Source organism: Caretta caretta, chromosome 10, assembly GCF_965140235.1.
Source record: "Caretta caretta isolate rCarCar2 chromosome 10, rCarCar1.hap1, whole genome shotgun sequence".
Classification (NCBI taxonomy): domain Eukaryota; kingdom Metazoa; phylum Chordata; order Testudines; family Cheloniidae; genus Caretta; species Caretta caretta.
In genome coordinates this window covers 23,489,563-23,730,532 of record NC_134215.1, presented here as the reverse complement: position 1 = coordinate 23,730,532, position 240,970 = coordinate 23,489,563, and the positions used below count along the sequence as shown (strand labels likewise).

General features: G+C 41.0%; 2 protein-coding genes across 10 annotated transcripts; one reads left to right on the top strand and one right to left on the bottom strand.

Annotated features, from left to right (window-relative positions):
• Positions 1–2,297: 2,297 nt before the first annotated feature.
• DEXI (Dexi homolog) lies at positions 2,298–18,055 on the bottom strand. 2 transcript variants are annotated; one of them, XM_048865587.2, is made up of 2 exons: positions 16,693–18,055; positions 2,298–2,982 (listed from the first exon to the last, which is right to left on the bottom strand). In XM_048865587.2, exon 1 carries the CDS (start codon positions 17,473–17,475, stop codon positions 17,194–17,196), a length of 282 nt encoding a protein of 93 aa, XP_048721544.1. In that variant the 5' UTR covers positions 17,476–18,055; the 3' UTR covers positions 2,298–2,982; positions 16,693–17,193. The 2 variants fall into 2 exon arrangements, with proteins under 2 accessions (XP_048721544.1, XP_074988877.1); XM_075132776.1 differs by having other exon boundaries at positions 16,850–18,055.
• A 5,945-nt stretch (positions 18,056–24,000) lies between these two features.
• CLEC16A (C-type lectin domain containing 16A) lies at positions 24,001–215,175 on the top strand. 8 transcript variants are annotated; one of them, XM_075132775.1, is made up of 24 exons: positions 24,001–24,308; positions 39,436–39,564; positions 40,618–40,751; positions 42,282–42,430; positions 44,562–44,667; positions 46,764–46,887; positions 47,843–48,017; positions 49,648–49,701; positions 53,912–54,025; positions 63,851–64,079; positions 70,480–70,603; positions 75,819–75,919; positions 83,776–83,898; positions 86,309–86,418; positions 92,073–92,117; positions 96,750–96,800; positions 100,372–100,500; positions 113,407–113,527; positions 158,348–158,499; positions 160,471–160,675; positions 162,801–162,968; positions 196,256–196,405; positions 203,522–203,641; positions 208,233–215,175. In XM_075132775.1, the coding sequence occupies exons 1-24, from the start codon at positions 24,229–24,231 to the stop codon at positions 208,592–208,594; spliced, it is 3,255 nt and encodes a 1,084-aa protein (XP_074988876.1). In that variant the 5' UTR covers positions 24,001–24,228; the 3' UTR covers positions 208,595–215,175. The 8 variants fall into 8 exon arrangements, with proteins under 8 accessions (XP_074988876.1, XP_074988875.1, XP_048721543.1 ...); XM_075132774.1 differs by having other exon boundaries at positions 24,007–24,308; positions 70,474–70,603; positions 208,236–215,175; XM_048865586.2 differs by having other exon boundaries at positions 24,008–24,308; positions 70,474–70,603.
• The last annotated feature ends 25,795 nt before the right edge of the window (positions 215,176–240,970 follow it).

Sequence of the window (240,970 nt, the reverse complement as noted above, 5' to 3'; positions counted from 1 at the left end):
CTGTTGAACATTTTGGCCGAAGTGATTTGCCTGAGATCTGACAAGTCAGGGACTGTCTAGCAAAGAACACAGCTCTCAGCACTCAGTCACCCTGTCCCCAGCAAGGACCCACGCCTGTGAAGTGCTGAGCAGCTTGGCTGACTTACTCTGCCTCTTGCAGGTTCAGTCACTAGCCTTGAAAGCTTTGTTTACGGCACAGAAGATTGGGAACTGGGAGTGACCTATTGCTTCACTTTGCTGGAGAGTTGAAATATGTGATGGAAGTGCAAGCGCGCCCAGGGCAGGGGAAAACCGGCCTTCAACAAGCATGCTGATTGGTTCATGGGGAACCGTAGTATCAGCCTACATGGTCCTGACTGGCTTTGAAAAACTGAGATGGGTGCAAAGAAAATGCACACTTGGCTGCCTGCTGAGGAAAGAAATATTATCACTTCTAATAGCAATAGCACATAGGAAGTCTGAAAAAAAGAGGTCAATTCTGTTATAGTAGCAATGCTCTTGCAGTACATCAACCTGGTTTAGGGGCTGATTTTGCTATTACTCATAGAATCATAGAATATAAGGGTTGGAAGGGACCCCAGAAGGTCATCTAGTCCAACCCCCTGCTCGAAGCAGGACCAAATCCCAGTTAAATCATCCCAGCCAGGGCTTTGTCAAGCCTGACCTTAAAAACCTCTAAGGAAGGAGATTCTACCACCTCCCTAGGTAACGCATTCCAGTGTTTCACCACCCTCTTAGTGAAAAAGTTTTTCCTAATATCCAATCTAAACCTCCCCCACTGCAACTTGAGACCATTACTCCTCGTTCTGTCATCTGCTACCATTGAGAACAGTCTAGAGCCATCCTCTTTGGAACCCCCTTTCAGGTAGTTGAAAGCAGCTATCAAATCCCCCCTCATTCTTCTCTTCTGCAGGCTAAACAATCCCAGCTCCCTTAGCCTCTCCTCATAAGTCATGTGTTCCAGACCCCTAATCATTTTTGTTGCCCTTCGCTGGACTCGCTCCAATTTATCCACATCCTTCTTGAAGTGTGGGGCCCAAAACTTGACACAGTACTCCAGATGAGGCCTCACCAATGTCGAATAGAGGGGAACGATCACGTCCCTCGATCTGCTCGCTATGCCCCTACTTATACATCCCAAAATGCCATTGGCCTTCTTGGCAACAAGGGCACACTGCTGACTCATATCCAGCTTCTCGTCCACTGTCACCCCTAGGTCCTTTTCCGCAGAACTGCTGCCTAGCCATTCGGTCCCTAGTCTGTAGCTGTGCATTGGGTTCTTCCGTCCTAAGTGCAGGACCCTGCACTTATCCTTATTGAACCTCATCAGATTTCTTTTGGCCCAATCCTCCAATTTGTCTAGGTCCTTCTGTATCCTATCCCTCCCCTCCAGCGTATCTACCACTCCTCCCAGTTTAGTATCATCCGCAAATTTGCTGAGAGTGCAATGCACACCATCCTCCAGATCATTTATGAAGATATTGAACAAAACCGGCCCCAGGACCGACCCTTGGGGCACTCCACTTGATACCGGCTGCCAACTAGACATGGAACCATTGATAACTACCCGTTGAGCCCGACAATCTAGCCAGCTTTATTTTGGGGAAATGAAACTGTTCAGCTTTCAGCCCTCATTAGAATAAAAGGGCTTGTTTGCATGGCCCGGCAGTTCGGACTACAGGGGTGTGAACTGCAGCATGCGCTAGCTAGCTCACATTAAGGTGGTCCTGTTGGAAAGGGGATTACGTTAACGTGAACTAGGTACCTTGTAGTTTGCACTAGCAGGATTTGCATGGGGCAGTTACGATGCAACAGTCTGGTGTGCGCTGCAACTCATGCCCCTGTAGTCCACACTGCAGGGTCATGTAGACAAGCCCTAAATTAACCCAAACTGTGTCCCTTTTAGTTTGCACAAGCGGTGTCCAAATGGGGGCGCTACAGCACAGCATGCTAGGGTACACTACAGTTCACATCCCTGTAGTCCGAACTGCAGGGCCATGTAGGAATAACACATGCCTTTGCTAAAGAGTCTTCCTCTCACAGCTTTGCTAATGCATTTCAGTCAGGACCTGCATCATTCCTGCGATTTCAGTTCAGGAAGGATGTTTTTTAAAGTAGTTGTTAATGCAAAAGCTCTAAATGCTATTTGTATTTCAGGTATCTTTCTCTTCCATAAAATCTAGGTTTTAGTAGCTAAAGACTATATAGAACATGGAAGTGGCTTAGGAAAGTTTGATTTCGAGAAAGTACACTAAATTCCTTTGTGTAAATGAAACCAGAATGACCCCCCGACAAACTGATTTGCATACTTTTTAATTGAACAAGGTCAGTCTTCAATGTATTGCTTTTACATGTGTACATAAGAACTTGAATTTAAACAATGTGCAAAGTATCCTGTTAGCTAATTAATCCTCCAGATTTATACTGGATTCTCTCTTGCTGCCCTAATACAAGACTCACAAAATTAAAAACAAAACAAACAAAAAATACCCACACCTTACAAAACAATCCCTTTCTGTAATACTGTTCTGAACCAAATTTAATTTGTAGTGGTTTTAGGCTCTATTCCAACAGCAGAACTGACCTTCTGAACTAACAGCCAGGAAAGTTTTCAACATGTGACCTGATTTGAACTTCATAAACAGTAATACAGATTGCCCATTTGGGTAACATATTTATTCAAAAGTTTATCAAATCTGAGTAAAAGCTTTGTTTAAAGTATGGAGAGACCACTTTTTAAAATGTCCATGAAGGCCATGTCCTAAGGAGGCCCGGTGATGCATATGAATCACTGCAGTTAGTGTAACAACCCTGATCCAACAATCCTGGGGAAAAGTCACAGCTGAAACATTCTGATGCTGCCACTTCACATTGTCTCGCCCGTTTTGTCTCCTGTACATTCCTTTTAGTTTTGAACATTCAAGGCCACAGTTTCGTGTTCCATGATTCCTGTCCTGGAACATTTTCAAGTGTGCAACAAACCTATTTGAAAGAAAACCAGATTATTACAATAACACTAGCTCATTAGTCCTTGACTCCCCAGTGGTTTTTGTTTAACCAAAGAGGCACTAAGTGGTGAAGAATAGCATGCAAAAATTTCAAACTAGACAGTTTTGAGGACAATGCTACTTATATGTGTTTAAGGTTGAGACTGTTCGTAGTGACGCCTAGGCCAGTTAAATTCCAAAACAAGTAAAGGTCTGAAATCACTCTTTCACTGAAGTCAATGCAACAGTGGGCTGGATTAGCCCTGCAGATAAATCTAACACTTATGCATGTCCAAAATTCATCGGAAAAGAAGCACAGTGCTATTCTCATTTTAAACTGACTTGGAAATCTCTCCTGAGACGCAATGTAAATTCACAAACAAAAGTTTTCTTTAGACAAAAATAGTTTGCTGCTGCCAATGTGGTCACCACAGTATAATACACAAAGTTCAGACAGTCCTTGCCCCAAAGTGCTTGAGCAAAAGTGGGCCAAATCTGTGTGCTGTTCATAGTTTTCACTGCTGTTTGAAGCAGCTAGAGTTTTCTTTGACAACTTTCATAAGTGTTTGTTACATGCATGTAATCAAACTTCCTTTATGCACTAAAATTCATTGTTGCTGGGGTTTGATCATAGCTAACAGTTGCCCTGCATCTTCAATAGCCATCATTCTTTAGCAGTAATACCTGGACACAGGAAGACTACAAAGGAGTAGGGGTTAGGGAGTAGAGTGGGGTGGGAATTTTTGGATTAAATGGTTTTTCACTGGAAAATGCTGATGCATCAAAACCGAAACATTTCACGGGAAAGGGTGAGATTTGTCCTACCTTTTGTTGGGAAGGTTTCTCAGATCCAGGATGGAATTTCTGATCAAAACAAGGGGGGAGGGGAAGGGAGACACACATACACTACCCAGAATAGCCAATAACCTGGTGATAGAGTGCTGATATGGTTTGGATCCCTGTTCTGCCTAATTTGGAATTGCCAGAATGGATTAGATCCTAGATCCATCTAGTCTAGTATCCTGTCTCACAATAGCCTGTGCCAGATGCTTCAGAGGAAAGTGAAAGAACCCCAAATTTGGCAGATGTGGGGTAACTACTCCCCACATAGGTCTCATCCTGGGTGTCTAACAGATTGTTTTTAGATTAGCACATCATAATGGATGGCTAAGTACTGCAGACCTCAATAGCAGATTTCCTTTTTAAAAAGAAATCCCTACATTTGGCAGGCTATCGGGATCTCTTTCCAGAGAATTGCTGTGTAATCCTGCGGCGACACACTGTCCTGACCCTAACAACTATGACTACAGCACTTCTGTGGCAGCTTTTCTCCTAATATGCTAAATGAGGCATTCTGTATATTAGAAATGCAGATGTATAAACTACTGTCTTTAGCTATGATTTTTAAGTGATCTCAAAACATATCTGCCTCCTTAAAATACAGTAATAATAACAGGAAAATGCCCTTTTCATTGTAAACAGAGGAGAACAAAATTGAGGTGCTGTATAACTTTACATACCAATGCTAATTCAAGGCCTAAGCCTACAACACCAAAATAATGCCATGGACGTCAAGGAGCTACTCACATGCAATAAGGGATTTCAGGATCAGGCCCTCATAAACACTATCAACTTGAATATGGCCCCCAAATTAAATTTAAATTAAATGAAAACAAGCGTCTATAAAACTTAAGACTAATAGAACCGCTACAATAAATTGTTTTCAGAGCTCCAAAGGTGCAGTGGGAAGAACCTGAAAGTGAAAAGATTCAATTGCTTAGTATTTTTCTCATTTTGGAGAAAGAGCACCGGGACAATGAAACTGGACGCTTACCATTCTTTTCTAGACATTTGGGATTTTTTTTTTCTGATGTGGGTAAAGAAATGAATTTACCTTTGTCATCTTCAAAATCTCATGTTTTAAACTTCAGGGTCCATGAGTGTAAGAAAATGAGAGCGTACATTCACAAACCCTTTTTCTAATACAACATATTGTACATCGTAATGTGTGTAGGAATTAGCCATTCAAAATGCATGAATAGCTGTCCTGAACTCTTCAGACTGTGATTGGAAAGGTAATTTTTCAAAGCTTGAGAGAAGGATTTATAGCTTACTTATCAGTGACTTTGATATTGCTCCACAATTTGCAAACATAAGCTCAGTTAGCAGAATGTATTGATTTTGTGATGTCAATAGAGATAGAGAAAGCAGATTATCAAATTGAGATAATCCAGCATTTATCTGACACAATATATCCACTTCTCATACTGGTAGTTTCACTAGTATATAAGTAACTGTTACCTAAACAAATATTGTCCTTATGTTCACCTCTCAAGACTGGTAGCATTGTTGTAACAGGCTGGCAATGTTTATCTAAAACAACCCTATTCTGTTAGCAGGTGTTGATCCTGATGGGAAAGTGTTATATGAGTTCTGCTGACTCACCGAAGCAGGTGACTTCCATCATCTGGATATAAGTGAGGTGGTAAGTAGCTTGCTAGGAAGGGAGGGCCTCTAGTGTGGAAAAAAACCATACTGAGAGAGGATCACCAAGCAGATGGAGGGGCTTTGATCTAATATTTATTATCTTATTGCTATTTCTTTGTTAATAAAACCAAACCTGCTGGGGGAATAATTCTGGACTTCATATAACATATGGACTTTATTTGTACAGTGCGTTAGGAAAAGTCCCTGCTCACAACTGCATGCAAAAACCTATTCATGTGTGTACCTTTCTTTTATGGGCCATTAAGTCTACCTTGCAAGAGTAGGCTGGTTTTGTCAGAGAGCAGCTCTTTTCAAGCATGACTCTTTGAAAATCCCATCTTTTCATTTTTCTCTCTGACTGCTACGCATTTGCTTAATTTTGATCAAGACTGAGGGAGTAAGAGTCCCCAGAGATAATAGCTTTGCTCTGGTAAGTGGGGCTGTAACCAAACCTGGTACTTCTGGTGTTTGGCTTTCCCTGTGCCCACAAGTGGCCTCTACATACAACTTTCCAGAACAGCTTGGGAAAGGAATCAAAATATCTCTGCCTGCAACTGGGTGCTCACAGTTACCTCAGCTCCTGATTCTGTCTTCTAGACAGTCAGAGTACAGGTCCCATCTCTCCAAGATGCCCAAAAGTGGTAAACCCAACATAACAGTTACCATACCCCAACCTAGAGCCTGTTTGTTCCCTTCCATCTGCCTTCCTCCCCACAATAAAATGCCTGGGAAGGGACTTGGGACAAAGGACGTTTAAAAAGTGATTTGGAATGGAGTGTGGATCATCATTACAAAGGGGTGACCCTAAGGGCCTGGTGATCCAGCCATGAGGTACACAAGGCAGTTCATCTCATATTAGGCATGATCTCATTACCTTCCTTTTCTTTATTTAGGAACTTATGTTGATCTCCTGTCTAGGGTAAATGTTATTAAACAGACACAATTAATCTGATCATTATCATTGACTGTATTATAATGATTTAATTACAATTTACCTATATTTCACATAACCTCTAACTTCAGTTTGTCCTTCTCTTTTTTTAGAATCGCTGGACCTGCCAAGAAACTGTTATGGGGATCAGTAATATTGCAGGACAAACTGCCTGGTTTTGGTGACAAAAATAAATACATCAGTAAGTCATGCACCAATCTTGCTTCACCTTCTCCTAATTTATTCCACCTGACCTAACCTGCCTTTGTTAGGCAAATGTGCAAGAAAACTATCAAAGGGGATTCAGTACCATAGCTAGAGGTTAATCCTGCCCTCACCTGGTATGATTCCGTTGGAGGCAAGGAGTTGGTCAGATACTGAGATGATATAGTAATGGATGAAGGATTTTTTAAAAAACCAACTGTATGGGATGGTATAGCATGGAGCCCAGCTCTATAGGGGATTGGAGTCTTTGTATGGCTGTGTGCGAAGGTGTATGGATGCATAGAATGTCAGGCTAAAGGATCCACTGCTAGGCAGATCCTCTGCCAGCAGAGAGGGGGATTTTAGGACTCTGGAAACTACGTCAGCCATTAGGCTGGAATAGACTCTGTAGAGCAACCTGCTAGGGGACAAGTCTTCTCCTTTCATGGAGATCGCCAGATGAGTTTGGGAGAGAGGATTTCCTTGTGAAGGAATCTTAACCCACCTGATCATCAATTAGAAGGAATTATATTTCACACTCACAGGAGATGGAAAAGCAGTACTAGGAAGCATGTCTTTTGTCTAATGCGGTATTTCTCTACCGAGTTTGTCTGCCATAGGAATGAGTTAAAGAGAAACACTACTGAAGAGTAAGGCTAAGATTTTGTCACTGATATTTTTAGTAAAAGTCATGGACAGGTCACAGGTAATAAAGAAAAATTCACAGAAGCCCATGCCTAAAAATGTCCGTGACAAAATGGGGAGGGAGAAGGCCCCAGCACCTACCACTGCTGGGGCTCTGAAGTCCCCCACTGCCTGCAGCAGTGGGGCAGCTGAGGGGTCCCCAGGCTGCCCGCTGCCTGCAGAGCACACTACCCTCGGCGGCCAGGAGCTGCAATCAGAGTGTGTCCCCCCCACTGCCCACAGTGGCCGGGAGCTGCAGGGTCCCCCCACTGCCTGCAGTGCTTCAGGGCTGAAGTCATGGAGGTCTCTGGAAGTCACGGATTCCGTGATTTCCACGACCTACATGACAAAATCGTAGCCTTACTGAAGAGATCTATAAAGTCCTATTACAGTCATCAAACACTCTTTATAACCTTGCTATTTAAACCAAGGACAAAGAATAGATGGAATAAGTTTTAATAAAGAGTTTAATTCGTCAATGTTTATCTGTTTAGTGATATTTTCCAGGCTGAACTGAACATTTTTGCTGCACTATAGAGAATATAGGTTTCAGAGTAGCAGCCATGTTAGTCTGTATTCGCAAAAAAGGAAAGGAGGACTTGTGGCACCTTAGAGACTAACCAATTTATTTGAGCATAAGCTTTCTTGAGCTACAGCTCACTTCCACTGAATGCATCCGATGAAGTGAGCTGTAGCTCACAAAAGCTTATGCTCAAATAAATGGGTTGGTCTCTAAGGTGCCACAAGTACTCCTTTTCTTTTTATAGAGAATATAGGGATTTTTTTTTTAGCATGCTATATATGGAGCAAACTCTTCTTTTTTACTTTTGTGCAACTCCAGTGAGTTGGCCTAGACATAACAGAGCAAAATTTGTTTGAGCCTGTGCAGTTATACTACCAAAGCACACAAGACGGCTGCCTCACGAATGTTTCAAATATAGCTATAGGCCGCTAGACCAAGTTAGTAATTTATAGTAGCAGATATTAAATGGTGTGTGAATGATAGAATTGACCAGCATATTCGAGTCTTGCCTCTCTATTCAATTGTTTAAAAAATAATCTATCCTTCAAATGTAATTTGAACCTAAACTTTAGTGATGGAAAACAAAAGGGGGCAAATCTTGTTGAGATCTTATAAATGCAGTCATCCTACTTGCTATAAAAACACCAGCAAGCATATAATAGTTCAGCTGCGAAAGCATAACACCAATATATTAAAAATAAATAAGTCATGCTCTTTTTGCTAATTCTGTCTTTGAAGTTGCTGTTCCTTCCAGGTCATAACAATGCAGAGGAAATGATGTGTCTTTATTTTGTATCCAGCACTGTATTCCTTCTAATTCCTGATATAATCCTGAAAGAAAGGGAGAGCTTAGAATTGGGCATACCACCATGCAGCCTCTTCCTGTCTGTTCAGACCACCATGCAGCCTCTTCCTGTCAGTTTGGCAGTTTCATTTTGGTAAGGTCAGATTTTTAAACCTCTCAACATCCACCAGATGGTAGAATTTTTATTTGTTAAGATCTATTTGGGATCTTTGACAGAATGGTTAATCTCTTAACAAAACCTTAGGAGAAAAATGCACTTAACTGGCCACGTGAAAAGAGCATGGTTTGTAAATTTGAAAGGCTAAATTCTGACCAGTTTTTAGCTGATACTGACAGAGAAAAAAGAAATTGACCTTCCCAGATTAGGCTCTCCACAGATTTCCAAAACTTGAATTGTGTTTCTCTACAGACTTAACACAACTGCTAGTTTGTTTAAACTGCTTGTTTAGTGTTTAACACAGTACTCTATGTAACAGTAAGAATGAAAAGGAGAAATAGACTGTCCATTGCACACAGCTGGATAGCCTCAAAGGAGACCATGGAAAACTCTCACCTACCTTCTTTAAAGGAGGTGGCAGACAACATACCTAAACTTCTATGCCTGTGAGGAGAAAGGGAGCTTATAATTAGCATAGATTAACAGAAAAATGTAGCCATCTCTGGGCAGTGCTTGCTTGATTGGGACTCTGGGTTTCCCAAATAAACCCTCCATTGCTATGAAGTTTCAACACCCTTGTGTGGCGATAGAGGCAAGAGATCTAAGCTGCCCAAATCAACAGGCTAAGCGTCTGTAAACACATGACTCGTTTCTTCAAGTTTAGAACTACTGATTGCCATCTGAAAGGGAATATTAATATAGTCCTTTCTCCTAAAGAAATGATGCCTTTTTCTGTGAAGGATTAGATTGGATTCATTCCTTTATTCCTTTGACAATATGGCTATTATACCATGCTAAATGGCACTTGTCCCCTCTCATTAAAGTGAGCTGGTGACTTAGAGTGTATTTGCTTAGCAAAGGACTCTAACACAATAAATATGAAAATTCCTTAAATAAGTTTGCTTTTAAAATCACTTGTGCTCTGGTGCTTTTTAATAGATGAAAACGCTCCGGGCTCAAGCATTTTTGATCCTAAACTCAATCTTCATTTATTTCCTCTGCCTCATTTACCTTTGACTCACATTAACAGTAACTTTTGGAAAGCTCATAAAACATTTGCCTCCATTCCTGCAATATGCAACTGAATGTGCTCGTTCTAGAAAATGTCTTGGGACCAGGTGTCAAACCAGTGCATGGAGATGTTTGACGGGCTGTAGCTACTGTCCTTGAGGGGTCAATCCAGTTCAGTTAGCCAAGACTTTGTCTTCAGGTTCTACCTAGGGCAGAATTCCTAGTAGCTTGAGCTGAAATTGAATAGTATCTCTATATGGGCTATATTTTGGCTAAGATTTTCAAAGCTAAGGGATCTGAACACTAATTCCCTTTCATTATAATAAATTATAATGGGAATTGGGCCTCCAAATCACTTACACGGCTCTAAAATTCTCAACTATTGCTCTTAAAGCCTGCTGTTACCACTGATGGTAGGAAATGCCAATTAGACTAGAGTGTGACAGATATGGCAATTTCTGTAATATCCTGCACAAACCTTGTTGAATTAAGTTTAAGTATCTTTGGTGTCCATTTTGTATTAAAAATGCAAAGTTTATGTATAAGTGTGGGGTTGTATGTAATCTCTGGGGGCAAAGGTAAACCTTGGGAAGTGTTATGACCTTCACAGGACTCTTTTAAACAATGTGTCAGACAAACAAAGTTAAGTGGAATGCCTAGGAAATATCTGTGGGGAGGGGAATGCAAATTACCACCTCCGGTCATGCAAAGACCCAACCTTTTGAAGCTTCGCCCTGAGAGGAGACCATTGTCTGGCTGGTTACCTACTCACCGTGTCTGCAGATGCATGCACGTTGGAGAACTAGTATGGAAGAATGAGAATGGTGAAGATCACATAAAAAGAAGACTCAGATTAGGTGCTGCAGCATTCAGAAAACTGCAAGCTCTGGAAGGCTAAAGACATTTTGCTTAAAATGAAAATCAGCATATTTGAGAGAACTGCCATGCTGATAAAGCTATACAGGTTGTAATGCTGGCATATGAGGAAAGCCAAGGAACTAAAGATATTGACTGCACAAGTGAATTAGCTAATAGGAATATTGAGAGATTCAAGACAGCAGAAAATAAAAAATGAAGTGACAAAAAAATGGCTAGGGCAAGAAATAATGCTGTTACGGGAGCTTCAGGAAAGACGACTGTGATGGATCAGACCTGTGTCAAGAATGGACCTGGAAAGGATATCACACGCAGCTATACATACCAGAGTGAGCGAGGAACTAGAAAGAGAGGAAGATCAAGAATCCACTGGACAGACGTCGTGTAGAATGACATAAAGCTAAAACATGTAAAGATGAAGGAATCTCTGAAGCTGATACAAGCCAGAAAGCAGAGGAAGGGCTTCCTTCGGCCCCACTGGCGCTGCTGAGCTGATCGACGGGAACCAAAGAGAGAAGAGTTTTGATGCTGTCAGTGGGAATGGTTACACCCTCCTGCCCCACCTTCTCACCTAGTGTGCCTGTTTTACACTTAGGGGAAACTCAGGCCCAAGTAAGTGAAGTGACCATGTTCACACAGTACGTCAGGGGCAGAGTGAGGGCCTAGCTCTTCTAATTCCCTATCCAATGCCTTGTCCACTGAACCACATTGCCTCATATAAACAGGGCACTTATTTTTAGTAGGCACTTTGTGTGTGTATAGCACTGCTATTTAAAGGATCTTAAAATAATTGCATAGGCAGTCCCATTTACAGACGGGGCAGAGTCCATGGGAGAATGTGGAACAGAACCCAGAGGTCTTATCCTTAACATTAAACTAATGACGTTATAACAAGCTTTCAATTTACACAGCTGTGTACAAATAATAAAAAATCTCTTGGCTTTCATAAATGTAACATTTAGTGCTAATGATTAACATTTGTAATCCCAAATTGAAGTAGGAGCGAACTAAGCTATTCCTTTGACCCTGATTTGGGATTTAAAAACTGGTATGCAACTAAAATGTTGCATTTCAGATTTCTGAACGCAGGACTTTGCTCATAAAAAGGAATTAATAATAATCCAGTGATACTAAAATTTTCTTATTATGCTGTTATTGTATATAAAGTATTAAATACATTATTTTTCTATTAAATATTTTTGCTGACTTTGATAACCTCATGATGAGTCACATTTAATTTTCAGGGATGTACAAAGAGAAGAGCAGTTACACAATCACATTCCAGTAGACCTCAAGTACATCACAGAGCTCAGAACACTCAACCTAAAATAACAGATGACACCGAGCAATTGCAGTTGCAATTCAGTTTACGTAGACAGGATTCTTAAAATATGCATTCTATTTAAATAGGACAGGAAGCTTTTTCAAGGTGTTTAGTGCTGTAACTCCCAAGCCCTGCCACCTACATGAGAGGATATAGAAAAGTCAGAGTTCTCCAAATAAATCAAGTGTAGTAGACTCCTCTAAGGCCCCACTTCTGCAGTCCATAAAAGTCTGTAACTCCTGTGATAGGGTGTATTTGCCACATCAGCCCCTGAGAGGGTAAATTAGGCCAGGGAAGCCTACCTGACCAATTAAGTGTCCAGTAGGGGAGAGCTATAGGCTACAAGGAGGCCACTAATTAGAGGCAGTCGCAGCTGAGCTGGAACAAGAGGAGCCTGTAAAAAGCCCAGGAGCTGCAAGTAGCAAGGAGACCATAGTTGCCCCTCTGAGGGGAAGGAGAATGGGCTGGCAAACCCAAAGAGAGAGGGGAGCCAGTGATGTAGGAAGAAGACTAGGGAAACAGCAGCAAGGCCTAGCACAGTACAGGCCTTGGCTGCATGTGATGGGGTCCCTTGGCCAGAACCCAGGGCAGAGGGTGGGCTTGGGTTCCCCTGACACAGAGAGTTGGAGATGTCAGCTGGACAGCTGATCCACAAGGACTATGACTTTACCCAAAGGGGAGGAACTTAGTGACCTGGCTGGAGGGCCAAGCCACAAACAGGAAGCTGCCACTCCAAGAGGGAGAGACAGGCTCCAGAGAAGAAGGTGGGTAGAGACTGCTGAGGAGGGTGAAGCACTTGGCAGAGCTGACCCCCAGAATGGCCAGGGAGAGGCACCGTGAGCGGTGACGGAATCCCATCACACTCCCTCTGAAGCTAATGGGAGTTTTTCATGAATATTGGCTGCAGCATTAGGCCTTTAACTGGGAAGCCCTAAGACTACTGTCCCAAGGGAGAACAAAATCTGGAAACACTTAAAATTAAATAAAATATTACAGATTTTAAAAGAATGCTAAATTACTTAATTTTATATCTCTGGTTTATACTTCTGTATTAAATGACCCGGATTTAGAATGCCACACCATGTTAAACACCATTTAACCACTTGGCACAGGCTAAATTCATCTCCATTAAGTAGGATTTATACTAACAATGTTCTGATTAAGCAGCACTTTATCATCCTCTGGAATTCAGCTTAAAACATCCCTAGAAAGCAGGTGTCCTGACCAAGTGCTGTATAAGAGATTTTTCTCCTGTCTAGACAAGGACACACAATCGGAAAACTAGACTTTCTGTAAGACCTCATTTTAAATGAGTACTGGCCACTAACTGGTTCCTTTTTATCTGTACAAGAACAGAATGATGATGGAAACAAAGGAAGGCTGCCAAGCTTTATATGTACACTGCACTTTGTTACCACTAGTCCGTCTAATACAGCTCTTAAACTTTTTCCTCTCTACAAACATAATAATATGGAAAATGCAGGGAAAAAAGCAAGATGACAAGCTGTTTAAAAAAAAAGCCCATTAATTAAGAGAAAAATCTCTGGACTGGAACATTTGCGACAGAGGCAATGAGTTTAAACTGTGAGGAAGAGCAGTGTTCTTCATGTGCCTCCATGCTGAACTCAAAGAACAATTAAGCAATGATTGTGATAGGCTTTAGCAGCAATCTGACAAAGTCTTCCTTGCATAGGAAGATGGTGCTGCTGACCTGAGGGCTTGAGCAGTGGAACTGGATTGAAAAGAAAATAGGGGAAATCCTTAAAGGTGGTTTTGCAAGATGCAGAAGGATGAAAACGTAAAACCAGAATATAATATGTTAATCACAATGGGCCCTGTTCCTGGCCCCACAGAAAACCTTGATTAAACTCCCATGCACATCAATGAGATCAGGATTGGGACCATGTTATAATTTTATGTTTAATGGAAAAGGTAATGCCTATGTACTAGTCAATTCTGATAGCAACTCTGTGCCTCATCTTGCTGAGTTTTCTGTGAATTGTTCTGTGCCACACGCTTCTGGGGCAAGGCAGGAGGACTGGCTCCCTATACCTATGGATCTCCCAAGGTAACTCAAGATCCAGGTAGAGCTCAGAATTCCCTGTGTCATCCCTCCTAGGAAATCACCCTTCAGCCTCATGCATGCGTGTTTTTGTTTCACAGCATGGTAAGAGATAATGCTGATAAGGTGAGCAGCACTATCTTGTACAGAATTCCCATAGGTGATGCTCTGAGTACATGCAGAGGGGTTTCTGCAGGAGCAACAGTGAGCTTGTTGCCTTTTCTTCCTTTTATGCCCCATAGTGCATTCAGCGAGGTTTTGCAAACCCGTTTATGGAACCAGAGGGGTATATGATTATATAACACCATTTTTCATTTTACATAGTATCCATCCTCCTCGAAGATCCCAATGCACCTCCTAGACTGTTGGCTTTGGTGGGAGTTATGTACAAATACCTGGGGACATAATTTTACCCTGTATATAAAAGGGTTACTCATCCATCACTTAAATGCTGCCAATGATGGGGACTGAAAGTCAGCTCCTGTAACACTGCACAGCTTCTTGGAAAGGAAATGAAGAACAATTTCTGCACCTTAAACTTCAGGGGGAATATAGAATGGCAAAATATAATTACACAAGCTGGGCCTGGGTCAGTATACAACTAGCAAAAATAAAATGTGTGGGATCTTTTTAGGATTGCCTCCTATTGACATTTGTGGAAGCTGGAGAGAGAGCTGAGCACTTACCAGGACTGAGCCCTTAATTATTATGGATGGCCACTAGTGCGATTTGTTCTGTGCTGACTCAGCAAAAAACATGCTATCCACTGAACCACTAACAATACTTCCTGCACTTTTCCATGTAAGTCTCCTGACCAGGCCCAATTCTGCTTCCATAATGTAATCAGATTACTGCTGAAGATGATACAGAACTCATTGCTCAGTCTTGTACCAGGCAAAATTAATTTCTTCTTTGGTAAGAGACAAAGACATAATGAAAGATAGTTTTTAATATTTGTAAATTGTTTAGAGACACCTAGTTTTATAGAAAGAAAAGGAGTACTAGTGGCACCTTAGAGACTAACCAATTTATTTGAGCATAAGCTTTCGTGAGCTGCATCCGATGAAGTGAGCTGTAGCTCACGAAAGCTCATGCTCAAATAAATTGGTTAGTCTCTAAGGTGTCACAAGTCCTCCTTTTTTTTTTTTTTTGCGAATACAGACTAACGCGGCTGCTACTCTGAAACTAGTTTTATAGGGAATTTTGTATAGTATTCCTTCATGGCTGCTATTATGAATGTAACTTTTCCCCCTCAAAAATTCTGTCGCAGTTTCCCCTTTTTATCTTTGTAAATGCTAAAGAAACTCAACTGATATTTCTGCAAAGATGCTCATTTTTATATATATATTTACATATGCTATTGTTTAGATCAAAATCCTGCTAGTACGTTTGGTAATAAGTTTCCATTTTAAAGTTTGTTTTCTTTAACATAAGAAGTTTGGCTAATTTGACTACACACATGGACTCCTGATTAAAAAGACTGAGTTTCTTAATGAATCACTTTTCAATATTTTTTAAAATACTGCACCTTTCATAATTGTCTTTACTCCTTACAATTTTCAATTGTTTAGAATAAATCACAAGTACTAGAATAAATTAAGTTGACTAAATGATTTCCCTCCCCTAAAATGCTTCATGGCTGACTAATATGAAATCATGTATTAGTTGCAAATAACAGTTAATTGTGTAGGTTTCACATTTATCCAGGATGAATACAAATAGGCTTTTTAAAAGAAGGGTACTGATTCAAAATATTTGTCCTGCCCCAACTAGAATTTCTGAGTCTTTAACTGACTGCTGTGGCCTTTCTAGGCCAGAGTTATAAGTTGTGGTCAGAGCCCAGGAAGTTTTAGGGGCCTGATCATCACAGTTGTTGAGTCTAATTGAGTCAATAGGCCCTTCAGGGGTTCAGCACCTAAAAATAAGTCCTTTAAGGACAATACTATATATACCAGTCAGTGGGGGACAGCAGTATTGAGACTAGAACCAGTTTTTGCAATTCTGTATTCCCTTGCCAGTGAACTAAAGGAGCTGCTCTGTTAAACTGGAAGAGGCTGGAGCCAGGAACCAAACAATTAAATGCTGCATTCTGAAATCTGATTAGAGGAGTGTATATGTATTTGAATTATGTCAATTACAAGACATGCTGCCAAACGAACGCCAGACGGCTCAGTGTGAACCACTACCCCGAGTTTAGCGTCAAACGATCTGTTTTGAAGCAACACAGAGATCACCCATCTAGACAGAGCCAAATTCTGTCCTCAGTTCAAGTCACTAGGGTTGGTTGCACACGCTTGCAGATGAGGGCAGTATCTCATCCCCACGAGTGGTGCACAGTTACAGACTCTACCATATCGATGTAGTGTGGAAAGGCCACCAGCTCACACATGGGATGCAGGATTTAATTTTAAAACGCTCTCCCTGTTTTCTAATCTACGTCCAGCTCCCAGTCGCATCGGAGTGTAAACTCCTCGCAGAGCCAACTCGTCCTTCCTTTCGGACTCCCTGCAGGCTGACTTTGCACCAGGAACAAATGGAGACCTGTGCTTGAGTAGTAGATATACACTGCGCTCCCGAAATCGCGCCCTCCTCCCAGCCCAATGCGTATTTACATGAACGTGAGCAAAAAATTAGCCAATACCTATCCACACGTGCCAGGCCAGCGATTATGGGGAGGGGGCTGTTTCCGGAACTCGGTTAAGCCTCCTACGAAACAGAATGGTACGCTGGGTGACGGGGGCTGGGGACAGATCCCCTAAACTTCCGGTTCTGCAAGTTCTGATGATGAGGATACTGACCAAGCTGGAAGAAATGACTTACAGCGCTTTGGAGCCCAGCAGGGCCCGCTGTGTCTGCCTCCAGCTCCCCACCGGGGCCTCCGCCGCAGCCTCCAGTTCCCATCCCATGAGCAGCGGCAGGTCCTAGGCACCTCAGCGAGAGGCAGCAGCCCCCCACTGACACTTGCATTGGTGGGGCCATTTTGGGCACACGATGCCGCGCTGAGTGAAATCAGATGTAAGGACAGCAGAGGGGTCTGGTGATCCCTTAGCCATGGCTACCAAGAACAACAGAAGCCCTCCAATTCTTGCCGTGTGTGTGTGTGTGGGGATTCCATAGTCACTTTCTGCACTCTTTTTGCTTGTTATTCCAAATACCCATCAAACACATCCAGCTCACTGTCCGTGTCATAGAGCACCGAGCCAGGGTCTGAGAGCACCCCCAAATCCACCAGAGCCTGGTCCATGTCTTCAGGCAGGAACACGATCCCTACATTGAGGACGATATACTCCATCAGGAAGGCATAGTAGAGAATCAGCACATTGACAAAGAACAAGCCCACGTAAAACATATAGGGCAGCACCAGCAGCGCATGGAAGGCCCAAGACTCCAGCGAATCCAGATGTGCAGAAACTGCGGCGGGCATACAGCTGTGCTGAGTAGAACTGCCTCGGCTCTCCAGAGGCCGGGGCTGGCTGCTGGTGTGCAGAGGTGCAGAAACAGCTGGCGCGGGCGCCCAGCTGTGCAGAACCAGCAAGCAGAGGGTGGTCGCTCAGATTAGCGGAAAACACTGCGTCGCGGCGGGCGCCCAGCTGTGCAGGGGGCCAATACACAACGCAGCTTCAAACAGAGGGTAAAATAAGAAACACGGAATGAGTGCTAATAACCCCAGACCGAGAGAGGAGAGGGGGGGGTCCTTCCACGGCCCGCAAAGGGGAGCAGGAACGGCAAATCCCCGAAGAGATCCGCTTGATCCACTCCCCCCTAATTCCCGTGCAAGAATGTGGCCAGATTTGGCTTCAGAAGCACTGCCGCAGCCCAGCCTTTGGAGGAAGCTTCTTCAGAGGCATTTCCCCGCGGCTGCTGCAGTCCTGCCGCTTGCTCTCTCGTCCTCCCGGCTGCAAACTTTGGGGGAATAAAGGTGCAGGCTCGCTCTTGTTGTTGTTAGGACTTGCCTGTAGTCAGCGATCCCACCCGCCGCCAGCCTCCGCAGCAGGAACCCCCCTCCCCCGTCCCTTACCCCTCCTCCTCCTCCTTCCCCCCCACCTCCTGTCTCCGCTGCATGCTGCTGCGTCTCAGCTGTTTGTGCACTGTGGGTCCCCCAGCTTCACTTTCAGCACTGCTGCCTCCAGCGCAGACCGCCCACCCAAGTCAGCCTCCCCGTCTTGCTGATTGGCTTGAATGAGGCACTGACTGACAGCAGGGGCTTGGTTTGTTGACAGTCAAATCCCGTTTCACCTGGGGGGTGAGTACTGATTGCGGGCTCGCTGGCTTTCTGACCCGGTGGCGGCTTCAGCAGTAAAGGCTCAGCAAGTTGCAACAATATTTATTTGTTTAGATGTTGCTTCCCTGTTTGGAATAACCACACGATTTCCTTTCTAGCAACTTTACTATAACGTTGTCCTTAAGAACATATATATACACATTTGGTTCTTGAGGCCATTCTGTGCTCCTAGTTATCACAAGCACTTCTTCTCTAGTACTAGCCAACAGGATGAGATGGGGCTTGGGGAGAAAGAGAGCGATTAGAAATTGTTAGGAGCTTTTATATTATATTGCTGATTTACAGTGAGTTATTCCAATTCCTTTTACTTTATCTGATCACCTCTTGGCATCGGAATCTGAGAGTTTTTTAAATGCTATGTGATTATCAGAACTGTTGGTTCCCCTGATGTCAAATGCCTTAATAATAAAATACTGTGGTGCACTTTTATAGCACATTTCACTGTGAGGTAGGTAAAGAATATTTAGGAATTAAATACCCATGACTAAAGCAGCCACTCTGGGAAGGAATTTGGCTTCTGTTTAACAGTGCACAACAATGCACAACAGCTAAGGGCTGAAACAATTGGGTAAGTAAAATGTAATTACTTGAGTTGGAATTTGGCCAGTAAACCAGGGCCCATACTCTTGCGAAAAGTGCTATGGTATCTTATTACCAGTAATGGTCAATAATTCTATTTTAACATTATGTCTGACAATGGCACCTATAGCAGTAGAGGTCCCTTAACATTATGCTGGGCATTTATATAATACTGACCGAGTCCTTGTCTATATTCAAAACATAATTAAGGATGTGATTTTAAACTGATTTAGTGAAACCGATGCCAACCCCTATGGGGAAACTCTTAGCTTAATTTAAACCTGGTTATTTTGATTTATCTCAGTTCAGTTCCTTATTGAGTTAAGCTACATCAATATGAAACAGGTTTAAACTGAATTAAGAGTGTCCACTCTGTTTTTTGATAGTATTCTCAGAAAAGAGCAAGCTGGTTTTTGGAAGGGCGTGGATACACAGACCAGATCTTCACTCTACGAAACATAATAGAACAGTGCTTAGAATGGCAACGGTAACTCTACATACATTTCATAGACTTTGAGAAGGCTTTTGATAGCATTCACAGGACCAGCCTATGGCGCATTCTGCGGGTATATGGAATTTCTTTCCGTTTAATCAATGTCATCAAAAGCTTCTATTTCAACTTTACATGCAGTGTTGATTACAGTGAGCTCAGTTTTGAAGTCAAAACAGGAGTATGTCAGGGGTATGTCATGTCTGCAATCCTCTTCAACATTGTCATTGACTGGGTAGTGAGGCATACAACAGAAGACATGCCAAGAGGCATTAAATGAATATTATTCTCATCCTTTGAAGACCTGGACTTTGCAGATGATGTCGCTCTCCTATCACATACCCAACACCATATACAAGAAAAAACAACTCAACCCAATGCATTCAGCCAGCAAATTGGACTGAAAATCAACCGCAATAAGACAGATATCATGACCCTTAATATTGTCTCACCATCACCAGTATGGATAGAGGACTATGTTCTCACCAATGCAGAAACATTCACAAACTTGGGCAGCACCATCAGCCAGGATGGTGGAACAAGCTAGGACATCTGGAACAAAATCAATAAAGTCAGGAACACCTTCAGGCACTTCAATACAGTCTGGAAATCGTCAAAATACAACACCAAAACAAAACTGAAGATTTATCAGATCTGCGTTCTTGCAGCACTACTTTATAGTGCAGAATGCTGGGGAATGAGAAAGTATGACATGACCAAACTGTCTTCATTCCATACAACCTGCCTCAGAAAAATCCTCTGTATCTTTTGGCCCAGAACAATCTCAAACCAAGATCTATAAGCACCATCATTGCCAGGAGGCGTTGGAGATGGATCGGTCTTGTAATTCGGATGGAAACTGATTTCATCACCAGAGTATCAATAAGATGGACACCTGAAGACAAGCGAAAATGAGGCCGACACTGCTTCATTTGAAAGGCTAACACACTGAGGTGTAATGGCAACAGGCCAAACTGTCAGATCAGATCTTGGTACATAAGGAAGTTGCACGAATTAAAGATTACAATGTTGTTCCTTAGGAAGAACTTTCTGTTAAAAATTTTTTGTTTTCTAATAAATCAAAATAAATGGCAAGGGCAAATATGCCTGACCAACCTGACTGCCTTCTATGATGAGATAACTGGCTCTGTGGATATGGGGAAAGCAGTGGATGTGATATATCTTGACTTTAGCAAAGCTTTTGATACAGTCTCCCACAGTATTCTTGCCAACAAGTTAAAAAAGTATGGATTGGATTAATGGACTATAAGGTGGACAGAAAACTGCTACAGGCTGGGGACCAACTGGCTAAACAGCAGTTCCGCAGAAAAGAACCTGGGGATTACAGTGGATGAGAAGCCGGATATGAGACAGCAGTGTGCCCTTGTTGCCAAGAAGGCTAACGGCATATTGGGCTGCATTAGTAGGAGCATTGTCAGCAGATGGAGGGAGGTGATTATTCCCCTCTATTCAACACTGGTGAGGCCACATCTGGAGTATTGCATCCAGTTTTGGGCCCCCCACTACAGAAAGAATATGGAGAAATTGGAGGGAGTCCAGCAGAGGGCAACGAAAATGCTAGGGCACATGACTTAAGAGGAGAGGCTGCGGGAATTGGGTTTATTTAGTCTGCAGAAGAGTGAGGGGGGATTTGATAGCAGCCTTCACCTATCTGAAGGGGGGTTCAAAGGAGGATGGAGCTAGGCTGTTCTCAGTGATGGCAGTTGACAGAACAAGGAGCAATGGTCTCAAGTTGCAGTGGGGGAGGTTTAGGTTGGATATTAGGAAAAACTATTTCACTAGGAGGGTGATGAAGCACTGGAATGGGTTACCTAGAGAAGTGGTGGAATCTCCATCCTTAGAGATTTTTAAGGTCTGGCTTGACAAAGTCCTGGCTGGGATGATTTAGTTGGGGTTGGTCCTGCTTTGAGCAGGGGGTTGGACTAGATGACCTCCTGGGGTCTCTTCCAACCTAATCTTCTATGATTCTATGAAATCTTTTTTACAGATTTTTCCCATTGAATGGAATGTCTGTGGATGGTTTAGCTAGATATAAGCCCAGGCAACAAACAGCTACTAAAATGAGGGAGGGGAAATGAGAATGAAAGAGACATTCAAAACATCATTTGCTCTCCAGGATCTTGCTAGGCGTTGGATGTATTCCAAATCTTCAGTTTATTTTGACCCTAAAACTAGAGGGCATTAAAGTGAACAATAGCAAGTCAGACATGGGTTCTGATCATTTAGGCTCCTATTCTGCAAGCACTTAAGTATGTGTTTAACTTTATGCACATTTAATCCCATTGAAACACGTGTGTGTATAGTAAAGCTTGTGTGCATTTGCAGGACCAGAGCCTTTGTTTTCCTTTACAAGAAGAGAATGCCAAAATAGAACACTTAGAAGAAGCTAGGCTTATATGGAGAATTATACCTTTTCTTTGAAAACTGGAAACGTAGACAGGAAAGAACAGGGGAAATACTTGATTTCATAAAGGGATATTTCTGATGAATTCTGGAGAGAATTGTTTTCATTTTATAGAATTACTACTTGTGTCACATCCACCACAAAGTAAACATAAGAAACTAAGACATCATACGTACTCAGTTAGCTGGTCCCTTTCTCATTTTTCCATTTGGAATATGATGGGAGGACACAGTTCAAAGGTATGGAGAGGCAGTGTGGCCTACTGAATAGTGCATTAGACTGGGATTCAAGAGTCCTGGATTATATTCCTGGCTCTGCTACTAGCCTGCTAAGGGTCCTTGGACAGTCACTTCACCTCGCTGTGCCTTATTCTCCCCATCTGTAAAATAAGAATAATGATAGTAACCTCCTTTGTAAAGTGCTTTGAGATCACTGATGTTAAGTCATATTTAACTGACAGGTTTTGTTTCTCATACAGAAACAGGGGTTAGATTGTTTATATTGAGGGTTGTGGATTTAGACTCTGCTGAGGCCTTTTGGATTTTCTTTTATCATGGTGTGCACTCTCTGGCAAAGCAGTGGATGAAGCAGTATTGCTTTCTCCCCATAGCTTGGGACAAAGCCAGCCCTCTTTCCCAAACCTGTGGCCCCCTACAGACGGTGTCTCCCAAAACGTGAGCCCTCCCACCATTTCTGCTAACCCATGCTCGAGGGGCCTCACCTCACCAAACCCACTCTACACCTCATCTCTCTCCCTGCACCCTTCACTCCCTCCAGTGGTGCAAGCAGAAATCATTCCTTGCCAGTACTGCACTCATGGAAGGGACAAAAGGGGTCGGGAGGGGGGGGGCATGTGATCTTCTCATGTGACCCTCCATGTGACTCTTCCCCACCCCAGCCGCTCCTACAACTCTCTTTGTATATACAAACATCAACATGCTTGACTACTCACTTTCCCCCCAAATATGTAGTATTCAGTCTATTTATATGGGATATGGAAGTTGGGTGAGGAGCCATTTCAACATATGTATAACTTATTAAAAGACAAATTTTAAGAACTGTATCCTAAACTGCTTTATGGTATTGTACCCAAACATTTATGGTTAATAAAATGGTTAGTCTCTAAGGTGCCACAAGTACTCCTTTTCTTTTTACCCAAACATTGCATTTCAATGGGAGATTCAACTTCCTTTATAGGAACAGATTCTTGAAACTCTTACCAGCCCACAAAAGTGGTCCAGTCATGCAAATAGTCCCATTGTCTTCAATGGGATTGATCAAATGTTTACAGGATTAGATTTCAAGTTTGTAAATTGTTCTGGATGAAACTGACAATGCCTGAGCTGTCAGATCAGAAGGATCTTCATTCGAATAAAGGTGGGCAGGTGTGTGATAAGTTTTAGCTCCATTGCTAATATGAGGGACATATTTTCAGCCAAGTTCTTGGCAGATTCCTGAGGCAGCTGGTTTAAGGCTGTCCATGTCCGGCATTATAATCTTACAGTTTATAAACTTACAGTTCTCTCACCCACAAAGGTGGGAAATGAGGCATTTGTTTTCTTTGTTTTGCTGCTCCAGTTCCAGTTAACAAAATGCATGTTAGACTAATTTGGCTGCAAAATAAATAAATAAATAAATAAATTCTATGTACACTGGGGACAACACCTGGTTCCTATAAGGCAGCAGAACTGAGCTAACATCAGAATCCAAACATCCTCTGGTCAGTGCAAGCAGAGGCATTCCTCCAATGATTTGGACTTGATGTGATGCAGTATGGATGTCATGGATAATTCAGACCAATGGCGAGAAACAGAATCAAAAACACCTTCCCCTCTTGAGGACTCCTGACCAATGTAACTACACAATATATATGCTAACAAACCTTTGTCTAAGTTTGTTAGCACCTGTATTGTGCTGTTAAAGCCATTTAAAGAATGAATGCCCTCCCTAACCGCGTTCTGCTCCTTTAAGGAGTAGAGCGCAGCCCCAAGTCTTTCCGGTACCCCGCAACGGCTAAAAATCTCTTGCCGGTTCTGTGTACTGGAGGGTACCACCCTGCTTGCGCCCAGACTCCCTCCCAAACCTGACCCTCTCACACCCCTGCTGAGCTCCCACCCACCTGGGTCACAACTAGCGGCAGAAGGCGTGCACGGTGCAGGCTGGGAGTTGTAGTCCACCGTCTCCTGGCCGTCGCAGGGAAGGGGGCAGGGAGACTGCATTTCCCAGCGCGCCACGCGCGCGCATGCGCCTTTGCTCTTCCTGTCGCTGACTGGTGGGGCGGGCGGCCGGCCGGCCAGCCGGGGTTGTAAGTGTCAGGGATCGCTGGGCTGCCCCACAGCCGTGCGCTGCGGGCGATGGACGGCTAGAGCCCGCGGCCCTCAGCCTCCTCTTCGCCGCCAACATGTTCGGCCGCTCCCGCAGCTGGGTGGGTGGCGGGCACGGTAAGGCCGCCCGCAGCATCCACTCCTTGGACCATCTGAAGTAAGTGCGTGTGTCGGGGGCGGAGTGAGTGAGTGAGTGTGTGTGTGTGTAGGGCCCCCCCGGGGGGGGGGGGCTGAGGCGGAGCGTGTGTGCAGGGGGCTAAGGTGGGGGCGGAGGGGCCAAGGAGATAACTCAGGGAGGGGGGCGGGTCGGAGACCCTGTGGGACCAACGTGGGGCTCAGGTCCATGGCGTTTGGGGTGCTTGTGGTGTGGTTGGGGGAGCTCGGGTTGAAGGGTTGGGGGAGCTCGTGTTGCTCTGTCTCAGCGAGAGTGAGCTCACAGCTTCACTGAGGCAGAAGGGACCCCTGTGGCTCTATGGCAAGCGGGTCTCTGGAGCTGGGACCTCTCTGGTGGGATTGGGGTGTGTGGACTGGGAGATTGAAGAGGCTTGGAGGAGTCTGCAATGGAGGGCTCCAGACTCAGGGGCTGACAAGGCCTTCAGGGGTTTGAGTGAGTCTTGTGGCTGTGGAAGAGTAATGACTTCTGAAGGAGTTTCACTCGGGGCTGCCATTGTAAACATGTACGAATGATATTTCCTCATCGTCTTACATCTCTCTGTGAATATTCATGTAACTATATTGCTTACAGTCCTCTTGAGTTCTCACAACTACTGATTAGGTCATATACACTTCTCCTCCCCCCAGCAACCTCCCTCTCCCCCGCCAGTCCTGATTTTGCCTTACAGGTGATTGGATGTTCCTAAGTATCTACAGGGTGGTGATGTAGTGGCACAGCATGAAAAGAGAAAGCTATGATTTTATAATGCAATAAACTTGTTCTGTAGAACAAAGTCTAAAAGGTGGTAACCTTAGATGAGTACCAGCATGGTAGAGATGGGGAGATATAGTTAACTGGGGCATCGAAGTGGTGAGAGAGTGGTCCGTCTTTCAGCACGGCCCAGGGGCCAGTGCCTTGGTTAGAGGCCTTAATCCCCATTACCAGGTGCTGATAGAGAGAAGGTACTGGGAATCTTGAATGGGAGCTCTTTTTTTTAGGTAGGGAGTGTCTAATGAATATGAAGTCCCTGCACTGTAACTGGCTGCTGGAAAGGGGAAATAGTTTTCTTCTTGCACGATGACTCTAGATCCTGCGGGAAGTAAAAATGTGTGTGAAGGATGTTCTTTACTCCTTCTCCAGACTCCTGGCTGCTGTAAGAAAACCAATGAGGTAAAGGTTCTTCTCTCTCTTGAATAATTCAGGTTCTGGACTCTACCATAGCTCAAAATTTTCCCCAGCCAGGAGGGAATGAAATTGACCCATTCCTGTTGCTCCCACCAGGTTCTGAAAAAAAGCTTTGAAATTGAATAGCCTTGCTAATTTCACAGTCTGGTTGTTTGGGAAAGCTACAGAAGCAGTAACTGAGTTGTTCTTGGTAGGCTGAGACAAAACACTGTTTCAGTTTACTTCTGAAAAGTTTTTATTGCAACAGAACAGCCTAGAAATTTTTTTTAAATGAAAGCTTACATGTTGCTGTAATAGTTGCTCGTAGTGTTTGTTGTAGCTGTATTGGTCCCAGAATATTTGAAGGACAAGGGGATGAGGTAATATCTTTTATTGGAGTAACTTATATTGGTGAAAGAGACAAGCTTTCTAGCTACACAGAGCTTTTCCTCAAAGACACTGGATGTATGGTTTATTACAACAGTGTGTAACCTACAAAACACCCCTGCCCCCTTGCCCTACCACTGCAGGGGTGTTAATGTGCCACTTCACTTTGAATGGCTAGTCTACACTTGAAATGCTACTGCAACATAGCTGCATCACTGTAGCACTTGAATGTAGACACTACTTACGCTGCGGGGAGGGGTTCTCCCTTTGGCATTAGGTAGTCCACCTCCGCGACAGGCAGTAGCTAGGACAATGGCAGAATTCTTCTGTCAATCTAGTGCTGTCTAAATCGGGTTTAGGTAGGTTTAACTATGCTGATCAGGGGTGTGGATTTTTCACACCTTGACCAACATAGTTAAACCAACCTCATTTTCTAGTGTTGACCAAGCCTTAGAATATGTTTACTTATGCTGAACAATCTGTTCCACCTTGTATTTTAGATGTGGTGCTCTGAGTACGTTTCCCAGACCTGAGGAAGAGCTCCGTGTAAGCTCGAAAGCTTGTCTCTTTTACCAACAGAAGTTGATCCATAAACCTTACCTACCTTGTTGCTGTAATTGATGGCTTTTATCTCCTTATTTGCCAGGAGAAGCTTTCTACGTGTCAGTGATGAATATTACTTAGTCTTGAAAAATTACATTCACCTATTCATTACATATTCTAATAAGAAAAATGACAAATTCCCCTGGCCTACCTCTTTCCATCTCAGTATTTTCTCTGAGTGTAGGTATCATTTTAGCAAGCATTATCATGAAAATTAAAGTTGTTACTTCATTATTCTGATGCCTTCCTCTCTTTATACATGATATTTTAGATGGATAAACCTTGCAGGGATCAGAAATTAAGGTTTCCAGCAGCTCATCCATGGCATTGAAACGACCATGCACTGGATACTGGAATTACCTGTTGTTCTGAAAGTACTATGGTATCTTTTTACATTAGCTTCCCCCAATAACATCTCTGAAGATGATGAAAGTATACTTATGACACACTCCCACCTGTTTACAAGACAAATAGGGAGGCCATCATCTTTGTGACAGAATGTTTGCTTTGTGATTTTGATTATACTCGGATACCACAATGATGGTTGTATTAAACAGTACAGTACCATGATAGTTCATCTAAAACATACATTTCAATTTATCTGAATAGAAGACTCCTGAAATACTTCAGGAAATTATAATTTGATCGGTCATATCAGGAACAAAAAGTGAGTGTCATGTATGAACTATCCATTCATTCTTGTAAAATGTCCTAAATTATAATTGATGAGCTGCTAGTTAACCACAACATCTTGAGCTAGTGGTATTTGACAAACTGATCACATTTACTGTTTTTGGCAATCATACCATACACTGAGAACAAGGACTCAGTTCTTGGTGTACTGTATTAGAGCCTGATTCTGATAATCTTTACTCATGTGAATAGTCTTTGCCCCATAGTAAGTCTCATTGAAGTCAAAGGTATTTCTCTTATGAATAAGGATTTGCAAATCCTTAATTGGTAATCATAGTTAGTGTCATTGGTGGTGGTATATATTCTGTGCATCTTCCTATTTTTAAACTGGAATAAACAGGCACTAAGTAAGTAATTGCTGCATGTATGTTATCAACACCACTAATCCATAGCACAGTTTGACATCAGCCTCTCTGTAGGCATGAAACGGATGTTGCATGTCAGGACTGAAGAGCACTGGTGTTATACCAATAAAATAAAAACCAGCAGGATCTTATTAAAGGGGAAAAGGCAAAATGCCACATTTATTGTGAATACAGAAAGAATTGTAGTAAGCAGTTAATTATAGCTATAACATTCCATTCAATCTCCTATTTATTCACACATTCATTCATACATACACACACACACACACACAGGTTCTGCAAGGTTGTTATCATAGTTACCAGCCTTAGAGTTGCTCATGCCAAGCCACTGGCCAGGTGGCCTGGACATGAGGAGGGAGCAGGGCCTTATCAGATGCTCATCTGATGCTCCTGGAAGTTGGTTTGCAGAATCAGACCCCAAAGTTCTCACTTTCTAGAGTCCATTTTTATAGGAATTTCTTCCTATGCCATCTATGGGAATTGCTTCATCATGCTGTTGCTGAATCAGTCAGCAGATGGCACATTCCTGACGGCTCTGTGCTGCCAGATGTTATCTTGTTCTTTGTTTCTCCCATTCTTGAGGCTGGTGGGTGGATTCCAGTCTGCCCTCCGGGGGTCCTCTGGTTATTTCCACTTGACGCCTTCTTCAGCCGATGGACACTGGATTCTTAAGCTGGCACCTCCCTGATCATTCAGTTATTAGCCACACCAAGCGTCCATCCACATACATCCTCTATCTCTATTTTAATCACAATTGTTAATACAACAAAAGGGTGGGGAGTCTCTGGGTGCTGTTTCTGTTACAGAGTATTGCTTTGAGTCTCTCTCTGTGTGAATTGCTTTGAGAACAGACTCTGTCTTAGACTGTACTAACGCAATTAGCAGTTTGCAAGTTTCACACATAGAGGGAGAGAAACAGTACCAAAAACCAAGAGACCTCTTAATTAGTAATACCCTGGAATTTAAACTATGGGGAATCAAACTCATTTGTGATTTTTATACAGAACTTCTTTAATATGATCCAACATTGGTAGAGTTGTGTGGCAAAATGTTACCTTACATCTCGTTGTGCTGTAGTATACTTGGCTCTGGGCAGTACTCATAAGGTTGCACTGTATTTTCATGAGCATGACTCATGCATAGTTTTAAAAAGTCCCTAATTTCTTGACTGCCAAGGTGGTTTGCAACCTTGGTAGGTTCAAAGCCACAAACAGGCTTTATTTCACCTTTTTCATGTTGATATATTGGGAGATGCATCATATGCAAACAATTGTACATAACTATTTGTGACCACTACATTTTAGAACGTAAAAGAAATCTTTTAAAAAAGTTACTTACTGACTGCAGTTCTTGTGTGGCCTAAAGCAGGGGAGTGGGAGCTGGGACTTGCAGGCTGTGCAACTGATTGAGAGGTAGGTGACTCATCTGTGTGTCAGTTTACTACGCTGTAAAATAGGTTCCCTGATCAACAACAATGTTCAGAAGCTTAATTATTGTAAATTGCTTTGAGATCATGTAATGAAAGGTGTCTCTAAATGTAGATTATTTTGCTTGTCCCATTTGAGTTGGAGGAGAACGCAGACATGATTAACAGTCTGTTCATAGTTATGCTAAGTCATTCTGTAGTAAGCTTCATGTTTGGATTAGGTTGTAACTTAAACTTGAAAGCAACATCAGGCAGTGAAATCTAGAACTTTGAAAATAAACTTTTTCCCCCCTTGGGGAAAGGGTAGGATGGGCTATTGGGTTTTGTTTAATTTACAGGTTGATTGTGAACATGTGAATATGTTATAATGCTAGCATGTTTTTGTTCAGTCATTTATGCACATTGGTCCCATGTACTGATCTATGATCATCTAAGATTTGATCTAACTTTCTATTTTCTGTTGCGTTTATAGCAGTTCTGTTTCCTGTATCGTGTTGTAGGGCAGGGTTTCTCAACCTGTGGCTTGGGACCCAAAATTGGGTGGCCAGAATGTTTCAAAGGGTCATGTGGCAGTTCCTGTGGCTCCTGTCCCAAAGTGCTGACTGGGCTTGACTCCCTGCTCCCGACACTGCAACTTTGGGGTCCCAGTGCCACTCAGGTTTGGCCCAGCCATCATGATGACAGGAATCTGGGTAAGCCAAATTTGAGTTAGTGTCACTGCACCCCATGAGCCAAGTCACAACTCCACTCTCTCAAATTTGGTCCAGTTAGGGGGGCAGGGCCAAACTTGAGTGGTGCTGCCACCCTGGAGGTACCAGTGCCCAGATCAGAGAGCCAAGCCTAGCCAGCCCTATAGTGCAGGAGCCACCAATTTGGGCTAAGTGGAGGGCAGGATCCGATTTAAAAAACACCCAGGGCCTCCACCCCCAGACTATTTACTGGGTTGCGACAGGCCATACACATTTACAAATGGGTCTTGAGCCCCAAAAGGTTGAGAACTGCTGTTGTGTAGAGTGTCCTTCAGAGTAAAGCCTACTGTCTTCCCTTAAATCCTTTTCTGAAAATGAGTCTCCAATAAGGCAGCACAGCATATGGCTGTGGAACATCCCTGCCACCTTACCTTTCCATGTTTGTTTTCACCGGTGTACAGTGCTTTCCCATTTCTTTTCCTAAAATGATAAATTCTGTCAGAAGAAAACCTATATCCTCTAGTTTTTTTTCTAGAGAACCTTTCCAATGAGTTATACTTCATATAATCAAGAATGTGCATTTATTATTTATTTCTGGCGGTGCCACAGCGTGTTAGGCACTGTACAATAGTAAAGTAAGCCCCATTTCTTACCCTGAACAGCATGTAGTGAAACAGCTTATTTTTATGCATACTTACCAACATATGACCTGGTTCTGCTCCCATGACTTCTGTGGATAAGTGGATTAGACCTGTAACTGAGACCTTGAGTCTTTTCTTAATTTAAAAAAAAAAAAAAAATGTTTAGGGCCCATAAAGGCGCTAGAGTGGCAGATATGAAGTATTTTCCAGACAACAAGTATGGTGTAGACAGCAATAATGTACTCTTTCTCAGACAGGTCTGTGACTCCTCTTTGATCTGGAAATGCCACTTCTAGGAGTCAAAGGGCTAATTTGGTGGCCCAGTCTTTTCTTGGCTACTTTGCTGAGACTTGAGGAATGTGAGGTCTGTATTATGCTAGCTTTTGTTTTGTATTGTGGACTACTTTGGAGGTTTTTTTAATGGTCGTGCCTGGAAACTCCAGTCAAGGTCAAGAACCCATTATACTGAGCGCTTTGTAAACACATAGTAAGACAGTCCCTGCCCTGAAGAGCATGAGTCTAGTTTAAGACCAGATATAAATAGATATGATATACAAATAGAGGGACTGGAGGAAGGAGAATGAGGGTTATGGTGAGGCCAACACCAGGTTTAATAAATTCGTCATGTGCACAGCTAAATGGCTTCAGTTATTTTTAGTTTTAAAATATTGAAGAAAAACTAACCCCCACTGGCCTCTTGCTTCATTATTATTAGTTAACTTAGACAAGGTAGAAGTTGGGTCTTGAAGGATTTGAAGCAGGCGTGAATAGTTGCTTTTTGGACTAATTAAGGGAAAGCATTCCATGTGGTATTACTGAAACTTGGTGGGATGATTCCCATGACTGGAATGATAAAATCAATGGTTGTAACCTATTTAGGAAGGAGGGAGAGTGGTTGTGTTGAAAATGGCATTATCTGTTTCTGAGTCACCAACAACTTGGAGAAAATGATTTTGAATGCTTATAGATCAGTAGCCTAACAGATAAGGCATATGATGGGGTATTACGTGTTGTCTGCTACAGACCACACTAGGGAAGAGGATGACTGTGTTGTGCACCTATATAATGTATAGGAAAAAAGCTGTGTGATCATGGGATACTTCAATTTGAGTGATATATGCTGGAGATCTCATGCTGCCAGTACTAAAACATTCTTGGAATTTCTAAATACTATAGATGACAATTTCCTACCTTAAAGTGTTGCATCCAGCATGGGGGAATTCTATATTAAACTTCGTCTTGACAGATAAAGATGACCTGATCACAGAACTAAAAATTAATGGTAACTTAGGTATAGGTGATCATGACTGACTTAGAATCATAGAATATCAGGGTTGGAAGGGACCTCAGGAGGTCATCTAGTCCAACCCCCTGCTCAAAGCAGGACCAATCCCCAATTAAATCATCCCAGCCAGGGCTTTGTCAAGCCTGACCTTAAAAACTTCTAAGGAAGGAGATTCTACCACCTCCCTAGGTAACGCATTCCAGTGTTTCACCACCCTCCTAGTGAAAAAACTTTTCCTAATATCCAACCTAACCCTCCCCCACTGCAACTTGAGACCATTACTCCTTGTCCTGTCCTCTTCTACCACTGAGAATAGTCTAGAACCATCCTCTCTGGAACCACCTCTCAGGTAGTTGAAAGCAGCTATCAAATCCCCCCTCATTCTTCTCTTCTGCAGACTAAACAATCCCAGCTCCCTCAGCCTCTCCTCATAACTCATGTGTTCCAGACCCCTAATCATTTTTTTTGCCCTTTGCTGGACTCTCTCCAATTTATCCACATCCTTGTAGTGTGGGGCCCAAAACTGGACACAGTACTCCAGATGAGGCCTCACCAATGTTGAATAGAGGGGGACGATCACGTCCCTCAATCTGCTCGCTATGCCTCTACTTATACATCCCAAAATGCCATTGGCCTTCTTGGCAACAAGGGCACACTGCTGACTCATATCCAGCTTCTCGTCCACTGTCACCCCTAGGTCCTTTTCCGCAGAACTGCTGCCTAGCCATTCGGTCCCTAGTCTGTAGCTGTGCATTGGGTTCTTCCGTCCTAAGTGCAGGACCCTGCACTTATCCTTATTGAACCTCATCAGATTTCTTTTGGCCCAGTCCTCCAATTTGTCTAGGTCCCTGTATACCCTATCCCTGCCCTCCAGCATATCTACCACTCCTCCCAGTTTAGTATCATCCGCAAATTTGCTGAGAGTGCAATCCACACCATCCTCCAGATCATTTATGAAGATATTGAACAAAACCGGCCCCAGGACCGACCCCTGGGGCACTCCACTTGACACCGGCTGCCAACTAGACATGGAGCCATTGATCACTACCCGTTGAGCCCGACAATCTAGCCAACTTTCTACCCACCTTATAGTGCATTCATCCAGCCCATACTTCTTTAACTTGCTGACAAGAATACTGTGGGAGACCGTGTCAAAAGCTTTGCTAAAGTCAAGAAACAATACATCCACTGCTTTCCCTTCATCCACAGAACCAGTAATCTCATCATAGAAGGCGATTAGATTAGTCAGGCATGACCTTCCCTTGGTGAATCCATGCTGACTGTTCCTGATCACTTTCCTCTCATGTAAGTGCTTCAGGATTGATTCTTTGAGGACTTGCTCCATGATTTTTCCAGGGACTGAGGTGAGGCTGACTGGCCTGTAGTTCCCAGGATCCTCCTTCTTCCCTCTTTTAAAGATTGGCACTACATTAGCCTTTTTCCAGTCATCCGGGAGTTCCCCCGTTCGCCACGAGTTTTCAAAGATAATGGCCAATGGCTCTGCAATCACAGCCGCCAGTTCCTTTAGCACTCTCGGATGCAACTCGTCCGGCCCCATGGACTTGTGCACGTCCAGCTTTTCTAAATAGTCCCTAACCTCAGAGGGCTGGCCATCTATTCACCATGTTGTGATGCCCAGCGCAGCAGTCTGGGAGCTGACCTTGTTCGTAAAGACAGAGGCAAAAAAAGCATTGAGTACATTAGCTTTTTCCACATCCTCTGTCACTAGGTTGCCTCCCTCATTCATTAAGGAGCCCACACTTTCCTTGGCTTTCTTCTTGTTGCCAACATACTTGAAGAAACCCTTCTTGTTACTCTTGACATCTCTCGCTAGCTGCAGCTCCAGGTGCGATTTGGCCCTCCTGATTTCATTCCTACATGCCCGAACAATATTTTTATACTCTTCCCTGGTCATATGTCGAACCTTCCACTTCTTGTAAGCTTCTTTTTTATGTTTAAGATCCGCTAGGATTTCACCGTTAAGCCAAGCTGTTCGCCTGCCATATTTACTATTCTTTCGACACATCGGGATGGTTTGTCCCTGTAACCTCAACAGGGATTCCTTGAAATACAGCCAGCTGTCCTGGACTCCTTTCCCCTTCATGTTAGTCCCCCAGGGGATGCTACCCATCCGTTCCCTGAGGGAGTCGAAGTCTGCTTTCCTGAAGTCCAGGGTCCGTATCCTGCTGCTTACCTTTCTTCCCTGTGTCAGGATCCTGAACTCAACCAACTCATGGTCACTGCCTCCCAGATTCCCATCCACTTTTGCTTCCCCCACCAATTCTTCCCGGTTTGTGAGCAGCAGGTCAAGAAAAGCTCCCCCCCTAGTTGGCTCCTCTAGCACTTGCACCAGGAAATTGTCCCCTACGCTTTCCAAAAACTTCCTGGATTGTCTATGCAGGGATTGTCTATGCAGAGACTTAATCACATTTATAATGTGCAAACAGAATAAAGACTAGAACAGTGATATATATCCTTTTATATATATATATACTTGATGCTTTAAAATGGCCAATTTCACAAATCTGAAAAGAATTGAGCCAAATCAGCTGGGAGGAAGAATTGAATCAGAATGATTGAGAATTGTTTAAGAACACTTTACTAGATGACCAAAAAGCCACAGTCCAGCAATCAAGAAAGAATGCCATATTGGTTTAAAAAAACCTGCCCCGGTTTAGAGGGAAGTGAAGGCAGCTAAAGAATTAAAATAAAAATTAATATAAATCAGAAACTGGGAATTGTAGAAAATTGATAAGGGGAGCAAAGATAAATTTGTGTTCAGTAAAGTTAAGGACAACGAGGAAGAGTTTTTAAAATAGGTTAGGAACAAAAAGAATCCTGACAATGGTATTAGCCTACTACCGGATGGAAATGGTAGAATTATCCATAATGCAGAAAAGGCAGAAGTGTTCAATAAATATTTCCGTTTTTGGGGGACAGGGGATAGATTTGAGGGTGACATGGTGAGATACAAGAATAGTAGTTTATGTAGGGACCAAGAAATTTGGACAAGAGGCCTGAAACTGAAGCAGTGCTAGAAGGTGGGGATGACCTGATCAGAACAGGTCAGGAACAGTATGTTAATAGGAACATTATGAATAGACTAGAGATGACAGGCAGGCCACAGACAAGAAGTCAAGACAAGAATTAAGAGTTGGGAAAAGTTTTAGTGATGCAGACAGAAAAGGCTGGATCTTTGCAATGTTATGGAGGAAGAAGTGGCAAGATTTGGGAATGGGTCGAGAGAGGTCCTAGTTGGAGATGACATCTAGGCCTGAGTAACTGGGAGCGTAATGGTGTTACAAACAGTCCCTGAGAAAGGGAGAGGCCTTGAGAGTAGTAACTGCCTACACTGTGATCTGTGAGGCTAATGAAGACACCGTGACTCTAATCAATTTCAGACATACATTTACTGGTGGTGCCAACAGTCTAGTAGATAAGAGCAAGCTGCTTTGCCACTCCTAGGTGTGGGAAGAGGTAAGAGATTCTAGAGTGGCGCAGACAGACAGAAGTGTTACCAATGATTGACTATTTTCAGTTTTCCCATCTTCTTGTGAAATCCAAAACGATGACATTGTGAAGGGACAGAGCTTCAGATTTTGCTTCATTTTTTGCTACTGAATTGTATATTTCAGTTCCAAGCTCAGTGTCCAGCAACAGAGAGAGGCACCCATCTGTAAAACAAATTCTGGGTACTGTCCTGACATGAAAGATGAATCACCTTGTTCACAGGCATGAGGAAAAAGAGCAGTGCTGTTGGGTTTCTTCCAGAGTGTAGAAAGAAGAAAATCAGTCTGACTAGTTAATTTTCTTCTGGGTTTCTTGACTTCTTGTTTTTCAAAACTTGTTTTTGAAAACAAGCCCATGCTCCTTTGAATGAAGTACATAGAATTAATAGTTAAAAATATACTCCAACTTCCCCGATAAAAATAGACTGTTTCTTTCTGAAAGAGAATTAATTTTATTCTTTTGATCTGTTAAAACTTGGAATATGCTTGGGTGACTTGGTTGCCCATGGAGCCTTAATTTGCCCCTCTTGTCTATCAGCAATATGATAGTCTTTAATTCAGTGGTCCTCAAACTTTTTACCTCGTGCCTCCCCCTCCTTCACCCTGTCAGCTTCCCTCTCCCTCCAAGCCAGAGTCGGGGGAGGAGGGTTGTGGCTCCAGGCATGGGGAATGCAGATAGGCTAAAGGGGCTGGCCAGGCGGGGCAATGTGGACAGGGTAAGGGAGCCGTCATCAGGGCCACAGCGGGGCACTCCCTCCCTGCACTCCCATGGGGATTGGCCTGGGTCCCAGCTGCACCCCCCCAAACGCTCCTCCACACCCCCTGGGGGGCACATCCCACAGTTTGAGGACCTCTGCTTTAATTACACAATCACAGACTATTTTTCCACTTTTCCTCAGCCTGTTCTTTCCAGACGGCTCACTGACAACTGTTCCCTCTCTTGCAAGACCTTTTAACTGTTTAGTGTCCTTTTATCTTAGCCTCCAGCCTTAGCAAAACAGTTGTGTAATTTTTGCTGGAATGTGGAATTAGTATTGTTTCTTAACTTCCTGACTGTGTGCTCGGTGGTGGTTTATCTGGACCCATTGTATTACCTTCCTGCTTGCTTCGTAACATCCCTGCTAGTAAACTAAACCACCCGTACATACAGTACGCAAACAAATTTGTTAGTCTCCGAGGTGCCACAAGTACTCCTTTTCTTTATTCTGATGTATAGACATACATAAACATTTCACATGACCTGGTCACAAATAGTATTCATAAACTAATATGAATCAGCTTTTTGTCCTTCATACCTAATTCGTTACCTGAGCACGACTCCTCCGATGCACTGAATGAGGTTGGGGTCCTGCCTGTGGTAAAAACAATATGTGATCATGTAATTAAAGACCATATCATAATGCATACACACACTGTGTCTGAACTGAGGCTGTATGGGCAACTTTAATTCAGCATTTCCTAACTTTTCAGTGGTTGACGTTGCAACCATAATGTTCTTTTTAAAGTAGCTTTCTTGTATGTAATATTATATGGTATAAAATTAATCTGCACAACATCCCTGCAGTGTTTTTCACCTTTAAGTTAATGAAACATAACACTGTGCTTTAGCATAGCTTTTGTCAGGGAATATTTAATTAGTGCTTGATCCTATTCTTGGGCATATCTAATCATAAGTGTAAATTTTGGCCTTGAGACCTAGAAACACAGTTTTCTTTCCACAAAGTCACCTGCCCCTTCACAGACCAGGAGAGTTAATTACAACAACAGCGACACTGAAACCTAAGTAAATGCATGCAGACTTATGTTATGTCTACACTTGAACCACTACAGCAGCGCAGGAGGGGTTCTACTGTTGGTGTGGGTAATCCACCTCCCTGAGGTGGTAGCGAGGTCAGCAAAAGGTTAGAGAGGTTAGATCAATATAGTTATGTCTCTCAGGAGTGTGGATTTTTCACACCCCTTAAAGAAGTAGCTATACAAATGTAGGTTCCTAGTGTAGACCAGCCCTCACCTTATCACTTAGGTTACCAAAACAACAAGTATAAAATTAAGCAACAATGAGTTTTCCAGTAAAATTCACCAAACAACTGATAAACCTGTAATCAGTTTCCAGGAATATAAAGCCCTATTCACAAAGGCATCATGTTAAAATGTGTTCAGATTTAGTTTTTGCAATTTGTCGCATTGTGTACTAAACTTTGTTTTTGGTAACCCTTTGGGAAACAGCTCAGAAATGCTTTGCAATGTACAGTGTCTTGGGGGCAAAGTTGAGTAATATCTTACGACTGTTTCTACTGTTTACTTTGACCAGCATTGCATTATTGGACTTATTCTCTCTCCCACCACCCTCTCCAGTCTTCTGAAATGTAATTTAGTTCATTTCTAATAAATGCAGCCACTTACATGGATTCATTTCTCTATACATGTGATAGTTCAGGTTCACAGTTAATTCAGATAAACCGGGCTGAATATATGCAAAATATTGCACAGTTGATAGTTACCTCTGAACTAACCCTCTCCCCCCACCCCCCAAGGGGAGCTAACATTTGCTACCATCACACTGTTCTCTCTGCTTGTGACACCCCTTCTCCCACTCTGCCTGGATCTTGTCTATTTAGACTGTAAGCTTTTAGGGGCAGGGACTGTTTAGGGGCATTACTGTGCCTAGCGTAATGGGATCCATTCTTGGATGATCCTTAGGCATACTGTAATAAACATGGTTAACTGAGTAAGTATGTACATTTTAACATTGGATCATACTAAATTTCAGTTTTCCTCATTTGGATTCTCTGCAAATACTTACCTGGGAGGACAGACTGAGTCGTGTAAAGCTCTGTCTTAATAACATACAGTGTAATTGATTTTAAATGATATACAAAAGAACTGAGGTTGAAAGTACATTACAGTGGAAGCAATTATCTGCAAAATGTATTAACTACTTTCAAACTTTCCTTTTCTTATCATGACTTGACAGTTGTAGTTTGGCAGGGCTTTTGGAGCTGGGCATATTTTGAAACTTTTGGACTCTGTGCTGAACAGTTTGTTCTGGTCTAAACTAGTAGTTAGACAATGTTCTGCATCATTTAAAATTCACACCCATTTTCAGCAGTAGTTAAATTTCCTAATGTAGACACAGCTCACAGTGTGAGGGTGACTCAGCATAAAACATGCTGTTTTCCTGCAAGATAGTTGGAAGTAGATGGGTCAGGATAGGATCATCTGGGAGATGGAGTATTACATGTGGGTCTCCTTGTCTAAATGAACATTTTAGTTCATGGCAAGCTTGGGGTATGATTCTACTTTGCACTAGTGTTCTAAGGGCTTACTGTCTGTGTGGACCCTGCTGATACACATTAACAGTTTATAAATGCAGTTTGCTCTAGTCCTCTTTGAGACCGGGCTAGGGCCTGGTCTACACTTAAAAGTTCAGTCAACAGAACTATGGACTCTTAAGGGTGTGAAAATACATACATTTTTGTTAGACTTGTAAGTAAATGTGGCTTAACTCTTATTAAATATAATTTCCCTAACATAACATGTTGTGCTTTTCTTCTATTTCCACGTATTTACCCAAGTAAAATGAAATTAGTACTACAGCTGTGTACAGGCACTCGTGCTGTTTCCTATCTGTCCTGGTTAAGACATTTTGGAGTTTTCAGCCAAAATTTAGCCCTTCGGTTCAGACTGAGCCTTGGACCCACCTCCTCTCGAAGTAGTGTCTAAATACAGATGGTCGAAGGCTGAATAACTCAGCTCCACCCAAGGTGGAGCCAAGGCATCCCTGACTGTCATCAACAATTAAGAATTCAAACAAAGATGCATTCCATGCAACAATTCTATCGCTGTAATGATGCAGTATGTATTTCAGTTAACTTTACATGCAACCTGCTAGAATTAACCTCTCAGGGGTATTTAAATCTCTCCTTACACCCTGTAACTATATTTACCCACTTCACTTTCTCTTCTCTCCCTTTTCCCATGCTGTTCTTACCCAACCGTAAACTACTCACTTAAGAAACTCAGCAAATTACAAAAACAAATATAGAGGGTAAATAGTCAACATAATCACATTGTTTTAATAACCCTTTTTATTATTTACATGGTGCTTGTCATTCTAGGAGGTTAGTTTGCCTCTTACTGTTACGTATTCATTGCTCTACCCCACCTCCAATGTCATTTTTAAAGTAAACAGAAGCAATTACATCAGGGGGAAAAAAATGAAGTTTCTTTCCTGGGATATAGTAATAACTGTGGAAGAATAGGTTAGTAGAGAACATTTGACAATGATTGTGAAAATCACCGCCCAACATTGTTAAACACAGCAATAGTAACCAATTACATTTTTCTCCTCTTTTCTCCTCTTCTCAGGTATATGTATCATGTTTTGACCAAAAATACCACAGTAACAGATCACAACCGCAATCTGTTAGTGGAGACTATTCGTTCTATAACTGAGATCCTTATATGGGGAGATCAGAATGACAGCTCCGTGTTTGAGTAAGTGCTTTACAGCTTCACTGTTTATTAAAAAAACAGCAACAACAACAAAATGTAAACAATTAAATCAAAATTGTTGATCAGCTGATATGGGCGGGGTTGGCATTTGTAGATTGAGATGAATGGTGAAGCTTGCACTATGGTTCCGACCAAATGTGTGCTAGCTATAATTCAGCTGTCCATAGAGGTTAGCTTTCCTACTGTGCAAATCATCAGCTACTTTAAGGAAGTTTCTTAATTGAAACTTGAGCAAACTATTTTTGGTAGAGTTCCTAACACACTTCAATGTAGAGGGGGAAGAGGAATTGCATACAGAGATGGTGGCACTTAGACAACTTAGATGCTCTTAAAACAACTTTACAAAGGGGTGTGTGCATATAACTGGTATTACTAGAAAGGTAACATAACCTCTCATCCTACTGAGGATTGGTATGTTAGAGGAAACAATCATTTATTTTAAAAAATTCTGACCAATTCAAAGCTGCTTCATTGTACCATTTTGATGTTCATATGCCATGGTAAGCTTTGGAAGAAAATATGATGTAGTAACCTTTTTAAGGTCTACAGAGTAGTAGGTTTATAGGGTCATTCTAAATGTAATAACACACCTTTCTTTCTGATTTCCCTCCCCCCTCCCACATGACGACAAAATACTGTCGAAGACAAGCTGACACTTTTAGTGGATTTTTTTTTTAAGTTCTAGGAAATTCCAGTAAAATATTTCCACTCAAAGACCCTTTCCTACAAAACTGCTTTCATGAGTTCGTAGGGTAAGGAAGCCTACTTTTCTGTTCAGTTGGACATTACATGTCTGACTAGCCCTTAGATTTTTATCCCTTTTGTTTATTAATTTGAATGCTCTTCAAACATCCTGGTTCGTTTAACTTTTGACAGAGAGGCACTTCTTGTCAGTAAATGGATGCAATATTACAAAGCTATACAATATGAAAGTTGTCAAACTTATAAAAAATAAGCCTCCAAGTCAAACCAACAGTTCATCCTTTTTAAAAAAAATAATGAATGAATCAGTAATGCTTTTACATTATCTTCTAGCTTTTTCTTAGAGAAGAACATGTTTGTTTTCTTTTTGAATATCCTGCGTCAGAAATCTGGTCGTTATGTATGTGTACAGCTGCTGCAGACCTTGAACATCCTCTTTGAGAATATTAGTCACGAGACATCACTCTGTAAGGACACATTTCTTATTAAACGTTTGTTCTCATTATTAAACAAATCAAAGCTTCAGCACACAATGTAATTGCTCTTTTCATTTTATTAACTCTAAAAGCTAATGTACAAGAATGTTTTTAGGACTCAAGTCATCTAACTACCTCTGTGAGATCATTAATTTGTTTTAATTAAACAGCATTGGATTTCCAATGCAACTCCACTCTAAAGTGGTTGTTCATAAGTTTCCAGTAGTGTAAAAAACCCTTTGGGTTGTACTGTTGAAAGCAAATAGTAAAAAATTTGAAAAGATTTAATATGTGGTCTTTTTAAAGGGCTATTTAAAATGTGAACATTGTATTGAGTATGTTCTAGATTATAAGTCTTCTACTCAAATGAGGAATTTAAAAACCAACAACCATAGAAAATCACTGGTTAATTAGGGTCTCAAATGTATGTACTGAACTGTTGCAGAACTAGCAGTGGAAGCATACACCCGCTAGCAAAGCCTTTTGCTGTAGCTGTTCTGTGATCAGAGGCGTTGGCATCCAAACAAAACACCATGTTAATTTTAAGGTCCTTTAGAAACATATGAAGGGAGAAAAAATAAATTGTTGCTAAATAAGAGAAACAAAATTGGCCAGGACAGCATCCATGCGTAAGCTTTTGAGGGTAAATAATATGGAGGGGAAAATGCTATTTAAAATAAATACTTGATTTGTAATGCCTAAGATTTGATCACCAGCTACAGCATGCTTACAGAAGAAATATAATATAGACAAGTGTATTCAGTTCTCATTATAATCCTATCTTTGGGAGCCAAGCCTTTTGCAAGAAGTTAATGAGCATTACTTCTATATATTACTGCTAATTGAAGTAGTCATTTGCATTGTTCAACCTAAAAATAGGGTTATTTAGTTGTCAAATGGAGACTTAATTACTGCTAGGTTGTGCTTATGAAGCACTTTTCATTGTCAGGCACTTTATATATATATATAAAGAAAAAATTAAATTAGGCTTCGAAGGATTAAATTTGTATTGCTAAGTGTCAGTAAACCTTGATTTTACTGTACACCCCTGCGTGCCCTTTCCTCCCCGCCCCCCCAACAGCCCCAAAACAAAACCCATTTCCATTGATGGTGATCAAAATTTATGGAGGCTAAATAAGGAAAAATGCTGCTTGAAAACTTAGTTTGATTTAAGGATATCTACTTCATGTGTTTTGAAACATAATGTTGACAATTTGTGTTTTAGCGGTTATGAAACCTTAACTTTTTAAGCTGTCTACTATCATTAAATTGTCTGATTCCTCCCCACCCCATCCTCCATAATTTCCTGCAAGTGTGAAAATTTAAATCGATGAAAACAAAAAAAATTTCATAACCTGTTTTCACAACTATGAAAATTGAAAATGATAAACGTTTTTCAAAAATAAACCTTGATGTTATCCATTAAAATTTTAAAGAAATATTAAATTCTATGAAGCCTGTATATAACCTATTCCATAATTTTTCCTTTGTGGTGATTTGTGATATGGTTTTATATTTCAGATTATTTGCTCTCTAATAACTATGTAAATTCTATCATTGTCCACAAATTTGACTTTTCTGATGAGGAGATCATGGCATATTATATCTCATTTCTGAAAACACTTTCCCTGAAACTCAACAATCACACTGTACACTTTTTTTACAATGAGGTAAGTGGCTGGAAAAATTTACAGTAAAAAGCCTTACTAACTAGTGTGTGAAATGAGTTTAAGGCCAAAACTTTGGTGCATCCCAGAAAGACTTGTCTCACCCCTGAGCCTTAGCACTTCTCTATCTCAGCTCAAGCTTCTTTCGAGGACTGCTCCTTCTCCATTGTCTTGCAGTTTAATATTACTTATATTGTAGTAGCAATGTGCCCGAGTAAAAATCTCAATCAGGTTTTGTGTGTTGTAGCAAGTGTGTGGGGAAATCTTTTTGTGCTATGAAATGTCTGTCTTGTGTATTTCCCACTCTTCGTACTGGTCTTAATTAAATTATTAACATGTTAAAAGCTTTATACTGTTTGCACAGGCAATAATTAGAGTGCAATGTCTGTCTTCTGTAATAAAAAGTCTAAATTCCCACTGTTAACTCCATTAGCATATAATATCTTGGCACGCTATTAGTGTGTATCATTTTAAAAAAAAAATAGTGAAGGTGAGATTTTAAATATTTAATGTGTAGTTTTTCAGCAAAGTCCACAAAGCATTTTCTTTGGTAGTCCAAAACTGATTAACAGTAGAGGATAACCTCATCTAATCCCAGCCCACAACCAGCTTTCTTGATTAAATACTACAACCGCTGAAATGAAGGTCTGCTCTACACTTTAAACATAGGTACAGTGCTCGGGGGGTGGGGGGGCGGGAAATCCACACCCCTGAATGCTGTAGCTCTACCAGCCTAACCTTTGGTGTAGGCACGATTAGACTGACTGACCCCAATGTTTCAGTCAACGTAGCTGCCATCGCTTGGGAAGGTGGAGTCCCATCACTGTAGCCTGAGTCTACGCTACAGCAGCATTCGCTTTGGAGCTGTTGCTGTGCCGCTGTGGTGCCCCTAGTGTAGACATTGCCCAAGTATAAATACACTGCAACATGGATGGCAGAAGCTAATGTTCTTACTGATTCGGTCAGTGTTCTGCCTTTTTGTTGTAATAACATCAAACTGAAATAGTTAACTTTGTAAATCACTGCTTTAAAAAATTAAAAAGCTTTTAAAATATTGCATAGCGAGATCTCCATTAAAAAGAATTTAATATCATCTAAGTGCAAAAGAGTATCCAAATTTACAGAAATTTGTCATTGGCATTTTGCATGTGTATATTAAAACAAACTACTTCATGGATCTTAGTAAATATTGATGTTTTGGTCTGTCAGCTGCTATATTTGAATTATAAATGCCCACAGAACTTGGGATTGCAACATAAAGTGCAACATAACTTCAAACTTAAGTTAGTTCAGAATTCTGATGTTTCAAATGTAGTGATTACTCATAGAACCTAAAAAGAAAAGGAGGACTTGTGTCACCTTAGAGGCTAACACATTTAGTTGAGCATAAGCTTTCGTGAGCTACAGCTCACTTCAACTTCATCGGATGCATCCAGTGAAGTGAGCTGTAGCTCACGAAAGCTTATGCTCGACTAAATTTGTTAGCCTCTAAGGTGCCACAAGTCCTCCTTTTCTTTTTGCGGATACAGACTCACACGGCTGCTACTCTGAAACCTGTCACAGAACCTAGAGTTTTGTCTATTTACTACAGTACTTTATTCAACTGTAAACCTGTTATCTTAAAGCCCTAATTCAGCATTTGAATCTACGCAGACACATCCCATATGAAGTCAGTGGGGATCAGCATGAGCAAACACACACACCTATTTTGGTTCAGTTGCAGGTCTAGGAGGTGGTTGGTTTTTTTTTTGTTTTGTTTTTTTATGCAACCTTAGTCTTATTTTTCTCTCTCTCTCCACATAATAGTTATTGCCAGAAGAGGGCATCAAAGCTGTTTTAAAAAGTACAGAGATGATGTTGTGTGAAATATATGAAACTTTTGTTAATATATGCTTCCTGTAATAAACTCATGTACCTGCAAACCTAATAGGTGTTTGAAACTCTCAGATTTTGTTTTAAAAAGGATTAAGATTGACTACATCTGCATGCCTTTATAGAACTATGCAATAGGTTAGATTTCTCCCTCCCCCCCGCCTTGTTACCTTTGTCGGGTAACTTTTTCCATGCAAAATCCTAACAAAGTATTGAATGTTTGACAGGATAGTACATAATGCCTGCTGTATTTTTATTTCAGCACACAAATGATTTTGCCTTGTATACGGAGGCTATTAAATTTTTTAACCACCCAGAGAGCATGGTCAGAATTGCTGTCAGGACTATAACTTTAAATGTCTACAAAGGTAAGTTTTTAGTGTATCAGACTAGTACACCTAATACTTTGTGTAGCTAAAGTAAAATGTTAAGAATTACAAACAATCCATATTAACCAGGCATAGCTTCTGATCTATGCAAGGTTGAATTAATTGTAAGCATGTTACTTAACATGCATGTGTTAACAAACATACATGTGTTAAATATAGACTTTTTCTTAATCTTTAAAGAAGACCACTCTAAAGCCAAAGTGTGTTTGTAAACATCCGTGTATTGTCCTTGATAAAGAAAAGGGTGCCAACACAATATAAAATACACAAGGAAGTTCACCTCAACTGCCACTAGAGGTCCTAATCTGGCCATTTAAAATATTAGTTTCTTGTTCAGGATATCAGTTTCCACATATTGAATGTTTATAATAAGAGAAACAGTAATTTGTGGCAGAAATCAACATATATAGTTCCTTAATTTTTTTTGTTATAACTGCAATTCTGGAATTTGGTAGTCCACTCATCAGTGGAGAAAAGCTATTGATAAGTTGTTCTTTGTGCAAGCAAGTATATATAACTTGCACTTTATTGAAACAATTTGTTTTGTGTAGTTCTGTATAAATTCTTTGGCATAGCCTGGAGGCAGGAATGTAATCCTAGACTCTGGAGTACTCTGCATGGTGATGTGCATTCATATAGCGGTTTTTAGCCTGCAGTTGCCTTTAACTAAATATGTATTTCAATATTTACACTGCTTTTTACATTACAAATTTAAAAGAGGAATTTAATATTAATTGGGAAATAGACTGTCAAGACCAATATAAAACTGCCTTACAAAATTTGCTATAAATCAGTGGATGTTGTAATGATGCATGGACTGAAAAATGACTAGTCACTAGAAAATAATTTTTGAACTTTTATGTACAAAGTAACACAACAATGCTTTTTAACTCAGTGACACTTTTTTCTTACAGACTTCTCTTTGAACAACTTACTGTTTAAGCTGTAAAGTATATAGCTATAATAATAAAATGATTGGATTAGTTTTAGCTCTCACCAGTATATAAGAAAGGTATAGAGTTTAATTGATCATTAGAATGTGCTTGTTACTGGATGTAGACAAGCTAATGGAGGAAGTAAAATGGCAAATGTGACATTAAAGTAACTGTAATTATTGATTACAAAACATAAAAGCTGGAGAAAATTCTACTCCATGTTTTAAAAGCTGCTTGTTTGATCTGTATTGAATAAGAAAACTGTGAAGCAATGTGGATGCTAAGTGTCAACATTTATATGATAACCTTGAAGGCTTTTTTGCTTTAGATGCTTTACAGCTGTGTTGGTATCTGGACAAGGAGTACAAAATGTGGCACTTTCTGGTGTTTAGCAAGCAAGATCCAGGCCAGGTTTTCTCTACTTCTAACACCCAACCTCTGAGTGTGAGACTGTTGTTACAGAAACAGCAAAGTATGATGCACTTCATACTGTGTACATTTACTAAATAAAAAGGAAAGTTTTATGATGCTCTTGCCTAGAGTTTAAGTTGAATGTTGAAGAGCTCCGGCAGTTGAATTTGAAAAACACAACTATCAAACATTCTGCCTATCCATTTGTAAATGTTCTGATCTAACACGTTCTAACCTGTATCTTTTAGTTTAGATGCTTCCTGCTTTAGCTCTTTTAATCCTTTTGGAGGATGTCTCACTATCCCAGTTCCTAATCCTGTTGTCTGTTTTTTTTTTTTTTTTTTTGGTTTTTTTTTTTGCCTTTCCTTCACTGATGATTCCTGTGTTCCTTAATGCAGTGTCATGTAAGTCTAGTAACAAGTTTGGCTTTCAATATTATTGCTTTATTCTTACTTTGTCTTTTCAGACTGTAGATTTATTTACTATCCTGAGACCAATGTAAAAATAACCTTAGTATTTTAAGAGGCTCATTTAGCCTTTCAAGAGTTGTCTATTAAAGTTTCATATGACATCTGTTTCATGGATAAGATAAACCCATACAGGTGTGTGTGTGAGTTTAAAAAAAATAGCTTGTAATCAAAATTCAGAATGGTAAGTTGATTGTATCTTTTTTTTTTTTTTTTACATTGATCTTTTGGAAACTTACTTTCTTATTTAATTTCTCTTCAGTGGACAACCAGCCTATGTTGCACTATATTCGAGATAAAACTGCTGTCCCTTACTTCTCCAACCTTGTTTGGTTTATTGGGAGCCATGTGATAGAACTGGATAACTGTGTGCAGACTGATGAAGAGTAAGCTTCTTACAACTATTTCTTTTTGCGAGATGCATTGAAAACCTTTTAAGTTCATTTCTCAAGAAATGATCCTACCAGCAAGCAGCCTAAAGTCTGTAATTCTTACAAGATCATGTTAGAAATCATTGCAGGAGGATATTTTCAAGTCATTTATCAATTTTAACATTCCTGTAAATAAATGATTTGTTGGAGACACGTTACTCCTCATCCCAGTTGGTTTGAAGTATGTAGACTTTATTAATGAACTAAATTGTTATGCAGAAGATACATAGTGTTTGCATAAGAAGACTAAAAGCATCTTTAGATATCTGTACACATTCAGAAAGCTGTACATTAGGATAGTTTTCTGAAAAGTATGATTAGAAAAATAGTCTTTCCAAGTTAATTAACTAAACACCATTGCCATCAATATAACTGGCAGATGGTAGCTTGTATAGAACCTCTTATTTTGTCAACTACAAAATTCCTGCTGTTGCTCATGATCACCACATTGGATTTTCTCTTTGAGTATGTATGGAGCAGTTTTTTAAAGCGTTACTTGGGTTAGAACAGTACAGAAGAAATATAAGTAATTTTACTGGCTTTAAGATAAAAATGTTTAAATAGTCTTTTGTAATAGAAAACACAATTGTAATATTTCCTTTCATGACTGGCTTCTGAAAAGGCACATACAAAGTGGTAGCTGAGATTTTTATGCTACTCCCAGAAAACCGAAATCTTGTACTCATCACTGGGGCTGTTGCATTATGAAATTAATATGACAACACTCTCCTTCAATTGCTTCATTTTGATTGTAAAATCTCAAAGGTTACATGAGGTAAATTGGATGTCTGCATTAGTCACTCTGTCTGTCTGCATGGAATCAGACAGAAAAAAGATGCAGATACATTATCTCACTGAGTTCTGAATGTTTTTTCTACCTTAGCTATGTCTAAATCTTTGTCTCTTTCAGGCACAGAAATAGAGGCAAACTGAGTGATTTGGTAGCAGAACATTTGGATCATTTGCATTATCTTAATGATATCCTTATCATTAACTGTGAATTCTTAAATGATGTGCTCACAGACCACCTACTTAATAGGCTATTTCTGCCTCTCTATGTGTATTCATTAGTAAATCAAGATAAGGTAAGGAATAGCTTGCATGATTTGGTGATTAGTTAAGTCTTAATAATTAATGATTTCCACTCAGTATTTACAGTAATTTGTGCAATAAGTGTATCCCATAAGTAGAATTATCCTCTACATTTAAGTACTTTACAAGAAACACAGTTTAAAAATTCAGGTCTTTGTTTTTCTTAAATTAAAAGATGACTGCCCGGGAGATGCTGTTTTAGGTGTATGTGTGTGATATATAAACCCAGCTAAAGACTCACGTACATTGGCCCATGTAGTTAAACATTTAGAGTCCATTGTAGTTGTTAACCATTTGCGTAGCATTTAATGTTAGCAGTAGTGAAGGGGACAGGAGCAGTAAGTTTAGGTCTTGGCCTGAATTTCTCAGAAATATGTTTTAAAAGGCCAGTATAACTGTATCCAAAAGATACTTTTTTAAAAAGCAACCTTTAAGATTGAAAACAGGATCTCTGTTACTTAAATATAAAATTCTCAAATCCATGCATCTGGCCTCTAGTCTGCTTTTTCGAATTTCAGTGTTTTTTTTTTTTAAACATGTGACTAATTTAAGTATCATCTGTGGCTCCATAAAAGGAGCAGAATCAGACTTGCTATCTACTGTATGGAACAGATGAAAATTTTGCTTAAATTCCATCTAGTCCAGGTTCTTACACAGTGCCCGTCTCTGTGGTAATTGCATGTGTCTTGTGATCCTCTTGTATTTTTTATCCTTGTTATAATTGTGTGACATCAGTTGCTCTGAAGGTTTATCGTACTTTGCATTTGTATGGAGCCTGCCATCAAAGATCTTAGTGTTTTTCATATGTTAATTAATTTAACCTGTCATATCCCCTTCTGGGTTAAGTAATTATCTTCATTTTATACAGTGAATTAGTGGTAGAGGTAGGTATAGATCAGATTTTATGATTTCCAGTCTTGTGCTTCAGCCATGTTTCCTTCCATGTCTTTACAAATGCAAAAATATGCAAATATCTCTAGTGGCTTAAAACATGTTTCAGACAAGATGGTAAATATTGTAAATAGTTCTCTTTTCTGTGGTGGTAGTGGTTCTTTCACAAACCATATTATTCTAATTTTAATGGAGATTTTAAAGTATTGTCATTCTATAAGCATTTATTGTGCTCTGATTATGGAGAGAAAATGCCCGTGAAGCCAGAATGACCTACTTGAATCCAACAACGAATGTCAATAACTTTAGTAAAACTTATATCGGTCTTAATTTGATTTTGTGGAATAACAAATTGTAAGAGTCTCCTTTTATGAATTTGTCATTTCAGAAGTACCATCTGGTAAGGATATGTTGGAGGGATAAATACATACTTCTCACTTAAGCATCTGGTAAAAATAAATATTACAGGAAACTTTGGCAGCCATATTTTCAAGTGTGCAGCAAATGAAAAATGCATTCTTCTGAAATCCCTTTTCCAAAGAAATGGAAAGTCACTGGAAAACGTCAGCATATTCGTTGGAACTTAGTGGCATTGTGGGAAGTGGGGGAGGTAGTGCACATGAATAAATCAAGTGTTTATACTTCTTTTTCTTCTGTGTTTAAAAATGTTCGCCTTTGTTCTATTTAATGGTGTAATTAATTAACTGAGCATTCTTTTCTTTTCTTCCACAGGGTGGGGAGCGTCCGAAAATAAGTCTCCAAGTTTCTCTCTATCTTCTCTCACAAGTATGTCATGTTTCAATGTGGTGTTTGTAATGGTCTCAGTAACTTCATTATAAAATGTGTGTTTCAGGGGGCTATTTTTCAGCTACACATCTGGAGAGAATTGTGCTCAGTTTTGAGGTGCAGTGTGTACCTTTTTAAGGGACACTTGTATATTTTTTTTAAATCGCTCACTGGTCATCACGTAGGCCAACTGCCATCTTTACTTACTAGTACCTTTCCTTGGAGGTTCTTGGAATACTTTACAAACATTATCTAATTAAAACTTTGGAACCCAGTAAAAGGTGGATATTTTGAAATGTTTGTAACAATCCCTTAACTCACCAGTCTAATGCAGCTACCTCTTGAATGGGATGCAGCAGCTATTAAACATTGCATAACAGCATTGTACAACTAGTCAGGACTGAAGTGAAGAATACAGTATTCAACTGCAGCTCCAGGCAGAATACAGCATTGCAAATTTCAATTTGACTAGGACATATAGAAATCAGGGTTTTGAATCTTACTCTTGTGCAAAATGTTGTGGGATCTTTAATTTCAGGTAGTCAGTGCCTTTGTTTTATGTCTCGTGAAGTGTGATCAGCATCCTTGTATTTACAAAAATAAAAATTGAGTGTCTGAATACTAAGCAGATGCTATAACTTCTGACAATTGAAAATGCCATTATGGATTGTACACCTCTTAGGTAATTTTACAATAGATCAGAGTGCCACCATAAACTTCTTTTAAATTGGGAATTTTTTAAGTGAGTGGTGAAATACATAGTTAAATAAAAGCTCTTGAAAATGCCAGATGCTTATCTTTTGTTCTTCAGATTATTGCTGTTTGCCCTAGCGGTTGAAAAAGCTTATTCTGTCAGCTAAATATTAGCTTACCTACATGCTCAATACATTTACATTCTTAAATTAATATATACATTTAGGTGAAAATATATTGTATTGACTTGAGATTTCTGCTAGAAGTGACAATATTTTAAAATGACTTATTTTTAGATCAGCCTTTTTATAAGTGGGAGTATACTCCCAGGTTGATTTCTTGATGACAATTTGTAGACATTGTAAAAACCAGTTTCCAACTGTTTTGTTGCCTCAGAGAAAGAAACACTGCAATGCTGCTAAGTTTCTGTTTCCCACATCATTTTCAGTTTGAATTAGGTTTAGTGACTTCAGAAATGAAACCTTACAGTAGCAATCCCTTGAAACTAAGGGAATCAGTCTTTTAAAGTCACTTAATGCCTCTTATGAGATGATTTGAGCCCTCTAATTTACCTTATGTAAATGGGAGTATTGAAGTACTCCGCATTAGAGAGAGTCAATAATTTTTCAGTTCACTAACTATTCTGAAAAGTGTTTTAAAAACACAAAAACAACAAAAAACAGCCAAGTGAAGTTTGACAAATTTTGTTTTGGGGTGAACTAAATGTCTTGAATAGTAATTGGCCAGAGATAGGGTGTATGAACTGAGAATGACTCTAGCTCAGTGATTAGGGCACTCGCGTGGAAGATGGGAGACCCAAATTCATGCCCCTGCTCTGTCTCAGGTGAGGGGGAGGGATTTAACTTGGGTGTCTCACATTCCAGGTAACCACTTTAACTACTTGGCTGAAGGTAATAAAGGAGGCAATGGGTCCCCTAGCCATTTTGTGAATGGCATCTAAGTCCTCTTGTGAATCTAGCCAAAACAATTTTTGTGTCAAATTCGCAATAGTTTGGGGTTGACTGAAACTGTATTTCTCCGGGAATGAATTTTTTATCCAAAAAATGTCACCCTGTTTTGCTCAGCAGCTCATTAGGCCTATTTCATCATACCCAGGGCTTGTATACACTTAACATGCTACATTGGCATAGCTATTCCACTGCAGCGCTTTAGTCTAGACGCTACCTTTGCCGACGGGCGGGATTTCTTCTAAATCACCTGAGAATCAAATGTGTGTATCTAGGGGCAGAACATTATTCATAACATTGAGCAGTAGATTTCCATGTTGGTATCAAGATGCTGAGTAGCTAATGCAGCAAAACTCTTCCTTTATGGTTCTACTATATTGCATATCATTAGTATGGTCTGTCTTGTGCTACAACTTGGTCCATAAAGTTGAGTATAAATTGTAAAATGCAATCCCTGTTTGTTTTATGCTGTCATTGTGATAGCATCTACCAATACAAAAACAGGATTATAGTAACTACTCGCATATGAGAAAACTGCTTCCCAACCTATACCTCCTCAGTCAACATTAAGTTGTTAATTAATATCTTGATGGTCTGTAGTGAAGCAAAGGCTTGATGAAAGATTCCTGAAATAGATCTCTATAGGTCAATAAATATCAACTCTGACAAGGTGGAAGTTGGACAGCCAGGTTCCTCACTGAAATAATCTTGTTTTGAAGAGTGCACATTAAGTAACTGTTAAGAAAACCACTTTAGTGATTTCTGCCATCAGTGTTGCATACACAGAGATGGACACTAGCATACCAGATACTCCATATAATGAACGGCTTTCTAAATTAGAACCAACAACTTGAATTGCATCCAGCAGCAGATGGGAAGCCACTGCTGTTCCCGAAGTGCAGGTGTAATGTACTTTATGCCAGGGCATTCCTGTGAGCAGGCAGGCCACTACCTTATGTTCCTGAGTTACTTCTAAAGCGTAGCTCAAAGTTAATCTTTGAGAACATATTGTTGTTGAAATTCTGAAGGGGATTTATATGGGTTCTAGTGCATCGCTGCCAAATAGGAAGTCAAAGGTTCCCCCTTGCCATTGGAAGTCTGGATAATAGCATGTTCTGTAAGCAGATGTGGTCAAACAGTGAACCCAGGGTGCTGGTTTAGTGACTCTGAAACTGTTTTTGTCTCTTTCACCTAGAACAACTAGGAATTTATTTTAGGGTTTTTCTGTAGCACCTATCATAATACTTTCTAAGTGCTTAAATGTTGTAAACATTGGAGCCTTATTCCTACGTTACATTGAGCTTATTCCTACGTTCTATAGAATCATAAAACTAGACCATTCCTGACAGGTGTTTGTCTAACCTGCTCTTAAAAATCTCCAATGATGAGACTCTACCACCTTCCTAGGCAATTTATAAGTTTTGCCTAATGTCCAACCTAAACCTCCCTTGCTGCAATATAAGCCCATTCCTTCTTGTCCTGTCCTATCCTATCCTCAGAGGTTAAGAGAAACATTTTCTCCCTCCTCCTTGTAACAACCTTTTATGTACTTGAAAAGTGTTATGTCCCCTCTGTCTTCTCTCTTCCAGACTAAACAAACCCAATTTTTTTCAATCTTCCCTCATAGGTCATGTTTTCTAGAAATAATTTTTGTTGTCTTCTCTAGACTCTCTCCAGTTTGTCCACATCCTTCCTGAAATGTGGCACCCAGAACTGGACACAATACTCCAGTTGAGGCCTAATCAGCACAGAGTAGAGCAGAAGAATTACTTCTCGTGTCTTGCTTACAATGCTCCTGCTAATATATCCCAGAATGGTGTTCGCGGTGTCTTTTTTTTTTTTTTTTTTTTGCAACAGCGTTACTCTGTTGACTCTTGACATTGAGACTTGTCAGATACCTCTCACTGAAAAACAACTATTAAGAAAAATGTTCTTACACTGTTGAAAAGTCTTAGATCTTCGGGCCAGAAGGGACTGTTTTGCAGGATGTCAAATTAGATCATAAACACAGGCCATAGAGCTTCAGCCACTACTTTCTCCATCAAGCACATTTTGTAAAATCTTATGCATGGAGTATTGCTAGGTGTTCCCGTACCACAAGGCCTGTGAATATAATGTACCAGAATCACTTAGCTGTCCTGGCTTTCCCCAATAACAAGATTTCTATGAAATTGGTTGACTGTAGATGAATGCTATAGAATCTTCATGTTTCTTGAAACAAATGGGGAGGAATAAATAGTGCTTAGCTGGAAGAGGAATAAATAGTGCTTAGCTGGAAGAGGATAAAAGGAACTAGTGAACACTGGCCAAGTAGACTATCAATCAGGCTTGGAATTCAGGGAAAGGCACATTAATTTGACGTAGAAATGGATTGTGGTCTCTGTTCCTCCTGAATACTAATTACAGCTCAAGTATATCCCAGTCTGGGTTTTTTATTAGACATTATGTAACGTAAAGAAATTTAACGATTTCATTAGGTGGGGGAAATGCCTTCAGTTTCTAAAATATATATATGTCTAACATTCTTTTCTTCCTCCCCCTCTTAATAGGTTTTCCTGATTATACATTATGCACCTCTGGTGAACTCACTGGCTGAGGTTATTCTTAATGGGGACCTTTCAGTATTCTCCTCAAAAGTTGAACAAGATATCCAGAGAAGTTCAGTAAGTGGTCAACTAACTTTTGTATGTCTTCATTTTTTATATATATATAATATATTTTTTAAAAGGGAGAGAATAGGATGGAGAAATCTGGTTAGAAAATACTTGTCTGCTTCTGGAGAACTGATGAGCTTCCACCGCATTCAGTGGAAGGCTATTTTGCAGCCTGATTCTTCTTTCTGTTAAGATGCACTTCATCTGCTCATTTTTTTTCCCCATTACCCTAAATGTTTCCTTCTTTTCATTAATAGTATCTTTCAGTTTTTATGTAGACTTATCACTTTTTGGGGATGAAGCCAAGCTATAGCTTTCCTATTGCATAATTGTAAGTGAAAATGCAATATGGACTCAAGCTATTTGGTACAAATGACAGTGTTTTAAAAATTAACCCTGTGATTTCATTCTCTGAATGTTTAAATCAACTGTTTTATAATTAGGTGTGTAATGTACTCCAAAGTTCTTCCACAATAGTTTTTTACTTCTAAAAATATATCAGCCTGTTCAATCAAGGAAAGTAATCCTCTTCAGTTTTTTGATTCCCAGGTCCCTTTCAGTCATTGAATTGAGTTCAGCAAATTCTGAGAACTGAAACCTCTAGCAGCCATAACTTTCAAGTAGATATACATAATTATCAAAATATAATACTTTATGTGAGATCTATAGTAGAAATGACCAGGCAATGTTTTAAAATAACTGGATATATTAATCCTTTTTAATGGATATTTAAATGTAATCTTTTAATCTTTCTTCCTATGTAATATATAGTCACCTATGTTACTTATCTCTGAATTCCCTGCAGCATGTGCTTGCATTTGCATACTTAAGAGTAGCTTAGTTTTTCTAAAGGCAGTCAAATCATGACTGTACATGACTAAACAGACTGTAATTCCTATGTCAAAAGTGAAGTATGTCCTCTAAGCTTATGTCTACATTTATTGAGGCATGTAGGGTACAGACACTGAATGCCCAGTTAGCATAGGTATAAACAGCAGTGTGTAGGTGGTGAAGCACTGCTCAATGAGTAGAGTATAGACATGCCAGACCATAGGGTATATATCCTCTTTGGCTCTTTACATGCCCAACCAGTGCCTCCAATATCTATGCTGCAGTGAAAGACTCTGGAAGGAGGAACTGCTGGAGCCTTTCCTCACTGCTTCCCCCCATGAGAGCCTTTCGCTGTGGCATGAAGCTATGTGTACTCTACATGCTGCCACAAGTGTAGACAAGGCCTAAGTATCTGAACCTTCTACCCTTCCCCTTGCTTTAATGTACTTACAGTATATTAAACATTTTCTTTAAAAAAAACTGTTTCAGGGTTCTAGAAATAGCTGAGTCACTAAGGCTTGCTTTAACAGAAATGAACTTTCCTAATGCCTCGTTGTGTCAGGGGAGCTTTGTTGTTATGGGCTGATCTTTATTGTCCGTGGCTATTCGGCACAGATACGGGGGTAGTCCGACTTTGCTCTTAATATTGGATTTCTTTTTAAACAGACACTCCAGGGTGGAATGATAGTATTGTGAGTGAACACTTCCAGATAAAGTAATCTCTTGTTCATGTTAGCAAAGATCTGTGGCCTTCTGTTTGTCGCATACTGGATGTCTTAGTGTGCATTACTTGTATGCCGTAAATGGGTTTCATACAGAAGCAGTTTATTACTAGGAAACCTGTGGCCAGAGGGTGGGGTCTGTCTGTCTGCAGAAATTACACTTATTCTAGTTCACAGCTATTATGCAAAGGCACCTATATCTGATGTTTGAGTGTTTTGGAATGTTTGTTTCAACGTTGACGGGTTTGTGGATTTCCTACAAGCTTGGGTTCGCTTTTATTGTTACTTTGTGCAGGTTTTGTCAGTGCTTTTTTTTGGCTGCCACTTCCTACTGCTCAAGATAAGTGAACTGGCTGCATATAAACTGGAAGTCATGTCATAGCTAATCACATGAGCTAAGTAGGGCAGTTGTTAAGTCTTTCTGTGCTTGCTGATAGAAGTTTGCTTGTAGGAGAGTGAACTGAGCTTTTGGGGCTAAGGGGTTTCAGTGGAAAAGAGGAAAACTTCAAGTTAGGGAAACTAAATTTGTGGAGAGTTCATCTATAGACTCTAGGAAGTATTTATAGGGAAGTAACGGTTTCATTAAGCTCATGGGGGAAACCTGTGGTGTGGAGTTTTCAATGGAAAACCTGTCAGCAGGAAGGAATATAGTCGGTTGGGGAAGCTGGACAAGAGGCCTCCAGTGAAGGGAATGTATCAGGTATCCAGCATGGTTCCAATAAAACAGACAGACAACAGGGTGTAGGTGTAGCTATGTTCATGTAGGGTGGTGACAGGCTAAAGCCAGTGAGAGGTATTGAAAGATTCCTGATGTATTGGGGATAGGGTTGGGCAGGACAGTTTAGTGTTCTCTTCTCTGTTAACCTGTGATGATACTCACTGGGATGACTCAGGTTGGGTCCCAAAGTTAGTTGCCTACCGGTTTAGGGGTTATTCTCCAGGGCTATTTCTAGGTAGCTGAGTACCAGTATCACCACTGAGTGCAATTTGTCGGTAAGAATTAGCGATGATATATTTCTTCCTATTTATCAATTAAAACATTGCTCAGGAACTGGGTTTTTCTTTTCTCAAGTAATTACTGTATGCCGTAAATGGGTTTGATGCAGAAGCAGCTTATTATTAGGAAATCTGTGGCCAGAAGGCGGCGTCTGTGTATCTGCAGGGGACATTGTAGAAGAGTTGGGAGTGAAGAACAGGCTTTACTTACTATTTTCTTCCTCTTAGAGTGTTAAATTTTACTTTGAATTCTCAATTCTAGTAAGTCCCAACAGATTTCTCTTCCTCATTTCTTACTGTATGCTGCAGCGTTCCACAGTACATGTTGGAGTGCTAATATTGGCTCCATAGATTTGCATTGTGTTTAGATTTACCATAAAAATATTTTTAGGTCCTACAAACACACAAAGGATATATCTTAACATACTATAATGAGAAGCAGTTATAAGCTAAAGAGAAGAGGAAAGTTTCATCTTGAGACTTAGAGACAGGATCTCAGTTCAAAGTTTTGTGTCTCTTGGTATTTGAAATGTCTTCAAAGACTTGCATTTCCCAGGTACTAATGTGTGGCAAAATGATGATCAGTTGAAATGCTGGTGGAATAATTGCATCACAAGTACTCTCTGGGTCCAGTGTGCTATTTTAAATATATATTTCAAAACTGAAATTCAAAAATTCCCTAGAATTGTTTTTAATAGAAGTCTTGGATCAACTGAATAGCATTTCACATGGATATAAAGATCAGACTCGGTAGAATCTGAAAATTGTTCTCAATTACCCTGGCTACAAATATGAGCCAGTGGTATGGAGTAAGGGTGCCTACGTGAGGGTAAAGCAATACAGTGTTGAATACTGAAGTCTTTAAGAGGTTTGCACCTACTTTATCAAAAAAGCAGTCAGACTTGTGTCCCATCAATATCTTCAAACTATAGGTGTGGTGTGTACTCTATTCCAGTACCGTCCCTTTGGATCCATGTTCTTTTTGGCTAGTGAAGGCCAGTGAGGAAAGTACTGGATCCATTGCTGGTGGAGATTAATACCTTTTATTAGGGAGGGTAGGGTGCCAGCTTCTTTTTAAGAAGCTCTGGTGCATCCTCTGCTCAGGAAACCAACATCTGATGCTGAGGGTCTTCCTTTTTTGGTTGAGATTACAGAGAAGTTTATAGTAAGACAACTGTTGCCTCAACCACCTTGATCCTTACCAGTCTGATTACAGAGCTGGGTATGGAACTGAAAGAGTCTACCAATGCAAGAAGTACAATCACCTAATGATGGATGAAGATCAGGTAGGGTCCATGCAGATACAGTTCGAGCTGTCAGCAGCTTTTGATGCCACTAATGAGGTGATTTTGACTTACCTATGCACTGCACAGGTGAGTTGATTTAAAAACAAATAGTTTGCGGAGGACAGCTTGGGAACGAACAATTACCCTTATAACATAAAAGCTAACAGACCTGTCTTGGAAGTTATGTCAAAATGTATTTGACAGCTTTGCTACAGTACTAATTTCTGGAAATCAGGGTTTGTAATGGAAATAGCAGCACATGTTGGTGACTATAAAAAGATAAGATCATTAATTAGGGTTGGCAACTTTCTAATTTCTGAAAAAACTGGACCCCTCTGCTCTGCCTCTTCCCTTGAGCGGTATCTTCCCCCTGCTTCTGTCTCCCCACACCAATAGCTCACTGGGCTCCCTCTGCTCTGGGGCTGGGACAGGAACTGCAGGCTGGGACAGAGCCTGTTTGCTTGCAGGTAGTAGTTACCCCCTGCTGAACAGGGGCTGGTGCGAGTTGATGACCCAGCACCTCCCCTGTGCCCACAGTAACTGGACAATTGGTGTCCAGTCAGTACATCTGACCGGATGCTGCCAGGTCCTCTTTTCACCGGGTCTTTCTGGTCGAAAACCGGACACCTTGCAACCCTATAATTGATGCACAACAACACCAATAGTGATTACTGCTCAAAACAGATCAACAGTAAGAGATGTTTTTACTTTAAGTATCCAAATCCTGTGTATACAGATACAGTTCAGCAAAACTTATGCCAAGAAGTCGTGTGTGTGTGTGTTTATGTTTATAAGTGAACAAACACCCCATATCAATGTGTAGCAAGTTCTGAAAATAGATGTGAGTAGCAGAAATTACATGTCGAGGTAACTATTTTCTATATACTTCCTGTTATTGGACAGTGTTAAAATGAAGCTCTTGCTATGTTCTTCTTCTTGTGACTGTAGTTAAATATGTGAAGTCAGGGAGAATATAGTATAAACAATTTGACAATAGTCACATTAAGGTTTACCTTCCTTCCTGTTGGTGAGACCTGTTTCCTGTGTAATTCGGATGTTGCTCAATCCTACCTGTTTTAGGTTTCTTGGTTTTTGTTTAACCTACTTTCTCCTTCTCGTAATATGAAGATAAGTTACTGGTATTGCCTTGCTTTACCATCACGCTTTACACAAGATCAAACTGCAAATATGTAAATAATTACTTGAGAAGGTGTAAATTAACATTAACCTAAAATTGGTATCAACCTTGATAAATTATGTGCCTTCTAAATTAATTTCTGCTCTGATCTTATGGTTTAAAGTATTAGGAGTGTGTAGCTCTTGTATCTGACAGCACACATTACATATTAGCTCTTTGTAACCATTCTTTTTCTCCAGACTAAACAGGCCATGAAAACTGGCCTTTTATATAGTATGTCCTTGAGTGTTCATCTCCTTGTTTTCAACATGTTTCATTCACATTGATAGGCCACAATACACTGCATTAAAAATGTACCTACAGTATATTAAACATTTTCTTTAAGGAAAACTGTTTCAGGCTTCTAGAAATAGCTGAGTCACTAAATAATGGAAAGGGAAAAATAAACTAAATGATTCTTGCAACTTGCATCTTATAAGATGTTCCCATAAAGAAAAGACTTCATTTGTTCCTCCATTTTTCATGCCTCTTGTAACGAGAACTCATTATTATAAATAGGGCTCTAAATCTAGTTATTTCTAAAACCTTCATGTGTTGCAGTTCTATCTCTGGGTAAAAATAGATTTGAGAGGTTAAGGGGAGATAATTTTGTGCTTAAAATATAAAAGCTTCATAGTGGTGTGTTTTTTTTTTGTTTTGTTTTTTGTCTTGTCGTTGTGAAGGATTCTTGTACCAAAGTATTTCTTATTATGGTAACTAGCAATGGGTGACCTGGGCAAGGTTTGAATAAGCTTTCTCTACAAATTGCAAATCCTTACTTGAACCTTTTAGGGCTACAAATTGTGCTAGAGATCTTGCCAGGCATCCCTTTCATGATGTTTCATCAGTTTTTATTGCTGTTCTGAAACAAACTGTGCAGAAATTGGAAAAAACTGTCCCTTCGCTTCTTTAAACTTTTGAGCCAGAAGGCTTGATTATGTACATAATTTATCCAATTGGTTTGCCCCTCAGTATTCATCTCAAAATACAAATACTCACTGAATTACCTCCATCAGAAGATATAGAATAAAGTACTGAAAATCCAGTGATTTTTAGTTTTCTGTAACTCTATAAGAATATACATTTTGTTCAAATGAGATCAGCTGTTTGGAAATAACCACCTCCACTAGCAAGCATACGTGAACAGCCTCCCTAGATCAGGGTTCTCAACCTTTTTCTTTTTGAGCTCTCTTCCCCCCCCCCCCCCCCCCGCGCCACATGGTATTAAAAACTCCATGGCCCAGCTATGTCACAACAACTTTTTCTGCATATAAAAGCTACAGCCTAGGTTAAGAGGTAAGCAGGGCAGTTGCTCGGGGCCCCATACCACAGCAGGCCCTGCAAAGCTAAGTGGCTCAGGCTTTGACTTCCGCCCTGGATGCCGGAGTTGTAACCCCAGGCTTCAGCCCCATACAGAGAGGCTTTGACTTTTTGCCCTGGGCCCCAGCAAGTCTAATTGCAGCCCTGCTTGGCAGACCCCTTGAAATCTGCTCGCGGCCCCCCAGGGGGCCCCGGACCCATGGTTGAAAACCACTGCCTTTATATGAGATTGTCTTTGTCTCACAAACAATGAACCAGAGTATTGATCATGGCTGTGCTGCTTCACAGTTAAGAAAGTCTCTCTCAATATCCTGCATAGCATGTACCTTGATTTGTTCAAAAGAAGGCTCTGTCTCTTACTTAATTTGTGGGATAAAGCCCTGTTTTAAATGAAGTATGTTTCAGAAACTTGCTGCACACAGCAAGAATGGGTAGAGGAGCTGCTGGAGGAAGACGCTAGATGAAATGTTCTTGAAGTTCAGCTCTTGCAGAACTTAAATGTACACACAAGCAAAACTTAAGAAAACCAGCCATTCTCAGCAGTCCTTTGCTCCTGGAATTCCCCCTTACAAGCTGATTCTGAGAGATCTGCCAGCTGGCAGTTATCAGAGCAACTGACCAGCAAGCTTTAAAGTCTGTGCTCATAGTCCTTTGACCTTGTTTGTATGGCTGGCTCCTACAACTAACAGACCACCCAATGATTTAAAGATTTCCCTGTCCCTCTAGGCCATTGATTGAGGTTGCTGTCTATATGGAATATTGTTCAGGTTAAATAAAGAAGCCTAGGTGTGATGAAATATTGGAATTGTTTTGCTGAGTGTGAATTTCTTCAGATACTTCATAGCTTTGCACTCATAGACATTAAGGCTTCTTGCCCACATCTCAAATGAAAATTGCTTTTAATAAAAATAAACAATACAATGATTTTGTGGCAACTTTGCAAATAAGACCACTGGATGACTGGAGAAGGTGTTTTCCTTGTTCATGAGCCTAGTAAGTGGAATGCTGCACATCTGTTGCTAAGGGGAATGGTTCATACAGATGTTTGCCTTTAGCTGCCTTCATTTGTAATTATCCAGAACTTATTTATTTCCTATCTAAGGCACAGCAGTATGGGTGTTATACATGCTTCTCATTCTGGAGTGCACTGAGTTGAATAATATTACGTTGAACATCCTAAAGTTGGAATAATCGGTAATTTGTGTGATATGGGTTTATGCAGTAATATTGTGAAAATATACTTAATCATATCATATAAAATACTGGTACTATGTTTTTGTAATAAATGAGACCACCAAAGGTCCTGGTAAGAAACATGTCTTTTATTTTCTGTCTTCAGTCACTTGACGAGATAAGGTTACAAAAATCTTATACTCTTGCTGCACAACAGGAGTCAATATCCACTATCTCCAGTGGCTGCTGTTACGTGGTGTGTTTTTTTTTTTCCATATTGCTACTATTTTTACCCTAAAATGTGATAGCAATTTTAACTGATGAAGTATTGCCCATGGAAGCTGTAAATATACAGTGACTGAATTTTTTCACTAACAAATTGCTCTTTGTTTTGCATTTGTTTTAATAAGACTTATTAACAAGTCTGCATCATTTGTTAGTGGAGAAGCAAAGGAGGTTAAAAAGCCCCCCAAAAGCCAAGCATCCTATGTTGACTGGCGATGAGTAAACCCATCTACAGCATTTGTCATGTTTTTGGGGTGGGGGTGGGGAATGTAGTCTTAAACTGCTTTGATATACTGTAGCTTTGCATCAGAAAAGAAACAGGCTTGTGTTAAGCCATATCTTTCAGTTCTTTATAATGGATGCCACCCACATACATACTACAAAATAAGTTTAGAAAACTAGATCTGCGGAGATGTTTTCGGAGTATAGAGAAGGACAAAATGAAATCAATTAGGGTTTGTCTACCTGGTGCTGTAGTCTGCATCAGAGGGGTTTAAATTTTAGTATGCACTAGTGTGTCATGCGCTAATTGGCCCATGTAGACCCTGCTGGCATGCATGAAAAGTTCCTTAATGCTGTTAATGGAGTTCTGTTTGAAACAGAACTATGTTTATGCGCACTAGAGAAATTTCAGTGTACACCAGCAGGGTCCACACAGGCCAGTTAGTGTGTGGCATGCTAAAGTGCACTAGAATTTACACCCCTGAGGTGCAGACTAGTTCACCATTGTAAACCAGTCCTATGAAATTTATTATAGGTTTTTGCGGGGTGGGGAGAGGAGGGAATGATGGTGACTGAGGCAGATGCACCAAGGACTAAGGGATTTTGCTAATAGTGAAGGATGAGGCCAAGAAAAGAACACTGTACGTAATAGTCTAGCTATACTTAATTGAATAGATTTATCTATCACATCAGCAACAGGAAAGTAATACCACGTCTGATATTGTGACAACTTTTGGGTTAAAACATACACATTTTAATGAATCCAAATGTGTTCAGTTCTATATAATCGGGGCCTTCATTTCAAGTGCAAAGTGTTTTTCTTGGAGCCATATTGTATGCAGAATATGAGCAGACAGGAAGTGTATCTTAAATGTCATCTTTTAACGTAATTAGCAGATGAACAGTTACTGGTTTTCAGCATTTACCATTGCAGCTTGAGCCTGCTGTGTACATAAACATTTAGGAAATTTCAGTTTTTTGACTGAATATGGGTGCATGTTTTCTTTTTCTATATATTTTTAATTTTTGAGAAGGCAAATTCCTGAGACACACACTCAATGTAGTTGTATTTTAACTCTAAACATTCTTACACATTAAACTAGCCTTTTTAATTGAAGTTGATATGAAAACAACTACCAGTGAAGTACACTTTGACCTCTATTTAAAACTTTAAAAAGAGGTTAGAGGTATGGTAGTTTTTCATTGAACACATTGAGATAAAAAGCATACCTATAGTTTACTTAAAAGCTGTATTTTATATTAATGGGTTTTCTTCAGCCCCATTTTTGTTTTTTGTTTTTTACTATTTCACTCCTTCCTGTTTTTTGCAATAGGCTTTTGTCTGAGTCCTCTCTGAGCTGTCTCCCCTGCATGGTCTAATTCAAAGAGCAGCTGGTGCAGTTTGTAACATCAGTGGGACTTGATTTAGTTTAGTATTGTATGCTCTTGCATGGCAAAAAACAAGGTTTACTTTTTGACAATTTTTTTCTTGATGGTACATGCTTTTAAAATGGTCATGTTTAATAGATGGATCTAGAACTTTCTTGTCCTGAAGTGTTCATGTTTCCTAATGCTACCAAGTCCTTTAAGATTAGAATAACTTTATTTTGTAGGTGGCCTGGAACTAGTGATAATTAGATATTGCTAAATTGAGATTCTCCTTCTGGCCTTTTTAAGTTAAATTTGATGTGTGTAGGTGAAATGCTTTATAGATTTGTAAATAACAATTTGTCTTGTACAAACTGAAGTTACTTCTACCCATTTTATGCTAAATTGCAGAAGAAATATACAGCTAAAAATGTATCTCATTTAAATTTAATAGGCAAAATCAAGCATCAGATGCTTCATAAAACCTACAGAGACACTGGAGAGATCTCTTGAAATTAACAAGCATAAGGGAAAGAAGAGGTTGCAAAAGAGACCCAACTATAAAAACGTTGGTGAAGAGGAGGAAGAGGAGAGAGGACTTGAAGATACTCAAGAAGACCAAGATAAGGCTAAAGGTACAGAGGGTAGTTCAAAAGGCATCAAGGCAAGTGGAGAAAATGAAGGTGAGTGCACCAATGAATGAAAACCATGCAAACTTTATATATGCTAATAATTTAATTATATCACATGTTTGTGGTCTAGTTCATGTTTTTTGTTCATTTATAATACTGGTTGCATAACTAAATAAACAAAATCATTAGATTTTTCCACTATCAGTGATTCTTGCTTATTTTTCAACCTCTCCATGTAGAATTCAGCTCTTTAAAAAAGACTGTTTAATTTGGTGGAAAATGTGAAGTGTCTGCAGTTTCTCCTGTGGCATCCAGCCTTTAATCACAAGTACACCTTCTAGCTATCTGCACGTGATTAATTAGTGTTGTAAGACTTGTTAACAAGTCTGTATCATTTTTTAGTTAAAAAGCCCCCCAACGGCAATCCCTCAAATTTTTTTATTTAATTACCTGACTGATGTGCATTCTAGTTGCTTCACAGAACTATCATGCCTGAATCGTTAGATGTAAAGTATTGGGTGTGCACCAGAAAGGTATGCGGTTCAGTTCCTTTCGTTGTTTTAAGTTACTAGTGAAGAGGAAAATGCATATCAAAAAGTAGAGGTTTTTATGCATAAAATGAGACATCGATGACAGCACTGCATCTAAGGAAGCATATAACACAATACAATTTTTTTCCCCTATGTTATGACTTCTTTGGGAGCCCTTTTTCATGTCCTGCTTGCATTTTGATACATGTAACTAATCTATCCTAAAAACTTCCAAGTTCTTTATTCTGACTTCATGTAAATGATGCTAAATACAATGCATGTAATGACTGTGTATTGTCATTTTTTTGGTTCAAATTACATAATTGAACTCCCTGTGCTTACGAAATGCATTTTTTAAAATTCTTCCTCTTTCCAGTTTCTCAAGAGGCCTAACAAACTAATTTTGGGATGGGCAAGGGACCATGTTAGAGAAGTGAGGGCAAAAATCTTTGTGTGCCTAATATCTTAAACGGGGAGGAGTGTGTAAAACTTTTTTCTAATCCACTTAAAGTGGGTTAAAGGTCATTAACATGGCTTGCATCCATACTACAACTTAAAATCTTTTTATACAAGTGTCAGTGTTGTACCAATAAAATAAAAACCAGCAGGATCTTATTAAAGGGAAAAAGGCAAAATACCACATTTACTGTGAATACAGAAAGAATCATAGTAAGCAGTTAGTTATAGTTATAACATTCCATTCAATCTCAAATTTATTCTCTCATTCATTCTCTCTCTCTCTCTCACTCACACACACACACACACACACACACACACACACACACACACACACACACACACACACACACACACACACACACACACACACACACAGGTTCTGCAAGGTTGTTATCATAGTTAACAGCCTTAGAGTTGCTCATGCCAAGCCACTGGCCAGGTGGCCTGGACATGAGGAGGGAGCAGGGCCTCGTCAGATGCACATCTGATGCTCCTGGAAGTTGGTTTGCAGAATCAGACCCCAAAGTTCTCACTTTTTAGAGTCTATTTTTATAGGAATTTCTTCCTATGCCAGTCTATGGGAATTGCTTCATCATGCTGTTGCTGAATCAATCAGCAGATAGCACATTCCTGACGGCTCCAAGATGTTATCTTGTTCTTTGGTTCTCCCATTCTTGAGGCTGGTGGGTGGATTCCAGTCTGCCCTCTGGGGGTCCTCTGGTTATTTCCACTTGACGCCTTCTTCAGCCGATGGACACTGGATTCTTAAGCTGGCACCTCCCTGATCATTCAGGTATTATTCACACCAAGCATCCATCCACATACATCCTCTATCTCTATTTTAATTACAATTGTTAATACAACAAAAGGGCAGGGAGTCTCTGGGTGCTGTTTCTGTTGTTAGAGTATTGCTTTGAGTCTCTCTCTCTCTGTGAATTGCTTTGAGAACAGACTCTGTCTTAGAATGTACTAACACAATTAGCAGCTTGCAAGTTTCACACACAGAGGGAGAGAAACAGTACTAAAAACCAAGAGACCTTTTAATTAGTAATACCCTGGAATTTAAACTCTGGGGAATCAAACTCATTTGTGATTTTAATACAGAACTTCTTTAATATGATCCAACATCAGAACACTACCAAAAAGTGTTTCAGAACAGCTCTCACTTTAACCTGGTTTCTTTATAGTGGGGACAGGGCTTTAGTGGGTAGTTTGCATAATTTTTATGATCCTCCTGGGTAATCCCCTAGTACACAGCATAGCATTAACTCCTAATTCCAAACAAGTAGCATCATGCTAATCAACATGGTATGTACTGGGCTTTGTTCCATGATTCCAAGTATTGCATATTGGGCTTTGTTCCATGACTCCACATATTGTAAAGCATGTGTGTATTGCTTCCTGGCAAACTGGGGCTGTTATCATAAGTTTGACAATGATATAGCTTTTATAATTTAATCTTCAGCATTTACCTTGAAAAGCTTTAAATCCAAATTAGGCAAACCTACAACATTTGGAAAAAAAAAATTAGGTGTAAAGGAAAGGGAGAGTGAGGGTTGGAACAAACATTGTGGGCCATGCATAGTGACTGAAGAGAGGCTTAAGCTGAACAGCAGTGGAAGTGGTGGTCATTAAGCTCAAAATGTGGGTCTTGAGGCAGGATTTCAAGGAAACTGAGGATGTTTAGTAGAAAGAATAAAGATGCCTTTCCAGTCACAGGGAACAGCATCAGAAGATACAAGAGCAAAAATAGGGAACTATTAACCCCAACTGTGTTACTGACTTGCTGTGCAAGGTTGGGGCAGTCTCTTATTTCACCCTGTCAGTTTCCACTTCTGTAAAATGGGGATACTACTTATCCAGAAAAGTTGTTGTAAAACTTAGTAATGTTAATATACTGTTGTCTTAGGATGGAAATGCATGTTAAGGCTTTTGTAGCTAAGTGAAACTAAATATCTTGCTCAACTACTCTGCTTTCACTCAAACTTTTTTTTCCACAATGTGGACGACAACTTACTGTGGTGTGCATCACCTTCCCTTCCATTTGCAATCCTATGACATCCCTCTGGCAATTACAGCAATTTATGTGAAAAAGTAATATTAGGAAAACATTTGGGGAGTACTGTAGTGATCACTTAGTGTGACTTAGTAGCTTTAAATAAGAGCCACAGGCCTGTTTAGATCTGTTTTTACAGATGAATTAAAACAGTTTTTATCAACTGGATAGATATCACATTGGAGTAACTTATCTTTATATGCTAATATTTTTAATAAACACTTTGTTCTAGTTTTGTTTTTGTTAGTCATAAGGATAAGTTCATATGTACCTAGGTTAGCCTAGGAAATTAGAAGTCCTGACCAATCCACTGACTCAGTAAGACTTTGATCCTTAGCACCTGAACTATAAAATTACATGAGTTCACTGGCAACCAGACACTGCACCTAAGTTGATTTGCACTGAGGAAATCCGAGAGATGAGTAGGTGGAATCTCTTGGCTAGGAATCTATCTATTTTGGCTATAGCTGATGGAAAAAGATTGGACTCTCTTTGAGTTCATGAATTAATTTGCCCTCTGTAATTCTTGGGAATAGCACTTCCTTAATTGGTTTGAGCTGATTTGGCTGGCTGTCTTTTCATGAGTATAACCACCTGATCCACATTGATTCATATCTTCCCATGGAGCTACATGCATGCACCAGGATGACACTGTATCTTGAAGTCTGACCTTCACTTGTTTTTTTTTTTTTTAAATGGCAGTGATGGGGACTCTGACAAAGTAGAAATGTTAGTTGTAGTCTCAGCAGAGTTAGATTGGTGTGCACAGTGCATAGGTCAGAAGTAAAAATGACATTCAATTTAGCCCCTCTAATAAATTTGTTTCCATGGCTATAAAAAGGAGTTCATATTTTTACCATGCCCACATACATGATTCCAAGGAGCAGCCATAACAAAAAAAAAAAAAAAAACCACACACACCACTGATTGTTTCTCATAAATGTGGTTTTGATAAAAATGGATTACATTTATTTTTCTATAATTTCTGGGCAAGTAACTATCTTTAACTCTTCCCTTACAAACCACATATGCTCAAGGAAATTTTGTATTCCATTATTTTGCTAGATTCTAGACTATTAAATGGCACAAGTGTCAAAACATTATACTGTCTGCATGCCAGTTGTCAAGGACTTTCCTGAGGAAACAGGAAAAATACGAAGAATCGGAGTGAATCATGTCTTTGGGGTGGGTGACTCTTGTCCTCAGGGTGGAGGCAAAGTCCCAGATTACTCTGAGTGGACTGTGGGGCTGAGAGTAGTTGGCTTGAGGAATCAGTTGTCACTGCCAGGGAATAATTGGCTGTGGGTTTGAACTGCTAAGCCTACTGACAGTAGAGTTTCCGATTTTTGAGACTGCTAAGGGAGGGGCATAGGAGAGAACTTGGTTAGTAGCATGGCTATTTACAATTCAGCATAATTTGTTTGATATTCCTATACTAATAGCTAAAAGCCTGTGCTGTTGCATGGGTATAATCCGTTGTCATATGTTTAAAAGAAAAAAGGCCATAAATGGCTGAGAATTTCAAAATGGGGCAGTAATGGACCATGAAGCTCAGTGATGATTCAACCTGATGATATTCTGAACAAAAAGATCTGTCACGATCGTAACTGTTTCCATCACTTCACACGGACTCCGCAGACATTCTAGGATTCAGAGTGACACAGTGACAATCCTAGAATCTTGTTACATAGATATACTAAAGTATCCTTTTAGTAACATCTTGTTTTTTCATGGTTGGTTTGGTTTTTCTTATTTGTTTATGTAGCCTCTTATTAGTTTTTCTCTAAAATTTAAATATTTTAATATTTCCACTTACTTGGTAGAGTGTTTTTATTTGAGAAAATGGTAGACGTTTACAAATGTGTATGAGGGGAATACTCTTAACGTGACTGCCTTGGAAAAACACAGCTCAGTATCATAGAGGGGAGGGATCCAGGGACATGGTCCAGAGGTTTGTAAATTGTCAGGAGTAAATTTCTCCATGGCTTGTCAGTCAAAATCCTGCTACATTATAATGCTACAGTGCAAGCTGTGGCCAGAAAGTTATCTTTTCTCTTGATTTCAGGGTATCGGGTGTAGATGTATGGTAGTTTGTATGCTATGAGGGTGATCGATAGCAATTTGTTAAACCTGAGTGACATGCAGATCTTGCCATCAAGTGGCTCTGTGTGCAGAGAGGGATACATAGGACCCTATCCACTGTCCACTTCACCTGTGGCTGAGCATCTCAGCCTCTGCATACCTATAAGATCTCTGTCACTTGACCCTGGTGCCAATGAGCGCACAGTCTATGGGGGTGTAAACAAGTGAGCCAGCACTTACAAAGTTTAAGTTTTCAGGGTCTGAAATGGTCTTTTCTTTATGGCATGCTGCCTTCTAGCACTGGACCATGCACTAGACAGGAAAGGATCAGCGAGTACGAGTGATTACAGGGCATTAAAGTCAATGAGTTGGCAGCTCTTAGTGGATCTGTCGGCTGTCTGGCAGTGAGGGGTTTCTTGTGTGACTAAATATGCAGTCCGTCTAATGGTAGCCTAGGGCTTCCATTGCTCTCTGTGAGGGAATGAAGTTTTGACATCACCAGTGAAGAACCACAAGTAACTCCTTGTGTCAGGAGAAGAGTGGCTTTACAAACTGCCTGTATGCACAAATTTAATGTTTACTGGAAAAAAGTCTCAATACCTCAATGTTTTCTTTAGCCTACACCTAAAGAAATTTAGGGAGACCTTTACCAAAACTGAATTTCCTCAGTGTTGTGGAGGAAGTGTCTGTCTATAGACCACTTGTTGAAAGACTTTGAAACGTAATAGTTTCATACTCAGAACCTGAAATATTAGCCATAAACAGAGTTTGTTTGCATTAGTTACTACAGTAACAACTGTACTGCTCCTTTAAATTCCACATACTGTTTCCCTCCACCTCTTTTTTTTTTTTGTGCCAATGTATTTTTTATAAAATCTGAAGCAGTTATATATAAACTAGTTTTGTTATGTTTGGGCGTAGAGTGAACAGTTTTTCACTTAAAGCCCCTGAGATAATTGAAAGTGTAAATAGTTTTTTGGCAAATGCTGACCATTTAAAAAATGCTGTTTAAAATGCTTGTCCGTTAACAGTTTTGTAAAGGCTTTCGTATTCAGAACTGTTGGTGTAATTATTTATGAAACCCCGAGTTTATTTCCTTCAGATTGTGTTTTTTAAATCTTATAAGAAATGCTTTTTAATATTTTGTGGTGATGGTAGGAAAATCAGAAAGGCCTCTGTGTATATTCTGACACATAAGCAGTGTCTTCCCTCATTTTTAGGTGCATAACACTTTTTTTAAAAATCACTTTTTCACATAAAGAATACTTCAGATAGGTCACATCTTCCTCTAAACTCAATTTTAGCTCTTTCTTTTAAGAAATAGAGATGGTAATCATGGAGCGGTGTAAGATGTCAGAATTGTCTATCTCAACTGTGACAGAGCAGAATACAACTGATGAAGAAAAGAGTGCTGCAGCCTCTGGGAATGAAATGATAAACTGGAGCAGGTATGAAAGAATTGTAATTCACCTGTCCAGGTTCCTTCCTTCTGCTTCTTTTTTCTAATTTTGTCGTCTCTCTTCTCTCCCCTCGTCCCCCCCCCCCCCCCCGCCCTCCCAATTTATGGCTCATCCAAACATTTTGCCTTTGACTGGTGTAGCTGTCTTGTATATGGTCATGTAGAAGGTGTGTCAGTAAGGAAGCAGTGTCTATCCTCTTCATTCCCTGGAGGCTGCTGTATCGAGTTTCCCTGCCTGAAAGGGGTGCCTTGTCTTAGAGCAGTTCTGTATGTTGTATGCCAGAATAGGAAGCATTACATGTAACACACAAACTGTGTTCTGAGGATGTGTTTTGTATGTCGTTTGGTTTGCCACTTTTCTTACAGTAGTACCCAGAAGCCTCAGTCGAGATCAGGGTTCCATTATGCTAGGTGGGAGTCTCGCAGCAATGACGTTAATCTTTTTGGTGCCGAAGAGCCTTTTAAGTGTGAAAATTAATTCTTAGCAGTTAAAATCTGAAATACTACTAACAATTAGGAAACTAAAGGATGTTCCAAATGTTCACTTTCTTCCCATTTGATTGTCTTAAATTGCTAAAGAATTAGTAACATATAAATGATTTAAATTTTTTAAAAAAGTAAAATATTAATTCTGTTTTTGAGATAATTTTCTCTATTGTGTCCTAGAGTATCCTGTTCTGCTTTTTCCCCCTGTGTTGGGTAAATGACTTTTTAGATGTCAACATACCCTGCAGTAATTTAGTTTGGATGCTGGGGTGATCAATAGCAATTTTGGTAAACAGAACATGTTGACAATAACATACTTTTTTTATCCAAGTGATTTGCAGTGTTGTGTATATAATGTAGGTGAGGTACTTTTTTTTTTTTTTTTTAACTGGAACAACTTCTGCTGGTGAAAGGCAAGCTTACATGGAGCTCTTCTTTAGGGAAGTGCGCTGTGTAAGCTTGACAGCTTGTCTCTTTCACCAACAGAAGTTGGTCCAGTAAAAGAGATTACCTCTACCACACTTGTCTAATTGTTAAGTGGGACGGCTTCATGAAGCGTAAAGATGGGTGACAGTAATGGGAACATAATGTTACAGATACTAGCAAGTGTGGGCAGCATAGGGGTTTTTTAAGTGAAGTGTGAGTGAGCAAGAGATTCTGGTTTACCACTTTTTATAAAATGAACTTGGCCATGATAGGACTAAGGACAGTGCCTGACGGTATTAGAACATTAGCTTTTAAGTCTTCAAAATGCAAAGTATTCATCTGATCATCCTAATACCTTGTCAGATATTTGCATTTCAGGACAGATGAGAATATAGATAGCGATCTAACAGCATCTTGCATCTTCGTTCAAATGCCATCTGTGCAGAAGTGAAGCACGTCTAAAAGCAAGAGTAGATCTTATCACACATGTAAGGGAAGTATTCCTAGACTTAGCAAAGTAAAATACTACACAAGACTTTTTGTTAAAGTGAATTTTTCAGTTTCTTGGTTAAGAAACAGTTAAAAACTTGAATTTTTTTAATACCTCAGCATTCTAAACTCTATTTGAATCCTCCCCCGTATAATGAAATAAACTGGATGAAATATTTTTTTGCATTAAAGATTAGATCTGTTTATAAGGAATATCTTTCCTATTTTGGTTATCCAATCTAATGGATCACTACAAATGTCATAACGAAGTTTGCACTTTCCGAAAGTTATGAAACACTGGTGGAAAGTGAGATAACTGAGGGCATGGCTATACTTGCAGATGTAGAGCACTTTGAGTTAAATCAGCCTTCGTAGAATGCAGTATGGAAAATGCTGCAGTCTGTCCACACTGACAGCTTCAAGCACACTGGCTTGGCCACATCTTGCAGCGACATTGGGAGCGGTGCATTATGGGCAGCTATCCCAGCATGCAAGTGGCTGCAATGTGCTTTTCAAATGGGCGTGTGTGGAGTGTGACAGGGAGCGTGTATGTGGGGGGAGAGTGGTTTTTTGGGGGGCTGAGAGCATGTCAGCATGCTGTCTTGTAAGTTCAGACAGCAGCAGACGCCCCCTACCCCACCACCCCTCTCTCTCTCACAGCATTCCACAGTAATGGTTGTTTTGTCTCAGAGGAGATAAGCAGCCGGCTGTCAGAAACCGAGCTTTCAATGGGATTTCCTACAGCCGATTCCAAACAATGACAAGAGTGGCCACTTGACTTAAGGGGATTATGGGATGTTTCCCGAGGGTGATCAGAGCGCAGTAAAGCAACACCTTGTTCACACTGGCGCTGCAGCGCTTCAGCGGGGGTGCAGCAAACGTTATTCCACTCGCTGAGGTGGAGTAGCAGCTGTGCTGTAGCCGTGGAGTCAGAGTGCTCTACGTACCTTACAAGTGTGGATGGGTAGTGAGCTAGTGCACTCAGGGCTCCTTTATTGCTCTGTAACTCGCAAGTGTAGCCAAGCCCTGAGTGTGGTCTGTATTGGCACATGTTGACTTTTTAAATGATGATGTCTAATGTAGATCCAGCTCTATAAGGCACGAAATTTAACAATATTGTGTGTAAACAAACCTTAATTTTGCAAGTTTTAATGTGCTCGACATTTGAATGCTAAGGTGGATCAATTTGAGGATAAATAGAATCCCTGTAGGTATTAACATTTGTTTAATATTGGGGGAGATACTAGAATCTGGAATTCTGTAGAAATTTAAAAAGTCATTTCCAGTCTGATCCTTCAAATAGAACTCACGTTAATCATTATTAGTGGGAGCAAAAATAACTGGAAAATATATTTGTCAGCACAGTATTTGCTACATAAACAGTAGCCAAATGACACATTGGATTTTGTTGTTCTGCACTGATGTACCTAGAATCATAGTACAGTAGTTGGGAAAAGGCATATAGGACCATCAAGTTCAAACTTCCTGCTAAGGCAGGACATTATGGCTCGGTTCTCAGTTCCCCCCCAAGCTAGTTTTTGTGTGAGGATGGATGGGGCAGATGGGGGAGGAACTTTTAAGTCATGTCTGTACTTCCCGTGTTCTCTGCCCTACCTGACTTCTAGCTAACACTTGTATAGTTGAATGGAATACAGCAAATGGCTGAATTGTTTATAGATGCAATAAATGTGGTTTTAAAGGAGACCACACATCTGAAATACCTGATTGTAGGTTATATGCTGTGATCATAGCTAAACTAGTGGCAGGAGAGGCTGGAAAAATGCAGTGAAACTTGCTTGCATAGTGACTGCTTCTCTTGTATCCAAAGGAACATCCAGGATTGTCTTTTATGGCGGTGGTATTGAGAGGATAGGAGCTGTACTCATTTTTCTATTTTGGGCTTTATTATTGGTATTAAAGCATTTCATACTTTCAGTCCAATGTAATCAATTCCTACTTGTCATATTGTACACTTCATTGTACACGTTTCTGATACCTAATATTTTTTTGGTTCTGTGAAGCGTGCCTCCTTGCATCTAGGTTAGGGAATGAAGCTCACTGCGCCAGCTGCCATCTTGCTGCTCATTGCTCACTCTGTAATAGCCTTTTGTTCTGGAAACTTAGCCCTCTGGCCAGGTCACCATTTAGTCCACCCCTTCTGGGCTTAACGTCCAACAGAACAACTGTTCAAACACTGTTGCCAGACAGTGTTCAGCCCCAGCTCAGGATTCTGTGCCAGTGTCTAGCACTGGAACCCAGGCCTGTCTGTTACACTGGGTTTTAGCCCAGAGACCCTATAACTAGCAATTAAACTGCCTCAGTTCATCTATAGAATCAGTAAAGGAGTACTTGTGGCACCTTAGAGACTAACCAATTTATTTGAGCATGAGCTTTCGTGAGCTACAGCTCACTTCATCGGATGCATGCAAGAATCAGTGTATATGTTTATCTAACTAGTATTGTAATTATTAGCTTTCTGAAAGTGAAAAGTGCTAAAATAGTGCTGAAGCTTGGTATCTTACCCAGCCTCCTTTGAAGTGTTGTTCCCAACCAAACTCTGCTTCCTATTTAGGTTGTACGAAATTAAAGCCAAGTATGTTGCAATAGTAGAGACTATAGAGAAACAAAGGGTGATTGTACAAAACAGGACAACTTTAGCCATGCTCTACAAAAAAGGCTGAAAAGCAGGCCTCAGAACCTAGTTATTGGTTTTGTTAGTTACACATGATTGAATGCTTTTATATAAAAATCCTTTTGGTCCTAATAGCTGCTCCACTGTGCCCTAGCTCTTTTTTTCCAGATGTCTGTTTAGTCCAGAAATTGAGTTTTGAAAGTATCTACTTGGTCACAACTCTGTCATGACTTGATTGTGTAAAGTCTCTGGCACTAGTCACTGAATCACCCCACATCGAACTCAAGATAACAGAGTGGTCTGAAATCAATTTAAACAGCTCAGGTTTCTTCTTTTAGACTTCTGTTCCTCCACATAGGAAGGATAATAGTTTCCTCCATAGATGGCTTAGAGTAAAACTTGTAGCTGTGTTCTAGTAAACATTGCTTTTATTTATACTAACCAATCGTGTAACCATCTCAAAGTTGTTCATTGGTCCTGAAGATGAACATGGTTAATATATGTTAGTTTTCCATATGTTCCAATGCAGTTTTGCATCACACACAGGTATAAACAATCCCCTGAAGTTCGTTGTGTCTGCTTAGAACAAACTGTGGAATGTCTAATGGTCCGTAATTTTTTTCCCCGGGGTTTTTTAAGGCACCAGTGCCAGTGAACATTGGGCCTGAAAGATAACCCATTATAAGTGAAGGCAATCATTTGGGAGGGTGCTGGGGAAAATTCCTACTAAAATGACAGGTGTAATACCAGTAATAAACACAATAAAATAACTGGTTTCATAGTAACAGCCGTGTTAGTCTGTATTCGCAAAAAGAAAAGGAGTGCTTGTGGCGCCTTAGACACTAACCAATTTATTTGAGCATAAGCTTTCGTGAGCTACAGCATCCGATGCATCCGATGAAGTGAGCTGTAGCTCACGAAAGCTTATGCTCAAATAAATTGGTTAGTCTCTAAGGTGCCACAAGTACTCCTTTTCTTTTTAATAAAATAACTGCTTTCAAACAGCTTGACTTTTGCTCTTTACCATATCTAAAGAGAAAATTGGGGCATAGTTGGATAGTGAGTCATTCTGTTCCATAGGGAGGTAATGGCACAGGCTATGTTACAATTAGCTAGTTCTTCAGGCATCCGAACAAAACCACCATTTTAATACTACTCTTTTTTTCCACAGGCCTTTTCTCGATATGGTATATAATGCACAGGACTGTACTGAAGATGATTACTATGCTCTCTTTGTACTTTGTCTTTTGTATGCAATGTCTCAAAATAAAGGTAAGATGTTTATTGCTTTGGATGTTCTTAAATGTGTCTTTCTACAGAAAGGAGAATAAAATAAGACTTGACTGCACTCGGTGGTCTTAGTTTGGTAAACATTTCTTCAGTGAACTACATATTTATTTTTTCTAGATGACTTAAACTACAAGAAACAAAAAAGGTTGTGTAGGATCTGCATGTTAGAAGAATTTTTAATAGAATGCTATAATTGTTTAGATGGTTTGTTTCTTCAATTGGTTTCCTAGAACTAGAAATGAATTACTCATTTGCGCTTTGTTCTCAGTTACTTGACTTCAGTACTCTTAAGCTGAACTTACAAAATATGTTCAGTGTGAACACTGGGGCCCTTATTCTCCCCTGACTTTCAGAGGCACGTGGTTGAAGCGAGTGCAAAGTGGGTGTAAAATACCACTACTAGAATGAGTGAAGAATTCCGACTTGGTAGCATTTACCCTTTGCTCAGGTGTAAATTACTATAGGATGTGCAAGGCAATGGAGAATTAGGCCCCTTATTTTTGAAAGTCTACTGTGGTCGGTTATTGGTACTCCATTCCACATGTCCTTAATTCTTTCTTTGTTAATGACACAGCTTTCTTTGTCTGCCACAGTTGCAAAATATGTTGCATCATAATTCTTTGGTTTCAATTTTAGAGATTTTATTATGAAGGTTTTTTGCTTTTAATACTTTTTCAGTTGGTTCATAGATTGTATATGTGACATTACTTGGGGTGCTGCAGAGTTGGCTTTACTGCTGATTATCTTGTAATGAACAGATGCAACTTTAATGGATTTTTCATTGTGAAAGTATTTGGACAAGTGACACGCACAATGATATAAACTGAATGCTAATGTAAGAATTCCAGGAAGTCTTGGTAGATAAAATGCATCAAATGTCTACATAATATAGAAATGAATTTTGTGTATGGAAGTATTGAGCCGTGACCCATACAATTCAGTTAATCATCAGAATTCGGGCTGTCAATCGATAAAAAATTGAGCGATTCATCGCACTGTTAATAATAACACCATTTATTTAATTGACTTCAATTATAACCCAAAATACAAAGTATACAGTGCTCACTTTATATTGATTTTATTACAAATATTTGCACTGTAAAACACCCCAAAAGAAATAGTATTTTTCAATTCACCTAATACAAGTACTGAAGTGCAATGTCTTTATCATGAAAGTTGAACTCACAGATGTAGAATTATGTACAAAATCCCCTTGCATTAATAAATAAAACAGTGTGAAACTTTAGAGCCTACAAGTCCACTCAGTCATATTTCTTGTTCAGCCAATGGCTCAGACTAACAAGTTTGTTTACATTTGCAGAAGATAATGCTGCCCGCTTCTTGTTCACAACGTTACTGAAAGTGAGAATAGGCGTTCGCGTGTCACAGTTGTAGGTGGTGTTGCAAGATATTTACATGCCAGATGTGCTAAAGATTCATATACCCCTTCATGCTTCAACCACCATTCCAGAGGACATGTATCCATGCTGATGACGGGTTCTGCTTGATAACAATCCAAAGCAGTGCAGACCGATGCATGTTCATTTTCATCATCTGAGTCCGATGCCACCAACAGAAAGTTGATTTTCTTTTTTTGGTAGTTTGGGTTCTGTGGTTTCTGCATTGGAGTGCTGCTCTTTTAAAACTTCTGAAAACATGCTCCACACCTCATGCCTCTCAGATTTTGGAAGGCACGTCAGATTCTTAAACCTTGGGTAGAGTGCTGTAGCTATATTTAGAAATCTCACATTCTTTGCATTCTGTGAAATCTACAGTGAAAGTGTTCTTAAAATGAACAACATTTGCTAAGTCATAATCTAAGACTACTGTAACATGAAATATATGGGAGAATGCGGGTAAAGCAGAGCTGGAGACATACAATTCTCCCCCAAGGAATTCAGTCCTAAATTTAATTAATGCATTATTTTTTTTAACAAGTGTCATCAGCATGGAAGCATGTCCTCTGGAATGGTGGCCAAAGCATGAAGAGATATATGAATGTTTAACATATCTGGCATATAAATACCTTGCAATGCTGGCTACAATTCTCACTTTCTGGTGATGTAAATAAAAGAGGGCAGCATTATCTCCTGTAAATGTGAACAAACTTGTTTGTCTTAGCGATTGGCCGACTCAGAACTAGGACTGAGTGGACTTGTAGGCTCTAAAGTTTTGTATTTTGTGTTTTTTGGGTGAAGTTATGTAACAAAAAAAAAATCTACATTTGTAAGTTTGCACTTCAGTACTTGTATGAGATGAACTGAAAAATTCTTTTGTTTATCATTTTTACAGTGCAAATATTTGTAATCAAAAATAATAATATAAATTAAGCAGTGTATACTTTTGTATTCTGAGTTGTAATTGAGATCAATATATTTGAAAATGTAGAGAAACATCAGAAGTATTGTTTAACGGTGCGATTAAAACTACAATTAATTGCAATTAATTTTTTTGAGTTAATCGTGTGAGTTAAGTGCGATTAATCAACGGGCCTAATCAAAATGAATTCTGGTTCAAGTTTCCAATAGAAAATTCTACTTCTACTTCTACTTCCACTTCACCTCTTGCATCTTTTTGAAATACTGACAAGTACAGAATGTATCTTACATGACTGGAGTATTTTTACTTAATTTCAACTTCCAACTCCTGAAACATACTGCCTTCAACTGAAATCCAGTTGAACAAAAACACAGCATTTCAGGACAGCAGTGTGTGTGGGGGGGGGGAGGGGGAAGAATGACTTCAATATAGTGGTAGAGGCATTTCTCGTAACACTTTGAACAGGTTCAGGTGAGGGAAAATGGCAAGTAGATTGATGATAGAAGTCCTGGAAGGTGAGGGTGCAAGTCCAGAATATTTTAATTTTACAACCAATTAAGGGTTATGGATACGTGGGTGGAAAGAATATAAAACTGTGGACAACTTTTTCCCCAGGGATATAGAAAATTAAGGTTTGAAACTGGTTAAAAATAACTCTACAGAACCACACTCTGTGGAGAGAAGAAATGGATTTGTCTGCTGCGTGGCTCCATTTTTCAGCTCAAATTGTGTAGTGGATGTGATAGGACCAAAATAATGCAGATTGAGCATCTTAAGGATGGAAACCAGGGATAGTCCTATAAAAGAAAATGAAGACTGAGGTCTGAAATTCATTATGTACCAAATACTCCTTACCCCATGGTTTATTGGGATCATCTAGCATGCAGTTGCAAAACATTGACCTGCTACATTTGCAGTTCATGTTGAAGGGCATTAATAATGCTAGACTGCCAGTACTTTTTAAAAAAAAAATCAGGCTCTCGTTACGTTATGTCAATGAAATCAGATACAGTTCGCTCGCTGTACATCTTTGGATGCAGCATGTGTGAAGTTAATTTGAGAAATTCTGTAAAATGTGAAATTTGAAGGAGTTAAACTTCTAGTAGAGCAGATGAATGTGGGTTTTATATGTGTAGTTTATTGTAATGGCAGTAGTTAGATTGAAATAACTTCAGCATCCATCATTAAACCCTTTCTTACAGCTATCCAGCTAGATAAATATTTTAACACTGGTCCCTGTACTTATAGAACACTTCCTTTCAAATATAATCCTTTTAGCTTGACTAATTTGGGGAATTAAGAGTCCCATTTGTTGGGCTAGGACACAATACAATAATAGCATAGTTTATGAGATCACAAATGTGTATTCTTTCAGACTATAATCTCTCTGCAGACTATTCTTATTTTGTAGAATATAATTTCATAAGCAACCCAATTCCAAATCAGTTAGTCGTAGGCATGCAAAGTTGCTATAATCACTTGTGTGTTCCTGTGTATATGGATTTGAAGGTGTTTCCTGATGACCTGCTTCTCTATTTGCTCCATTATTAAATTTGTTCTGTTAAAAGTTTTTGGCCATCTAAGACCTAGATATGGACAAGCAATATGTCTCCTTTTAACATATTTTGCTATCATGTTGGCTCTTTGGCCGAGTCTATCTTTCATGCTAAGGGATTTTTTTTAGTTCTTCACAAATAAGATGAATTAGACACCAACTTGGCAAATGGCCATTGTAGGGGCAGATGCGTGTCTGGAAGGAACAGAGCCAGTGTCTTTTCTGGATGAGTTCCAGCAGATCCTGCTCATTGAGATTCTGAAGGTGCTGTAAAAGGCACTGGCTCTTTGAGTGCTTTGAGTATAGTAAGAGGGGAGGAATTGCAGGGGGTGCTGGTAAATGTCCAGGCCCTCCCTAAAAAAAGTAGAACGTGGAGAACACTACTATGCATAGTTTCAGTCATTATTCAAAAATCAATTTTTGTGACTGATAATCTTTCCAGTAATCATGCTTTATTTTCTTTTTGGTGAAGATTATTGTGAAGGTTATAGCAAAATGCGTGTCTTGTCCTCAGATTCCTTGAACCCTACCACCTTGTCTTTCAGCCAGGATATGATCAAGTTGGCATTGGTCTATGATTTATCTTGATAAGATGTCCATGCTGTTTCTCTCAGTTGGCATTCCATTGAAAATAAGGTTTGTTAATTCTTCTGCGGGACCTGACTAGGGCGCTTTTAAATGCGTTCTAGTCTGAACTTTTAAAAGCCTCAAAATGTGGTTTTAGGCAATTGCTTACCAGCCAAACAGTCTCTAAGGCAAACTTCCCTGCGGCTCTATTTTATTATTCCTTTGTCTTAATATGTATTTGAGACCATTAGAGGTAATTGAGATAGTTTGTGTTGTCGTGTCACTGATGTGTGGATGGGATTCAGCTCCATCTGTTTTACCTCACCATTCTCTGTGTCTAATTGAAATTGAGATTTGGATGAGAGTTGGCTGAAAACTGCCTGGATAACACAGATGGTGAGAGTGTGCAGAAGAAATTTTTAAGACATTACAAGAGTGAGTCTTGTTGTTTTGTGTGGCTTGGGCCATTTTTGGCCCAAGAGATTTGCAATTTGGGGGTTCATTTGTCATCTTTATGGGTTTTGAATTGCAGGAGGCATCATTGGCTAATAATATTTTTCCACTTATGTGAGACAAGGAGCTAGTTCCATTTTCCCCTGATCATGGCCCTGCCATAAGATCCCCTTGTGTAACCCATGTTAACTGAAGCGTTGATACTTCCCCTCTAATAAGTGACCATGTATGGAGGTTTGAACCTTCTGTCTCTGAACTAATGCAGCCTGCTATTTTAGCTCTAGCAGTAGAGGCTCATGGGTTTTTAGCTCCTGGGTTCAATCCCTGTATATAATGATCCAGCCAAGGCCATAATTACAAGTGATGACCCATACAGGGATTTGAACTTCTATAGACTTTGGTATGAGCGTCCTTAAATTGGGGGATTATGTTAACAGTCTATCTTTGTCACCCTTTAGTGGAGAAATCATATATAGAGGTTTGTTAGCTACTGTCGTCTAGATTACAATAATCCAATGTACTGTATTTGAAGACCACTGGAAAGTTAGTGTAGAAGACTACTTCCCACCTTTTAGGTGGTGGTGGTAAAAAGCAACAATAGTTCAAAAGCTGCACTGGCTTCCTATTTGCTTTCAGGTTCAGTTAAGGCACTATTTACCATTGTGGGCCGCATCCAGTACTACCTGTATGGCCCTGAGGATGTCACATGGGCTGCTGTGCTGTGCTGATTGGGCCGCAAGCGGCTCACGGGCCACAGGTTGAGAATCACTTAGTTAAGGTGTTGGCTTTGGGACTTGGTTGTCAGATAGACTGCTCTGACTATGGTATGTTATGGTGGCTAGTTCTGTTTCTGTGAAATAGTGCTATTTTTATGTCCACTTCTGATGGAAGTGTACTTCTCATGTACTTCTCCCCTGAGTGCTATCTAGGGGTGTACTTTACACATCTAAAGTGTAAATAATTATCAGCAAATTATGTTCTTGTTAGAATGGGTGTTAGTGTATGGAAGCTGTTTTCTATTTACTGTAGAAATATGCAAATACAATTGAGGACATGTGCTCTCTTGCTTTAGAAGGGCAACTTTCAGGTGCTCAAGTTGTGTCATTAATAGTGCAGGCTTGGAAAAGTTTTCATGTATGTGTCACCTAGTTAAACACAGCAAAGTAGGACTTTCCAAAGGGTAAGAGCACACACAGAATTCTAATCACTAGTAATTAATTTTATTCATTATCGAGCTGAAAATTGACCCTACAGTGTCCCTGGAATCCATATAGAACCATTTTACATGCTAAGTATGTGAAGTCAGTGCATGTTCATTTAGAATTATTGTGTTGTCTTGTACCTACGCACATTGCATACATGTTACTATTCATTACACAGGTTGCACAATTAAATAAATCTAAAAAAACCCAGAAGTTGAATATTTGGTCACCTATTTAAATAGTAACTTGCTGGCAGAAGGCTTTTACTGCTGATCTATTTCCCTCCTTTTAGGCAAATGTGATTACTAATGGCACAGTTACCCTCCACGCTACAGAGTCAGTCGCGCATTTTTGTGATCACTGTTAATACCCCTCAGTTTTGTTTATGAAGTCTTTGCACAATATGGTTTGAAAATTGTTAAGCAGTAACAAGTAATAAAGATTATGGGGTAAAAATATTATGTTTTTTTGAACAACAAGCCATGCTCAGTATTTGAGATGGCAGAGAATAGACTGTTCCTATGGCTGGGTGTATTCCGACTGTGGAAGTAGTATATGAGACCTGGAAACTTCTCATGTGAGTCCTGTGTTGCCACTACATTGTTGTAGTAAGAATGCTTTGCTTTGAATTCAGCATACTACACAAATCATACTTCAGGGTATGGTAAAATGCTGCATATTTCAAAATGAATAGGAATGGCTTAATTCCTTACAAACAAGCCTTTCTTTAAGATTTTTAGTGGGAAAACAAAACTGTTGCATTAGCCAATTGTAATTACAGTCAGCAGTGTAACTGTGGAAAAACTAATATGCAGAATTGTTTGAAAGAAGGATGTTAAACAGGCTTAATTTGATACCTGCCACAAAATAAAAGTTTACTTTTACCATACAAGGAATTACTTTTTATCTGGTAAGTAAATAAAGTGAGGCTATACTAAAAAAACACTGAAATCAAGTGTTTCGAAAAGCACACTTAAAAAAGATATAACCATAAGGCATCACAAGTGACATTTGGATTGGCTTAGCAGGAGTTCAGGGTTGGAAGAAATTCAATAAAGTGGAGTACATTGTTCTGATCTATTATGGAAATGTTTTAGAGTTACTTGGAATCAAGACAATGAGCTTTTTAACAGTCTGTAACCATTGTCTGAGGTCTTACTGTAACACATGTTTTTCATAAAGGCTAATATTTCAAACCAGAATATTATGAGAAATCCAACTTGGCATGAAAACTTAGAATTTGTTTATATTTCTTGTAGGTACTTTCACAAAAGCCAGTGTGTTTAGCATTTTGGAGTTGTAATTATGAACCTTTTAATCTGGCTTGTTCCCTGGTAACTGTTGGTTAAGAGAATTAATCTTAACACGTAGGAAAAAAATTTTCTCTGGTTTTCTTAAATCAGACTTCCAGCAGGACCCTTACATGACTTGGTCAGTTGTCAACAAAGTAATAATACTTTTAAATGATTTTCCAAGGAACTGAAGAAGTTTAGGTGTCCATTTCAGTGGAATTCCATCCTTCAGGCTCCTTTTTGAAAATCCCAACCTGGAAGGTTGTAAAATTTGTTCAGTCTTTTGTTTTCTTTTCCAACTGTGCCACAGCCATTCAAATGTCACAATTTTATTCTCTGCCAATGCAGTTCTATATTGCTTGTGATACTCTGCATTTTCAAGATGACTTATTGTAATTTTTAATAGCTATTAGCTAATAAATATCCTCCTGTTTTCTTCTGCTTCAAAAGGAATTGATCCTGTCAAGCTGGAGAGAATTCAGCTTCCAGCACAGCATGCTGAGGAGAAAAGTTCATACAACCACGTACTTGCAGAAAGGCTCATCAGGATAATGAATTATGCTGCTCAACCAGGTAGAGCATTTCTGATCATGTCAACTGATTTACTTTTTTTGTGCAGCAATAAGTTCCGAAAATGTAATGTCACTGTTTAAAATATTTGAAGTACTTCCCCCATGGGGAAGAGACTCGCTGCTGTTCAACTGGAACTAGCAAGCTCTTGTCAGATGATAAGCAGATCTGGCCTGTGAAAGAGACACACATAGCCGCATTCCACTGGGGAGCAGAGTAAGTAGGAATTCTGTTTTTCTTCTGAATAGTTGCTATTGTATTCAAGACAACAGGGAGGCCTAAGACCTTAAAGTTCCTGCGTATTGTTGAGTTACATAAGCAAAATGTCCAGCAAGCAATAACAAGAGTTAGTTTACATTTTAGTAACTGATATTAGGTCCCAATCCTGCACGCATGCACTTCAGTAAAACTACTGCTGCGAGTAAAGTTACTTCCATGTGTAATTCTTGCAGTATTTGGCTCCTTAGTTTGTAGCTGTCCTTCATTTCTAGGCTGATTACAAATTTTCAATCAAAGTTTTTTTTTATGCAAAATTTGGGCATTCAGCTAAATTTTTTTGTTAATCAGAAAAATGAAGGGTTTTTTTATAAAGTTCAAATTTGTGCGGGTGCGGGGAGGAACACACCCGTTTTTCCAATGGCTCTAGTCATCTCACCTCTTCTAAATTAAGTAACTCATGGAAACATTGTGTTCAAGCATTAGCTCTTCACTGCTTGGTTTCTATTTAAACAAAAGCACTTCCTTAGAATCCATAATTAGCACTGCTGGGCAAAACTGGTAGTGTGTTAGACATGATTCAGAGAAGTCTCCTTATTCCCCCCTCCTGCTCCAACTCTGGACGGGGCTCTACAGGGCCTTGTTTCTGGTCCTCTTCTCCCTCTATAATTTTTCTGAGTAATCTCATCCAGAAACATGGATGAGAATATGATCTTTATGCTGAGGATTGTCAGATCTACCTCTCTTCTGAACCACCATCTGCTATCCAAACTTAAATTTCTTCCTGTCCTTCTGAAATCTCATAGATGTCCAACCGTCAGTTTGAGATCAACATGGCCAAAACAGGTCTTAATTTCACCCCCCCACCCCCTCAAATACTGCCATCCTCCCTTCTTTCTCTATCTGTGGGCAACATCCTCATCCTCCCTGTAATCTGGGCATAATCATCTTCTCTGCAAGATTTAAACACAGCCTAGATGTGAGAATCTAGACATGGCAAATTCTTTCTGCATAACATAACGTTGCTAAGATACGGTATTTCCCATCATCTACACAGCTAAAAATGTCATCAAAGTCTCCTCTTGGCTACTGCAACATCCTCCCCCTCCCCCGGCCTTGACAGAGGCAGTCTTGCCTCGTTCATATCCATTTAAAATGTTGCTGCAACAATCACTTTCCTAGCTTGTTGCTTTATCGGTCACCTGCCACTTTGCTTCCCTTCGCTGGCTCCCCCTTCCCCGCCACATCAGACACAAGTTACTTGTCTTCACTTTCAAGGCCATTCACTGTCTATCCCATGCTACCTGTTGTCTCATATGCTTTTGAGATGTTCACTCCCACTCCTGCTCTTTCAGTGATGCCAGCCTTAACGGCCCACTTGTTGTTGTTTTTCAAATAAACACCCTATGTTTTCTTCCAAGTTGCCCATCATGCATAGAAGGGACTACCCATAAACATCTGCAAAGCACCATCATTGTTCTCCTTCAAATCCCTCCTTAAAACTCTTTTCTTAATGCCTTGAAAAAACTTAACAGTTAGACTGCTGGTGTGCTGAGACTGCTGCTTGTCATGCTGACCAATGTTGGCTCTTTGTTCTCCCCCATCAGTCCACCTGTTGTGTGTATCTTATCTGTATCCACCTGTTGTCATCTTATATTTAGATTGGGGGCAGACAGTCTTGTGTTTGTATATTGTCAACACAATGAGATCCTGGACCATGACAATGAATGATGATAATTATACTTCTGTTCCTGAAAGCTGCACTGGTGTAGCAGTTTTTCAACCTGAAGGAGTGAGCTGGGGATGGGGAGAGAAGAGAGCTCTTAAGGTTTCCTTTCCCCAAATGTTTGAAAAATCCTGTTTGCTGGATTATCCCAAAGCCAAAAAATTTTGCTTTTAGTTTTGTGTCTGGGGCTGAGTCTCCTGGCAATAGTGATTTGACAGCTCCCAGAGAAGGAGTGGACTCCATCAGTGACAGAAATAATCTTAGCTTTCTCTTGAGAGATCACTATTTTGCAAGGTCATAATCTATGTGCCTGAGACTAGATCATGCCGTTGTAGTATAGTCTGGTTTTGTTGTGTGTGGCCGTTTGTGTGTGTGTGTGGGGGGGGAGGGAATGGAAAGCCTCTGAGTAAAAAAGATTTCTCCTGAGTAAATACCCTGTACATCAGGATTGTAATTGACTTCTTACTTTAGATGGAAAAGTTCGTCTGGCAACACTGGAACTGGGCTGTCTATTACTAAAGCAGCTAGTATTATCTAAAAGTGGCAGTATTATAAAAGATGTTCACCTTGCTTGCCTTGAGGTAAGTGTGTGCTACTTAGCTATCACCTTAAAGAAAGTGTCTTAGCGTTAAGGCCCACATAAGTAACGGTTTTGTTGGTTATAATGGCAGCCGGACATGAACTACAGCTGCACAGATCATTCTGTTCTGTTTAGTTTCATATAATCCATCTCTACAGCAAATACCTTTTGTTTAATTGCACAGAACTATCTGAGGAAAGAGGCTGTCTAGCGGTTAGATTAAGGAGTTGGGAGGTGGGACTCCTAGGTTGTCTTCTCAGCTTTGCCATCACCTTGCTGTGTGAACTCCGGAAAGTGTCAAGATAGCTGTGTATAAGGGCTCTTCTGCACTGCCCCACAGTTCTGACTCTCTAGGGGTGTAAATAGCAGTGCACACCAAAGTGCTGCACTGTAACTCTCCTGTGTGGATGTTGCAGGTGCAAACTAAACTGTTGCTACTTCACATTAATGTGGTTCTGTCTGAGGATTAAGTTAGTGGGAAGTATGAACCTTTTAGTTCTCATGCAGCATCCCCATGGGGCAGTTACAGGGCAACGCTTTTGTGTGCACTGCTGTTCACACCCCCAGAGTCCAAACTGCGGGGCAGTGCAGATGTGCCCTGTGTTTCTGTGTAAAATTTGGATGCTCCCCATCTCGCAATGGTGCAGTGAGAGTTAATTATTTGTGACTCACTTTGAGTTGCTCAGATGAAAGGCATTTTGTAAATGCAAAACCCCTATTCTTTTCACCAAGATGAAGATTGGGAGGCTGAGTACATAGAAACCATCCCAGTATATAGTCAGCTTTTTTTCTGAATGAAATTATCAGGAAATAATTCTCCTTTGAGTGGCTTCTTCATATTCTCATTCATAGGATATGCCAACTGGATACAGCTAAGACAGTGGAACCTTAACTAGGAGTGCTTATTAGAGTGCTCTTGCACTCCCTCCTTCCCCTTCCCTCACTGTTCCTGAACACCTAGGAGGGAGACTAGGAAAGGGTGTGGCTCTCTGGCCAGTTCAGTTCCTTCCAGTTACTAGTGGCGATGGATTAGGAATTGCTCTCGATCATTGGTCCTTCTTAAATTGCCCAACTATCTTTAATAAAAATCTGTACATATTCTAACAAAACTTTATACTATATTAGGATTTTAGTGTTAGGGAGGCTGCTCCAAGCATTAGTCCTGGAAGAAACCTTGATGGCAGACCCAAAAATTAAGCAGCTTGGCTTTAAACTCTCTGCTGCTTGCTCTTCAGGCTTCCCAGGATCAGTGTCACATGGTGCCTTGCCTGCCCCACAGAAAGATATTTATTATTAATTTTTATTAATTTTTATTAATTGATCAGACTGATTACTGGCTAGACTGGTGAATGCTGCCGTGGCAGAGAAGGCACTATTGACCAGCTCCTTGACATTACTCATACCTTCATTCCAATCATTGAACCAGACAATGCCAGTCTCCTTTTGAACCTTCACATCTAAAGATACTGGATTTGTCTGTAAAACTGAAGGGGAGAGAACAATTTCCCACTCTAGTGCATAATACATTGGAAGATGAAGAGTAGATGGTTTTACACAAACTTCAGAAAACGGATCCTGTATTCGAAGATTGACTATCCATTGATGAAAATGCAAAGATGCTGTTGCCTTTTGCAAATTAGTGGAAAGAATACCAACTACTTCAAGAAAAGAGTTCATATGCAGGTTTTGACATCCTACATTCTCTCAGCAGTATTAAATGGAATTTTACAATTTGCGATGCTCATGTGGGCAAGCCCAGCTTTGGTTCAACCAATATTTTAAAATACAGACAAATTATGTCATTTACCCCAAAATGGCTTCTCCTATTCCTACACACGCATAGAATCAAACTCCCTGGTGGTTTAAGTGGCTGTTCAGAGGTCTAAAGGTCGATTAGTCCTTCTGTACTGCTTCATATAAGAATGGAAAGAACATGGATTTATGGGGTTGGAGGAAGCCTTCTCTTCCTCCACTTTAGGTTTGAGTAACAAGCAGTGATCTTGCTGTACCAATACCATATATGGGTGAAAATGTCAGTGCCTACTGAACTGCTCCCAGGCTAACAGAGAACTCGCAAATGCCATCATTATGGTGGGTCAGCAAGTGGCAAAATATGACTTGGGAACATCTCTTGATTCTTCCGACTCTGCAGTTAGAGCTGTAGTTTTTGCAGTTTCTGTTAGAAGGTTCACTTGTTTAAATCTGCAAGAATTCCAGAAACAAAGTCTCTCTCTAAATTTGGGGATCTTCCCTTAGAGAAGGACTGTTTAGTACCAAAACTAATGAGGTTTCTGGAAAAATTAGACCAGACACCCTGCCAGGTTGCTGGGCATCTAGCAACAGCCCAAGAGGAAACGTGGTTTTCAGGTACCCATTCATAGTCTTCCTCTTTTCGACTTCCCCACAGGAGACTGTTATTACTAACAATGTCCTCTTCACAGTGAAAGGGCTACTGAAGAAACTTCAAGAATCAGTGCAAACAATCATCTTTGAGAGCAGTGATGTCTGGCCTTTGGCCCCAAGTTTGACATACTGCCCAGGAACGGCAATCCAGTACTAATTCAAGTGTATTTTCCTCAATTTAGAGCCCGACTGGATCATTTTTTCCACTGCATTTCCACAGGCAAGTGTCTTTTTTAGAAATTACAAGAGGTATCAGTACAGTTCAAAACTATTCATCCTTCCATTCCCTATTAGGAACCCTCATTGCAAAAGTCTGTTGAGATAATTTGCTTCTTGCCCTCCCCAAAAGAGGGTAGTGCCAAGGAATAGAGGAGAAACACAGGGCTCTATTCAAGGTCTTTTCTTGGAGGTCTTCACTCTATACTAGACCTTAAGAAGCTCAACACTTTCATCAGGAAAATTAATTTCCATATTCTGACCCAAGCCTCTACTATACTCTCCCGTTCTTAAGGAGTGGTTTGCTGCTCTCTGTTTAAAAGGACAACTGTTCCATATCTCCAAAAGACTCACTCATCACAAGTACCTTCATTTAGTGGGGCAGGATCGTTTTAGTACAAGGTGGTCCCTTTTGGACTTTCTGCTGCCACAGAGTATTTACAAAATGTGCATCTGTGGTGGCAACTCACATAAGAGGGAATTTATGTGAACCATTTGAACAATAGGTTATGTAATCAAAGGAACACCTTTACAATGCTCTCTTCTGCATATACTCCCTTTGAAAGATCTGGGTTCATGATAAATTGAAAAGTTACTCTTACCAATCTCCTATAAAAGCTCTTTACCTTTTGAATGGATATTAAGTAGTGTTTTACCTCAAATTGATGGGATTTTTAGTTTCAAAATAAGTCACCCTATATGCTAATCTTAAAATGAGAACCTTATAGCACTAGCTGTCAACCAGATACAGAGTACAGACAGTGTGTATTGAAAATTAACCATTCCAAAGAAAGTGCTGTGATTTTTGAGGTGGGGCACTCAATTTGCAATGTCTTCAGGGGTATACCATTCAGCCCTCTTGTTCCATTTTAACAGTTACCTCTGATGTGCCAACAATGGATGGGGCCTCACTGCTTCTGGTTCACAGTGTAGGGAACACTAAAATCCCCCAGAGACTAAGTTACAAATAAACCTTCTGGGGCTCAGAGAAATTTGTTAGGCATTAAAAACTTTCTTATGTCACCTCCAGCACAGTGGCTCCAGGTGGTTATGAACAATATCACAAACAGGGAGGTTCCTATTCTACTCAACTTTGCAGAGAGGTTACAGTTTTATGGGAATGATGTATTCTTATGCACCTGTCAGGGAAGAACAGCAACCTGACAGACCAACTAAGAAGAATAACAACAGAGGCTCACAAGTGGTCACTGAAAACACCAATGATGGAGGAATTCTCTGCATGGTGGGGACACCACATTATTTACAAAGAAGTTTGGAAGTGTCAAAGGTTTTGTTCATAAGCACAGAGAAACAGGCATTTTGAGTTTTGATTCTGCATATAATGAAGGCAAGGACTACTGCGTGCCTTTCTTCCTATCCTTTTATGCAGGGGGTCATAAGGAAAGTAAATCAGGACAAGGTCAAGATAATCTTATTCACGCCTGCTTGGCCCAGAGAACAATGGTCCCCAGACCTACTGTACCTCTTAGCAGGGACCTACAAAGTGCTGCCTGTTACTCCATATTTACTGATCCAACAAGATAATGGAGTCTGTCCTCTAGATCAAAGCACACTGCATGTCACCACATGGGCAATAGGTTTCTAATGGACTATGAACTACTTTTGTTCTGCTGATGTTCAGAATGTCTTAATGAGCTCCAGAAAAGAATCTAATCAAATGGTACAATTTAAAACTGAAAAGCTTCAGTGTCAGCAGGTAATAATACATCCCCTTTGACTGCCCAATTCAATGTATACTGGAATACTTGCTCCAGCTTAAAATCTGACTTGCTGCTTTCTTTAAAGTTCATTTATCTGCCATATCAGCCTTCTATTCTTTTGATGATAAATGTTTGCTTGTGAAAGAGTTAAGTCTCTTTAAACATTTCTTAACATTTATCCTCCTATTAAACTGTCATCCTGGCAGGACATAAATCTGGTTCTCCCACATTTAATGAAATGGCCATATGAGCCGATGGGAGAATTTGTTTTTATTTCATTTATCAAAGTAGCACTCCTGGAGGCAGTTCTGTGCAAGGTGAGTGAGCAAGTTATAGGCACGTATGGTAAAACCACCATTTTCAGTTTTTTCATGAGGACAAAATAGTTGTATATCTTCACTCCCTAATTTCTCCCTAAAGTAGTTAGATTTTCACATTAATCAGTTCACTTCTGTTTCTCTGAGTTTCATGTGCAGAAGGATGAAGCCAAACTGCATACTCTTCATGTTCAAGCTTTAGCTTACTATTTAGATGGGAATAAAGAGTTCAGACATTCACCAGAGCTATATCTCCTTTGCTTAGAATAAAAAGGGGCAAGCTGTGTCTTCCTAAACATTACTCATCTGGGTCAAAGCTTGTATAGGAGAGGCTTTTACATTCATTTCAGGAATAGGAATGGAATATATAAGGTCTTGATCTGCCAGGGCCAAAGGAGCTTCAGTACCATATCTCAGACACATACCAATTAGAAATCTGTAAAGCTGCAACTTGGAGCTCTAGTTCACACTCCTACAAAACATTGCTGTCTGAACCTCAAGTGCCGGTCTGAAGCTCAGTTTGGCAGAGCAGTCATTCATTCACTTATTAATTAGGACTTCTCATCTCGCGTTCCTTTGCATCTACTGCTTGCCAGTCTCTCCCATGCATGGGAATATATAGAGGCCACTTGAAGGAGAAATAACAGTATTTTATTTGTAACTGTGGGTCAAGATGGACTCTGCGTATTTGCACTCCCTGACCACCTTCCCCTCTTCCTTTACTCTCATAAACTAGACTTGAAGCAGAGGTGGCTGGAGCGCTACAGCTTCTTTTATAGCCTGACCCCAAGAACATTTGGGATTGGTAAGGGGAGGGGCAAGAGGACATGAGTGCTCCAGTGGCCACTGCTAGTTAAAGTTTCACTGTCTCAGTGTACCCGCTGGCACATCCCAGGAGTGCTAATATGCAGAGTCCATCTCAAAGAACTCCAGTTGCAAGTAAGTAACCTTAATTTTGGGTATTAATCTAATCACTGATCTATTTTTTTTTTCTCTAGGGTGCAAGAGAAGAGAGTGTTCATCTTCTGCGGCGCTTCTATAAGGTACTTTTTTTAAAGAGGTGGATAAAATTAATCTTTTCTTACTTTAAACATTTCTTCTTCCAACTGAGGTAGACTACACTGTAGAAAAAATACACACAATATTTGAAGAAAATGATGGAGTTAAGTACCATAAATTATATTGCCCATATTGTATGCAGTGTCTTTGTAGCTATTTTGGTCCCAGGATATTAGAGAGCCAAAGTGGGTGAGGTAATATCTTTTTATTGGACCGACTTCAGAAGGGTTTTAAGCCCTATGCTGGTTCAAGATGTTTCTGCCAGTGAGTGACCCTCGCTGCAGGTGCCTGAAGTTTCTGGGTGAGGGCCACATTCAAGACCCACTGCTGGACCTATAAAGACTTGAAGCTGCATACAAAAAAGGACAGGGAGGTTGTCTTGTGTCCATCTTTGGAACCTTCCCACTTGGTGCAGGTGCCAAGTACATCTATGTTTGCTGTATGTGCCCCTCCAGACGTTCTCATTTACCCCCCAGAGATCAAAGGTAAGGCACCAATCCCCTTTTCTTGTGCTGAGGAAAAAACACACAAGATCCAATGAACACCGTTCCTCTAATATGGGTAGATCTGATTCTGGCAGGAGACTGAGATCCCTTTTGCCATCTATCCTCAGAGTAGCAGATATGGCAGGTAGACAATGCGCCCTGGTACCGACCTCTGCTATATCTGTGTAAGAATCATTGACTCTGACTCTGGTACTGGCTTCTGCGTGGTTGAGGCCAGTTCTTACTTTGGTGCCTACACTTGTGGTGCAGCAACTGCTGGGCCAAGGAGGTGTCTCAGTGCCGACAACACCTGATACTTGTGCAGCACGTAGAGTTTTGCTCTGCCTCTCTGTGCCAGATTCTTCAGTCATGCAGGCGATAGGCCTACTGGTACTGGTCCCCTCTCTCTTCCCTTGCCCTAGCACAGTCTATCCCAGCAGAAGTGCTATTTCAAGGCAGGGACAGCAGGTCATAGTGCCATCAATGGTCAAGTCCTTGGAATGTCCAACTCTTTTTCTCATCCTGTTCAGTCCAGGGATAAACAAAGTATGTTGTCCAAGTACGATCATCCAGCAGATGTTCCATTTCCAGAATCGAGTGGCACAGCACCATAGTGGCTTACAGATCACTCTGGATCCTCCTCAGAGTCAGAGGTTGATTCCTGCGCACCACCTTTCCAGGATAGGAAGTCATACCAGTCATTGCCATTATTGGGAGGATCCCAGTCCCAGGTAGCTATCTGACTTTGGAAGGCGTTCTGGAAACTGAGATCCATGGAGCAGTTATAGTTGGGGTCCTGTGCCTCACTGTTGGCCTTTTTGGAACCCTTGAGTCACCCTCCCACAGCAGTCTTCCCCTGTTCCTCCTGCTGCAAAGTCACCTAGCAGATGCTGAGACAGAGATCCCATGAAAATGTTCAGGTTCCTGTCTTTGGTACTGAGCAAGAACCACAGGCTCCTCCACAAATTCTTGTGACAGAAGCCTAACCATTAGAGAAGGTTCAAACCCAGCTGCCTTTGAACTCATCTTCCTCATTGCCTCATGACGCCACAATGTCTGGGGATTCCTCTCCTGTCCATGATAATTTCAGGTCATATCAAGAATTGTTAGAGTAGCTAACTCTCTTGATATTCAAATTGAAGTGATTCAGGAGATTTCCCATAGACTGATGGACATACTAACCTCTGCAGGGCGTTCGAGAGGCTCTGCCCATAAATGTGGCCTTTTGTAGCGTACAAAGTAGAGTGGCTTCTCTGCCCCTGACTGCTATGAGAACCAAGAGGAGGTGGTATGTCCCTTCTCAGAGATAAGAACATTTTTTTACACACAGCCTTCATCAGGTTCGTTAGCAGTGAGTGAAAGATCACATCAGGGATGATTATCTTCTACCGCGAAGGACAAAGAAGCAGAGAAACTCCAACTTTTTGGTAGAAGGGTTTATTCCACATCTGGGTTTCAGTATTGAATCTTCAATCACCAGGTCTTACTGGCTAGATACAGTTTCGCACTCTGGGACCTTATGCTGAAGTTCTTGAACAAATTGCTGGAGGAGGCCTGGCAGCACTTCCAGCCATGATAGAGGAGGGTAAACTAGTGGCTAGAACCTCCCTCCAGACAGCCTTGGACAGGGCTGACTCAGTAGCTAGGGACATGGCATCCTCAATAACTATATGCAAATGTTTGTGGCTAGTCATCCAGTCTCTCACCAGAAATTCAGCAGGCAACCTAGGATCTTCCCTTTGAAGGTCCTACCCTTTTCTCTCAAAATATTGATGAGCTGTTATGTAGACACACAGAGTTGAGCCCCAGGTTAAAATCTTTGGGGTATTTACACACCCTTTCTTAAAAGGAGGCAATTCTGCTTTCAGCCTCTTCAGAGATACTTATTCTACCTACTTAAACACCACAATGGAGAAAGAGACACAGAAGAATACCACCACCTTATTGTAATGCAGATTCCTTGAGACAGTATGCAGCCTCTAGTCAGGCTATTTGACTGCTTTTTTGAGGACAGGATACCAGCTTACCATGTTAGTTTCTTCCATCCATATTTTTTCCAACAGGTTATTGATGTTCTACATGACCACTGATGAATGCTTTCTAAGCACCCTGGCATCTGTCATCCCCTCCATAGATCCCAGCAACCTGAGTGATGCATATTTTTATGTGGCTATCCACCAGAGCCACAGGAGGTTCCTAAGATTTGTGGTCCACAACACTCATCAGTTTGCAGCCTGGCTTTTTGGTCTATTGGCAGCCCTGTGAGATTTTATAAAATGCATGATGGTAGTAGCAGAATTTCTAAGGACCCATCAGCATTACTAGTACCAAATTCAAATCCCAGGGAGGAGTGGGATCTGCCACATGGGGAAACAGCCTTCCAAACCCTTTAAGATTCTGATGGTCATAAGGTTAGAAAACACTGATCTGTTCTCTATTGGTGGATGGAATGCAGAGAGAGCTTCTGAGGGAATTTAGAGAAATTTTGATGCTTTCAGTGAAGCAAATAATCCAGGAGATGCTAGATCGAAGCCAGGATTCTGGCCACTGCTTCTTCATTACTTCTGTTTATGAAGGTAGTATTCTTGGTGGCCATTAACTTCACGAGAAGGGGATCTGACCCTCCATACACAGATTTTTTATAAGGATAAAGTATATTTACATCCTCATCCAAAGTTCTTCACTAAAGACATCTCGGAGTTCCACCTTAATCAAGCCATGTACTTATCATCCTTGTTTCCTAAGCTACATTTTCGTAAGGATGAAGAGGGACTTCATACTTTGGATGCCAAAAGGGCACTGGAATTTTATTTGGACAGAACTAGATCTTTCAGAAGATCTACCCAGCTGTTTGTTGCAGTTGCAGACAGAATGAAACCTCTCCCAGTTTTTAGGCAGAGGATGTAATTGTGGATTTCATCCTGTATAAGTCTGTGCTATGACATTGCCAAAGTACTTCCACCAGTCAGGGTGGAAGCTCACTCCACACGAGCCCAAGTGGCTTCCGCTGCTTTCTGGCAGAGGCCAAAGACAAGAGATGTTTGTAAAGCTGCAGCATGGTCATTGGTGCATACTTTAACAAGACACTATGCTATATCCCAACAATCCAAAAATGATGCCTAGTTTTGGTAAGTAGTTCTTCAATTGTTCAGGTAGACTCCAAAATCCTACTCCAGTGTAAACTGCTTGTAAGATACCTAAAGTGGAATGAACATGTGCCTTCATTCTAAGGAATAAAAACAGTTCTGTAATTGTTCTTTGAGATGTGTCGCACATGTCCATTCCACAACCAACACCTTTTCCACTCTACGTTGGAATTTATCTGGTAAGACGGAACTGAGGGTGTGTCGAGGACAGCTCCACCTTTTATACCATTAGCTAGTAACACAAGCATGCAAAAGGTGCTTGTGCCATCCTGATGAGTACTGCTAAGAAAAAAACATATTCAGCTCTGGTGCACTGGGTGTTCACATACATGTGAAGTGGAATGGGCATCTACAACGCATCTTGAAGAAACAGTTATAGAACAGGTTAGTAACAATTTTGTCTTGAACATGGATTAGTGAGTAGAGCACAAGCAAGGTATCAGAGGTGTATGATTATAGTTTATTACATGGTTCTGCTACTTATGAATGGAACAGAACCTGAAACTTAAACCTCATTGGAGAACATCAGGGACCCTATCAGCATTAGGGAAACACATGGTTATTAATGACACTTCTTGCTCAGCAGTTATCTTTAGAAGGCTCATAATTTATTCTCAGCATCTTAAATGTTTTCTTTTTTCCCCTATTTAAGTGAGATGTTTACAGCATTGCACTTCTTTTAGTGCATTGTAAACAAATCATGAGAGAACTGAAATATTCAGTCTGACACTTTAACTCCTCCTAACAATAAACTAATGTCAAATATCCCAAAACAATTAATGAACAGACATGAAATGCTCCTATTTTGGTAAGTTCTTAAAAGAATGAGTGCTGAACGATGATGCAGGATTTCTTTTTTACTTGAATTTACTGGTGACTTACGAGAAATGTGGGTAATGAAAAACAGATGGCTTCTCAACCATGACCCAGGATCCCTAATGTATATGTTTATACATGGAGAAATAATATCTTGGTTTTTTTTAAGGGAGAAGAGATTTTTCTGGATATGTTTGAAGACGAATACAGGAGTATGACAGTAAGTGATTAGAAAATAGAGATTAAAATAGAAATGCTGATGTAAAACCTCACAAAATACCAAGGATTTTATTTATAGGACTGGAATAATAAAACTGCATGTGTTTTGCTCAGAGGAGCGTAACTACATTTTAATATAAGGCCTTTTATCTAAAAATTCCCCAATACTCTAAATTTCTATAAAAAGCCTGGAGATCACTTAATCCCCTGAGAAGTGTAGTATCTGTTTAACAGCATGCCGAAACACTAATCAATGGAAGTAAAAAAAATCCTCTTTTCCTCTGGTAGGTGTGTAGAATGTATTAACCCTGGTTTTCATGCTAGATCCCAGTTTTGGTATACACTGCTTCTCTTGTGAAATGGGGAATGGAATCTTACTGACAACAAACAGCAGAGCCTGGATTTTACATCCTATTTGAAAGATGGCACTTCCAGCAGCATAACACCCTGTGTAATAATCTCCATGATTTATACCTTGTCAACTCAAGTTTAGACAGTTTTAATTAAAACTGATTTTTCTGAGCAATGATACTAGTGGCAGTTGACATTGCTATAATCATAATGCTGGCCAGAGAACGGTCCCTGATTTTGCAAAGATTTAATATTTAACCTATAAACATCATGTCTTAAAATAGTGTTTGGGCATCTCTGACCTTGGGTTGCCAGACTGCTAGTGTCACAAATATTTTTTCCTCTTAGATAATAGCAGGGGGCACAATAATTAACAATTACATCTCCTATTAAAGTGTACAACCTACAGTTTGTATATTACAAAAAAAAATCTTTTAACATTGGGAGGAACCTTGTGAGTCTGCTCAAAGTGGGGAGGTTGGAAATCTTTGGTCTGAAATATTTCCTCCAATCTTTGCGTATTGAATAGCTTTCACTGAATGTTGGTGTGGTTCTATTCTGAAAAGTGCCTGAAAAACTTGTGCTGGATGGTTCCATGTGTATTACCTCTCTACTTGGCACTGAGTCCATGTGCTATGAAATCAAAGTTGTTCTCTCGCAGTTCTGCAAATGCATTCTGAGATCTAAGGACCAGATTCTTCTCCCATCTTATGCCAACATTAGACTGATGTAAATCTATTAACTTGATAAGAGTTTTCTGATTTACACCACCAGATGAGAAAATCAGGCCCTAAGAGTCCAGTTACAATGGTTGTGCTTGAAGGAGAGAATGCAACAGAGGCTTTTTTGACAAAATGAGGTAGTCCGTGACATCTGTGCATATCTGTTGCCTTTAACAGGGTTACAAAAGGGTATGTGATTTGTTCATAGTGAATAATTCTGTTGAAGTAGGAGGAGGAGTAGAAACTAGCTTGCTCACTGCTGTCTCTGCAGGGCCAATGAGTAAAAAAGTTTGTATTTCACCAGCATCAGCAGATCTGAGTCAGATGGTGCCATATCTGCATTTTTACTTTTCCAGGGTAGAACTGTACTTCGAAATGTTAGCTTCATTTTTGAACTCAGTTCACCTTTTCAGTAAGAAACCTGATCAACTTTGTTCCTGAATGTGATTTTATCTTTAAGATAGCTGGTTCACCTTATCTCAGAGCTGTTCATTTCTTGTAGTTATGCATTCACAATAGCATTATCTTTAATTTAGACTTCCATGTTATTTTTTCTGCTATCTTAATCTTGCAGATTAATACCCACCAAATTTCTTATTCACCAAAACAGTTTTAACTGAGTTATGCAACATTTTAGATACCTTAGGAATTTCTTCAAAAGGTATATGATGCTGAGAAGTCTTTTTTTAATTATTATTATATTATTAGCAAGCCATGGGGACCTGCATTCAGAACCTTTGTTTGTGGCAGACACCAGTCTGAGATTACAGTGCTTAGATCCTTATCTGTTTCAGCCCTGTCTCGTTTTGCAGCATCTGGAAGCACATCATCATAACAAGAGTAGGCTTCAGTTGTCAGCCATCCAGCATGCCTACTGTGACGGGTTGGATCACAGAAACCCCCTTGGGGCTGCCAACTGATGTGCCAAGACTACTTCTGCCCCTGCTTTCCCTGCCAGCTTGGGACTCTAGCACCCTGTCTTGCTGAGCCAGACATGCCAGTCTGCTGCAACACAGACCCAGGGTCTGAACCACGTGTCCCAAAGCTACAGACCAAACTGAAAGCAACTTAAGAAGTGTTCCTGTCTTTGACACTCAGATGCCCAACTCCCAATGGGGTCCAAACCCCAAATAAATCCATTTTACCCTGTATAAAGCTTATACAGGGTAAACTCATAAATTGTTCACCCTCTATAACACTGATAGAGAGGTATGCACAGCTGTTTGCCCCCCCCCCCCCAGGTATTAATACATACTCTGAGTTAATTAATAAGTAAAAAGTGATTTTATTAAATACAGAAAGTAGTATTTAAGTGGTTCCAAGTAGTGACAGACAGAACAAAGTGAATTACCAAGCAAAATAAAATAGAACATGCAAGTCTGTCTAAGAAAACTGAATATAGATAAAAACCTCACCCAGTAAGCTGACTTTTACAGACTAGTCTCCTAGTCTGGGTCCAGCGATCACTCACACCCCCAGTAGTTACTGTCCTTTGTTCCAGTTTCTTTCAGGTATCCTTGGGGTTGGAGAGGCTATCTCTTGAGCCAGCTGAAGACAAAATGGAGGGATGTCCCAGGGGTTTAAATAGACTTTCTCCTGTGGGTGGACACACCCCCTTCCCCTTGTGTAGAATCCAGCTACAAAATGGAGTTTTGGAGTCACATGGGCAAGTACATGTCCATGTATGACTGAGTTTCTTACCAGCCAAGCCACATTCCTGGGAAAGCTCAGATGTGGATTGGTATCTTCAAGATCAATTGTCCATTAAGTGCTTCTTGATTGGACATTTAACTTGCACATTCCTTCTCAAGAAGCTGACCAAATACTTACAAAGACTACTTAAAAATCAAGCCAGTACACACCTAATATTCATAACTTGGAACACAAAAATGATACATGCATACAAAAATGATACATGCATACAAATAGGATTAATAGATTCAGTAGATCATAAACTTTACAGAGATATTACATGGCATATGTAGTATAAAACATATTCTAGTTTTGTCATATATACATTCATAAGCATATTTCCATAAAGCCTTATGGGGGGCACTGTCACACCTATTTTCCCCTTTTCTTTGGGACACCATCTGAAAAAACATGTACTCTCTAGGCAAACTTCAGATTTAAAATATTAGAAATACATATTAACATCTATTTTATATTCACTGTAATGCTCTTTCCTTTTCTGGGTGCACTGCTGTACATCAGTAAAATCCCAAACTCCAATATGAATTTATTGATTTGGTCCACTTTTTTGTTTGGGGAAAAAAACAGGCTTTACCTTGAATGAGCAAATATTGACAGAGTATATTTGTAGAACAGAACAATATTTGTATTGGTTTAAATTTTATATCTATGCATACACACGAGTCCTGAAAATATCATGTATGCTACTTCTGGGGTTTGATAGAAATAGTGAGTTGCATTTGAAAGTGAATTTGCAAATTCCTTTTATTGCTGTAATGTATGCTGAATGTGGAATTATTTTCATAGATTAAGCCCATGAATGTGGAGTACTTGATGATGGATGCCTCCATTCTGCTCCCACCAACAGGGACACCACTAACTGGTATTGATTTTGTGAAAAGACTGCCATGTGGAGATGTGGAAAGAACACGAAGAGTGAGTGAGCCTGGTTTTCTTAAATCCTTTTGTGAAATGACACTTTCCCTAAATAGGCAGCTGGCTGCACCTTCCGTGGGAAAAATGTTATGTCAACAGAGAGCATCAATTAAACAACTAAATTTATGACTATTATCCATATAGTAATGAACTCTTAAAGTATTTTTGGCCAATATACTGGAAATTACATCATAGAATCAAAACTAAAGACAGGAAAAGCCACAGTGAGGTCACCTAGTCATACCCTATCCAGTACAGAAATGTTTTCTCTACGGTATTTCTTGTATATGGTAACTTTAATTTGTATTTGGGTAATGGACACTTTTCTCTATTGTACTTGGAAAAGGTTCAAAAAACGGCAACAAAAATGATTAGGGGTTTGAAATGGCTTCCATATGAGGAACAATTAATAAGACTGGGGCTTTTCAGCTTGGAAAATAGACAACTAAGGGGGGATATAATAGAGGTCTATAAAATCATGACTGGTGTGGAGAAAGTAAATAAGGAATTGTTTACTCCTTCTTGTTACACGAGAACTAGGGGTCATCAAATGAAATTAATAGGCAGCAGGTTTAAAACAAACAAAAGGGAAGTATTTTTTTCACACAATGCACAGTCAACCTGTGGAATGCCATGCCAGAGGATTGTTGTGAAGACCAAGACTATAACACGGTTCAAAAAAGAACTAGATAAGTTCATGGAGGATAGCCGTTGGTGGACCCATCAGCCAGGATGGGCAGGGATAGTGTCCCTAGCTTCTGTTTGCCAGAAGCTGGGAATGGGTGACAGGGTATGGCTCACTTGATTACCTGTTCTGTTCATTCCCTCTGGGCCACCTGGCATTGGCCACTGTCTGAAGACAGGATACTGGGCTAGATGGACCTTTGGTCTGACCCAGTATGGCCATTCTTATGTTTAATGACTCTCACGTTAGGATGCTTTTTCTGCTACTCAGTGTAAATTTTCCTTTCCTGTTAACCATACTTGTAGTTTTTATCCTATACCAAAATCAAAAGTTTGCTTCTGTCAGGGTACCCCCACAACTCTGAACTCTGGGGTACAGATGTGAGGACCCACATAAGACCCACTAAGCTTATATTTTACCAGCTTAGCTTAAAACTTCTTCAAGGCACAAATTCCTTTCCTTGTCCTTGGACGGTATTTTGCTGCCACCACCAAGTGATTTACACAAAAATTCAGGGAAGGGTCACTTGAACTCCCTATCCCCTCCAATATATCCCCCCAAGCCCCTTCACCTCCTTTCCTGGAGAGGCTTGAGAATAAAATACCAAACAGTTGCCTTAGCAATGTGAGCTCAACCAGACCCTTTGTCTTTAGGACACTAAAATCAGTCCGGTTCTTAAAAGAAGAACTTTTATTATAAAGAAAAAAGCAAAAGAATCACACCTACAAAATCATGATAGAAGGTAACTTTACAGGGTAATAAGATTTAAAACACAGAGGATTTAAAACCTGGGCTCAGCTTCACAGTTACAAAAACAGGAATGAAGCTACCTCTGTAGCATAGGAAAATTCACAAGCCAAAACAAAACCTAATGCATTTCCTTGCCCTACTCAGTTTCTGTGGTTTTAGATGGATTATTCCAGGTATATTTTTCAGAAGATAGTGTACCTGCTTGGCTTTTCTCTCCGTCTAGAGAGGGAACACCACGCAGAACAACAAAAATCCTTCCCCCCCCACCCCAGATTTGAAAGTATCTTCTTTCCTCATTGGTCCTTCTGGTCAGGTGCCAACTAGGTTTGAACTGCTTAACTCTTTACAGGTAAGGCAACCCGGTACAGCTGCCAAGGAGGGATTTTATGCTACTCTTCCCTCTGTATTCATGACAGCTTCATTGTCTAATTCACCCTTCAGTAGCAGCATGAAGCACCAACCAGAAGCCCCAACCTGGCTCCATTGTGCTAGATGTATAGATATAGCAAAATACTTTTCCTGCCCCAAAGACATTAATCTTAGTCTGGCAAAAAGTAACCATTGGGTAAAACAGAACAGAGTCAGGTGGGAGTGGGGAGAGTAATACAAACATGTTTTTTCATAACAATGCATGCCATTTGTAGGTATAAGTTTTTTCCTATGAATGAAGAAGACTAATTAGATTGGTAGCAGTAATTTTAGGTTGCCATTTGTTAACATTGTCACATGCCAGTGTTCTGCAGGCATTGTAGTAGAAGTAAGTCTTAAGCAGGGATTTGAATGAGGATAGTGTATTGGGTTCCCAAATTTTCATGGGAATGGTCATTTCCCCCCCCCCCCCCCCAAGGATTGACATATAGAGGGTGCTTGTTGGAGAAGCAGGCAATGGAGGCTGGCATTTTTGACAACAGTGACAAAAAAGCAACTACAATGTTCTATTTATTAGAGCAGTGAATATTTATTAGAGCAGTTAAATTGTGAAGCACCTTGAAGGTAAGGAGAAGCATCTTGTATTGGTTGCAGAGGGAAAAGTCAGTTAATTGACTCAGAGGGAAATCCTGGCCAGGAAGGTGGTCTTAGCAGCATTTTAAATGGGATTGAGGAGATAAGTTTGAGGTAGTCAGGATGTGAGATAAGAGCCTGAGTGAATTTTGGTGCTAAGGACAAGGAAAAACCAGATCTTGAGTATGTTATATAGGACGAAATAAGATGATTTAGATATTGCCTTGTTTTCTGAGCCTAGAGGGAAGGCTGAATCAGTCAAGAAAGATCTTGGAATCCTCATGGATAGATTTCCGCTCAATGCACAACAGTGATCAAAAAGGCTATAACAGTATGTTAGGAACTATTAGGAAAGGGATAGAAAAATATCATGATGTGTCTATATAAATCTGTGGTGCTCCCACCCCTTGAATACTCTATCCAATTATGGTTGCTCTATTTCAAAAAGGATCTAGTGGAACTGGAAAAGTTTCAGAGAAGAACATCAAAGATGATCAAGAGCACTGAATGGCTTCCATATTAGGAGAGACCAAAAAGATCAGGGTTGTTCAGCTTAGCAAAGACAACTAAGGGGGATACGATGATAGAGGTTTATAAAATCCTGAATGGTGTGGAAAAAACTAATGCAGAAATATTTCGTTATTCTTTTGCACAATACTAGAACTAGGGGCACTGAGGAAATTAATAGGCAGTCAAGAAGTATCTTTTTCACACAACTAACCTGTGGAACTCATTGTCATGGGATGTTATGATGGCCAAAAGTATAACTGGGGTTTAAAAAGAGCTTGATAAGTTCATAGAGGATAGGTCCATCAATGGCTATTAGCCAAGACGTACAGGGACGCAACCCCATGCTCTGGGTGTCCCTAAACCTCTCACTGCCAGAAGCTGGGCCTGTATGGCAGGGGAAAGATCATTGCATAATTGCCCTCTTCTGTACACTTCCCTTTAAACTTTGATATAGGCCACTGTCAGAGACAGGATACTGGGCAAGATGGACCATGGTCTGAACCAGTATGGAAGCTCTTACGTTCTTAAATGATTCTTTCCCTTTAAGAATCATAATTTGAAATTTAATTCCCTTTGGTATTTAGAGTACAGTACTAGATATGCTGGTCTTGCCACTATAAAATGTTCGTTATGGAGATTAGCACTCTCCAACTTCATATGTATTTGTGCTTTAGATCTCTTTGAATGTATGTGTAATTGCTGGTGCCTGCTTATATCCGTGAGGAAAAAGTGAAACAGCAGATATTTCCAAAAATATTCTAAATATACTGTTTCTATCAATGCTTATTCATTTAGCTCAAACATGTTACCACAGTAATATAGTTCAGCCAGTTGCACTCTTGTGGGATTACAGGGGATAAGTGAGAAATTGCTTTCCATGTTCAAAATGGCTACTGACTTACTGAGTAAAGCCCCAAGAGGTATTGGGTCTCTCCTGAAATACTCAACTGGGAATTGTGAGCTCCAACGGGAGGGGGGAAGGCAGGCATCCTTTTAGGCTTCAAGGACATCTAGTGGTCCCATGTGTCCCATACTCCCCCGCAGTAGAGCGGTTCCCCAGATAAGAATGAGTATAATGCTACTGTATATTTATACAAGTAAACAGCCATACACTAGACTAGACTCTAATCACACATGACACAGTTAAGAGATTAATGAAAGGATTAGTGAACATTTATTACTTCTTCGAGTGGTGTCCCTATGGGTGCTCCACTTTAGGTGTCGGTGCGTCCCTGTGCTGGAGATTGGAGATTTCTTGCAGCAGTACTGGGTCGGGGGAAGGGCGCACACAGGAGTAGTCTCGTGCAACCGTTGGCACCTCCTGTAGTGCTTGCTCCCCTGACCGTCCCCTCAGTTCCTTCTCAACTGTCCTCGGCTGCAGGCGGAGCTCCGCGCCAGTGCTCTCTTTGATCATTTCTGGGGGGAGGGGAGGGAAGCTACAAGTTATATAGGAACTTCTTTTTAGTCTATACTTAGGTACATTGTTTAGTTAGTCTTAGTCTGTACATAGTTACATAGTTTCATTAGTTCCTCTTGGAGATTTTCCTTTTTAAAAAAAAAAAAAAAGCGGGGGGGAAGAGAAGAAAGACCTTTTTCTCTCCTCCATTACAATTAACTCCCACCCTTATCTCTTGAGAAGCAGGAGAGGCTTAACTGCAGTCAGGCCAGGCTCCACAGGATTTAAAACGTGTGACTCCTGCCATGAACCGATGCCAGTCTCTGATGACCATAAATCCTGCATTCGCTGTCTGGGAGAAACTCCTAAATACCCAGAAGTGGATACACTGCACCAACTTAACAACAAGGGCAAGATGTGACAGGGATCTCTGCTTGAAAATGCTTCTGCTGGAGAAATCTTTCCAACCTCCTTAAGAGACGTCCTCCGGGGAGTCTCATAAACAGAGATCCATGAGCTCTGATAAGGCTCCGACTTCCAAAACTGTCAGGAAGCGAGCATCAACCTCTCCAGCAAGGGTCTCTCAGAAAAAGAGATCTTCCCCAGTGAGGTCATTACCCTCAGTGCTCCACTCATCCGGAGTGAGCACTTACGAGGCACCGGGCTCCTCCAGCACCATCCCTCAGTGGACCCCCGCTGAGCCCCAACGTGCGGGACCAGAGTTGAGACATCAAGTCTCCTCCACAGCACCAACTACCCTAGTGTAGAGCGTGGCACAGGCAGCAGCACCGCAATCAATGCTGCCACCACTGGCACTGACCCAAGACTTGCTGCCGCCTAACAAGCTGAAACCAGCACCGGTCAGCGCTCCAACGGTTGACCGCAACCCCAAGGCGGGACCAGCGCAACTCCTGCGTCCTGCTGACATAGCAGTTTCTTCGGCACCGCAGTCGCCACTGCGCGCCACTGAACACTCCCCGAGCTACATAGCACGGTACCATTCTTCATTTCCCGCACCACTCTCAATGCGTAGTGGCGAGGAAGGAGATGTGCGGGACGACCGCTTGTCCTCTCAACGTTCATCCCCATCACAGAGGAGACCTATGTGGAATGCTGTGAAGCCTGAGCCTCATCTCTCCAAGCATTCACAGCCCTGGTATGCACAGTACTGGCCTTACCCATTGCCACTTTACCCCATGCAATGGCCACAATGGGGTCCTTGGCCCACATACCAGAACCCCTATTCTGGTCCCCCTTCCCCAGCAACAAGAGGTTCCAGAGTACACCCATCATTACCACACAGAGAAACCTCTGACCCCCCCTGAGAGAGAGACTATCTCAGGCAGACGTGGATGATTCACCACCTTCCCCACACTCATCTTCCGCACCAGACAAAGCGGTGATGCCGTCTACCCCTATGACACCAGATGACCTGAAACAGTTCCAAGAACTCTTCAGAAGAGTAGCAAACAGCCACGAAATTGCCTTACATGAGGTGCAGGAGAAACAACATACGTTGTTAAAAATCTTGCAACCAGCATCATCGACCAAGATTGCCCTCCCCGTGGATGAGGCTATGATAGAGCTTGCAGAGGTAATATGGCAAACACCGGCATCGGCACCACCCACCAACAAAAGGGCTGACAGAAAATACTTTGTTCCAGCCAAAGGCATGGAATTTTTGTTTTCAAACCCTCATGCTTATTCTCTGGTGGTAGAGGCTGCTAATCAGCGCAGTAAACAGCCTCATTTCTGCTCCTCGTTGCAAGATAAAGAACACAAGAGATTGGACCTCTTTGGGCGGAAAGTTTACTTGTCAGCCTCCCTTCTGCTTAAAGTTGCCAACTATTCTGCTCTACTAGCAAATTATGACTACTCTAACTATAGTAAAATACGAGAGCTCATAAAGGACTTCCCTGAGCATAAACATCCTCAATTGAATGCCATTATCAATGAGGGTCAGTTAATAGCCCGCACTGCGCTGCAAGCCTCAATGGATGTAGCGGATGCAGCTGCCCAAACAACCGCAACAGCTGTGGTTATGAGAAGAACATCACGGTTGCAGGCTTCGGGAATTCCAAAAGAACTATAGCTAAAAGTGGAGGACCTCCCCTTCGATCGGGATAAACTATTCTCGTCTCAAACAGACGATGTCCTCCATACCACGAAGGCCTCCTGAGCAATGCTGCGTACACTAGGCATACACCCACTGCCTGACAAACGCCCTCGCTTTACACCATACCAGAGCTCACGAGACACCTCGTTTAACTGTCAACAACCACGATACTTCACTCAGAACAGACCCAAACAACGGGCTCAGAGACCACGAGCTCCACAGAACCAGGCCTCGTCCATCCATCCAGCTACATCTAAGCCACGATTTTGAAGTCATGGTCTAGGGTATGCGCGACCTCCCCACGCCCCCAGCCCCAACAGATACCCCATCCCACAATTGTTTGGTCACTGCCTAAGCGCATTTTACCATGCCTGGGCTGCGATTTAACCACAGATCAATGGGTTTTGGCGATCATACAGTCTGACTACACCCTTCCCCGACCCTCTTCAGGGACCCCTCTCACGAGCACCTTCTGCAACAAGAAGTAGACCGCCTCCTACTGCTGGGTGCTGTAGAACCAGTACTACATCAATACCAAGGGAGGGGGGTTTATGCCAAATATTTCCTGACAGAGAAGAGAGGAGGAGGATGGAGACCAATCTTAGATCTCTGAAAACTCAACAGGTTTGTACCCAACCCACAGGTTCAAAATGGTCTTTCTGGCCACAATAATCCCAACACTAGACGGGGGGGGGGGGAGACGGACGGACTGGTTTGCAGCCCTTGACCTCCAAGATGCATACTTCCATATTACAATACATCCTTCCCACAGACGGTTCCTGAGGTTCACAGTAGGACCCAACCACTACCAATACTGGGTCCTTCCCTTCGGACTGTCCACTGCTCCCCGCGTGTTCTCAAAAATGCTTGCAGTAGTAGTAGCACATTTACGATGCAAATGAGTCATAATCTTCCCCTATTTGGATGATTGCCTTCGCAAGAGTGCCAACTGACAAGAAACGGCAGGCATGCTGAAGACCACAATAGACCTGTTTCACCAGCTAGGTCTACAGATCAACGAAAAGAAATCCACCCTAGAACCAACCCAGTGATAGGAGTTTATCAGAGCCGACCTAGACTCCGTACAAGCCAAGGCAATATTGCCAAACCACAGATTCACTACATTGACCAATCTTATTTCCACGGTAACCATCAGCCCACAAACTTCAGTGAGGACGTGCCTTCAGATTCTGGGACATATGGCAGCTACGACTTTCGTAGTAAAGTATGCCAGACTCCATATGCACTCTCTACAGCACTGGTTGAGCACGGTCTATGCACCCAGCAAACACTCTCTCAACAGATGTGTGACCCTACCACCAAGTGTAATCCTCTCCCTACAATGGTGGACACAGCCAGGGAATGTGTGCCCCGGGATTCTATTTCAACAAGACCCCCCTCCCCCCATCAGTGACTATTACAACAGATGCCTCCCTGATAGGTTGGGGCACCCACTTGGGTCACCACAATGTACAAGGCAAGTGGTGTGCAACGGAAACCTGACTACATATCAATCTCGTGGAACTCCGCGTGGTATACAACACATGCCGACACTTCCTCCCACTCATACGAGAAACCTCAGTCTCTATTCTCACCGACAATGTGGCGTGCATGTTTTACATCAATCACTAAAGAGGAGCCAGGTCTCACTCACTATGCGTAGAAACCATGAATTTATGGAACTTCTGCATCTGCAACAATATAAACACAACATCATGCCTACCAGTCGACCATCTCAACAGGCACTTCTCACAGAAACACGAGTGGGAAATCCACGACAGTGTTCTCGACACAATATTCCAAGGCACCTCTATCTATGATCCTAGATTTCCTACTAAAACTGAAGGAAACGGGGTTAGTCATAGGATCTATTAAAGTACACCTCGCTGCCATTATGGCTCCTCCTCGAACACCTAGAAGGGGCTTCAATATTCACTCACCTGATTTACACGGTGCTTTCTAGAAGGTATACAGAACATGTACCCAGAAGTACGCCAACGTGCACCACCATGGGATCTCTATCTTGTGCTCAAATGTCTCACAAGACCACCCTTCGAGCCTCTAGCAACCTGCTCGCTCCTTCATATGTCTATGAAGGTCGCATTCCTAATGGCAATTGCGTCTGACAGACGTGTCAGCGAAATAGGAGCATTGATGGCTGAACCACCGTACACTGTATTTACCAAAGACAAAATTACATTACATCCTCACCCAAAATTCTTGCCCAAAGTGGCTACAAATTTTCATATTAACCAAACCATACACTTACCTGCCTTCTATCCCAAGCCACATAACGATTCTTGAGAAGCATCATTGCACATGCTAGATGTCAGAGGGGCTGTAACCTTTTACTTGGACAGAACTAAATGATTTCGCAAGTCACCAAGACTATTCGTCTCTACAGCAGAGTGCTCCAAGGGCTCTACAATATCGACTCAGACTCTCCAAATGGGTCTCTACCTGTATTCAAACTTGCTACCACCTGCATCACAAAGAACCCTCCGTGAGCATCAGATCCCACTCAACACGAGTCATGGCGACACTGATTGCATTCTTGAACAATGTCCCCTTAATAGATATTTGTAGAGCTGCAACCTGGACATCGGAGCATGCTTTTGCAAAGCATTACGCCGTCACCCAAGGCCTTGTCTCAGACTCTATCGTTGGCCTTACAGTGCTCTCATCACACACTTTCATACATAACTCTGAACCCCTACTACCCCTGGTGGGGTACTGCTCTACAAGCACCTAGAGTGGAGCACGCACAGGGACACCACTCAAGTTACTCACCTTGTGCAGTAATGATGGTTCTTTAAGATATGTGTCCCTGTGGGTGCTCCACTACCCACCCTCCTCCCCTCGAAGTTCACACAGCCGAGCCCTACGATAGAGAAGGAACAGAGGGGACGGTCGGGGGAGCGGGCTCATGCTACAGGAAGAGCCAATGGCTGCACAAGACGATTCCTGTGCATGCCCTTCCCCCGATCGAGTATTGCTGCTAGAAATCTCTGATCTCCAGCGCAGGGACACACTGACACCTTGAGTGGAGTACCCATAGGGGGACACGTCTTGAACTATCATTACTGCACAAGGTGAGTAACTTCTTCCCAGTCAGAGCCAACTCTAATGGGGGGTCTCAGATTAGCATTATATCAAAGGAGGGGTTATATGACATGAGGCAATCTTTTTTTCTTCTTTCTTTAACCATTCAATGCAATCAGCCTTAATTATAGTAATCTCATGCATTGCAAGAGTAAATGGGTTAAAGGCCCTCATGGCTAACCAACCCTTTAATAAATTTGTTAGTCTCTAAGGTGCCACAAGTACTCTTATTCTTTTTGCAGATACAGACTAACACGGCTGCTACTCTGCAACCCTTTACTGTCCTTCACAAAGACAAAATAGTCCTCCATCCCCATCCTAAACTATTTTCCAAAGTGGCAACAGAACTCTATCTCAATAAATCCATTAACTTACCAGTATTTGTTCCCAGACTTTGTTCACATCCAAGTGAGGCAAAATTGCTTACTCTTGATGCCAAAAGGGCATTTGTTTTCTATTCAAATAGGACCAAGGAATTTAGAAAATCACCAAAACACTTTTTCATTTTGGAATAGTACTAATAGGGGACAAGCAATTATATTGCCATGTTTATCAGAATAGGTTAGTGCTGGTCTAAAAAGCTACAAATAAACACTTGTTCTCCACATAGTATGCCTGTCCTATTCCAATTGTAGAAATATGCAGTACTGCAACCTGGAGTTTTATTCATGTTCCACAAAACACTGTTAACTAGATCACTGGATCTAGCATCCTGGTCAGATGCTTAATTTGCTGTGTACTATAGCAATCAATTCAGACTTGTCCCTCCTTCCAGAGACTGTGGTACTGATTATGAAACTATCCCATGAAGTGGGAATTTGCAGAGGCGGAGGCGCTGTGAAGAAAAAATGAAGATGACTCACCTATAATCAGTTTTTTCAAATTGGACTGTGTTACTGCTCACTTTCCCTCTTCCTCATCTTTGGACCTGGAAAGGCAGTGGAGGGAACTGAGGCAGTTGGAATGCCATATCCCTTTCATAGCATAACCTTCAGTACAGTAGTTGCTCCAAATACCAAATGTGTGCAAGAAGGAACTGTTGTCCCTGGCAGAAGAAAAAATCTGGAGCAGAAATTCCCAAGGAAAACCTAGACAAAAATATTTTGCCCAAACCAACAAAACCCTTAGCATCTCAAAGTCAAAATGGGAATTTGTTCATAAGCTTGCAGTTTCTGTACGAGACTGTTCCTTTAGGTCTAGCCTACACAAGTACACTATTTCCTATTTTGAAGAGAGTAAAAGCTGTGGAACAGAAGTTGCTGCTTCACTAACATCTTGCTGTACATGTTTCTAGACAGTGTAATGGGAATATGTAGCCTAGAGCAGCTGTTTGTAGCATCTCCCTTTTTGTGACTAGCCATCCCCTCCCTTCCAAGTATGCGTAATCTCACACTTGCTGAGTTGTGTGTAGGTCACTGATAACTACCTATGAGCTTCTTCATAGTTACCAATCCCCAGATGCACATTACCATATTTTGGGCCAGTTTGTTCACCTCTTCTGTGTGGCATTTGGTCAGTGGGTGATAAGAAGACCTGAATCACTTGCTCCTGATGTATTTTAAAATATCACCAGTCTACTCCAAGAGTTCTGAATTTCCTCTAAAGTGATACTTCTGGTGGTGAAAGAAAGTCAAACGTTACAAACTTCGTAACTCTTTGCCCCTGTATTCAGTATTAGTTTCTTCCCCTCATTTGGTTAGTTTCAGAAAAAGGTCTCTTTTTTTCTTTACACTTAGCAAACCTAAAAAAGCCCCCTCACCATTCACTTAATGTGTTATGAATGCATTCTTCAGACTTTCCATTAGGCTAATTCTGGTAAAAGTGTGCTGTGTGCTGTCCATAAATAAGAGTTAAAATAGGTTATTCTCGTAAGCACATATTTATAGCATCCTTAAGCACAGATTCCATAAACTAAGCCATAATAGGGAATGGGGGATGGAGGGTGGTGGTGGTGGTTGTACAGAACTTTAAGCTGCACTAACTTTTTACAGATGGCTTTAATTTTTGCTCCAGCTCTGGTCTATCAATGTTTTTAACATTAAATGGTGGCTACAGAAAAGAGAATGAAATATGAGCTCTTAGTTGAGTTTTCATGTATATGTTCTTGGAAATACATCCCACTTGTGTACAGCTGTTTAACAAAAAGTTATTCCCACTACCAAATTGAGCACTTGTTTTATATTTTAAGCTTTCAGTTTTTGGAGTGGGTAAAAACAGTGCAGGCCTTTTCTAATAAAACATTAATTGGTGCGTTTGTTAAATTATTGAACAAACCTATACAAACTTTTATTAAACATTGACTTTTAAACTCCATGTTAAAAATGTGGTGGTCTTTTTCTGAAACACAGTACAGTACAATAAGGTAAGTCTATTGTAACTGCTTTCTAATAAATACATTGTTTGTATGCAGTGATGTTGTAGTTGTGTTGGTCCTACCTTGTCTTTGTAATAAACACATTAAGTACACAACCACTCTGAATGTGATTCACACTAAGTTACTGTTTCTTGCACGTGTGTAGATACAGACTCTCTCTCTCTGTGCTTTTCTGACTCTGGGGTCAGTGATATTCAAGCTAATTAGCTGTACAAGCCTTGCTCAGGCCTTCTCGTCCCAATCACTTCGGAGCATTCATTTTACATTGAACAATGACACTCCACCCATCAAATCAGCTATAGTGCACCTGAAACCTTCTTTCCCTTGAGTTCCCTCTGAAGGTGTCAAGCTGTCGTCTTACATGACACTTAAGTGTCTTACATGACACTCAAGTGTCGTCTTACATGACACTTAAGTGTCAACATGACACTTAAGTGTATTGCCTATTGACTTCCCCTCCTTTCATCCCTTTCTCCCCAGCGGTCGTGAGGGCATCATCACTACAATATTCTTGGTCAAAAAGTACTCTAGAGAATTTGGGCTTCCCAAGTGAAAGCCCATAGTGCTACAAGCTATACTACTAGTCCTGTCTTAAAAAAACAAAATAAAAATTCTTCCCCCTTTAACGGAAAGCGTAGTTCAAATTAGTCCACACATTTTAAACTATCACTTGCCTTATGATCTTAGATTGTAGAGGTACACCTTGACTGTGTTCTCTGCTGATTTCACAGGATGGAAAATCCACTCTGTGTGGTTCTGCCTTGTTTTAGTTTTGATGACAAACTGGTACACTAATGTGCTTTCTCAAATTAAACAGTTGACATACTGCACTACAATATAGTCAGTGGTTTTAAACACAGATGTATTTTTATACAACTCTTTGAGCACTTATTTCATTGTGCAGAGAGAGAAATATCTTTATCTTTAGTCTAATGCAGAATAATTTAACAGCATGTTTTTAATTTCTTTAGGCAATCAGAGTTTTCTTCATGCTCCGTTCACTGTCACTGCATTTACGAGACGAGCCAGAAACTCAGTTGCCATTGACAAGGGAGGAGGATCTAATAAAAACGGATGATGTTCTTGACTTGAGTAAGTAGCTTCCTCCCACCTCCAATTATCTAGTACGTTTAATGGAAAGTTGCCCATCTCTTTTAAGGAACTGACAAAAAACCAATAGGTTTTCTCTTCATGTAGCTGCATAATGAAGACTGATGTCTTGCTACTAACTTTAGCATCCGTTAGAAGTCTGTTAGGTTGGGAACATGTCCCACCAGTGATAGATAATTTAATATTTTAATTCCATTTTTAACAGTTGTACTTCATTTATTTTTCCTTCCTTAGGTCCTTCACTAGAGTTTCATCTACTTTAATACCTGAATAGGTTTTCCTAGTAGAAACTTTGCTTGTCTTAACTAGCTGGTCCTGAGAGGATGCATTTTGTTCTTATTCTCTTGTGCTTTGGTTTTTGAATTCTGCCCTTCCAAAATGTGCACAAACCAAATTTAGAGGGCTAGAGTAAATCCAACTACATCTACACAATCTTTCTGGTATCACTCTACCTGTGTCCCTCTTTCCTCAACACATCTCTGTTCTAGCATTTAAAGATGGTAATACAGTGACTTTTTCTCCAATTGAATAGCACACCGACCTATCCCGGGGGGGTTTAAAATTTGCAAGTTCAGGTCAGTGCAGCATGCACATGGTACAGTCTCTGAGCCTTAAACGATGCCTGTGTAGGAAGTTGAGAGTCAAGGTAGTCTCTATCGGCAATATCGTTAGAATGAGATTTTTGGATTCTCTATTGAAGAAGCAGAAAACTGGGAGAGAAATGGAATCTAGTTCTGTGCTCTTCAAAATTAGTTTGTTCTTTGCCGTAATTTGTGAACTAAACCTTAAGTACTATTATGTAATTTGTTCAAAATGATAAATGGGAAAGCTCACTGTACAACTAGGTGTAATCAACTGTTTTTACTTATCTGTGCATCTTGGTAAATGATAAGGTTTCTGTATAAATCAAACAGTCTGCCACCAGAGCAAGTCTGGCCTTAAGTCACAGAAGCACAAACTGCAGTAAACTTACTCCATGACTAAGATGCAGTATAAGAAAAGGAAACTTACCATGGTTTTAGTCTCTATTTTAAAAAAAAAGTGTGGGGTGTCTTTTTTTTCATTAAATAAAATAGCAGTGTGTGTTCAGAAATATAATTTTGGTTTTTCCATCCTAGTATAGAAAAAGTATAATAATGTCATGCATTGCTTTACTGTAATAAAGATTAAAAGAATTTAACTATCAATTTTAATTGATTACAGATAGCCAGTTAAGCACTTAACTGATAGTGTGCAGGCAGCTACCTTATTAAGAATTTACAGGCAGTGCATCTGAATCTAATATGATTTAATACAGTGTAGCATGTCGTAACTGAAGTAGATTCAAGTCCCAGCAAATAAGTGAAGTCTACCTATATCTAAATGGCATACTGTAAACTAAGACAAGAGAGAGAGCTGAAATCACATTTCTGACACTTCGGGCTCATAACACTGTAATGGTACACTTGATTGTTTTGTTGATCCTATTTACCACAGTATCTGTTTTTCCTGTGTTAAACACTTTCAGGTTGTTTATGTTCAATGGGATTATCTCATAAGTGTTGTAAGGGTATTTTAAAAGGAGAACTTTTTTTAGCATAATTGATCTGATTTTGAGGCACTGAAACAAAAGACGTGTTTAATCACCTGAAAAAAAGAAAAGGAGTACTTGTGGCACCTTAGAGACTAACAAATTTATTTGAGCATAAGCTTTCATGAGCTACAGCCCACTTCATCGGATGCATTCAGTGGAAAATACAGTGGGGAGATTTATATACACAGAGAACATGAAACAATGGGTGTTACCATACACACTGTAAGGAGAGTGATCAGGTAAGGTGAGCTATTTACCAGCAGGAGAGTGGGGGGGAGGGGAGAGGAGAGGGGAACCTTTTGTAGTGATAATCAAGGTGGGCCATTTCCAGCAGTTGACAAGAACTTCTGAGGAACAGCTGGGGGAGAGGAGGGATAGTTTTACTTTGTGTAATGATCCATCCACTCCCAGGCTTTATTCAAGCCTAAGTTAATTGTATCCAGTTTGCAAATTAATTCCAATTCAGCAGTCTCTCTTTGGAGTCTGTTTTTGAAGTTTTTTTTGTTGAAGAATTGCCACTTTTAGGTCTGTAATCGAGTGACCAAAGAGATTGAAGTGTTCTCTGACTGGATTTTGAATGTTATAATTCACCTGAGTGAGGGAAACTCTTTGAACCCACAACATGCCCAGACTTTTCATTTAATCCCAGAGTTTGACACCAGTACTGCTAGGCCAATAGCCATGAGTTGAAAGAGCATTCAGAATAAAAATATACAAATGACATTGAACATTCCACTTTAATTCTTAGTAATATTATCAACAGCTTAAGTAGACCAGGTACACAATCCTGGACACACCCCAACTGGGTTTCTGATAGAGGAATTTGTAAAATGAAGTGATCTGGTTGGTGTGTTCATTTGGTTATCAATCTCATTTGAACTAAAATTGAGCAATCAGCTCCTGGAAGAGTTTCAAGCAATTTTGATGATAAAACAACAGGACAGAGCTGATTTACTGAAAAGGGGATAGATGCTGTCCCAGTAGTTAACTAAACTGGATTAAGAGGAACAGCCGTGTTAGTCTGTATTCGCAAAAAGAAAAGGAGTACTTGTGGCACCTTAGAGACTAACCAATTTATTTGAGCATGAGCTTTCGTGAGCTACAGCTCAAATAAATTGGTTAGTCTCTAAGGTGCCACAAGTACTCCTTTTCTTTAAACTGGATTACTTACAAAACACAGCAGAAATGTACTAGTTTGCATGTTTAGTTTCACGGGTAGCAACATGGAGGTATGGTATTTTAACAAAACCTTAAAGTTGACAAAAATGCTAATCGTGGGAGAGATCGTGTAGGTGATGACACAGTAAGAAGTGGGTCTTTTTTAACTTGCGGTGTATATGGTAGTTTTGACTTTGTAAATCAAACTAGTTTACTTTGCATTAAAGTAAAAATTAGTCCTTTCAATCTTCATGAAGTATTCTGACAGAACAGAAAACATTTCACCAAAGTAGTAAGTTGTATATTTATAAGAGGTTTCAGAGTAGCAGCCATGTTAGTCTGTATCCGCAAAAAGAAAAAGAGTACTTGTGGCACCTTAGAGACTAACAAATTTATTTGAGCATGAGCTTTCGTGAGCTACAGCTCACTTCATCGGATGGCACAACCTACCATACTTCCTGTTGGATGCTGATGGAATTTGGAGGTAATTTTGCCAACCATATGGGTGAATGGAAACTTGCACTGCATTTGCTTATCCAGCTGGCATAAGTGGTTTCAGAGGCCATTTCTATCAATCTCTATTTTTTAAAAGTCCAGATGTACACATTTAAAGCCAATTAAGAGTGCATACATTTTGCCTGCCTTTTTCACTGTAGCTATTAACATATGAGACACTAAAAAAAACCCTGTACAGATTTTTTTGTAGGTTTTGAGAACAGTTAATTATATTTTAACAAAGTATTGCAAAAGTCTTGGAATATATGTAGAAACTATCCAAGAGGATGAATTTTCATTTTTGCAACATGCCCATAATTTTTTTTAAATGTAGTTTTTGCCTCAAAATATAGGGAAAACACTATTAACAGTCGTTGGTTGGACAGGAAAGCAACAGAATCCTACCTGCATACAGCTAGTTATTTTCCAATGAATTGACAATATAGAACTAACATCATTCCCTGTGTTCTCCTGAATTACACTTTTGTTCTTCTGTTGGGTCTGTGAAGTGGAATAATGGAAGTTTCCCACTGCAGAAATCAAGTATATAGTTTATAACTAATTTGAAATGCAATATGATGTAGCTGTCAGTTTTGTTTATGTGTTAAAGTAAATCAAATTGCAACATTCTTTTTCACTTTTAAAGTGGGATGATGTAGTTGTTTCCTGCATATTGATTATTTGATTGGTATCTGTCTCCTGCAATTTTTTACTTTCAGTAATGCTCATTGATGTGGTTTAATGTGTGTTCCTGTAATCTTTTCCTGTTTTTATAAAATAATCATAATCAAGTTATGGTACTGTACATTAGACTTGTTCTGCTAAAGTAAATAATTTGTTTAATATACTTTTCTCATGGTTTTTATATTCCCACCTCTCCCCACCCCCAATATTATTGCTCTTAAAACTGTTTAAGAGTTGTATTTTTTTTCAATCAGGCATTTTAATGGAAATACAAATATTTCTTTCTTGGAAATATTAACTATATTCCTATTCTGTTAAATTTTATTTATTGATTTATTAAAAAGGCACATTTTAGAGTCTGCTTTATGCAAAAATATAACTAAAAATGTAACTTTAAAAAATACACCTTTGACATAAGTGACTTGTTCGATTTGTTTCTAATTTGTTTCTTTGGGAGAGCAATTCTACTGTATTGGAACAATAGAGCAAGTCTTCTCAGGTAACACAGGATACAAGACTAATGAGATTTTTTTTTTTTACGTTGCATGGAAGATTAATCTTCACCTATTATCTAGGCTTATCTATGTATCTTCTACATACATTTCATAGACTTTTTGAGAAGGCTTTTGACAGCATTCACAGGACCAGCCTATGGCACATTCTTCAGGCATGTGCAATTCCTTTCCATGTAATCTTCATCAAAAGCTTCTCTTTCAACTTTACATGCAGTGTTTGTTTGATCACAGTGAGCTCAGTTTTGAAGTCAAAACAGGAGTACGTCAGGGGTGTGTCATGTCTGCAGTCCTCTTCAACATTGCCATCTTCAACAATGCCAAGAGGCATTAAATGGGCACTCTTCTCATCCTTTGAAGACCTGGACTTGGCAGATGATGTCGCTCTCCTGTCACATACCCAACACCATATACAAGAAAAAACAACTTGACTCAACACATTCAGTCAGCAGATCGGACTGAAAATCAACCACAATAAGACAGATGTATCATGACCTTTAATATTGCCTCACCATCACCAGTACAGATGGAGGATTATGTTGTCACCAACGTAGAAACATTCACATACTTGTTCCACCATGCTGGCTGATGGTGCTGCCCAAGCCAGGACATCAGGAACAAAATCGGTAAAGCCAGGAACACTTTGAGGAGCTTAAATACAATCTGGAAATCTTCAAAATACAAAACCAAAACCAAACTCAAGACTTATCAGAGCTACATATTTGCAGCACTACTTTATAGTGCAGAATGCTGGGGAATGAGAAAGTATGACATGACCAAACTGTCTTCATTCCATATAACCTGCCTCAGAAAAATCCTCTGTATCTTTTTGGCCCAGAACAATCTCAAACCAAGATCTATTGACACAGTGCATCCAAGAGGATCTGAGCACCATCTTTGTCAGGAGGCTTTGGAGATGGATCGGTCATGTGCTTCGTATGGAAACTGATTCCATCACCAGAGTAACAATAAGATGGACACCTGAAGGCAAGCGAAAACCAGGCTGCTAGGAAACATGGCAACGACCTGTGTAAGCCGAGCTGAAAAACCTGGGGCACGGCTGAGGAACCATTGGAAGACTTGCCAGAAACAGACAGGGGTGGAGGAGCTCTGTCACTGCCCTGAACACCAGAGGTGTAATAAGAACATGATGATCATCATCATCTTCTTTGTAAAGATGGTACATGTAAAGAGTAGATGCTAGGTAGTAATACAGTATTGCCAAAACTTGGAGCTCGAAAGTCAGACCCAAAAAAATCAGATCGGCTTGGTCATGAAAGTGAAAAATAACTTATTTAGTTAAATCATTGATGTGAAACCCTCATTCCAGTTAAACCATGTGTGTATACTCGTACATTCTGCTGGTTTCCATATCTATAGTCCAGATAGCTCTCTGCTTGTCTCTCCCTAATCTGAAGTCACAAAGCTGCCATTCTGTCCCTTCCTTATTATTATAAGACATCCTTTTCCATCTGCCAGACCCTTCTCTCACAGCATTCTGCCTGTCACATTTCCCCTCCTGGCACCATGGTAGCCTTCTGTGGACGCAATATTGCCTTCACTCCTTCCCCCCGAACGTTCGCCCTAACTTTTTTTTTTTTTGCCTGAGTTACATATTGTGAATGAGGGCAGACTGGCTTGGGAGAAAAGTGTTAATATCTTTGTTAGGGGCAACCTAACATCTGCCTGCAAAAGCTGTAATGAAATAGTAGCTTGCTTTGAAAAGGCAGCTGTGGCTTCAGTTTCAGTGAGAAAATGAGAGATGACCATTGTTGGTAAGGGAAGAAAAAACAAACCAAACCAATACCAGTTTCTTTATGGGATGATGAGCAGCTTGAAAACAAACATCTAAAATCACTTGACATCTTGAGAGTTGGGCACTCAGTAGTAGACACTCATAAAATAATTGTAAGATCCAACAGCCATCTAAAAGATGACTGCAAGTGGCTTGTCATCTGAAACTGAGTAAGCACACTGCCAGAATATGTAAAATCTCTTCCCACACTCTCCAATCAGCAAGATGAACGGGGAACACAAGCCAAGAAACTACTTCTGTTCTCAAGCCATTCGGTCATCCAAGCAGATCAATGCTATTAAAAAAAAATAAAAAAATCCCTACTTGGATCAGTATTCCTGCCATTTCTGGCTCCTTGCTGAACAGTTGGCTGTGTTGTGAAGGGAGACTATTTGATTACTTACACAGTTGAATTCTGCACAGTCTCAGATTTATTGCCCTAAGGCACTTTCAAATTGGACTAAGGGAGGGATAATTGTGAAGAGATGGTAATTGGTTACTGTTGGTGCCCCTGAGGCTGTCTTGCACCTTCCTGCTTGGTCCAATAAAAGGAGTTCCATTTTATCCCCCACACCAACTATGTGTCTGGTAAGATGCACCTATTGAAGACTGGGGAGCCCACCTCAGTCAGGTCCAGACACAAACTCTTTGGTCACACCAGGAAATTTCACTTCACATAAACATGCTAGAGCTCTGAGCTATTCATTGGGCCTGCAAGATGTTTATCCACCATTGAGAACCAGGTGGTACAAGTTCTTATAGACAAAAACCACTGCCATGTTTTGTCAGGAGAAGCAGGGAGGCAAAAGTTTGCCTCAACTGTGCCAGGAGGCTATTCTCTTAAGGAATTTATGCATTCATCAGCATTTCCCTAAAGGACTGCATTTCGCCTTCCAGGACTGAAACACACTTTCAGATTCTCTCTTAGACACTTGTGTTGGTCCATCAAGAATGATGTTCTCCAGATTTTCCACCGCTGGGGGTACTCAGTAATAGACTTGTTCGTGACCAACCTGAACAGCAAATGCACCAAGATGTTTCTCCAAGGTAGGTCACACTCTGGGCTCCATCACAGATGCCTTTCTTTTTCCATGGTCTGATCATCTCCTCTATGCATTCTTTCCAGTTCCTCTGATTCTGAGGGTACTCAGGAAGCTGAAGTGAGACAAAGCATCATTAGTATTTATTGCACCAGCATGGCCAAGACAATATTGGTTCACAGACCTGCATCGGCTTTCTGTCCAGTCACAGATAACTTTTACCACTAGTTGAGGATCTTCTGTCTCAGAACCAGGGCAAGTCTCTATTCCTAACCTCAGATCTCTCCATCTTATGACATGGATGATCTCTGCTTGAATACCAGTGAGAAACTGTGCTCCCAAGTGGTACAGCCCATCTTGTTGAGCAATAGAAAAGAATCAATTAAAGCCATGTATGCAGCAAAGTGAGAGATTTTGAGTTTGGGCACAATATCAAAACATACTGCATGTCTCTTGGAGGTTACGTGTGTACTGAACTATCTGTTGCACCTGAAATCCATCAGGCCTTTCAGTGAGTTCCCCTGGGTTCCATTTCTGCACTGCATCTGCCAGTAGATGGGTTTTCCATTTTCTCTCATTTCCCAATTCTTGAAAGGTCTGCTCAATGTTTACCCTCCTGTGTCTGAACCTGTACCCATATCGGATCTCAATCTAGTCCTCTCCAAACTCATAGGACTCCCTTTCAAGCCTATGGCTACAACCTCATTACTGCCGTTGTCTATGAAGATGGCTTTTCTGGTGGCGATCGCTTCTGCTAGGAGGATTTTCACAACTTCAAGCTGTCCTGGCTGATCCTCCTTTCACAGTTTTCCATAAAGACTAAGTTTCCCTTGAGCCACACCCTAACTTTATGCCTAAGGGCATGGCTACACTTGCATATATAGAGCACTTTGAGTTAAACCAGCCTTCAGAGAGCGCAGTAGGGAAAGTGCTGCAGTCTGTCCACACTGACAGCTGTAAGTGCACTGGCGTGGCCACATTTGCAGCACTTGCAGCGGCATATGGGAGTGGTGCATTATGTCCTTGCAGCGGCATATGGGAGCAGTGTTTGTCCTTCCCCAAGAACCGGCCGCTGCGACTGGCTACCTTCCTCCAGGCTTGAGAACAGCTCCTGGGTGCATGCATCTAGGGATGCCAGGGTGTCTTCCTCCGCCTCAGCACCGTCGCTCCTGCTTTCCTCCTCCTCCTCTCATGTTGAACTGGGCTCTGAAGTATCCATGCTGGTACTTGGAGGGGAGGTGGGGTCGCTGCTAAGTATTGCGTCTAGCTCTTTGTAGAAACAGCAGGTCGCGGGGGCAGCACCGGAGCAGTGGTTTGCCTTGGGGGCTTTGTAGTAGGCATTCTGCAGCTCCTTCACTTTAGGACTGCAGTGCATCCCGGTCATGGCCCCTTTCCATCATGTCCCTTGATATCTGCCTGAAGGTATCGTAATTCCTACGGCTGGAGCGCAGCTGGAACCGGACAGCTTCCTCCCCCCAAACACTGATGACCAGCACCTCATCATTGCTTCATACTGGGGATCGCCTTGCATGTGGAGGCTTGGTCACCTGGAAAAGTTGACTGAGAGCACTCCACACCTGGCTGAGCAAACAGGAAGGGGATTTTCAAAATTCCCAGAGAATTTAAAGGGCCGGTCTGACGGTCACCTGAGGGCAGGGCAGTAGAGTTCAAAGTGATGACCAGAGTGGCTAGAACACATTGTGGGACGCTTCTGGAGGCTGATCAAAGTGCACTAACAGACCAGGGCGTCCACACTGGTGCTGCGGCGCTCCAGCAGGGGTGCATCAAACGTTACTCCACTCACTGAGGTGGGTTTCTAGGAGTGCTCTAGCCCTGGAGTCAGAGCGCTCTACGTGCCTTGCCAGTGTGGATGGGTAGTGAGTTAGAGCACACGGGGCTGCTTTAATGCGCTCTAACTCGCAAGTGTAGCCATGCCTTAAGGTAGTGTAAGCTTTACCCCTAAATCAATCTATTCATTTGCTGGTGTTTTTTCCAAAAGCCCCATTCTTCTAAAACTGAAGAAAAACTTCCTACTTTGGATATTCATAGAGCTTTGGCATTCTACTTGGACTGCGCTTGGTCCTTCAGGAATTCCCTCAGGATTTTAGTAGTCTCTGCTGAGAGAATTGAGGGTCAATCAGTTTCAACTCAGCAAGTCTGATTGGATTTCTGATTGCATTAAACTCTGCTACAATTTTGCTAAAACCCCTCCACCACCATGTCTACACTACAAAAGTACTCCGATTTTACAGAAGTCTATTTTTGGGAACAAATTGTGTAAAGTCGAGTGCATGCGTCCACACTGAGCACATTAATTTGGCGGTGTGCATCCACAGTACCGTGGCAAGCGTCGACATTCCGAGTGGTGCACTGTGGGTGGCTATCCCACAGTTCCTGCAGTCTCTGCTGCCCATTGGAATTCTGGGCTGAGCTCCCAATGCCTGATGGGGCCAAAAATTTGTCACGGGTGGTTCTGGGTAAGTGTAGTCAGTCAACCCTCCCTCCTACCCTCCCTCCATGAAAGCAACAGCAGACAGTCATTTCACACCCTCTTCCCTTGATTGCCACAGCAGACAGCATAGCATGGCAAGCATGGAGCCCGTTCAGCTCGCTGCAGCAGTTATGACCATTGTAAACACCTTGTGCATTATCATGCAGTTTATGCAGAACCAACACCTGAAAAACCAGGTGAGGCGGCAACGGCAGTGCGGTGATGAGGACATGAACACAGATTTCTCTAAAACCGTGGTCCCCAGCAATTTGGATTTCATGGTGTTACTGGTGCAGAATCATGCTGTGGAATGCCGATTCTGGGCCCAGGAAACAAACAGAGTGGTTGGACCACATAGTGTTGCAGGTTTGGGATGATTCCCAGTGACTCTGAAACTTTTGCATGCGTAAGGGCACTTTCATGGAACTTTGTCTTGCTTTCCCCTGCCCTGAAGCGCAAGAGTACCAAGGTGAGAGCAGCCCTCACAGTTGAGAGGCGAGTGGCAATAGCCCTGTGGAAGGTTGCAACGCCAGATGGCTACCAGTCAGTCGGTAATCAATTTGGAGTGGGCAAATCTAGGGGGTTTGATAGCATCAGCTCAATGATTGCATTGGCTACTTGCATCACAGGTGTGGGGATTCCTGTGATGCAAGTAGCCAACGCAATCATTGAGCTGATGCTATCAAAGGTAGTGACTCTGGGAAATGTGCAGGTCCTAGTAGATGGCTTTGCTGCAGGGGGATTCCCTAACTGTGGGGCTATAGACGGAACGCATATCCTTATCTTGGGACTGGACCACCAGGGCAGCCAGTACATAAACCACAAGGGGTACTTTTCAGTGGTGCTGAAAGCACTGGTGGATCACAAGGGACGTTTCACCAACATCAACATGGGATGGCCGGGAAAGGTTCATGATGCTCACGTCTTCAGGAACTCTGGTCTGTTTAAATGGCTGCAGGAAGGGATTTAGTTCCCAGACCAGAAAATAACTTTTGGGGATGTTGAAATGCCAATAGTTTCTTTGGGGACCCAGCCTACTCCTTAATGTCCTGGCTTGTGAAGCCGTGCACAGGCACCCTGGACAGTAGTAAGGAGCTGTTCAACTATAAGCTGAGCAAGTGCAGAATGGTGGTAGAGTGTGCATTTGGACGTTTAAAGGGTCACTGGTGCAGTTTACTGACTCGCTCAGACCTCAGCGAAGCCAATATTCCGACTGTTGTTGCTGCTTGCTGTTTGCTCCACAATCTCTGTGAGAGTAAGGGGGAGACGTTTATGGTGAGGTGAGAGGTTGAGGGAAAGGGCCTGGCCGCTGAATACATGTAGCCAGACACCAGGGTGGTTAGAAGAGCACAACAGGGAAGCACTGCACATCAGAGAACCTTTGAAAACCAGTTTCATGAGTGACCAGGGTACTGTGACACTTCTGTTTGTTTCTCCTTGATGAAAACCCGCCCCCTTGGTTGACTCCAAATTCCCTGTAAGCCACCCTCCCTCCCCCCTTCTATCACAGCTTGGTTGCAAAGGAAATAAAGTCACTATTGTTTAAAAAACATGTATTCTTTATTAATTGATTATAAAAATAGGGAGATAACTCAGAAGGTAGACCGGGTGGGGTGTGGGAGGAGGGAAGGAAAAGGCCACTTTAAAACTTGTTGAATGACAGCCTTCTGTTGCTTGGGCTCTCCACTGGGGTGGAGTGTTTGAGTGCCTGGACACACACACCCCCCCCCCCCAGTGTTCTTGGGCGTCTGGATGAAGAGGCTATGGAACTTGGGGAGGAGGGAGGGCAGTTAAACAAAGGTTGCAGCGGCAGTCTGTGATCTTCTGCCATTGATGAACCTCCACCAGACGCCGGAGCATGTCCGTTTGGTCCCGCAGTAGCCCTAGTGTTGTCTCATGCCGCCTCCTGATCTTCCTGCCACCACCTCTCCTCACGTTCATCGGTCACTTTCCTGTACTCTGCTATTGTGTCCCTCCACACATTCTGCTGAGCTCGGTCAGTGCCGAACGACTGCACGAGCTCAGAGAACATTTAATCGCGCGTGCGTTTTTTTTCGCCACCTTATCTGAGATAGCCTTTGGGACAGAGGAGGGAGGATTGAAACATATGCAGCTGCTGGAGGAAAAAAGGAGTATTTAAGAAGATACATTTTACAGAATAATGGCTATACTCTTTCACGATGAACAACGCTATTCACATTACATAGCACATGTGATTTTGGTACAAGGTCGCGTTTTGCATCTTGTATTGGGTGCCTGCGGCTTTGGTGTTTAGAGATCACACACGCAGTGCCGGGCAACAGAATTCGGCTTGCAGGTGGCCACGGTAAGCCATAGTCTTTCGGCTTCTGCAACCTTCATAACAGCAGTGCCCTCCTCTCCCATACCAAGCAAAGCCCATTGAGTTGGCCATTTAGTGCTGCGGTTTTCCTGTTAATGTGCAGCAGCAGAAACCAAACTCCCCCCCCCCCCCCCCCCCATCCAGTTCTCTGGGATGATTGCTTTACCCCTCACCTCACCACGTGGCTGGTATCAGGGAAGATTCCTGCTAGCCAAACGCAAACAGCTCAGCACCAATACCCCCACCCCCCCACGTGGCTAACTGTGGGGAGGATTTCTTTTCAGCCACAGGAAAACAGCCTAGTAGGAATGGCCACCTCTGAATGTCCCCTTAATTAAATTCCCCTATTTCAACCAGGTGACCATGAACAATATCACTCTCCTGAGGATAACACAGAGAGATAAAGAACGGATGTTGCTTGAATGCCAGCAAATACCGGGACCATATGCTGCCAGGCTTTGTCATGCAATGATATCAGATTACTTGCTACGAGCATGGAGTGGTAAAGTGTCCTACCATGGAGGATGGAATAAGGTTGCTTTCCCCAGAAACCTTCTGCAAAGGCTTTTAGAGTACCTCCAGGAGAGCTTCATGGAGATGTCCCTGGAGGATTTCCGCTCCATCCCCAGACACATGAACAGACTTTTCCAGTAGCTGTACTGGCCACGAATGCATCTGAAGTCCTCAGGGCTACACCTGAAGTCACCCGGGGCGTCCGTTTGATTCTTTGGTTTTCTGGTATGCTTGTCTGAGCTCCTTAAGTTTCATGCCGCACTGTGTTGCATCCCTGCTGTAGCCTCTGTCCCTCATGGCCTCGGAGATTTTTTGAAATGCTTTGGCATTTCGTCTTTTGGCACATAGTTCTGATAGCGTGGATTCATCTCCCCATACTGCGATCGGATCCAGTACCTCCCGTTCAGTCCATGCTGGAGCTCTTTTTCGATTCTGGGACTTCATGGTCACCTGTGCTGATGAGCTCACCTGGCCAAACAGGAAATGAGATTCAAAAGTTCCCAGGGCTTTTCCTGTTTACCTGGCCAGTGCATTAGAGTTCAGAGCACTGTCCAGAGCGGTCACAATGGTGCACTGTGGGATAGCTCCTGGAGGCCAATACGTTCGAATTGCGTCCACACTAACCCTAATTTGAAACAGCGATGTAGATTTCAGCACTAATCCCCTCATTGGGGAGGAGTACAGAAATCTGTTTTCAGAACGGTGTATAGCGAAAAAATGGCTTCGTTTTATGGACGGGTGCAGGGTTAATTCGATTTAATGCTGCTAAATCTGACAAACTCGTAGTGTAGACTAAGCCCCAAAATAACAGCTCACTCCACAAAGACTCAGTCTACTTTGTCAGCCTTTCTGAGCAAAGTCCCAATAGCTGATAACTACAAGGCAGCAATGTGTTTGTCTGAAAATACCTTATTATACCACTCATTTTGCCATCACTCAAGTTTCCTATGACAATGCCAGCTTTGGCAAGTCAGTGTTACAATCTTTGTTTCTATGATCTGAAGTCCCTCCATCTTAAGGGAGCTGCTGATGCGTCACCTGCAGTGGAATTTATATGTGCACAATCATTCAGAGAAAAAATGCTTATTTACCTGTACAGTAATGCTTGTTGTTCCAGATGTATTATGCACATGTGCATTCCATGAGGCTCCCACCTTCCCCGCTAGTTTAGACATTGTATACAACGGTTTGAAGGAACGGAGAAGGAGATGGGCAAATGTGCCCCTTTTTTTGCCCTTGACTGAGAGCAGGTGTGAGCGCTGCCTCGTGGTACTACTGGCAAAAGTCTCCCACTCGCATGCGTCCATATACAGGTGGAATGTGTATGTACACAAAACATCTTGAAGAACAGCAGTTAACTTCCCAGGCAAGAAATAATGGAGAAAAGGTTGTGAATGGTGTTCTTGGTGACATGTTACTCAACTCACACTCTTCTGATGTAGCGGCCACCGTGCCCTCCTGTTACTCTCACTTATAAAAGGACTATCTTGAGGGTAGTCTGTTTGTTCTCAAACTTTTACAGAACCATCCTCTTGCAGTATATGTCAGAAGGATGCACCTACTATGGAGCAAACTAAAGGAGACATGACATCATGTGTTGGGAAAACCAGATAATCCTTAAATAACTGAAAACATGTGCTATGTGAATCTGCAGTATGAGGCAGTGTGAATTTGAGCTTTTTTTAACAAATGATAGGTTGATACCACTGATCTTTACACCCTTAATCTTAAAATTCACATTTTCTCCTTTTCTCACATTTTAAGAAGTGCCAAAAGAAATTTTCCTCTCAGGAATGTTTGCAGTACCCTTGTAAAAAACCTGACTTCACCTGCACATTCTTGGTAAGAACTTCTCTCTCTGCTCTAGCTGCCTTTGCGCATGTGTCACTGATCAGGGCACCACATCTAGTTACAAATTTATACTAGCAATGGAAGGAGACCCATTCTGTCAATGGATATGCATGGTCCATAAATGCTCATTATGCACACACGTTCCATAAAGTCTTTTGGCCTGCTTTCCTCTCTCACTTCCTCTTGTGGCAGCTGATATTCTGGAGGTATAATGAGAGCTTCTGAAATAGATATTTGGTAATTAAGTCTTTATGTACTATTACTTGTTACTGCAGCACTTAGTTCTAATTGTAGGCCAGGACCGTACTGTGTTAAAAACCTTTACGATTTTTCTAGCCATACACACATTTCTAAACTTTTTTTTGTTTGTTTTTATAAAGGCTCACAATATGTCTGTATGTGGATGGAACTTTCCAAAATCATTTTAAAAAACAAGTCCTGTGAAGGTAGCTTGAATACTGGCTTGTTTCACCACCAGATTTGCTTGGTGGTAATACTGTTTTACTCTTGCTGCTCATCTGTTTCTTTCAGCAGTGAAGGTAGCATTCACACTACAGTCTGGACAGCTGCAGATCCAGCATTCTGATATTTCCATCCACGAGTGACATTGCTTTGACTCTGTACAATGTGTGACTTGTTATATAGTCTGGACTTGATTGTGTGATGTACTAAGCATCTTCAGAGCCTCTAAAATGAGTGAATGGGAGTGGACGGTGCACAGCACCTCGCAGGTTTGAGCCCTTTTTATAGAGGTAGCTGTGGTAATGTCTGTGACAAGAGATTCATGTATGCTTAAGGGAAGTTAGTATAGATGCAACTTTAGTTTCTTAAACTGAGCTTTCTGAAGACTTCTCACAGGTGTACTACTAATGTATTTCTGCCAGTGGCAGCGGTAGTGGGAATTCTAATGTAGGCAGTGTGCTGTTACTTCTGCCACCACGTTTAACTCTGCTGAGTGCAAGTCTAGAGGACATAGTGAAAATGCTGCTAGTGACTGATCTACACTTGACCTCTCACTTTGCTATCGTTGGGGCTGCATCAATGGTAGTGCAATGAAGGGAAACTTTTTAAAGAAAAAGCTTAATATAGATGAGGCCCAAGAGACCAGGTGTGGAAAAGCTAGTCTGCCTTGGATATCTTTTTCCTTACTTTGAGGAACATAATGGTTCCATGTGCATTATAAGTAAAGATCTGGAATTTATTTTTGTTTCCTGTGGATTTGTAACTTACATACAGTAGGTAAACCAGATCTGTGTGGTTCTCATGTGACTATCTGGAAGTATGTTCTTTTTTGACAAACTCCTTACCAGAAAGATATTGACAAAATAGAGAGGTCCGAGAAGAGCAACAAAATGCTTAGCGGCTGGAGGTAAAGCCACTAGGAGAATTTGTTGGAGAGAGATGTTTAGCTTAGCTAAGCAATCACCGAAGTTTGTGTGTATGTGTGTTTTGAGGGACGTCTAATATTAATTGGATAGAACTAGGGTAATGGTATAATAGAGAATTTAAGTTGAATACTGTATAAGGAAAGCTGCTTGACTGTGAGATCTGGTAGCTTCAGAAATAGTCTCCCAAAGGCAATAGTGGAAGCCCCATAACTTAAGCCATTTAAAGCTAGCCAGGAAAAGGAGCATGCACGTGCACACACATTCTTCTCATCCATATCTAATTTCTTTGTTTTTATGACATGATTTTGTGCACTTCTGTCCTCAGCTGGTGTGTAGTGTTTGTGTGCTGTTAAACAGCTATATTCCTTCCCAGAAAATGGGTACATTTCAGAAGTGAGTGGGGTGATTCCCATATATCACAGATAGGTAAGGCTCCATTTAAGGTTTTTTCAAGTATTTTCTGAGAATTGTGATTGAGAGGTTACTAGTATTAGTGCTGTAGGACCTGGGTACAGTAGATGAGTGAGTTAAGGACACAGAGTCATCATTAATTCTGAATTCTTGTGTTTTAAGTGGCTTAAAGTGAGTCTGCACCAAACATTTACCTGACTAAACATTAGAAGTTCTTTAGTCAGTTAGTTAGTTCTTGTATCCTGACTTTCTAATACTTCTTAAAAGAAAAATCTTGGTGACAAACTTGCTTTTTGGGCTTAATCTGTAAGATATTAGTGCATTTTGGGAAATGGATTGTGAATGAGCATTTAAGCATGTAAATTACTGACATGGAAATTCAAGAAGAAATCTGAGAAGTCTATTCCAGAGAGCTGTTCAGTGGATTGACCCATTTTATCCATTTGAAATAAATAAAGCTGCTATGAATTATTATAAATCAGTGTGTTCATTAAAAGTCTGGCTAATACTGGCTATAGTTTTCTCCTTGATCATATCCTTTATGAACTTTTATTAAAAATAAAGCCTACGTAGAACATGCTATTACTCTTATTAAAAATTAATAACTTGCTCCTTGAAGACAAAAAACCTTCAGAGCTTGGCATCTTACTGCATTTAATAAGTCACTTGCAGTTGTACTCCCCTCTATTTTTGTATTTTTTTTTTTTAAATTTGTCCTGTGGTTAAATGACTACCACTTACTTTTAGGATAACATCAGCTTCTTTATTTTGAAGAGTGAATGGAACCTGAGAAATCCTCTCCCTGTAATAACTTGTTGTCCCATTCAATTTCTGAATACATACTGGGTAGCTTAAATTTGCAGCAATAACTAAATTTAACATCCGTTCAAGGAGAGCAAAGGTAGAGCTTGGGGTTGGGAAGGAAGCATGATCCTGTGGCACTGTTTTGTGTATATGTCTGAAACCTATTAGCTTTTATCCTATTGTTCCTTTGCAGAATAAATTAAGGCAGTGGCTTTTCACAATTCTCCATTAAAGTCCTGGTGGTATCTTAAAGATAAGTTTCAAAGAACTTAAAAATTGGGCTCATGCCATTATTTTTCTTTCCTGAGGTAAAAAGAAGGCCTGATTGGGCTTTTAAAATTAGGAATACCAGGAACGTCAATTTTGGTCCCCTTGATTTTGCCCAGACTTATTGGCAGGTCTCAGAAGATGTATATGTTAGTACTTCAGTAGAAAAGATGTGGGATGTTAAGCCTTTAGCAATTAATTTCATTATCCAAAATGTTGGAGTCATAAAAATTTAAATGTGTTCATAGAAACAAAAGCTGGACTTAAACAGCATGAATAAACATCCCTTTTCTGCCCATCAGTTACTTAACCTTCACACTTCCCGTTCTTGTGGAGTCATTTCATTACTTCTCCAGTCATACTCTTCCAGGGCAGGGAAAAAATTCTAGGGATACAATAATTAAAGGTTCTGCTTTTTTTATGTGGTGCTTTTATTCCTCCCACGCATTTTTTAAAAAAAAAATTCTTCCCAGTCTTATTCCCATCTTGAAAGATTCTGGCCTATGACTCTCCATAATCAGTATATTTTCTGTTAATTTAGTTCTATTTCACATATATCACGTTTCCTTCAGATTTATCTTAATCCATTGTACAAGCCATGTGACAAATCCTAATCTTAACACACCACTCAGGTAACTAAGATGTGCACTGGAGAAGCCAGGGTGGGAAGCGAAAGGAATCCTTGTCCAGCAGATCACAGTGCATAGTGCTCGATAGCTGCTACTGAAACTTTAGTGCTGCATTGGCCCCTGCAACTCCCTTCATGGAACCAATGTATCCATTATCCCTACTGTATTCAGGAATCATTCTAAAACACTCCTCCACATCTTTACACTTGGGTGCAGAAAGACCTTGTGGAGCACAGCTTTGTACAGAGGGTCCTATCTCATACGCTGCAATGTCCCAGACTCTTACCTCTTCCTCCCCACAATGAAACTTCACCAAAACTGCTACAGTCATGGGTTGTGGAGGAGGCACGATCTGATTGGATCAGAAGTAACATACAAAAAATCCATTCTCCTATGACTAATGTTAGTTGATTTCTTCATTTTCAAAATACTTCTTATATGAGCCCATCCAGCACTCTGGGTGCCTTACTATAAATTTAAAAATTACAGCATAAAGCTGTAGTGAAATGTAGTGCTGTAAAACTACCACTGTACTCTTCTGCACTCTGCATCCTGAATCATGTATCCAAATGAAGGAAGAGGATTGGATTTAAGTAGGTTGAATTTAATTAATCAAGGAACTTGGGCAAGAGGTTGAGGCTCACATCCATAGTCTTACAAAGTGCACTTGGGTTCTTCATGTTTTTGAATTTTCGGTGGCATCTTTCATCCAAGGAACTTGGAGCACTTAACATACATCAGCCTCACCACACTCCCGCAGGGTAAGATTTTCCCTCATCTCATGGATGTAGTAAATGAGACACACAAACTGTGTTATACTACCCTTTTCTTGTTGAGGCCCCAGCTTTGCAACTACTGGTGCTAGCAACCATTAGGAGCCCAGAATTCAACAAAGTGCTAGTGGCCGCTGGTAACACCACCATCCCTCTGAGCATGGTTAGATGATAGTGGTTAAAATGCTTGGACCTGCCTGGAATCTCGTCTACATTAGTACTCCCACCATTGCTACCACAAGTGAAGCTGAACGGGTGGTAGTAATGGTGGGTAGTTTTTACAAGAGAGGCTAGTGAAAACATAGCAAGAAGAGCTTGCTCAAGATAACAGACAAAGCTTATTTCAGAGCTGGGAATAGAGGGTGGGATTTTTCAAAAGCACTTAAGAGAGTTGGGAATCCAGCTGCCATGGACTTTCATCACTTCTGTGCTTTTGAAATTCTTACCCAGAATTCATAGATCTTCTTGACCCCCAATTCTGTGCTTTTAATTCCTAAATGGTCCTTCCTACCATCTGATAGAAAGTCAGGATTTGTTTCAAATTAAATCTTTAAACTACCTGCTAACGAAGTTTCTGACTGCTTCTTCCACAATCTAGATGTCTTTTTTCTAAACTCAAAATAGTTGAAGGTTAAATCTTACTTAGAACTCTGGACATGTAATGGATAGTGTGGTATATGTGGGGGTCATATCACCAACACTTGAGAGCTTTTTCTGTATTAACCCACTGATGTGTCACAACATAATTGAGCTGAATGAACTGCTGTAGAACAGCATCTCTTAATAGGTACACAAGAACTGTGTTTAATTACTCATAAAAAAATTTTCCCCATGCCAACAGAATGGCTGGTGGAGAGATTTTTCTCTTCCAGGGAACATGTCTGTTGTCATAAAGAATAGAAGTTTGTCTTGAATTCAAGCAGCAACAATAAACCGAAGGTGATGTGCTGTGAACTCTGACCTTGAGCTATGCACAGCTGTGGTAATGTCAGCCATTAGTTTTAGTAGTAACTCTACCACCTAGAGTTACTACTAAGTACCAAGGAGATAAACGTATAGTTGTTTTTAAAGGTGATACTAAATTCTCCAGAAAAGTCAGAGCACCTGTGGGAGAAAATGTATAAATAAAGGCATCTTGTGCCTGATTTTAGAGCTGCTAAGCAATGCAGAGCTCTGATGGCACATGAATATCTCTGACAACTGGACCCACAGCCTCTAAATTGGGTCTCCAAAAGCTGAGCTCACAAAGCTAAAAACCTGTAAATACAGCGAAGTTGGTAAATGTATGAGTCTCTAGAAAGCACATCCATCACACCGGTAGAGATCATTTGAATTTGACCTCTGGTTTGAAGAAAAGAATATTCTTTTGTCCCAACCCTGTAAATCTCCCACCTGAATTAATGAGCCTAGATAAGCCCAGATATGGGTTGGAGAGGTTAAGGGAAAAACAGACTATACTGAAAGTATTATGCAGTATAATGCAGGTTCTTTTTTTTTCCACGTATAACACTTCATTTCTGAAGAAACACATTTTATAAACGGAGTCCTTTCCCTGGACATCTAATTTAGACCATAGAGATTATTATACATTCATGGTACTGTACTACCAGTTCAATACCTAGTGACGTGTGCAGTGTACCCTAAGTTGCTTTTTTGCAGGGGAGGGGACGTGGGATGGTAAGGCACAAAAGTAATTGGAAGAGAATATGTAGGAAGGTAATAAGTGCAACTACCAGGAAAATATTGTCTTGCTTTGATTACTTTTAATCAAGTGTGCCTTAAAAGAAAAACGAAGTAGTGTTCAGCACTATGGAAACCAGCTTTGTAAGATGAGCTATATGAACTAAAACTGTATTATAGAATCATATCACCGGTTTAGATTTCAAAATTTTTTTCTCTGTGCAAAAATAAATCCGAGTTTAACTGTCCAAAAAAAATAGTTGCTGAAAATTTTCCAGTGACTTTGCTGACCAGTATGTGCAGTTTAAACATGTTAAACTAAAACAGTGATAATATTTATGATTATTTAGGGTACTTCACTGTCAAAGCCTTTGATAACATTTTAACTAATTCTGAAAGGTAAATAGCTGTGAAGTATTGATGTCCTTATTTTCTAGGGGAGTGCTATAGACTTTAAGTAGCTTGCCCAAGGGCCCAGAAGCACTTCTAATAGTAGAGACTAGAATTGTGGCGTTCTTGATATCTATTGTGGTGCTTGGGTTCCAGAATCATGAGCCGGGAAAGATTTACATGATTCATTTAGCACAGGAACATTCTTCATGTGCTAATTCTTTGTGAACATTACTATCTTGTATGCAGGTCTTCCAGTTAATGATGCAATTCATTCTAAAAATTGAATGATTTTTTTATGTCAGTGTTTCTATTAACTCAGTTTATCTTCACGCATTAATCAATTTCTGCATAAGTAAAAACAGGTGACTACTATCCTAATACTCTACAGCTACTGGAGAATCTTTTTTTGTGTGCTGTGACAAGCACTATGCTGGAAACTGTACTGCAAGGACCCGATCCACTAATCCAGTTATCTTATATACTTAATTGTGCTCACTCTCTGTACAATACAATGCTATCAATTCATTGAGACAAGTCTGAACACCTAACTTTCATAAATATGCAGTTGACCTAAGGCATTTTAAAATGACAGTGGTGACACATGCAGGAGTATGAAGTTGCAGTATGGCATGCCAGCCCACTGTCTCCTTGAAAGATCATAAGTAACTCCTTTCCTGTGTTAATAGTTTTATTCCTTACTGGAAATAGGTCCCTCAGATCCAAGATTACCATCAATTGGTAAGGCAGCAGTCCAGCTGATGTGCTTGAGAACTGGTGAATCCACTCGAGCAAGAAAGCTGCCAGATGTTTCAAGTAGTTTCTATCTCAGTACTGTTATGTATGGATGAGTTTCAAAATTGCAAAATGTCAGATGAATATTTACTATTACTGAAGGTCCAAGACTGCAGAGGGAGGGGGAATTTTAAATAACCTTACTGAATGAATCTACTTACTCAAGCCTCCCACCTTCATTGCTGCTCTTTATTTGTAGAATCTGTCACCCACCTTTTCTTCTTGCTTCTCTGAAACAGCCTCCCTGTGGCACAGTGTTTCCATTTTGTATGAAACTGGAGTACCCTCAACAAACTCAGTTACTCTTACAGTGGAAATAACTCAACAGGTGTCAACAGAATCCGTATTTATAAATAACTCTGCCCCACTAATATAGATTTTTTTTTTTGCAGTTTAGCAGGTGGAATGAATAAATGTGTGTGATTACTGCTTGTGCTGCAGGTACTTTTCTGTATGCTAGACTTTGATTTAGAACAGCGTGATTGAAGTACCTTTAGTGCTTGATTTAAAGATAGCTTAATAGATCTCATCTGACTGTCATTTTCCTCTTTGCTTACAATGTACCGGAGTGTTTTCCTACTGTTTAGATACATTTTCTTTGATTTTTTTTATTTATTTTTCATCTTAATCCTCTGTGAATGATTGTTCTTTCTCCGTAAACTAAAGTATCTAACATAACTCTTTTTTTTAAGCACAGCTTCAAATACATAAATGGAAGAATTTCAAGTTAATATCTGATGTTTGATCAAACGAAAATCATTGTTCAAATTCTAAGCTGATGCTAAATAAGAAGAAAAGCTGATCCCTTCTTGTAATACCAGCAGTATGACTAGCTTAGGTGGTGTTTCTCCTTTCCCAAGGGAAGTTAAAAGTGGTGGCCAGCTTGGGTGAGGTGGCTGGGAAGAACTGAGACTGTTTTAGTCCCTAAAGTATTGGCCAGTTTTTCTTTGTCATGGCTTAATTGTACCTCTTCAAGTCCTCTGAAACCAGATGTCAGTCTTCCCATTCCCTCAGGCATGAGTTTGGAGTTTGAAGGTTTGAAAAGGGTTTGAAGGTTTGAAATGTGCTTAATATTTCTTTGGGAGTGCCAGGTTTTATTCTTCATGCTGTCTTGCAATCTGTTTTATAATTAGTTTGCTGCTATGAACAAAATTGACTTAATAGTGTAGCTGGAGTTTTCAGAACTGTTGTGATTATCTATAGTTATTGTATTGTTAAGGTCTGAAACGTGTGACAAAGTTCAATAGACTTGTCTTATCTTACACTTCGAGATCTGTACTCAGATTTCGGTTAAGGATATTTCAGTAAACTCATTAACGTCACCAGAGGGCATTAATCCATGTAGGGTTTTTTAGTGTGAAAATACTTTATAAAAGAAAAATTATTTTTTTTCAGAAGAAATTCAGTTGCCAAATTGCTGTAAAGTGGAAATGACTTAATTTTTCTCTACGACACCCTTCTGCATCATTCAAAAGTAGATCTTTTATGTGCAGTGTTTTTTTTTTTCTGTTTTGTGATAGTGACCTTAAGTTGTCTTCCCCCCTACTATTGACTAAATTTATCTATTTTGGAGGTTTTGTGGTTGACTAGTGTTGAATTTTACTAAGAATTGTCTGCAGTAACAGACTAGGTGTAATGTGACTATTTTTCCACTAAGTAGCTGAATAGCATTTCTAGGCGTCTTGTATGCCTCTTGTCATTTCTGAACTAGTTCTCCAGCATAGTGTAAGCAGATGCTGTGCTGCCAGGGGTACCATTTTCCAAATGAGAAGTAAGAGATTTACCACTTGTCACAGAATGACAGTTTTCTCTAGAGTAGGGGTATTAAAGTCCTGTTTAACCAAATTCAACTTGTGCTCTAATTAAACTTTCCCAGACTCTAAATGGTTGTGGTGTGCTCTTAAACACTGGTTTGATTCAGGTATTATGGGAGATGGAGAAAGGATAGAAAGAGCTAATACAACTACAGAGAAAAATTGAACAATATTTATTTAGAAGTGCTTTGGATTTCCATTTATATGAAGGATGCTATAGAAATGTAAGTAAGAAAACTACAAATTCTTAACTAAGCTCTTCACCTTACTGGAAGATGGTTTAACACTTTTTTTTTTTTTTTTTTTAATTTCATGGCTTCCTGCAGTGTGTGTCTCCCATTTCACTCACACCCTGTTTATCTAAAAGCAATAAGAGACCCAAGATTTGTTAAAAGTGAGAGTTTTCATTTTAACTCATGGTGGGAGGAATAAGTAAATTTGGGGTAATAGGACTTTAACACGAAAGGAATTAAGATAATAAAGGTTCTATTGCAGTTTTCTCAAAAGGAATCAAATTTGTATAGATCGAGATATTTACACTTCCTTAAGCTATCTTCTCCTTTTCTGAAGTGTTGGTATTTGAAATTTAATAGCTGAAATACCAAGATACATTTTGATTTAAGAGATTAATTGATGGATTTACCAACAATCAAAATGCCTTCTGAACACTGAGATGTCTACTATGATGCTCAAACATAAGTTGTATGATCATAATGTCAATAAGGAGGGGACGCTAACATGACTGGATAATCACTTAGGTTTTTTTAATTTTTAAATTAAGTACAGTGATTCACAAAAAGTGTGTCCTCAAGTTACTTTAGGATTCAGGATGCAACTGAAAGGTTTACAACTATTGTGACTGTATATTTAGGAATCAGGTGTTCCACAGAGTAGTTATATTGCATACTGATGGATATGATGCAACCATCAGGCATGGTATACTGATACTTTTCCAATATGGATAATCTAGATATGCAAAATTTTGTAGTTGGCATTGTTAATCTTTATATGGCAACTAACCTTTAGTGTGAAGTTCACCTGTAGCTTAAATTGACAGTGGCCTGTCTTGCTGCTTTGATCTTTGTTTCAGATTATTAGTTGAAATGGCTATAATTTCAAGTTTACTTCCATTAATACGGGGTGTATATATATGGGTAGTAAAAAGGTTGCATATACTGGTGGTTAAAAATATTGTCACTATGTCCAACGAGTGTACAGTGGTACACTTGGAATACACTTTAAAATGGAGAAAATTATGATATTGCTCATTAAATCACATCGAGATTTTGTTGGTGAGCTTCTGTAGGGATTGGAATTAGATCTGGTGCTCTTGAAGCATCAACAAGTTTTAATTCTGGTTTCTCTGTTTTACCATGATGGCATCCAGCAGGTGTCCATGTCTGTGCTGAGCCAGGCAATCTGTTCTGTCATTCAGACTTGTGTAGGTCTTAATTTATTCTTCTTTGAGTGATGGTCCCTATATGGATTCCAGACATGAGTGCAGCAGATGGAACAGCAGGTGACGATGTGGGCTTCGCTGTTGCAGTAGAGACAGCTCTGGTGTTCATCCTCATAGAGAAGGAGCGCAGGCACGAGGCACAGTTCTTGAAGCTGACTTGTTGGGTGATAGTCCTGGAGGAGCTGTGGGAGTCTCTGCATAAGGAGAAGCCCAATAGGGGAGTCTAAGTGAACTGTACAAGAACTACTATATACAACACTAACAACTATATACAGACAGAAAACGGACAAGAATTCTCTTAGCAGGGGTTCCGATTCTGGCCATGTGGCAATAAGAGGGATACTGTAGCAGTGTCGACCCACATGGCCTCTTATAGCCTCGGATGCAGAAACACTGAAGACGCAAGACGTGTGTGGGTCAATGGACACGGCTGTTGAACAGTTCTGGCTCTGGTGCATGGTGCTCATGTGCAGCCACGTCTGGAATCCAGATAAGGAGCACACATCTCAAAGAACCTCCAGTTATGGTAAGTAACCTCATCTTCACTGTTCATCGTACGACAAGAGGGGTTTACAACTAGAGATTTCACAGTGAATTTATTTCCCTGTGTAAGTATGTGACATTAACTAACTTGACTCCACTCTGTTACATCCTTCTCGCACCAGTATTGGTGCACAGGGCATAAAATTGGGTATTCTGTTGCTCTGTCATTTGCAGTTGCTTCCATATGCTCTGTGGTGTTGAGATCAACTGTTCTGCCCTGTTCTTCATAAGGCTTCTCTTGAAGGCGCTCATTTTCTCACACCAGTTGGTTTCACTTGACCACTTCATATGGGAATCATAGGGCTTGTCTTCACTACCGCAATCGATGCAGCGGGTGTTGATTTAGTGGGTCTAGTGAAGACCCACTAAATCGATGGCAGAGCACACTCCACTCAACCCCAGTACTCCACCTGTCAGAGAAGAGTAAAGTAATTCCACCAGAGTGTGTCTCCCATTGACACAGCGCAGTGAAGACACTGGGGTAAGTCAACGTAAGCTATATCGACTCCAGCTATGTTCTTCATGTAGCTGGAGAAGCATAACTTAGGTCGACTTACCCCAAGTAGTGATGACAAGCCCTTTATGTTGGCATCCAGAGTTTGTGCACCAGATATGTCCAGCGGTTCCTTCTAATTCTGGAGGAGACAAGCTGTTGATTGGTGACTTCTTGGATCTCTTTGGAGAAACTTCATTACCATCCAATGCCCAGAATCTTTCATAAGCACTTTTTGAAGGCTCCCAGTTTTCTGTCTTTGAAGGAGTCTACTTTTTTTCTGACATTGTGGTAGATCTCAGTTTTCGCAGCCATATGTTAATATTGAGATTGTTTGAGTTGAAAACGGTTTTGTTCTCTTGCTGAATATCTTTGGTTTTTCATATGTTATTGAGTTTAGTGAATGCTGTTGGATGACTTTCCTATCTTTGATGTCACTTCCTTCTTGAGATCTCCGTTGGCTACTATGGTGCTGCCCAGGGTGATGAACTATTCTTCTTTCTTTGTTTTTGCCTTCTGATGTGAATTTGTTGCTTTGCATCAGAGCTTCAAGGATATTTGTTGTGGCGTAACTGATTTTGAGCCCTATTTGGCTTATTGTTCGTGTCAGGTTATCTATCTTTGTAGCTTTTTGGGAGTGTCGCACAGTAGTGCAATATCATCAGCAAAGTCTCTAGATCTTCAAAGCATTTGCTATTTACCCCTGCTATACCAGCAATTGTGTTGCTAATACACTTCATAATCCAGTCTATGGCAATGTCAAACAGCAGATTCATAAATTCCAAGGCCAGAAGGGACCATTGTGATCTAGTCTGACTCTGCTGTATAGGGCAGACCATAGAACTTCCCCAAAATAGTTCCTAGAACTTTTAGAAAAAACATCCAATCTTTGATTTAAAAATTCTCAGCAATGGAGAATCCATCCTTGGTAAATTGTTGCAATGGTTAATTGCTCTCACCATTAAAATTGCCTTATTTCCAATCTGAATTTGTCTAGCTTCAACTTTGGTCCACTTGCTCTTGTTCGATCTAGCAGAGAAAGATAGAAGAGCCCATTAAATATTTGTTCCCCATGTAGGTATTTATAGATTGTAATCAAGTCACCCCTTAACCTTCTCTTTGTTAAGTTAAACAGACCGTGTTCCTTAAGTCCTGTACTTCCTTAAGGAGTACAGGAGCTCATTCAAGAAAATCTTCATAATATTTTACAAACCCCTGCTCTGGGAAGAGTTGCCCTTCCCGTTACCAAAGCCTGGGTGGAGCTGGCAAAACCCCTCTGGCAGACCCCGGCATCTGTACCACCTATAGCCAAGAGACTGGACAGATGCAACAAAGTCCCTCTAAAGGACTTTGATTATTTTTTCATATATCTGGTCCCTGACTTTTGGTGGTCATTGGTGGTCCAATCAGCACTCCCAGCAGTCTCATCCCAAAGCAATTCCTAAAGACAAAGAGCTCAAGAGATTGGATGTGTGCAGCAGGAAGGCTTACTGCACTGCTACTGTTCAAATGAGGGTGGCTAACTTTCAAGTTCTTCTGTTCAACTATAATTTTATTAATTTCACAGTATTAGCCAAGTTAGCGGACAAACTACTGGAAGAGTATAGGGAACAGTTTATGGATCTTGTCTTTCAGAAGGGTACCTCATGGCATAAACATCCCTCCAGGCAGCTATTGACACAGCTGATACAATTTCACAGTCCATGGCCACAGCCCCGAGACATTCTTGGCTGCAGATGTCTAGAATTCCAAAGGAGCTACAAAATGCAATCCAGGATTTGCCGTTGGAGGGGTCTAAGCTGGTCTTTCAAAATACTGGTGACACCATGGATACCCCAAAAGACTGCCAGGTGACTTTGAGGTCTTCAGGGGTTTACACCCCAAGTTCAAAGAGGAAGCAATATACACCTCAGCCCTAGTACTGATGGCATTACCATCAGCAATTCCAGGACTTTAAGAGAAGATCTAGGCATTTTCAGTGTCACCAGACATTGACAGCCTCTAAGTAGTCATTCTGACTGTTTCCTGAAGGACTGTATACCAGTCTCTCCACCTATCCCGCCTTTTGGAAGATGTCTATTGCTCATTTACAGCACTTGGAATGAAATAACATTGGACAAGTGGGTGCTCCACCCTGTAAAGGAGGGATGTGTTATTCAGTAAACATCCCTCCCTTTCCCCAACTCACCGTCCCTGTCCCTTTTCAGGAACATGTCTCACAAGACCATGTTGCTTCCTCTTCTGGAATTGGGAGCTATAGAAGAGGTTTCTTGTCATCGCAGAGGTAAAGAATTCTATTCCTGTTACTTCCTAATTCCCATTTTAGACCACAGGAAGTTGAACAGCTTTATCAAGAAAATCAAATTCAAGGTGGTTTTCCTCACTTCCATTACCCCTTCACTGAAGAGTGGAGATTGATATGATGCCCTAGATTTGCAGGACACACACTTCCATGTGCCAGTACGTACTGGCCATAGGAGGTAGTATGCTTTAGAGCAAGGGACACCCACTTCTCTGAAGCTCCCCTTTCACCTGTCATTGGCCCCAAGGGTCTTCACAAAATGCATGGCGGAAGTAGTGACCTACCTGCGCTGTCTAGGTATGCAAATTTTCCTTTACCTGGACAATTGGCTATGGCACAGTGCCTCAAGCATCCAAATACGTAGCAGCATCCTCATCGGGCAGAATTTACTTAATTTGGGCCAGAAACTGAATTTAGACCAATTAATGTTACAGCGAACACAGCATATAACATTCTCAGGAGCAGACCTCGTTGTTATAATCACAATGGCCTGTCTTCTGATGGGCAGGTTTCAGTCCATAGTCGCTCTGTCTATTGACCTTAAGCACAGAAGCTTGAAAACTGTCACCATATTATTTTTAAGCCTTGTGAGTTTTTAGCTCACTTATGCTTCCAGAATTTTCCATATACAAAGATCTTCCAACTTTGGGAGCAGATAGGTAATGACTAAAAAGCTAGTCAAGGTAAAGAACTCCAATAAGTATTTCTTTTGTAACTTGATGGTGTGATAGTTTGACTGTGGTGATGGGTGGGGTGGTCGCTGCCTCTTTCTTTGACTGTCTCAGCTGTTTACAAGGCAGTTCGAATTTCGCTTCTTATGTTTTTGTTAAATTCAGTAGATACCCCCTTTGAATACCATGTGCCCTATTACCCATAACTCTCTGTGTCTTACCTCGTCCATCTTGCCTTCCATGTGCTGACCTACAGGCTTTCTTCCAGCATGCTCCAACATGTGGAGTTGGGGGAAACTGCATAATCTGCAATCACTTTCTCTAACTTCTTCTGGATTGTCCAAGAGTTTCTCTTTGTCCTTGAGATATGGGTGTAGCTGAGGGCTCTTTTCTCAACTATCTCCTGGGGCTGGAAGCATGCTGGGAGTTTAAACATGTCATCCATTATATTTGCTTCCTGAGCACTGCAAAAAAATGTACTCAGGCATTAAGTGTTAATTTACAAAACAAGTGGTAGGAAAAATTAATGTTTTGGCTACATGGCCTATTCAGGAATCCAAAATGTTCAACAGCTTTGTATAATAAAATTGACAAATAAGCCTTTACTTTTTTCAAAATCTCTATTAAGGTCTGAAAAGAATAGATTGTAAATTGTAAAGGCCTGCCTAATTTCAGAAAGTTTTTATAGTACTTACTTTTGTTGTTCAAATGGCTTCCAGGAAACTTCACGCTTTTTCTTTTGGTTCCTTACCGGTTCCTTACCAGTTCCTTTACAGTTCTGTGTACCGTTCATAAACAATGCCATGTACTTTCCTAGAAAGGAAGCTTGGTTTAAATGTATTATGCAAATATGAGTCATTCTGATAAATAACTGCTTAGGTAACAGTATGATGAAAGTGGCTTTGAAAAATACTTCCTCTTTTGTAGTCCAGCAACTTGTTGCTTCGTAGATAAGTTTATTATACATGGTATCAATGAGATTTTGGAGGGAGTCCAGGAAATAATCTCTGATAATTTAAGCCCTGGTTGCAAACCCTTTCCAAACAGCTAATTCAACATCTCCTCTATCACATTCCTTTACACCCCTCACCTCGTTATACAATGTCTGCATACAGAAATGAGATGCTGGTGTGAAAGTTATAAACCACCATGCTCTTCTGCCCTGTCTTTTGGTCTCTGAGTCACTCCCCAAGTGAAGAACCTTTTGATGCACGCCTTTCACTGAAGGTGAACCTTGCAAATCTCTGACATAGGAAAGGTCTATATCATAAATTGAGGTATAATTGTAGTGAGGCATCCCCACTCTAATTTTAATCCACCTAGTATGGGAAACAATAGTAGTGAAGTTCAACCTTCACTAGTGAGTAAATAATTATTGCCGTGCACAGTGTAGGAAAATGGATATGGAATTTTCTAGTACAGATACAACTCTTGCTCAATATCGGAGAATAAAAAAATGACTTTGTATAAAAATCTATAGAACACATTGGTTAACGTGCCAATATCTACATTTTTCCTGCTCTAAGATATCCCACCCTTGCCTTTAGAGTTGATTTTTTTCCCCTTGCATGTCGTGTATCTTATGTTTTCCACCAAATTGAAATTTAAGGGACACAGTCAACATAAAATATATATAGTTAAAAAAACTGAGTTAAAAGGGGTTTCAGATTCCACATTAGTCCCATACCTGCCCTGCCAATTTTTGTAGTTTTAGAATTACTTTGGCACAGCAACCAGGAAAGAAATGTTTTAGAAGACCCACAGAAGCAGGAGAGAGTGAAACTGTTCATTCCCAAAGTGGTGCCAAATGCATAAGGTAAACAAACTGAAAAAGTTACATACGATTACAGGTAAAAACCATGTAACATTCACAAGCATCAGAGGGATAGCCATGTTAGTGTAAATAAACATAAACAACAAAGCATGATTTCTAATTTGACTGTCCGTCAAAAAGGATGACAGTTTTTAATTTATGGTTTTGATCAGGTCAGAGAATTCATAATCTGTTCTATAACAGTGTATCTGTAGAGGAGGAAGACGAGGAAGTACTAAAGATGCTGTTACTGAATTATGACTACCTGTGTTTTTAATTCCATATTTATGAATTATGTTACCTGATTTTGAGATACTGAGCTGAGAGAGCTATAGGTGCCTCTGAAAATCAGGCCCAGAACCCTCTTTTGGATAGTTTGAGCATGTACCCTAAAAGTTAAGATACTTGTTTTTATTTTTTCTGGTGTGGGGGGGAGTAATGACTTTTTTCATCTTTATACATGCTCAGTACTTAAAGATTTTGTTACAAAGGCAGTTTCACACTTTTGATACATATATTAACAGGTTGTTGTTTTCAGGCTTTTTTTGATTTCATGGTTACATATTTTATAAACTTGCTAAATGTACAAGTAATATTAAAAAAACTATAGGCCACAAAATTGCCAGGCATCAAGTCATCAAATAGGGACTAATGTTGGAAGCCAAATTAATTAATAAAAAATATAAAAGATTCTAACTCATTTGAACATATATGGATTTATTTTTAACTAAACCAATATATCAAATATGTAGTGTTGTCATTGTCAATAAGACAGATGGTACAGAACCCTGAGTTTGCTCAGTCTAAAGGTTTAAGATATGATGCAATGTATTCTTGTAGAAAAAACTGCATACCTCACATACACAGTAATCATTAGTAACTGCATTTTGTTTTTGTACAATTTTGTATTGAAAACTTATTTAAATTTATGACAAAATAAAAATAGGAAAACCATATTCTATTGTATTACTCCCTCCCCCCCACACACAAAAAAAATAGAAATTTCTCAGTGTGTTGGATTTTTGGCCATTATTCATGTTAAAAAAAATTAATGTCACCTGTTAATATGTGTCTAAATAAGAAACAAACAGGGACTCAATACATATAGCAGAAATATTTCTAATGAATGTTTGTTCCTGGTTGGTGTCTGATGTATTTCCCCTAGAATCTTGGAATCATTTTATTTTGGGGTTGTCCGCTGCCTACTGTGTCTCTTCTACTTAAAGTGGGACAGAAAGTTCCAGTAGACACACCTTCATTCAGCCAAGAAGAATTCCAGATCACAGTCCAGAAGTTCAAGTCTGAGAAGGCACCAGGGGTTTGTAACATCACCCTGAGTTGTTGAACACAAGTGAGAGTGTTATACCATGGCTGCATAGGCTCTTCAAGGCCATCTTGCATATTAGTATCCTCCCGAATGACTCAAAGAAGGATGCTACTCTGCGTATGTTCAAAAAGGCCACAAATAGCTATTATAGAGGTTTTATGCTGTTGTTGGTCCCAGGGACTGTCTTCCTGCTTCCATGTTAATACCCCAATCAGCAGTGCACTTTGTGGCGAAGGATACTGAGCGCAGTTTTACACTTGGTTGTTCCAATGGCAACCAGCTCATTCCCTTCAGATAGCTTTTTGAGAAGATGGCTGCATTTAATAAATGGTGCTCAGCACTTTTTTTTTTTTTTTGGGGGGGGGGGGGAGGTGTTCTATGAAACCTTTGATTCCGTACATTGAGCAAGCTTGTGAGATCTGATGAGGCTACTTGCCCCCAGTAGGAAGATACCGTTATTGTTGTAGGAGTTCTATAATGAAAAAGAAAGCTGTGTTCAAGTCAATGGTAGATACATGGCATGGTTTCCATGAAAGTTCAGCAAGGCTGTGTCCTGTCACCATTGTTCAGTTTTGATAGGTTGATAAGTTTTTTTGAGGAGGCAGATGTTTGTGATCTCCATCTGAACACTATTTTGCTTCAAGATCTCCAATACACTGATGCCTTTGCCTTGTTGGCTCAGTTTGGGTCACTGCAGCTGGTGCCTGATTGGTTCAGGCAAGAAGCAGTGAACATCAGTCTTGCTGCTAATCTGAATAAAATATATTAATTAATCTGAATACAGCTAAATCCCTGGCCAATACAATCAAGTGGCAGTTTGATGTTTGAGTCTCATCATCTTCATCAGCTGCTCCATATTAAGTCCTAGGACATCAACAATGAGGATAGTCCTAGTCAAACCCTGCCACCTAGATCTCAAGCATTGATTTGATTTTGGCAACTTTCTTGGTACTGATATGTTAACATAAATATAAGCCATACTGGGTCAGACCAAAGGTCCATCTAGCCCAGTATCCTGTCGTCTTCTAGTGGCCAATGCCACGTGCACCAGAGGGAATGAACAGAACAGGTAATCATAAAATGCTCCATACCCTGTCGCTCATTTCCAGCTTCTGACAAACAGAGGCTAGGTACACCATCCCTGCCCATCCTGGCTAATAGCCATTGGTGGACCTATCCTCCATGAACATATCTAGTTCTTTTTTGAACTCTGTTATAGTCACGACATCCTCTGGCAAGGAGTTCCACAGGTTGACTGTGCATTGTGTGAAAAAATATTTCCTTTGGTTTGTTTTAAATCTGCTGCCTATTTCATTTGATGACCCCTAGTTCTTGTGTTACGAGAAGGAGTAAATAACACTTCCTTTTTTACTTTCTCCACACCAGTCATTATTTTATAGACTTTTATCATATCCCCCCTTAGTCATCTCTTTTCCAAACTGAAAAGTCCCAGTCTTATTAATCTCTCCTCATATGGCAGCTATTCCATATCCCTAATCATTTTTGTTGCCCTTTTCTGAACCATTTCCAATTCCAGTATATCTTTTTTTTTTTGAGATGGGGTGACCACATCTTTATGCAGTATTCAAGATGTGGGTGTAACATGGATTTATATAGAGGCAATATGATATTTTGTCATCTTATCTATCCCTTTCCTAATGATGCCCAACATTCTGTTAGCCTTTCCAACTGCCACTGCACATTGAGTGGATGTTTTCAGAGAACTATCCACAATGACTCCAAGATCTTTGTCTTGAGTGGTAACCGCTAATTTAGACCCCATCACTGTATATATAATTGGGATTATGTTTTCCAGTGTGCATTACTTTGCATTTATCAGCATGAAAGACCCATGAATTATGAAGTACATTTACCAAGGAATACCACTGCATGGTCAGCGATCACTTGGTCACCAAAAGCTTCAGTGTCGCAATAAGGTTGCCAGTGATGGGTATAGACCTAACATTCAGCCAGAACATCTTAAGGATCTAGCTAGAGAGAGATCCAGGATGGTGCTCAGCCTTCAAGAAGGCTATGTCCCTTTGGGATTTGTCATTATGGCAGTAATCAGTGCACAATAGCCAAGTGATTGTACACTTTGAGACAAAGTACTTCCTTAGGTTATGTCTGCATTACAAGGTAGGGATGTGATTCCCCTGCTTAGGTACACATACTCGCGCTAGCTCTCATAGAGCTACTGCCAGTACCAATAGCAGGGTAGCCGCAGTAGCATGAGCAGCAGAGGCATGGCTGAGCTGTGTCAAGTACATACCCACCAGTTTCAGGTGGGTTTGTACTCTGCACAGCTCAGTTGTGCCTCCGCTGCCTGTGCTACCGTGGCTAATACCGGCCCTCTCGATGAGAGCTAGCGCGAGTATGCGTAGCTGAGCAGAGGGATCCCATGCCTACCTCACGATGCAGATATAACCTAAGGAAACACTTTGAGAGAAAAATGTGCCGTCAGTTGATACTATGTACTCATTACTTTCATAATGACAAATCCCATTTGTTTATATGATCAGGGGAATCCCATATCTAGCTCCCAGTGTGGATGTAGCCTTAGAGGCTCGTGGGTGTTAAGGGCATAAGCACCCACATCAAATCCCAAGTCTCTTGTCCATTACTTGCTGTTTCTCGTTTTATTTCTCTCTGTATAACGTCCATTTCTCATTTAGCTTGGATTTATTTTGCTATTGCAAGTTTTGGCTAGTGTGTTTTTTAAATGTAAAATGATTTTCAAGTTGCTATGCTTGTCCGACATACAAATATAAAGTACTTACCTATCCACGTCGCTGAGATATAGTTATGTATAAAAAGGTAATGTATCTATTCACATCCTATTAAAAAAAAAAAAAAAAAAGAGGAGGATGGAGTATCAAGTTGTACCTATCGAATCCCCGGTCCAACAATTGGTGTAATGTTTGTTAAATGCATTAGATGAGTGGCTCTCATATACATAAAATACAAAACACTTGGTGTGGCACAACCTTTTGTAATTCTAATCAGTGTCATAGTAATGAATTCTTTCTGATACTATAAAACAGTCTATGTACCAATAGTGGTTCACATACAGCAGTGCTGAGAGTTGCTGTGTTAGAACAGCACCACATTCTGCGTATCTGTTTCTTCACAGAGAATGTACAGGATGGTTAGTGGCTGTGCAAGCTTTACCATACAAACAACCCATACTCAAGAGTAACTTTTTTCTAATGTTCACTTGATTCTTGGCCTCAGTGTGGAGGCTACCAGTAAGGCTGGCAGTTCTGGTGGGGTATTTTATTATTAGATTTACATAGTATCTATCTTCTTCTTTTAAAAATATCTGATATACAAACTGCAGTGTAAACAGGGATCATTTCCATTCACCTGTGAAGTAGGGTCAAATTTGGCAAGTGTTAAATGGCACACAGTACTGCTCCCTAACAGTTTATGATAGGAAGCTATCCAGTTGAAACTGGAAGGGAAATGTAAGTAGTTGGAAAGGAAATATAATTTGGTAGAATGTAATTACCTAAGTTGCAATTTGACCAGAAAACTTGGGTAAAAGTTGTCTGCATATAGCTAACCTGCAGCTGCCAGCTCACTACACTCAGGTGACTAAACAACACTCAGGATGTGACAAATTCCATTAGTTCTAGAACTGGTCTATCACTGGAGCTGATGATTTTGTAAATAGTGCATTTGATCTGGAATACATCACTCAACCTAGAAATTCTTTCAACTAAATGCATTTGAGTTTCTGACATACAGGCAGATCGTTCTATGACTGGTTTGTAGCATAGATGAAAATACTCTCAAGTTCACTGGAACTCTTTAACCGCATTTTTCTCCTTTGATTATTTTTAGTCATCAAATACATGATGTGGCATTAAAACCTCTAGCTACTGTAAATTAGAAAAAAGTGTAACTGGGGTACGTAAAAGTTTCCTGTGACGTAGTTCCCTAATAAATGAGTAATTTTTCCTTTCTGCTCCCTGAATAACTTTTACATCTGTGTTCCTATCAGTTTTAAAATAAAACCAAATGCTCTGATCTTTGGGAAACAAAAAGTAAATTTTTTCTTTTCGTAACTTTACTGTGGTGCTAACTTGCTGGATCTCAGTCTTAACATGTCAAGGTTTTGTAACTAAACTGTTCAATGCCTACAATAAAACTCCAATAACATAAACAAATGACTGTTCGTAGGATCTGAATTCGTACTTTAGTTGTGGGTCTTGGACTTAATCCTGCATTCTTTACTGACTTAAATGGACAAACTGAGGAAACAGAAGTCCACATGGTCATTAACTGGGCTTGTGGTGCCATTAAAGGAGAATGGGAAGGGAGTAGAGGGCACTGATACAATAGTTGTAACCGAATAGGTTCTAGAAAACTGTCTTGAAGCATTGCTTGAACTTCCTGGGCTGAAGGCGCTTAAGGCTTGTGTGAAAGTTCTCTGAGTACCCTGGCCTGTGAGTCACCTTGTTACACTCTTGTCTGTAGCAAGAGGAAGAATTTCCTGGGCTTAACTGGCTGTCAGATTCCTGACACCACCAGCATGTTAGCCACTCAAACTATCTCCTCTGGGCTATGCCAGTCCTTACCTTTTCTTGCAGGTGTACTCCAATCCCCAAGTCCCTTTAACTCCAAGAGCCCGTTTATGCCAACTGGCAAAGGGCACATCCAACACACTGTTGGCATAATATTTACCCAGCGTCTTGTAAGGTACTGTGTAAAAACTGGTGACACACTGGTCATGAATATCCTTGTGTGATGGGTATACTGGTTGTTTATGAAGAGTTACATATGTGTGCTGGAAATAAGTTCATAAAGTGTGTTTTGGAGGCAGTTGATAAATAAGCTTGCCCTAGATAGACAAATGAATGTGGATATTACCTGATTGCCTGGCTTGATTACAAGCAAAAGACAATGAAAATACATTTATAACTAAGGTAAACAAAGTGATTTAATCCAATCAAAAAGCAGATTGGCCAGAGGATGAGGACAGCATGGCATCTGCACACCAGTGGGGGAGAAGAACTGTCTGCAGTATGCACTTCAAAGGAATACATTTTAAAAGTTTACTGGAGTATAAAAAGGTGGGGAGAGAACCAATTAATGATATAACACTTAAAGGACAAAGCAATGAACAGCACCCTCTGAATCTGTAAACCGTGGATCCTCCTGCCTCAGGGGCTAGAGATGCTGAGAGTTTGATGTAAGTGAGAAAGCTGCTTAGGCTAAGATTGTAGCTTGCTGAAGTTTAGTTTGAGACATTAGAAAGCATCATTTTTGTTTTGTGTGTAACCACACCTGTCTTCTTTCTTTTTCTTAATATCACTTAAATTTATGCTCTTAATAAATAAACTTATTCTTAGTTTTACAATAAACTATCTCAGTGCTGTCATGTTATATAAGGTGTGCATCCTCTATTAAGCCAACAGGCTGGTGTGTATTCTGTCTGTTTGGAGACAGCAGACTTGGTTAATTTCTGAGAGCGTCCAGTGAGAGGGACTGGACACGGCAGAGTCACACCTCTGGGGAACTGGGGTTCAATGAATGTTACCTGTAAGGCAAGGTTTAGACTAGCAGAGTCTAGAGGACTTTGCTGATGAGGTGGACAGACTGGTATGGCAGGAGCTATCACATAGTTAAAGCTCTCTTGTTGAGGAAGAGGAGTAACACAGTTGCGTGCCTGAGGGAAGCTTGTCCCCTCTTTAGTGTCCAGCTCCTTATCCACTGAATACACAAGAAATACCATGTCTGTTATCTCCGAGGGAACAGTGTATGCACCAGGTTGAATGATTCAACGGATGAGAGCTCTGTATAACACAACAGCACTGAGATGTTTTCATGATAAATACAATAAGTTTGACCAAAGATTCAAAAGATAATGCAAATGGATAATAGGAACAGGGTTAAACATAAATGAAAATCATAGCATAACAGGCTAACTTTCTGTATAAAGAGGTTTCTCATCCCCAATACCCTTTGCAGCATTTTAATCAAGCCCGATAGAGATTACATTTTCATGAATGTAAACATGCTGTCAGTTTGCTTCCCAGGCCTGGGATAAAAGGGAGTCCCCTTGCTTTCTTCTTGTATCCCCAGAGTTCGTCTGTCCTCAGGGATAGTAAAAATCCCCGTCACTTGTTTTTCCCAAGTCCCGCTTCTTTCCTGTTGATGTCACATTCCTCTGACTTCCTGCGTAAATGGGGCTTCCATTTTACTGGCTGCTAGTGTTTAATTTACATGCTGACCAAGAGACAGGTGAATAAACATCTGGCAGAAAACCTGTTTGTCAGCTCTGCCTTGATACGAACTTTAGTAACATATTTTCAGCATACATCCATAACTCCTTACATAGTGTCTGTACATACATGGCATAATGACATTAATGACCAGAGTGACCCTGCCTTTCATTTAAGACATCACATAATGTTCTTCGAACCAGATCGTGTGTACCAGAATCAGGATAATCTTGTCAGCTCCTTGACAGTGAACACTGAGAGATTCATGTGTCACAACTTGTCTGTGGTGAGATTTTTTTTCTTAAAATTTCAGTGTTGCATGACCATTGGAGCCACTGCACCAATGGTATCAACAGAGGGACTTTTAGCATAAAGAGAGCACAGGTGTCTCTGCCACCATGTTGTTTAACCTCACTCTGACCAATTCGATAGCTTCAGTTATTGCTACCCTCATGGAGCTGCCTTGTCGGTATTGCAGCCATGTGAAAACTTAAACACCAGTTCAGTATAGACTGTGTTATTGAAATATCTGACTATAAAAGGCTGAGCTAAGCAGGCTGTGGCAATTTGGAGCGTACAAACATTCTGTTCCTTTCAAATCAAAACATTATGTGGTCTGGTAGCATATTTTATAAATTGTTCAAGAAATCTGATTTTTATTTAAACATCACTAAATGGCTCAACCTCAAGAGGAGAATGCATCCTCTTTTAGCATGCGGTAAAGAGTAAGAGTACAAAAGTGTTCTAAATGCTTTCCTGAGATGACCAATTTCAGTTTCAAAACAAGAGCAACAATGTACCAGTCTATTTGCATCTTGGTGAAAATATTGCTAACTTCCTTTCTCCTATGTAAATACCATGAAATAGGCTGTTGGTGATTTGAGAATCTACCACTCTTGATAAATTCTCAAAGGCAACATATCAGAGACTAGCAAACCTTGGAAATAACAGAACCTAGCTGGGGATGTCTGATGGGGCTGATAAGAGAAAGCTATCATTTTAGTTTGATAGTACTTTTCTAAAAAAAATCAATACTTTATTTCAGTGTTTTATCCAAAGCCTGTAATGAGATATTAAGGGCCAGATTAAAAAGAAATGTTCAGTTTTCCTATTGCTGAAGCCTGATATGGGCTCCAAAACCATATTTATTAGCTTGTGTGTCTTACTGACATTGTACTTCATTCTCTAGGGCTGCCTGCTCCACTTCTTTTACAAGAAAGATTCTATTTAGAACATGTACAGCATTATCAACAGCAGTACATGCTTCTCTGTGCTGTCCTGCCAAAGTTGAAACTGCCAACAAGCATTTTAGTCGTGATGGTAGCTTTTGTGGGGGGCGTGTGCGTGTATTCAGTAATCAACTTTCTTGACATAGGGCCCATTGCTCCCCGGCTCCCAATAATCAATTTGATCACTATTTACCTGTGCTACTTTGAAGTAGGTGGTTTAGAGCAGTTTCTCAACTGATGTTTCTCAGTTAACAGCATCACACAGCCTTGAATATTTCTTTACAACCTAAAGCAAAGAAAATCTCTGTTCCATACACCCTTTTCTCCCATCAAGGTCAAGTATTCTGCCAGCCTCCCAAAACATACACAAATGTGTACATAGGCTTATCGATCGGAAAATACATAGACGTAATAAATTTCAGTTTAAGGCCAGAAGAGACTATTATATCGTTTAGTCAGATCTCCTGTAGTCAGATCTCTGTACCCCTATATTGAGCCCAGTGTGAACATATTAAATCATATCAATCCTCAGGACCCTAAACTGTTATGCGTGCAGGAGAGACTGATGTGCCACCAAAGGTTGAGATTCCTGAAAAGGCAGGAAATTGACTAGGAGTAAGATGCTAGCAAGTTTTCTACACCACAGGTGGTAGAGGAAGGCAAAAAACTCCAAAGGTCACAACCAAACTGGCCTAGGGGAAAATTCCCTGCTCACCCCTACTCTGGTGATTAGTTGGACTCTAAGCACATGAGCAATACATACCAGTAAGGTATGTGAGAGAAGATTCTCTGAACCAACTCAGAGCCCTGGCCTACTATGCCCGGTGTCCGATCACCAGCTGTGGGCAATATCTGATGTTTCAGAGGAAGGCAAACACCCCCCCTCCCTTCCAAACGTCTGGCCAATCATGCATGGGGAGCAGGAGTTGATATTTCATTAGATTATAGATTATTAATAGAGTATAAAGCCAGAAGGAACCATTGCTATCATGCAGACTAACCTCATGTATAACACAGGTCATAGAACTACCTTGAATTAAATTGTGTCTGAACTAGAGCATATATTTTAGAAAAACATCCTATGTTGAGGTAATATAACCTCCTTACTCCTGCTCAAGATTCCCCTATTTGTACGTTCAAGGATCACATTAGCCCTTCTGGCTGATTATCCTTTGACCCAAGTCCTTTTCAGAGTCATTGCTTTCGAAGATAGAGTACCCCATCCTGTAAGTATGCCCTGCACTCTGTTCCTAGATGTATGGTAATATAAAAACACGTATTGTTTGGGTTGTGCCCAGATTACCACTCCCCCAAAATTTGTGTCATCTGCCAAGTTCATTGCAATTGTCTTCTTTCAGGTCACTGATAAAAATGTTACATACCACAAGATGAAGAATCAATTTTTGCAGAGCCCCCAAGAAACATACTGCTTTATCCTTCTCCTCCCCCCATTTACAATTACAATTTGAGACTTAAATCTGTTAGTGAATTTTAATCAATTTAATATGTGGTATGTTAGTTTTGTATAATTCTAGTTTCTTAGACAAAATGTTCTGCTGTACCAAGTCAAATGTCATATCAAAGTCTACGTATACAATACTATTAGCTTGATCACCCGATCTTTTAATCTCATCTAAAAAAAATTCCAATTTATTGGAATTTATTGAGATTTATTTTCCATAAGCTCATGTTGAATAGCATTAATTATAGTACCCTCTTTTAATTCTTTATTAATCAATTCTAGTATCAGCTTTTCCATTGTTTTGGCTGGGATAAATGTTAGATCAACTGGTCTATAACTGCCCAGGTATCCAGTTTTCTCTCTCTAAATATTGGCACAACATTAGCTTCCAGTTCTCTGGAGTGAATTCCCCAGTGTTCTAAAACTTATTGAAAATCAATAGTAGTGGTCCAGAGAGCTCCTTGGCTAGCTCTTTTAAAATCTTGGGTGCAGGTTAGCTGGACCTGCTGATTTCAGAGTGTCTGACTTTAATAGCTGCTGTGTCAGATCTTTCTGAGTTACTGTTGGAATGGAAAGTATTTCATCATGATATCAATGCATTATCTAGCCTTTTTCCCAAGCACAGAACAGAAATATTTATTGAATTCTTTTTTACGGGGGAGTGAGAGGGGTATTAACAGTTTTATCATTTCAATCTAGTAAGGGACTAATACCATTGTTAGGATTCTGTTTGTTCTTAATATAGTTCTTATCCTTAACTCTGCTAGCCATGGAATTCTCCTTGTCTTTTTGCTTCACTTATCAGTTTTCTACAATCCCTAGCTTCTTATATTTGATAGATTATAAAATAATTAAAAATGTATGTAAAGGGCTTGTGAGAACTTTTTACTTCAAATTAAGGGTCACTAATCTGGAAATGTTGAGCACTGCCCCAGAAGGTTGAGTCATTAATCAAATCTGGCCCATTATCTTGTACCTGGGATAGTTACAAGAAAAAGAATAGCGGACTGTTTTATGCGGAAAACCACTGTAATACCTCTGTTTTACTTTGAAGTAAAAATACAAGGTAACTAGATTAAGACTAAGGTTATCAATAATTCCATACTTTAGCTATGGTGTCTCAATTTCACAGCACTAATAAAAGTGCCAAAATCATCTGGAAATATACTTTATGAAATTATCTTAATGTCTCATGTAACTGGAGCTTCAAGTGATATCCAATATTATCTTACCTGGGTCTCTAATACTCACCGAGCTTACTCAGTGTTTAATTCTTCTGAGTTTTTGTGCATCTAATCAACTTCTTAGTAGCAATGAAGACACTTCAGGTGGTACATAGCAGGTTAGTTGTACTTCCCTTGAGCATAGAGAGCTTTTCAGTTATGTGTTATTGCTTCAATTTAAGCACGATCACATCCTCATTTTAATTTTTCAGCTATTTCATGTAGTTGGCTTAATGCATGTCAGAAGTGAAAATAAAATATTTTTTTTAGTTTTTAAAATCGGACTGTAACACTCATTCAGTTCTAATTGTTGAAGTTTCCAAAAGCTGTACATATTGTGATGTGGTGGTGTTCTCTAACATACATTGAGGGACAAGATATTAGTGGAAAAGAACCACCAGACCATTTCACTTCTCTTCAAATGCAGAAATAGTCAGAGATGGAGGGAGAATGAAATGACTTGTGTGTACTGTGTTATCTTGGAGTTCAGCTTAAACTTACTGTAATATTTTCTCCTATTTACCAGGAATTGTTTTTGAATTCTTTGGTGATGGTTATAAATGCTTTTTGAACAATTATTGCAGTACTGTTTTAGAGTAAATTTTTCAAAAGCTCCTAAATCACTAGATCCCATTTTCACAAGTGACTTAGACTTCCAGGTGACATGGAAGCTTTTGAAAATGTTATCCTTAATCTTGACACATCCTGTATATTGCATTAGATTTGTGTTACAGGTAATTCCATGTTGCAGTATTTTGGTTTTAGACTGTATGCGCAATATGCTTATTCACACCAGACATCCACAGTTACATAGTAATCATCTGTACTCTGCAATTTTCCTCCTAGTCATTTGTCTAGTACAGGGGTGGCCAACCTGAGTCTCAGAAGGAGCCAGAATTTACCAATGTACATTGCCAAAGAGCCACAGTAATATGTCAGCAGCGCCCCATTAACTCCCCCACACCCAACTCCCAGACCCTCCCACCCACCGGCAGATCTGCCAATCAGCGTGTCCCCTTCCCTCCCCGCACCTCCCCATCAGCTGTTTCGTGGCATGCAGGAGGCTCTGGGGGGAAGGGGGGAGGAGCAAGGGCACTGCAGTCTCAGGGGAAGGGACGGAGTGGGGGCAGGGCCTGTGGCAGATCCAGGGGTTGAGCAGTGAGCACCCCGCGGCACATTGGAAAGTTGGCACCTGGAGCTCCAGCCCCGGAGTCGGTGCCTATACAAGGAGCCACATATTAACTTCTGAAGAGCCTCATGTGGCTCCGGAGCCACAGGTTGGCCACCTCTGGTCTAATAGTTCAGAGTCTCTGGACAACCCACAGAATGAAACTGTGTTTGTTAGTATCCTCACCCCTGTTTTGTTTTTGTTGTTATTGCAATTATGTTGAATGTGTTGCTGGCACACTAAAGAGATGCAGGATGCCAAAATGTAGGCACACTGAATTGTGAGTGCCTGTGTGGCTCCCTTTTGGTAGAAATAAATTAGCTACCTGGATTAGAAACCGGTGTTTTGTGGTGAAAGACACTTTTCTTTTGTTACTGTAAACCCTGTCCTTATCAAACCAATTTCAGCATATTTGTGAATTATCTGAAAAAATATGGGGTTTGGGCGAAAAAGTAGCAAGAGAATACAGAATGGGAAAAGAAAATAGCACATCCAGAAAGTGAGGAAGGCTAACCTCTACAGCAGGGGTGGGCAAACTATGGCCCATGGGCCACATCCGGCTTGTCAGACCTTTTAATCTGGCCCTCAGGTCCAGCCAGGGAGCAGGTCCTCCGAACCCCTTGATCCCAGCCCAGAGCCCCCTCTTGTACCCCAAACCCCTCACCCCCCCCGCCCAGCCCTGATCCACCTCCCACCCTCTGAACCCCTCAAGTGTATCCTGGAGCACCCTCATGCACCCCAAACCCCTCAGCCCCACCCCGGAGCCCTTCCCCCCCTCCGCACTTCAATCCCCTGCCCCAGCCCAGAACCCCCTCCCTTACCCTGAACTCCTCATTTCTGGCCCCACCCCCAAGCCCTCACCCCCGACGTACCCCAACCCCCAATTTTGTGAGCATTCATGGCCCACCATACCATTTCCATACCTCCATGTGGCCCTCAGGCCAAAAAGTTTGCCCACCCCTGCTAGTCTGTTCAACAACTGATGCCAATAGTGTGGTCTTCCACCATGGGAACTGGTAGGAGAGAGAGGAAAACTGAAAGGGGTACTTGGATAAACAAACAAGCAATTGCAAAAACAAACAAATGCGTAGCTTTAAGTTCAGAGGTATCTCAGCAGTCGTGAAGAGGGAGATATCAGCACTAACTGATTTAAGTTCAACCCTGAAATCATGTTGAGTGTAACACAAAAGCCTGGTGAACTAAAACCCTTAACCATTTAAATACCACACCATGTTTGTACTCAAAGCATTCTTGACAAAATAAGTCATCATCCAGTGTATACCAGGAATTAATTGTGAATGAGCATGATAAAATGACTCTGAATGTGAAGAGGAAACGAGTATCTGAAATGAGCCAAGATAACTTAGGTTTCTAATGCAAAGCATATTCCTTGAAAAATCTTGAAATTCCTAACAAAATAAGCTATTGCAGAAGTTAACTGTGATAGCTGCCTATCTTAACTATTTTTTTCTCTTTAGATAACAGCGATTTAATTGCTTGTACAGTGATTACAAAAGATGGAGGTCAGGTTCAGAGATTTCTGGCTGTGGATATTTACCAGATGAGTTTAGTTGAACCAGATGTTGCCAGACTGGGCTGGGGAGTCGTTAAATTTGCGGGCCTTTTGCAGGTAAGATATCTGTTGACACGAGGATTTGTTTTGCAGCTGAAAAGTCTGTTAATGTAAGAAACAGTGTAATCAAATTTAGTATTGGTTTTATCAGTGTATGTTTTAGGTCAATAGCATACCTCCCTATTTTCTGTGTACTTAGTATCCTTTCTAATTCTATCTTCTGTTAAATTGCTTTATGCTATTTCCAGCTTTCCAAAGAAGTTCTTTAAAAGTTCACTAGCTGGACACTTGCAAATGAAGTAACTTCCTCATAAAGGCCCTGCTTCAAGAAAGCATCTCTATTAATCAGAGCACTGAAGTCCCACTAACGTCAATAGCACTTAAACACATGCTTAAAGTTAAATCTGTGCTGAAAGGCTCTTCTGAATCACAGCAATAGGGAACAGATCTTATAATACTCGTGAAGAAAAGGAAAGAGATGGTTTCTCATCACAAATTAAACTGTGTTTTTAAACTCTGAAATTCTTAAACACGAATTCCGGTATTTGCTCTATTAAGTACACTTAACAAAGAAAATAATAGCTAAAAGGTGCCCTGAAAATTGTGTGTGTGTGTGTGTTCTATATGTATGCAAGCACACAATACATCTGGGTATATATTGGGAAGCTATTTTATTTAAGTGTGTATTGGGATTTGTTGTGGAATAGTATGAAATCTTTTATTCTACAAAATTACCTAGAACAGTGGTCACCAACTGGTAGATAGTGATCAGCTGATCGATCCTGGAGCCTTTGCCAGTCAATCGCGATTTCCGGTTGCTAAAAGTCCAGCAGCACAGCAGGGCTAACACAGGCTCCCTGCGTGTCCTGGCCACATGCTGCTCCTGGAAGTGGCCAGCACATCCCTGAGGCCTCGGGGGAGCCCCCTCAGCACCCCAAACCTCCTCCTGCACCCCAAACCATCTTCCCCAGCCCTAATCCCTCTTCCCAAGCCAGCACCCAAACCTCCTCCTGCACCCTGAACCTCTCCCGCTCCCCAGCCCTGAGCCCCCTCACAGAGCCTGCACCCCAAACGGCCTTCCCCAGCACTAATCCCTCTTTCCAAGGCCGAACCCAAACCTCTCCTGCATGCCAACCACTTGCCCCAGCCCTGACCCCCCCTCCCAGAGCCAGAACCCCATATCTCCTCCTGTACCATGAGCCCCCTCCCGCACCTCAGCCCCCTGCCCCAGCCCCCCGTATTCCCTCCTGCACCCCAACACTCTGCCCCAGCCCACAGCCTCATCCTGCACCCCAACCCCCTGCGCCAGGCTTAGCCTGGAGCCCCCTCCCACACTCTGAACCCCTCGACTCCAGCCCAGAGCCCGCACCCCAACCCCCTGCCCCAGCCCAGTGAACGTGAGGGAAGGTGGGGGAGAGTGAGTGGGGCGGGGCCTTGGGGAAGGGGCAGGGTAGATCCTGGGTTGCACTTAAATTCAAAAAGTGATGTTGTGCATAAAAAGGTTGGAGACCACTGACCTAGAATGTTACAGTGAAGAAAGCAAGTATAGATAATTCTAGAGTCTAGTCCTTTGAATTGTTGTTACCCGAGAAAAATGGGATTTCAGCATCTTTCAGTCTAGTTTATAATAATTCTTCATTTAGTCCAATGTTTTAGTACCTAATTCAAATTTCTTGGTATTCCAGCTGCATCAGAATGTAAACATCTATAAATGAGTTGCTCAGCAGTAGTAGTCTCTGTTTATTATGTTATGCCAAGCTCAATAGTCATGTTTCTAGAAAATGGAGAGAGAGAAGTACTCTTTCACAGTCAAACCACTTAATTGAATTTTTGCCTGACTTAGCCATGTTGGATTTACTTCACAAGAAATTTGTACCAATATACTGCAACATTTGTGTGGGGTTTTTTTTAAAGCAGTACCTCATGTCTCTGTCTTCTTATAAATATATATTGTTCATATCTAATTTAAATATTCACAATGAACAATTCAATTTCTTTCACCGCTAACTATATTCCATTTCTTTATAGGATATGCAGGTAACTGGAGTAGAAGATGACAGTAGAGCTCTGAATATAATAATTCACAAACCTGCATCTAGTCCCCATTCTAAGCCCTTCCCCATTCTCCAAGCCACATTTATTTTTTCTGATCACATTCGCTGTATCATTGCGAAGCAGCGTTTGGCAAAGGGCCGCATCCAAGCTCGACGTATGAAAATGCAGAGAATTGCAGGTAAGCAGATGCCTTAAATGTTTCTCTTTTGAAGTGGGAAACATGTCTCATGACAATTCAGTGTAAGATCTGCTCTTACGTGTCATCCAAAGCATCTGAAATACTGTGTCCCAGGAGAGGAATCTTGAAACCAGTGTCCAGTTTCTAAACAGTAGATCTTAACAATATCTTCGTATTATAGCAAAATGCATATTCATGTATGATAATGTCTGCCCCAGCAGGGAGGAGGAGAGAGTGAATGAACCACATTAGTGTTGCTTGATTCACTAATGGAAGGTACTCAGATACTATGCTGATAAGAACAGTATGAGAAGCTACATAAAATAGAATGTCAGCAGTTAAATTTTCTGAACTTTTATGCATTAAGAGATGTAGAAAGGAGTGTTACCTATGTAGGTGGTTATCCATCAGGTAGGGTGTCATAAAGGGAAGGGTAACCACCTTTCTGTATACAGTGCTATAAAATACCTCCTGGCCAGAGGGAAAACCCTGTCTCCTGTAAAGGAGTAAGAAGCTAAGGTAACCTCGCTGGTATCTGACCCAAAGTGACCAATGAGGGGACAAGATACTTTCAAATCTGGAGTGTGGGGAAACAAAGGGTTCTGTCTGTCTGTGTGATGCTTTTGCCGGGAACAGATCAGGAATGCAGCCTTACAACTCCTGTTAAGTTAGTAAGTAATCTAGCTAGAAAATGCGTTAGATTTCTTTTGTTCAATGGCTGGTAAAATAAGCTGTGCTAGAGGGAATGTATGTTCCTGTTTTTTTGTCTTTTTTGTAACTTAAGGTTTTGCCTAGAGGGATTCTCTGTTTTGAATCTGATTACCCTGTAAGGTATTTACCATCCTGATTTTACAGATCTTTTACCTTTTCTTTAATTAAAATTCTTTTAAGAACCTGATTGATTTTTCATTGTTCTTAAGATCCAAGGATTTGGGTCTGTGTTCACCTGTACCAGTTGGTGAGGATTATTATCAAGCCTTCCCCAGGAAAGGGGGTGTAGGGCTTGGGGGGGGATATTCTGGGGGGAAGACATCTCCAAGTGGTCTCTTTCCCTGTTCTTTGTTTAACACGCTTGGTGGTGGCAGCATACGGTTCAAGGACAAGGCAAAGTTTGTACCTTGGGGAAGTTTTTAACCTAAGCTGGTAAGAATAAGCTTAGGGGGTCTTTCATGCAGGTCCCCACATCTGTACCCTAGAGTTCAGAGAGGAGAAGGAACCTTGACATAGGGATTGAATGTATAATAGCTAAGGCCTAAATCAATGCAGCGCATGGTGAGGATTGGAACTAATCGGGTGAGTGAATGGAAGAGGATAGAACATACAGGGAAAGGGGACGGGCAGGTGAGAAAGGAAACTGAACATCTTAGTTATTTGATTACTGGAGAGCATCAATCACTGTCTGGAATATCTGTAATATGAAACAATGTATAAAGAAAATCTGTAGTAGTATTAAAATTAGTGACTCAACCTCAACTAAGAATTATTCGGTCTAGAGTTTTAAAATCTGTTTCTAATGTTTCAGTGCTATATGAAATATACTTATGCTTTGGTCCTGTGAATTATAATTGTGCAGTCTAATTCTTTGGTCTTCTTGATTTCTGGTATCTAAATTAAGAGTAAGTTCAGAGTTAAGATCTTCCATGGAAGTAGACCTAAAATAGTGTGGGTGGTCACACACACTGCAGATATTTACTTACCAGATTACCTGTCTCCAAATGGCTTGGCCTGCTGCCGTGCACAAACATAACTAATGAATGTCCTTGTTGATGGATATTTCTTACTACGATACCAATTTTTGAAATGGCTTGCAACCATCACGTTTATGTAATGGAGACATATTGCAAAAGGCCTGTTTCCTCCTTTAATAAATATTGGGGTTTCCCTAGTATATACATGAAAGGGAGTGCAGTTTGCAGCCACTTGTTGCCTTTCCCGCCCTGTAATTACAGGGCAAAACGAGCAGCAAGCTGTTTTTATTCAGAAGATGCAAGTATGAGCAAGCTATGTAGGTTGATCTAAACTAGCTATGGTCCCAAGATTCTGGACAAGTTGGCAATGTAATTCTCACATTAGATCTCCTTTTTATAGATTTTTATTAACAAAAAATCAATTTGTTTAAATGTAGCTCTCCTGGATCTTCCTGTCCAGCCTTCAACTGAAGTGATGGGTTTTGGACACAGCTCTGCATCTGCATCACAGCACCTGCCATTTAGATTTTACGACCAGTCACGGCGTGGCAGCTGTGACCCTACTGTACAGCGATCTGTTTTTGCATCTGTTGACAAAGTCCCAGGTAAGCCAGAACTTCTGATGAAGCAAGCTGCTGCTCCACGTCAGTCAAATATGTGAAACGTGTGGCACAACCTTTGCCTCTTGAACTTTTTGAGCAAAACCTCAGCCTCACCAGAAATGTATTTTTTTTCTTTCAATATTATCCATTTTAAACTATCTTGTTCTATTATATGTAACTTATCAAGAAGTGAAACCATTCTATTTTCAGATGTTAAAAACAAGTAAGTTGTTTCTCTAAACCTAGGTCAGAGTGTCTCCTTAAATAAGATATATCTAATGGTTGGTATTTTGCCATCTGTCTTGTCTTCAGATTATAAATAGGTCTGTTCAAAAATTTCTTAGAATTACAACCTTGAAACTTCTTAGAAACACTCAAAATGTTACTAATCAAGTTGTGGTAGTTTCATCAGTAGTACAAAATGACTAGTTCAGCAAGGTGTGGTTACCCAAAAACACTGATTCTAAGGAAAAGATGACTGCACATTTTAATGCTTATGTTCTGTGGTGTAAGCTTAAGATAGGTAAGATCCAAGTCTTTCAAAGCTCAGTTTCTAAAAATTCAAAAGTTGGTTTACAAGTTCAAGGCTGATTAGCCCAAGCATTAGTAAATATATTATAGAAAATGCTCTTGTAAGTGGCAGAGAAGCACAAGCTAACCTGATAAGTCTTTCCACCTCCAGCTTGTGATGTGAAGGTGCTTGTGCAGATGAGTATGCACTGGATACCTGAATAATTAGTGATATCTGGTACTTATATGAATGCTTGTTGTATAGCTTATAATAGTATCATATGGTCCTAAATTTGTTGCTTTTTTTAATAATGCAGTAGAAATGTCTGTCAAATGGCTATTGGTACAACTTTTAAATATATTAAAATTGCTTGGTGACAAATCTAAGTGTTTTGGCCTCCAGTTCCAAATGATTGAAAGCTAACTGGGTCACTGGGAACAGCAGATAGGGAAAAAAAATTGGGCTAAACTCAAATGTAGAGAGACACTCCGGGATGAGCCTCTAGGAAGAGTTGTTTAGTTAAGCAATATTTCATAACACGAGGTGCATAAGTAGCTTCTTGATGCATGCCTCAGTTGTGTTGTGAACAAGATGCCAAAGGTACATCTTCAAGTACCAAAGAAGTGTACTAGGTCTTCTAGTACACACCCTGTCACATATTACTGCTGTTGGAGTATGGGTCATTTAATGTCACGTCTTTTAAAAATCACATATCTTGTCCTCTCTGAATAGCTCCTTGTGATACAGAGGTTATAAATAGATTTTCTCAACTATTATGTGAAATCGGGCTAGTGAACAGATAACGTCGTCTTTAGTATGGAAATAGCAACGTTTATAAGTTAATAGAAAGGTTTGAAATTCATTTGAGGGCTTCAGGAAATGCAGAGTGCACCTTTGCAATATCTTGTGGAAATGAAAAGATAGGGCACCTGTTCACAATGTATTCCGTGGTTCGGAGGTCTCTGCATGCGTACTCTGGCGAATCTTTGATTCTCCATTTTTGCATCAGGTATTCAATGGTGGGATCATCTAGGAGGTGCTTTTTGTTTACTTCAGAGCCTGCCCATTGCACTCACCAGGTGTCTTCTGGGTAGGAGTTGGATGACAGAAGAGCTTTTTCAGCTGCCCAGAATGGTTGGTGGAACTTAAAGCAAGTGTGAGGTGGATGAACAAGGTTGTCATAGAGCATTTTTTGTTAGTGAGAGCATTCTTGTACCCATGCAAGATATCCTTCCTCCAATCATCTGTTAAGAGATGGCTGTTTGCGAGGACTGGAATCCAAGGCAGTAGAGTGGACTTTAGACTCATAGCTGTATTTAGCTGGATATAAATGAGGTCCATGTGTGACCTTCTTCCCCAAACGTGTGCGGTATTTGGCCATGCAATAAATTAAAGCCACTTTTGCCATTGTAGCACATGAGCATCACAGCACCAGCTAGAACCTGCTAGCTTTTGGATGATATTGATGCAACTAACAGAGAAGTGAAACCATCAAACCTTGTTAAACTGTGGTTGAGAGATTTTCACAGGACCAGTAAGGGTGTAACCAGTGCAGATTATGCGGCTAGGTTACTGTTTCCCTGTCACATCTGACTCAAGACTTCCATGGGAAAGGTGTGGTTGGAAAAGATGCCAAGATTCTGAAGGGGAGTAATCTCCTCTGAGTAGGTTCACTGAGTAAGATCATTGTCATAAATTATCTCAGCAAGTAACAGTACTTCTGCAAGGAGGACAAGATAATCAATGCAAATGGCTGACACTATTGTCAGGCATTCCTAATAAATAGTTATAATTGGTAGAGACTGGAGACTGTTTCATTGTTTGCATGTGCAAAAATGGAAAAAAGCATTAACATTTAACATGGTGTCAGACACTCAGGACAGGAAATTAAAAATATTAAAGTTACTTCCATGCAGTTCACTTGGCCATGGTGCTCATTCTAAATGTTTTATGGGTGTATATTACAATAGTCAATGATATAATGGGGTTCATCTTTAAAAAAAAGCAGTGGATATAACAAAGTATAAAAATGCTACAATAAGTGCATTATGGCCAAGTTAACATTATTGGAATCGCACACTTCTCTTAGAGTTATATGGTTAATGGTTTAATCTGACTTTTTTGGGAGGAAGTGAGCACCCATAGCTCCCTTTGACTTCAGTAGAAATTGTGAGCAATCATCTTTAGTAACTGACTGAAAAGGAAGATTAGAAATAAAGCTCAGGCACTTTTAAAATTTATCTGACAAGTTGCAGTTGAGTTATATTGTCCCTGTACTAGTCATTTTCTACTGCTGTATGTTTCAGTGCTATTAGAAACTGATATTCAGTACACGTATGCTGATGAGGCAGCAAAGTTCTCTTTATATTTATAGAGAACACAAGACTTGCCTCTTCTTTCACAGACATGGATTCACAGAGTAAAATAGGCAAAGTAGTCTAAATTAACATGCTTCAGCTATTCCAGAAATATTTTTCCAAAATAACTAAAGGAACCAGTATACAGGAATATTCAGTTCATTATGTCTGCCTACTCGATGCCACTCACTCCATGTTCTCGACTATTAGTGCTACACAGCTAATATAGCTATTGTAAAGTCTCCTGTGCCTCACATATAAGCAAAATTGTCAACAAGGTTCTCATTGCGGAATCTTTATTGCTTGTTGTAATCAGCAGAATTAAATAGATTTATCAGATCTGTTTTGGTTCAAAATGCACCAAAAAAAGCCGCCAGAGTAGCTTCCACGAAATTTTGCTTGGCATAGAATGTATTAGCTTAGTAGTTCATTTAATGTTCATATACTGAAAATAGAAGGCTAGGGCTGGACTGATATGTTTTTGAACTCCTCTCTGCACTGGTACCTAAATATGGCTGTACCTGTAGACAGGGTCCATGTCCTGGGCAGAATGTTAACAAGAACCACTGCTCTCTCCTGACCCTCTGCTGTTCCGATCACATATATATCAAAGGGGCATAGAGGACTAAAGATCTCTACCCTGTGCAGTTTAGGAGGCCTGGACAAGTGCTGGGACAATAGTCTGGTCAGAAGCTCTAGGTCCTTTATCCACTGCTCCCTCTTAAACTGGAAGTGAATGAAAGTTAAGTTCCTAATTTACACAGAAGTAGGTCTTTTGTCCCTTCATACCCTTGTCCATCTCCTGGCCCCCCAGAAATCTCCACCTCCCCTGAACAGCAAAGTGTCAAGGGCCCATGTACTCTGCATCAGGCTGCACCTGAACTCTGTAGCATTCCCATGTGGCAAACCAGAAATTCTGTGGTAAAGCCAAAAAGGAGAGAATTTGTGAATTAAAATATGAAAAAATGTAGTCAGTAAAGAATTGGTGTTGGTATTTTTGTTAAAATGATCAGTGGAGAAATGGCTAATGGCATTTGAATGATCATAATTTGGCTTTATATACTTACACTTCTCAGAGCTACTATTTCAAACTGTCTGCAGATTTCACTGCATGAGTTACACTGTTCACCTTTTGAAGGGTTCTTTAGCCGCTGCAGTTGTGAAGACCTACATTTAGATGAAAACTTGAATTTTCAAGCACAATTAGGAGGCAACTTTTGAAAAGAGCAATTGAGACAATTTGCATCACATTACATGAACACAGATTGTGTACATTATATAATTACCTTATCCAAAAAAGTCTTCTGCTCCACCTTGCTCTTACTGTTTTATGGCGCAACATGAAAGTTGCTTAAACAGTGTGTGTGGCAATGGTGGTTTGAAAGAAAAAGGGCATGAAGGAGAACTGAAATGTGACAAGAATGCAATGTACCATGACTACTCTTCTTATTATTGTGTTTATGACGCGTAATACGCAAATACATATTGAAAGGTTTTTCTCAACACAGATGATTCACCTGATGAATGGAGCATGTTTTATTGGAGAGGAACAAGGAACAATTTTAACATATTCCCAGAAAACCCTCGTAGCACATTCGTGGCCCCAAACTGTGAAGACTGAGTAACACTTTCCCAGAATTATTAATCAGTCTTCACAGATTGTGGCCACTAATACACTAGGAGGGGTTTCTGGAAGTATGTTAAAATTTGTTCACCAAAGTGTAGAGAACTTTGAGATCCTTTCCATGGTTGTCATGTTCACCACCTTCCTGGATACTGCTAAATCATTGCTGCCAGAAATGCTGTATTCTTGGAGCTCATAATAGTACTTTTGAATTTTTTTGTGGAGAGGATCCGACTTCCTCAAAAGGGGAAATTACTTTATAAACATTTCCTTGTGAAATATTTCCAAACGGAAATATCACTTAACTTGCCCACTAGCCTCCTAATTTCAGATTACACCAGTTAAACACTGAGCTGTATATTCAGTATATTTTACAGGAAGGACTCTTAAATATTTCCAACATAATGCTCTTTAATCTGTTTTACCAAGTGGTGCCACTGCCCTACTTGCTTATGGTTCAGAGGGACTTTTCTTTAAATAAGAAAACAATAGATTCCTCTGTCCCCCCCATCCTCTTCAGCGCTGTATATACCCCTTGTACATGGGGGCTTATCGCAGACTAATGGGAAGAGTTTGTGGAAAGCCTCTGAAGAATATTAGCTGTGCATTGCTGGTCATTGCCCCTTTCTCATTTCAAAATCTGAACAAAAAAAAAAAATTTCCCTGTACCACTCTAGGTTAAGATTCTTTTATGTAGATTTTAGTTAAGGGTTCTATACTTTTTAAAATTAAGGGAAGGTGATGACATCTATCCCCCTTTTGGGGGTCAGGTTGGAGAAGCACATATTACAGCTGGGATAAATGAAGCCTTGTTCATAATACTACTTTGGTTCACTAATATTTTTGTTAGGGATGGCAGATGACTTGTGGACAAGGTCGGGGCAAAGGGATCCGCACGGGGCAAAGGGATCAGTTTACCTAAATCATTGACTAGTGACTTGATTTGTCTGAAATGCTGACCATCTGTACCTCTCATTGACTTCAGTGAGGTTTTTGAGCATGTAGTACTGCTGAAAATCAGGACAAAGATCTGTTTGGCCTGGACTATGGGACTCCTGGGATATTCCAGACCTTCATGCTGATCACCTCCCACCTTCCTAATTATCTGCTGAGCATTGTAGCAAAGCGACCGCTCTCCTGTACTTTAAGACCAGCTTTCTGTTGAAAGCTCAACTCTTCTAAGTGCTCTAAAATCTCTGTGGTTACTTGGATTGTCTTGTAATTTGGCGTGCCTCATGAGGACATGCAGTTCTACTCGTGATCCAAATTTGGGGCCACTTGACCAAGGGGGACTTGAGATACCCCAGACCTTCATTCTCATCACCATCCACTGTCTTAACCTCACTTCCAAGGTAACTTTCTACAGTACTTGTAAATTCTGTTTAGTTTGGATATCAGATAAATACACCGAAGCATTTACTTCAAGAAAATATAGGTCAGCAGTGGTTTTAGAACATCTGAAGGGCTGTTTGTAGTTAAGGAATTGTAGTGCTTTACTTTTTTTTCCTGTTACAAAATATGTATTAATGTCTCCAAGCAATGAATACTTAAAGATTAGTTGTTTCTCATTAAACAAAATGAACTGCTGATTTCAAAAATGATACCTTAACATTTACTTTAGCTCCTGGTTCATAAGCTCCCACAATGGAATTGTGGGAAAATCAAAACATGAATGAGTTCTAATTTGAGAAATGCTGTGGAGATGGCTAAATTATCCTTTCCTTGTTTCATAGTTCGCCTAATAGCATGGTGGATTGTAGACCATAAGTAAGTTTAAACAAACCTAAATCACTCCCATTCTCTGTGGGGGAAAAACCCCATGCACAGTACTATGTCAGCCTGCTATGGAAATAATCACTATAGGGGATATAGAGGCTTTTGGCAAGTCTAAGTGCAAGTCTAATTTGAAAAACTCACATTTTCACGCATTCTTACTCTATAGATCTGTTCCGTGTTTGTAGTCAGTCATACCTGCTGATTTTAATGACAAGATGATATTGCTTTTTACTCCTGTTAACTCTGCAGGGCCAGAACAGTAATGAGGAATGGACTGGATTCTATTTCTTACTTGTTCACTGTCAGCAGAAGCGTTTGAAATTTAATCAGTTAGATCTGTGCAAACTTATTAAAGGAAGTGGAGTTGGATCAGTGTATCTGAGCACACAGTTTGAAAGCATTAGGATTGCACAAGTGTTACTGCCTAAGGTGGACTGCAGAACATTAATTACTATTAATGTGTGAAAATGAAAGAGATCATCTGACCTCTTAAATCCTAGCATTGAATTTATAGGAGTCACAGTTGGAAAAAATCTGATGTGGTAAAAAGCTAAATGTATTTGAGGTGGAAATAATGGATCCCCACAATGGCATACTTTAAATGGTCACTTTTCTAAAAAGAACTACACTTCTAAATAACACGTTAAAGGAAAGCCCAAGAATTTTGGACTCCTATAATGTGTGCTGATGCTTTTAAATATCTGTGTGTCGTTTATTTCCATTAGAGCCCCTCCATTCCAGTTCAGATGCATTGTTTGAATTTCTTTGGCTTTACAGAGCAAGCGCCTCTCCAAGTGGCAGAAAAATGTTTGGCAGATTGTAGCACTTAGTGCGCTCTTCACATCATCCATCCATCTTCTAGAGGGATAGCGAGGGAGCAGGGGCTGTCAGGAATACAAAGGGCAGCATAGTTCCTGGGGAGAATGTGCTGTGAGGAGTATAAGATGATGTGGTGAGTAGCTGGGGTTCCTTCACTGGTGTTTTAGGGTCCTCTGGCTCCACAGTAGATTTCCCTGTGTACCCACAAGCTTAAAAGTTTTTCCCCACAGTAGTCATTTGGATAGGCCTTCCGAATTGTCTATATTGAGTATTATAGCAGAGCAACAGCTCTGCTGTAGTTAAAGTTAAGACCAGCTTTCTGTTTAAAGCGCAACTCTAAGTGCTCTAAAATCTACACCTTTACATTTGGTGTGCCTAATAAGGACATGGGGTTCTGCTAGTGATCCAAATTTAGGGCCACTTGACTAAGGGGAGCCTGAGATAAAAACCAGAGTGCAGATCATCACACCAGGGTCTCCAGCAGTTGAGGATTACACCAACAGAGTGCTTGGCACCCAGCAGCTCTTTGGGGAAAACCAAATTAAAACGTTATATGAAAAAGATTTTGCTTCTCCAGTTAGCCTCACGTGCTTATTCTTGCTCCTAATAGATTGCACTGAGTGTGAATAGACAGAGGAGTTAGCAGCAGTGCTGTGCTGTGATATTTTTAGTAAGGCATGCAATTCTACGCATGTACTAGGTGGTCCAATATGTCATCCTTCGTGCAGCATTACCTTGTATACATGGCATATACAAGGTCAAACTGTGTGGAGGACACCATTTTGTTCTACAAAATGGCATCCTCTGTGTGCATCTGGGGGCCGGATAGCATTGTCCCATGGGCTGGACCAATAGGTGTACAATGCATGGCTTGCATACATACACAGCATACCACTGGTTAGCAGGATTGTTAGTCCTCAATACCTCAAGAGGATAAGCAGTTGTTCTTTGAACCCAACTTCCCCAGCTAGTGTCCGTTCAAGTCCCACCTTGGACAGAAAACAGGAAATGGTTGGGAGGCGTATTACTAAAATCTGCCTCTGTCAGGGTGGCTTCTGTTTTGGGGGAAGTAATCAAAAATATTTTGTTTAAAAATAAATAAAGATAGCTGAATGCTTGCTGGCAAGGAAGGTTCATTTTAGGGGGTGGAGGAGTTGGAGGAATAGGGGCGAGAGGGGCTTGAGGCTGCATTGAGGGGAGAGGGGATAGATGGAGATGGGTGGTAAGAGAGGTGAGAGGGGTTGAGAGCTCAAGAGGGAGGGTGTAGGTCATTGGGAGAGGAACTGGGGAGAATAGGAGCAAGGACAGCTGTCAGTCTCAGGTTCTCCTCTTCTCTGTGTGACAGGATCTAGGGGGATGTCTTCCTACTCCATGTGACTGGGATCTGGGGGTCTCTGCCCCCTTTTTTGTGGCCCAGGTTCTGGGGGCCTCCCCTTTATGGGGAAGGGTCACCTTCTTTGAGCAATGCCCCATAATACTAGGCAGACATACTTGCACTCTACCTTTTCACAGCAGAGCTACCTGCACTTTCCATACACTCTGAAATGGAGCCTATGCCCCCAACAGAATCCCACACTTGTAAAATTAACAACCATTTCATACCTTCACATTTTCACACAGGATACCACCTAAACCTATACTGTTCCCTGCCCATCTTTAAATCCACAGACTGATCTCACATCACACCTCACTACTGATATTACCCATGGCAAGAAGACCCCAGGGCCCTGCCACTGACACAACCTACACAGTTCTGTATTGAGATGATGCAGAATGGAACCTCCACATACATATGCTTCTCTTTCGTTGGATAACATATATGGAGGGACTGAGAGCCAGATCTCCTCATATCAAAATCACAACATATTCAATACAGCTACACTTAACATAGTGAATGCAGCTGGAGTGCTTGCAGCTAATTCCCAGTGGCTATTGCCAGCTCCAGGGGGTCAGAATTAAGGTTCTGTGGGCGTTTACGTTAACTGAAGTTTGAGTTTTGCTGAATTCGATGTTCAGGAAGGTCATGAGCTATCGATGGACAGCCTAAACTCTGTTAATGAACTTTTTTGCCCTTTAATCATTCCGAATAGGAAGCTTGCAAAATGCATGTTAAATAATTCCTACTAGGAAATACATCACTGCCAGATAATCAAAGCTCTAAAGCATTATGAAATATGTATTTAGCAACAGTTCCAAATGTTTCATGGCAGACGCTGCTTTTGGTCACTTTGAATAGCTCTTTGATGGATTTCTTGATGGCAAATATATTAAGTTAAATTACAGTGCTAGGTAATTTTTTTAAATGTTTACTTTTTGGAATGCTACCTTATGAAAAAGAGATTAAAGTATTTTACACAAAGGGTGGCACTTTCAAAGTCATCCAAGTGACTTAAGAACATGCGTCCCATTGACTTTCAATAGGACTTGGACTCCTCAATTCTTGCTTAAGGTGAAACTCCGAACTTCAGCAATTTCAGTATATCCAATACTTCTATGCCTTCTGTGCCTTTTATTTTTTTTAGACACCAACATCAGTTAACCATGAGTGGATCTAATTTTCAGTCTCATCTCTGCATTTTCCCCTCATTTGTGGGAAATTTTAAATATAAGATCATCAATTATGTAATCTAGTTTTGCTGTGATTTTGATATGAGGAGATCTAGCTATAATTATATATAATAAAGAGCCAGGCCATAAAAATAATCATAGAATCCTAGAATATCAGGGTGGGAAGGGACCTCAAGAGGTCATCTAGTCCAACCCCCATTCAAAGCAGGACCAATCCCCAATTTTTTCCCCAGATCCCTAAATGGCCCCCTCAAGGATTGAACTCACAACCCTGGGGTTAGCAGGCCAATGCTCAAACCAATGAGCTATCCTTCCCCCCTTAAAAACGCTTTTTTTATTTGCCTTTTGGTTTGTGAGCACTTGGGTCACTTTTTCTGGCTTTTCTCCACACTCATGAAGGCTAGAAACCTTTATTTTATTTTATTTTTATTTTTTTTAATGACAGCAGAGATTGTTGCATTGCAGGACTCCAGAAGTTTGGGAAAACACCAGATATGAGACTTGTGATCGAGTTGCAACAGCTGTCAGTACAAGGGATGAGATTATCATGTGTTTAAGTGCTTTGTTGAATCAGGACGTATATCCCTGTGCATGTCACTAAAAACCTAGCCACTACCATCTGCTAAAACTAATATTTCCACAAAATATTTGGAAAGCTAAACTTTGGTTGGAATTGCAGCTTCATACATACAGTAGCACATTTTTCTCTTCAATGAATTTGTTCATCTTGTGTTCAAATAGTTATGTCCGCTTTTTGATTGCAGACAGAACGTCTTTTTAATGCACACTGAAAATAATGTATTGGAACATTTTGATAGTCATCTGCAAAGGTAAAAGAAAGGAAGATGGAGAGACATGACAAGCTAATGGAGAGGAAGATAGGTCATTGAAGCTCAGAAGAGAGGCAAAACCCAAATCAAGGATTAGGAGAACTGTGGGTGGGTGAAAGGACCATTTAACAAGAAGCTACAGTCATCTTAGTGAAAAGGTGTGGACTTAAAAGGTGATAGGAAGGAGTGGGAGTAAAATTAGTCATTGAATACCGAAAAAACATATACTACATGGCAAAATGTTGAGACTAAAAATTATTAGAGCATGTCTGCCATACAATCCATTTTTGGGTACTGATTAGAGCTGTGCAAACTGCTGGCAGCAAAACCCTAGACTCCACAAAACTTGTCAGGTTTTGTGGTTTTTGTACCAAACCTGGTCTGAGCTTCACATATGTAATATTTGTGACCACAGATGGATTATTTTGAATCAAAACAGTGCAAAATTTGCAGTGATGGTTGACGGAGTTTTTGAGATTTGGGGTTTAAACCTATGCAAGTTGAAATTGAAGAGAATGTTTGAATGAAGTTGTGTGAAGGAAAACCCCCACTTTTTGGCAAAGATGTGAAATATCAACAAAGAACATTTGAATTTCAAACTTTGTTTTTTACTTACTGTACATGCACAGAGAAGCCTGAGTTGTGGATTGTTTGACTTATCTTGTAAAGTTAGGAATGACAATCCAGGAGGAGGTGGAAAGTTGGCCAGAACCTGCTGGTTTGCTCTTGGGCACTCTCAAACTGACTCTGCAGATCAGAGTTATTAGAGCAGTATGGGGAGGAAAAGAAACGACGACACCGGAGCTTAGGTGAATGGAGATATGACTGTATGGGAGAAATTTGTGTTTCTCGGTGGAGGACTGTGTTCCATGTCTCAACTTTGTGGATTTTTTCCTCCACTATGTTTTGTCTGATCTGTAGGACTGTCTCCTTATTTGAGATGACAGAATTAAAGCTAAACCATTCAGAAGTAGAGGCAGAGGGGGAAACTCTGAAATTTAAGACAGAGCGATCATGGCCTTCATCACCCTCAAAGAAATACAGTAGTATTGTTAAAGTAAAACTGAAGAGATACGGCAACTTCATGTCTGCACTGAAACATCAGTGGCATCTTATAAAGCATTCCTTGGCAATACTGTTAATATGTATGTAAGAAACTCAATGTTGCCCTGTGAAACTTGTCCATTTTCATCATGCAGAAAAGGCATTCTTCTATAGCAGCTTAGGGAAATGCATCCTTCCTGGTATCAAGTCTTAAATTTCAAGGGAGCATGTTGCTAGATACAGAAGGTTCACACCTTCTTGTCAACTGTCTAAATGGGCCGTCTTGATTATCACTACAAAAGTTTTTTTCTCCTGCTGATAATAGCTCATGTTAATTAATTAGCCTCTTACAGTTTGCATGGCAACTTCCACCTTCTGTGTGTGTGTGTGTGTATCTTCTTACTATATGTTCCATTCTGTGCATCTGATGAAGTGGGCTGTAGCCCATGAAAGCTTATGCTCTAATAAATTTGTTAGTCTCTAAGGTGCCACAAGTACTCCTGTTCTTTTAGAAGGTTCATGGTTATTGGAATGGAAATGGGGCACATGTATCAGTGTCTGCATTTCTAAATTTTACCTTTACCACCACTTGAAAGCAAGCTGCAGAGGTTACAGATGAAGGTACTTTTAGGACAGGGGTGGGCAAACTTTTTGGCCTGAGGGCCACATCGGGTTTCCAAAATTGTATGGAGGGTCAGTTAGAAGAAGCTGTGCCTCCCCAAACAGCCAGGCTTAGCCCGGCCCCTATCCGACCGCCCCCCCTGCTTCTCACCCCCTGATGGCTCCCCCGGGACTCCTACCCCATCCAACCCCTCCTGTCCCCTGATGCCCCCCCTCCCCCAAGACTCCTGCCCCATCCACCACCCCCTGCTCCCTGACCGCCTCCGGAACCCCTGCCCCCCACCACCCCATCCAACCCCTCCTCTCCTTCCTGACTGCCCTCCCAGGAGCTCTGTCCCATCCAACCCCCCTGTTTCCTGCCTTCTGGCAGCCGCAACCGCTATCCACACCCCCAGCCCCTGACCACCCCGTCGAACTCCCCTGCCCTCTATCCAACCCACTCCCCCCCGCCCCCTTACCGCGCTGCCTGGAGCACCGGTGGCTGGCAGCGCTGCTGCCGCGCAGCACAGAGCACCAGGTCAGGCAGGGACTCTGCAGCTGTGCTGCCCCAGGAGCTCACAGCCCCCCAGCCCAGAGCATTGCGCCGGTGGCACAGTGAGCTGAGGCTGCGCAGGAGGGGGAACAGTGGAGGAGGGGCCAGGGGCTAGCCTCCCAGGCCAGGAACTCAGGGGCCAGGCCGGAGGGTCCCACAGGTTGGACGTGGTCCACGGGCCGTAGTTTGCCCACCTCTGCTTTAGAACCTCTTAGGTCTCATTTCACTTCCAATAGCCATGACTAACTCTGCTTACTTTTTTCTTTGCAGATTGTTCCTGAAGAAGTCTCATGATTGAAATATATCTTTCTTTATCAAGGCTCTCAAGCTGAGGCATTTTAGACGATTAAGATTTTTTTTAAAAAATGAGATTTTTAACATCCCACTGCAGCACCTCTAAAATTCATCTGCAGATAAAGTGCTTAAAAACTTGTATTGATTATTTTTATTCTCCATTGATGTGACTTGGTGTGGGTCATCTTTTTCTGTTTTCAGCATGCATTCTTACTGAATCTGCTTTTATGTTTTCTTGTGTGAGATGATAGCCACATAAGATACTATTTCTTTTCTCTCATTAGTCAATGTAGCATTGTGTTAATTTTCCGAAATAATTGTTCTGAAAGTTTGCTGTACTTCTAGTTCAGGCCCTGCAAGGAGGAAAATGTTTTGTAGAGGGATACATTTTCATTACAAAATAGTTGGCAAATTTTGATTAATATTTTGTTCCAGATAACTTAATATAAACCTTCTACTTGTGGTCACAATTTGGCAAAACCTGTATTGACCTAACACTCAGTTCAGGGGAAAATGTTTGTTTTTTTCCCACTTACTGGTTATTGTGTGACTTACTTTTAAAAGTGAATGTTGTTAGCAAAAAGTATATAGCTTTGTGATGGGTAAATCACATTTTTTACTATGTAAAAAGCTCACGTTTTGGAGTATGCTCTCATCTGAGCTCACCTTACTTATCTTGTACTCACTGAGATAAATTATTCTCCAATGTATGTCATTTGTACGGACCCAACTTTGATTATTTATAAACATTAACTGTAATGTAAATTGCAGTCTCTGTTCCCGTCAAACAAATTGAGGCACATTAAGCACTTTTGGTACGTGCATTCTATGATTGTATGTCTGTAGAAAGCTCAACATAATGAAGCTGAGCAAGCTGCTGAAGTGAAATAAATCATAACTTATGCGTATTTCCAATGGCAAGAAACTGGATTTTGTTAAACTTCAGATAAAGAATTTAACACTGAAAAATTACTTCATATTTTTGTCTGATTGCAAAGAAGGTATATTTCTGCTAGGTTTAACTATTTTAGAGACCAGGTGGGTGAGGTAATGTCTTTTATTGGACCAACTTCTATTGATGTGAGAGAGAGCGGACTCTCACCAGCAGAAGTTGGTCCAATAAAAGATATGACTGCATCCCCTTTGTCTCTAATATCCTGGGGCTGACACGGCTACAACACTGCACAGGTTTAACTATTGATGGTTTTGTGAACTATTAAACTTTTGTCTGAAAACATGGCATATCTTTTTGCTTTGTCTCCCTCCGTGACACACACAGAAGCACAGGCTCAAAGGGGGAGCGCCCTGCCTCAGAAAAAATGGGCTACATGTTTTTCAGATATTTCCTGCCTCTATTATGAGAAATATGTCTAGGAATATAAACCTGCAGGCGTATAAGGAGATACTTCATTTTAATAAGAAGTTGAGGCCGCCTTTACTGTGCTTTAATTCTGTGTGGACTGGTTTTTTTATCCGTTTTTGAATTTATTTAACTTAGTGGCCTTATGTCTGCCTAATTCTACTCATACTGATAACATAAAGTGCCTGACATGCAAAGAGCATGATGAATGTGGGAAGTATACTGGAAAAATTGCCAACAAAAAAGAGCAGTGCTCACAGAACAGCAGTTCCTGCCAAATATCAATCTAAGTCCTTTAGAAGATTTCAGCTTGCTGGTCAGCCCAGTGCAGAAAGATTATGAAACTTTCTTTCTGAATGACAATATTGAAAAGCACACTAGTTAGTTACAAGTGCCTTTTATGCAAACTAATTGAACAGTCACAGACATAGACAAAGACATAGCAGGCTTACGCAGAGGCTTTCAGTCACTGAAGAGCCGCAACCCCAGTCCAATTAACTTTGGTAAATGTAATTAACAAAATCACAATTGTTGTTTTTATATTTTCTTTTCCTGTCATTACTGTGTACTGTTGATATGTATGTTAACCAGAAGCTTCCTCTTTCTTGTTCATCTGCTGCTGCCTGATTGATTAAATGCTACAATTAGATGATTGTAGCATCAAAGTTACTTTGTATTGTGTGAAGGATTCAGATGATAGGATAATTAGAAATGAGCCAAGCTGTGTTGGAAGAAAACAAGTGACCTCTACAATTTACAGGTCAAATTGGGACAGGTGGTACTGAGGGGTGTGGTGGGTTGTTTTGTTTTTTTTTAAAGGTGCTTGTTGATGCTCACTTAAACTTTTCTCATCTATGTGATCTTGTTCAGATACATTTGTGGGAGTTCATAGCCAATAAAAGGAAGAAATTTGAGGTCCAACATTAATTTGAGATTTGGAGAAAGCTCCTAAGTCCTAGATGGTCTCTGGCAGAGCATCCTCTTCCTGTTGGCAGCCTGAGGTACTGAACAGACTTGCCACACTCAGCATATGCCTCTTGGCTAACAAAACGGATTTCACGTTGCTGGCTCTGCAAGACAGTCTTAAGTGTACTGAGACAGGTAGCTTGCGTGTTAAAAAACTGTAGTTTGGACAAAGCAAGTTATTTAATAATGGATGCAGACAACCTCAGAAAAATAAACTCTGTTTCACCACTGAGAATCTAAATCTGTGTTCTCTAAAGTAAATTTGGATTTTTTCTCTAGACTTCCAATATATTTGTTGATAGAGCTCTAGCTGTGCAAGCAACCCTTGTGGGCTTACAGAAATGTATGCGCTTAAAATTAATGAGAATAAAATTTTATGCTTAAAATTTAAGCATAGATGTAAAAACAGCTGCAACAGACTAGTCATTGGTAAAGCTGAGGAATTACAAATCAAGAACAGTGGATGGGATTTTACTTTAACATAGCTGTTGACAGGACAATTGAGTTAAGCAAAAACAAATTTATATGTAATATTTTAATGGTTAGAGAATGAGAGCGGGAGATAGGATTCCTGGTTTCTATTCCCAGCTCTATTGCAGATGTTGTCCATGGCTTACTGGCATCTGTTCCCATAATCTTTAAAATGGGCATGAAACTTTCCTACTTCACGGGGGCAATTTGAGCATAACTGTGCATAAAGCTTTTTGAGATCCTTGGCTGAAAGTTGCTATAGAAACATAGATTACACGAAAGTCAGCACAGCAGTATAGTTTTAGGTTTTATTAGATTTAATAGGCAATTAATGTACAGTTCTAAGGTCTAATTGCTTGTTCTTAAATTCTTAATTATGAAAGCTGGAATTGATGGGGTTTTCATCTAAAACTTCTCAGAGAGTCACAGCAATGATCAAGTGAGGAGGTCAAAAATTCAAAATTAAATGTATGTTTTCATTTTAGAAGTTTTGTGATGTTCAGAGCTGGATGTCTGTAGGACTAGGTATCCAAGATAGGTGGAGGCCTCTTCAACTCTTGCAAATGGGGGTGTAGTAGTTCCCTTAAGCCCATATGAGAGACTGCACACACACCCTTCTCAAAAAAACAAACACACATGCACCCTTCTCTGGAAAGAGACACTAAAGTCACACTCATTGACTGTACTAAAAATGGATTTTTATCCAATCTGGTAGACAGCACAGCTTAGTCGAGTAAAGACACGAATGAAGATAATGGGTATGTTCCCGAGTACGTACCTTACATGTCTCTCTACATGCCCAAGCCATGCCTCCCCGTGTATGCTGCTGCCGTTTGCAGTGTAGTGTCTCAAAGCCTCTCTGCTGCTGGAGTCCTTCCTTGCCACAGTGAAAGGCTGAGAAAACGGGGAAAGTCTCCCCCCGCTCCCACTTCTGGAGCCTTTCCCTACTGCCTCGTCCCTCCAGAGCCTTTCAGTGACACATGTAGCTACAACCCACTGTGTGGAAGCAGCTTGCATTTCACTGACACGGCACACTGCCTCCAGTGGTGTGTAGATGTAGGCCTATGGTGCCAGTATGTGGTAACTAAAACTTAATGGGACTTTAAGCTGGCCAAAACCTCAAAGAAATGCTCTTTTGGCACAGTGCCGTTTGCAAGCGATAAGTTGATTTTTGTAAGCAATAAATGTGATTATAAAAGTCATGTACAAGTTCTCTCCATTTCAGACACATAGAATAGTTCAAAACTGATTCTATGGATTTATTGCTTGGAGTTGGTCCAAAAGATACAAACAATTTATACCTAAAAGAAACAGTCTGTCTTAATTATTTTGAGGACAATAATTGCTAGTACACTACTGGGACTCGAAGAAGAGCAGCAAGTTTGGTAATCAAACTATTGTTGAGAGTTTAATAGACCTGTCTACCTGGTCTTTTTCCTTGTGTCTTAAAAATACTTGATTGAGTTTCAGATGCTCTGCAGTATTTGTCCAGATCTGTCACTGGAAGTTTGATATTTCTCAAAGAATCCTGAGTCTGCCCATTGCTGCTAAGTCCATAATGAGTTTACCATGTTCTGTTGACTATACATTTCCCAGTATGATATTGCTTATTTTGCTTGCTCTAGTATTTTTGCCTGTTAATGTTTGGGGAAATGTGTATACTATGACATGTCTTGTTAATTTTTCAGTTAACTGCCTTAAAATTCCTTGAGGGCACATGTACTGGCTTTAAAGTGAAGGTGTAGAAAGGGGTAATCAAGGAACCTAAATTTAATGGTAGCCAAAGAAATGATGCTCAGACATGGGGAATCTGAAACAATGCAATCATTAAGAGATTATACCGTATTCTTAACACAAACAGATTTACATGAAATAATTCCATTATAGAGATTACAAAATGACAAATGTAAATATCCTGGGACCAACATGGCTACAACACAGCAAACAACAAATGTAAAAGCATATGGAATCTACTTTTTCAGCACATTAGTCCCATAGAGATTCCATGTTTGTAGTGTCTCAACGATTGCCAGATCAGATTTGTTCATTTGACAAGTCATTGTTTTTTCTCAGTCCTGCAATTTTACCTTTTCTTTTCTGCAGATATATCTTCAACACAGCTTAACTAAGTCTGGTTTGCTGGTGTTGAGTGAGAGATCCCAAGTAGTTTTCAGATCCAGGATATATCTGCAAAGCTGCTAGCTGAGGTAGAGTAGAAATCCCTTCTTAAGCCTAGCAATATTGATCTGACTATCACTGAGATACCAAAATATAGACCCTTCTAGTGACACTTCCAATCACTTTTTAGAGTTGAACTACTTTTTAAAGGAGTTATTACGATTTCAAACTACAGAGGGCTTTGCCACCAAAAAAGAAAAGTCAATATCTCTCTCCCCTAGTCCATTGTCATTTCTGTCATGAAACTTCTAGGCTTCCCATATAAAAAAGGATTTAGCAGAGCATTCTCCTTCCATCTGACTTTTCATCACAGATTAATTGTAATCACATAATTAGCAAGCATCACATAATTTCCCCCAACACTAACCCAAAATCTGAAAGAAAAATGAAAGCCCTATCCTTATTCCTTAGTGATTTGGGAAAACTGGATATGCATAAAAATATATGTATGTATTCTGCATTGCATTTCCTGTTCCCAAAGCTAATAATCTCTTCTCTGGTTCTTGTTTTAAAAGTACTCTACTATTACTGGCAACATGTAATTGTTCCCGTTTTCCTCCTGTAATTTATGAGATAAGTTTTCATTTTATACTTTTCCAGAAATGTTTGTTTTGGTTATGGTCTCCCCTCAGACTCATAACATATGGGAAGGAAAGGCATTTTTCAAAATTGCTTTCTTGTACATTTGAACAGCTTTGACAACTGAGAGGAGATATTTGTGAAAGTAGCTGAACTTGTGGATGGACAAAAATTGAATATAATCTTTTAAAGTATTAAGAAGCTCCTTTTATGTGCTGTTACTCCTACCCCTTGTCATTCATAGTGTGATCATGGCTATATGTAGCTAATGGGGACTAATTAATTATTGCTTAACCTAGCCAAAAAGTCATAAGTGGTTCTCTTTAATAGATGGGACAAATAGTAATCCTAGTGAGGAAAGTGCAGTGTATTGCCAGACATCTGCATCTGATATTGTGTGCGCAGCTCAGTTTATCTAATAGCACTGGTTATGACACTGTTGCAACAAACAAGGCCTTTTTTCTGAGAGATGTAGAGCATCTGCAAAAAAAATTTAATTCAACAGTGTCAACATCCATTGGAGTAGACTTCAGATTTGGGAGTCAGGAGATACTTAGCTTATTTCAGAATGGGGATATCTTCTGTTATATAATTCAAAGGAAAGAGCAGTATTTTTCTAGAGTGGATACATTTTAGGCAAGTAAAAAATTATTAAACTTCGTTCACTTCTGTAGGGGAATAAAATGCTAACGAGCTAGACCATATTAAAAGTTAAGGAGGAAAAGGATTAATCAAACTAGTTAACATAATAGAAGAAGAGGGAAGTTGTGTTATAAGCTATATGAAATGGGATGCAATTTACTGTGATCTGACTCAGTCAAAGCATAGATTATGCTGGCAGCAGTGTGTATAGTTAAAGTTGCAGAACACTTTCTATTATAAGACTCTGTTTTCAGTTGCTTATAACTTTGATAGATTTTACCCATTTGAGCTGAAATTTCTGTGCCAGGTGTCTATCTCTGACATTAATTTTTTTTGCTAAAATATAAAAAAAAAAATTTTCCAAGAATGAAATTAGGAAAATACGTTTGGCCAATGCTTAAAAAAAAAAAGGTCTTAACTGCTGGGAAGTTCTAGTATCTCTATGCTTTTATGCAGGGACTTGAAATTTGGCAGAGAGGTTGCTCTAGTCCCAGTGAATAACCACCCACATTTGTATGCCTCTGAAAATCACTATTTGCACATTCTCAGTAGAAGTTTGTTAGAGTTTGGTCACAAAATTCTCCAACATTCCTTCTTCACTGAGGAGGACTTTTCCTGCAATTACTCTTCCCATTTGTCACGGTGGCACTGGACACCAGACCTGATCAGGGACACGTTCTTCTGTGTTGTCAATGCTCCCACTTCTGACACCTAAACATCATGGATGAGAAGGAGAAAGTACCAGACTCTACTGCAAGGGACTGACTAGTGAGGGGAGGGATACAGTGTGTGGGGAGGGGAGAATGACAGGAGTAGAAGGATTTGTAACTGCTAGAGAATATTCTCCTCTGGCCTTGGAATGGAATCCAGGATTCCCCGTCACAACATTCCTCTGGTGCCAGCAAATATTCGTTAATCCCACTGTCAAAATGTCTCATACTCTTTTGTTGTCTGGAGGATCCTTGTGTTATTTGTTTCATAATATGGAAGGTGTGTAATGAATGAGGGTTGGGATTGCAGGAATGGTCTCATAGTTAAGACTGTTGAATGGCACCCCGGAGAACTGGATTCTGCTCTGCCACAGAGTTTGTATGTGATAATAGGCAAATAACTTACAATGGCTCAACGCGAAAAAAATAGTTTTGTGTTCCTCATGTGCTGGGTGCTCAATTGAGATTTAGGGTCTGATCTGTAAAACTACTGAGCTCACACAAGTGCAAGTGAAGTCAATAAGTGTTTGATCCGAGTACGTATAAAGTTCTATAAAATGCTGAGTACTCTGCAAAATGAGGCCCTATGCTTCTTAAATTGATCACCCAAACTTAGCGCATACTTTTGGCAGCTTTGGCTTTAATCTCTCTCTGCCTCAGTTCTCTATCTGTAGAATACCCTTTTTCTGACACAGGTATATTGTGAAGACAAATTCATTAGTGTTTGTGAAGCAGTCATAAAATATCCATGAGGAAAATAATTCTTTATTCAGTGCAACATTTGGAGAGTGTGCAGTAAATAAGGTGTGAGACTACACACTGATGAGAATAAAAAGATATAATAAATATCTGAATCCCTTTGCATTGACATGAACATTAATACTCTACTTTCTGTTTTCTTCCAAATACATAAATGACCAATGCAGTTATGGGTGGATCCCTATCCACACCCTGAGTATCTAGAAAGCTGCAGCCTGGGGATATGAAGGTACAAACTAAGAGCATAGTCCTGCAAAACCCTCGTGATCTCACAGAAGTCAGTGGGGCTATTTGTGTGACATAGGACTGATTTACACACACAATTTTTACCAGTATAACTATTTGGGTTAGGGGTGTGATTTTGTTTTTACCAAAATAGTTAATCCACTTCAGTCCCTAGAACGGATGCAGTTCTGCCGGTGTAAAGATGCATTATACTGGTATAGCTTTTTCCTGTCCTTGTTGAACCATAGTGAACACTTGCAGGAGGAGCAAAATAAGAAGAAAACTTAAGTTTACAAAAAATTAAATATAAGCAAGTTAGAGGTAAGGAGTAGCAACGTGAACTTTAATTTGTAAAACTGGCAGAACAGAAGGCAGTCAGTGATATGAAGCAACAGGCTAGAGGTCTTAACAAATTAGTCCTGACTACTTCGCCACGTGTTCTTTTTAATAACCTGGTTGAGAAGCAGCTGCCAGCTCTGTTTAATGTGCACCTTTAAACGTCCGCAGATCGGCACCTAATTTCTCTGCTCAGGGAGGAGCCTACAGTTGTTGCAGAATAGGGTTGAGGATTCATTGTTATAAAGCTCTCTGGAAAAGGTTACACACTGCCTACTCATACTACACCCAAATCTGGCCTATATCAGGCTCACTCTTCAAAGAGCAAAAAAAGTCTTGTAAAAGTGAGTGCGAGAGAGAATTTCCTGTGTCTAACTCATTATCGGGGTTTGACTGACATGAAAAAATGGAATCGAAACTTTTGTGATTCTCAGAAATGATTGTGCTTGGCCTGTGTGGTCTCAAGGCCATTGATTGTTCCCTGTTTCCCAGCATAACTGGTCTTCCAAAATGTGAAGTATGTACCAGAAACCTAATATGCATTTATTTTTGCAAAAAATAAACTTCAGTGGGCATGAATGCTACAGAACTCCTTCAGATTTGAAGTAGTTCAGTTTGTGGTTCCCTTCACATAAACCATCAGGCACCATTGTATGCAGCCTCAGTTTGTTAATTCATCTAAAAGATTGTGGAAGATCAATCAGTTTGGTTTCTGAAACAAACATAAATAAATCCTTGTGTTTTACAATATAGATAGCTGCTTACTACACTATTGTTTTTCTCTAAAATAGGTCTATTCCACTATGGTTATGTGTACATTTTTGAAACAGATTTTGATGTGAGACTTTATGAACATTGACTTAAAATATCAGAAAATCCTGATATGTCACTGTAAGTCTTCCACAGTGGATAGGTGTATGGTCTTAATGAGATGGACAGAATAGTGTGTAAACATCGAGCTATAAGAGTATAGACACAGCTTTTATCTGCACACTTCATAATCTTTACTGTTACTACCATGTTCTCCATAGATTCTTTAAAATAGAGTCAGGAATGGCACTGTATCCTAAAATGAAGGACTGTGGTTAAGTTAGAAGATTTTTCAGGGAATTATGGAACAAAGTCATAGGAGATATTGTAGGAATATCATGGCATGTGATAAGAGACGTTATGGTGGATTTATGTATTATTGTAACAATGAAATTTAGAATTACAGCAAATAACATTCAAAAACTTATTTAAATGGAAAAGTACAAGCACAGTCTCTAGAGCCAACTAAGAACTAAGTCTCCAGCCCTGCAACAAGCTCCATGTAGGTCTAAAACCGCAGGTTGGCGTTATAAGTATTAACTTTCTCATTACTTAACATTACTTAGCAGCAGGTAGTCTTAAAGTAAATATGTATTAAGTTATCATTTCTGTATTTAAATATTTCCTTAGGAGCTTAATAAATTTTCTTTCCATTCCAAGTACCAGACCGTGATTTAAATTGAAATATTTATGTAAGCAACCATGGGTGCTGCCACAACCCCTTGGCTTGAAGTGATTTCCATCATGTATAGGGTTTACAGTTGGTTCAATGGCCCCTCTATACAAATTGTTCCAGCACCCCTGTAAGCAGCCCTAATTAAAAAGCAGTGTCTTGAACTGCAAAAGCTTGAGTGAATTCGAGAGAATTATTTTAATTTTTAATTTTCCATCTCATTACAATGGATGTAATTTTAAAAACTGGGATTTTCAAAGACACCTAAGAGAATCAGGCACTCAATTTCCATTGAAAATCAATCAGATTCGGGGACCTAATTCCATTTAAGTAGAGGAAAAATCAAAGCCTAAATGCATGGAGTGAAATGCTGGTCCTAAAGAAGTCAATGGAAGTTTTGCTGTTCACTCCAGTGGGGCCAGGATTTCACCTTAGTATGCCATGTGGAATTTACTATGGTATCTTGTATGTTGCAACAACGTACTTGTACAGTGATAAATGTTTACGCTGAGGAATACTGAATTTATTATGGTATATACAAATAATGGAAACAAATTAATCATTTAGTATGTCTGTATTTTTGCATAGCATTGGAAGTATTTATTTATCTTACCTTTGAGTATCCAACTAAGGTACTGACAAAATGTTTAGTGAGGGAAGCACTGGTCATTTAATGTTCTGCTTTGTGGGCTAATTAAAAAACAAAAAACAAGAAATTCAACTGTCAAAATAAAGTGTCTGCCAATAGGAAATTGAAACATCAAGTTGCTTAATTTTATGGTTAATACAGAATTAGTTTCCAGATAATAAATTCAGGGATCACATCAGAAACAACAAACAAACAAAAACGAGCTAAATGAGGGATTCAATGGGCAAATGCTTTTGCTAAGAAACAGGCATCAGAATTAAGTTCTGCTTCAAAAATCAAGGGCAAGCTTTATCTAAGGGTATGTCTAAACAGAGATCTGATTGCAGTACATGTAGACGTACCTGAGCTAACTAATCTAGGAATGAAGCTGCGGCACCATGGGCTTCAGTGCCAGCTAGCTGCCTGAGAAAGTGTCCACTGTCCCACTTGTATGGCCTTTGATGAAGCCTTTGCTGCTCCAGCTTAATTGCTATTGGTACCTTGATAGGTTGGGTATATCTACAAGAAAGGTAGTTACAACCCATGGTTGCAGAGTAGTCATATCCTTAGAGACTCCACCATCCTAACATATATGACTAGCCTCTAACCAAAAGGAGCGCACCTTACCTTAGACCTTTGTTCCTCCTATGGCGCTGAAACTTTGGGCAGTCCAGTTCCTAACTGTGATACTTCTTCCCAGGTGATGCCTGTTGTCATAAATATAAAAGGAAGGCTAACCACCTTTAAATCTCTCCTGGCCAGAGGAAAAACCCTTTCACCTGTAAAGGGTTAAGAAGCTAAAGATAACCTCGCTGGCACCTGACCAAAATGACCAATGAGGAGACAAGTTACTTTCAAAGCTGGAGTGGTGGGAGGGGTGGGGGGGACAAAGCGTTCTCTGTCTGTGTGGCTTTTGCCGGGACAGAGCTGGAATCCAGGTCAGAACTCCTGTAAAGAGTTAATAAGCAATCTAGTTAGATATGCATTAGATTCTGTTTTGTTTAAATGGCTGATAAAATAAGTTGTGCTGAATGGAATGTATATTCCTGTTTTTGTGTCTTTTTGTAACTTGAAGTTTTAGCCTAGAGGGATTCTCTATGTTTTGAATCTGATTACCCTGTAAGGTATTTACCATTCTGATTTTACAGAGGTGATTCTTTTACTTTTTCTTTAATTAAAATTCTTCTTTTAAGAACCTGATTGCTTTTTTCATTGTTCTTAAGATCCAAGGGTTTGGGTCTGTGTTCACCTATGCAAATTGGTGAGAATTTTTATCAAGCCTTCCCCAGGAAAGGGGGTGTAGGGCTTGGGGGAATTTTGGGGGGAAAGACGTTTCCAAGTGGGCTCTTTCCCTGTTATATTTGTTAGACACTTGGTGGTGGCAGCAATAAAGTCCAGGGACAAAAGGTAAAATAGTTTGTACCTTGGGGAAGTTTTAACCTAAGCTGGTAAAAATAAGCTTAGGGGGTTTTTCATGCAGGTCCCCACATCTGTACCCTAGAGTTCAGAGTGGGGAAGGAACCTTGACACCCGTGCATTCAGTATCCTCTGTCAATGTCTTCTCCCAGTTCTTTTTTGGCCTTCCTCGCTTTCTCTTTCCTCCCTTGGGTACCCAGTTTAATGATTGCTTGTCATGCCTCCCATCTTCCATATGGTGTATGTGTGCCAACCACCTAAGCCTTCTTTCTTTGATGATATTGTGCAACAGGTCCTGACCTGTCAGCTCCCTTACTCTCCCATTGGTTGTTTTCTTTCCATAAATGTATAATATATTCCTCAGCCATCTGTGATGAGCAGCCTCCAATCTCTGTTAACCACTGTCATTGTCCAAGTCTCTGCTCTGTATAGTAGTGGGCTCAGTACTACCTCATGGTATAATCTGACCTTTTGTTTGATGGGGAGACTTCTGTTTGACCAGATGATGATCATCCTTCCAAAAGTGTTGTTTCCTAATCTTGTATGAATACGTTCAGATGTCGCCATGCTCCCCAGATGACAGAACTCTTCTACTTCTCCAGTCTCTTTTCCGTCCAGTTTCCTTCATAATGATGGTTTTCTTTGCATTTACTTTCAGTCCAATTTTTTCTGCTTACCTCTAATACAAGGGCAGTCATTAAGTTCCACATCGTACTTAGAACAGTGATGTTGGCAAAGTAAAGGTCGTGTAACTCGTATCTGCTAAATCATTTTACATTGTCCACAATGCTTTTTGTTGCCTGCTTCATCACCCAATCAATTGCTAATGCAAAGAGGATTGGTGATACACACATCTTTGTCTAACTTCAGTTACAATATTGAACTATTCACCCAGACCTGTTTCTGACTTTACAGCATATCTACTTCATCATGTAAACTCCTTATCATGTTGATCAGCTTGCTGGTCTCCCATAGCTTTTAGTCTCTCTGTGGACATTAGCTTACGCTTTCTTGAAGTTGATTAAGACACGCTTTTGCCAAGCAGTATCGTTTTTGGTGATCTGTCTAAGAAGGAATATCTCTTCAGAACATGATCTACCTGGATGGAACCCAGCCTGTTCTCATAATATCTCATTCACTACCTTCAGTGATTAAAATGTCATGTGACGTTTTAAAAAATAATTTAAGCATTCCAAATTCTAAACGATTTGTCAGAGTAATCTACAGTGGGTTCTTACTACACTTAGCTATTTACAGTGAGCAAGTATTTCATTGTGTGTGTATTAGTGCTTTAACTGGGACTATAGTATAGCAAGAATACCACATTTTCAACTTTCCATCTTTTGTATTAAAGTTTTTTATTCAAAACTTCCTTGATATTTTCCTAATCAGAACAACCTTGATAATTTATTAAGTAGGAGCTTAGGGGACATCCACTTTGTGCACTTAAACTTAATCAGTGCAGCCATACCTCTCGCATGGTGCAGGACATCCCACATCTGGCCCCAATTTTTAAATTTGTACCACATTGCCATTTCAAAGTCTATATTCATCTAGTCTGCAAGTTTTCCTGGTTCTGAGCTGTACATCTTGGTGTCTGATGTCATCATGTCTTACACCCACAGCCAGTCACTGCCATGTTTGCACAAGCAGATGGAGCAAGGCAAATATGTGAAGGTAAATAGCTATAAACAGCTATAGCTACAGTCTCTAAAGTGACAAGAGCTTGCATAATTTTCGCTTTGTCATCATAAGAGAACCATGGCTGGTAGTTCAGACATAAAGGCCATATACAAGTTGCAAGATTATTGGCGTTTCTGGAGTTCTGCTGCATTTACCCCATTTTCTTCATTTTGGATATTTACATACCATTATTTTAGCATAAACATGAACAGCAAGGACTGCCATTCAAGCCCTCAGGTCGTCACAGCAGAGCAGAGGGGGGAAAAACACAAAAGATGTCAATAGAGGTCCTCTGGAGAAGACACAGAAGAAGTATTCCACATTGTAGAACAGCTGGTACACAGAATTCACCTGGGTCACTGATAGTCGATGTGGACAAATATTTGATTTCTACAATATCTGTGGATGTGACTATACTGTGATCCAGGAGGATATCAGATAATGTGGCATCAATGACTGGGAGAAATAACTTGGTGCTGCTCAGGCTGAAACAAATCAAGCAAAACAGAGTCAACGTGGGCGGTCTCTGCCATGTAGCAAATATCTACAGCAAATCCAGAATAAAACTTTCAGTACCTGCCGAGGAACTTATTTCTCATGTATACTGTCACTTCTCTTCAAGCTCCTAAAGGTATCAGCTACTAAAAGAGTGTGCCCTGTTCGTCGACGCTGAGTCATTGACTATAATAAGCTTCAGCATGGAGATGCCTTGGAACTTCTGTTGAAATGAACATATAAAAAGACTGCATTATTTAATGGCACAGTACTAGGTAACATTATTTAGAAATTCCCCTTAAGAGATCAGCTGTTTAAAAAAAAAAAAATGCAGCCAAAGCTATGTCTGTTCTGCTGCCACATTAGGGATTACAAGTAGCGCTGAAGAAGCCAGTCAGTGTATGGATCAGTTTTCAGTGTATCAGGTCCAAGATAGAGCTGATCTTCTTTCTTCAAGAACCAGTGGAGAAATAAAGCTTTATGAGAGACTTGTAATGACTGGCTTGTGTTTGCCCCACTCAAATGTTGAGCCTGAACATGCTTTCAGTATTGTGACAAAAGTCAAAACTGAGCTGAGACAAAGCCTCAACATTAAAACACTTAATGCTGATTTCTGTTAAAATAAGCGGAAATCGTGAGTGCTTTCAGCACAGTAGCCGAAGGAATTGTTGGGGTTGGCAAAAAAGCAACCCCAGAGTGCAACAACAGTGAGTGTTTGAACAAATTGACTTTTTATTTTAGTGTCAATAGTGGGTCTACAAAAAACACAGAATCATTTAGTTTCATTGAAACAAATTCCGGGCTATTTGCATGCTTATGTATCTTTTTAATAAAGCTGTGTGTTCAATAGAAATTTGATGTCCCCCATTTCAAGGTGTGTTGTCCTTTGTGCTGAGGGTCACTGTCTCTCATTTCAAAGTCTGGGACTTGAGAGGTATGGATACAACTGGTTATACCAAATGGCCTTTGTGGGATTTCTGGGAGTTCAGTAATCTTTTGGGGATTTCTTAAAATCATAGATACTCCTGACAACTACTCCTTGACAGTTCCTGTGTATAGCATCAGTGTACACGTTGCTGGGAAATAGTACACATCACATTTTCTGAATAACAGAAAAAATACCTAAATTTCTTATCTTAGACTATATAGAATAAGGAAGTAGTGGAGGCCCCATTGCTAGTCATTCAAATCTGGACTGGACAAAATATTTGAGAATATACTTTACAAAACAATTGGTATGGGATGAACTAAGCATTGGAATGAGAGCTGAGCAATATAAATTTTCAGATAAATTATAATTGTGTGAGCATAGGAATTAGAAACAGACAAGATGGCAGTATTTTGATACTGAGTTGGCATGAAGAGTGAATAAGCATTTGCTTAATATTGAGCATATACTTATCCCTTTAAAAAACTGCACAGTATAATTATGGGCTTCAACTGAAATCTTTTGCAGCACCCTGCAGAATAGTATTCTTCATTCTTTCAACCTATTCAGCAGAAGTATGGCTGTCACATAGAACTGTTTCATAGTCCATTTCATGCAAGTCATTCTGAAGAGTTGGAAGTGGAGAAACAAACACTGTTGTCCACCCTTCTGAACAAATGAGGTCAAGCAATCTCAGAATACAATATCAGTGTTCCTTTGTATAGTAGGAAAGAACAGGTCCCTCCACAGCAAATATTGGTGCAATGCTGTGGCCTGATTTGTGCAGGAGGTCTAACAATCCTTTCTGTCCTTTAAAATGTATAAATCCCCTTAATTATAGGTGCCAGAGCTGAGGAAACAATGACATTAACTGAACAACTTGTATATAGCTGCAATGCCATCTCTCTCTGAAGAAAAATGGCTCTTGTAGCTTTATATTGGTTGACCATTGTTAGAACATCTGTTTCTGCATTAGTGAAATCCTTGCCCCCTTGTGAGTTTGCAAAATGCAAAATCATACAAGGACATTCATGCAGACAAGCAATAGACCATATCTGAACACCTTCTCTTAAGGCAGCATTCTAAAACTATCATATCTAGGTGATGCTCTTCTACTAACTAGTAGTCTCTTTTAATGACCTTTGGAAAGCTTTGGTAGTAAAATTCTGAACTCCACAGAAGTAGCATCATCTGCATTGGACTATCAGTTTGAATTGGCATTGGATGGCTACATTTTAACAGAAAGAATCACTAAGCTTACCTTTTTATAAACAAGCCCACACACAATACATCAGTCTACACCCAATCAGTGATAGCCAATAACAGTCCTCACCCAATAACTATCCAATAATTGTCATAATAAAATACTGTCCTAATCAAGGGATTCCTCAAATTGTTAGATTAAATCTGTAGTGAGAGTGAGTCATACCAGAAGCTTATGAATATTGATATGCTCATAGGTCAGACAGTATGCTTTGTATTTGTGTAATTGCATCTTACGATAATCTGAAAGTCCAACAATCTAGAGGGTTCAAGATGTTAAAGTTAATAAACACATTTGTTGTCAAACCCTTATACCAAGTTGTGAGGTTCAGACACTGTATCATCAGTGAGAGCTAAATCTGTTACCTGTTTAGTGTTGGTGAATGATCAGGTACATCCAGGTGAAACACACTGGCAGTCCCGGAGAATTGAGTAGATAAATCCTAATGTTTACTTGATTTCAGTGAAATATGAATGGATAACAGTACAGCAGTTGCATCAGAAGACTAGTAGCCAAAAGGCTGAAAGTCTGTCGTACTTAAGTTTGTGGCACTACCTCTGTATATAAAAATGAAACTCCTTTTCAGTATTGGGCAAACTTCTAAAGACAAGAACAATTTTTCTTTCTGATCTAGGGGATTTGGGTATATCAAGAACTCATAATTTCTAATCCTGGCTTTGCTGCTGAGTTGCATTGTGGCCTTGGGCAAATCACTCAAGCTAAAATTTTCAAAAGTGTCCACTCACTATGGGTACCTCAGTCTTTGGATGCTCGGGTTGAGACAGGAGGACCTGGTTTTCAGTACCTACAGTTTCATCAGATGTCAGTTCATGCTGCAGGTGCTCACTATGTCTGCAAATTTTGTTTTGGGTGTCAAAAGTTGGGTACCCAAAAATAACGGTCAGTTTTGAAAATGGCCTGGACTTCTGTTTCCCCATCACTAACGTGGGAATACTGAAACCCGGCCTTAAAGGGGTGTAGATTGAGCTGTTGTGTTCTGTATCTTCCTTCATCATTATTACTCCTGTAGCAAGTAGCAGCACTAAATGACTCTTGCAATGATGTGTGAGGCAAAAAGAATACACAGTGATTGCTATAATACAGACTAGCAGAAAATCTTCCTAAGCAGCTAAAAAGAACTGCCACTCACTGTGCCCTGTCCCTTGTAAAGAGCCACAAAACACTCTGTGTTTTGGGTAGAAGGAAAAATGGGAGACTGTTCGGTTTTACTAATAGTCATAAGAATGGCCATACTGGGTCAGACCAACGGTCCATCTAGCCCAGTATCCTGTCTTCCGACAATGGCCAGATGCTTCAGAGGGAATGAACAGAAAAGAGCAATTATCAAGTGATCCACCCCGTCATCCAGTCCTAGCTTCTAGCAGTCAGAGATTTAGGGACACTCAGAGCAGGGGGTTGCATCCCTGATAATCTTGGCTTATAGCCATTGTGGGATCTTTCCTCCATGGACGTATCTAATTCTTTTTGTAACTCAGTTATACTTTTGTCCTTCACAACATCCCCTGGCAATGAGTTTCGCAAGTTGATTGTGCATTGTATGAAGAAGTACTTCCTTATGTTTGTTTTAAACCTATACATTTTGTTGGGTGACCCCTGGTTCTTGTACTATGTGGAGGGGTAAAAAAATACTTTTTCTCAACACCATTCATGATTTTATAGACCTCTAACATATCCCCCCTTAGCTGTCTCTTTTCCAAGATGAACACTCCCAGTCTCTGTATTTTTTCCAACTCTAATATGTCTTTTTTGAGATGTGGCAACCAGAACTGCACACAGTATTCAAGGTGTGGACATACCATGGATTTATATAGTGGCATTGTCATATTTTCTGTCTTATCTATCCCTTTCCTAATGGTGCCTAGCATTCTGTTAGCTTTTTTGATTGCTGCTGCATGCTGAGCAGATGTTTTCAGAGAACTGTCCACAATGACACCAAGATCTTTCTTGAGTGGTAACAGCTAATTTAGATCTCATCATTTTGTATATATAGTTGGAATTGTGTTTTCCAGTGTGCATTACTTTGCATTTATCAACACTGGACAACAAAATGTCAGATGAAATTCAATCACCCAGTTTTGTGACATCCCTTTGTAGCTCTTCACTGTCAGTTTTGGACTTAACTACCTTGCGTAATTTTGTATCCTCTACAAACTTTGCTACCTTACTATTTACCCCTTCTTCAGATCATTTACTGCACTGGTCCCAGTACAGATTCTTGGGGGACCTCACTATTTACCTCTCTGCCCTGTGAAAACTGACCTTTTATTCCTACCCTTTGTTTCCTATCTATTAACCAGTTACTGATCCATGAAAGGACTTTCCGTCTTATTCTATGACTCCTTACTAGGCTTAAGAATCTTTGGTGAGGGACCTTGTCAAAGGCTTTCTGAAAGTCCAAGTATGTGATATCACCTGGATCTCTCTTGTCCACATATTTGTTGACACCCTGAAAGAACTCTGATAGCTTGGCAAGCCGTAATTTCCCTTTAGAAAATCTATGTGGACTTTTCCTCCAACATATTGTGTTAATCTATGTGACTGATAATTCTGTTCTTTACTATAGTTTTAACCAATTTCCTGGTACTGAAGTTAGGTTCCTGTAATTATCAGGAACACCTTTGGAGCCTTTTTTTTAAAAAAAGAATTGGCATTATGTTAGCTCTCCTCCAGTCATCTTGTACAGAAGCTAATTTAAATGATAGCCATTGGTAATTCTGCAATTTCATATCTGAGTTCCTTCAGAACCCTTGAGTAAATACCATCTGGTCCAGGTGATTTATTACTGTTTAATTAAAAAAAAAAAAAACGTTGCTGTTAGTTTTTGTGTCTTTTGCTAGTTGCTCTTCAAATACTTTTGTCCTGCCTAATTATATTTTTACATTTGACTTGCCAGAGTTTATGCATCTTTCTTTTTTCCTCAGTAGAATTTGACTTCCATTTTTAACGAATGTCTTTTTGTCTCTAACAGCCTCTTTTACTCTGTTTAGCGATGGTGGTATTTTTTGGTCATCTGTTTTTCCTATTTACGGTATACTTTGTGTTTGAGCCTTGATTATGATATTTGTAAAAATTGTTCAGGCAGCTTGCAGGCATTTCACTCCAAGTTCACTGTTAGACATTTTTCTTGTTTAAAAAAGCACAGATGTCAAGTGTTTAAAAAGCATAGGCCAAACAAATAGTGCTAAATATGTTTCCACATCTTCTGCAGAGACAATAGACTTCAAGTGATGATGGTGTACCACAAGGACATAGAAAAATGCTGCATAATAGAATCTGTACACTACATTTCTTGAATAGAGGGTTAAAAATATTTGTTAATTGAGAAGATCAGCTATTATGTAGTACTCTGCTGTATTCTGACTTGGGAAAGTCTCTCAAACAGCTGGAAAAGCATCTAATGTCAGCATTTGGTTTGACGGATAATATTCCCCAAGGGTAGTGATTTTCCACTGAGGTGCTCTACAGGTTTTCAGCCTCACAAAAGACAGTTGTCTCCTTAGTAAAGCTCTCTTTTTGGCAGGTCATCTTTGAATTTATTGAAGCCAGTATTTACTACTACTTAGCTTATGCGCAGCGTGCCTCGGGGGGCACGTGACCAGGATTCATCACCTGGAATTTGGTCCACCGGTTGGATCATTAGCTTCCTCGGCTTGGGCCGGGTCGGGTACTGATGGGGAGTGCGACATGAACGCTGATTTGTGCCCCCCAGTATTTACTGAAAATTGGCAATAGCTTTCAAGCATGCATTGGATCACTGACAGTCCATTTTGTTTCACAGATTGATTTTGTGCCTCTTACCAAGCATCTCTACATCCTTCTTCCATCATCCTCCTGCCGGTTTAAGTAGCACTTTTCAGTTAGGAGTCGCTTTGCTTCTCAGAAAAAGAAAAGGAGTACTTGTGGCACCTTAGAGACTAACCAATTTATTTGAGCATAAGCTTTCGTGAGCTACAGCTCACTTCATCGGATGCATACTGTGGAAACTGCAGAAGATCTTCTTCAGAAGACCTTCTCAGCTGCAATTGACCTTTAGGTGGCTCCTTTGTCAGTGAACTGAATCAACACTAATGTGAGGCACTATTGTGCCTCTCACCCTTTCCCAATCTGTCCTTACCATACTGTCCAACTTGAATTATTTCTGTTATTAAATTCCATTGTCTTGTCTTGTAGGTTTTGCAGTAGCCCAGTGTATAAACCAGCACAATCCATCACCGCTTTCATCGCCATCTCCTTCTTCCAGTGGTAGTGGGAGTACTGGACACTGTGATTCAGTTACTGCCAGCTCAACTTCCACTCCTTCTACGGCACAGAGTCCATCAGGTAAATCACTGTTTTAAGTCTTGGCATCCAGGGTGCACACTGGTTTATTTTATAAATGCTGACTGGATTAAATTGTAAGTCGTGTTTCAGACCTCTTTTACTATCCTGGGATGTTTTTGCAACACAGATTGTGAAGATCTTTTCAGCTTTCTGGACTACTTTAGTCTGTGGATACTTTACTATTGTCAGTGTTGATTTGAATGCTGGTTGAAAAATACACCTTTACGTGCTTTCTCTTTGTCTGCTAGCAGGTTGTCTGCTTTAGTTTGTTTTACCTGTAATTATAATACGGCAGATTTATAGCTCATCATCTGATCAGCTGGAGAATAATCATCTGTTCAGCTGTGAATAAGTGTGAGATTCTACACTCAGTGTAACTTTATGCAGCTGAATGGTTTTGTTCACGTACCACTTTTACAACTTTTTGTGGTTGTGCCTTTTATTTTTAAAAATAAAATGACTCACTTTTGTATATTTAAATCTGACAGTTATGTTTGTATGGTATCTATAGGGCAAACATGATATATTTCAGCACATGTATCTAGGTTGTTATATAGTAAAAGTTGGGCCATGATTAATGTGGCCTTTTGGTTAAACAGGCATTTGAGGAGACCCAAATTCATGTATTCCACTGGCGGAGAGGAAGTTGGCACGTATGCTAACTGACAATAGTAACTTGCTTTCAAAGGTTTTACACAGCAAACCACAGTGACGCCATTGTGTAAAAGTGCTTAATTTGAATATTTACAATGAGATTCCTTTTTGCAATCCCAGTTAGGACTCCCTTTTCCATTCTTCCTTTATTTGTGAAGTATTTGTAGAACATCCCATACTGGCATTTATCCTCAACATTCATTACATCAATCCTTTCATTGACATATATGAGTCAGGGAGCTGCTAAGACACAGAGCTGGGGGCAAGGCAGGAAAGTCATTCTGCAGCAGATTCTCCTTGAAATGCTTCCACTGTGCACCTGCTCCACTCTAACCAGTTTTGGTTTTGACAATTGAGGTGACTGTTTTTAAAAATAATCAAGTTGGGCAGCCATTCCCAGGCTTGAAATGTGGATAGTCACCTGCAATTCTGATTACCATTCTGAGTGGCCATTTCATTTTCTGATCATAACTTATAGGCATTCAGTTATTAGCATCCTTTGGGGAGCCTGAGACCTGTTTAAATTTATTGCAGGGGGCTGTGTTCTAAAAATGGGATTTTTGATGGTTATGACAAGCATTCCATGATCCACACTTATGAAATTCTAAACCAATTAGTAAATGCTAAAAAATGTGGTAACATCAACCTTATATCAACATTTCAGAAGTAGAATGAGTTAAGTTGCATGAATTACTATGTACTCCAGTACCACTAAAGTGGCATTAAAAAATCGTCAGCAAGTATATAACTTTGTAAAAGATAATATATTCTGTGTTTACATAGCTACTCAGTCGTGAGGTACAGACCCTGCATACTTACCCTAAGACACATCTTAAATGTTGCTTAATTTTTCAGTGTCTGATTGTCCTTAATTACCACCTGATCAGAAAGTGAAGGTCCATTCAACTATCACTCTCTAAAAAAATGGACACCAGAAAAAAGCCTAGTTTTGAGATGACTAGTTTTGACTAAAATCACTTCTCAAGCTTCTGGGTATTTATAAAATACTGTTTCGTGTTTCTATCAAAATCCAAGAGGCTCTCTGTCTGCCACAAATAAAATCTCTGGGAAAATGCATAATTCTCATACATTTAACTGACTGGACTCTACTCTGTCAAGAAGCGAAGTGAGTTAGAGTCTAAGATCCCTTCTGAAAATGCCTGCTGCCAGCCATTATCCAAGAAGCTGTAAACTCCATTATCTCTGATGATCATGACCTTTGTAGTCACCTGGGGAGTGATGCTGTCTCTAAGGTCGCTAGGATCCAAAGCACTTAGGGCTTTAAGGTCATAATCAAAACATAAACTTTACCAAGAAACAACCTAGCGATCAGTACAGATCACATAGCACAGGTGATTATTCTCCCAGCTAGAAGTGCCACTTAAGTGGGCTGCAGCATCCTACATCATCTCAAGAGTGAGTGTAACCCCGTATAGAGCAGCCTGCAGGTGAAACCCCGTGTAGAGCACCCTACGGTCATCCTAAATGGAGGTTAAGGCATTCACTTTGAAAAGTCCTCATCTGAAAGACTGAGGACATAACCACCTTGTCAGAGATGAAAATACTCTACCATTAGTCACAAAAAATCACTGCCTGTCATAATCCTTTTCCTCACCTCTATCTACAACATGTAGAGGTACATTGCAGCACCATTTTGAAATAAAACAAAATATGAAAGTCAAAGTGCTAAACTAAAACTCGTCTCTTGCTCCAAGTTTTGAAATGACCTTGTAGACATTTATCATTTTATTTAGTGTTACAGTCCTTGTTCACTGGTGATCGCTGAAATTGGATCTGTCAAAAGAGAGAGAAGTATGTGGGGACTGAGGGAATGAAGAGATGGTAGGATTTTCAAAAGCTCCAGTCTGAAATAGCCTCATATGCAAGATAGATAGGAAACATATGCTTATATAGCTGAGGAGAATGCGACCCCAAAACTCCATCTAATATCTATATGCTGTACTTGAATCTTTAGTGTGATCATGAGCCGGCATAAGTAAACGTGCAATCTGACTTTTGTCAATGGTGGCTGAGAAAAAAATGAGAACCATACATTAATTTTTGTTACACATATTACAGTAGTGCCCAGAGGCCCCGTTGTGCTGTATGCTGTACAGACAAAAAGAGAAGATCCAAAGAGCCTGCAAGTTAGGTCTTCTACCACTATCAGAAGGAATCCTTCTACAGCAAGACAAAGCATTCTTCATTCATATAGCGCTTCCTTATTTTATACTATTAAATAATGGTTTCTGGTTACACATGGTCACCCCAAACTCAAGTATCTGAATTCCTGCCTTGAGTCATATTACTTATTTCAGGCAGATGTCTTTTATTTGTGACCAGCCGTGACATCCATGAACAATTCAGTTAATCAAAAGCAGATATTTCCCTATGTAATAATATGGAAAGATTATAATGTATAGCCAATGCCATAGTTCACAATCTTCCAAAATCTATTCATTGAGTGTGCTGTTTCCAGTAAACTTTTATGTATTTAAATCCTGTAATTTAAAGTGCTCAGTCAGGTGAGGCTTTTTATTGTTGACTACAGATATCAGAGTAAGGTTTTGAAATGTTTGTTTTTCAGTTTCAAGATGGGTGAGGTAATATCTTTTAGTGGACCAACTTCTGTTGGTAAGAGAGACAAACTTTCGAGCCAAACAGCGCTCTTCTTCAGGCTGAAAAACTTGCTTCTCTAACCAACAGAAGTTGATGCAATAAAAGATATTACCTCACCCACCTCATGTCTCTAATATCCTGGGACCGACATGGTTACAACTACACTGTTTTTCAGTGTCTGCACTTTAAAATTCTGCTAAATCACTTAGATTGAGTGAGCTACCCACGCTAAACGTAACCCATGTTCTGATTAGTTCACAGGTACAGCTTTAAAATTCTACTGTTCTGCAGGAAGAAATCCTTAATTAAAAAAAAACAATAACAAAAAACAGGATCTCATTATGTTTCACTGAATAACCTTGCAAGATAGGAGGAGATTCTAAAGCTCCAGGATTCTGGGTTTAGGGTATTTTGACTCTTAATCTTCCCCTGAATAGCTTTCTGGAACAATTTTCAATGCCCTCACTTCTGGAAGTGCTGCCTCTGAAATTTGTACTCTTAAAAGCAATGCATTGATTTACCCTGAATGTAGAAACAATAGCGCCCTTCCAGGAAGTACCCCTTCTAGGAGCAGCAATTCCAGGAGAAAGATCACTGCAACTGTGTTTTCTCAGAGCTGATTCACATAGGGGTAGGTTTGCAGGATACCTGCGATCTGTTTATACTGCATCTGGCTCATCTCTGTTGCACATAGTGATCTTATTTAAGTTTCATTCCATTCCTATTTGTAAAGACTGCTATAAAATCTTTAAAATAAGGGGTTAGAAAAAATACGCTGATACACGTATAATTGTTTTTGCTGTTTTAAAAAACTAAGTTTGAAAAGCTATTGATTTTTTTTCAATAATCATTCATAAAGAGTCCACATTTTTTTTGGAATTCTGTGCACTATTGATGCTGACTCTTTTGATGGTTAATCAACATTTCAAATGTATTATACTGGGAAATTTTTATCCCATTGAATAGCTGTTAAAGGCATTTTCCAACAGGACACTTGCGTAATGTGCCCAAATTACTGAAAGTTGCGTAATAAACTAGAAATGCCACACCTGCCCAATTATAGCACTTATCCAGAATTGCAGTGTATGAAGTGAAACTTTCAGTTCAGCTTCCAAACTGTTCTCGTTGTCAGAGACAAAGATTTTAAAAAACATGGAATCTGATTGGCGTGCTCTGGAAAAGAAAACAGTGAATGGAATAGACTTCTGACATTATAATAGCATGTAAATTTGTAATAAAGTCACATTTGAAAAAAGTCTGTTTATATTGTACAACTAGTAGTCAATTAGGAACTACAAAGAACTAAAAAAGTTTTGCCTTTCACTCTAGTGAAACAAAGTGTTGCACATTGTAATTACCAATTCAATACCAAAACATTCTTTGTAGAACCTATCCCAAGAAGAAGGGGGGGCGAGGGGGAAGCACAGAAACTTTTAATATACAGTGAGTTATTTGCTACCACTTCTGCTTACATCAAACAGAACCATGGTACTTTTCCTTCACAAGGGAGGTCACTAAATGTTTTGTATATTACATGCCTATTACATATATTTCAGTCACTGGGAGAGGACAGTGGTTATTTATCTACTTTTCTGTGAATAAATTAAGCTTTTTCCAGCTCTTAATGCTACTAGACACACTGACAGCTAATGTTATATTCCAGAGACTTTTAAGGTTATAGCAACCTTTAAGTCCTCGTGTAGAAAATTGTGGGGTAAAATCAGGGGTGGGCAAACTTTTGGGCCCAAGGGCTTCATCTGGGTATGGAAATTGTATGGTGAGCCATGAATGCTCATGAAATTGGGGGTTGGAGTGTGGGAGGGGGTGAGGGCTCCAGCTGGGGGTGCGGGCTCTGGGGTGGGGCTGGGGATGAGAGGTTTGGGGTGTATGAGGGTACTCTGGGCTGGGAGGGCGGAAAGGGGTCAGGAGTGCAGTATCTAGGCGGTGCTTACCTCAAGCAGCTCCTGGAAGCAGCAGCATGTCTCCCCTCCAGCTCCTATGCGGAGGCGCAGCCAGGTGGCTCTGCGCTCTGCCCTGTCTGCAGGTGCTGCCCCTGCAGCTCCCATTGGCCACAGTTCCCGGCCAATGGGAGCTGTGGGGATGGCGCTTGGGGCAGGGGCAGAGTGCGGAGTCCCCTGGCCGCCCCTACACGTAGGACCGCAGGAGGGACATGCCGCTGCTTCCGGAAGTCACAGCACATGCGGAGCGGGGCAAGCCCATGACCCCTCTCCCTGGCGGGAGTTCAAGGACCAGATTAAAACATCTGGAGGGACAGATGTGGCCCCCAGGCTGTAGTTTGCCCACCCCTGGGTTAAATGTAACTCTTGCAATATCTCTGATTGTTCCGTAGAAGTGAAAAAGCAGAAGTTGTTGTGTACTGGAAGAAAGGAAAGTCCCGAGAGGGAAAGAGCAAACAATACAGTCCAAACAAGTCACATGCATTGCTAGCAGGTTTTTTACTTGTTATACTTGTGACCTTCCATGAAGTAACATGCCCATGTGAACAGTTGCTGTGTATAAGATGAAAACGTTCTCCTGGTAGTCATACCTTCATCATTATGCCTTTTGAGCTTAAATGTAGCCCCTTTGCTGTCAGTAACTGAAAATTGTATTATTAAATGTGCTTATGTATGTATAGTAAATGGAATAGGGATGTTTTATACTTGTGTAGAATTCATATACTAGCCTACAGTATATATTCATTGTTACACCATATTTTACTGAGTATTTTTAAAACTGTCAAGTCATAAAATGCAGCTGATCTTCCTTTTAGAAAATATTTAAGGGATGGTAACAGAACCTGGAGATATATAACCCAGCACTAAGTAATGAGTGTTTGGGATTTCAGGAGGTTTTTTCCTTCTTGTGCACCAGTTACAGCGTACTGCGCTCTTAGTTGGGGCAGAAGTTGCTTTGGAAGTGAATGGATTAAAATGGAAAGGATAGTCCTTTGTTGCTGAGTTAGAGTAATTTGCATTCTGATTTGTAGAGAATATATATTCCAAAATTCTGAGCACTGGGATCCTGTAAAAAAGCAATGCAGGCCATCTTGCTGACACCTCCTCTGTCCCTTCCATTTGTGATTCAAGTAACGTAACTGTGGTGGTGTTTCAATTCTGTTATGCTAGTAATCCTCTCTGTTAACTAGGTACAAAAATACTTTTAACTAAAGTTTCTTTTCTAGAACCCTACCTATGTGCTAAGCAGACTTTCTCTTTTCTTAACTGCTGGTTTTCACTAGATATCTCTCTAAAATACTGCCCTTGGCTTTGTTAAAATCCAAGTGCAATATTTCAGTTACATGTCTTGAAGTAGAAATATTGGATTGTCCAAAATATTATCCTTTTGAAAAAATAGCACATGCTATCCTATAATTTATTGCCAATGAGGGATCGGAATATTACTACCACACCAGCATTTCTAAAAGATTGGTTCTGTTTAATATTTTTAATGTGTCTGGCCAGATTACAGTGTAAAAGCCTACCAATCCTGCCTCCTGTGACTTCAGTGGGAGTTCAGCTGGTGTCAGAATTGCAGGATCTGGCCCTAAATACCAGAAGTAAATCTCCAGATACGTAGGTAACAAAATAACATGATTTTAATTGGTTTGTAAGGAACACTAAATACACACACACACACACTACCTTCAGAAGTATTTTCCTAACTTACAAGACTCTTGATGTGACTTAAGATACCACTTAGAATACCAGCAGTTATGAATAAGTCCCTGTCACTTATACTTGTTGATACTCTAATATTTATCCTTTGTGTCCATTCCAGTTTCCCTTCTGTTTCATTGTGAAAGCCTTTGTATGATATATCACTGTGTTTTCCTCTAGTAAGGTCTGGCAGGAAAGGACGACGGCGGGTGTTTAGTCTGTCGGAGGCTGACAGTCACGGTGGACACTGGGTTTAGGTCTTCAAGCAGCAGCTGCAACCGCAACTCGTGCAAAATCGATGCAGGCAGGTTCCTCCATAAGATTTCAAAAGGCCACAACGTTTAATAGAGCATAGCCATTATCTATTTCCATACTAACAGAATGACTATCTACTATTATATGCATGAGATATAGAACTTAAAATAGCATCCACCTGTATCCAGTTAAGAGCATCATTCATAGATCTAGCAATTGACTTCTAAAAGGTTTTAACTGGTGGCTTCTCATGTTGATTATTCTTGGTTATCTTGCTAAAAGAATTAAAACTCCTCTCCTTGCCTGGAAAAGGTATGTCAAGTCCCAGCTTTCAAACAGCCATGTCTTCTCTTGAACAGGGGCAGCTATGGTTCCAGTGGAATTCAGTAAGCAGGGGTTTCTAAATTGGCATGAATGCAGACAGCTAGCCAGTCCAGCCACAGGGTCTCTAGCCTGTAACTCAGGGGAAAGAGAGAAACTTTCAGCTAAAGACTGTCCAGGATTTGACCAGTCGTATTTTCTATTCCTACAAAAATCCTTAGAATCTAGTCAGATGTTGTTATGGAATTATTTTTTCTGGCTTTGCTTCAATCAGGCAATTTAATATTGGATATGAGAAAGTGGGAAAATTGGCCTCAGGACATTACTGAAATTTACAAAGTAGTAACTGTGTTTACTAGGATCAGATTAGTCTCTTTTTGTATTCTTTATAGTAGTGGCATGAAAATAGAAAAATATTGCCAGTTTTGTTGGATGATATATAAACAACTTCCCTTATTTTTTTTGTAGATTTATTAATACTCTTCTCACTTAGTTTCCTAGTTGTGTTTTAATTGTTTATTTTTTATCCTATTGTAGGTTTACTGCATGATTTAATTAAGAGACTTTCCTTTAGACCATTTCTGATTTTTTTTTCTTCCTCTGCTCCTTTCTGCCTCCTTTTTCCAAATTACCCCACTTAACACTTCCATTTTTGTAAAGTTAATCTAGGCATTATCCTGCAACTGCTGAGCAAATCGTGGGGGGTGCTGTGCACCCTCACTTGTCACTGAAGCTAGTGGGAGTTAAGGGCACTCAACACCTTGTGGGATCTAGCCCTTATTTTGCAAACTCTAATCAGAAATTACTTAACTGTGTACAAAAAAAGTTTACCCAATATTTTTTCAAATGTTAATTTCCCACATCAGCTGGCACACTCTGGTTCCTAGGAGTTACTGCACACCCCAGGAACTAGAGAACTAGTTAAGATAAAAAGAAACCCCTTCTCCCTTTTTGTGCAAAAGTCAAATGGAACTGCCACATTTGGGAAAACTCTGACTAATATCTTAGAGGTGGAAGTGCCAGAATAACATGGGAGGATTCTATTCTCTCAAGATACCATCTGCTTTGTTACTCTATCTCTTGCGTCTCAGTGCCTCATTGATTTGATGTAGGCTTGAGATCCAGGAGTGAGATCCTATGAGATATCTCCAAAGAAGCAGAATATTCCCTCTTTAGGGCATTTTCCACTGGGCTTGGGGCAGGAATTCCCACAGCTCTTGAGAGTATGTATTCTTGCCAAATGTCCAGCCCATGTCGTAGACTCCAGAGTTTTGGATCAGCTATAAAGAGGCGGTCAAACCTTCAGATGCTTCTTGGAACTGATTTTGTAGTTGGTGACTAATATCTTCTCTCACTGATAGAATGATACTGAAGGACAGTAGCTCAGTTAACACCTCTGGAGGCTGCCCATAAAAAACCTTTTGCATCCAGGTGATACTTTGATATCCACCATAAACTCCTTGTATAGTACACATTTTCTATGTCAATTGGTCTCCTTGCTCTGTTCCCTTGCATCCTTATTAACTTGGTTGCCTGATAACTTAAGATCATGTGATTTTTTTTCTAGCCTTTAAAATATTTTATACCTCGTAAGGAGGAGTGTTTTAAATTAGACATAGATCTTACCTTTTAAACTGATGTAAGTTACCGACATCCATTAGAGAAATCAAAAACTTTTGTCATGCTAGTACTAGTTACCCCTATGCTGACGTTCATTGTCTGCACCTACTAGGGGCTATATTTTCACTAATCCATCGTTAGCATTGGCAGGTGCCCTGCTGGGATGCAGCAAATTTGTCACCGCTACTCTTAAATAGAGCAATACAGTAAAGGAAATGAAGTTCAGGGAGCTACTAATGGGTTATGGAAAGTAGATGATGAAAGAAAAATTACAGCCATTAATAATACATATAACTTAGAGAAAAAATACAGTACAGAAGATCTCTATTTCTGTACTTTCTATTTATAAATTCTACAGCTGAAATATTTCAAGGGCAAGTTGAATTTGTTCTGCTGATATTTATGGTGCCATTTTCTAATCATTCCTCTGAGGTTGTTTTACAGTGTGTTGAATAGAAAATTGCATTTGTTGGCCCTGGATATGTCCTACAGATAAATATTTTTCAACCATTTATTTTTCCTTATATATAAAAAGTGGGAGACATTTTAGCATTCATTTAGGTATTATATAGGATTGGAACAGCACAGTGCAGTAAAATTTAAAAAAAAAACTTTGTCCTCTGTTTGCTTGTTTAAATCCATAGGATTTTAAAAAAGCATTTAGGATTATACCAAAATTTCTATGTAAGGGAAAATGGCTATAATTAAAGCAGTCAGACATAGAACTAAAATGTAACAGATTTTTGAAGAGCTGCAGTAGAAATACTTCATATTTGTGTCCATTGATAAACTACATTTACCCAAATTACTAATGTGTCTAAATAATACATTTTAGTGAGTGTTCTCACGATAGTCAAAAGCCCAGATTGAGGTAAAAAATAATGGAAATTTAAAATTTGTTTAGTCATGGACCTTATGTTTTTTTAAAACTATCATAATAAATACTGCAGACATTTAAACAACTACACTAGTAAAAACAGACTTACTGGTTGGACTTTGTTTAAATGTTAGTAATTGCCTTTGAATTCAGAGAAATAAAAATTCATGTTCAACTGTAGCTCACGAAAGCTTATGCTCAAATAAATTTGTTAGTCTCTAAGGTGCCACAAGTACTCCTTTTCTTTCTGCGGATACAGACTAACACGGCTGCTACTCTGAAACATTTTCTTAGCAATTCTTTGTCTTTCATGCAAGTCTTACATCATTTCCTCTAATATCGTTTACCACATTCTCCCCAAAGTTTTTTTTCACAGCTAATAAGAAAAATCTGCAGGGTTATTTTGCATCAGCACTGTCTTTCAAAAGGCAGTTAGTGGTGACACTTGAAAAAAAGTGAGAGTCAAGATTTTGCTACAATTTATAAATCTTGTTTTTCTTTTAAAAAAAAAAAAAAAAAAAGAAGCTGTAGCCCGCAGACTGTCAGCAAAAGTGAAATGAAGTGGTTTCTGAAGTGAAAATATACATTTGTTTGGAGTCTTGTTAGCAGAAAGATGAGAATTTTACAATGGAAGGGATAAAAACCGTGTCTCTCACCCACACCCAAACTACTCATTTTCTCTTTCTCGGGTGACCATTCTTATCTCTTCATTCCATTCTAAGCTCTTATGGTTTTTTTCTTGTGTTTTGCCTTAAGTTTATATTTTCTGTTCTTACAGGATTAACTGGAATTCATATTGAAACTGAAGTGTCTTTAAACGTCATTCTGGAGTTAAAACAAAAAAACCAAAAAAAACCAGTCCTCTTTCTTTCTACTCACTAGAATGCCTTGTAGAATTTTCTGCAGACTGCAGAATTTTCTTGTGCACTTAGACGTGCTGTCTCTGAAATGAAGAGCCATGTAAATAGTCTGGTAGCCGGTTACCTGTGTTACTCCATTTGTGTTAGTTACTGTAATCTGAAATGATGCATATTGGCCCGACCTGGGAGACTTTCTAATATAGGACAAAATTTATAAGCCAATTGGGGGTTTTTCACCTCTGAAATATCCATTGAAGCCAAATTAGCAATTTTTCCATCACTTATTTAGGATTTTTAAGAAAGAGGTGAAAAGGAATGTTATTAAAATGCTTCTTATTATGTGTAATTGTTTCTAGCCACCTTCATTTTGTTTGCTCAGTGCTGCCTCAGTGAGCAAACAAAAGTGCAAGAGGAATAAACAGTCCTGTGTATCTGCATTAATCGAACAGTTCTGTAGAATTATTCTCCTTCCTATTCTCCCATGGTTGAATTGATGTAAGTTACCATTTGTTTGTTTCACAGCTTCTTTAGAACCAAGTTGCTTCATGGGAAATGAATTCTACAGTTTTCTGTTTCCAGAGAACTTCCTGATGTGGGTTTATGTTGGTTGCTCTAATCTATGCTAAATTCTAGAAAAGCTTTTTTCACTACTCTCCTCCACTTCATCCCACCAGAAATAATAGTGATGTCACACTGTCACATTTCAAATGAATTACTTACACATAGAGTATTTAATAACTGTCAATTCAAAAAGCTTACAGCTGGGATTTCACATCTCTACTAAATATTTCCTGTATTTCATTATTTACATGATCACAGAGTACATGTGTAAACATACTGCTTCACAGATCTTTGGTTTCCTCCTGAGTTTAAGTAGTAAGTAAAGAGCTTTATACTGTTGGTGTTTGTCATGTGTATTGAGCACAACTGAAATGCTAACTGCTGCCTAATGTTTTCTTTAGTAGGTGACTCTTCAGCTCTTGAACAGCCTCCCATGACCTTTTCCAGTCAGGTGATGTTGGTTGATGAAACCTCTTCAGCTGCCTCAAAATCTGGCAAGAACTCTGTAAAGAACCCTGAAGTGGAAACAGCTAACCTATCCCCTAGCCTGATTCCTGCACAGCAGCCCACAATATCTCTAATCTCCGATGACAATACAGATGCACTGAGCGTAGAGTCACTTACACTGGTCCCACCGATTGATCCACACAGCATTCATACTTTCAGCTGCATTCCTCAGTCTTCCTTGCCATCTGAAGTTTGCAGAGTGACAGAGGGAGAGGGTTCTGATCAGAGTCAACAAGCAGACTATGATGAACAGTGAAGAAAATGCAACTGACTGCTCTGTATTTTCTTTAAGTGAGGTGATGGGGGCATTAATAAAGCCACAGAGGCCAGTTGGCTCACAAGAAAGAGGCCAATTACTCAGTAACTCAACATATGGGCAACTCTTTAAAATAAACATTATACGTTCAGCATTTTTGAAGGAAATCTCTATTGTAATATGGGAAAGTGAAGAAGCTTTGTTGGGCTACCTTGGCTTCATGATGATTTACTTCTCCAAATATGGAGAGACAGCATTTGCCAGAAAAAGGAAATATTTTAGGATATTATAGTACAGAGATGCTGTTTCCATTTGAAACAGTTTTTCTATTCTGTCAGTCTTATTCAGCTTTTAGAGGTATGGCATAAAAACAGAGTTGGCCACTTTCAGTATTGTATTCATAGGATTGTAAGCTTTAATATTGTATCCTCTGTGTAATATTTATTTCAATGTTCAACATAAATATCGAGCAAAGATTTTTTTTATTAAAATGAATTGAACCCCTGATATAAAAATCAAAGGCTTATTAATGGTTAATATAAGACGGTTTTTTGAGAAGCATGTTATGTAGTTTTTTGCATAACCAACTACAGAGGAATGTGAAGTATTTTAAGAGACTGATGTTCTACATTTTCTTAAGTGATTGCTTAAGTCTGTCTGTTCACTTCTGACAGAGGCAAATTGTGACGTCTGAGGAATGGCAAAATCCCTTCTGCAGAAGGACACTGTCTTTTCTTTAGAAACAGCCACAAGAACTTGTGCTGCATACAAGTTTCCATCTCCAGTGTAGCCAGGAAGCCACCTTACCCAGCTGATGATATCTCACTTTAGAAGGATGAAACTCAAAAGGGAATATACTGATTTTTCTATATGGAACCGGCTAATCCTGATGTTAACCAGATTAAACTTCTCAGTGAATGTGAATCTGATCTGAAGCCTATCTGACCTGTAGGTCCTGGTACATAGAAGATAGAAATTAAAGAGAAAGCATAAAACTTGGCAGAAGTTTGGCATGTTCTTTGCTGAATTGATTCATACCTTAACATGAATAGAATTTAACCACTCTCAAATAAATCTGCAATGCATTCATTTCAAGTGGTGATAAAACTAGCAGGGAATAATTATTTCTGCATAGATGATGATGTAAAGTATTTCCTGCTTCTCAAAAATTAACCTACACTTGTTTTTGCTTCTGTTTTGATTTTAGTTAGCAACAGAGCCTATTATCGGATTCTGTTCTTGTTGAAATCAGTGAGAATTTGCCATTGCATTCAATAGTAACAAAACTAGACTCCAGTCTCGTGTAGGATTAATTTGAAAAGTGTGTACCTATCTTCCATTCACCCTGCCATGGTTACACGATCGTTTGGCCCTCAGTAAGGGAATACTTGAGCAGGATGTTTTAAAGGTTGTATTTTTATATTTGACACCCCACTGACTTTCGGTCTAACTTTGTTTGCTGCTTGCTTTTTCAGGCTTGGTCCTTTGGGAAGCAACTTACCCGTAGCAAAATACACATATACTCAATGTTGGTGCTGGTGGTAGAGCCATTAAGTGTTTGTTCCTATGTGCAGAATTGACTGATTCAGATCTGTCACCCTGTCTGATTCCTGTAGACTTCAGCAGGCGTTTAACCAGTCTGAGTGTCTGATCCTGCAAATGCGATGACCCCAAACCTCACATGAAGTCTGAGAGTTAGGGGTCCTCAGCACCATTCAGGTGGTGCTTAGCAACTTGTGGAACCAAACTCAGATCAGAATTTGGCCTTCGGGTGGAATGGGAGCCCATATTTCTTTTGGACCATTCTTAGACACGGTAGTCAAAAGACCATCTCAAAAATTATTACCTGCTTATTTCAAAAATCTTTTGTGTTAGATGTGACATTTCGCTCGACCTAGATCAGAGAAAATGCCATATTACAAACCTGATTGTTCTAAATAGTATTACTTTTAAATGGAAATTTGGGGTCTTTGTTAAAAGAAACACATTTACCTAATTTAAAATTACATTCTAGTTCAATTAAGTCAACAGGCACAAAATAGGCCGGTTAGCACGCAATGCACCTTCTTACCTCTAAGCCATAATGCGCACCAAGAGATGGGACAAAGGAATTTTTTTTAATAAGCTTACAGAAAAGTAAGATTTGAAAGGAAATTGTCTTAGTCTCTGCTTCCAGGTACATTGTGGTCGCTTTAAAAGCCAACAATCTACTTGAATTGTCTGCTCGAAGCTTTAAAGGGAAGAGGAGGGTGAAAACATATATTGAAAAAGAGAAAATAGAAATAAATGACTAAATAGTTACGACGTTCAAACAATTGCTCAGACTTGTTTGTTTCTAACCTTAAAACGTATATAAGAATTGACAGTGCCTTAATGCTGCATTAAGGAGAGTTCACCATATAAAACCCCTATAGATACTGAAATGTATCTTCTGGGGAAATCTTTGCTCTGTTTACAAATATCGTGTATTGCTCATCTGCTGCCCTTCGAAAAATATCGTGCCCGTCACTTACCAGAGCAGCTCAAGAGCTAGCTCCCTTCCGCTGTAAAAGGGAGGTACAAACAAGAGAGCATTAGCTCAACAGCCACCTTTTTCGTCTTTTTTTTTTTTTTTTTTTTTTGAAACCAGAATTGATTGAATCGGTGTGTTCTCAGTATTGTCTGAACCAAATCCTCACTGTTCTCCAAACATACTGGTCAATCTTAAGGCTCAGTATTTTCAGGGGCAATTCTGTGGGGTCTGTAAAGAGGATCATTATTAAAAAATAATGTGTAGAAATGGACCAGAACATAACACTGGATTTGAACTCACTCAAACGTTGTGAGGAGATGCTATGGTCTGGGTGTGAATTTTGGGGTTTGTTCCCATCCTTGAACCATGTGTTCTCATGGTTCTTGCTGAATGCTAACTGGATAAACCCCCTCCAATTCCTTCCTGTGAGACGAGACCAGCAAAGAAGTCAGTGGTGTGCTGAATGTGACTTTGGCAGTTTCTTAGTCTATTCTTCTCACATGTATTTTATCAAATCTGTACCAAGATGCTATAGTTCACATGGGCTGTTCGATCTTGCCTCACCTTTGCTCTGCCCCCATCGCACTGATGGTTTTAGTTTTCAATGAACTGTAAGAGTAGAACCTAGATTTTCAATCTAACAGAGTAACTGCAACGTACACTTAAGTAACCTGGTATAGGAAAAATAAAGATACAAGGCCTGATTCTGATCTCCCTTTCACCGGAATAAATCAGGAATAATTCTTCCAGAATCAGTGGAGTTATGTGGGTATAAAACTGGTTTGAAGCCTCATTCACTTTCCTGAGGATTTTTAAAATTTAAATTTAGGAAATTGTATTTTTGGTTTCCTTTTTAGGATTCTGTGGATTAACCATGCTCAGTCAAAATGTTGTCATTGTGCTAATATACAAATAAAGGGCCCATAATTTGAGAGAGTAATTGCCTTGGTCCCACAGTAAGGGATGAGTCCACACACATTCTCCATGGCTAATTGGTGGTAGTTTAAAATTCAGATTGGATGAGTTATTGTACGTTTTATTAACAAACTGCTGGCTACGCAAGGAAATAGTGCATTTTGTTCCTTAAATTTGGCAGAGGGTTGTAAATACAGAATTAACTGGGTAAAGGAGTTCTTCAGCATTCCTCATGACCTTTAGTTCAAGGAGTTCTAAACTTTGTTCAGTTAAGGGCTTTGTTAACAAAAGGTGAGAGGATCTGTTCTTTCATCACCTGTATGGAATTAGTACAAGTAATTTTACATTCTGGACTGTTGTCGTTAAAGATGTGCCTGATGCCCAGACCAGAATTCCAGATCAGGGAAGAGTCAAATCTGGATCCCTTTGGTCACAATTTAGGCCCATCTGTAGTGAGCCTCATAAATCCCTTGCACATCAGTGAAAGTCGAAATAATGTTCCTGTGTGGATTTTAGTTCTAAAGTTTCATTGCTATCTTATGCGTGCAAAGTTTTAAAAGATATTGAAAGTTAAAATGGTTTAGCTATAGCAAAATGGGCAGCAGCCAGCAGGTTTTAAGTTATGATCTTTCTAATTAAGCAATAAGACATGGGTAGCTGTAATTTCTATACTGTTATGATAAGTGGCCTTGGATGATTATTTTAACCACTCTAGATATGCAATAATCACCCTGTAATTGAGTGTCATTTTTCCAATAGGAAATGGACTTTATTAGTAAAATAAGGGAAACCCATCAGGTCAAATGTATCCAGATTTCTGAAGCCAATCATAAAATTCAACAACGTATCTGTTTGCCATATGCTGTGTTTAATGTGTTCTTTTTCATCTCACCTGTTGCTGTGCCTGTATTTGCTCTTATGGGTACATAACTAAAAAATAACCTACTTAATATTCACTATGCTAATAATCACTGCTTCTCCACAAAACAACCAGTCGTCTTACTTCACTTCTGAACAAATTTTAATAAGGTGAGTGCTGTTAGCTGAAAATTTTATTGGACAGCTACTACCTGGAGAACTAAACCTATTAACTAAATGCCAAAATGAAAGGTTTGAGAAGGGAGAGGGAGGCATCATGCTGTGGTGAGAAATCTGCCTTCCACCTCCAGCTACTTGGAAGGGAGAGGCTGCTGGGCTTTTTACCGGGGTGCTGCCTTCGATCCTTTTCTTTCTGGCTACTTCATGTGATATATTTAAAACTCCCTTCCCATCCTATACTCTCCTCTGGTTGCTAGAAAGGAGTTGTCTCTTCCACACAGATGCAAAGCTCCACTACCCTGTCCACCACCACCACCACCACATTGCTGGTCACTGTACTCCCTTAACCAAGTCGTCTTTTCTGCATGGTCCTCTCAAAGAGTAGCTTCACTGCTAGCCTCTGCTGTTGTTCAGAGCTTTCCCAAGTATCAGTGGAATGAAACTGAAATTCTTGTCAGTCCTACTGCTTCCCTCAGGCTTCTGTACAACCCCAGTGAACCTGAGCAGAATTTTGTTAGTTTCACTTTGCTGCTGCGCAGAAAACCTCTGAGCATCAACAGAGGCACTGGAAAGACAGTATTGCACTGGGTCAAATTCAGAAGGTTCTCTTCACACAATAAGGGCCAGAAATGTAATGTTTTTATAATAGAGGTTTAGATTCTATACAACTATTGCTGTCTTCGGCTCCCCAAAGTTTGTTCAAGCCCTACAGATTGCTAAAATTGTATTCCTTTTACAAAATATTCTATAAGATGTTGCTCAGTACTTTTACGAGTATATTACAAATTTAACACTAAATTGCACTTGTCAAAATAATAGTACATTTTGGAGGCAGTCACCCTTTTTATTGTATTTGATTACTTGGTAATTTGCAGAATTCAGTCATCAGTAATGGGTCATCCAGTCATTACTGTGAATTAAAGTGCTACTATATTGGATTAGAAATTTCTGTAGATAACTATTCATTGTTTATTTTTTAATCATTGTAGTGACTGGGTATTTCACATACACAAGAGGTGAGTCTTTTTGATGTAATGAAATAACATAGCTTCGTGAATAGTAATATTTAATGGCATTTATTTAATTCAAATTGTTTTCTGAAGAAAATGATACAGAGCCAGAGGTAAATAAGGTACAGGTACTGTGTTCCCAGTATTAGTTTAAAATAAGCTGTCAGACATTGTGTATGATTCTCTTGGCCATTGGCTTAGTCCTTTATACCAGTGAAAATATTCTGATTTGGTTGCGTATTCCTCTCTGGTGTAAATGACTACCCCAGGGCTGAGACAGAGGAAAACCTGGCCCATGTGTTAATGTTTATTACCCGATAAGTGGATGTAAGGACTACACGTAGTTGAAAATGTTACAGTGTACATGAAGCTAATTTAAGAGGGGGCGGGAATTGCAAATGGTTTCAGTTTTGCAAACTAGAGATGATTTACCAGAGCCCTAAAAGTCTGGCTTTGCCCTGTATCAACACTAAGTAGTAATCCGTTAAACCATTGTAACTTCAGGGAGCCCAGTTGTCAGCCTCTCCACCTGCAAATATGTTTCTTTTGTTGTTTGAGCTATTGAACTTTGTTGCAAACATTTTGCTTCATTTTAAATTGCTTTGAAAGTTCAATTCTGTTTTAGGCACAAAGGGGGAAACAAACCTATTTTTTTATGTAAACGAATGTATTCAGGCATTGTGCAGTACATAATTGCTCTGAGCAGGAAGGACTGTCTTCTTATGAAATATATTTGAATAATCTTGTGTATGAGATGTACTTGATTTACAAAAAAATCCAAACACAGGGTGGATTTAATTCTGAAATGTCTTTCCTACATGCAATAAGTATAAACTATTTAACATAGATTGTATGAGACATTCAGTGTAAATGTGACAGTACATTATGTTCATTTAAATTGAAGAAAAATGTAAATAGATGTCTGGGGTAGGGGAAAAATTAGGAAATATTTGTGTACATTTCTGAAACCTTACAGACTTCTTCTACAGAAGGGTGAATTTCCTGGCAGGAATCATGTTTCACTGGGTGTTGAACACCTGGATATGCATGAATAATAGAATTTTCTTTGTAAATTGAACTTTCCAATAAAAATGGTGTTATTGAGAGCCTGTCATCTTCTGTTGCTGGGTTTGTTACGTGCAAGCACATACAGTAACCGGGCACAGCAGCACTATTACTTCACTCACAGTAGTTTGCTTTAATTAATAGGGACAAATTTGTGTGGGTTTGGTTTGGGAACCCTCCAGTTAAAAATGGAGTTAACAGGAAAGCAGCCAGCAGAGATGTTGGGAGGTAGCGGTTAAGGGATATAGAGCAACGGACAAGGAGGATGGCTGGGCCATAGTTGAAGTAGCTGTCACTAAAAGGCAGCAATCACTTTCAGTTTGAAAATGCCCTTTTTGGCTGTCGGATGTGATTTCTTCCCAGCTCCACCCCTGCGCTCCCACGGTGTGAAGTGCCAAACCTTTCAACTGAGGTTATTAGGTGCATTCCTGTTATTTAGCCACTTCATCTCTAGGGATGAATTAGTGACCACACTGTCCTTGCAAAGCATTCTTTTTCAAGCTAGGTATTCCTCCAGGAGAAGAGTCTGAGAAGAGAAGAAATTGAATTACATTGTACCATGAAATAAGCAAACTGTATAATGACTAGGTAAGAGAAAATGGCCACCAACTATGGGAAGCAGGTCGAGGACCACAAAAGAAATCAGTGAGTTTATTTAAACCTGCAACAGAATGAAATGAATTCTACATTTCATAATGGGAACTTGACTAGGTAGGTATTGTGGGTATAATTGTGAGGTGCCCCTCCCCATTTTAAGTTGCTCTTTGTGGCTTGCATCTCCTCCCCACTCCTCAAAAACACACCATTAGCAGCCTTACCCCTGCGTCAGAGCAGGCTTCTGGAGCACCTTACATCAAACTCAATACACCACCTGTATGAAGTAGGCATTATTATCCCCTTGCTCCAGAGAGGTCAAACGAGGTGCAGAAAGGTGAAATGACTTGGCCAGCAGCACAAATGTGCGTGAGATGGAACCAAGAGTCCTGACACCAGGCCCCATCTAGACCATTCTGCCTGAAAAGTGAGTTCAGTAGAATGCTGCTCAGCATTGACCTGTTTCCCTTCTTTAAGGCCTTGTTTACACACACATTGTACCACATAACTATATTGGTATCTTGACAAAGTTCCTCCTCTGCCTTGGTGGGTCCTGCGCTTATTGGCGGATTTGCTCGCCTCAGAGGTTCACGGCAGCCCTCAGTTTGGACACTTTCGTGGCTCAAATCTGCCATTCACTCAGTTAGCCTCATCACTGGCCAGCATGGGGAAAAAGAAAGAACAATCCCCGCAGTCTCTGCTGATTCACCTAATAGATCGGGGAACAGTCCAGAGACCTTCCCCTCTGGTGGAACCCACAGTCCAGGTCAGCTCCTCCAGTGTCAAGTAGGGAATTGGGGGGTGGAGGGAACCTGGGCCTGCCCTCTACTCTGGGTTCCAGCCCAGGGCCCTGTGGATTGCAGCTGTCTATAGTGACTCCTGAAACAGCTGTATGACAGCTACAGCTCCCTGGGCTACTTCCCATTGGCCTCTTCCCAACACCTTCTTTATTCTCACCATGGGACCTTCCTCCTGATGTCTGATAATGCTTGTACTTCTCAGTACTTCCAGTAGTACGCCTTCTCACTCTTAGCTTCTTGCACCTCTTGCTCCCAGCTCCTCTCACACACACCACAAATTGAAGTGAGCTCCTTTTTAAACCCAGGTGCCCTGATCAGCCTGCCTGTCTTAATTGATTCTAGCAGCTTCTTGATTGGCTGCAGGTGTTTGCCTTAATTGCTTCCAGAAAGTTCCTGATTGTTCTGGAACCTCCACTGTTACTTTACCCAGGGAAAAGGGACCTACTTAACCTGGGGCTAATATATCTGCCTTCTATTACTCTCCTGTACAGTCCTCTGGCCTGGAGGGAGAAGGAGGGAGAGGGCTGCTGCTCCTGCTGCTGGTACTGCTGCTGTTAAGCCCTGGGCTCTCCCTGCTGCTGCTACTGCTGCTCCAACTGCTCCCCTGGCTGTGCCAGACACCGCCCCCTCCTTCTCTGCTACCTGGTTGCTGGCAAGCTGCTGCAACCCCCCACCCTAGGGTGTTGCTACCGCTCCAACTACAGCCCCTGTGGGGAGGGCCTGCTGGCCTGCTCCCCAGAAGGGGGGAGTGAGGGACCCCAGTCCCAGCCGTTGCTGCTGTGGCCATCACCACCTCAGAGGGGTCCTTTCTGCCTGCCCAGACCACCACCTGGAGTTCCTGAAGCTGCTGCTGTGGAGGTTACTGCCTAGAGCTGCTGAAGCCCCGAGGAGGAGAAGAAGAGGACCATATACCAGTGGGGGAGCACCTAGAGATTTTGAGGACCACCGTGGAGGGAGCCTTTTGAACTGAGTAACTTTTCAAACAGTGCTCTTGTTGTGGGGGTTTTGACTGTGTTTGTAGGGACATAGGGGGTGTGGCGTGGAGCTGCCCCCCAATCCATCTGTGTCCCCCTCAACCCCTACCACTATTGTCTCCTCCACCTCCCCCACTGGCTGTTTACCATCTGCTGCAGCTCTTGCCTCTGGACTCAGCTGTTTGCTTGTCTTACCATGACCTATTTCCACCCTTTGGGCCAGAAGCAGCAGCCAGCCTAAACAGACTTTGTGCAAGCGCATGTGAGTGCACATGCCCCCCCCCCCTGGACTGCCCACCCCACAGCTTTGCCCTTTGCTACCTGCCCCATTTGCTCCTTGCAGCCTTCCCCCCACTTTTACCCCAGCCCCCCTTACTAGCTTCAGTTTGTTTGCCTGCCCCGCCCATTTCCCTCTGCAGCCTTTGTTTTGTTTGCCCCGCCCCAGTCTCTGAAGCTAGCCCCTTGGTTTCCCTGACCTAACTCCAGCCCACTTAGCCCCTTGCTCCGTGCGCCCATGCCCCCTCCCATGCGCTTGTGCCAATCCCCTTTTTTAGTTTAAACCCTCTTCACTGCACCCCCAATGCTGCTGTATTTCCCCCCCTCCCCTAGTGCAGCTAGAGCAGCCAGAATCCCACCCAGTGTTGGTCATTGACCCCTAACCCCTGATGGCGCCCTCCTCCCCTGCCTGCAGCCTAGCGGGGAGGAGTGGTCGACCTGCTTCCCCTTTTCCCCCTTCTCCTTCTGGTGTCTCCCCTTCCCTCCCTGCTCACCATGGCAGGGGACGAGATGGGTGGGGCCCCTCCAGAAAACCCCACCGCCCCTCCCCCACCTGCCACCCCATTCCCCCCCCCCCCGAGCCTCTACCTCTGCTGCCGCAGCCGAACCACCTGCTACTGCCTCCGCTGGGGCACCAGCAGCGGTGGATACTGGGATGACCTCCACTGCTGCCACGTCCCTCACCCCTCCGACCCTGGGGAAGCCCCCCCAGCCAGCGGGAAGGGCCAGGGAAAAAAAGAAGGATAAGGGCTCCGCAAAAAGACCAAACCCTCCATGGCAGGGGTTGCCCCCACTGCCGCGGCCCCACCACCAGCCATGGCGTCCCTCCCCACTGTTCCCTCCACCAGCTCTGCAGGTGCCCCTCCTCTGGCCCCCCAGGGCATACGCCCAGGTGGCAGCAGCCTCCCCGCCTGCCGCTACCTCATCTTTCTCACCCACCATGTCCGCTACCATCTATAGCGGCCAGGGCCCCTTCCCGACCTTGACCAGGAAGCACGGCGTCCATTGACTCCTGGTGCCCACCTTGCCCCACGTGGAGACCTATGTGCGGGTGTTGGAGAGGGTGGTGGGGCTCACGGCCATTGTGGTGGCCTCCAAAATGTACAGAAAGGTCGTCGTCTTCTTAGCATCGGAGGCTGCCACCCAGGAGGTGGTGGAGAAGGGCCTGGTGGTGGGGGGCGTGTTTGTCCCCCTAGAGCTGCTAGAGGACCTGGACATCCACTTGGTCCTGACCTCTGTCCCTCCCTTTCTTCCCAATGCCGCCCTGTTACCTGCCCTCTCTACCTTTCGGAAACCCATCTCCCTGGTCAGCCCTCTTCCATTGGGCTGCAAAGACCCTGCCCTCCATCACATCCTCTCGTTCCACCGCCAGGTGCAGCTTCAACTGCCGCTGGTGGCACGTGGTGGAGAGGTGCTCGAGGGGTCATTCTTGGTCCCCTACCAGGGGGCCCATTACCGGGTGCACTACTCTACGGGGGAGGCCCGGTGCTACCTCTGCCGGACAATGGGGCACGTCTGGAGGGACTGCTCCTTGGCCCAGCAAGGAGGGACATCCGGGACCCCGAGCCCCATCAGGATGCCAGCCCCGTCATCGCCGGTGCACCTGGCTGTCCGTCACCTGAAGCCACCCTTCCTCCTTCCCAGTCCACCACTGCTCCCGCTCGGGCCCAAGGGGCACCTCCCCCACTATGCCCAAACGAGCAGGAGAACCCTGCCTCTGCTGCTTACAATCTGACAGGGCCTGTGGAGGAGGGTGCGGCAGGGACACCGCTGGGTATGGGAGAGGGCCTGCCCCAGGGGGCATCTTCCCTCCCTCGTGCTGCCCCACTGTTACCCCCCCTGAGTCCCTGAGCCATCATCCCTGCCCCCTGACCTGACCCCTGCTAGCCAGCCCCCAGATGATGCCTGGAGGGCTGGGCCCTAGTACAGGGGAAGCGGGGCAAGCGGAAGGCTCGAGCTCCGCTCCTCCCATCCAATGCGGAGGCCCCCCGGAAGACCAGGAAGGGGGGCACCATAGCCGAGGTTCCGCTTTGCCCACGGGTGCGTTCCATCCACCAGTGTCAGCTGGGGAAGACGTGGCAGCACCGGAAGGTAGTATCTCCGCTCCACGGGAGTCCCTCTTGCCCCGGTACCATCTGAAGCCTCTGTGAGCCCCGAGGCGACCATCACATCGGGTGCCAGCAGGGAGAACCCCAGGGTGGCAGAAAGTGATCTCTCCTCCATATACGAGGAGATCGAGGCCCTAGGTCTGACCCCGGTCACCCAGGGGGAGGATGATCCTTTGCCAGTGGGCCTCGATCTGGGCAACCTCACTCCAGCCCCCCTTTCTGCATGCTCCCTCCCCCTAACCGTTGCTTCCACTCCCACCTCTGAGGAGCCCCTGGACTCCTCCATCAACCCAGACACAGAAGGCACCCCACTGATGGCCACCGAGCCTGTTGAGGCGATGGCCAGTGCCACGCGGCTGGGACCCGACCCACCAGGGGCATCCCTCGTTGGGTGTGGAGCAATCTACCTCCTTCCTGGGCGGGGGTCCTACAGAAGATAGTCCATCTCCTGATGCCATGGCTGCCAAATCCACCATAGAGCCTGCGCCCGGCATCGCTGACAGCCCCCTCCCCATCCCCTCAACCCTTGAGCCTGATCGGGAGGTTCCACCATCCAGCTGCTGGGCTCTTGAAGCCCAGAATCTCACCCCTGGCCCTGGCCCTGGCCCTGATCCCGGCACTGCCCTTGATGCTGACCCTGTCCCTATCCCGTCCACCTCCCGCGATGTTATTGCCGCCCCTGGGGCTGTCTCCTTCCCTTTTCCAGCAGATGACCCCCAGGGAGTGGCCTTTGTGTTTCCCTGCCCCAACCCACTAGGGGCTGATACCTTCCCTCCGCCGCTCCCTATTGCCCCAGGGTTCAAGGCAGGCTGCATGGTGCCAGCCCATTGGGTGCCCCATCGGTGATCCGCACCCTGCCTGCCCGTCTCGGTGGGCCACGGGGCTGTACCACAGACCCTGTCAGGGGATGACCAGGAGACAGTAACCCCACCCCCCCATGCGCTACGAGAGGAGTTGCAGGAGTTTTTAGAAGACATCCGTAGCTCCCGCAACAAGGTACAGCTTGCTCTCCAGTGATGGGGGGACTTTCATCAGATCCTCTGGGCTCCAAGGGCTCTTATGGGGGAGGGTAAAAGGACCAGGAAGCAGGCCGCTGCAGCCTACCAGTGGGTCCGTGGCTTCCGTGACTCTTTGCTCACCTACGGGGTAGGTCACAGTTTGCTGCGTGGCCCAGTGGGGGTGGCGAGCGACCCTGCTGGCGAGGATCCCCCCCCCCCCCCCAGCCCTCCTCATGGCACCGCTCATCTTCGCAAAATTGAACACCAAGGGCTGTAGGATGGGTCTCCGCAGGTCCCAGGTGCTCTCCTTCCATACGGATCCGGCCGCTGAAGACAGCTGGCAGCTGGATTGCGGGGACAGGGTCTACTTTAGCCATCTCACAGTTCGTACGGCTGGAGTGGCGACCCTGTTCTCCCCTGACCTACAGCCCAAGGTGCTGGGGGTCACCGAGGCCGGGCTGCCTGCTGCACCTCTGGGTCCATATTGAGGGGCTCATGGTCAACCTCGTTAACGTCTATGCCCCGATGTCGGGCCCAGAGCGGCTGCAATTCTATCAGCAGGTGTCCGCCTTCCTTGGCACCTTAGATCCTCACGAGTGCCTGGTCCTGGGTGGGGACTTTAACACCACCCTCGAGGAGTAGGACCACTCAGGGACCAAGCAGTGCCCAGGCACCACAGACGTCCTCTGGGAGATAGTCGAACACCACTCCCTGGTGGACATCTGGCGCGACCACCCCCCGGATGACATTTCCACGTTCATCTTTGTTCGCGTGGAGGTCCATTGGTCGTTGCACTCCCGGTAGGACCGCATTTATTTATCACACTTCCACCTTTCACAAGCCCACTCCTCCAGCATTCAGCTGGCCCCATTTTCTGACCATCATTTAGCCACCGTGATGGCCTCCCTCTGCGCGGAGAGGCCTGGGCTGGCCTATTGGCATTTCAACAACAGCTTGTTGGAGGATGTGGGCTTCGTGACGTCCTTCCTGGAGTTCTGGCTGGCCTGGTGAGGGCAGCGGCATGCCTTTCCCTCGGCGCAGCGGTGGTGGGACCTGGGGAAGGTGCGCGCTCAGCTCTTCTACCATGACTACACCCGGGGTGCCAGCCAATGGAGGGATGCGGCGATAGAGAAGTTGGAATGGGAGGTCTTAGAGCTGGAGAGGCGTCTGGCCGCCAGCCCCGAGGATCCACCCTTCTGCGGAGTGTGCCAGGAGAAGCGGGAGGAGCTCCGGGCCCTCGAGGACCATCGAGCCCAGGGTGCCTTTGTTCGATCCCTCATCCACCTTTTTCAGGAGATAGATTGCGGCTCCCGCTTCTTCTATGCCCTGGAGAAAACGAGGGGGGCCAAGAAACACATCACCTGCCTTCTGGCAGAAGACGGCACCTCCCTCACAGATCTGGTGGAGATGTGCGGGAGGGCGAGAGCCTTCTACGCAAGCCTTTTTTCCCCACATCCGACCGATCCTAACACTTGCTGAGTGCTCTGGGAGGAGCTCCCTATGGTCAGCACGGGCTACCGAGACCGACTAGACCTGCCTCTCACTCTGGCCGAGTTCTCGGAAGCCCTCTGTCGCATGCCCACCAATAAACCTCCGGGCATGGACGGGCTGACCGTGGAGTTCTACCCCATGTTCTGGGACATCCTCGGCTCAGATCTAGTCACCGTCTGGGCCAAGTCTTTGCAGAGTGGGATCCTACCTCTTTCGTGCAGGCGAGCCGTGTTCGCCTTATTGCCGAAGAAGTGGGACCTCCGCGATTTACGAAACTGGCGTCCTGTCTCGCTCCTCAGCATGGACTACAAAGTTGTAGCAAAAGCCATCTTGCTGTGGCTAGAGTCTGTGCTGGTGGACGTGGTCCACCCAGACCAGACCTACACCGTCCCGTGCTGCAGCATCTTTGACAACCTATATCTGGTCCAGGACCTTTTGGAACTTGGGTGTACGAATGGTCTGTCGTTCACCCTCCTGTCCTTGGATCAGGAGAAGGCGGTCGACAGGGTGGACCATGGGTATCTCCTGAGCACTCTGTGAGCGTTTGGCTTCGGACCTCAGTTTGTGGGTTTTCTCCGGGTGCTGTACGCTTCCGCAGAGTGTCTGGTCAGGCTCAACTGGATCCTGACCAAACCGGTCAGTTTCGGGCAAGGAGTACGGCAGGGGTGCCCCCTTTTAGGCCAGCTGTATGCTCTGGTGATTGAGTTCTTCCTCTGTCTCCTCCACAGGAGGTTGACAGGATTGGTGCTGCGGAAGCCGGAGCTGCGGCTGGTCCTGTCGGCGTACGCCGATGACCTGCTCCTCATGGTCCGGGACCCAGGTGACTTGGCGTGGGTGGAGGCTTGCCAGGCCATCTATTTGGCAGCCTCCTCCCTCCGGGTCAATTGGGTCAAGAGCTCTAGCCTAGTGGTTGGGGATGGCTGGCAGGTGAGCTCCCTCCCACCTGCGCTTCAGGCCATCCGGTGGAGCGTGGGTCCACTGCTCTATCTCTGCATTTACCTTTCTGCCACGCATCCCTCTCTGCTGGAGAACTGGCACAATTTAGAGGGCAGGGTGATAGAGAGGCTCCGGAAATGGACAGGACTATTCCGGTGCCTCTCCCTTCAAGGGAGAGAGCTGGTGCTTAATCAACGAGTCCTGTCCATGCTCTGGTACCGGCTCAACACCCTGGTCCCGGCCCCTGGTTTCCTGGCCAATCTCTGGCCATAAATTCTGGAATTCTTTTTTGGTCAGGACTGCACTGGGTCCCTGCAGGGGTTCTCCATCTACCCCTGGAGGAGGAAGGGCAGGGTCTGAAGTGTCTGCACACTCAGGTCCATGTCTTCCGCCTCCAGGCCCTGGAGAGGCTCCTTTATGGTGCAGGTAGTCCGGCATGGAGCATACTGGTGCACGCCTTCCTGCATTTCTGAGGGCTCTGATACGACTGGCAGCTCCTTTATCTCCATCCGAGAGGTCTTCCGTGAGACCTCTCCGAGCTGCCAGTCTTCTACCAGGACCTCCTCAGGACCTGGAAACTGCTTTCAACGACCAGGTCCGTGATGGCCACCGAGCAGGCAGATCTCCTCGCGGAGCCCCTGCTACATAACCCCCAGCTCCGCGTTCAGGTGGCGGAGTCCCCCTCGGTGCACCAGAGGTTGGTCCTGGCAGAAATCACAAGAGTCGGAGACCTCCTGGACTGTGACCGGGGAGACTGGCTGGATCCCCTGATGCTCGCTCAGTGCATGGGGCTCTCCAGACCTCATACTTCCCGGCACATACTGCAGGAGGTGAGGGCCACTTTGCCGCCCGCTGCTCTCACCCTCACCCTCGTGTCCTGCCCTGATACAAAATGGCAGGACCTCCTGCCACCTTTGGAGGGTGAGGAGCCCCGGTGAGCCAGCCTATATTCCACCTTGGTCCCAAGGCCTGCTGGGGATATCAGTTGGTGGCTCCTTCATGGAGCCATGAGCATGGGCATGTACTTGGCGGCGGTTCACCCCTATCCCAGACACCTGCCCCTTTTGCAGCATGAGGGAAACCCTGGCACACATATATTTGGAGTGTGCCAGGCTGCAGCCCCTATTCTGGCTCCTAACAAAAATTTTATTACATTTTTGGTTGCACTTTTCCCTCACCTTCTTATTTATGCACTCCCTATCTGTGGCCCCACAAAGTCACAGGATCTGCTGGTCAACTTCCTCCTGACTAAAATGGCCATCTATAAAACCAGAGTGAGGAGATTGGCCAATGGAGTCTCCTGTAACTGTGGGGCCTATTTCCGATCCTCCATTCGTTCACGTATCTGGGCAGAGTTCCTCTGGGCGGCGTCCACTGACTCCCTTGATGCCTTTCTCTGCTCGGTGTCCCTATCTGGTTCCCTTTGTTTGACCCTTTGACCACACTCCTGTCCCTGTTATTTCATTAGTTGTCCCCCGTATTTATCTGGTGTCCAGGTCCTTTTGTTCCCCCTCTTAGGCTGAGGGAGATCCTTTAGCCGTGACGGGCTTCACCCGCCCACTTCCTGGATCCCAATAGGATCACTCTCCTGTAGCCATCTGGCCTGACCCTCTCACAGTATACTTAAAGCAGTACAATCCATCCTCCGTAGGCTAACTGGGAAGACCCTTTCTCACAAGATAACTGTGCTCAGGGTTATACTGATTCCGCTACTATGGCAGGACAATCACACCCTAACTGAAGTAGTTACCCTGGTACAAAACCTGTGTATAGATAAGGCCTTGGTCACATTTCCTAGCTAAAATAACTCTGAGGAGGTTGGGGTACACATGGTACCTACAGAATTGAAAACGTGATTTCCTGTAAGTACGTCCAACAGCTCCCAAATTGGAACTGGGTTTCTCTTCTGCCCAGTCACTTTCTCTGCGGTGCAAATATGCATGAATGCTGTCTCCTGTGTAGACAGTGAGGGGAAAAGAAGGTCCTAAAAGAAGATGAGAATACAGCTTCCCCCCGCCCCCAGTCAAACACTAGGTAATTACCTTGATTATCCAGCCAGATGCCTCCGATTTGTTTATAAAGCAGATTGGCTTTACTAACAGCCTGCTCCTGCTGCCTTTTGTGCATTTTGATGGTAAGTTTGGGTGCACAAAAGCACCGTACGGGACTCCAAATGAGTAAGATATTGCTTTGCTCTGCCAATCAACTGCTGGTCCGGTCCCAAGGGTGCCAGACTAGCGAGGTTCAACCTGTAATGATCTTATTTGCCCTCCCATTTGAACATTATCTCTTCAGGAGGTGTTACTCAGAGTCCACAAAACCATTTTTGTTTGCACATGGCCAATTCAGAGACACAACAGCCCTTGTGGACCATTGATAGACTCATTTGCATAAAAATGGTCCATTTTTAATTCTGCTCTAAGTGGCCAGTGCACACCTCAATGTTAATGATGTCAAATAATTATATTGTAAAATGTTTATCCAGATATTGATGGATTCGAATGAGATCCATTTTCCAACTGACAGATTTTCAAATGTGAGCCCCCCCACCCCCGCCCCCAACCCATCGTCTCACTTGAAGGTCATTCCCAATCCAGTTCAAAGGGCTTAGGAAATCTGGGTGTATCTCATTGAAGCATTTCCCTGTCCCTGCCGTTGCAGGGGCCTCGAGTTCTGGTACTCCTTGGTCTCGCCTATTCTCTCCCTGTGGTATACATTAGTCCAATATTCTATGGGTCTCATTTCAGTTGTTGGGTTTAGCGTGCAGGTACTGGGCAGTGTTGGGGGCCTGTGATATACAAGAAGTCAGACTAAATGATCGGGGGGGGGGTCCCTTCTGGTCTTAAACACTATGAAAAAAAATTGACCTCAGGTTTCCTTCATGTGCTTAGGGTTTTCAGTTTTCCTTCATGTGCTTAATTTCAAGGCCCACAGTGCTTTGATGTTGGTAGATACTTTTTTTTTTTTTTTTTGTCTTTTCAGCATCTCTTCCCACTCTTCCCCACCCCAGCAAAATCATGTCAAAATTTGCAGCATGAATACAGTAACTCAACGAGCACATGCAATGCATGGAAAATATTGCTATGAGAGCTGATTACAGTATTGTATTTCAAGGGAATCTCTTTGGGCTGAATTCTTACCATGCACAGTAATTATTTGTCCTTTAATTTGCCCACTCTTCTTGAGGGTTCTGTGTGGCTACTAACAGCATCTGTGCAAAATGCCTGGCTAACCACTGCCCTTTTAAGGTGAATGATGCTGCAGAATGGAATTTTCTATTCATCTGCACTGTCTGGGTATGTCAGACGCTCACACTGCACCCTCCCGTGCTTATTGCTTGGATGCTTAATATGAACTTTTTGCCAAGTACCTTTCCTATTTAAGGGGTGAAAGTAGGAGATTCTAAGGGTCCATATCTGGAATCAAAGTAGAAACATGCAGGACTCTGGTCTTTTCATAGATGCTACTGTATGGCTTCATGTTTTACATGATGACAATAATGGATGCTATTTTATATTATGACAGAGTAAGCATTCATTGGGCTGTGTTGAAAATCAGCTGCAAATGCCAAGCTATCCACAAACAATTGTAAAATAGATTAACATGGGGCTCAGCATGCTGTTAACTCATTGGTCTGTTACATTGTGTGCTTAAATTTTGTTGGTTTTTAAATCTGAGTGAAACAGGAATTCCTGCTAAGCAGGAAGATCACAAGAATCAACTTCCTCTGTACAGTAATGCAAGGATTTTGAAATTACTAATGATTTTGAGTGTCTAACTTCGATCACCTTAAAGGGGCCTGAGTTTCAGAAATTGCCAAGCACCTGCTGTCTGAAAATTAGGCTCCTTAAAATAGTCTCAATCATTAAGCACGTCTGAATGTTTACACCTAGCTTTGTAGACCTCTTGTGAAATATATTAAAAAAGATCATTCTCCCATCACCAGATATTGGGTTTATTGAGTAGAAAATACCAAAATAATCATTTCCCCCTCTTCTCATCCCACCAAAGACAAGTTCACATAGTCCCCAGTTTAATTTTATTTAGCCGGTTTGGACGACAGATGAGAGAAGATTAATACTCAAGATCAGTTTTCTAGTGACACATCATCGACTAAGATTTTTTTTAACCAATAAATTTTGTGGTGGGTGGTGGAGAAAACAGGCTAGCAGTTACTTTAATGGCAAAGTAACTTGTAACATTAATTAGATGAAGAAATCATTATTTTACATTTGTTCTTTTGGGGGGGGGTAATTTATTTGAAGCTGTTGCACACTGTTGAATTATGGGCTGGAAAGTGATACTTAAAACCGGTGAACAAAATGAATACATCATCCACCTGTAACCGTCTGGCTAGCTCAACCACATTGAATGCTGGAAGTTGACAAGATGTGCTTAAGAACAACAGAAAATATCTTTCCTCTCCCAAATCTCCTTGTCCCTGCCAGAACATTTACCATAATGGTAAACTATAAAAATGGTGGGAGTTTTTTTATGAGCTGTGATTCATAACAGTGTAGCGTATGTCCTGCGGCTTCCCAGCTGGCTGTCATTAATTCCCAGGAAATGTGTAGTACTTTGTTATTGATTAAAGAGTCATAGATCCTAAATATGACCCACTTTTCTTGTTAGTATCCCAACAAGTGGGAACAAGCGAAATAGGGCAAGAGTCCCCTCAAAACCAATAAGTGAATCATAATCACTTTATCACAAGATCTGGCAGGAATGTCCAGGGGAAAAGGGAACTGATGGAGTAGGGTAAGTGGCTGAACATAGGGGATAGAGAGAGGCTAGGAAGAACAAAAGGAGATGTTGGGATTTGTTTTTTCTAAAAGGGCAAACTCCCACTTGCAATAACAACACATGCGTACATGGCCATCTCCATACCTTCAGTTAATCCATGAGAGCCCCTGCTGATACTATTCCCCCTCCAGGAATCCCACGGCCTGTCTCTCATATGAGAGTGAAGTCAGGCATCCCAGAGGAAAACCTTCTGAATGTGGAAGAGAATATTAAGCTGGTATGTGTTAGCCACAGGGACTTTCCTAGCTGTTCTTTATCAGCCAGATAAGGGCCTTCTTAAATAACTACGCTTTGATTTGCTCCAGGTGCTTCCCTGTCCTAGCAGGCCCTGAAAATGAGTTGTTAAACTTGGCCTTTAACAAATGACATTTGGGAAACTAGGAGAGGAGAAAGTAAAACCAAACTTCTCTCACGGTGAGGCCGTGATCTGAAGAGGGAAGTGCATTTAGAAATCTGCAGAAGTCCACTAGCTACAGCACATGTCCCACTGACAAATGCTGCATTCCCCTCCCAGAGCCTTCCTTTGAGGTGGGGTTGGCATCCTGCGCAACCTACCTGAAATCTGTTGCAAACACCACTTGACAACACAGACCCTAGTCCCTTGGGTTCTGAAAGCACATTCATGTGTCTTGACTCTCAAGTTTCCACAGCCTGACAAATTCAGTGCAATCAGAAGCAACACATACCCATCCCAGTATTGGCCCCCCTCCCCCCTCCCCCCCAAGCCAATAAGTTAATCGCAATCACTTTATCACAAGATCCTCCCAAGTGAACCTTATACTATTTTCACATTAAACTCAATTAAATCTCAGGCATTTCTGTATTCTCTGGAGTACCCTTGGAAGCATATGTTCAGACTTCAAAAGAGCCAGCACACAGCCCCTGGATTGCTACTCTTCATGCGCTGACCTGCATGGAAATGCCTGATTTTAGAAGAGTTGCCCTGTGTATATCAGAGAAGTGACACCACATGGTATGTCTACATTGCAATAAAAAACCCAGTGGTCCTGAGTCTCAGAACCTGGGTTAGTTGACTCTGGTTCGGGCTGCAGGGCTGAAAATTGCAGTGTCGGTGTTCGGGCTCAGGCTGAAGACCAGTAGTTGAGACCCTCCCCTCCTTGTGGGGGCTTGGAGCCCAGGCTCCAGTCCAAGCTCAAATTTCAATTTTATAGCCCCACAGCTCAAGGCCTGAGAGCCCAGGTCAGCGGATCCAGGCCAGTCCAAAAATTAGAGGGAACATTGGTTACGGCCACGCCACAGATCCTTTATTGCAATGTAGCTGCACCCATAGGGCTGAAAATCAAGAGGACATCTCGCCTCCCCACCTGTGCTGAGTGAATTTTAACAACTAGTGCCAGAGTAACAGCCCTTGAGAAAAAGTGTTCTAGCTACAGACTGGGCAGTAGCAGCAGTACAGGATTCCTCCCCTCTCCAAGCCTTGCTGAAGGACAGCTTCCAACAGTCAGAGGTAAGTGGCTCTAGTTCCCAGTATAATGTACCATCTGTGGGGATAATGGTCGCAAGCATGACACGCTAGTGGTTGGCCAATCAAGAGGTTTAGCAATCCCTAATTATTAATAAGAATGTGGGTTCCTAAGAGATAGAGTCCTTTGTTTTGGCACCTGGAAGACCCTAGTCCCTGGTGCTTCATCCACATTTTTGTTATGCTGGCTCTGCTATTGACTCACTATATATCCTATTGCAAGTCACTTAACCCTTCTCTGCCTGGGTTTTCATTATGACCCTGAGGTGGGGGAGGGGAAATTGTGTCTTTAAAAATCAGCTTAATCTAACCTGGGACCACTAGTGCTAAATTGCTTAAATGATAATCATATAGTTCTTGTATAATGTTGTTATAGGGCAGAGTTAAGGTTGTATGGGTTTTCTCACTGTATATGCCCCACTCTTAACATGTTTGTATTTCTTTCAAATTTAACCTTATCTCTGAATTTTCTGGATTTATAACACTTGGTTTGGGGATAATTGTAATATCCCTGTGATGTATTTTACCCTAAATTACTGAAATGCGTTCTCCACCTTGACATATTTTTTGTTTGGGAATATATATAAATTATCACAGTCCCAGTGTTCCCTGAACTATCAAACTGGGTTACAACTTGTGACTATTGAGAATAAAAATTTGTAAAAAGACATTCAACTGGGAATATTAGAAAAACACCTGGTGTTTTTCAGAGTAGAAGCCGTGTTAGTCTGTATCCGCAAAAAGAAAAGGAGGACTTGTGGCACCTTAGAGACTAACAATTTTTTAGACTCTAAGGTGCCACAAGTACTCCTTTTCTTTTTTTCTCTTGCTTTTTACTTAGCCAGCTTGACGGCTGATAAATTGTGCATAAAAGCCACTGTACTTTCCAGAAATGACTGTTATACTTTCACTTAGTTTTTCTCTGTTTCTTGCTACATTTTTGTTGTGTGAAATACTTAGCCTTTGTTGCTGTGTTTAGGAGACTAGTTATTGCAGTTTGACTTGGTGAAGGATGGGAGTTAAATCAAAATCTAAACTGCCTGCACTTGTGATGAATATAATTAGGTGCTTGGGGAAGGAAAGCAAGTAGGGCTGGCTGGAAAACAGCAATTCTGCTTTACAAAATATATCAAGGTTTCAAAATTTATTTTAATTCTCCACTGGAGTGAAACAGTTTCTGCAAAAAATTTGTTTCATTGAAATGACATTTTTCTACTGAAAAAGATATAGTCAAAAAAATTTTGATCCTCTTGAGGTATAAGGGTTTAGAATGGAAGGAAGCTCTTACACCTTATCTATGGAGCTTCTGTTAGTACTTCCTTTCCCTGGAAGAGAAAGTGGGTTGGCTGAAGTTCAGCTATTACAAGGTCTTAAGGATCTGTGCTCTTGATGCTATTATCATTGGGATGCTAATTGTCTTGAATGTGATTACATTGCAAATCCTTGTATTTTTAAGGAGTGGCTATAGACTTTGGTCATCTTCTGGTACCTTCCAAAATAATGTTGGGGATTTAAAAAAAAACTTTGCAGTTTACTTTTACTCAGTGACAAAGAATAAATCAGGCATTAGAACCCACCACCCAGGACTCCAAGTTCCCTGCCCTAACCACTAGATACCATGCCCCTCCTATAGCACCTGCACAGCTAATCTAGTAATACATACAGACATTCAAAACAGTTCATGTTAAGCAGGAGTATTGTGGTGCATTGGGCTGTATTCAAAGCTAGGCAAAGCAGAGCATCAGGCGAGAACATGATTTCTCCCCCACCCCATGGGAAGGCAGTGCATGGAGCAGGCATCACAAAACCATTCACAACATTAGCGCTGTAGTGACCACATTTGCACTTAGCGAGGCTTCCTGTGGCATAGGCTGGCTTCCACTGCCAATGATGTTTTCCCTTTGGTTTGTCTCCTGCTTAATTTGTTTTAGCACCTGCTTTTTGTGGGCAAGCTACGCGGGGATGAAGGTGCAATCAGTGGTGGAGAGTAAGAATGAAATACACCCCTTTGCCCCACCCCAACAGTTGAACATTATTTTAATGTCCAAGTACAAACTGTTGCAAGACTGTTCTATTCTCAGCCTGGCTTTTAAAAATACTGTTCTATTGCCATGGCAAAGAATCCTGATGCAGTCTCTAGGCAAACTGCTTTTGGACAGGGTTAGTTCTGGGAGCTTGTTTCAGAAGCTAGCATTCTACAGGGCAGTTGAGAAACTCTGCAGTACATCACTAAGACCACATGAACACTCCCCCTTCCACACCCCCCCCCCCCAACACACACCTCTGTAAGTCTTTGGAAAACAACTAAACTGTATGGCAGTTACCATCTTTTACTACCAGCATATCTCGATTAGCACTGTTTTGTTATATTTCTGCTGACTGTAACCCCCTGAAGGCTGCCGATATTCTAAACACTGTTTATGTGGCTGGGAAAATACATGGTCTAAGAATTAACCCCTTTATATAGAAAGGAGAAGCTCCTGCTCTGAGGAACTTGCTATCTAAATCTGACATATAATCATAGGTGATGACAGGAAGAGGAAGAAAAGGCAAAAGAAAACAAGGGAGAAAAGAAGGCTGCTTCTGAGGGAGCATTGCTTCTAAATGTAGTGTTGGGAACTACTTCAGAATTGCCTTACCATAGCAAAGCAGTGGTCCGTCTAGTCCAGTATTCTCTCTGAGAGCAGCCAATATCAAAAAGTTTTAGAAGATGACGCAGGAAACACCCTAATGGATAACTATAGGATAACAGTTTATCTATATCCATGCATCCGAGAAGCAAGGAAGGGGATTAAGGCCAGCCAAGAAACAGGAAGGGCCCCAACTGGAGCTGATTACAGCTCCTAAAAATGCTCTCTTCTCACAAGCTGATTGGTGAAAACTTGCCCAGAGGGAGAAGGTGTAAAGCTAATAAACAGACACAGCTGTAGAGCAAGCTGCTTCTGCAGGCTTAGTGCTATTTCCTTGGCTGGGGGCAGATGGGTCACATTTTCCAGCATTTCTCTGCAGCCACAAGGGCCAGATTCCCAGGTAATATGATTCTGGCAATTGGGGGGTCTAAAACCCCCAAAATAGTGAAACTTGGGATAAAATCACAAGAGTTGGCAACCCTGCAGGTTTTGTCAAGCTCAGCAGCATCTGTTCAGTACTTTATCTTGGGTTAGACGTAGGAGGGCTGATGATTACATGTGTCCTTTGCATTGCACCAGATTTGTACCCTTGCTAAAGCAGGAAGTTCCTCATTCCATTTGGCCACAGATTACAGGGTGAGTAATAACCTTTAAGCATGGGTAACTTTGACCAGTAAAGTGTGGGTGACAATCAGCTTTGTCGGTGAATTCCTTGAGGGGGAGGTGATGCATTCAGGGCAGCAATGGCAGGTGGCTTGATTTGCTAGTACAATAGGAGGTGTGAGTTTTGGAGGTAGAACTTGTTGAGAGGAGAATATGATAATAGATCTGTTTGTTGGTGCCCTGGCGATTGGCATGCGATAATTATCATTGACCTACATCTTCTCTGACATTCCCCACAGCCAAAGAGTAGAAGAAAAAGCTTCAGTGAAGTTCTTTAGGAGACTTCAAGTCACACTTGACTTGAGTGTGTCATATAGGATTATCTATCAGCCTATTTGTCTATTGTTTCCCAGAAGATAATACACCCACACCGCTACCCCTACTGTAGTGCTGTGGATGCCGGGACATTTTGGGAAGCTGAATTTGGATGAGGCTATATCTTTTTGGAGTAGAAGGACTGAGAAACAAATAACCTTGCTCCTTCTGACTCTCCACTTTGGTTCACAGTTGAAAGGCTTTAGGTGTATGTTGATGCATTGAGGCTGAGTAATAGTATTGAAGGCCTGGCCCAGCCCATTTTGACAAGACTGTTTCAGAGTCTTGTGATTTTCTCAATGTAGATGAATTGAGAGAAAATTTGCTTGAAGATGCATTTTCAGCTGCACAGTTGAGATTCAAACTTTTCCGAAGTTCAGAGATATTTTGCTGATTCAGGGATATTGATTCAGCCCATCTCAGCTGGCCTAAATTATGAAGATGTCTAGGAACAATGTTAATATTCAGGAGTTTGATATATGCCCATGAAGTACATAGGAGGTTTTCTCACTGGAACATTTTTTTTTAGATCACATGTAAGGATATGTTTCAGGTCCAAGATGAGGAAAGATGCCTAGGTAGGTTAGTTGCTTGCATGATCTATGGAGAAAAATAAATCTTTTTTTGGACAGAAGTGCACCTTTCCCACTCACCAGTGTTCTGAATACTAATTGGGAAACAAAGGTTGAGGTGAAAACTTCAGCAGACACTGCCAAGGTTTCCTGAAGATGAATTGGTCCTTTAATCCCACAAAATGTTAGTCAAAATGCTGCAACAAAAAAGTCACCTCTAAAGTAAGACACTCTATAGTTTTCTTGGTTACAGAAAATTTTCTAACATTCTCGACCAATTATATTTTGAGTGTCTTTTCACTGTTCATGCTAACATAATTTTTTACTCTGCTGTTCTGTTTTATCCCCTGCTCTGTCTAGGAGGCAGGTGACTCAGTGTTGACTCTGTATGAATCAGTTTGGTTTTCCTATTTGCTGTACTATTTAAATGTCTCTGTTTCCCTTATTCTGCTGTTCATGATCAAGATTTGTTTCTCCTCATTGTTAGCAGCGCCCGCAGGCAAGATGACACTGAAATGAAGAAGAGTATAGCTCGAAGACCAACCCGCCAACACAATATTTCCTGTTTTGGATTAACTGGCTACATTTGGCTGGGTCTAGAATGGCAGAAGAACAAAAGAAGTCTGACTGTGGTTCCTGTGGGCCTTTTGGGGGTGGGCTGGGGTGGGGTGACAATGGAAAGGAACAAATTAAAAGGAGAGAGGGGATGACAAAGCAATCTCAGAAAACAAGTTGTGTAGCTTTCACACCGGAGTTTTATGGCAAGGTTCTTGGGCTTTTAGACCAAGAGGAAGAAAAGTGACTCCTTCTCTTGAGTAACTCTTTGTTAATCTCTACTAATTTGCTCTGAGATGTGTAAAAAGAACAGAAGGTGGTGGCCTGAAAGGCTTGTCAGAAGCTTGCCATCTAAAGCCACGATCAGGCAAGCTGCTCCACCTGGGTAAACCCTCTTACCATCGAGAGCGCTCTGTGAGGGTGCCGGGCTCTCCAAGAACAGAGCAGCTTGCACATTCAGGACCTAAACTGCTGTTGCTGTGGAGTGCATGACACAGAAAATGAAGTTCTGCCCCAAGGAGTTCACAGTCTAAATAACTCCATTGCTGATAGTAGTGAAGCCTACAGGAACTGTAGAGAATTGAGACACAAATGAACCTACCTCAGATTACCTCTTCCCCTCTTATGCCTCTCTCCCGCAACACAAACACACCCCTGAACTAAGAATAGTTGCATGAACAAATCAGCCCAGGTAATAGTAATTCCTAATTAGGATCAGGTGTTAATATAGATGGACTCATTCTATACACAAAACATGAAACTGGCAGAAAGCAACATCAAGATGCAACCAGGCCCTAACCAGCTGAGTTGCTTAATGAAACTGGCCCTAAGGCAAGATTGATTTTTATAGTTGGAGCATGGGACTCATCAGGAGATTGGGTTTTGGGAAGTTTTTTGGATTGGGTTTTTTCATTTCAGAAAACTTAATACTGTTATGCAATAAAAATCACCCCCAAAGGAAACCTTCAGAAGTTTGCCCTGGCAGTCTCTCTGATCCACTGAGAAAGTATTTAGGGTTATGTACAATATAAGCCTGCAGCAAAGATCTAATCTAATTAGATTCATCACTGTGGTATCTCCCCTCTGATCGTTTCTCTGCACCATGATCTATCCTATTCTGACGTGTGTTTACAAGCCATCAAATCAATGATAGTGTATTCAGTTTGGAACATGATGTTCTAACAGACTGTTTGAAGGCAGGTTTTTAAGTGTGATGGATTGACAGCGTGACGTTTGGTGGCACATTGAATTTTTTTTACAATTTGTTAGCTAGGATTCTTGATGTCTTGGGTAACAGTAGCATTTCACCCCCTAGGTGACCAATCTTACCATAGCCCATGTCAGTCATGACCAAAATTTCCTACCAACAGATACCTGTATTGGTCTAGGTGAAGTGAGTTTGGTGGGGTCTTTCTTCTGTTTTTTAAAGTGTGTTGGTCCATATCACACAAAACACTGCTACATTTGGTGCCTTTGGTTGAAAATCTCAGTAGGGAGTCGAAAAATCAGAATCAGTCAGGAAGATTGAACACCACCTCAACCTCTCCAAAACAGCGGTCCCTCCAGACCAGGCTGAGCCACATTGATGGGACAATGGGGAAGCTTGCTCTGCTGTAACCTTTGGGATTGGATCAGTGACACTCAGACAGAGGCTTGCGAGCCGCAAGTGACTCTTTAATGTGTCTCCTGCAGCTCTTTGCAGCACATGATAGTACAACTCGGTGTGATTTAATTACCAACCAATCAAAGTTATTAACCAATCAGGATGCTTTTACTATGTTACTAACTAGTTGTAGTTGATGAAATAATACTTGGTCAGTCATTTTCTTGTGAGAATAATATATATAACACTAAATATGTCCCATCAGACTTTTTAAAATATGGATATCTAATACTATAGTAAATGAAACAATGAATTCACACTATTGTGGCTCTTTTGGGTAATGATGGTTGCTAATTTGACTCCTGAACCACTGAGGTCTGAGTATCTCTGGATTAGATCTTCCAGGGTATTACTTATAAATGAAATTAAGAATACCACTAAACAAAAGATTTCCCATTATGTGAAGTAGAAATGCCAGTCCATTGTCTGGCATCCCTTTAAATGCATGTCAAAGCCAAAGCAAATATTTTGTTACGTCAATTATTTACAATAAACACCTTGCTGGGACACTGCTCAGCACATAGAAATCATCCGATATATTAGAAGAGCCTATTGCACACTTTCAGGTAAGCATTTATTGGCGAATTCTGTTTATCACCAATCCATGAGGTTTTCACTTCATTTTCCAGCGAAAATGAATTCAGATAGTTTGTCCAATTTGGAAACAAAAAGAAAAGTGTGACCATTTCTTAAAATAATCCTGTACCTCCCAGAAGCATTAATATTTACATAAAAATGATATACGTATCTGTCTTTCATGTATGCTCACTACTGAATTTTTTAAACTGTCTGCATCTGTCAGGCCCGACCATCGGTCTCCAGTGTAGAGTGAGTAGAAAGATTTTTTTTTTTTCATTTTAGGCCCTGCTTTGAGGTCAGATGAAAGCCTCTTTGCTTCATCTGAAGTTGCCCAAACTTTCTTCTGCCATTTTGACTCCCCTCTAATAAGAAACCCTTTAGCAGTCCCCCTCCTTCATACCTTTTTATATATGCAGCTCTTGCTTCTAATGTCAAGGGGGAAGGTGAAGGATGGAAGGGTTCTTCTTTTAAACCAAAGAAAGTCTTATTCCAATAACAACATAAACAGTCTCACATTAGAGCCACAACGTTGGCTAATGTGTCTGGCCAGCAGAAGAGAAAAGAAAACACCCGTGTATATTTTTTTTAAATAGAATGTAGACTCCATTGCCAATATCTGATAAATAACATATTCTACAGAAAGCAGATAAGTAAACTGTAAAAACAGGGAACTCGGATCTCAGTTTTTTGCAGCCACATTTTCATTAATTGATATTGTGTGCATAAATTCTGACTGTAACTCTACCCCTTTCAGCACAGTCTATGTGCCTTAACTGGGTTTATTTATATCCCACAATTTATCCATTTCTTATTTTAAAAAAAAATTAATATCTGGTATCATCGGGTTAGATTTTAAATCCCAAGTTCACAGGAACTGAATGTGTTTGACTCTTTTTGGCTGCTTCTCCATTTTGCCCTTCAAATGAATTTGCTTATCACAGCTTATCAGCTCAAGGCTTTCCTCTGAAAAGCATGTTTGTGATCAGCAGCTGCTATATAATTTGTAATTCTTACACAGCTGCCAAAGTTATTCTGAGGAAAATGGCCTTGTTTTTTTTTTTTCTAAAATTGGGTAACTCCAGCTGGCAGGTTTGGGTTTGGTTTGGGTTTTTTGATGAGACCCTCTTGCACACTGAATGCATTGCTTTGAAGGGGAGTTGGCCAAACTCTCTTAACTTAAAGAAGTGTAGGGCAAGAGTTAGAACTAGGGCCTGGGAGTTGGGATTCCTGGGTTCTTTTCATGGAGTCTGAAACTCTAACTTCTGTTTTTAGCTCTGCCTGACTTAGAGAGACCTGAGACCTAGGGTAAGTCACTTAACCATGATGTTCCTCAGTTTACCCATCTGTAAAAATTGATTTATTCCAATGCTAAAGTCATGGTGAAGTTGTGAGGCTTTGTTAATGTTTGTAAAGTGCATGGATGTTCTTTGGTTAACATAGCATGTATCTGTGCTTTCTGTAATGAAAGGCAATAAAATCTATCACTCACTATAACTATTTGCATCCAATCTGTCTTTCCACCCTACACTCCATCCCTGTGGATGCCATATCCTTAAATTACCCCTCTTAAAGCTCCAATCTCTCATCCATTCCTGTATCATCTGAGAACCAAATAAGTGGCGGGTTTAAAATAACATCTCTCTTCTTTCCAGCTGCTCAGAGTGTGAGACTGAACTCTGTTATGTTTGCAGTCAGCCAGTGTTGCCAGCTCTCAAAGATTTGTCATGAGTCTCACAGAATCTGTTTTTTTCTTAAAGTCCCAGCTCCTTGAGTGATGTGAATATATGAAAATCTCAGCTTCTTTTTAAAAACATGTTTCTAGCTCTCATGGTTGCTAAGAAAAGCTTGAAAATATGACCTGAGTGCACCCTGATGACTCAAAAATCAGAAGGTAAATAAAAGGAACCCCTAATGTACAATTTTTAAGCCAATCTCTTGGTTTCTGGGAGTGGGGAGTGGCACAGGGGAGCTGACTCAGGATTTTTGTATGGTAGAGGTTGGCAATACAGAGTAATCAGGTCTGGAATCAATGAAGGCATGGATCACAGTGGCTAGATTTGTAGCCAAAAGGATGTGGAGGAGTCTTCTGCCCTGACTCACATGGAAATAGGCCTTTTTTTGTTCTGGAAGCTTTTTGGTCAACCAAGTGGCTGTGGACCAGTTTAACCACCTGTCAAGGCTGATTCCCCACTCTGGCACTTCGAGTGCAGAAGGTGGGGGCCCGCAAGGATTTTAAAAATTAATACTGGGCACTCCCAGCTGGTATTAAACTCCCAAGGTCACAGCTTCTCTCTGACCTTGGATGGGTAGATGCTGCCACTACTCAAGTGCAAAAAACCCAAACCTCTTTTGAGAACCCAGGAAGGAACACTTGAGAATTCCTTCCTGTGGGGTACCCTCAAGCCCTTTCACCCCACTTCGGGGAAGAGCTGAGGAAAAAACAAAGGCAATCAGCTGTTGCCACTAGCTAATTAGACAACATGTGCACAAACCTCTTAGGGAACAAAAATCCAATCCTTTTCTTAAAAAAGGTAAAATTTATTAAAAACAAAAATAAAGGAAATACATTTGGAACTTAGGCTTTTTGCTAGATCTTAAAAGAAACCATTACAAAAATTAAGTATCAAGATAGCTGTCTTGAGGTTCCTTAAAGGTTACAAGCAAAACAAAAGCATCTGGGGTTATCACAGAGGAGTCCATTAGCCATAAGAAATAACCCTAATCGTGTCTTTCTAAACATTCCTGGTCTACTTACACATTTGGGAGTTCCAGATAGGTAGTTCTAGGTATGATCTGATGATTTATGATCATACTTGGCATAAAGCTGCTTAGAGCATTGCTGCTCTGTCTCTGCTCTCTGGAGAACAACAACAGACAAAGAGAAGGTTTTTTCCCCAATTTTAAAAAGTTCTAGCCCTCCCATTGGCTCTCTTGGTCAGATGCCCACTCCTTTTCTTTTATCTGTGGGTTTGTTAACCCTTTACAAGTAAAGCAAGTAGAGAACAGTTACTAAGAGGAATTTTATAGCTAGCTGGCTGGCTGGGTGTCCATAAAAGGGAGCTCCCCCCCACCCTTCATTTATCACACCACCCCATAACACATGCCCTCAAGAGCGAGATACATTACACGGGAGGCAACTTTTTTGGAGTACTTTTCTCCATCGCCCTGTAGAGGTTTCGCCTACAATCTTCTCCAGCTCCCTCCAACCTGACTTCCTACTACAGGTGTAAAGAAATAGTGTACTTCTCCTTACATAGGGGTGAAATGGTGTGTGATTCATGCTCAGCTAGAGTTTAAACATTGTTTAAAACGTCAGTTTACCTGGGAGCTGGGAGAGGCATGACTGGGAACCCTGAATTCCCAAACCAGGCAGTCTTGATAGTTTCATTGAATGCTGTAACCTATTCACTGCCCACCTTTCATGACTTCTTCTCAGGACTTCTGGCTGGGGATTCTACCCAGTTGGCTATCGGTGTTTTGGAGCATAGAGCGCCTGTTCTTCGCTGAGTTCCTGTCTGTACTACACTAGATACGTAATAGATTTAAGGTCAGGCTTGACAAAGCCCTGGCTGGGATGATTTAATTGGGGATTGGTCCTGCTTTGAGCAGGGGGTTGGACTAGATGCCCTCCTGAGGTCTGTTCCAACCCTGATATTCTATGATTCTACGATTCAGCCAAACTCTATCAGCAGCTGGTTTAGCTGGAGTTTGAAACTTGGTGTAAAGGCCAGCACCACAAGAGCCTTGGACGCTGCCTATGCTGTGAGCTGAGGGCGGCATTCCCAGCTCACTTACGTGTACTCGACGAGAGCTAGCATGAGTATACATAGTAGTGAAGCCACAGGAGAATGGGCCGCAGCAGCACAATTCAGCTGTGCCAAGCCCAACCCTTCCCAAACCCCATGACGTTATGTGCGCGGCACGACTAAGTTGTACTACCACCTGTGCTCCTGGGGCTTCACTCCTATTCATGCTGACACTGGCTCCCATCTAGCACGTGAGCTGGGCACCACATTCCTAGATGTAGCCCATGTGTCGTCACGCAAAGCTCCCTCTTGCAAACCGTGAAAGCTAAATACCAAAAAGAAATAAATTCAGATGTTTATATACGTGAATAATTCCTCTCATCACAGTGACTCTGTACAATCTCAGCTGGATGGTCTGTTGTATAAAACATCTCTGCGGATGTTGAGTTTCTTGAGCAGTAGGATAGGCCAATTTATATCAGAGTGCTTCAATAGTGTAAAGATTTGTGGCTTCCAGCAAAAGATTTCCCAGTGAACAGCTAGGAAGAAAATAGGGAAAACGTTGATCGGGGGCATGTTCAAACAGCTTCACAACAAGGCTACTCCCGCTCCCATCTCTGCAGGTGCCAGAAATAGACACCAATGCAGCA

Coding starts and splice junctions, on each gene's coding strand:
- DEXI (XM_048865587.2), bottom strand. CDS start 17,475: ATGCCCGCCGCAGTTTCTGCACATCTGGATTCGCTGGAGTCTTGGGCC.
- CLEC16A (XM_048865586.2), top strand. CDS start 24,229: ATGTTCGGCCGCTCCCGCAGCTGGGTGGGTGGCGGGCACGGTAAGGCC. Junction 92,118..96,749: donor TTCTGCGGCGCTTCTATAAG/GTACTTTTTTTA, acceptor GTTTTTTTTAAG/GGAGAAGAGATTTTTCTGGA. Junction 96,801..100,371: donor ACGAATACAGGAGTATGACA/GTAAGTGATTAG, acceptor TTATTTTCATAG/ATTAAGCCCATGAATGTGGA.